The following is a 285,887-nucleotide window of genomic DNA, read 5'->3' on the forward strand; positions in this document are numbered from 1 at the left end:
TGGCCAAATGTTAAAAGACCAGAAATCATTCGGTAGCGTCTTAACACTATTTCCCTGCAGGTAAAAAGGATTTAAGAGCAAAGCATCTCTGCTTTTGTCAGTCAGCTGAGGTTTAAACTCAGGTTTTAGTCGTGTGATGTTTTGTCAAAATAAATCAGACGTTCAGATTAAGTGCAACACTGTTAGAAGATAGGCCTGCAGTAGTTTTCAGAGGCTTCAGTTGGTCAGTGATTTCTACCGGACAACAGTCACATGTTACACTTTAGGTTTCCCTGGACAGGAATAGATTTGTTTCCTGCAGCTTTCAATGTCAAACTTGATTTTCTGTAAATCAGAAATGATTCCTTTTTTTAAATGGACGTCATCAGGACGTTGCTCAGTAAGAATCGTTTTAATTTCCAGGTGATAAAACTGGTCTTAACTTCTGTTAAAAAGTTTTTCAGAGATCGTAGTTACATTTAACTGTTGTTTCAGCAGCATTTCAGTGTGAAGCAGGTCTACACTGCACCATCACATACAGTCATTCAAATGCTGTTGGAACAATGGATAAATGTAATCTAGACTTTTTAAAAAAGACCCAACACTTTACAATCAAAGTTCTGGAAATAACCTAAACAAGTCTTACTGGATGTGTTCTCAAGTTTAGCTGCCGCCCCGTCTGCAGTTTATCAAAATCTGTCATTTTGTGTTGAGAAAACATTTTATGGCAATCTTGAGATGAGTCGCGTATTAACAGTCTCAGCTACAGGGAGGAACGGTTCAGGTGGAGCCGGCTGAGCGATCGCACCAAAACAGGAAATACATCCACGAATCTTTTTGTCCAAGAAGGTGTGAAAATGTCCTCCATCCAAAAGAAAAAAAACATCAATAAATGTAACATTTTTAACTTCTACATGTTGGTACATTTTTATTTCATTTTGTAATTTCAAAAAACAAGTTTATCACCAGCGTCCATTGATAAAAGAAACACTTTAATGAAACACAGACTGCAGTTTGTATTTAAATGTTCAATGTGCTGCTGAGGACACGATGACCTCAGGTGACCTTAACACATCTGTCAGGTCTCTTAGTTGTTTGGAGGGAAAAAGTACCTCCACTTGTTGCCATGACAACCAACGACTGAACCTCCTTCCCGTCCAGTGAAACGCTCTGTAAAGGATTCGCCACAGCTTCATCATCAGGGCCCGACCTAATGGTGCATTCAGTTTTTAATTACTTTATTTTGACTTTTTATGTAAAATAATTGCATTTTTCTAGTCAGATTATTTAGTGGAGCATATCGTCATCATGGTCGACAGTCTCACATCAAACTTTCAGTAAACCAACAGCAGTGTTTCAAGCCTGCTTCTGTATATTTTAATCTTGGTGTTGCTCACTTAATGGTGGCCATTCTGATTGTGGGTCCTGCTAACGTTGTACTCTCCAACTCTGTGGTAGATGGTTCAGGAAACACGACTCCCAAGACAAGCGAGCCTCCCAACAAACTTAAATTTTACATGAATAATTTCAAGCGTTTGTCCTCGAGTCTGAAAGTAAGCAGACGTTAGCCCCCTGGATTAGCCACTGAAGCTAACTGCAAAGGGATCTACTTCCAGACTTTTCTGTCTCGAGTCTTGTTTCCCAAATCTCTTCAAGGAAGGTGGTTATTATTAAAACTGCAGCGATTTGAGAACTAATCTTTCAAATTGTGATTTTGATATAACAAATATTTATTGTTCAGCCCTGACTTTACTAAATGTGATGTTTTACTTTAGCACATTACAGACAGCTGGCAAACAGAAACATGGAAGTTATATGAATGTATTTACCTTTCAACCTTCTGTCATAACATGCGAGGTCACTGGAGGGCGGGGCTTCAGCAGGAAATACACTTTAAAAACATGCAGTTCATGTACAGGAGGGTTCAAGACGTGTGTTTGAAGCCAATAGAATACACTTATTCATCTAATATTCTAATAAATCTCTGAAGCAGCGTTCAAAGACACTAAAGACTGAAGTTCATTCAGATTTAGCAGCATTTAAACGTCAAGTACGAACCCTCCTGCTGTTAACCATGAGTTTGCAGCTGCACGTTCACATTCTGCCTGCAGTCACCGTAATGGCGCCACCTGCTGGACAACTGCAAGAACGACACTAATGTGCTATTAAAAAGAAAAAAATCCCCCTACAGATACTGTGTTTGAAGAGTCAACGATGTCCAGTGTCCAGCTACAGAGACGTTTAGATGGAAGTGTGAATTATTAATACTATGCAAACTTTGGCATGTGTGATTTTATTATTAATGTTTCTGCAAGTCCTGAAGAGTCTAATACGACTTAAATTTAAGGTCTTATAAGGTTTTCCTCTTGTGACAAACTTGGTTTTTTTTATACATTTGTACTTTTTATTTACATCCACTGATTTATGGCTTATAATTTATGCAGCATTGACTTCAATCATAGTTAACTGTGGAGCTGCATCCTACATGCCGGACTGAATGAATTAACATTAATTTATGTGGTATTCATGTGGGACCAGCGAGTCTTACTTTAATCTTAATTTAAGGTGTTTAAATCTACTTACTTTAAATAACCTACATTCTAAAGATAGTTCTTGTTAGTAAGATAAGTTTAATTAACAAGTTCAATTCAGGGGAGCTGATGATTAAAAAGAAAATTAAAAACAAAGGAAAGCCTTTCACTCCACCACGGAGATGGATCAGAAAACGGTTTCATGTTTACGGGGGATTTTTCCTTTAAATCAGCACAAATCCGTCAGACAAAACTGGAATACCAAACGTTTCCTATCAGTCAGTGGGCTGGTGATGTAGCAGCTTCCTGTTTAGTTATTATCACACAAAATGAATACAATCATCTACACATCTTTTTACAGCACCAAGGTGTTTGTCCAAACTCAGTGAAGCTCAAACTGACAGTCGCTGTGGTGTAGCAGACCGACACGAGTCAGCGTGAACAGTTGATGCAAGAAAACTTCGGCAATAACCTTTAAATGTTGTAAAAAGGAAACAAAAAGAACTTCACGTCATTTCTCAAAACATCTAAACCTGTAAAATGTTTTAAATTTGGCTGCAGAAGAGTTCTTCAGACTTTCCTCCTCGTTATCAGGAGGGCAGACATCAGTCGGGGAGCAGAACTCCCCTTTTATCAAATAAATAAAAAGAAAAATCAGTCACAGAGTGTAAATGTGCATCATCTACACTCAGTTCAGGAATATTAAAAACTGTCTGTTTTGCGTTGGTCTCCTGTTTAAGGCGATTTGGAGCATCTTCCTGTCGAACGGTGAAAAAACAAACTGATCGCAGCCTCACTGAAATAAAAGTAACTTAGGAGATCATACAGAGCCTGGTGGTTCTCAGGAGGAACATTTCTGACCAAACGTTCTCTCAAATTAGTAATTAATGAACTTAAAATACTTCTTTTGTGTTCCTAAACTAATTTAAGAGCAGGAGTTATTAATTAGTCCATTTAATTTTGTACTTCCATCTGAAAAAAGGTTTTAAAAACAGAACCTGAAATATATCCACGTCTCAAAATTAAAATTGAATCAACGTGTTGACGGGACAAAACGGATGAAACTGAGAACTTGCTGCTGGTAGTTTGTAATGGATTTAGTCATTTGAGTGTTTGAATTATTAACCTGAGGGAACCAAAGTAAATTGAGAACATGAATTACTAATTTGTAAAAGAAATCCCCTCCAGCAGCTCCCAGGCTCTGTAAAACTGAGTCAGCGGCGAGTTATTTTTTTTCCAGCTGGCACGTGAAGCATTTGTTTGTCTTATCTTGAGTTTTCCGGCTCTACATGGCCTGCTGTTTGTCCTGAGTCGGGCCCGTCTCCTCTGCCTCCCCTCCTCTCTCCTGGTTCCAGTCTCGGAGGCCCTCCGGCAGGCTCGTGTCCTCCTCAAAGCTCCCCGTCCCCTCCACGAACTCCTCGTACGTCGACTTCTCCTCGAACGGCCGCGGGCCCAGCAGCTCCACCATGTCCGCCTTGTCCAGGACCTCCTTCTCCAGGAGACGCTTCCCCACCTGAGGAAGAAAATCAGGGTTGAACACTGAGAACTGACTACTTAAACTACAATCATGTGTAGTGAATCTAACCGACAGTTACGTGAAGTGAACAATGCAGCAAAGAAGGTTCCTGCTGCAGCCTGAAAGTCTCATTAATCATCCTACTCCTTTTCTTCTTTCATTTCTTCGTGCTCTTCAGTCTGTTATTAAATGTTTGGAACAAGTTGGATAAAATACTATGATACATCTGGAAAGTGACTCCTGAAAGTTGGTCAAACGTTTTTGCCTTCATTGTTTCTCTTTCTGTCTTTTGTGCCCCTTGAATTTTGAAATAATTAAATGGCTCCAGGACCAGGAGACCTGACCCTCTAAACAGTGGACGGCACATGATGTATATCAGAGTCTCACCATCTCCACCATGTCTTTCTTGTCCTCAATGAGCTGCATCGTTCTCAGGTACGCTCGATCCACCAGCTCTCGGACCTCCTCGTCGATCAGCTCTGCCGTGGCCTCGCTGTACGGCTTCTCCATGACCATCTCACCCTGCCGGGGCAGGTCGAATGACACCTGCCCCACCTTGTCACTCATCCCAAACTGCACCACCTGGGGGGGGGGGGGGTCAGGGAGGAGAACCCAGCGTCACACAGGAAAAACACTTCTACTAAATGAAGAATCAAGCAGAACCGGCAGGTGTGTGTCGTGTACCTGAGCGTAGGCGGACTGTGTGACCTTCTTCAGGTCGTCCTGGGCTCCGGTGGTGATCCTGCCGAAGAAGACCTGCTCGGCCACGCGGCCTCCCAGCATCATGCACATCCTGTCGAACAGCTGCTCCCTGCTGTACAGGTACTGCTCTCTGGGCAGGTACTGAGCGTAACCCAGACCCTTCCCCCGCGGGATGATCGACACCTGGACACACACGAGACGTGTTTCAGGGACATTTGACACTCGGCTCTGGTCCCACGACATTATCTGTTCTAAAGGTTCTGCTCCAACTGGTAATGTGGCATCGATCAATATTAACAACAACTCTGCTGATAATTTTTACCTTTTTTTAAAAAACAAGATTTTTACACCTTTCCAGTTTCATTTTACTTCTGATTAAATTGCAAATTTTTTCAGAATTTATTTTAAAGTTTATGAAGTTATATAACCTGCATCTTTATCAGCGACTGACTTTCATTTTATGTTCCAACAAAAAACACACAAATATACGTTTTTTCCAATTTTGTCAATTATATTTTCATACTGAGCCACGCAAGTTTGAAGTAGTAGAAGTACTGAACAATGAGTACAGGAGTGTGTATTAGTAGTTAAAAAATATAAGAGGTACCTTCAGCAGCGGGTCGGCGTGCTGCAGGAACCAGCCCACGATGGCGTGACCGGCCTCGTGATACGCTACAGTCTTCTTCTCTGTGGGCTGCAGGACCTGAGTCTTCTTCTCCAGACCTGAAAACACACAGACAGACAGACAGACAGACAGACAGACAGACAGACAGGACTAAGACTCTGAGGAATATAAACTGGTATCTGATGGTATCAACTGTGGTTGTTGTCATTATTATTGTACATAAAAGGCTTTAAAATGGGGACGGTAATCGTGATGCAGAGTGAAAACCACAAACACAGGGAGACCTTTAACATAAATAAAACCGCTGACCTCCGATGACGCGGTCGATGGCGTGTTCGAAGTGTTTGGCGTTGACGGACGGGTTCAGGTGTCGGGCAGCGATCAGCGCGGCCTCGTTGCAGACGTTAGCGATGTCGGCTCCTGATTCGTTCACAGAGAAAAAATACATCCGTCAACAAACAGCTGAGAATTCTGACGCTAAACACATTAATTATACGTATATATAAAATCTGATTTCAGGTGCAGTATTTCTCGACGTATTACTGTAAAATGCTGATTTCGTCTTACAGTCATTAAACCAAATCAAAAGGTAGTTTTGAGCTACAAATACAACGTAAACTGTACAAAATTAAATTGTTTCTACTACTTTTCATGGAATTTCTTTTTAGTGAGGTTTGTACACTGAACTGACTACAGGGACGTATTTTACACTCCCCTACACGTCTCTGACTGTCTTCATGACAACATTGTGACAGTGGTGTAGCTGTAACATACCAGTGAATCCCGGTGTGGCGGCGGCCATCTTCCTGGCGAGAACGTCCTTGTCCATGTTGGGGTCCAGTTTGATTGGTCGCAGGTGGACTTTAAAGATGGACGCCCTGCCCTTGATGTCTGGAGGACCTGAGAGGAGACGAGGGACGTGAGGTTCACGAGAAAATACGTAGAGCTCAGTTACTTGACATGAAAGAAAGCAGGCTGACAAAAGAGATGTTTATTTGGGATAAATAAATGATTGGAACTTGGTTGAAAAGATGAACATTGTTCTGTTGTGCCAGCTAAAGAACAGTGGGCTCATGATATATGGATGAAACCAAACCTGCGTACATTCAGGATAATAGAAGATGAATATCTGATGAAAACTGAGCAATACTTTGTTTATTAAGATAAAAACAGAAATTGATTCTGTAAATATGGTTGAGACGTGACTCTCGGTTTCACCAGAGGCACGAATCGGCTCTCAGTGTTGAACTCTACCTATGTAGATCTGCCTGTCGAAGCGTCCCGGTCTCATCAGGGCAGGATCAAGGATGTCAGGTCTGTTGGTTCCGGCCAGGACCACCACGTTAGTCGCTGTGTTAAAACCTGCAAAACAAAAAACAGGCAGTTAAGACGTGAAACATCAAACCTCAGGAATCAAGAAGAATCAGACTTCAGATTACCGTCCATCTCCACCAGCAGCTGGTTCAGGGTGTTCTCCTGTTCACTCTGACCCCCAAAGTTCCCACCTCCCCTCTTCCTCCCCACAGCGTCGATCTCATCGATGAAGAGGATGCAGGGGGCGTTCTTCCTCGCCATGGAGAACATGTCCCTCACCTGTGGGGGAGGAAACTCCATCAACAATTTTGTTTTCACGCCAACATCTGGCTTTCAGACTGGAAAAACACGACATCTAAGCAGCTCCTCCACCTCCACCTGGTCCAGAGAGTTACTAGTGAGATTCAGGTCTCAGGAGGCCGTGAGAAGGTTCCCCGGAGCCCAGTGGTCAGAGAGATATCTGATCTGGTTTTCCTTGACTCACCCTGGCAGGGCCGACGCCCACAAACATCTCCAGGAACTCGGAGCCATTCACGGTGATAAAGGGGACGTTGGCCTCTCCGGCTGTGGCTTTAGCCAGCAGAGTCTTCCCCGTCCCTGGAGGTCCGGACAGCACAGCACCCTGAGACACCACATGACAAGACAGTCATTTAACTCATCTGCACAATAAACTGTACATTCACCCAAAAACAAAACTACTACAATCGTGTTGTTTAATGCTTGTTGGACTGTGATGAAGTTAGTCAATATTATCTCAACAGTTTGAAAAAGAAGACAAGTTAAACAATCTAATCAGATTTTTATGAATTTCGCTGTCGGCATGAAAGTCTAAAACCGGATTATCTAACATGTAAATTGGCATTGTCTATTTTTGGACTTTTGTCGTATTATATGAAAATGTGTTGTGCTGCATTCTGGATCTAGTTCATATTTATTTGTGGTGTCTTGTAAACCCACGTGGGCTCAACATAAAAACTGAGTTAGGATCCATATCACAGAATTAAAAGTGCAATAAAAACTGGCTACAGATTCTGTAGCTTACCTTCACCTTTATTATTTGTCAAACTATTATTTGGTAGTTTGAGCAGCGACATTTTAAAGTATGAGGATCCCAGCTGTGTTCCTCTGAGTCTCCTTGTGTGTTTTTACCTTGGGGATCTTGGCTCCGAGGTCCTGGTACTGTTGTGGGTTCTTCAGGAAGTTGACGAACTCCAGGATCTCCAGCTTGGCCTCCTCACAGCCGGCCACGTCCTTGAACTTCACTTCAATGTTGTCCTTCATCATCTTCGCCGTCGACTCGCTCATGCTGAAGGGCCCGCCCCTCCCACCACCAGGGCCTCCTCCCATTGGTCCTCGCCGCAGGGTGAAGAGCAGGAAGCCGATCAGCAGCAGGGTGGGGACCATGCTGATCAGAAAAGAGCTGGGACAACAGAGCAGGAGGGTTATCATCAGACGTATGTGTTCTTTGGCTGTCGTACATCAGATATTCGTCTTTACAAGTCTCCCAGGACAAATGGTTTACGTATACGTTGATGTGTTAAACCCACCCGTCGCTCTCGGTGCTGTAGACGACGGCGGGTCGGTGCGACGGCTCCAGACCGAGCTCCATGTGCGCCGCCTCCAGGTTCCTCTCAAACGTGTCGACGCTGCCGATGTTGAACCAAACGTAGCTCTGCAGGTCACATAAGATTTCAGGATGTTACTTTTTGACATCAAATAGAAAGTGAAGCGTCATCCCACACACACTCAGCACAACAACAACAACAACAACATCTTTATGCTATAATACATTGTTTTCTTTTGTTGGGAGCAATTTCCTTTTTATGTCAAACATGTTAAGTTAAGTCAAACACATGAAGAGTAAATAAAAGTATGGCAAGATGAGCATTTGTTGGCCTTATGGTATGAAAGATTTCATAATTTCATGTTCTGTTCTGTTTTCACAACGTTTGTTTGACAAAGATGCAGCAAACAAACACAAATATACTGACCACTTTTTAAATATTAGAAATATATGTGTCGTTAAGTCCAGTTTTGATTTTTTTTTTTAGAGACATTAGTTTCTGCTTCAGTGTCAGATCTCAGTTGTTTCGTCTCACCGCTTCAGTGTCGGCTCCCGGCACCAGGATGACTCTGACGTACTGTTTGTTGACGACCTCTAACCGATCCACCTGGACAGAAAAAAACACCCAATCTTTTAAAATACATTCTCTCTTTTTTTTTTTTACATAAAAACTATTTATTTGTTTCTGAAAAGTCTCCAGCTGAAGATTTCCAGTGAATTCAGGAGCAGCAGGTGTTCAAGTCTACAGGCTACAGTGGATGATACGTCTTTAAACTCCGCCATATTCATTTTACTTAGTTTCCATCTGGACTCATGTCAGGTTCCCAGTATAAATCTGAGCCAGTGTGCTCCTCACCATTCCTCTGCCCACGTAGCGGTGGACGAAGTCCTTCCAGCTGATCTCTTTGCCGTTGTCTCTGAAGTAGAAGTAGAGCAGAGCTGAACTGACTCCGGCCATGGCGACCGCCAAGTAACGGAAATCCTTCTCGTCCCAGGGAAAGTCACCCTGAGGAGCAGCAGAGACAGAGGTGTCAGTCAGTCAGGACATTTACTGGACCGAGACCTGCAAACAACTGGTACCAATGTGAGCGACTGGGAAATGGGTAACACTCTCTGACACATTAAAGATGCTGCTGCCATCAGTCGTCTTGGCTTCCTCTTAAATATTGAAAAGAAAAACCACTTCTAAATCAAATGAGACTTCATACTGTGCATTATGAGCTAATGTACAAGCAATAATAATAATATTCAGGGCTGCAACATTATCAATTAATCTGCCAATTATCAATCAATTGATCATTTGACTGTTTTACAGACCAAACCAAGTGACACCAACAAATGTCCCAAACCCAAAGATATTCACTTTAATGTAAGACACAGAAAAGCAGCCAATTCTCCCGTCTAAGAAGCTGGAACAGTCAATGTTTTTTACTAATTGATAACAATAGTCAATTGTCTAATCAATTAATTGACTAATCTTTGCAGCTCAAATAACATTTCTACTGGCATCTGGCTGCTAGCGAGCATTTTTGAAAGCCTATCCAGGGCTGATATGAAACAGTTTTTACTTTGCATGTTTCTCTTTTCTCCGATTGTTTTTCCTTGTTTCAAATTCAGCAACATTTTCTCCACAAGCTGCCAACAAGTTCACACCATACTGCGGATCATCAGTTTTATATCACAGCAGCTTTAAAAAAAGAAAAGTAGAGGAAGAGAAGTTTCTTGGAAGACTCAACATCAAACTACATACTGCATTTTTAATGAACCCGTCATGTCAACTCTGTAAAGTACCTTTAACTTGAAAGTCCACCTTTTGTTTTTCATTTTAGTTTGAACATCTTTTAAGAATTTATATGTTAAAATACGAGTGCATGCATCAGAATTCACACTGAAATTGTGAATTGCTGCCATTTTGATTTTGAGCCTGCACTTTACCTTTTGCATTCGGCTCCACCAGTCTTTTCCTCCTCCACCTCCTCCTCTCTTCCCTCCGCCTGATCTTCCTCCTCCTCCTGCTCCTCCTCCTCCTCCTTTTCCATCTGAAACTCACACATGATTGTTAGATCACACATCGGTCGGACAAACTAGCGTTTCCTCTGATTCTGTTGTTTCATCCTATTGACCGTGCTACACCGAGGCCTAAACCTGCAGCCAAAACATCAATGAAGAATCAACAGACACACAACAAAAGTAAACATCTGATATCTTTTTAGAAAAGTGCTCACACCTCTCCTACAACACCAGGTTAAATGTCACAGAAGTTTCTATGTTTATTATGCATCCAGTTGTTTCTGCTGCTGTCTGGAATTAAATGTGAGTTATTGAACTTGCTGACCTGACTAAAAAAAAGTGGAATTGTGTGTTAAATCACTGGGGTCATGTGACACTGCTGGTTGCAATGTCAGACACACAGCAGCTAAAATGTGTTAAAGCTATGTACAGTACTGTAGGTGGAGCTGTCATTTTTGCCCATATACTTGTAGGTCAACATGTCGCATCACGAAAAACTTTTGGGAGTTTGCTAATTCCAGTGTGCTGACAACAAAACTTTTCTTTGTTTTGCCGCTTTTTGTCCTGCGCCTGCACCCACCTGGGGCTGGATGTGAACAACATCTACCCATTTGTGCTTCAGACACACAGCGGCTCTCACCTTTGGGTTCAGTGGAGTAAAGTCGTCGCTGAGCTGACTGGAACCTGCGACAGGACAGGAAGTTAGCCGGAGTCCGACTGACGTTCTGGAAGAGACCACAGAACCAATGTTAGTACACTGAATACACCAACACCCTGAGAGGGTCTGCTGAAAAACAACTGGGGAGTCTGTTTTATGTGACTGGCTTTACGACCACAACCTCGAACAGGTAAACAAACACACACTAAAGGTCACTCTTATTTAAAACTCCTGACCAATTAATTTTTAATTGCATTAGACTCTGGGAGCAGTGGAATAATTCAATTTAACAATTATTTTTAAAGCATTTTTGAATATCTGAAATCCTATGCTGTGATAAATAATAATAATAATAATAATAATAATAATAACACAACACGTGTTACATGCCCGTATGTGCATTAAAAGACTGGACAATAATTTCACTGAGATTTAGAAACTGACACGTTTAAGTTACTTAACGCTGAGTACACAAAATATTTACTTAAACGAGCCTAGGTTTGCTTGCTGTGGTTAGCAAACTAAGCAGCAAGACGGTCGAGAGAGGAAATCTACTTTTGCAAGTACTTCTATTACTATAGTGGCATATTTTAAAAAGCACTGAATACACCTGGTTACAGGACATCATGTAATCAAAATCTTAAATATGACCTTTTGCCTGTAATTCCCCAAATCGGCTTGCCAACTGTAACAGTGGCGAGCAGTGTCTCCACACAAAACAAGTAAATATGATGTAATAGATGTAATCTGCGTGATCGGATTAATGCCGAATTAAAAAGTAGATTAGAATCAGGCGAACTGGGTCTTACATTGAGTTGTAAGGGGTACGCTATTTTCTTAATAAACAGGCTACCCTGAATTGAATGACTTTGCAATGGGGTTTAGCACATAGTCGGGCTAGCTAGATATCCGTTCCTCTCGCCAAACACATTTTCGTTTAAATTAAATTTCCTACCCACGTGGAGAGGCAATTTGTGTCATTAAGTTACTGACAGGCTGGTACGTTTCTTAGACGACAGTTACTCCAGAAAACCTCCATCTTCACTTACCAGGGCAGCAGAGCTTCGGTATCCGGCTGTGAAAAGCCGTCCTACCGTCACCGCGGAGAGCCGAGCTCGGGCTCCTGCAGCCCGGTAGAGAGGCAGGGCGGCCGCCGAGAGAAGCCTCAGTACCTGAGACATCCTCTCCGTGCCGCGTGTCCAGCCTTTCAGTCCAAAACACAACGCTTTTTGTTTAATTTCCTCCCCTGTACTTCATCCTGAAGATCCTACAAGTGTTATTGAATAAGAGCAACGGCGTGAAATGTCAACGGGAGGATGATGTAAAGACCCGAAAGACGTCTTCGCCGAATACCTGCCGGAAATTGCTGTAAGGAGAGAGACATTTATTAATTCTAAAAATGTCTTAGGTCTGAAAAGGACTCTTTATTACAGAACAAGATATGTTACTAATTTGATACACATAAACACTTGAATTCGTTTTAAGATGACTTTATTACATTCAGGCATTAGAAATGCTAACACTGGGTCCTCACAGTACACCTTCTCTCTGATTGGCTGAGACAGAAAGGCATTCTCTCCAATGCTTCTCTCAACCTCATGTAACTGTTACCAAAACATGGGATGACTGTGCGTTTTTTTTTGTAATATTACATGTGAAAATTACATAGTTTAAAGGTTGAACGAGATATTACAACATTGAAAACACATGTAACAATTCGTGAGAAGAAATAATAATTATAAGTAAATACAAGAGTAGTAAGAAGAAAAAAACAGAATAAAAGTAAAAACTTATAAGACAATCATATCACATTGAAATTATTTTTGCTTCAAAAGTGTGTTTTATTTAAATTTTCAGTGTAGCCTGATTATTTTTATTGTTGATTAATCTGACGATTATTTTATTGATTAATTGATCAATCATTTGGTCAATTAAACCTCAGAAAATAGTGAAAAACATCCGTCACAACTCCCAGAGGCCTTCAAATTGTCCATTTAGTCCGATACCCATACATTTTAAATGTACTATCGTAAAACCAGCAAATCCTTGCAGCGAAGAAGGTGAAACCAACAAATATTTCACATTTCTGCTTGGAAAATGTCTTTAAATTAAGAAAACATGAAATTGACCAATCATTCCAGCTGTGCTTTCAGTTTCAGTTCAGCAACTGGGCCAAATACAAAAAAACAAAAACAAACAGACTGGATAAGTCTAAGTCATAAAATCTGCTCCAAGACAATGGAAACTCATCTCTCTTCATCCCTGGTTAGTATGTTGAAGCTGCAGCTGGTCGTCCTCGGAGCTCTCAGCTTCCTCTGTAAGTGCTGTAGGAGAACCGACTCATCAGCAGAGGGAGGTGGAACCTCTGTTCAGGGTCACTGATGGTAAACACAACCTGGAAAGACACACACACACACACACACACACACACACATACACACACACACACACACACACACACACACACACACAAAGTCAGCAACACAAATATAAACTGATATCTAATAAATTATTGTGATTTTAGTTGATGTTTAAATGATTATTTGACTTCAGTTTTGGTTCTTAATGAAAATCTTACCATGGTGTCACAATTGCCTGGCAGTGATTGTGATAACACATTACTGTTGTCAAAACTGATGAAGGATATTTAATTTCCAACTAAAGCATGCTCAAGCAGTGACCCTGAGGATTTTGTGTTTTGTGTGATTTAGCGACATCTTGTGGTCACATTGAAAGTGTTTCATAAGCAGCTGTTGTGAGTCGGCAGGACACTTTAAAGGATACAGCTGCTGATGTTTGTTGAAAACTACAGTGCCCAAAACAAATAGTCTTTTCACAGGATTGGTTTACTTATAGCTATAAAATAACAATAACAATATACAAGAATAAAAATAATTTATACCTTAAGAACCTACTCTTCAATTAATTCCTAAAAAAAGGAAAATCCTGAACAAACCAGCCTGGTTAAACCAGGAATGAATCTGGTGTTTTATTCAGATGATAATCCATCAGTGATACACGTCCAAATACGATGAACAACGGTTTAATTATTTAAAACATATTGTGTATGTAAGTGATGATGAATACAGCGTTCTGAACACTGAAGCTCACCTCTACAAATGGATAAAAGGAGGTCTGCCCCAGGTTCTCCCAGTATGAACCCGTCTCAAAGCGCAGCTTGTACATGCCGGCAGTGAAAGCTTCTCGGCTGACGAGTCCTGGGCAGCGGCCATCTTCATTTGTTGTCCTACAAATCATTAAACTGCTGAGTTGCAACTTTTCATTAAAGCTCAGAAGGATTCTGACTGTTTTAAACTATTAACTTCAATCTCTATACTCTACTTTTCTCTCATCATCTCATCATTCTTGTTCTTCTCTGACAAAGAATACGTTGTCATGCAGGCTGATCACACATTTTTAATATCAAAAATCTGTATCTTCTTCTCAGGTTTTGTCACAATTGGGCCTGTGGTAATAAAAATATTTAATATGACTTAAAACCCGACACAATCATCCTCATCAGGCCACCCTGCGATACTTTATAAAGACAAACTTTGGTGTCAGAGTTATTCCCCTGACCAGGAAAGGTAACTCGATTTGTAGCAAGAATTGTGCAAATAAAAACCAACACGGTTGAATGTTGGTCCAGTTACTATAATGACTCAAAGAAAACTAAAACTGCATTGAAGTGAATGAGAAAACCCCCCAGACTTCTCTCTAGAAATACAAAGTCAATATATTTTAAGTTTTATGAATAGTTTTCAGAAAATATTTATAGTTAAGAAAAAAAATTCATATTATATAAAAACAAAGAAAAAGCTAATTTACAAAATCACAGATTCTGACTGTTTCCTTTGCTGAAGCTTCAGCAGTGCAATGCAGTATTTTGTCCGCAGGTTCGAACCCTACCCGACACTCAGCAGGTTCCAGATCATCATCTTGGTGTCGAGTCGGTGCAGGCTGACGGCCATCCTGGCTGCCGGGACGCCGTCTCCTGTGTTCAGCACGTGAGTGGTCAGAGGGCAGGAACCCGCTGCCATGATCTGCTGGACAGGTGTGGACAGGCCAACTTTACCTGTGGGACCTTCAGTTGCATTTACAGTCTCAATGGGCTTCATGATATGGAGCAATAAATGAAAACACTGATGAAGCCACATTTGGTAAGTGCCACCAGACAGGAGAGTGAGGCAACAGCTGCTCATGAAGAAGTTTCAGTTCAATTAACAACTTTGATTAAAGTATATTCACTTTTTTTTAAGTATAATTAAGTTGTCAATGACCCCTAAACTCCCTGAAAATGTGGCTTTAAATTTTAAGTATTTCTCTACAACATTAAAAATTCATGACTAAAAGGCAGTAATCATAATTTAAAAAACAAAACATCTGATACAAGTTTATCTGAGTTTAAAAGTCAAAAGCTCAGCTAACCTGCTTCTTCAGGATTCTATGGGTGTGGTCTGATAACATTTGAATGATAGTAAACAAAAAACCCACCAACTGTCACCACATTTTGAGTTAAAATTTGCTAAATCCTGACTGGTGCACGGAAGTAAGTGACACTTTCGCCAACTGAGTCCCGCCCTCCTCAAACCGGTGCTTGCTCGCTGAGCTGTCACCGGTCTCTGCGTCTAATGTTCGAACTGAATGAACATAGTGAACGTCCTGCAAATATCAAATTTATCAAATATCAGAAATATGTTTTTGGGTAAATCTGTGGCATGCAATGGGCCATGCTTCATTTTGAACCTGGATCATCTGGCTTACTGTAGACAGTCACATCATCAACATATATCTAAATGTATATCTAGCCATGATCAAGCAGTTCTCATAGGGCAAACTGAGCTCACAAATGTGGTCTGGCATAACTATTACAATTTTTAGATCATTACCCAGAATTCCAGTGAACATAGATGTGGCAAATATAGCAGGTAAGAGTACCTAGTTCAGTCCAGAGTAATGTGAAACACTGCATATAAAGAACCAGTAGCACAACCAGAATAATTGTCTTTCTTGTCAAAACCTGGCGCCTACATTACCCAAAATGCAACTCCACTGCAGACAGTTCGGTCAAAGATTGGGGTGTGTTATACTAGTAGCGGCTAATGTAGCCTGGAGCCTCCAGCCTGCAGCAGAGATGAGCAGCGGCTTGCAGAGGTCTGGTCAGCTCACTTCTTTCTAACTCCACGCCAACAGATTGTTTTCATTTTCAAACTTGTAGTCTTCAACCGACGCTGACTCAAGTGACATCACTTGAGGACATTTATCAGACTTCACACAGCGTCAGTGTGAAACCCAGAAACCTTGTGTCTTCAGTGTAGTAGTAGTTTCAGTGTAGTTTGTTGGAAGCCTTACCTCTGCGTGAATGCGCCTCTCTGCTGCAGCAAGTTCACTCAGTTCCCAAAACTCCTCCAACCAGTTGTACCATCACAAAACACGCCCACTGCTCAGAGCCACTTACCCAGCATGCACTGCAAACAGACCTGGTGTCAAAGGTTGTCCTGGCTCCAATGAATCATTAAAAGAGAGTGCAGCTTCCCTTCAGTCAACAATGTGATCCAGTGTTTGTTTGTGATTAAACTGTTCATACATGATAAGGTTCCACTGATTTAATTAAAACACTGACAATATAATGTTATATACAGCCTGAGTGGAAAGCTTTGCTTTAATTATAGTCCTCATCTGATTTAACTTTTTATTGTAGCATAATTGTTGCCGTTTCAATATTCATTTGTGTTTTGACTTTATGAAACTTCTGCGTATTATTTGCTTGTTTATCTTTATATTTTCTCATATATTTAAAACATATGTTGATCATGAGGCATTCTCTGTAGAGACTGTCTCAAAATGTGAATTTGTTCTTAAAGTGACAGACTTCTGACTGCCAGTATTAACTGTGGTGGACTATTCTTTTAGCTCAGTGAGGTTTTCAAGATCAACACAGTTAAGAGTCAAGTTTCATAACATTTCACAACAGTGAGCGGGAGGAAAATTGTGGATTTAAAAGGAATAGTTTGACATCATGAGAACCATTTTGAGAATATAACATCTTCGATAAGTTAGATGAGAAGGCCGATACCACACTCATGTTTGTCCAGTATATATAAGGGTGCAGCCAGCAGCACAAAAACTGGAAACAGGAGGGAAAAGGAATTAAAGACACTACTATCAAACCTGACCTTGACCTCTGGTCTCCCTGTGGAGGAGGAGAAGAGGAAGAACTGTTGGCGTCCATGGAGCAAAAAAACAGAATATTACTTTTAATACTGAATTAAACCATAATACTATAGTAATTTCAATTACTACACACACAAATAGAGAATCATATTATTATTACACACACAAAGCTCCAACCACACATCTATTTTATGAAAAATACCTTTACTACACTTACACTGAAATTGATCACATTTAGCACTAAGGACAAACACAAAAGCACCAACAGCAGAAACTACAGTGAAGCCAAATGAAATGATTGTGTCTGCAGTTACAGGATTTCTTATTAAAACATTTTTAGTATAATTTTTTAGAGAGTTTGAAATGATGTTCAAGTATAAAGTCACATAAATATTTTCAAGAGTCATTTTTAAACCGACAAATATTTTACATGAACGCTCGAAACGTATTTACAGTCAGTCACAGTTGTCCATGTTGTCCAGCAGGGTAAACATGCCAAAGGAAAAGGCAAATGTGTTTGACTTGACAACAGTTTGGTGGCTTTGCTCTCCGTTAAAACCAGTCAACCAAAATCTGGAGAAACATACTTTATGTCATAAGTTGCGAGTAAGTATGACGGAGGCAGCACGACTGAAAACAGGAAGTAGTGTAACCATTGTGGCTGAAAGACATGGCGTAAACACACAAATGAGGATGGGTGGCATCAACAACGTTCACATTCGTCCTCTGGGGAGCATGAATATTCATACCAAAGTTCATGGCAATCTGTCCAATAGTTTTCAAGATAACCCAGAATATTTTAGACGACGGTAGGGTGGATTGTTTCTACTTTTACATTTAAATCTGATGGCCTCAGTTCAGTCGTCAGCTGATAACAACTCTTCAACTCTGATCATTCTTCCGGGAGTAGAGTTCATTGATTGAACTGGGAATAAAACTTGAGCCTAGACTACAACCTAATGTTAGCCTGCATCCAGCTGTTTAGGCTGCTAGCCTGAACGGTTTGTTTTTACCTGCCAAAGTGATCTATAAGCTGTACTGACCCAAACAACTTTCTCTGTCAAACTGACCCATTAGCTAACCTGCGCCAACTGTTTCTGCAGTTAAACTGTTCCGTTAGCTTACAACAAAATGTTTTAGCTACTGAAGTGTTGGCTAACCTGAACAAAACTGTTATTTCTACTAAAGTAAATCATTAGGAAACCCTGTACCACGCTGTAAGCTAACTTTTACAAAACGGATTTAGCTGCTAAAGGAATCGCTTAGCTAAACTCCACAGCAAATTAGTGAGCTAACCTGAACCAAACAGTATAAAGCTAGCTAACTGCCAGCTATACTGTATACTTCATGCGACCAACGGGTGGAAATATCACATTCACTCATGTTGTACATATATATATATATATATAGAGAGAGAGAGAAATGTTGTATGTATATATAAGCGTTTCAAGGTGAAAAAATGTAATCTTCCCATTTATATTCCCTTAATGTAAATTGTATTCAGAGTTAATGCTCATTTCAGGAAATTTCCAGAGTCTATATATCACATTAACTGATTTCCTGAGTGAATTAAACTGTAATTCACCCAGAGAGTCATAAAACCGTGCTCACTGAGCCTTTAACACAGACCCATAATGTGGTCTTGTACACATCTGGTTACACATAATGACAACACATAAATGATTAAAATAAACTGTGTGATAAGGAGCTGCCAGCTGCTGCCACTGACTTTATTAACATTAATCAGAGTGGAGTCCAACATGGGAAGGTTAGGGAGATAAATGGGGCCAATATTACCTTTTTTAGTGAATAAAATATTTTTTTTTCAATCAGGATATAGAGTTATATATAATATAATATAATATAATATAATATAATATAAAAACTAAAAGAGCAGAGGAGAACAAAAAATATGCCACACATAGGTCCTTAATTATAAGCTTTTTTTGTTAGGTGCACTATTGATGTTATGATGTTGAATTATTCTTGATTGAGATCAAGAGAGACCAAAATATAATAAAATAATATAAAACTCTAAATAATATAGAGTTCTGAAAACACTGTAAATGAAATCAATGGCTGCCTGAAATGTAAGAAATGATCTAAAAACTATGCAAAACCGCCAGTTTGGTGCTTTATAAAAACACAGAAGTTTAGCTATATTGTCCAGATGTACCAGGAACACATTAGGGATTTGTGGACTGGAAATCAGAACTGGAGATGATGCAACAGAATAAAAACCAAGCTGACAGTAACGGACAGATTCAGGAGTGGGCGAGAGAGTCAGTCCAATGCAGTTCATGTTGCCAACACCTCCTTGAAGCATCTCTCATCCCAGCTGCTACCCATCCCAGCTTCTGTTTCTGGAAGGATCTGGAAAGAGAACAGGAGAGGAGTCTGAAACAAGTTGTTTGTGAATCTCCTGCACACAAAGACTAAGAAATATTAAAATTCATCAGGTAGGCAATCATGTCAGAGCCCTTACATCAGTACAAACTGACATTTTAACAACAGAATCTACCTGCGTTCGTTAAGCAAAGACCACCAGATATGCATTTCAAAAATCCTATCAGGGAGCATTTGGGTTTATGGCTAAAAATTTAATTATTTATCCCGTCAAGCAAGTGAGTTTAACCAAAAGGTTCTGATGTTTTCTTGTCTAAAGAGAAAGAGCTCAGTGGGAAAGATCTGGCTTCATTGCAGCATTGGATACTTAATGGACAAACGCCCACCTGATCTAATTAACTTCAAATTGTGTAAACAGTACTTTACATTAGTGCAGATTGTTTTCCAAAGCATACCATCAGCTTTTTACCTCCAAGCAGCTTTTGGATTTAGTCCATTTCACTAATCTATGAGGAGCAACTTGAAACATGCTGCAGATTGTTCATTCTTTACAGTAAACAGTTTGTCGTGTTTATTTTTGTTAAAATTATGTTATTGTCACATTGTAATACAGATTGTGAGCGAGGACTGTCTTGAAAGAGTGCTGTTGGGGCACTTTAGGACACTTCCACACCTGAAAGTCAGCTGCTGATCAGCAACCTTTTTAATGCTTGATACAAAAAAATAAATCTCATACTGTACGTCCAAACTAAACCGCCGCTGAAAATAGTCCCCAACAAATGCAGTATTTCCTACTGTTTGAGTACTGTTTGCTAAAAACCAGCTGTTTCAAGAATGATTTTTTACACATGACAGATGTAAAGTCTAACATCTGCTCTAGCAACTCTGTGATACTGTACTTGCACACAGAGGTGCTTTGAGCTAAATGCTAACATCACCATGCTAACATGCTCAAAATAAAAATGCTAACATGCTGATGTTTAGAAGGTAATGTTCACCATGTTCAAAATCTTAGCTTAGCATGTGTGCGTGATAACTGCTAATTAGCACTAAGCACAAAGTACAGCTGAGGCTGATGGGGGTTCGTTTTGCAGGTATTTGGTTTCACGACAATCCACCAAATAGTTGTTGAGATATTTCAGACTTAACCAGTCGTCCTCATGTTGGCACAAGAGGAAAGGTCAGGGGATCAACCAAAGGCTATTATTGTATGAGCATCATGAATGTTTGCTCAAAATGTTGTGTCCATTTAACAGTTGCCAAGATATTTCAGTCTGGACCAAAGTGGTGGACCGACCAACCAACCAACACTGTCATCCATAGCGCTGTGCCGCCAGTGTGGCGGTTGGGGGCATTGTGTGTGACCATGTGAAAAATATAAAATATAACACCTGCCTCATCCTTTAATGGGCTAAACCATCTAAAACCACCGGTCTGGTTCTTTAAAGAGTCTCAGTGTGAGAGTGCATCAGATGGATGCAGGCCCCCCACCACACTGTCTATAATAAACACACTTCTAGATCTTCAGAGTCTGGTATACTGAAGATTTATTGAAGAATAAAACAGAGTAGAATAAATGGAGCTGGTCCTGGGAGCCGCTGAACTTGCTCTGTGTGTGTGCGTCTTCGCTCTACCTGTTGTGGTCCTTAAAACAAGTGTCCACCTCTTGGTTACATTCTGTATTTTCTGACACCAATGTTTCTGTTATGTCCAGGGATTTTCCATCTAATATGCCCATTTCCCGAACATTCCCACTCATGCAGAGTTTTCTGCTCCAGCGCTTGCTGACACTCCCAGATTCAGACAGTATAATTTGTATCGCGTTTGATTCAGAATAAACAGCGGACTTACTGATACATCAGTGTCTTATCTAACATTCAAGGCCTTCATCGTATACACTGTGTACCCAACAACTCATTCACCGTTGTGTGTTCAGCTTATAACAAGAATCATTAAAAAAATGAAGGTTTAATCATTTCTAAAGATCATTTCACATCTTAGTGCATAGCAAACAAAATGTCCCAGACATACCTGAGCTGCAGCATCACAGATCATCCTCCAGGTCAGACTGATGCTGCTTTATCTGGAAAAACAGAGGACGTAGCTCTTAACGAGACAGTGAAAACACACTGCAGTTAGCCCTCATTAACACAGCCTTCCCCCTTCTCTTCCTTATCGCCACCATCATCATCACTGGGTGTAACACACACATTGCTGCACGTCTATACCCACAGTCCACAGAATATTTCGTGTTCTTAATAACACAATATGTTGCGCACACACACACACACACATACACACAAATGGTAATTACTAACACACTCTCTCTTATTCACACACACACACACACACACACACACACACACACACACACACACACTTCCTGTCAGAGGAACAATGCAGCAGATTAAGGGCCGGTCTGTTCCCTGCCTGCACTCAGATTAATGAGGCAGCTTCGCTCTGTCAGGCAGGTAGGAAGCCTGCAGGCTAATTCTATATCATTATGTTTCCCTGTAAAGAAACGGAAACACTGAAAGCTCCGTTCCTGCTTTAAACCAGTGAGGTGCTGAATAAAAAGACCTGCAAGGCGTCGGGAAACACGTCGTCCACCACAGATCACTCTGCACTCTGAGACAGAAGACAGGTGAAGGGATGGACTGAAGTAGGTAAATAGTTTATCCCATAATTTTAGTTTCACGTCATCTACAATTAGACTCACTCGTCCTTCCTCTTTTTTTTTTAAAAAAGCTGTTTCAGTCATTTGTAATTCTGAACTACACGAAGCCAGTCAGGTCTATGTCTTTTGTTGTTGTTCTGCCTGGAGCTGAAATATTTATCGATTTATTGATTAGTCAAGCTGCAGGGTTATTACTATTAATCAATCAATCATTTTTTCTAGAAAAAATTCACTGGTTCTAGATTTTAAATTCAGCTTCTGGCTGTTTTGTATCTAATATCTTAGTCTTTTGAACTGTTGGTCAGTCAAAACAAGTTATTTGAAGATGTCATCTTTTACCTCTTTGTTTTTGATAATATCTGATATTTTATACACCAACTAACAGACTCACTCAGTGCATCCTTCTGTTGAGTTTGGTGTTAATAATAGATTATCCACAAGATGGCAGTATTACATTATCTTCTACAGTGGAGCTCAACTGTACAGCTGTAAAAGGTTATGCATCCTGTGGGGTAGTTGTTGGTGAATTAAGGGTGTATATTTACCCTGTGGTCATAGCTGTGGAGTTACTGGGGGTATATTTTACCCCGTGGGGCTAGTAGTGGTATATATTTACCCTGTGGGGTAGCTGTGGGGGTAGTAGGGGTATATATTTACTCTGAGGCGATTGCTGTGGGGGTAGTAGGGGTGTATATTTACCCTGTGGGGGTAGCTGTGGGGGTAGTAGTGCTGGTAGTGCAGCGGCTCGTCCTCGCTGGCCTCTCCTGGTTCAGGACTTTCTCTCTCCAGACTGCTGACTGAACCTCGGTGAGGAGAGTCCAACACACTGGGCTCCCTGCTCTGAGGACACTCTGACACACACACACACACACACACACACACACACACACACACACACACACAGTATTACTATAGTTGTGAGTACCACCACTGACATCATGTATTCTTTGTAGTGGACTTTACTCTGCAGGTTTTGGACCAAATGTGACTGAAGGTTTTGTGTTTTGACCATGAAAGGTAGTTCAGAGGTGTCGACACTTCTCTGAATGCAGGACTCTCTCTGTGTTATTGCTCTCCTACTATGGCTCACCTAGAAATGTTGTTTTTAATGTTATCTTTATTAAGCCAGGAATGCAGAGCTCTGCATATTTTTATACCTTAACAATGAGCTTTTGGAGAACCGTGCTGGCCTGGGGGTTTCAGACACTGACCATATAATCGCAACGTCCCCTTTGTTGCATGTTATCCTCCTCCTCTCTCTCTCTCTCTCCCCTCGTTTCCTGTCAGCCTTTCATCGGCTCCCACCTGAAAGGCTTATTTCCATTGTGGACAAAAACATAAAACCATAACACCAGTGGAGACAAGACCTACAGTGGTGGAGTGGCTTCACGTTCCAAGCTCTCTTTAGTATATAAACCAGCCTGTTGGAGGCCACTTTGAAGACGGGATCAATTTTAGGCTTGAAGGAGGATTATTCCATTGTACAGCAGCAGAATAAAAAAATCAGTTCTCTAAAACAGCTGTGTGTGTCTTTATTTAGTGATTCCTTAAATACACAATACAGTTTTTTACTGATTTTATAAGTAAGAATCAATAAAGTTCAGTCTCTTTCTGAAATGGTCAGAAAGCTTGAAATGCTCAACATGTCCTGCATTAAAATACAGCAATAATGGCCGCATGTAAACTAGACTACATCTAAAAAACATTAACTTTTCAATCAAATTTTAGGTGACTTTTAAACCAGAAGTCTTTTGGTCTGTAAATCACCAAATCAATAACTTCTGGGTTTCAGATATGAAATCCGTGCTGTGTTAAAGTTATTAAAGTTTTCGGCTTTCACACCTTCATTATTCCACTAAGCCGTCGTGCTTCCTCATCATCGTCAGCAGGAAGGGAGAGAAGTTTTCTAATATTAGTGTCAGGAAGAAAATCATCCAACGAAGAGAAGGCTGTCAACATGTCACTTTGGATAATTTCCTCATCTTTTTTTTTTTATCCTCGCAAGGAAATTTTCTCCTTCGAAAGTAAAGAAATAAAACCAACACACACACACACACACACACACACACACACACACACACACACACACAGAGTTGGTCGACGACAAGATAACTCCTGAGCGCTGAAGGGGAGCTTATGAAAGGTTATGAGGCCGGTGTTTATCGCTGTTTACCTCACTGTCATAATCCACGCTCCGCTGGCGGCAGTTTTGTCATTGAACCATTACTCACAGATGCAGCACGATAGCGGATCACATCTGATAGTAAACAAACCGACTCTCTCTGCATCACCAGTCCCTCGCAGATCATTTGCAATAATAAACTTGGGTTCAGACTTGAGTGGTTCTCTGGGTGGACTGAAACCAGGATCAGACTGATGTATGAGGCTGATATTGTTCTTTTTTAATAAAACTGGGATCTGGACCAGCCGCTGTCTTCCACCTGTGATATGATTGATTCCCATTGACAGATTATTGATTAACACTGGTTGTCTATGGGAAGCCTCTGGTGTGACATCATATTTCAGATGAAAAAAGGGAACCCATCCTCTCGTCGTCTGTATTATAGACAGTGGTGGAATGTAATGTAAAGTACATTTACTCAAGTACTTCAGTACAAATTTGAGATACTTTGAGTCTTTTGTTGTCGTGCATACTTATATATATATATATATACAGCTTTAGTTACTTTACAGATAAAGTTTTTTGCACAAAACATACAAAGAGTTGATGAAATATGTTTTTTTATAGATTAAACTACCGTTACTACAGTTTATACAAGTACAGCTATAAAGATTAGTAAATTAAGTCAATTAGTCGATTGACAAAAAATATTTTTTTATAACCGTTTAAGTAATTTTTCTTGTAAAAACATTTAATGGTTCCAGCGTCTCAAATGTTGCTGCTTTTCCTTTGAATGATTGTAATAACTGTAATGTGTTGTTAATAATGTCGAGGTTTTGGACTGTTGGTTGGACAACACAAGCATTTTGAAGGTGTCACTTTGGGCTCTGGGACATTGTGACGGCATTTCTCATTATTTTTCGAATTTCTACAAACCAAACAATCGATCAATTAATGGAGAAAATAATCAGCAGAGGAATCCATAATAAAAATAATCATTCGTTGCAGTCTGATACAAAATAGTTCAAAATGAGCAAAGTCCTGCTTTTACATTAACGCATGAGTAATAATAATCTAATGATATGATATATAATAGTATAACAGTCACAGGGGACATTTTACTGCTTTTAATACTTTAAGGACATTTTCCTGATTATACTTCCTATAGTAAGTAATTGAAGTATTTTCTATAGTGTGGTATTAGTACATTTACTTAAGTAAAGGATCTGAATACAGCAATTATTTTGCTTATCTGGTTGTTTTCACACTTAATGTTTTCTTAATGCTGCACATGTGTTAGCTGGTGAAGATTTGGTTTTCTTAATTTGGAGTGTGTTGAGCTCTCGGGGCCACCGTACTTCTTTCTTGTACATAACCCTGTTCAAATGCACCAAAATGCATAATTTCCCCAAATTTGACATTTACATCAGTACAGTAAAACTAATGTAGGTAGCTACAAAGTGCCGCACATGACTTTCCTCCATAACTTTGGATACTTGAATTCAGGTTCATACTGACACCTGGAACAGACAGTGTGTCCTAATAACTGTGGGACAGTTCCTGGAAATGTATTTTCTTATTCATTTGTCCTCATAATATCTGATTAGTCAACTGTGTAAATTCACAGGTCTTTCTCATCCTGTGAGCTGGAGGTTTGTTTTCAGTGCAGGTGTAAAACATTTTATAAGAAAGCTGAACAGTAGCGAGGGACAGACAGGAAGCCATCCAACTGCTTGTTGTCTCTACCTGAGCTGTCCTTCCTCTGTCTGTCCATCTTGTCTACACAGTCCAACAGGCCGTCGATCTGAACCTTGATCACTGTCAGCTCCCTCTTGATAGCGAGTAGCTCCGCCATCTTCACTGCAGAGAGAGATAGAGGTGAAAGGTGAACACAGTATAAGCTGAGTGAGTCAAAAGTATGTGGACGTCCTTGTGCACGTACATCTGGTGGAAAGCGTTCCCTACAGAGACAAGATTTTCACGCATGAGAGTAATGTCCACATACGTTGTGAAGTGCTGATGTGTTTCAGGAGGATCTTCCCTTCACAAGTTGGCTAAAAACATACTTGAAAATCAGTTCGGACCAGAGTCTGGTTTTACAGCTCCATGCAGATGTCATCCAGTGACCCCTGCAGTCATCCAGCCTGTAGTCCTGCACCATCAATTACTCTGAGCGCTGCACTCCCACCTCCTTCCACTGCACGAGCCCTCGCCCTCGCTGTGCTCTGTAATGGACCGCCGGTGCCGCCAACAGCTCACCAAACGACCCTGAAAACTACTTCACTCCTGAAAGCTTTTCGACCTCGGAAGCTTGCAAAGGCAATCTAATTTTCTTGTGATGGGGCGAAGTAAAAACTATTAAGGCTTGTAATAAACTAGTATAAACAATTCTTATTTGCCATGCACTATTAACTCAGTCTAATTGCGAGTGCTGATAGGCTCTGCTGGGTTATAGCAGGAAGGAGAGCCCTGCGGTACAGAAGCTTTTAATGAAGAGACCATCTGGCTCCCCCCCACCCCCCTTCCACCCGCCTTCTCTCCAGCACCCTGGGGCCCTACCACCGAGACAAGCCATCACACAGGCGGGAGACAACATGAACAGGGTTTTCGAATCCTTTGAGTGCTCCAGGTTTCCACCGGAGCTCACGTCCGCTGCAGATTTACAGATAAAATATTACGGCCACAAGTGTGTACAAATGTGAACGCCCATGCCGAGGCTCTCGCTGTGAGTTTGAAATTTAAAAGCCTTTAATTGGAGAAGGTTGAGGCATTAAACACCCCTGCGTATCGACCTCTGCCCTCTCTGGTTAAAAGCGTTTTAACATCTGAACCCACACTGTCTGAACTGCTTCTGCCACACTCGCAGTCATAGTATTTCTTTTTGTCCTACACACTCCGCAGTGTTGCGGTCGTAACCCCAGTTATAATGAATTTATAATGTGGATCTCAGCAGATATCTAAAACCGCACATACTCATCCATACTTTTATTATCAATAACAAAAGCATAAGACAAAAATCAGAATCAGGACAGTCCTTGGACAGTTGGCTTTATGGAGATAAAATACATCCAACATCCAACACGTACTTTTGCATGCTAGAAGAGGTGATACTTACAATTAACATGCTAGTGCAAAAATATTATAATGGAAAGAAGAATCAACTTGATGCTTTTTAATAATCACTTGACAGGAAGCGGCTGGGAGCTTAGACTAATTCTGCCTTTCTGTAGTAAACTAAGTGTTACCTTTGAGAGGAGGATCATGAATGTCAAAGTCAAAAGTGTTCAAGAATAGTTTATTGTGGGTATGTGATTTCTGGTTTGTGCACAAAAACAGGTGCTTTTTTTTGTTTTGTTTTTTAATTTTTAGCTTATTTCCTGCATTTCCTCACTGTTTTCCATCACTACGGATGTTGATGCTTTAAGTACATCTTGCTGATTCAATACTTCTGTACTAGCAGTAACTTATAGAAGACAGTACTTTTCCTTGTGATGGAGTATTTTTACACTGTGGGACTGGTACTTTTACTTTAGTAAAGGATCTAAATATGTCTTCCACCACTGCTTTGAAAAAGTCAACCCCGCCCATCTTTAGCATCAGCGGTTTTGTTGTGTGCATTATGTGTGTCAACTCAATCACCTGAATCTAAGTCTAGCTCTGTTTCTGGCCTCCACCAACTCCTCAGAAGAATATTTGGCTTTTTAATTGCTAAATGTTTCACTTTTTCAGTATTTACCAAATGCCACAATCTCTAGTTCAGCCACGTTCTGTACAAACAGGCATCAAGTATGGAAGCCTATAGAGGAATATATTAAAATGATAATGTAATTCCAAAATAGCATTACACTTTTGACATTTGACATCTGTCAGGTCCTCAGGTTGAGTCTTTGAAAATTAAATATCAAATGCCGTTTTCATTTTCAAATTGTTGGACAATTGCATTTTAATTTTAATTGTGACTTAAATCTTGCTTGCATAAATGGAGGATCAGGTTACATTGTTTATATTGCATTTTCATTTTTTTCAAATTTGAATTAATATTTGAATATTGCTGAAAATTAAATGTAAAACATTTTTTCCATTTTAATTTTAATGAGTACGTGAAAATGAAAACATAAATTGGATTATTGCATCTCCATTTTCATTTTTACTCAGATAACACATACATATGTTGAAAAATATAATGCTATTGCGGAATTACATTTTCATTTTCAAGTTTACATTATCATTTTAATATAGTCCCCTATAGGCTTCCATAATGTTTCCAATAAAACGTATTTATTAATGCAAATACGTTGGTGGAAGGACAGACTGACTACTTGTGACAGAGTTTTATTCAAATCTCAGAGTGAGTCAGATGAAATGTGTCCTAATGAGAAATTAAGAGACACATTAGCTGTGTGTGTGTGTGAGAACAGCATCTCTTACATTTGTTGCTACTGCTGTTAGAAGAGGAGGTGTGTGTGTTGTTGTTCCTGCTGGAAGCTCTGCTGCTCTTCATCTTCAGAGCTGCTGTGGAGGAGGAAGTGGAGGAGGAGGAGGAGGATGAAGGGCGGGGCCGTTTGACGGGACTGGGATCCACTGGGACTGAGGAGGGGACACGCTGGTAGTCAAACACCCTGCAAAACACACACACACACACACACACACACACACACAAGCTTTAAACACACACACAGCGCAGACAGAGTCCCATGATGCACCGCTGCCCGAGGCTGTGGCGTGTTCATGCAGCAACATGCTGCTCGTTGACTGCGTCTTGACTGTTTTATTACTGTAATGAAGTGGAGGCTAATTTATGTCATGAACAGATTTAATCTTTATGTTGGTAACAAACTGAAGAGTCATTTATATGTACGGAAATAAAAGTTTACAAAGAAATACAGACAAAAAACTTTTGCTTCTTCTAAACTGATGTTTTCTTTCATTTTAAATGTGGAAGGCATAAAATGAATCCACTACAAGGCATGTTGATGCCTAAATGACTCATTTTTCCGCCACTCTTTTTTTTCCTTTAGGGATGGATGATCAATATTAAGTGTCAACACGACTGATGCTGATTTCTGGCAGAAGTCTGGTGTTATTCTATATTTCTTATTGTCAACAAATTCCATGAAAAGACCAAAACAACATGTTAGTCCGCCTTCCTGTCTGCAGCTCTCAGCCCATTGGGTCCTGCTGAAGACGTAAATCTTTAAAAACACCTCACAAATATATAGTTTCATTTTTAAAAAAGGTTCAGTAATTTCCTAAAACAGCTGCTCACTGTAATTTTTCATCAAACAAACAGGAGGAAATAGTGCATTTGTTGGGGACAATTTTCAGCAGCGGATGAATCCACATTTGCTGCTCTAGTGAGCATTTGAGGCAGCAGGACATGGACAATATTTGTTAGTAGATAAATTCATTGTTTGTTTGGTCCTTTCATGAGATTTGTTGACAAGAAGAAAAATGTAGTAAAATATAATAATAGACCTGATAGATTTGTCCTTAGACGGGAGACACGTCCCCATAATGTGAGTGTATGAACAGATTAATGTCCCCATAATGTGATGATTACGCAGACACACACACACACACCATCAGCAGGTATCAGGTGCATCAGAAGTGATGCCTGCTTGTAGGAAGATGAATGAGAGGAGCTGGAGGATGAATGATGACCTGTCTGTTCACACACGGAGAGACTCCGACTGTCCCGTCATCACTGCTCTTTCATATTCAGGCACCTGGGTCGGCTGTAATTGGATCGCATTCATGTTGCTGCTCTAAGAATCGTATATTTACATATTAAACTTCCTTCTCCATCGGTTTGATTTGCACGTTCAACCTTTAGCTGGAGGAAGGCTCCGCTCCACTCCTGGTTCTGCTCCTCTTACATTAGGTGAAGTGTTGTAATTTACTTTTTTTATCAAACCTTCTTTCCCTCTCTCCTTCTCTTTTTCAGTCAATGATTTCCTGCATTTCCCAGAATGCTTCATGACCTGCAGAGAAGAGACGTGGATGCATTTACTGTAACTAGCCAGATCTGGGATGATGGATATTAGGGCAGCTAATAACAGTTACTTTCTCAATTAATCAATTAATCATTTAGTGTATGAAATGTCCAAAAACTATTAAAAAATGCTCATCACAAGTTCCCAGAACCCGAGGTGAAATATATCAGACTAACAGTCCAAAGCACAAAGATATTCAGTTCACATTGATGCCACAGACAGGCCTCGTCTCTCAGTACAGCTCAGCTCTTTTTAATGGAATATAAATATAAATATAAATATAAATATGAGGAAGCGCCAGCCTCATCCTTTAAAGACATGTCAGCAGGGCGACAGAGGTGTTTAAACCCAGCTCCTTTGCCTGAAGGACGTTTTTTCTGCTTGTCCACTAACCTGCTAAACTAGAAAACTAGAACACCCCTTAATTCTTATAAAAGTGCTAAAATGATCTATTAGGAGATTAATTGAGAATGAAAGCTCTAACATTATGATGTAGCTGCAGTTGAAAGTCAACTGAAAGTGAATTTGGTCTTAAACCTGCAGCACAGCTGTTGCCTCCGCCGGGCTGCGCTACCTGCTCGAGGTGAGCTGAAACTTTATGAAGGACAGAGCAATTTATCTTATAAGAACGGATAACCGGCACTGATTTCATTTTCATCAAATAATCCCACATCCCCTCCTTTCAGCGCTTCCTGCTTTTCCTCGTCTTTTCTAACAGCCGTCGCCGCTCACTGACGCCGACGCCGTGTTTCCTCCCGCCGTTGTTGCGGCCTGATAGAGTGTGTTGTGCTGCGGCTGAGAGCTGACTGACAGCTCCAATTTGATGCAGAGAGCGATAGAGGAGGCGATGGGGAGGACGACGAGCAGCCTTTCCTCTTCCTGTCAACCTCTGCTGTCTATCACAGCAGCCATCTACAGCTGGAGGAGGATTGACTGCAGGGGAAACATGAATACACTTCATCTCTTTCACTGTCACACACAAACGTTCATGCAACACACACCTGCATGCACCCAGTCGGTTTATTTCAAAAGCTGCTTTAGCGGCACGGAAACACACATTTACACCTCAAAGGCCCGAGGAAAACGATATCATGTGTGCCACAAAAACCATGTAATGAAGCTCAGAGGATTTTCATGTTAGAGGCCGCTCTGTGGGCGGCAGCAATCCTCCATGTTCCTGGGTTTAAGTATTTTGACTTGCTTGATCAAATCTGGATTCAGCCGTAGTTCTCTGCCTAACAAAACTGGACCGCCAGTCAGAACACGTGGGCTGAACTGCAGTACAGTTCATTCTGATGAGGTCAATGTTGACGGACCAGCGTTGTGGGAAAGAAGAAGGTTTAAAAAGAAAGTTGTTCAAATTCAAGTTCAAGTTCAGTAAAAGGTTTTCATAAAAGAAAGGAGAAAACAGATTCTAGGTAAAAGAAAAGCTAAAAATACCGAAAACTCAGAAAGAACAGGAGGTTTGTCTCATTAGTGACAAACTTACAGCCTCCTGGTCCGATGGCGCCTGAGAGATCTGACTTTCCTCATAGAGTCTCTATGTTTATCTCCTTCTTATAAAGTTCAGTATTCTTATTTTTATGTTTTTCTGTGAAGCTCTGCTGTTCTGTAAGTGTCACACAAACAGTTTACTGCAGTGACAGAGAAATACAGCGGCCCAGCAGAGGATTAACATACGATCAGCAACTTTTTGATTTGTGAGGTGGTGTGATCGGCACACATACACACTCAGACCTTCTGCTGTGTTTGTCCCTGCAGTCTCAACACATCAGGATAACAGGCGAGTGTGTGAATAAGTGTGTGTTGGTCCGGGGGCGGGGGGGGGTGTTGGGGGTACTGTACCTCGCTAAGCTGATAATCCGCAGCCCAGCAGATAAACGGCTGTAAATATTTACAGGACGGCTGTGTTGACACGGCCAAGCTTTACATCCTTCCTGCAGAGCGAGGCGGCCCGGCTGTGCGGTTAACCTCACACACTGAAGCTGCGTAATTCTCCAGGAAAATATAAAATACTCCAGATCATTCCTGGGAAATGATCTCAGAGAAGTCAGTGTGCATGAAATATTGTCCTTCTGCTGGCTGGAGGGGTCAAATATTCTGTTACATGTGGACAAACAGGTGAGGTGCACAAAATATGTAAAAAAAGATGGCAGAGGTTCATTGTGTTTGACACCTGGTGACCGCAACCGTCTTCTGTCAACAAAGTGACAGAGACTGCCTTCACCTGTGCACTCGTGTCCTGGTTGTTACCGGGTTTTTGGAGCGTCCCGTTTCTGCAACAGAAACCTGGATACGTTAGCTGGACTACTCCGATATAAACCAGGATAGACATGTAAACATCTTATCCAGGCTCTTAACTCAAGTTACAGTCAGTAAAACCAAAATGTGACGATGGTAAAAGATGTAATGTTGAATATTTGTTATGTTTCATTGGCAATGGCATTCGAAAGTCACAGTTTGATTGATGATTGATTGATTAATTATTAAAGCACATCTCCATGGCAACTGAGAAAACTCCAGATGCTGATGAAGAAAGTGAGATGCATTTGAAAACTCTTATTCTTGTATACTAACTACCAAAACAGTATGACCATTAGTATATGTATGTATATATATATATATATATATATATATAGTATTTGTAGTATAGTAGTTTGTAGTATAGTAATTGTTATAACCATGAAGATGAAGGTCCCCTAACCTTTTTTTGTGTTGTGTTTGGGCCTAAACCCAAACAAACCTTAACCACAGTGTCATAAAACAGATTTATTTTTCAGACGAAGGGTGTCGTCCTTGTTTCATTTGGGGGACTTGTCGTATAACGCTGTTGTTAATGTTTGGTCAGATTTATGCACAAAAACAAGGTTAAGACTCATTAAAGTTAGGGGACATTTGCCGCAATGGTTATGATAATAACTACTTGGTTAAGGTTAGCGAGCGATCGTGGTCGGGGTTAAAAGAAACCAACGTTAACTGTTTTTAGGAAACTCCTGTGTTCAAGTCTCACACTACTTCCTCCTTTGCTCCCGACGGACAAGAGTCATAGTTTCTACGGCCGCTGGAGGGCTCTAACGTAAAGAAACGTCTTTCTTGGGCACTTGGGAGGACAGTCTCCTCATACATCTTGTGCACCTTTTCCACTTAAAGAGGACAGTCATTATTTACATGATCACATCTTCAAATGTCGGTAATTTAAGACGTTTGAACAAACGACAGAAGCTGCAGAGTCAGATTGTCCTGCAGTAACTGAAGTACAACCAGAGCTGCACTATACAAATGAATCATGTGGGCGTCTCTGTTGGGTGTGAAATGGGGGCATGTGTGAGGAAATAAGTGTTGAACAGACAAAAAGGATGATGCAGACGAGAGAACGGAGGAAGGGGAGCGTGGATGGAAACTGAGCGGAGCGTCTATCTGAGCGGCTGCCGGCTGCCAACACACTCGTTTTTCATGCTGTCAGCCTCTTTTTTCTCTCTCTACACTCGTCTGTTGTTCTCTCTGTCCTCTGCTCCTCTCCTTCATCGTCTGTCTCTTATTCTACAGCAAACATACAGTTATACTCCTCCTCCTCCTCCTCCTCCACCCGTCCTTGGCTGCCTGCAGAGATCTGTGTTTCCAGCCCGCGGTGGGGCGGTCAGGCGCTGTCAGTGCACTGCTGTTTCCAGTTTTTTGCATTTTAGTTAAGCATTTATGTTTTATTTAACCTTTATCTGGGGAAAGTCAAGTGAGTAAGCAAGGTTGCTGTTTTTCAGGATCACCTTGTTTCACATTCACAACAACCATATAAACACTTCTTCACTGCAGCCAGAGGGGACAGGGTTTGGAGCAGGTTCTCAAATGAAAACTTGCTGGGATAGAGAAAAGTAGTCTGTGACGTAATGTCTTCGTCAAATAAACCTTGTGTTGCTCCTGTGAGCAGCAAGGACATTCTTGAATGAAACGAGTATCAAAATAGTCTGATAGTTTATCCTTCCAGCTACTCCATCACTCAGTAACAGAAGTTGTTTTTGTTCCTATTGCATTTATTTACGAGTATGAACGATCTACGAGGCCTCGTCGGCCGGTGTAGTAGCTGGGGTGTAGTATTGAATCACCCTGCGTCTCAGTGTGTGTTCGGGTTTACCTGCAGCCTGCGAGCAGCTCAGGTGGGTTCAGAGCAGCTGATGGAGGACGAATTACAGGCTGAGAGAGAGAGGACATGATTTACAACCAACTCAACTCCTGCATTCACTGAATTGTCAACTCTTTCACACTAAATTGCCATAGTGGCACATTTCCCCCGACAAACACCGGCAGAGTGTTTTTTCTCTGTTGTCTTGAATTTGCTGAGTCCTCTTTGTGCACAAATAAGAGCCGTGTCACCTTCAGTGCTGTCAGGTAGTTTTACAGGCTGTGAATGAGCAGCAGAACTCCTATAAAAATGTGTTTAGAGCACAGATTATTTCCTCGCTCCGGTTTTGTAAGCAGAGCGTGCTGTTACTGAGAATAATACATTTATCTGGGACTAAAATTAAAACTAGCAAATGTAGTAATGAAAAAAAACATTTTGATAAACGGAAATAAACATCAAAAGTGAATCTTCTGCCTGCACTGGTGTATCTGCTCTCTGTTTCTACAGTCTGTACTGAACTCACCGTATGCAAACCACTTCTTTTGACTTGAATCTGATTGTATATGTATGTGTGAAAACCATAGTATAAAGCCTCTAGTTCCCTCACAAACAGAAAACAGTTAACATGAAAGGTGATGAAATCAAATCAAAAAACAATTCAGTCTCATTATCAGGCTGGAGACTCGCTGGCCTAACTGCAGTATAGCTACAAACGACCCATAATGCAACACTATTTCAAGGTTTAAACTCTCTCTACATTCACGGAGAACACCTGCTGTTGTGAATACATCAATGTCTGGTCCTCAATATATAAGATGAACCTCACCTTTTCCAAACAACAGTCCCAGAAAAGACCATCATCTTATATTCAGTCCAGTGTGATCCTGTAACTGAGCAGCTGACAGCAGGCAACACTGCAGTGCTTCTGCTACAGACAACACAAGGACATGCCAAGGTTCATGTAAAGCAGCACAGAGGAAAGATAACAATATACTGTCCCTGTGTCTTCATCACTCACACACACACACACACACACACACTGAAAGTTGTTTGTAAACTGTCCTCACGCTGCCGCTCTCTCCTTCACTGATCTGATTCTGATTCCTCAATGATTCTTCTACTGTTGCGTTTCCACTCACATGTTTCTATGCACATTTTCAATTTGTGCATAAAAACAGTTGGAAACGACAAAAGAAACAAAAGTATTGCGAATACGTTTGACGTACGACTGAAGCAGCAGCTCCACCGAGGAGGCTAAAAACAGTGGCAGACGAAAACATCCATTCTTAACTGAGGAGGAAAAGTTGGTGTCTGGATAAAAAGACAAAATGAAACAGACTTAATGAATAAAAGATGACGTACATGAAGCACGTGACGAGCTGAAAACATCAGGTCTGTGTGGAGCGATGAAGAGTATGTAACCTTCCTCACATTAATACATGAAACTAACAGAAATGTCATATTTCCATCCTGTTTTCTATCGTTTGAGCTTTGACTGGAGCTCTTTTAATGACGTCATCGGGTTGTGTCCTTTTCTTCTTCTGCGATGGTTTAGTGGCACCGCCTGGAGAATGAGCTCTAATATTCGTCTAGCGGTAGTGGATGGAAACGCGGATTCATTCGCATTTTCTTTTGCAGATTCTCAGTAAATTTCAGTAAATTTGGTTAAACTCTGCTCTACATTTGGATGGTTTATGGTTTCTCCTTTTGTTTCTCTCTCTTATCTATTATTAGTGTGTGGCATTGGTTTATGCTGAATACTTGTCCCTATACAAATAAACAGTAAATTACTTTCTCTCAGACTCTCACTTCTGTTTTTTATCTCATCTTTTTCTCAGACTCACTTCTCTCTTAAATCCCTCCATCACGGCAGCCAATCTGCTCTGTAATCTGAATGTCATATTAATACGAAGAAAAATGAGAAAATGAAGAAAGTTAAATTAAAAAACAAAACTAAAAGTAAATAAAACAAAGTAAACATTGATTAAAGCAGTTAACACACTGAGGACACACACTCTCACACACACACACTTCATTTTCTGCATCAGGGTTATTTTAATTGAATGTAATTTAGTTAATTTAGTTGTGTATTTATTTTCTGCATCAGAGCAAATTTAATTCAGTTTAAAGAGTTTAATTCTCAACAAATGTTGTTGTTATTTCCCTTCACATGCTGCTCTGCACTCATTTAAACTCTTGTGCTCTCCAGAACTTTAATTTTAAGTTTAACAGCAAATGTCTGAACTCTGAGTAACGTTCTCCAACACACATCAGCTGGGACACAAACCTGAATTTAAAAATCTTCACACGAACTGATTTAAAATTTCTGGACCAGAACAATAATATTTTGAGACGGCAGTTGTTTTAGTTCACTATTTCTGTTGGTCGCGTGACCTTTGTCCTGTAGGTCGTAGTGTTAACATGAGGGTTTCCCTTTAATAACGTCCTCTCAGATTTAATGTATGTAAACAAACATTTTTTTTCTTTTTGAAGTCACAACTGATGAGTTTCATGTTGTGATTCATTTTCAGCTCCATGGTGCACATTCACATTTTACAGCATTGTGTCACAATATATTATCCTGTTATGGGACTTTGGTACATTTTGACTTTTCCTCTGCTTATTTATCTGGTTACTTAATGACTATCCCTTCATATTTATTTTTTCTTTTTGTTCTCTTCATCTTCCACTTTTTCTTGACCATTATCCCTTCTTTCTGTATCATCATCATCTCCCAGCTCAACCTTATTTCAATCTGTATCGCACTCTTACTTTCTTCTGTTTCAATAAGTCCTGGTGATGTGATTTTAATCTCCCCACCTCAGGTCTGTCATCTTCTCTCTCCCTTCTCTGTATGACTGTGTTTTGTTACTGATGGTGTATCTTGTTCCTTCCGTCTTTTATCGCCTGCAGAATAATCTGAGCTGTGGATGGATGGAGGGCGGTGAGGCCAGCAGCTGCACTCATCCTCACAAAATGCCTCTTCAACTGGCTGAAAGCTGAACACAACAAGGTCAAACTGAGATCCACTCACAGTTTTCATCTGTTCCTGGAACTGCAAACAGCTCTCTGAGACAGGGGGATTGTCTCCTAACCTCAGAGTCGCTGCCATCAAACAGGAAACCTGCTTGCCACTGCGTGCCAGACACAAATGGAGAGTTTTGAGGCAGGTTCATGTTCTCAGAGAGGACGACCAATTTCCTCCTCTCAGCTGAAAATGTGCAGTCTGAGTCACTCAGAAAAATATGTTTAGAAGGTCGTCGAGAGCAGTTCAGTTTCCAGCAGCAGCTTTAATATGAATGTCTTTTCTGTCTTTTCCTGTTTGTCTAACGTGCATTCAGAGCACCATTTAAGTATTCAGCTCTGAGTGGACAGTTATTTTCTCCTGCTGCCACCGCAGACTACTGGTTCATGAAAAAGTACTTTGTTTCCAGAACCAGAATGTGTTTCCACATGTTTGGTATTCAAGTGCCGGTAGTTTGAAGTACTTACTTCATGATACTCTCTCAAACACTTTCTCTTTTAAAGTCCAGTTGAAATTAAATTGCATGTTTTTTTGTCTGCTACAGCAACAACTGCTCTATAAATCACTTGTACTGTGTTCTCCTTTGAGAATTTCCTTTTTTATATTTGATATCTTTATATTTGATATTTATTATTTTTGTTTCATGATGGCGCACCCTCTCTTTGGATTACTTCGTCTGAATACCGTTAGTTCTATCTATGTATGAGAATCAAATATTTGCATGAAGCAGTAATCACTGTTCTTTTATTGGCAGATAGCCGGACAGCAGCTTCACAACAACCCACATTAGCTTTCCTGCTAAAGTCTCCATCTTACTTACAAACTTACAAACAAGAACACGCACCTTGTCCTGCACCTTAACTTGTTGAATGAGCGACAAAACAAACATTCAGTGGGGAAAAGTGCACTATTAAAGTCAGTTAGCTCGCTAGAGCACTAATTAAACAGCATGTAAATGTACCTGCAAATGTCACTTTAGTCCGTTTAGATACTGATGTGGTTCTTACTACTATGTAGACTACAGCACAAGTTTGTTTATGTTATCTCTTGTTCCCCTGCCGGGGCTCAGCCTGCCAGCCAATGTCAAACTCAAACACAGAGATGAGAGTATTTAAATACCCTGAAATACCTTTTTTTGTTCCTTTTACTAGTAAAAAACTATTATACAATACATTTAAAAAACACATTATCTTTTACTGCAAAAGTGAATGACTAGATGTGATTTTAGTTGAACTTTAAAATGTTTCTGCTCTCTTGCTGCCAGCTAGTTTCCGCTCTCCTGAACATTCATAAAGAACTGTTAAATCTGCTGCCATGTATCCTCGCAGTGTTGTTGTTAACACATCTCAATATCACAACAACATATCAGGTAGAAGCTCTCGTAACCACGGTAACATCTCCTTCAGTATGAGCTGCTGGCTGGTTATCTAGCTAACAGACTGACTGCTGGCTTCCGTTCACACTAAATAGGCTTCACTAATACAAAACAACACCTGCATTTTAGCAAATATCTGACCTGTTTTATAATATAAGGACCAACAGAGCTGGAAGAAGACTAATTAGATCAGTTCTACTGCACAGCACAAGGATCAGTCATGTTACTGTAATAAGAGTCATGGTGACGGGTCACAATGTGTTTTATTATGTGTTTATAACAATATGATGTAACAGAAGTTCTGACTCTGGGCGTTGAAGACGCGTGTCAATACAATAGTTCTTCATCCAAGACACAAGAGTCACAATTAGTTACATGATTACACACAATCTAGTTTCCCATGACGATATTATTGATAACAAGCTAATTCTTCCAAATAAAATAATCAATAAAATATGTAAATATTGATATATATTATATTACATAGTTAGGTAAAAAGATGTGTTTTAATTCATGTTGATAAATCAGATTCAGGAGCAACAAAGTCAAGATAAAATGGTTTAGTGATTGTTTGTGATTGTATATTAATAACTTAATAATCTGCATCATCATACTGATATCCAAAGCATCAGAACTGTCACCATAGAAGCTGCAGCAACATAAAGTAAGCTAGTTATAAGCTAGTTAACGTATCTCTGCACCAAGGATCATCTTTTTAGTCTGATATCTGTGGTGTTGTCAGGTCACATGACCTCCTCGAACACTGCAATGGCTGTGTGAACCGCCCAGGACCTTTGACTTATGTTCACTATAGCAACCGGAAGCTAGGAGACAAGACAGGAAATGAAACAAACAATGAAGTTAATAGATGATCGGTACCTGTTATAGTGGTCATCTGGGTATCTGTCATACTCCATCTGATAGTCAGACCTGAGGAGAGAGCGAGAGAAATGAACGTTAGAAATAGAAACAGATGAGCAGCCACCTGTCGCTGGAAACCATTTAATGATTGTTGGTATACTGTCCATAAATGCTAAATAGAGGGACTTAAAGTAAGTGTTTCCAAAAACTGAAGGAAAATACAAAATAACACATTTAAATAGAATTAAACAGAATAGAGAAGAAAGAACAAGAAAGTAAAGGCTTATAAAATAACACAATAGAGTCGACTACAGTAGACACCACTGCAACAGTACAGGATAGACTGCAGTGGAATACAATAGATTATAATGCAAAAGTTTGTTTTTTCTGTTCAGTCAAATATTCTACCATAATAAACACAAATAAGTAGAATACAACTAGAATAGAACAGACAATGTTACACGACTATTTGAACAAATAATCATTATTATAATGAAACATTTAATCAAATTGAATTCTCTGTGTCACGCTGCAGCAGTCTGGTGGCTGTGGAGCAGCTCCACAGGCTGAAGCTGAACTGAGCAGATGGCATTCAGACCTACTTATCACTGTGCCAAGGAGCCTGTGGGCAAGGCAGCACACAGTGACAGCGTCTGCACTAAAACTGGAGACTCTGCTCACCCAGAAACAGTTTTATTGGGTCAATAAAACCACAGAGGGCTGGTACAAGTTCTCAATTCACACTTTCAGGCTAATGCTAGTTGGCTACCATCGGCTAATGCTGCGCCGTTACGCCGAAATATATGGAATAAATAACTATATTATTCATGTGCAAAGCCGGTTCCACAACAGTCCAGTGCAGCAGCAGAGCAACGGAAACTAAAGCAGCCTACAAGTCTCACATTTGACCTCTCAGACTCATGTTTTAGTCCCTTTACTGGCTTCTAACATGGTGATTATCTGTAATGTGATTTCTACACAGTCGAAGTGTTACGATCTCAAGTTGGTCCAGTAACATAAAACTAGTGTTGAATATGAGTTGTCAATTTGTTCAGTATGTCAATCTTTTATTTTTTAGATATAGAAGCTGGAATGTAACATCAAAGAGAAAGCCAAAATCACAAACCCACCAGCCCCGAGTAGAAATAAAATCACAACACTAAATGAACTACCCAAAAAGAAAAGTTACAATCCTAAACCTGAATCCCTATCAACACAAACAAAAACAGGAGAAAAGGGAACGTTACATTATATTTCCATTAAAGTTAGGTCAGAGTCAGGTAGAGACAATAGCAAAGACTTTGTAGCCTGGTGTTCTTTTGCTTTGTGTACAATGACACAGCAAAAGTCTGACACATGCTTCGACCGACAACCGGTGGTGGAAGAAGTACTCAGATCTTTTACTTAAAGGTCCCATATTCTAGAAAGTGAGATTTCCATGTCTTGTTTGATTATAAAGCAGCTCTAGGTGCTGTATAAATACTGTGAAAGTATCAAAACGCTCAGTTCACGGAGAAATGCACACAGCCTGTATTCAGACGTTGTGTCTTCAAACGAGGCGTTGGGACTTCCGTAAGGTTGTGATGTCACAACTATACAGTCACCGCTCTCAGCCACGCCCCCAGCAGGTCATCTGCTCCAATCACAGCACGACCACCAAGTACAGGGACGCTCATCCACCCGCTCAGTCTGTCTGAGTTATTCGACCTCTCTGCTCAGGACGACTCTTGAGGTTTTAGGAGGTTGTTCAGTTTGTCTAAAACGGCTCGTTTCAGACAGACGGTGAACTGAGGGGCCGCACGAAAGGCCAGTAGAAGATAAATAAGGACTTTTTTGAACTGTGAATCATGCAAAGCTACTCTAGTGGAATCCCAGAATAAAAATAAAGAGTTGAAATGAGCATAATATGGGGGCTTTAATGTTATATTAGTAATTCCACAGTGAAAAATACTCTGATACAAGTAAAAGCCCTGCATTCAAAACGTTACGCAAGTAAAAGTACAAAAGTATTAGCGTCAAAATGCACTTAAAGTACCAAAAGTACTTTATTATAGGATTATAAATACTGATATTTTATGTGCATCACTTTAATGATGCAGCTGGTAAAGATGGAGCTGATTTCAACCACTTTATATACTGATGGGTATCTTCCAGTAGTCTACATTAATACGTCATCATTTATCAGTTATATTTGGAGAGTCTTGTGTGTCAACAGAATAAGAGTAAGAAGCACAATCTTTCCCTCTGAAATATAGTGGAGTAGAAGTATAAAGTAGCAGAAAATGTAAATACTCCAGTAAAGTACAAGTACTTGAGTAAATGTACTTAGTTACATTCAACCACTCCTAACAACATAATGTTTGAACTGGTTGGTCCTCGGCTGATGCTTCAAATCAGCAACGTTTCAGGGGCGATAACGGCGATCGGTCATTTTAGGCATTTGAACAAACAACAAATGCTGTTTTTCCTGCGGAGGACAGTCTTCATATCTTAGCTCGATGTATCAGAGTCTCATGCTATGTAAATATACCTTTATGGATACAACTTCTAAAGACAGAAGAAGAAGAAACTGTCCTTTTCTCAGCTGGACTGATAATGAAAGAGAGATGGAGACTGAACTCCAAAGTGTGGCACTATTTATCCACTGAGGAGAAGGAATCAATAACCACCTAACACACACACACACACACACACACAGCGACTAGCCTCTTTAACTGAGGACTCAGACTAATAAAGAGAAGCCAGAAGGAGATAGAGGGATGGACAGATGAAGGTAGAGACAGAGAAAAAGGTAATGACTCTGACAGAGAAAGAGGTGATTCGGTGCCAAATTATCCTTCCACTGTTTTGTAAGCAGTCGTATCATCGCTCCTACTGCTGCCATCATTCATCTTCATCAGCTGTGATGGGTATTAATCAGCGTTTAACGACGGTATCGATCCGAGACCCACTCAGAGCTTCAGGCTCAGTCGTGCGTTTCCTATTGAGCTGTGTAGGAGCAAACCTTTAAACATGACTATTGATCCTCGGAGCCAGATCACACTAAATGACTCTTTTATGGCTCACACTGCTGGTTTATCTGTGTAATTAGGTCTGATATTACAGCAGCAGCACCACCTGAGAGGACCCTCCTCGCTGTGATTATAGGCACATAACAAGCGATACAAGCGGCTACTGAGGTCCTCATAAACCCAGTAAAAAATGTCCTTCAGGCTGTTTTGGATTTTATGTACAACAGTCTGGGCTCAGGTCCACTGTGGTACAGTTTAAAATTAACACACTCTCACTTTTACGTCCCTTTTCTTTCCTCCTCGTTGCTGCTGAGGGCTGCTGGAGCTTTTCTCCAAATCAATTGATTTGAATTCACCTGACTAATTACACAGCAGCTCCACCCGCATTGGAAAGGCCTCCTGTTGTACGAGTTCAATGAAGATGTCGTTTCACTTTGATCTTATTTGAGTGGGTACGTTTAAAGTTATTGCATTTTCAAAACCCATTTTCTCCAGACAGGCAGAGAGTAAAGCCTGATTCACATGGGGGTTCACAGATTTTTGGAGTGGTCAAAATGGGACCAGGATCAATCGATGCGTTACGTGTACAGTCACTTGCACAACCTAAAAAATGTATTTAGTGTTAGGTTACTCTGAACACAAAGGCTGATCCAACATACTGTCAAAGCTCTAAATGATACATTTCTCTGCAGCGTCCATAATAATTTACCAATAATGATAAGCGCATTTTATTTTATTGGCGAGCACTTTTCAAGCAAGGAGCATAAAGTCCTTTCATTGCAGGGAGACGGCATAAAAAGTCAAACACATATAAAAACTAACAGCATAAAAGACACTCATACATAAAACCGTCCACCCTGTCCCCTTTATATACTAGAGATGTATAACAATCCAAATAACGTTATTCGGGGGAAAGCACAAATAATGCGATGGAAACACATAAACCACGCCCATTTCCAGTCGTTTAACCGAATACAGAGACAGATCATTTTGTTGGTTGAACAGATACAGTCTCTGTAGAGCTCTATTACATACAACTAACTTGCAACCACAAATTTATTTTGAAGGAAACACAATGCCGGCTTGATTACCGGAAGTTGAACCAGGCTCAACTATTGCCGCACTGTCATCCAACAAGGTGCTGCATGGGCCACTCACATACATGCAAGCGCAAATTCCTGGTATTTCTACTGTTTATCTCGCAATTGTCGCGAGAAAAGATAAAATAGTTGCCGATCTGTTACTCAAACAGGACTCGTATTTCATTATCTGAGTCTAGAGCCACGTTAGCAGCTCAGTGAGGCTGTAGTAAAGCACAATGTTGCTTTAAGCTTTTGGACAGTAAGTAAGGAGATAAAAATAAAAACATACCAACAAGAAAACAAAAAAAATTATTCTGATTCAGACAGATGAATAAGATGGTCCTCATCAGACAGCCTGTGTTGGGTGAAATCATTTGTGATGGCCTGTTTGCTCTCCAGATTGTGACAAATTCACATGACCTCTGCGGTTACAGGAGGATCTGAGGTAATACCACATAAATAAATAGGGGTTTAATTCCATGAAAAACATCACAGCTGGACCTGCTCCTGATTCAATTATTAAAATCCATCCAATCAGTCTGCAGCATTAGAAACAGAAAGCCTCTATTCAGCGGGTTTACCTCTTTTTCCCTGGTTTTTGGAGTATTTTGGTCATTTCGGGGGACATTTCATCACCTCTGCGACAGATGTTAAGCTGCTGTCTGTCTGTCAGCAGGATTTCTCACAAACTTAACGACAGCTTTCCCTCAGATTTGGAGGACAGATCAGCCTCAGGCCACAAGGAGCTAATTCCAGGCCCAGGTCCAGATTTCAGTACTGCTCTTGAGGGCATGTTTGCAGGGTCAAAAGCAGAAATCAAATTACATTAAAGGTGACAGAAATTATGCATTTGGGAGCAGCAGTAAGGTTTGCACAGGTGCATCATAAAATTTGCATTTCTTGACAGATAAACACCTGATCTGAAAGAACTGGTTTATGTTAAACCATAATTTCATAAAAACATTAACAGACGCATCATCTACAGAGGGCACTGCAGTCAAATAAACACATGACACCTCCAACAACAAAAACACAGTAACAATCTAATTATCTGGAGTATTTTATCAGTGAACTATTAAAAGTATCTGTTATTAGCAGACCCTGATTTATCCCTGTGGATTATTATTTTACTTTACTTTTACTTCGTTAGTCTACCCTTTACACACAACATATATTTCCTGTCTGTCCGTCCTGGGAGAGGGTCTAAGGACAGAGGGTGTCATATATTATGAGGCAAAGTTGTGATATTGGACTATATGAATAAAATGTACTTGACTTGACTATTTTAGCCAGAAATAAAATGAAAGAAAAGATGGTTAATGAATTGCACTATGGGTATATAAAGGAAACTCTGGTTTCTTTTAGTTTCTTTTTTGTGGAGTAAAAAGTACAATAATTCCCTCTGAAGTAAAGTGGGGTAGAAGTTTAAAGTAACATATATGGAAAAACTCATGTAAAGTACAAGTACTTAATACTTTAGCTGTGAAGTTGCGTCAGTATTGCGTTCACAATCACAGTGAAGAAGTCCTTTCAGGTGTTAATAAGGCCTCTGCTCGGCGCTGTACTGCTGCAGACCCTAATGGTGTTCTTAGAGAACTCAGTGGCTGTTCTCTTGATGGGAATAATTACACGGCAGCAGAGAACGTCAATAAACACCGCGGACAAACACATTTAGAGAGAGCTTTAGTGGAGAGGGAGAAATCAATGATCTGTTCAAATATCCTTTCTTTATTGTGCAGCGAGCGATGTGAGAAGTCTGCCTTGTGTGTGTGTGTGTGTTTTTTTTTCTCTGTCTCTTCTCAGCAGCAGGAATCTGGCGGAGGAAGCAGCCTAACAAGGTGTCAGACAAAAAGTGGAGGTGAGCAGAGGGGAGAGCCGAGCGTTCACGAGGTGAGCGGAGGAGTAAACATGGCTGAGCTGAGCTGAAACGCAGCACAATGAGAGGAGACACGGCGAGGAAATGATGAGGAATTTGCATTTATATAGCTGCTACTTAACGCTCACCCCCTCCAACACTAATGATAGCATGCAGCCTCAGTACCTCAGTAAGTGTGTGTGTGTGTGTTCATACATATTCATATTCATGCCTTGCAGGGTGAGTGTCTGGCGGCAGGTGAGACCACGCCAAGCAGTTTGGTTTCGTCTTCCTCGCAGCAGTTGTGTTCCTCCTCCTCAGGCACACACACACACACACACACACACACCTTCCATCGCCATATCCATTTATTCTGATTTACCGCTCACCCTCACCAGCCTGCTGCAGTGTCATAAATCAGCGGCGGCGTACTGTAGCGTGCCGTGGTGAGACGGCGGTTAATGGGCCGTTCAGCCGTGTTCCTGCCACCTCAGCTCGGGTCAGGAGGTGACCGCAGGCTGCAGTCAGCTCTGAGGTCCACGGAGACTGTGGATATCTGGAGGTGAGAACTTAAGCCACATAATGTTACTGCAATTACCAGTTTCTGCCCTTTAAATACCGCTCATGTCAACATCTAAGTTGTAGTTACAACTCGGAACCTCTGATGTATTCGACCTCGTGCTTGATAATATGTAAAAGCATGTAAAAGCAAACAAACATGGACGCCTCACGTCAGCCAAAGTCTGTTGTTCGAGGCAATTAAACCCAAATTTGGGAGGAGCTATTTCGGGTGCACCTGGTTCCTGGTTTTCCCATAGACCATTTTTTACGTGACTCACAGCTCTTCTACTGCTTGGATGGACATGAAACTCTAAATCATCAACACAAACATGAACAACAAGATTTGGTTCTTTGATAAAAAGTCAACCTACAAGACTGTGGACATAAAAACTATAAGTTAACTACGACTCCCAAGGTGCATTTCAGCCAGAATCAGTGATTTTAAATTTCAGTTACATGCATTTAAAATCAATTCACTTTTAAATTTTGGGTCAATTTTAGATGAATTCAGTAACTGTGGTGTCGTGTTTTGTTCTTAACTGCAACGACGACGTAGTTTGAATTTGCTACAGCTCTGATTCGCGCCTCTGACTTGCTTCTTCTCCATAGCAACGGCAGCCGAGACTCATGGGTATTGTAGTATTGCATTATCCAAGAGAGTCCCGTGTTTCTATGTTCAGTAACATCGAGGAGAAAATGTAATGGGAAAACATTTCATAATCTTTTTGAGGCATTTTCCTGTTTAAATAAAAGCACTTTTAAGGCATCCAGACTGATCATAGCCTTAGTTCTAATTTTACTGTACTTGTACAATTATACATAAAGATTTATTATACTGAGTTCACCTTATTTGAGATCGGACAAATAGAGTTAAAACATATTTTATCTGTAAATAAACACAATGAAGAAACCGTACACATTCTACAAAACAGGACGACTCTGAGCTCCAAATAAGAGCAAAACAACAATAGTGCGGTGCATCTGCTGGAACAACCTTTATCTGCATTATTATCTTAATTATATTTAAATAGCATGTTTTGCAACTGCCGGTAAACACGTTCGGTCATTTCAGAGTTGATGAGGTGAAACAGGGAAAACAGCAGCCGCCATCACAGCTTCAAAGGCGACATTTACATTTAAACTAGGAGGCTGTTTGGTTTTCTCTCGGTTTACCTTCCCTCTGTGTGTGTGTGTGTGTGTGTGTGTGTGTGTGTGTGTGTGTGTGTGTATGTGAGTGTGTGGTGGGTTAAATGGTTTTTGTTTTCTTGTTTTTTTTGTGCGGCCTCTTTATCGAGCTGTTATTTTTCTCCTCAAAGGAAACGCTGATTCATCTCTTTCCACTAAACGCTCATCTCAGCAGGGCGATCGAGGGACAAGAAGACATAATTACAGTGTTCTGCACAGTGCTCTCTCTCTCTCTCTCTCTGTCCCATAAAAACCTTATCTCTCTCGATCTCTCCCTCGTCCTCTGTCTCTCCTTTGATTCCTCTGCCTCCTCACTCAGTGGATGTGAAGTTAATCACAAGGTGGTAAAAACACCGTTTATGCAGTCGGAGAGTCCAACTCTAACAAACCCACAGATCAATGTGAAACCTGTACAAACTGAAACCTGCTGGGAGTCGGTGAAGCTTCCCCATCAGTTAATTAAACGCTGATTCACACGGATTCAGTGGGAAGCAACCTGCGGGCGTCCCAGCATGCCGTGCGCGTCGGAGGCAGCTTTGGTGATGTTGCTCCTCTTCGACTTCAGCAACAGAAACAAGACACAAAAATAACATCCAATAATATAAGGCAAACAGCTGGTGGAGCTGTAGCTGTTGTGGTGGTTTTAGCAGTATTATATCTGTATTTACAGTACAACAAATCAGTCACAAAATCAACAGCATCCAAGCCTTTCTAATTTTAAGGTTTTAAAGTTTTCTTCCTGAACTCCCATGTATTTACTAAAAAATCTGAAGGTCTCATTTTCAAATGACCATCTCAGACGATGTGAGTCATTCATGACCTTCAACTCACTTGTATCCTCTACGTCATAAAACTAAAGGTCATGAAAGTTGCAGTAACGAGGGGCAGTACAATGTCTACTTCTCCCTGATGACACAAAGCAATAGTAGAAGTGGTGAAAGCCGGATCGGCTTCAGTGTTTTAAACGATGTAGTACATCTTCCCAAATATCAATATCAGGTAACGCACTTCGTTGCTAGTCCAGGTTAGACATCGATTCATCCTCTGGCTAGCTGCTAGCAGCTGCTGATGTTGCTCATCCCAGAATGCAAAGCGCACCTGGCTGCGGAAGCCATTTAGCTCAGACTCGTAGGAGGGTCGGAGGGAAGTTGGATCGTGTTCCCACTTATCTGTGAATTAATATGTGAACTCGGGAGTGAAGATCAAAACAACCACACGAGACCCTTTACAGGAAATGGTCTCGGTGCGGTTGTGGTAGTAGCAGAAGTATTATCATATATATATAGTAGTCTATTATACATATAAAATACATACAGTATATAATTACTACTGATGCTGATAGTACCTGTAGTAGCAGTAGTAGAACACTGTGGTTAAAGTTCACCCTGCTTATGTCTCTGAAGCTTTTTATTTGTCTTTTCAGACACCGTATTCATTCACTGCTGCAGCCAAACGGTGATGTAAAGGTCAAAGGTCACTCAGTGACATCGGGATGACTCCCTCTTGTTGTGTGTTTGGATGCTGAGCAGCCGACTGGACAGCAGCCGTCCTCAGATCCCCGGGGCTGATGAGAGACAAACCGCTCAGGCAGGACCAGACCGTCCAAACTGCATGTGTGTGTGTGTGTGTGTGTGGTCTGACACTTATATCATTATGAGGACCAATTTGAGTTTTACCCTGACACCCTGACAATGACGACATTTTTGGAAAGTAACAACATTTTGTCTGGTCTTGAAGTCTGTTTGAGGACTATGACTTGGTTTGAGGGTTTGGGGCAGGATTAGGTTCAGGTTCAGGTGTATTTTGTCACCAGAGTAACCAGGTTACTCAGAGAAACCAGGTTACGTGGATAATGGGGGACCGTGCTTACATGCACTGTAGTAACCTGATTACTGTAAATCTGTGTACACATGCAGCAGGCCAGGAATCAGATTTCTTCCAATGACCTTATTTTGGAAGCATGACTTTCTTATTTTAACTGTAGTAGTATTAGAAGACGCTGTGTCTGTCCTGAAGTCCTGATTTATGCATTTATTGTTTTGGTGTGTGTCTTGTTGGAGCTTAACAAATATTCAAATGTTTCTTTTGTATTAGTCTCAGTTTTAGTCAGACTTCAGATGGAATTAAATACGAAGAGGCATCATAACGTGAAATGATCTCTCTTGTCATTCATCAACAGCTGTTACTTTCCCTGTCCGCGTTCTCCAGGAGAAATCTACCTGGAGAAACCAGGTTTCTTGTTTACCTGACAAAGAAATTATCTTATCCTCTTGTTGCTTAAGCGCATGTAAACGCACTGAATGAGGGTCCTCACAAGTATAGACTTACAAGCGTGTTTGTGTGTCTGTATGCATACCAAACACAGTGAGGATGCAGCCATCGATCATACTGGAGTGATTTAGTGAAGCCCTGGAGAGGAGTTGCATAATTACACAACAATGCCTCTGTGTGTGTGTGTGTGTGTGTGTGTGTGTGTGTGTGTGTGTGTGTGTGTGTGTGTGTGTGTGTGTGTGTGTGTGTGCGCTCAGCAGGACCGCAGCTCTGACTGAAGACATCATGTCATGTTGAACTAACAGCTGCTGGACTCTGACACAGATCATCCAACATGATGACAAACACCTTCACTTCACACTGACTGCAACTAAACAAACACATGCAGAGAGAGACTGAAACACAACAGAGTCATTTGTTTTTAGTCTATTTCAGTTTGACTTTGGCTTATTGCATCTGCGTTAGTGAGACTGAGGTAGCTCCAGTTAAGTTTATATTTCTCCTCTGCTGTGGTCTTTTGCCACTTTCTTCATCATCAAAAAATGTGTCATTGTGTTTCCATTCACCTGTTTTTATGAGCATTTTCAACTTGAAAATGTGGAAACGCCCGGAAATGCAAAAATATAGCAAAAAAAGTTTTTACGCTTGGCTGAGGAGGAAAAGCATGTGACTTAAAGTGAAGAGCTGAAAACATCAGATCTGTGTGGAGCGTTTGAACTTTGACCGGAGCTCTCTTCTTCTTTAATGCTTTAATGGCACTCGACAAGAAAATTGTTTATATTGCTGCGCCCACCTCCTAATATTCACAGCATATTACTAACATGTGGATGGAAGGAGTGGAGAAGTGGATTAACACACATTTTCTTTTGATGACTTTCTGGAAATTCAGTTAAAATTTGTGCAACATTTGGATGGAAACGTGACTACTGGCAGGTAAAATAATCCAACAGCCGAGAGACGCGAGCATCGGGAATGTGATCAAGATCAATTATCAGCTCATTGTGACATTGAAGAAGACAATTAATGCAGCATTCGAGGCGCATCACGACACCCCGGCATGTAGACACAAACTTTATTTACTTGCTTCCTTTGTTCTCTAATGTGACATTTGTTCACTTCTTCCCAACACAAGTAACTCCTCCTGATTCCTCATCTTCCTCTAACACCACTATTGGTGTGTAGTGTGCCATGACACCTTCATCTCATCTGATTAACGACAATCTAATCAATTAACAAACTTCAAGCAGCCGGTGGAAGCTTTAAGCCAACACAGTGATTCCAGAGGGGAGACAGACTGGAGGGAATGATGTTTTTCTCAGAGCTGCTTAACACACACACCCACACAGCTCTGTTTCCTTCACCTCAGATCAGACCTCAGAGTTTCCCCGGAGTCTCTGTCTCTGAAGCTCAGAGTCAGTCAGAGCGATGCAGGCGCTGCTTTAAAAAACGTCTCTTTAAAAACTTAAAAGGACGTCTGCGAGGAGAGAAGTGATTTAAAATGCAGGACGGGGCGACCGACGGCTCTCTGAGGGCTACAGCCTGAGAGACGAAGCTGTGGAGGATCAGGGACGGAGCGGGGAATCGAAGGGTAAATCATGAGACGATACCATCCAGATATTTAACCTGCGGTAACGACAGCGTCATGGTACGGTGATTGCAGTGATTCTGCAATATAAATAACATTTTGTAAGAAAAGACAATACTTGAACACTCATATTTCTTGTTTTACAGACCTACATGCAGACAGTTTGAGCTTTTTTAAAAAACACTCACCGCGAACAAAAAAACTGTTATAATACTGAATCAATAAAGTATCAAATATGTCACATTATTGATATTTTGTCCCACCCTTAACCAGGAAGCATCCCAGTGCATCCAGTCTGACCATTAGCCTGCCTCCCACTAACAGTGTCCCTGCAGCACAGTCACAGGATATTTTCATCTTGATGATTTACAACGAAATGTTTCTACACAACATGCAAACATAATGAAGTGATATTGGCATGAACATTTGCTATCTTTACCACCTTCCACACACACACCTCTTCTCATCAGTCTGTGTGTGTGTGTGTGTGTGTGTGTGTGTGTGTGTGTGTGTGTGTGTGTGTGTGTGTGTGTGTTTTCTGCAGTATTTCCCCATTTGAACACACCAGGTTGTGTTCCAGATGGGTTCGGCCTCCTTCTCTGTCTCCTAATCAAAACTAACGACACTAAACCTGCTCTGAGCAGCAGAGAAGTCGCCTGAAGACATCCAGCATCTCAGTGAGGATCCAACATTTATCAATGACAAAAGTATTCACAAGTAACAAAGGGGGGGAAAATTACAAGTAACAAGAGGAAACTTATACATGTCGTCCCAAGTTTCATCAAAGTCAGATCAAGTTTCCTTGAAGGGAAAAGCTCATCTACTCGCCTTCAAACTTCACAACCAAAGACATTTAGGACCTGATAAGACTTCTACAGTCTCTTCAACACATTAAAGATTCACACGACTTCAATCTTTTAGTGTTGTTGGACTAGAATTGCCTGGAGACATGTGATGTAAGTATTTCTGTGTTTCACTTGGCACAATTGATCTAGTTATCTCTGGAAAAGGTAACACGTTAGCATCCCAAGCAAGTTTGTAATCAGCCTGTTGAAACAAAACAATCCTGATGGGACGTGTTCACACGTCATCCATCTGTTTCTCTTATCAGATTTGACTCTTCTGATGGATTTCAGCTCTCTCCTTCTCTGTACAATGAGTAGCTCGATGAGCCTCCCGAATTTGTGCCCATAATGCTCTGAGAAAAAAAAAAAATCCTCTGCAGTCTCAATATTTCTCAACACAGTGCAGGGAGGGAAAAAAATGTAACATCAAATTACTGAAATACCACGTGTACCACTTCATGTCGGTTTCTCACAATAATGGCAATAATGGCAAAGAATTGAAGCTTATTTCAGCCTGTTCCCTCACAGAGCCGCAGCGCTGGTCCATGCAGAGGGAACTGTTCCCACTGGTTCTCTCCAAGGACCCTCAACAGTCTCAGTGGGGCTGGCTGTGTGCTGCCTGGCCGTAAATCCCAGCTCTGGCCGGCGCAGAGTCGTGTTCGTCCCGGCTTTAATCCGTCCAGCGGCGGGCGACAGTGGGATTTGGAGGACAGTTTGGCTTTAGTTTCCATGTAAACAGAGAATGAGGTTAAAGCTGGGGACAGCTGGACCGTCACTCACTGTCAGCTTCACACAAGCACCAACAGCAGAACCTCAGACAAACAACCAGCACTGAAGAGTACTACTGTTCAAAGTGTGTGTTCAGTATTCTTATAAAACACTAAATGTTGGCAAAATATCTCTAAATATTAATAGAAATATAGCATCTTGAATTCAACAACTTTGCGCCATTTTTGAGTGCAGATGTGACGCATTCTGCCACAAACATATGTGGTATATTTCCATTTGCGTGTCATTAGTGTTTTACAGGTGAGTCTCTCTCACTGCATTTAAAATCATAATCCTTAAGATTTTCATGAAATAAAACCAAATTTTCAGCGGTGGAGATCAGACCCTTTACTTAAGTAAAAGTACTAATACCACACTGTAAAAATACTCCATTACTGCACTGACAATGTGTCTTGAGTAAATGTATGCAAGTATAATCAGGAAAATGTACTTAAGTATTAAAAGTAAAAGTAGTCGATGCAGAAAAATGTCCTCTGTGACTGTTATTATATATCGTTAGATTATTATTACTAATGCATTAATAATAAATATTTGGTGTGTATAATTCAGAAGAGTCCAAAGTGACACCTTCACATGCTTGTTTTGTCCAACCAACAGTTCAAACCTCAACATAATTAAAAATACATTAAAATTATGAGGAATGTATGAGGGAAAAGAATCCAATGCTACAATAATAATAATAACAACAATAATAATAATAATAATAGCTGGCCGAGACGGTGGAGACATGATACAATATAAATATGGGGACCACAGTCTCTCCTTTTTCACACAGAAAAGTGACAGGAAAAGTGTAAGAATAAAAAAAAGAGAGCTTGAGAGGGAAGTTCAAACCCAGCTTACTTCCTCACCTCCACACAGCTGACCAATCATAGCGTATCGTCAGTGTGAAAGATTGAGAAAAATTCCCGGACAGAGTTGGAAAGCTCTCCAAAGCTAGTCGACCATCTGACAAGCAGTTCTGAAGAACGATACAGGCAACTAAAGCTGCTGGACCTGCTGCTCCGTCCTGCCCTCCTCCACCGGCTCCACCACCTGAGCCATGGACATACAGTGCAGCGACGCGGACTCACCTGTCGGGGGCGCTGCTTCCTCTCTTGGCTGTCGTGGAGCGACCGGCTCTCAGCTCGCCGTTCATCCCGGTGTCTGAAAAACAAAAACAAACCGTCAGATCAGGTTAGACGCTGACTGACGCCGGGTGTCTCACCACCTGACTCGAGGGAGACGGCGATGAAGGTGGACAGGTAACACAGTCTGACCCTGCAGCAGGCACACACACACTACTGCACAGTAAACAAACAACTTCCATAAACCCTTGTGGCTTACACAACTCACAAAACTAAATGAATAGGGCAACAAACACACACACACAGACCCAGCGGGCTCAGCCGGCCACCTTAACGAGCGGCCTGAGAGTCTAATTGGCCTCCATCTGTCAGACTGGGATTCATTTCCTCTCACATTCATGATGCTTCCCTCCTTTAAACAACAAATATGTAGCTGTCCGTCAGCCTGAGAGTAGTCTCTCATAGCCAGACCTATCTCCACACAACCATTATCATTCTGAGATAGAGGGGGAAAAAACGCTCTGGCTTATTTCTTTAAACCAATCATAATCATCTTGGGCGGTGCTGAGCCCAGGACGCACGACGAGTGGAAGGGGAGGAGAATGCCGACTGAAATAGTCGGCCAATGGCAGACTTATCCCGACAGCCTACATCCGGTGAGTCAGACTACTTGAATGTAAACAAATGTCGTTTTAGGGTATTTTTTCATGGGAGGACCACATATTCATCGGTGGCGATACCTTCACTGACTCCTTCTGATCTCGAGCCTTGTTTGTGTTTCTTTCAACCAATCACAGCCCGGGATGCAGCGACGATGGCCTTGCAACACGCAGACTCAAACTCGCAAACTCAGATACAAACAAGGCATTTTGGAGTTAAGTACAAGATATACTTGTCGTTCAAAAGGTTTAAAGTTGCATCAATTACTTTTGACCACTAGGGGGCTGTATAACTCCAAAACAAGCTGACAGACTCACAGCCCTGACATATTATTGCCTTTTTGAGTTGTTCTGGCTAAGATGTTAGCAAACAGTTGCTTGTTTACACATCCAGCAGACGTTTACACATCTAGCAGACACACGTGTTTAGTCCAACATTCACTCTCCTTTTAGCTCTGGTTTGGTCTCCACCATCTAAACCAAAACCAGAAGCTAGACAGAGGCTAAAAAGCGCCGTAGTGCTGCAGAGATGGTGATCTATGTATGTTGTTTCTTGTACCTCACCATCACAGGGGAGGCTTTTTGCTCTGGTACTATTTATATATAGTGTCAGACAGTGTTATATCCGTACTCTGTATAAACTGAGGGGCTCATTGATCTGCAGCAGAGGCAAGTCGTATTGATCAGCAGAAGGTTGTGGGAAACATTCCTCTGATTAACTGATGGATCTGATACAAGCTCTATAAAAGCTCTCTCTCGCTCAAGTGAAGAATATATTCTTGCTGCTGCCATCATTTGTCCTGTTACACAAGATGAAAAACAGCTCACCTGCTACACACAGTTACACCATTCGTTACATTTCGACTGTAGTTTTCTTCGTGTTAGTTTGTAAAGTTCTGGAAACTACTGTCTACATCTTTCTTCTTCTCTTCTTATGAAACGTCATCAGTCACGACCCACGTCCTTTTCCAGTGCCAAGTCCACTTTTAAGTGCGGTTCAAATGCCTGGAAATATTGTTGCTCTGCCCATTTTATTGAGAATGATTTGGGAGCTGACCTATGTATGTAAACCTGGACTAGACAATTTAACATATGTTGTTGATTGTATCAAAATGATGTCTACTTGAAAATGTGACATTTTCGGAGATGCGAGGACCTCCTAGCTTGGTGATGCTGGCCAGTTAGCGTCCATGGTCGGAAAAAGCTAGTTAAGTGAAACTCTGAGTTGAGGTTATTTTGTTTCACCTGTTTTACAGGTGTTTTCATACACCTGAGCCCCGCTGGGCTGCTGATATCAGCAGCGTTAGGACAATAAAATAACAAGAGTCTACAGCCATGCTAAATTTGAGCTAAATGCTAATGTTAACGTGCCTACAATGAGAATGCTAACATGCTGATGTTTAGCAGGTATAATGTTTAACATGTTTACCATCTTAATTTATTGCGTTAGCATGACAAATTACAATGTTGACCCGATGGTGGCACTAGACGAAAAGTCAGAGGACCACCAAAGTTATTACAGTTCATCCTGAAGAGAACACGAAGGTCTGAACCAAATTTCATGGCAAAAACATTCAATAGTTGTTGAGACATTTCACTCAAAACCACAAATATCAACCTCACGGTGGTGCCAGTGGAAAAGTCAGGGGATCTACTAAATCTGTAGGATTCATCCTCTGGAGATCATGAACGTAAGTACAAAACTTCACCAATAGTTGTTGAGATATTTCAGTCTGGATCAAAGCTGCTAGCGTGATGAAAAATAAGGGTGCTCCTGTGATCGCACATTAATGATTTTGTGAGATTAAGACAACACACTCGACTTTGTTGAGATCATAAAGTGCCGTCCTTGTAGTCACAAAAAAACCACCCTCTCTGGCTTTCTGTTTGCCTCCATCTCTCCAGTCAGACTGCACCGTTCAGTCCCAATTTGGGTTTTGTAATTGAAAGCTGAGAGCAGTCTGTCTCTCCACGACCTCCATCAGAGCTCGGTGCGCGGCTCAGAGGACCCCCCACAAGCTGTGTTCAGTAAGGCAGCAGCTGGCCCTTCGCCTCCCATCATCCCCCCTCTCCCCACCCACAGCGCTGACAGTCGGCGGCAGGGTTGTTTATGGCTTCCACACAGGCTGCAGCTTGTAGGACATTAGTCTTTTAGTGCGAGGTTTATGAACGCCGTCACTCACCATCTGTTAAGTGCCGGGGCACCTTTAATCGTCCCCCCCTCCCCCCCACAGATCGATAAGGCTGCCATGTCGCCGGGACTCCCACCGCGTGCTGAGTGGGTGATTGTGCATCATTGACTGAGTGATTACAGCTATTTGCTTGCTTATTGCATCGCATTGTTTGGACGACACATCATCTTTAGAGAGAGGTGGGGAAAGATGGAGGGGGTTGGAGGAGAAAGAGAAGGGGAAAATGAGAGAGGAGGGAAGGAAGAGCGAGTGATGACAGGACAATTTCACACCCTCATGGTTATTGGTTTTCAGGGACAGGCCATTCAAAGTTAGGCTGGAAATCCAGAGCCGAGCAAAGGCTGGCTGCTTCCGTCCGTCCATTCATGTTTGTTTTTACCTGTTTGTCAGGTAAACTTTGTCATCATCTGGTCAGAAGCTAAAAGTTTGTTGTTTTGGTTGCTTGTGGCAGAACTCAATAATCCCCGTTACGTGTGGTTTGTGACCTGTTGTGAGACTTTTCTCACTTTTCTGTGCTTTTGTTTTTGAAGATTTATCCTCGATCGTAAGGGCGTAATCAATTGACTCATTGATGGACTGCGTTACAGATCAATGAGTGGCTGCGGCAGACTGTTAAATTGTTAAATTGACTGTTAAAACTAAAACTATCAGTGAAAATGTACTCTGTGCTATTAAAAACAGGTCCATGCTGAACACAACGTACGTATGACTTCATGTACCACTTTACCATTACAGTATTAATCCTAGTGCTGGGAAGTTTGAGTGTTATGTTGCCAGGTCCGGACCTATAAATATATTGAATTTTTGAGTTTTCGAGTATTTGGTGAAAGAGTGCAGGGCACACTAACAGGTTGTAGGTTCTAAAATATGAAGCTGAAGGCTACATAAACATAATAACATATGCTGCAAGCACTTTGGTTTGCATGTGGTTATTGTAAACTGTGTGTATCTCCATGTTAACTCACTCTCATTTTGGCCAGAGCTCCATTGTAAAACATGTGAGGTATCAAGAGACTTCCTGGTTAAGTCATGGATGCATAAAACAAATCCAGTAAAACTCACCGCACCTCCATTTTGTCTTTTTGTTTTGAACTCCACACCTTCACCAGGAACTACATCCAGGTGAGCTGTTGATGACCCAATCACGTGACTTCTTCCTGTCAGATGACCTTGACAAGGGTCTTTTTGTAAATCAAGTAACAGAAGTGCAGCTCAGGAGTGGAAAATATTTAAAATTACTGCCCACAATTAACTTTTTAAACACAGGAAACTACATATTGTTTTAAATACAGCTATGACAGTTAAACACACCGCCTAACACATCAGTCACCACCTGTCTGCTCCATTATAAAGGAAAAAATAAAATAGGAGCTAAAATAGGACCATCTGGATGATCAGGCTGGAAATAACAGATCCATTTACTTTCCTGTTGTAGAAGTCTTTTCATCTCCTCCACATCCTGGTTTCTTTTTTCATGTCTTTCTGTCTGTTCAGACAAATTACGTCTCAGAACAAACTTGTCTTTTTTTTTTTCATCCCGTTGAAATGTAAAACTCTGACACCACTGATCACGTTTCATGAAGCTGGAGGAAACGATGCGTCTAACAGTTCATTTCAGAGGATGGATGATGTGATTACTGCTGCCTGTCATCAATTAGTGCATTTCCAGCTAGTTTGTTTGTGTATTTTCAATTTGTGGAAGCATCAGGAAAAAAAAAGCCAAAATATCACAAAAGTTTTTTATTCTTCGCTGAGGAAAAGTTCAGAATGTGACTTAAAGTGAAGAGCTGATATCATCAGATCTGTGTGGAGCGATGAGGAGACTGTAATCAGCCTCACATTAATATAGGAAACTGAAATGTCACATTTCCATCATGTTCTCCACATGGTTTTCCATCGTTTGAGCTTCGAAACACACATTAATTAATTTTCTTTTGCAGATTTTCTGGAAATGTAGTCAAAAATTGTGCTTGCTGCTGTGATTTCTGCTGCATTTTGGGTTAAAATGATTACTTTGTTAAGGTTAGGGGAGCTTCGTCATCAAGGTTACAATAATAACCACTTGGTTAAGGTTATGGAACGATGGCGGACAGTGACTGAAGTGTGATCTTTTGACGATCCGTCCATCCACCAAGACCCCCTCCCTTTGCTCTATAATGACGTCACCTGACTTCCTCCTTTGATCCTGTCATAATTCCTACAGCCGCTAGAGGAATTTGTCACTTGAACGTTAGTCTTGCATAGCCAGACCCATCTCTACACTGCGGAGAAAGGTCTGGCTCAACCCATTATCATTCTGGGATAGTGGGGAAAAAAACGCTCTGGCTTATTTCTTTAAACCAATCATAATCATCTTGGGCGGCGCTGAGCCCAGGACGCACGACGAGTGGAAGGGGAGGAGAATGCCGACTGAAATAGTCGGCCAATGGCAGACTTATCCCGTCAGCCTACATCCGGTGAATCAGACTACTTGAATGTAAACAAATGTCGTTTTAGGGTATTTTTTCACGGGAGGACCACGTATTCATCGGTGGTGATACCTTCACTGACTCCTTCTGATCTCAGGCGTGCACGTTAGCAACACAGGAAAATGAACACAGACGACAGAATCAACAAAAGCCAGGTAAGACAAATGTTCAAACTCCAGCTCAGAAATGAGACAGTTATTTTGAGACTTTTTAACTGGGGTCTTAAACTTGTCTTGGACACCCCTGATCATGTCTCATGTCTCATTTCAGACCTGTCTACTGCTTCCTTTGTCTACTGCTTCGTTGATGCAAAGTGCTTGTTGCTCTGACTTCTGTTGCATTTTGGGATTGATTGAGTTTGTCAGTGAATCAGTCCTCAACCTCGACTCACCCTCCTCACTCAGTTAAATGAACGTAACATAATAAGCACAAAAACCAAAAGTCATTACATTCAGGCAAAAGAGTTCCTTGTCAGTTTTGCTTTCCAGTTCCACTCATTCTCACAGCAGTGAAATAACACATTAGAGTTTCGGGGTCATTTCTTCACACCCTGATGATCACAGCCTCTGCTGAAATGTTAGCAGCCACATTCAGACCACTTTTAGAAACTGTAACACTGCTGTTACTTCTCATCCGTGACCGCGGATGGTGGTGAGGATGTAAGCGCTGACATTTCCATGATTTTATGGATGAATAAACAGAACCTTGAACTTGACTCACAAGTAATGAGTGTGGAGGCTGAAGTGGATGCTGATCTTTATCGTGGTTAGCACCGTTTTCAACAAAGGAAAGACCTGAGAGTCATAAACCAGATCAATGCTTGAAGAGACACAATAAATCTCCATCAGACTAGAGAAAAACCCAAAACACCAAAACACTGCTATCATCACGGCAGCAATCATTTAATCTTTTATCACAACGATAGTGAGGTAAACGGTAGAGAATCGGTGTTCTCGTTACATAATAATGTACCAGAGGCGAACATCCATCACAGATTACAGACGACTTCCTGCTTCAACTTTGACCCTCCATACTTATTGTAGTTTGTTTTCTTGTGCAAAGGTTGGCTCTCTTTCAGTTGACCTCCAAATAAAATGTTTAAGATAATCTGTGTTTGTTTCCAACGTGTTCAATCGTCTGACTGCACAGCTTTCTTGACTTGCGTAAGTGCATCTCCATTACGCACAACATTTCCCAACCAGCCATCGTCAGCCCAACAACTGGCGATTGTCAATATATTCGTGCAGGTGTGTGTGTGTACACATATTATGTTCGAATAAATCTGTCTTCACCTTATCCTCTGACATCTGCGGTCTTTAATGTGAAAACCAAATTTTACTGAAACATTACAGCCTATAGGCTACTCTGCTTCAGTTACACTAAATAGATCACCTTGAGATCTTTGCTAATCAATAAGCTGGCTGAACAGCTGTCGACACTATTTGAATAAGAGTCTGAAGCGGTCAGATGAAGGACGCCTCCGCTTGCAGCCTCCAAATGAACAAACAGGTGGGGATAACATAGCTATGCCATTAAAGCTTTTGGTCTGGTTCTGCTTTTCAGCACCAATCGATCAGACAGCAACAGGTTAATTATTTACAGATTGAATTCTTGTTAATTAGCCCCCCCCCCCCCAAAAAAAAAAACACAACCAGCAATGGACTCAGCCAAACCAATATATTCATCCAGTTGCCAACACCTACTTTCCATCTACATTTTCAATTTGTGCATATAAAAAAAGTTGAAATATTGCAAAAGTGTTTTTATGCTATAAAAAACGAAAAAGTTGGTGTATTAATAAAAACAAATTGGTTAGTCAATAAATGATGACGTACACGAAGTACATGGGTTTCCATCGTTTGAGCTTTGACCGGAGCTCCTTTAATGACATCATCTCGTTGCGTCCTCTTCTTCTTCTTCTGCGATGGTTTATTGGCAGCGACTGGAGAATTAGCTCCACCAGCTGTTTATCTCAACGAACCAATTCCTAATATTCACAGAACAGCAGCGGATGGAAATGCACATTAATTAACATTTTTTATTTTCTGGACATTCGGTCAAAATAAATTGGGGTGGAAACTTGACTATTTTGTTCCCAAATCTCAGCTGCACACTTGGTGAATACGTTATAATTTAAAAACCTGCAATAAACTGGAATTATCCTTTCACCTAAGCCGATTCTTAAACATCAAACAGCCCTTTGAAGAATTGAGGACCAGGGAACTTCAACAACTCTCAAGGTGTATATGGACTGCATTTTATATATTGCTTTTATCCACAGTGCTTTGCAGTTTGCCTCTCATTCACTCACGCACACACGCTACAACATGTGGACAGGAGGAGCCGGGGATCGAACCACCAACCCTGAGATTAGAGGACGAACCGGCCAGGTTTAAAACTCAAACTGGTCCTCACAAAGACAGTACAAGAACATACAAACTCCTGCACACAACTGCCGTAACAGTTAACAGTGCAACATCCCCCCTCATGTTCTGTTAATGATGAGTCAAATATTGTACTGAGAACATCTTCCTCCTGTGAGCTGATCCTCTTTCTGCACAGTCCACATCTCACAGCTTAAAGGACGATTCTGTCAATCGTCAGCCCGGCTCTCATTTCACTTGTTTTTTCCTCACATGATCGCATAAACTATACGACGAAGAAGAAGACATCACTTTAGCGAAGTCAGAGCACCTTTTAATCTGCAACACACACACACACACACACAAAAAGGAAAACTCAAAACCACATGTGCATGCAACACACACACACACACCTGCATCTGCTTTATAGGATCTTAACACTCACACTGCAACATCACATGTGTCTTCAGTTGCAACATCTTCTCAAATACATTGATCTTACTGTGTCTGTGTGTGTGTGTGTGTGTGTGTGTGTGTGTGTGTGTGTGGGTGTGTGTGGTACTCACATCTGTCTCGGTGGCAGTCGCTCCTGAAATGGGTCATAACAAGAGAAGAAGAAGAGGAGAGAGATAAAAACCTGACGACTCAGGGAGTGTGAGTGTCTGACTGATGCTCCTCACTGAGAGAGAGGGAGGGAGTAAGGGGGGGGGGGTGGGGGGGGGGGGGGGGTGACCGCTGAGTATGGCAATGGGTTGTACCATCTAACACTCCACTGAGAGGGGTGGAGGAAGGGTGACCAGTTCATTTATCTGGTGAAAAGGGGGGAGGAAGGGTGTGTGAGAGGTAGAGAGAGATGTGAAGCAGGTGAAGTGGAATCAGTAGACTAAAATAGAAAACACTGAACCTCTGATGAGAAGTTTATGATGTTTCTCCATTTATCCTTTATCTTCAGGTCTAATAACAGTATAATAATCCTCAGGATTTATCCTATGGAGACGCCACGCCCCCTAGTGGATGAAAACATGGTTGTTAAAGTGTAACTGAAATTAAATAAAGTAAACTGAAAGTAAATATTGTAATACTTTTGTATTGTTGTGGTTGCTGTTGTGTGTTCTCTGTGGGCATTCCCGTTTTTCATTTCAATGCACATCCAACATGTGCATGTGGCAAATAAAGTTCTTGAATCTTGAATATATCTGCTATATTTATGTATTTTTTGGTTATATCATGATGGCACCCCCTAGATTTGCATGAATTCACCAGAATTTCTCAATCTACGTAGATGGAGAACTTGTTTCCATACAGCCAATCAAATGTTTGCATAAAGCAGCAACGTCACCTGTCAATCATATACGGTTACACTGACCAACAGCCAATCAGCAGCCTGCTACACAACACAGAACCCACATCAGCTTTCCTGTTAATGTCTCCTACATCTTGTCCTGCAGCTTAGCTTGTTGAACGAGCCACCAAACAAAAATCCACCGGGGTACAGTGCACCGCTAACATCGGTTTGCAGGCTATATAGCTAGTTAAGCTAGCTAGCTCGCTGCATCATATTAAGCAGAATAGAAACGAACCTGCAAACATCACTTCCGTCCATTTAACAACATGCTGTCTGCTCGTGGATTGTAAACTGCAGCTTAAGTTTGTTTACTTTTTCTCTTTTTTCTCCTGCCAGGGCTCAGCCTGCCAGCTGCTGTCAATCAAACACGGACACGCCCCTCCAGCTGCTGAGAGGAAAAGGAGCATTTCTGATGTTTCCGCAAAGACCGTTTTTCTGCCTTTTAATAATGAAAAACAATTCACAATACATTTTAAACAACACAGGCATTATTGACTGCAAAAAGGGTTGTGTAAATGTGATTTCAGTTGTGTAAATGTATTTATGAGTTAGTAAATTACATGGACAGTCCTTTTATTACAGTATCTATTGGTCCTGGTCCCATTTTATTGTGTTCATTGCAAGTTATTTTCCTATTTCTAGAGAAAATCCAATAGTTCTGTTCACTTCTATGGCGTACGCCGGGCGGCGTCAGTGTGTGTGTCAAGGTTTGAATGCGATATTTGAATTTGTGATGTGTTAAGTTTCTCCTTAAGAATGGGCGAACTCTAAAACCCAGTTGGCTTCATTTAAATTTGACACAAATTTGAATTTAAATTTGTTCTTATTTGCCATTCATCACCAAATTTGCAACATGCAGGCTGCAATTTAGGCATTTTACGATTTTCTGCCTCTGAGATGAAGTGGAGTAGAAGTATAAAGTAGCATAAAATGGAAATACTCAAGTAAAGTACAAGTACCTCGAATTTGTACCAATTTCTCCAGGTTTTGAGATATATGTCTCAAACTATTTATTATTTCGAGTCTCTCTTTTTTGTGTGTCACAATGAAAACAGAGGAAATTGTTTCTGACAAGACAAAAGTTTCTATTTATTTTTTAAACATGTTTCCTCCATGCTATGAGCAGCACAAAAGCAATTCTTTACATCTCCGTTGCATTGGGGTGGAGGCATAAATCTCAGAGATAAATATCTGAAAACCTGGACAAATAAAGTCAAAACTACCTATATGCACAGACACCACAAGAGGGTGATTGTAATTTGGCTGAAGTGACCCTTTAAGATAAACAATCTTTTAGTTTCAGATGTTTAAATACAAGCTCTAGTTGTAAAGTTATGATCCATCTCAGAACCAGTTCAGACTCTGAATATCAATATAAAATAAGATGTTTACCTCCAGAATTCAGGAAGCTTTGATTGGTTGATAAAAGCTTACGTTTAATCAGTGTTTATAAATTGACCTGGGTCATCTAACTCTGTTTTAATTACAAAATCCATTAAATGATTTCATTTTAATTAAAGCTGTCCTATCTAATTAAGATATGATGATGAGGAGAACTCAGCCTCTCCTGGGCTTTTTTATTTATCGTGGAGTTGACCTCCGTCAGCAGCCGGCTAACAGCCTCCCAGCATGCATTTCAATGAGGGTTTATCCATCAGACCACAGGGTCAGTGCAACACACACACACAGGTCTGAATACAGCTTTAAAACCCAGTTATTCACACATCTTCAAAGACCATGTCTTGCCTTAAACATAAATATATAAATATACAAATATTTGACATCTTTGACATATTAAAATGTTTTTTTTGTTCTGTAATTTGTATGATTTTGAAACAACCTCCTTCATACTCAGCTACTATTGATACGATATGTTTACAATATCTTACAGTATAATATATACCTAGTAAAGCATTTTGACAGGACGTGTACATGAAGTTAATACACTTTACTGTTTTGCATTAACAGGAAATGATACAAGATGTCAATCAAACTGCAGCTTCTGCTGACGATGTCATATTTGGGAAGTTAACGGAGAGGAAGCTAAATGTTTGTCCACAGATTTAACACTCAATTGTGTGTTTTGTGAGATGTGTGTCACCACAGCACACAGTGTTTCATCCAGCTGTGAGTCGCTCACCCATTTCCTATTTGCATTGTGTCCATCAACAGCACACACAACAATCAAGCTTTCAGTCTGCAGACTGACATCATGAACTTAAAGACACGTGAAATGAAAAGTACATCCATACTAATCCTGTTTTCCTGTGTGGTTTATTTATTTCTTATTATGCTAGACATAAATATGTTAAATGTGTCCAAAAAATCATCTTCAAATTGCTTGTTTTGTCCAACCAAATGTCACTTTTTGTACTATACTGTACACACATTAACATAGTGTTAATGCCGTTCTTATTTGACCAGAAAGTTTAATCCAGTCCAGTGTAATGATATCAGTATAGTGTTTGCATGGATGAATAAACTGTCGATGAAAAAATTAGTGAATAAATTGACCAACAGGACGATCTACCAGAAGCTCACTGTGTTCCAAGGAGTCGAACCATCTCATCTACACTGTTACCGTGGTAACCACCTGCAGTATGATGGAAGGTGTGTTCTGCTTTTCCACACAAAGCAGCTCCGTTTAATCCAACTGTCACTGTCCCAGCTGCTAATCCCTCTGCTCAGTGGAGGTTTATAGGGGTTTTCATTTACTCACACACACACACACACACACACACACAGAAAATATGCAGAGAAATCACACCTGTATAAAAGCACTCACACAAACACAAACAGGAGGGAGGCCTTTCATCGAAGATAAAGTGTCAAGTTTAGACGTATTCTGTTCTGTTGCAGCTACAACAGTAAATACTGCAGTAGTGGAAGAAGTATTCAGATCCCTTTAGTAAAAGTACCAATACAGCCAAATAAAATACTGTTACAAGTAAAAGTCCTGCATAAGAAATCGTACAGAAGTATTAGCAGCAAAATGTACTTAAAGTATTAAAGTAAAGGTAGCCTACTCGTTTTGAACCTGTGACTGATATCTGATTCTATCTGACATTATTTTTGTTAATATTATCAATGTTAGAGCAGCATTTTACTGTTGTAGCTGCTCAAGCTAGTTTGAACTATTTTATATACAGTTAGCTGGTTTGAACTGCTTTATATATAGTTAGCTAGTTTGAACTATATATAATTAGCTAGTTTGAACTATTTTATATACAGTTAGCTGGTTTGAACTGCTTTATATATAGTTAGCTAGTTTAAACTATATATAATTAGCTAGTTTGAACTGCTTTATACACAGTTAGCTGGTTTGAACTGCTTTATATATAGTTAGCTAGTTTGAACTACTTTATATACAGTTAGCTGGTTTGAACTGCTTTATATATAGTTAGCTAGTTTGAACTATATATAATTAGCTAGTTTGAACTATTTTATATACAGTTAGCTGGTTTGAACTGCTTTATATATAGTTAGCTAGTTTAAACTATATATAATTAGCTAGTTTGAACTGCTTTATACACAGTTAGCTGGTTTGAACTGCTTTATATATAGTTAGCTAGTTTGAACTACTTTATATACAGTTAGCTGGTTTGAACTGCTTTATATATAGTTAGCTGGTTTGAACTGCTTTATATATAGTTAGCTAGTTTGAACTACTTTATATACAGTTAGCTGGTTTGAACTGCTTTATATATAGTTAGCTAGTTTGAACTATATATAATTAGCTAGTTTGAACTGCTTTATACACAGTTAGCTGGTTTGAACTGCTTTATATATAGTTAGCTAGTTTGAACTACTTTATATACAGTTAGCTGGGTTGAACTGCTTTATGTACAGTTAGCTGGTTTGAACTACTTTATATACAGTTAGCTAGTTTGAACTGCTTTATATATAGTTAGCTAGTTTTAACTACTTTATATACAGTTAGCTGGTTTGAACTGCTTTATAGTTAGCTGGTTTGAACTGCTATAGATATATAGTTAGCTAGTTTGAACTACTTTATATACAGTTAGCTAATTTTAACTGCTTTTACAGTTAGCTGGTTTGAACTGCTATAGTTAGAGTTTGAACTATTTTATATATAATTAGCTAGTTTGAACTGCTTTATATACAGTTAGCTGGTTTGACCTGCTTTATATATAGTTAGCTAGTTTGAACTACTTTATGTACAGTTAGCTAGTTTTTCTTTATGTAAAATCTTAATATGAAAAGTAACTGTAGCTGTCAAATAAATGTAGTGGAATATTTCCCTCTGAGATGTAGTGGAGTACAAGTATAAAGTAGCAAATGGAAATACTCATACAAGTACCTCAAAATTGTACTTAAGTACAGTTCTTGAGTAAATATTTATTTTCCACCACTGGCTTACAGATTCATGCATCAGTAATAATATAATAGCATTACAGACATAGGTTCACTTGTAACAGAGTATTTTTACATTGTTGTACTTTTACTTAAGTAAAGGATCTAAATACTTCACTCCACCACTGCATTTATTAGAAGACTACGAGACAGTTTTAAAACAAGTTTTATATTTTTACAGAAGCAACCATAAAGCAACACAAACAAATTCAAACTACTGGAACAAAGAGAACCTGCAGTCAGTTTCTGTTTCTGTCTGAAAAGACAAACGTTTATAAATCAGCTTCGTTTCCTGAGCTCTCAGCCTTCATGTGGTTTTCCAGGGATCAAAGCTTCATATCTTAATTAGTGACTTCACCATCATAAATAATAATTTTCTAAAATGCAGCTCAGCCACATGTGAAGAAACGTCCGTGAAAGGACATTCTTTGGATTTCAGATTCAGACTCAAACTTCAGCTGCAGGTTAGGAAAATACCAAAACTTATTTTCTGCAACATGAAGGTTTAAATGAAAGACTGAAGCGCCACCTGGTGGACGTCAGGCACACTGCATCAACACAACACTCAATTCAGAAGCATCAAACTGAAGCCTTTTTAAACTTTTTGAGTGATATTCAACCATTATTTATTTTACTCCTGTAACTAAACTACTGTAAGGAAAATGTAACACAAGGACATATTCAGAATCTTTCAAAGACTTTTAAGGTCTAATGTCTCTGGTAAAATTCAGATTCTGAATCGTCAACATTTTGTACAAACAAAATTATGTTTTATTCCTGATCTGTCAAGAGGATGATACATTTTAAAGTTGAGCATTTCTTTAAGAAAAATACTTTATGGTCTTTTTTTAAATTAAAAATCCTCAAATGTCTTTCAAAGACTTTCAAAGCCAGTACAAACTTTGTATAAGGGCCTTATAACACTCCTATTGGGGCCTTGGGATTACTGTGTTTTCAGCTCTAGATAGTGACCTTAATCTAGTCCTTTATGGTATGTTTTTATCCAAGCTAGTGGCAAAGGCTCCAGTGATGGCAATGTTGGCCCACCACTTTGATCCAGACTGAAATATCTCAACAAATATGTGACTGATTGCCATGCCACTAATGTCATTCCCATCAGCCTCAGCTGGTCAGAATGCTAACATTAGCATTTAGCTCAAGGCACCGCTGTTCCTAAGTACAGCCTCACAGAGCTGCTAGCATGGCTGCAGTCTTGTTTCGATCTCATGGGGTATCTACACTCACTGCACATCAAATTCAAGGAGTCTTCAACGACATTCAAGGCCTTGTTCGGTAGAATGGTAGAAAGAGTCAAACTTCCTTTTCAGTACTTTCAAAACCACCACTTGAGTCTTTATATTTGCTTCTCTCAATTCACAGACTTCTAAAGATTTAGAAGACATTCCTATAGGAGATTATACGTTCACACTCTGCCATTATCATACTTTATATATTCATAGTTCATATGAGTGGAAGTTTGGACTTGTAGCAGCTGAAGGGTGCTTTCAGGGTCTTTGTAACATTTCCTCCAGGATCCCCGCAGCTCTTTTCTGGTGGGGGATAATCCAAGCGGGGCTATCAGCAGATATGGCTGCCCTGTCATTTAGGAGCCACATCACATCGTCCTGTAAGACAGCAGGTTTAGGGTTTCAAAAAACAGTGGGACTTTATAGTTGCTGTAATTGGAGCAGAAGTCACATTCCTGAGCCAGAGAGTGAATTTGAAATAGTCGCTGCTTTGTTCTGTGGATGATGATTAAAAGACACCACAGCCAGCAGACTTCTCTTATAATTTGGGAGTCTATTTCTGGGGATGCTGATGGATCAAAAAGTGAGAGTGTGTTCCAGATGTGGGAGCCTCCTCCTCCTCCTCCCTCTCCTCCCACCTCCAAAATATCTGACAGGGAGGAGGGTGGAGGGGAGGTTGTGAGTGAGTGGAGGAGAAATTTGGCAAGTGCCCATGAAAAGAAACAGAAGGAGAGGAGATGATTCAGTTTTCGAGAAGCTGCAGAGGAGCTGAGGAGAAACAAAGCTGATCTCCAGACTGCTGAGAGTTCACCAGGATCAGGTTTATCAGGATGAGAATGGAGGTTTTGTTCAGGATGAAGACCGTTGTGGTCTTTATGTTGGTGTTGTGTCTTCATCAGATGTCCTTTTCTTCTGCTCAGGTGAGTACAGGTGACAGTAGCAACAGTTTGGAGTCACGTTACTGTGGTTGGAGTCCACAGTGTTTCTCCTGAGCCAGGAAGTTTATTATCTTAGCATCCAAAAGTTTATCACAAACTTTTTCACTGAGTCCTAACAGCAGACGATAAAACAGTGATTAAAAGGATAGGAAAAATATTTTTCTTATCAAAATGACGTGTTACAGAAACATATTGATTTTATTATTTCTGACTTTTTTTGTGAACTGCTGGATACTTTCACCTCTTCAGGCCACTAAAATCCTTTAAATTAAACAATCTGAGAAGGAAAAACATCACATTTGGTTGAACTGCTCATAACTCATGTCCACAACCTGTGATGAGGGGGTCACACATAGACTTTGCTTCTTCTTTAAAGTTGTCAAAAGCCAAAATGGAGGGGAACTTCTGGTTAGCGTAAAGCCTGAGAAAAGACATAGTTGATCAAAATCATTTTTTCTTTTAAATGTGTAATTCATTTAATTTAATCTCCCAAAGTCAATTCGTATTTGCCATAATGGGCTGGGAGGGGTGTTATGTAATAATAATCAAATAATGATAAAGATCTTACTTGAAAAAGATATTTTTTTAGTTTTTCCCTGAGATAAAAATCTATTTTTTCAATAAAGTTATTACTTAATGCAGAACCAGGGCAGTTGAGATATTAAGGAAATATTATGACTTTGTTATCAGAGCAGCTGATGAACAGCATGTTAAGAGGATGGGATCACTGAAGGGACACAAAGCAAATGTTTTTCTGCTAATTTGCCTCATGATGATCACTGACAGGCAGTTTGTACGACATGCTCTGGAGTATTTGATTACTTTTAGTTTTCTCATGAGGTTTCTTTTTTTTCCCCGGTGTTACAAAACATTTTTGTAATCGCATGTTATTCAAAGTCCTGTAAGTGCGCTCCAACATGTTGAACTCAAGTTCACCCTCCTTTGTTTCCACCACTGAGTCACTGCCTGTAACAAACAGAGAAACGCCTCCAAACACCAAACACTCAAACCCAGAAACCCAGAGGTTCATTATGTGGCAGCAGCGCCGTGTTGCGTTGTTTTAGCCGTCAGTTGGAGGTCAGCAGGGATCAGGTCCAATTTGCACCCAGGTGTTACTGCAGCAGGCCGCCGTTCTGAAAACCTCACCTCTATGTATAGACCTCACACCTGAAACACACTGCAGACTGGAGACAGACTGCAGTTAGTCGTCTGCTGGAGCCTCTTCTTCTTCTTGGACAAATGTAGACAGCGAGGGAAATGATTTTCCTTTTCATTAAGAAGTTTCTTTATGGTATAACAAGGAAATTTGTAGTTTTTGTGGAAGCTATGAAGGAGATTATGGCAGTATGGAATTTTTGGTTCATTTTTCTTAGCACAAAGACTGGAAGCAGGGGGAAACTGCTAGCCTAGCTCCATCAAAAGAGAAAGATCTACGTCTTCCAACAACTCCAAAGCTGTTTAAATGTATCCCTTAAATATATCTATATATCTTAATATTCTCCATGAATTAGCATTGAAAACACTGTCAAAACTGTTAAGCTAAGCTATTTGGTCAGATGCAACCTGTCACTGTTGCTCTTTTGGACTATTGCATCAGAGTCTGTCCTCTAACCTCCTCTCCTCCCGTCCACAGGAGTGTCCATCCACTCACGACCTGCTGAACTCGCTGCGGCAGGTGGAGAAGATGTTGGCGGTCCACGAGGCGTCGTACCAGCAGGGCCTGCGCTCGCTCAGGAAGAAGATGAGCACTCTGCACAACAGCACCATGGCCATCTTTAAGGCCGGCGGTGAGAAATAAGACTTTGTCTTTGTTGCGGTTTATCCTGGTGTAACAGAAGAAGGTGGAGATATTATTACTCCAGCAAGTGTAGTAGAAGCATAGACTGTTGCAATATAGATGCTGGCCACCAGAGGCAGAGCTCAGCTATGTGCAGAATATTTTCTTGCAGGTTAAAAGCTGCAAAAGCCACAAAAATGTTAGAACTCTGATGAAATGAAATAATGCTTATATAGGCCTTAAGTGGTAACAGACTGAACTTATGTACTGCATACGTCACGTCTCGTTCACTTACTGATGTTCATACAGAAGTGCATTTGAAGGTGTTGCAAAGTGATTTGTAATTTCCCCTTCACAGAGTACAGTGAAGGGTTCTCACTATCGTGGTCCAAGTATTCACTGAACAAACAATAAGCCTAGCAAAGATCATGATTTATGTATTTCATGTTTAAAACAGAGGAAGGCACTGGCAGTTACAGACTCCTTTATCGAGTCTTCCTGCCAAGTTCATGGTATGATTTGTTGTACAGTCCTGGAAATGAGAATCAGCTTTTCATCCGTTACGGGTCATTTTCAGATTATACATCTGTCATCATGCTGGTTACACATTAGCCAGTTTTCCATCCAAATGTAGTGCAAATATTAACCAAATTGCTTAAAAATCTGCAAAAGAAAATGCAAATGAATGAACGTTTCCTTCCACGTGGTTCGTCGAGATAAACACCTGGTGGAGCTCAATCACCTTCCTGCGATATTCCGAATCTTTGACGTTTCCACTCAGGTTTGTGTTTCAGCGTGAAATGAAAATGCACATAGAAACAGATTGCGTTCCACGGTGTGAGCCTGGCCATTAAATCTGAAAGGTTGCATCTTGACATATTTCAAATTCCATAGATGCAGAAAATAGACCAGAATGCAACACAGCTACAAGACAGACTGGGGTTTCTAGATGGAATGAATCCCAGACTGATTCTAGATAAAAGTATTAGAGTAGTTAAGATAATCCTTTAAGTTCAGAAGGTAAATGAACATGTTTCTATCTGCTCCCAGCATCATGCCCCAAACCAGAGCCCCCCGCTCACGGCCGCAGACTGGGCAGGGTGTTTGGCGTCGGACACGAGGTCCACTTCCTGTGCAAGCCTGGCTACGAGCTGATTGGCCCACGGACCCGAGTGTGTCTGGACTCTCAGAAGTGGAGCGGCCAGCAGCCAATGTGCACGCGTAAGTACTGATACTGGACCATAAGTAGAGGATACTGGTAGATGAGAAGATACTTTCTTACTTGTCTTGTTTCGTGTTTTCTTTTCAGGCCTCAACAGCACTGGCAACTCCCTGGCCTCCTTCTCTCATGCTGCTCCTTCCTCTTCCTCTTCCTCTTCTTCCCTCCCTGTCTCTGCTACTCTGTCAGCATCCTCTTCAGCGTCTTCACCTTCTCCCGTCTCCTCTTCATCACCCACGTCTTCCTCTCCCTCCTCCTCCGTCCGTCCGTCTCACTGCACTCACTTCCTCGGCTCCACCCGTTGCACCTGCGACGTGGGTTTCACCATATCAGGCCGCGACAACAACATCTGCACAGGTAATAAATATTTCTTATCAATAACCTAATTTTGAATAACTTCTACTGACGATCCTGTCTGCGTTTCAGACATCGATGAGTGTCGTCTGTTTCCTCTCGGCCAGCCCGGCCGGCTCTGCGTCCATCAGTGTGTAAACACTCCCGGTAGCTTCCACTGCTTCTGTCCAGCCGGCTACGAACTTTCCAGAGACGGCCGCAGCTGCACAGGTCAGAGGTCAAAGGTCATCTTATTGATCAGGGGGAATGTTTAGAGACGTGTGGACTTCATAATTCTCACCACTGTCCTTCTGTGTTCAGACATCGACGAGTGTGAAAACCGGATGCACAACTGCACAGCAGACCAGGTGTGTGTGAACACCTACGGAGGCTTCCAGTGTGTGACGGTGGAGTGTCCTCGCGTGAAAAACGCCACGTACATCAAGACGTCACCAATGTAAGAATCACCTGAATCATATCAATCCTTCTGCTGATAGCTTTCCCCCGGAGCTGGCCATTTGTTCCTGATCTTTCTGCCACACAGGGACGTCAGAGGAGTTTGTTTTGCCATCGCAGTGGCTCATATCTCCACACCACCATCTGTAGGCCGTGACAAGTCAGAAAAACACTTAGCTATTAGCTATCACAGTCCTGGAACCCAGACATTTCAGTCACCACACATGGTAGGCAAGGTGAGCACACTGCTGCTGAGCTGCACCAAGCCACCAGGAATTGTTTGCCTTGTAGCAATAAAAAATGCCAAATACAGAAAACACACAAAATATATCAAACACAGAACACAAAATCTCCAACCATCCATGTGAAATGAAAGATTTAGCAAATTCAGAACGCTTTGCATTTATCCTCCATGTATACAAAGCTAAGCTAGTTAACGTCCAACTTTAACTACACAGAAACTGAATTTTAAGCTCTCTGATTGGATGGTTTTGTTTTGTCTTTGTTTTTCCTTGTTTTACCAACTTTAGACAGCGTGGCTCAACAGATGTGGATCCAAAACACAGAGTTTGAATTTGACAAGAGTTGCTCACTGAGCCTGAAGACCAGCTAGCAGCTAACAGGCTAACTGCCTTATAATAAAGAGTGAAATCACATCTCAAGAGCACAATGAAAGTGCAAACAAAGCAAGTAGAGAAGGAATGAAAAAGACAAAGACGACCATAAACCTTCTCACCTCAAGAGACAAAGACAAATAAAATGTAAATGATAGGGACGGCGAAGGAGAGAGATTTGAAAACAATACGTTTAACCTCCATGCCGCCCACATCCTTTCTCCACCCGACATTTAGCTTCCCTCCTCTAACAGTAGCTGGGCTGAGAGTCAGACTGAGGTTTCAGACGCCCTGCCGCGGCTCCAGTCAGCTGATCAGCCGATGGCGGTCAAGAGGTGTGGAACATGTTTATGGCAGCTGACAGGAACTAAACGTGTTTACCAAAGTGACTTAATCCTCCTGCTGAATCATAATTGTATGTTTTAGTAAAGCAGGGAGGACAGTGTTGTGGTGTACAGACTCTCCAGGGGGGGCATCTCTACCACATACAGGGTTAGCTTTAGGTTAAGGGTTATATGTGGTGTTTATTGTGCCAGAGAGGATCTTTGGCTGTGACTTAGGTCAAAAATAAAGCTTGGAAGAGTCTCGGTTAGGACAGTTAAAAGCTGCTTATTAAAGATAAAGAAAAACAAACGGCAATTTTGCATCTAGGACCAGAACAAATGGCCCTGAGGGATCATAGCACCCTCTTCCTTGGGTTCATTGGAAATGGGGTCTTTACTTGGAGTGCAGAGCAAATTTTACTTTCCACCTCTGCATAGCCTTAAAGCTCCTAGCTCACCTGCCCATATGCAAGGAGGCTGGGGTGCAGCTCAAAATACAGCCAACAAACATGTGAACGTGTTTGCCTACGCAGATACCCGGTAAACACCATCATATGCATGCCTGCTCTCAGTGTTCGTGCCCCTTTCGGAGAATAGCTGGCCCTTAAAACAGAATATGTAAGCAAGGTATCATTTAGAGAGACAGTGATTTGTTGAAAATCACTCAGGGATTTGGTTTGATTTGATCACTCCAAACTGGGCATGACTAAACAAGCATGGAGTCTCTGGAGAACTACGGCGATTCAGAGATGGCAATCAGCTCATAGAGGAGACAGGAGGAGGAGGAGGAGGAGGAGGAAGAACAGACGAATAAATTCCAGCCACTTAGACCACAACCACAAATCCTTTGTGTTTAAATAAAAGTAAAAGTTTTTCCTGACTGACCTCCAAGCTATGATATTGCTGGATAATACAACCCAGGAGCTAACAAGGGAGTTTTATATGATGCATTAGCAGGTTGCAGCAAACCACATTAAATTGGATAAATGCCTGTATGTGCTGCCATGTGCAGGATGACTCATCAAAATGATTAAAACCTTTTACAGAAGGCGAAGAAAGGACTTTAATGTATACATTTGAACAAATGCTTTTTTTGACATAAAGTACATTTATACATTTTGTATAACAAGAGACGACAGAGCAGTTAACACAAGAACCTGAAAAGGTTTTTTTTTTTATATCACTGTCTTCTAAAACAACAACTAAGGAGCCAGAAAGGCGTCATTGAAAAAAAATGTGCAAATGATTCAATAATTTGAGCCCTCAAATGAATAATTTGTGCTCTCGATTTTGCATAACTTGTCTCGTCTTGCGTGCATCCTTCACACTCTCACTGTGGAGTTTCAGTTTGATCTTCGATATGTGGACATATTTCATTTTTGGGTTTTGGTTGTTAAACACAACTTTGTGTTTTCTTTGAGATCCTTTAAACATATTTTACAGGACTGAGTCGCAGTAAAACCTTTGATACTGTGGACGTCGACCAGTTTATAAAAAAACTTCTAGGCTCTGGAACTTCATAATGTCTCCTTTGTCCTTCTTTAAACTTCCGGCAGAATGAATGTGCCACATCAAAGGTGGTAGGCTGGATGTAAAATATATAATATGATTTTACATGGAGAGCACTAGTTATTAATTCGAGAGCGTTGAGTTTGGCAACATCTGTAAGGGTACAACAACCTACGGAATATATTAATTTTGAGCACACTTATCCTACCGAAAGTCTTCTTTAATGCGCATTATGATTGGTTTAAGATGAAGTTTAACCAGTTTTTAAGAGAGGGACCAATTCTTATTCCAGGGTATGTTATCAGCTTTGGTGAACGATGAAAAGGAAAGCCACCAGGTGGAGCGGAGCCTGCTGTAGCACCAATGGGCAAGGCCTTTGAACTGAACTTTGTTAAAATCATGTACATGTTTATCTTAGGATGTGGATTGTATTGACCCCAGGAACATGTTCAGAGAGATCGATTAAAGAACCCTTCGAGGCGAGATTTCATTGAGATAGACAGGCTAGACAGGAAGTGACTGAGCCAACAATCAACTCCTATTTACGTTGTGTTTCTGCAGGCGCTGTGAGAGGAACCCGTGCATGCTGGGAGACAAGGGATGCATTCAGGCACCAAGCTCCATCTCCTTCCACTTCCTGTCTGTGGTATCTAACATGTCAGCCCCCCGCGTCCTCTTCCGGGTGTCGGCGGCTCGTGTGCTGGGCGACACGCTGCGTTTCGGCCTGGCGGGCGGCCGCGGGCGGGGACACTTCAGCGTGCAGCGGTCCGGCCGGCAAACCGGCACCCTCCTCCTGGTGACGCCCATCAAGGGTCCTGCCACTCTGGAGGCTGAGGTGGAGATGAGCGAGCTGGAGCGCAACTCCCTGCTGGGCCGCTACCTCACCAAGGTCACCCTGTTCGTTTCTCCGTACGAGTTTTAGGGGGAGATCTGGCTGGTGGGGGGGTTCAAGGTTCATCAGGGTTGGTGCCAATTTTTGAGTCAGTTATACAAAAAGAGCCTAACTAACTTTTACATTCCAACTGAAATCACAAACGTCCTTCATCCTTTTTAGAAGCCAAAGTGATTTTTTAAAAATTTATTGTTGACATTTTTTATTATTGAGGAAGAAAAGAAAAAAGGCCTTCGTAAATACAGTTTGTCCCAGTAACTGAGCAGGGCTGTCATACGTAGGAAATGATATTGAAGAAGGTCAAGTAATGAATGCGAGGACAGGAAGCAGAACCTCATTGAAAAAACTGACTGCTGAATCCCAGCAAGTGTTTCTGGGGTTAAAGAGGGGAGGGTGGGAGGGGTGTCGAACCACTGAGTGTTGTTTTGTAGCTGACTTACTGTTTCTGTCGAACTTCTTTTGTAAAACTATGAATTCTGTACATAATGTAGCCGTGTTCATGTAGATTATAGATATTAAGTGTTCGGGAGTTTATTTAAACCCAACAGAAGGTTTTCAGTGTCGCAGAGAAAAGAATAATGATAAAATGATCAAGTGTTTCTTCCATCGGTCAGGAGAGCTGGCGTCTGAAGTCTGCTGTTTTAGTTATAAAAGAGGTCACAGTGCGATTGACGTGACAACAAGACAATCGGTAAACGAGGTCAGACTCGCACCAGTCATTCTCTGTCATTCTCTTTAATTGAAGCCTGTGCGAACTACAACATCGTTTCCTTGTTAAATGCCAGATGTGACCGAATCATAATGAACAAACCAGGTTCCAGTGGAAAGTAACTACGTACATTTACTCAAGTACCTCATGTCTAACGGTCTTTGCTCTTTACTTGAGCATTTTCTGCTACTTTATACTGCCGTACGTCTACTCCACGACATTTCAGGGGTAGATATTGTTCCTCCACTACATTTATCTGACAGCTGCAGTTACTGGTTACTTTCCAGTTGAATATTTACACATAAAAAAACATTTGATTAGCTGATAAAATTCGGCAAATTGTTAAAGATTAAACCAGAGTTTCTCAACCTTTTCGGTTTCTGACCTCTTACAAAATAGTGTCTCGTTGAGTGAGTTGTTAGCAGCTCCACCAGAGAGACTTTTCCCTCTCAACCACACTAAACTTTCACTTTCGATAAACGATCTGAATACCTCTTCCAGCACTGCCAGGTTCTTAAGCCTAATAATTAGTGAACAGTTTTCCTGACCAATGGAAGCACAGCTCAAACAAACTAATGAGGACGATATGGTCATGTATGAGGACTGAGACAGAAGAAGACAGACAGTTGTAGATTAGTAGATAGATAGTTGTAGAACATACAGAGCATGTGGATGGACTGAGGAGTTCTTGTCGCTATTACAGAACAGTACAGAAGCGTGTTGCGTTCACCAGTCATTCACAAGACAAGAAAAACGACTGCGTTCGTTTCAGCAAATGCCCAAAATAACCCATTTGTTTAGTTTCATGGCCCCAAGGGGTGGACAACAAAACGAGGGACTTGGGAGACATTTACCATGTGATTATTATTGTAACCATGGCGACGAAGGTCCCCCTAACCTTAACAAAGTTGACATTTCAATAGAAACCACGATCCCTCTCTATACCTAAACAAACTTCAACCAAGGAAGTTCGTGAAGTCAGAAACAGAGATCTGTAACAGTTTTGGAAGGAAATCTGTCAGAAAACACTGACATGTTATTCTGTGGAAAAGCTATGTATTTAATAACTTGTTGACCATCTCATAATTACAATCTCATACTTATTTGATCTGTATCTCATCGTTATTAAATCAAGGTCTCATATTTATGACAATTTATGATTCATAACAGCTGACTACAACTAACAACTGACATGTGTGATACTCAAAAGGAGAACACCACCCACAGCGGATTTTCTATCATTATTTTATCATTCCTCTAATGTATTACCATGACAGTCGCTAAGCGTCGGTTTATCATCTTTTCAAAACGAGTCAGAGATCACTTTCAGCAGCCATCTTTGTTTGGAAACAGAGTCACAACATTTCTTTTTTATTCTGCAGCAGATTGAATATGTTTTAATCCAGATAGTCTAACAGTAAGCGTTGTTAACTTATCTTTCAGAAACGGATGCTTAGCTCTGTGAGTAATAATAATAATAATAATAATAATGCATGAGAGGAGCACAATGGGGCTGCAGTGCGTATGAGTCAGTCTTTTAGCTCTTTCTGTGTTGAAAATGTAAGATTTCTGTTGATGTTCTGTTTCTGTACTTTGTCTTTATTCTGATTATGTTGCTAAAGTGACTGAACACGTAATAAACATGTTTACCCCGACATTCTGTCATGTGCAGGTTTAATGTCTGTTCTGTTAGAGGAAGAATCATCCGGGAAGGTCCTTTTCTAAACTTGTAGTTTTGTTCTATGGAAGCTGCGAGGTCAACATGTTTTGGTCTGTCGGACTGAAGAATTTAACACAGATCTGTCAGACGGCCTGAAGCCTCCACAGACCAGACAGAACACACACATAAAACATACAGTTATATATGTTTGCACTGTATGTCTGCAGACACATTCTCACGCACAAGACAGAAAACACACAAAATGGATGCAAAGATGTAGACGTACAGACGTAGATTTATAGATAACCAGATAAATATTTATAGAAATGCTTGAAATAAATTCAAATAAAAAAACGTTAAGTTAATCATCAAATCCTGACAGTCACTTTGAGGTTAAAAACATGACTTCAGTCAAACACCAACCTGACCTGGAATATTTTTTACTGTAACACATCATTGATTTAGCATCATGAGTCCAATCTCTACAAATCAAGTATACAGTACTTTATATTACTGCTATGAGTTCCTAACTGTTACCAGGATTATGTAGTAAGTGGTTTAAAGCTCAGTTCATCCAAAGTAAAAGACCTAAAGTGGTCGACCGGCTGAATCATAAAGCACAAACTTTCTCATTTACCTCTGGTGGCATCTGTCCATGCAGATAGTTTTGGTTTTAAGCGTCCTGGTTTTGAGACAGTATCTGTTTCTCAGATTTCTGCTTCCACCTCAATACAGTGGAGGTGAATTGCATTTAGTTTGTGCTCACAGCACTGAAAAATCACATTTAAATAATTCAGCAGCTACGTCTCTTTGCAGGCACAGTGTCCCCTTTACTGTCACCTGTTTTTGTTGGGATGACTGTCTATCAGAGACTTTTTATTCTGTGCAAATAGATAATCCATCAGAGTGAAGTAGTGTCAAGGGAAGGGAGGGGAGGGAGGTAGGCATTCATTTTGATAATCAAATAGTTTAAGTCTAGCCTGGCACTAGTCAGGAACCTCTCAGCAAAATACCTCTGGACGCTACAACCAATCAGAGCAAGGAAACATGTGACTTAGCGGTAGGCTGCTAGGCTAGGTAGCTAGTTCCAGTGTCCAATTCATATGACTTCTTGTTCAACATAATACACAGACGTTAGGCATGACAAGATTTAGAAGCCAACACTCACCATTCGTTCGTAACGTGAACTACCGTCCAGTTCGTTTAATACTGAGGTGATTGCGGATTCAGAGCGTTCCCCATCTGCGGCAGCCATCTTGGTTGTTTACAAAAATGCCTCAGTGGCGCTTTAACCCGCCCCATATTAGATAAACAGTTGTGATTGGCCCGACCTGAATCAGGCCAGATGGAAATCTGTCTGAATGGGAGGGGGGGCAGACGTACCTGCCAGAGCAAAGAAAACATGAGCTGGCAGATTCGTCTGGTTCCCAGGCTAGTTTCAGTCTTCTATAATCCTAAACATTATCTGGTTGTAGTTTTATATTCTATATGATTGTAAATTGAATATCTTTGAGTTTTGAAGACGTCACTTTGAGCTCAGAAAACTTGTGATTTATTATCATTAATCAAAAAATTAATTACTGTGTCTGATGATGAAAATCATTTCCTGCCACCCAACAGCGAAGGCTTAAGTTGTGTTGTATATTTGCCATCATGTGATAATGTGGATAAAAGTACTGATTGCTTTCTGCCAATGTGGCGGTTTTCTATAAAATAAAATAAAAGCAGACGTGACATTGACCTCCGGGTCAAGTTTTAAATATCAGACGATCTTCATACCTAAATACAGTGAAACCACCGCCGGCAGGAATGAAGGAAGAACACATTTAAAAACAAACTAAAACAATGGTGGGCTGTAATATAAAGTGCATTTGTAGTTAACGGGCTCAGTTTCCAAAGTTAGACCTATTGGTAGACGAGGATGAACCCACAACAGTATCACTGTAATTATCTGCATGTTGTTTTACTGCCGCAAGTTTTCACTTCAGACAAAAACAAAGATGGATTCTAGTCGATAAATCAGACCCAATGCTATTTTGTTTGACGGTATTTGTCTTTCAGAAATACAGATTCTTAGCTAGCTTGAATCGCATTGAAGTAGTTCACCACAATTAGCTCCACTGATCCCAAAATCCCTTTTAAATAAGAGCTCTCTTTAATTAATGAAAAAACATTGTCATAAGTTGATGGACGGTTTCTTAGTTTTCTGTACAACATGGGTGTCATTTCTATTGTAGTTTTCTTTCCAATTAGTAACAATAACATTGTACTCAGCAAGTCAGTTGTTGAGGTCTGGGAACACGACAGAATCCTTAACTGATTCAAATCCAAAATAAGTTGTAATAAACCATAATGGTCTTTTCAGAAGATAAGATGGCGTTACTGTACATTTTTCTTATTTTCAACAAATCCTATGAAAAGTCCAAAACCAACAATGTGCTAGTTCGTCTCCCAATACTTTCTCACTTCCTGTCTGTGGCTCTGAGCTCCAAGCTCATTGGTTCCTATTGAAGATGTAAATCTTTAATAACACCACAAATATATTGTTTCATTTTAAGTAAAAGAAAAAAGGCTCAGAAATAAAAAAGCTGCTCACTGTAGTTTTTAATCGAACAAACAGGAAGACATAGTGCTTTTGTTGGGGACGCCACTTAGTCCCCAAGATGAATCCACATTTGATGCTCTAGTGAGTATTTGCGGCAGCAGGACAGTGTATGAGGGACTGAGTCTAAATAAACTACAGTGTGTGTGTTCATGGTAATGAAGGAACATGTCAGCCAGTGCAACAGTGTGGCTCACTGATGTGTTTTAAAAGTTTTTGAACAACAAAGGAGCTCTATGGCTCACTGTTGGTTTGAGTCTTTTCATGGGATTTGATGACAAGAAGAAATAAATAGAATATTATGAATCTTGTGCTTTTGTAATAAACAGACTGGACAAAAGAATAGAAACCTTGCAGACTTTATTATTATTAACAAACTGTCCAATTTTCATCTGTACAGAACAACAAAAAGAAACCAGAAAAGAAAAGAAAAGTGGACAGGGAAAAAAATAAATCAGATGATCAGGAGCTCCATGGATTCAGACATTAAACATCGTTTACAAAAAGATCTTTATCATCACAAACTTAAAATCAAAATGCTCTAGTCATCATCGCTCAGGAAAACGAGAACAGAGAGGAACCGACCGGAGATCGCACAGAATCCTGTGGGCAACACACACACACAAACGCAGAGACACATCATCCATCACGCACACAAACACACTCACATGCCCACATGCTCTTCTGCTGGGTGCTGCAGGGGGTTCTAGGAAGTTCTGTACAGCGGGAACCCTCGGTGGGACGGTGAGTAGGCACGCTCTGATAAAACCGATGTCAGATGGAAAAAAAAAAAAGTGAAGGCAGTTCAACGAATCAGCACGTCTCATTTACAAGCAGGGAGGACAGCGCTCACCACAGCAAGCTTCAACAATTAGAAAAAAAATAGAGAGTACAGGCTAACTGCACGGTACATAGTTTACAGTATGTCATCACTCAGTATAGTACACATGTACAGACGGCTCGAGCTGGGAGAGAGGAGAGATTCTCATTTAGTGTTTCTACGGACGCACCGAGTGGCATCAAGACCTTCTCAAACCGAGACCAAAAAGCTCGACAACACTGTGACTCTCAATCATACGTCAGATTGAATCAAAACCTCGAACGCCTTCTTCCTCCGGCATGAACCTGCAGGCTGAGCAGAGACACATCAGGCCAACCAGAAACAAACACAATTCTTCCTGAAGAAGACCGTGAGATGCAGTCCAATCGCCCAAAAAGCTAGTAAGTGGACCTTTAATTACTTTGTTACACAAATCCAAAAGGTTTTTTTTTTTATTTAATTTTGTCGTCTAGTTTGCATGTTTCTGGTTTATTTCTTTGTGCGCGTTTCTCTTTACTCTGCTCATATCAGCAGAGAGAAACTACAAATACTTGATATTGTGATATGAACATAAGACCATGCTGAATTTAAACTGACAGCTTTCACACCAGGCTAAACAAAAGTACACTTAATATCACGATAAAGTCTTCGAAGGCTGCGTTACACTTACATGAAACCGTCTCCTGAACTTGTCCAACAGTCGTAGCTACGTGAAATGAACCCTGAGTCCTCTTCCTGTTTGGTCTTCACATCTACATCACTAATCAGGTATGAAAGCTCCAGTGGTCACCTCCAAAGTATCATCACATTACACATATCGATGTACGGACTCATCACTATCACGTTTCGATCTGGTCTGGAACAGAGCATCATTAATAATTGGGGTCAATAAAGGATTCAGGACGTCATGTTTAACAGCCTCGAGTTCATCAAAGTCTCTGATGTGCTGCCGTCTTCAGCATCACTACAGCAGAAATCTGACTCACTCTGCCAAAAGTACAAGAGAGGCGTTCACTGCCGTATGTGAAAAATCAGCCACCTGCTGCAGCAGGTTGATGCCCGGAGGAGGCTACACCTTCACCGTCTGCATCCTCCCCCACATCCTCCCCTCTCCCCCCTGCAGGAAGGAGGGACGCTTGCTTGCTGGAGAAAAGGCAACCAGAGAACATTCAAATCATAGAATAAAAAAAAAAAGAAACTTTGACCATTAGTAAACAAATAAATAAGGCTATGACAAAACAATATATATATATTTATAGATATAAAAAAAAAAGCGAAAAATGTGCAGTGATTCCAGTATCATCTTTACACAAAAATGTTCACATCTCTATAATAATCTAGAATCTTTTCATTTCTTTATTCTGTTTTTTTTTTCCTGCATTGCTCTCAGCTTTTCCGTACCAACCAGCGTGATACCAACAGCCGCTCTGTGAGTTCATGACTGGAAAATAAAAAATAAAAAAAGAACAGCCAGTTCGCCCAGTCTGTCTGCTCCACCCAGTCCTGGATCAGACTGGGATCACTCTGTGTCCCGGCATGGTGGAAACCAGCCACAGTGTTTCCAGACGGCACACGTGATGCCAAACAAACGTCCCAACCAGCTGCTTGAACAGTGAAATCAGCTAAACTGGAAGCAGCAGGTGGACGTGGTGTGTTTATGGCACAGGTTGGGCTGGGAAAAAAAGGTAAACAATTAAAAAAAAAAAAAAAAGAAAAGAAAAACAATCAAACTGCATTAGAGGAGAGCTGATTATGCCAGGTCTGCCATTTCAAAAAATAAAGAATAAAAAACAAAAATAACCACAAATAATTCCTGTTGTAGGAAGAGCTTTGAGCGAGCCAGCTGGGAGTGTTTGTGATGCCCCCCTCTGCCTCCCTCTTTATCTCATCTGTGGCTCGGTGGAGGGCTGGCACCGCCCGCCTGGCAGTCCCCATGGCGATAAAATCTAACACACATCAGCAAAAAAAAAAGAAAAAAAAGAAGATATATCCAGAGCCAAACAACCCCCGAAAACCCTTTAGCAGGAGGACAAACTAGAACAATATGGTGGTAGAAAGACGATCACACACACACACATTCTCACACACACACACACACACACACATTCACACTCTCTCTCTCTCTCTCACACACACACACACACACACACACACACACACACACACACACACACACACACACACACACACACACTGTAGTCATTAAAATACTGGAGTCATTAAGCCGCTCTATACATGAGCATTTCCCATCCCACTTTCTACACATTTACATTTAATGTGATTTCATTCACCTCCCTTGCCCCCCTATCTTGACCTCTGACCCCATATCCTTACAATTCTCATGCCTCCCCCTCCCTCCCCTCACCCCCCCCCCCCCCCACCCACCCGCACAGCAAAGAGGGGTGGAGAACAAAAACTAAGTGAAAGGAGTAATACTGCATCTACATCAGGTGAGCGCAAGGTAAAACTGCAGGAGGACCCAGCGCTCTGTATAGAAGCTCAGGAAGAGAAGAAGAAAAATATGAAGAAGAAGAGGCGACTGTGGGCGTGGCCTCCTGAAGAGTGGGCGGGGCTCATGTAGCAGAAGAGCGGGTGAGTCACTGATCAAGCCCACTTTCACCTGCAAGATTGTGGGTAATGTCATTCCAGCGATGGAAGAGGAGGTATAAATAAGCCTGGAGGGTTTGTGAATGAAGTGGAGTGAGGAGAATTGAAGTGGCGAATCGGGGAAGGCAGGTGGAGTTTTGGTGGGTGTAAGGAGAAGGGCTAAATGAGGGGGGAGGTTATTTTCAGCGGTGGTTGTTTCTCCTGCGGATGTGTCCTGACCCCCGAGTGGGCGGGGTCTACCTGTCCTTCAGCTCCTGAGTGACACGTTTGGTGAATCTGCCACAGAGTAGCCCCATCAGGAAGAGCAGCGACACACCTGCACCAATCACAGTCAGGATATAGTTCTTGGATGGTGATGTCATCACCTGCATGGCCAGGTCTGAGAACCCCTCAGCAGGAGCCACCTGACAGAAAGTGAGGACAGGACAGTGTGAGTTTAGCTGTGTTCACTCCAAAATAAAAGCCCATTTAACTTGATTTTGAGTCGTTAACTCAATTTCAAATTAAAACATTCAGATCAGATTCAGTTTTACAGGTAATATGTAGGTGAACGCTCTGCAGTTAGAGCAATTGTCACAACAGCCCAAAACTGATTTTATGCAGCTCAATCAATCAATTTCATAATAAAGGACCCTTTAAACAGATGTTACGTACCTCCTTTAATCTGTTTCAAAATCTAGTTAAAAACAGATTCAATGCAGCTTGTTCACTCAAATTAAATGACAACTTAAAATTGATTTGATACAGCTCATCAATTTCAAAGTAAAACATTTTAAAATGAACTTCAGGCAGCTACACTACAGCTACATACACTGTTTAAAGTGAAGTGACGCTTTGTAAACAACCTCTCCTCAGCTGAAGGGTTACGTACAGGACTCCAACAAAGACAAAGAGTTCCTGTTTGTCTTGGTTCTGTGGTGTGAAGAGCTCAGTGTGTCTCCTGCTCTGTCACATCACCTCCAGCCGTGTTTTCACAGTGTTCAGAGGGTTTCACTGACAGGGTGAAGAAGTTGTGGTTCATGTACCTTGGCAGCGTAGCTCCACATTTCGATGCGATCCTGAAGTCTCTTCTTGCACTCTGGCTGCAGACGAACACGCTTGTCCTGCAGCGCCTCCATCAGGCACGACATCTCTGAGGAAACGACAGAACATAACACATAAACTTGAATCTTATGTTGACTTGCAGCTGCATTTTTTGAGGTCAGATGATTTATAGACGACAGTTGGAAGATATTTAGTCTTTTTTATATAGTCTAATATATCTTATATCTTTAATGCTGATGCGAAACTAACTAAGTATACACTTGACAAATAAACTGAAACTGCCACAACATTCAAATAATGTATACAGATTTGATGTTTGTTAATAAAAAGAAAAAAAGGTGGCTAAGAGCAAAATACATGTAAAAGAAAATAATGTATTTTACAGAATCACACTTTTTATTGCACTATTTCTCAGGAGTTTAAAAAGGTCTTAGGTCTTGTCTCTGTGGATTTATGACAATTCAAAAGAATGGAAATTGTACTTTGACGTCCAAATTACTGATCAGACTGTCAGACTTCCTGAGGTGTTTGTTTGTGGACTCACGTCGCCCCTTGCCAGGTGGGATGGCTGCACATTGGTGTTTGATGTCCAGAGCGCAGGCTGTGTGGAGGACGGGGTCGACAAAGATGTCCGCCTTACTCTCCTTCAGCATGTTCAACACCTCCTGCAGGAGGAGGAGGGGAAGAGATGGGGGAGAAAGGGGAGGTGGGGGAGGATGGAAAGACAATGAGGAGGAAATATTGAAAGCAGGTAAAATAAGAAGAGGAAAAGAAAACAAGGAGGATAAAGAAGGGGAGGAGGTGGAGGAAGACGAAGAATAAAAAGGAAGAGGACAAAAAAGAACAGAAAAAGAGGAAGGTTTCAAACATTTAAGTCTGACAAAATGTCTCATGATTGATGTTTTCTGTTCATGCCAGTGGAGGACACCGTTTTAAAATGAAAATAGGTTAGTGCCTGTATAGATTGCATAACATGATGATGCAATATACTTTCCCCTGAGTGGTCAGTGAAGGCAGCAGAGAGTTTGTTTACCTTCTTACATCCTTCCTGTTTGATCTTCAGCAGGTTGACCTTCAGACACTCCTCCACCTGCCCCGTCTGCTCCTGAGCTGCTGCTTCCTCCGGACACAGCCTGGAAATCTGAAAACACACACACACAGTCATTAACAGCTGTATGTGCTGAGTGCAAAGTGCCTCTCAGCAAGGCCCTGAGCTGCTACCTGCTCACTGTAAGCAGGGCTGAGTAGATCAGCGTGTGCCTCTGTTATTTTAATTTTCACACTGACAAATTGTCAAATACTGACTTCTCAGCAGTTATTCAGTGTTCCACTCAGCTTTGTTCCGAGAACCAGATGTCATCTTGTAATAATTTGCATATTAGTGGTATCATCTGTATGAATTTCCACTTGTCAAGTTCCATCAAGATCAGTCTGCACTAATTCAGCATCTTTTGATGTCTGACAGAATGAATTGTAGGACCAGCAGCACCACAGGGGATTAGTGTGCATGAAGGAGCTGAACTGACAGAGCTTGTATTTCTATATAATTTACATTTTTATATACCATATATATTTTGTATTGCTTTCAAGATTCTGTGATTTCTGCCGCTTTGATCTGTGGATTTAATGCTTTCAAGATGATTTCATTTCATGATTTCAAAACTATTTTCAGGAAGTATTTACAGGAATTGTGACGTCTTCTGACATAATAAAATTGAAGGCAAATTGAAATTTTAGCCAATCACACCAGCATATTTTAGCTAAACTACCAATGAAACTGTGCAGTAGTCTCTTCTCTCTCGCCAATTATGCAGTTATCATTACCCCCCCCCAGCTGGCCCGACAGCCACATTGCAACAAATGGCATACGTTTCCAGGTGAGTTCCATAATACAGTATAATTATAATATCAAGTGTCCAACATGAACGGATGTTGACGATGCAACATTTGGGCAGTTAGTAAATAAGAAATTGACCTAATTTTATGTTTGGTACTGACAGGAAATGAAGCTACACACCAGCTGATAGATGTCAATCAAACGACAACTTTTGAGCATTACCATCCTCAGTAATTTAAAAACGTAACAATATATTCAAAAATAAAAAAATATTCATTTCCAGATGCTCAAAACAGAGTATGAAACTGTGACAGGCAATTTTTCCTCTTTTACTGAAGGAAACATTTTGGCAGCTGCTGTGGCATAATCAACACATCGGAAGAACCGTCAATAAAGTAATTTTGCTCCTTAAATCACAGACTCTAATACTGAACACTGAGGCTTTCACAATGTGAGTGCGTTCATGAGGAAGCAGAAATGTGTGCACCTCCTGTGTGCAGTGGATCTGCAGCTGAGGGTCCAGCCTGTAGTCCAGCGCCGACTCCTGCAGGATGACCCGGATCTGATCCTCACAGTCTGTAGACAAACGCTGTCACAACACACACAAACGCACGCATTAATATTTCAATGGCCTGAATAATTACTTAAATTTCCAGACTCATGATTCTTATTTATGGCTTTAAGACTTAATAACACCACATATCTGATTTTTCTTCAAAAAGTCAAAGTGCCGCCCTCTCAAGCACCAGCTTTTAGTTCTCAATGTCTTTTTCATTATTTCATCTTTTTTTCCCCATCTTTCATCATTCACCCCAACAAGCTGTAGATGCGCCATCAACACCTCATGGAAGCAGTAGATAGTAAATGCAAACAAAATTATAGTTTTCTTTGTTAAAATACCAAGCTGTTCAAATGTTATAGTCCAGTGCAACAGTAGGTATTCATTTATCTTAGAATATGGACAGAAAACCTCAGTATCACTAAAGACTGGTGAAAGAAACCCTCTGTGGTAAAGTATATTATTATATATATAATATTATATATAAGAACAAGTGGAACAGGAACCAACTTGTTGGGAGGAACTCTCTGGACTAACATGGTGTCCTGGATGTGTTGTTTACAGTAAAGACAAGTGTGTCTGACCTGGTCGGCATATTTGAGTTTGAGGCAGGAGATGACCTGACCCTCCAGCTCGCTGTCGGCCGTCGCCTTGTTCAGGATGGGCTGACAGAACTTTGGGATGTCGGCTTTACAGGCCTTCCTCAGCACCGGGTTCAGCCTGTAGTCTGCGCACACACACACACACACAGTTTCAGCAGTTGTACTTCTCCAGCGCTGTAATGAGAAGTCTGATGTTTTAATTAAGATGAGTGGAGATGATCGATGTCAAGAGTCAGAAGAGACACTGGACCTGTGTGTGTGTGTGTGTGTGTGTGTGTGTGTGTGTGTGTGTGTGTGTGTGTGTGTGAGTGTGAGTGTGTACCTGTGTTCTGAGTGATCTGTCTCTTGGTGATCATCTGTTTGCATTTAGGATCCATCATCTCACTGTTCTTGTTCTGTTTCAGACACTGAAGAACATTCTTTCCCTCCGACTCTGTACAGAAGCGCTGAAACACACATTCACATAAAACTGGTTACAACCACAATATACTAAGGCTGCATTCAGACCAAATCCAGCGGTTGTGGCGATTAACGCAGGGTTGTGCAGCGGTGTGGGAGTGACACGACGCGGCCCATTTGTGTGTCGTCATGTGAACTTTAACGCCCATTCCAGAAGGTGGCAGTAATGCACTTAAAACAACAAAAGAAGAAGAACTTTAACCCCCTGACCCGGACTGCTAGTATGGCGGCTCGTGCGAGTGATCGTCTGTCCACATCATCAGATTAAAAGCTCACATTTATTTCTTCTTGTGGGCTCCTTCTGGTCTCATCGGTGGCCTACGTGATTGGCCTACATGATTGCGCAACGCTGGTTTTACTGGCCTACCCTTATCATGTTCTTGCAGACTCTCATCAGCTGGTAGTCCAGTTCAGGATCAACCATCTCCACCTCCTGCAGCTTGAAGATCCGCTGGTGGCAACGCTGAGTCAGCTGACCCTTGTTTTCCTTCAGACACTCGATAACCTACAGAGAGAGAGATACATGGATTTGATCGTGAGTGAGTCACTTGAAGTATATGATGGGGTTAGGGTTAGCCCCTTAACCCTAATTTTCCACCGTTTTTTCAGGTGAAATGACAAAAATGAAATGGGCCCTTTTATGAAGTAAACAAACAGAAGTGTGTGTTTCTGTGTGAAACTACTGACCTGTGCGTTGCCAAAGGCCACGTTCTGACACAGTCTGTTGATGTCCTGCTTACAGGAGTCGTACAGCTCCGGCTCCAGGCGGATGTCCTCTGACTGCAGAGATTCAGAGAGGATTTAGTGAATTTAGAGAAAACACAGACAAAGAAAACACAGAAACTTTTAATCTGTGCAAGCAAGAAAAAGAAACTCAGACCGGCTTAAGGAAACACCTCGAGAGAGATGAAAACATCAGAAGCTCAGAAGAGAGCAGAAGCTTTCAAAAATCTGTTTGCTGTTGGCCTGCTGAGGTTTAACAAATGTTTGAATGTTAAGTTAGTCAGTCTGCTGTACGAGAAGCCAGACATCAAATCCACTGAACGTCTGCTCTGATTACTGTTACTCTTGTTGTTCTTGTAAACGCAACTTACTCACACATCCTGTCTGATATAGAAATACACATGACTTGTCGGACTCGTTCTGTTTCATGAATGCAGAAGTGTTTGAATGATCTTGAATGACATTTTCTTTAAGAGCATTTGAACACCCTCGGGTTTATGAAAAGGAGAAACAGTCAAGTCTAGAGGTGTGCTTTGTCATCAGAGATGTTATTAAAGTGTTCTTGTATTTCTCGCTGCTTCACTTATTTTCTGTGATTACAGTTTTATATAATATAAACCCTTCTGTACAGTTGCAACTGGGAAAAATACGCATCTCCAAAATGTCAACTTTTCTTGAGATGAGATAAACATCCCTGTTTTCAGCTTCATGAAAATGCATTTTCAAGTAGTTTTTAAATGGTTTATGTAACATGAGTAGGAGAATTTTCTCAGTCCATTAAAGAAACATTTAATTTATCAGATTATCTACATTTAAAATCACCAAAATCTGGAAAGTCATGGTTTTCAATGGACATTGACAAGATGCTCTTGTGACTTGATGAACCCTGTGTCAGAGAACGTACCATCTCCACCTCCTCCACCCGCAGCTGTTTACGACATTTGACGGACACTCGCTGCTCCTTGGCATCCTGCAGGGTGTCGTTCCTCACCGTGGTGCTGAGGCAGATCACAACGTCCACCCTGAGCGACAGGAAGACAAGAGGTTACAAGAGGTCTGTTGATCAGTTGTGGATGAAACAGCATTAAAAATGTGTTTTTGCTTTATTGCCCTATAAAAACACACTTAAACTCACATAAAAACCAGTATTCAAATCATGGCATAGTCTGTTGGAGTGGAGTGTCTGTTTTAACAGAATTACTGTTTTCATACTCTTATTATAAGTTTGTTACCATACTCCTGATCGATGTTAAGCTACCATCAACAAAACTCAACACTTCCTGATGTTTATTCACATTAAAAACCTAAAAAAGGAAGGCTGCAAGACTTCTACTCTGGACATTTTGGAGCAAGTGTTTTATTAAAGGTTTAACATCGTGCGGAGGGGGAAGGCAGAGTGGAACACTTGACATGACTGTTGTTCAACTTCAAAGACAACAGGTAAACATGGAGCAAGTGTTGAGTTTGCATGGACTGGAGAACAGAGTAAATAAAAAAATAAATGCTCTGTCTCCATTATAAGAAATAACAAATAAAGGCCTGGTTCTCTCTGCCACTGAAGTAAATACTATTTGAATTTACATTATGTCAATTTGCAACCCCTTGTCACAGGTTGTACACAACTATGTCCACAGTGATTGTTTCATTTGAATAATGTCTGGAGAGGTAAAACTATTCAGTATTACAGGGGGAAAAAAGCAGAGGTCAGAGACATAAATCTGAAAAATGCGTTTCAACCTTAAACACAGCCTCTATCACACAATATATTTATTCAGTATTTGCTGGACTGCTGGATGGAAACAAGTCTGTTGGCAGCGAACATCATAATTCAGTCACCAGTTTTCCTCTGAAACACAGAGCTGAAAACCTCAGGAGGAGTTTTAGGAAAATGAAGTGACGAGCCATTATTTACAAAAACTAGGCCTACAAAGGTCAAAGATCCACTTATTAGCGTTAAGAATCAAGACTGTGAGATGAAGCTGAAAACTCCTGAAGCTAGTTAGTGGACCTTTTTTAGCTTGGATTGTTTTGTTACATATCTGATAAAATGGTAGAATTTGTGTTTTCTGCTGCAGATTGTTGTATCGTTTGTTTTTGTGTTGATGTGTCTTACTTCTTCTTGATATTGGGACACAGTTTGAGGACGTCCTCTTTGCAGGCCGTCTTGAACTTGTAGGAGAAACGGAAATCTTTGATCTGAATCTGTAGACAGACAAAGAAGTTTGTTTGTGATGAATTCAGCAGATAATATGGCTGCAGACTCATTACAACAAGCTGAAATTGTGATGCTAACACATAAATAACCAATAACCCAATAAGCTCAAATATGAAGAGAATTAACAAATGTATTATGTATATTTTCAATATTTCAATATTGGTAAGAAGAAATGCATAATTAAGTATTGAATTTCCATCTGCTCACCAGCTGGAAGTGTGTCACTCCCACCGCACACTTCTCATTCATCTCCTTCTGGTGTTTGTTCTGAACCAAACACTCCATCAGGTCACCAGTTTCGATCTGATTATCAGCTACCTCCTAACAGACAGACGGGGGAGGGGGTTCTTTTAACACAAGTTATTCAGACCAAATAATTCAATTTTAGTACACAACGATGTGGATAAACTCCCTAAACCATGATATGTAATTGAATTTTGCAATATGGCACATTTTCTGGAATATCAATTGAGAAACTGTTTATGGATAAATTAGCCAGACATTAATATCTGTATCTTGGTTAATCCAGTTAATTAGATACCATATTGCTTATCATCTCACTTTATGTATGGTCATATCAGCAAACACTATTCAACATGTATGTTAATGTACAATGTGTGTGCTGCTTTATGAAGGTTTACATTTTGTACACTGCAAAACAGAAAATGTTTGAGCAAAAAAGATCCAATAAATACAGAGGAGTCCTTTAAAACGATGAGTGTCCAAAATGTTCAGGTGAAACAAGACAGAGAAAAATTATTAAAGTTTAGATATTACAGGAAGAAGAGAGGCAGCGGTTCAAAACACAAACTTCCTGTTTGCATGGTCCTTACAGTCTTAATTTTGTACATGGTGTATTAACAGTTCATCCATGTGATACCCTCCCTGCCTTCTTCTTTTCCTGAAATATTTTTGCTTTGGAAGCCAGTTTTTACTCTTGGCCTTCTTAAATCAGAAAAACAGATCTCTTCTTTTGACGCAGTTGAGCCAAAAAATCAGAAAATTCTTCCACTAACTTTTAAACCGGATTTAAAAGTGAAGATAGGGTAAGACAGGGAATTTCTCACTGCAGACTTACATGGCAGTGAGCCTGGATGACGGGTTCACAGGCTCGCATCAGCAGCGCCTCGATCTGAATATCCTGAGGACAAAACAAACAGACGCTGTTAACAAAAATCAATCAGTAAGATCAGATCAGTCAGTTCAGCTTTAATTTTTATTCCACCAGGACGGCTCATAGTGGCACAGACGTTAGATTCAGTGAGAGCAGTGGTTCCCAGCCAGGGGGTCAGCACAACCAAGTGGTCCCAAGATAAATTTAAGAGCAGAAAACTGTAAAATGCTGATCCGAATTGATGGCAAAAATGAACAAAAGATGAATTATCCATAGACAGCAGCAGCAGGTGTGGTGGTTACCTCTGACTCCAGCTCCGTCAGATTTCCCACCACATCTCTGCAGTCAGACACCAGATCCTCCAGGTGATCCTGCAGACACTCCAGCTCCTGTCCGGCTTCCGTCTTCTCGCTGCACCACTTCCCCAGGTCGGTCATACATCGTCTCTGGAGCTCAGGGTCCAGCTTCACATCCTGCGCCCTCTGGTGGAGAATCCTCTGCACCTCCACCTTACAGTCTCTGGAGAGCTGCAGGAGGACGACCACATCGGTTAGAGGAGACAAGAGAAGCCCCTCACTTTAATTTTTCAAAGAGGTCTTAAACTGATCCTCCACTCTACAGTTTTACGATTTTTGGCTTCAGAGCCCCGGAGAAAGCAACAGTATAAACGCCCGGTCACACCAGAAACTTTGACACGTCTTTGCTAAATATGTTGTTCTAGAAACCTGGTGATGTAGTGACTACTTGCAGGGATAGTTGTTGTACCACTGTTGGCACTGACATCGGTTGGTCAACAGCACAAATTCACTTGTCAGAGTTCACCGAAGTCAATGCTAAGCATTTGCATGGATTCATTTTGCCACCGCCAGCGAATCCACTGATCGCAGTGCTTTAGAATAAATTGGTTTCACTGTTTTAAATACTGGTGTGACCACCATTTAACTATATTTTAGAGAGGATGCGTGTTTGGAAGATAATGAGAAAAAAAGAGAAAGATTATACAGCAGCAGAGGTTTGAGGAGTTTCTACAGTGGTTTTGATATTTTTCCTTTAATGAAAAGTAGAATTTATTTCAACCGACATCAAATCAAGCTGAACACTGCCGTATTTTATTTTATATTTTATTTTACAGATTTTCAAGCGTTCAGCAGGGAGTGTTTGATACTGAAACAATATATTAGGGTGGAGTATCACTTTAAGGACAGCTAACACATGTAACACTTCTGATTGTATCAATAACTTAATTTGCTCCAGTTGATTAATCAGCACAACCGTGTTTTCCATAATTGCATCGATTCTTTACATCACAGATCAGAAGCTCAATTACTCTTAAAAATCAGACATGCACTTACATAAGAATTACACAAAACAATCACTTCCCCTGTAAACCACCAGTCACCGTGACAGGATGTCCCGTTTCCTGTGATTATCATTATCAGCATCAGTTCAGCAGCAGGACATACTCACAATCAAACCGTGGTTTTCTGCTTCAGACGCTCTACCAGGGAGCTACGACAATATTCTCTGGTCAGTGAGAAAGTTCACAGACTTCCTGACAAACTCACATTGACCCCCGCCCCCCGACCTCCCAGAACACAAACACAAGTTATACGTTATATTACTGTACATCACCCCTGTCCCCCCTGCGTTACATTAACTCACCCACCCCCTACTGGACACTTTATCTGGATACTTTACTTTATTCTGGTCACTGCACTTTGTTATTTATCTTATTTTTATTCTTATTCTTATTTTACCTTTTATATTCTACTTATTTGTTATCGAAACAATAGCACCTTCAGACCTCGGCAAATTCCTTGTAATGTATGTTACTTGGCAATAAACAGTTTCTGATTCTGATTCTGATTTTGATATTTACTACAGCTTTTATTTTCTTCTACATCCTGGCAATCTACTGAAATACATTTGTATTTGTATCGTCAGTTTGGGCGTTTAGCTGATGCTCCAAAGTGACTTCCAGCAAGTGCAAAAGCATGAAAAGCCTTTAAGCAAGGAGGTTTTTAGGGTCAGTACACCCAAAAGGTGTCCTGGGGAGAAAAGGTACAGAGACTCACCCTCCGCCCCTGCTCCACAGAGCGGTAGGCGTGGCGGTACAGGCAGGAGAAAATGGCACCAGGCGGCATCATTTCGCTGGTCTCGTTCCAGCCGTGAGTGTGGCAGAGCCGGGCAGCATCGCCCTGACATTTCTTATACAAGATGGGATCCAACCTGGGCAACAACACAGGGAGGAACGCACTGGTTACCAACTGAACTTAATTTCTTAAATGAAATAGAGGTACATCACTTCACATTAATATTGTACCACCGAGTTTCTAATCTTTGCTTTGTAAGTCCTGATTGTAGAGCAGTTTATAAACTTGGTTGTTAGCAAAGGTCAGTGTTAATAAAGCCACAGGTTTTTTAGCTTGTGAAAAAGGAGCATTAGCAGCACTTACTTCCAGTCTCTAGCGATAAAATACTGCAGCTCCAGCAGTCTGTGTTCACAGTCCTCCACCATCTTCTCAGTGTACAGATGCTCCATCAGACAGGACAGGATCCTGCAGGATCAGCAACACAAATATAGGTATCAAATATTTAAAGTCCAATCTTTAGACTATCACAGACATACAGAACACAGTATAACTTTTCCTCACATACTCTGAGGAACTGAAATGAAATATCCCAGAAACCCGAGATAAACCAGGACTAAAATAAACAGAAAGACAGTAGGTGTAATACACGGTTACTGAGGAGAGATAAGACCATCTTGTAATGCACTGTTTGAGTGTCAGAGACAGGTGAGAGCATCAAGACGACTCACATGGGGTCTCCGTTGCGGATGTGTTTGCAGGCAGTCTGGATGACGGACTCACAGGCCTCGTTGAGCGCTCGGTCGATGCGGTAGTCGGCTCCGGGGTCAGCTTCCTGGATCAGAGTCTGGAGCTGAGAGTGGAAAACACAACATCAACAAAAGAAAGCCAACACAAACAGGCCACACAAGCTGGAAGCTCCACTCTGAGGGTACTGGTACACAGACGAGGTCTTTATGCTCCAGAATAAACAATATCAACAAGTGAAAAACATTCAACTTTTTCATGGTAAGGTAGAAAATATTTACTCTCTAAAAGTGCCTCGTCACTGATAACAAAAGAACATTTATGGCTGCTGAAAGCTTGTTTTGGGTTCATCTTCATATAGTTCATATTAAAGCCGACTTACCGCCCTCTGACAGTTGGGGTCGATGGCTCCCATGTCTCCTCGGCCGACCCTCATCAAGCAGTGCAGCGTTCGTCCTTTGCGGTGCAGACCGGAGCAGTGACCCTCGATCTCGCTCCGACAGTGCAGCACGATCTCCGGACTCAGGGAGAAATCCTCCATCAGCATTCGCCTGTAGTCCATCATCTCACCCTGACACTCACCACTGACCACACGACCTGAAACACACACACACACACAGGCTTGTTTGAGTATGAAACACTCAACACACCCAATGTTTTATAGAATATAACTTCTAGATATAGATGGAGTTAACAATGATTTTTAGATAAATCAATGTTTTTTATTATGTAATTTAAAAAAATGTTTTTCAAAATGATGCAGACTGAATTGTGGGCACAATTACGGCTTTACAGCAACAACCTGAATTTAAAAACTATTTTGAATCTTTTTAAAAAATCCTTGAAGATAAATTATTTCCGATTGTTTTAAATAATTAATTCAGAATGTTTTTTTTTAGTTTTTTTTTTAAAGTTCTCTTTTATGAGTAAATCATGACACAGGAACCTGGTTGCCTTATTGCTGAATTAGGCTGCTGCAAGAAGCAATAACGCATCCTCACTGCTGCGACCCTCTTGCTTCTTTTTCTCTATTTTCCTCAGTCGGAGCAGTCGTCCCCTTTCGCTTCTGCTCTTAGAGGAGGCTGAATGTTTTACTCTAGACGGGAGTAAAGCCAGACTGACAGACAGGCCGGAGGTCCATTGTGCAGTTGAGACATCAATAAATTACTAGCGGGAATACACCAGTCACTGACAGATAATTCGGCTAATAGTGGCCTCTGACTGTCAGTTGAGGACTGAGAGTGATTGACAGGCAGCAGGTTCCCTCTGAGGCGGAGCTGCTTACCTCTATGTACGGCAGACTCCAGACAGAGCAGCAGGTAGGACAGGCGAGCTTCTCGGGCTCGGGGCATGTTGGAGTCAGCGCTGCAGCGGTACTTCCTCAGGTCTGACTTGCAGGCTTTGGCCAGTGAGTAGCTCACCTTGTAGTCCTGAGCGATCAACTTCTGCCTGGTGGTCAACGCCTCGCGGCACTGAGGAGGCAAAGCCACCGTCAGCATCACAACAGAGGTTCAAAGTATGCCGTAGTACATTTTTAGCCTGGTTCCAACTCCAAAGTGGCAGAACACCAGATAATGTGGGTGACAAGACCTTATTTCCTCACAGGATTTGATGTTTGTGTTTTTCTCAATAATTTATAATAATAATATAATAATAATTTCTCAAAATTCTCAATGTGACAACCAATATACAACCTTCAGCTTACATCAGTCACTCTTTGAACTTTTTTCTACATGTCAACTAACATAAGAATATAAAATGAGCAAGGTTACAGTTTGTTAAAAAACTAAAATAAATCTCCAGACCCACTTAGTAAAAATGCAAACCTATTTCTCTTGAAGAACAAGGCGAAGTGAACAGCACTCACCCTCTCAGACATCGCCTCCTCAAACTTGTGATTGAAGAGACATTTGTAAACTCGTCCCTCCCCGGCCAGTGTCTGGAAAAATCAAAACAGTCCATCAATGATGTACTCTCCTTTGAACTCAGTGGACGAATTCTTGTTTAGGAATGAAAATCTTCAACTGCCTGAATATGAAGCTGCAACTGACTGCTCAAACATCACCTGCAGAACTCACACAGTGATTGTTGCTTTCAATGCTGTTGGCACTGATTTTCTCATTTACAAAATCACCTGATTATCTAAAACAAAAAGGTAAAACTTGGTAACTTTGAAAGGCAGTGAATGCATCTCGTCACCAACCAGCTTAAGGCATGCCTGTATCATTAATGTGAGATGTTAATAATTAGGAGAGACTCCTCTTTTGCTACTCTATGTTAATGTGATGGTACCACATTTTTACAGGTTTGTCAAAGGCAGAAAAAGAATAAGCACAACAGGTTCGTGTTAAAGATAAAGTAAGTGTTAAAAGGATATGAAATACATTAATGTTAATCAGAATAGAACGGATGTAGAAAGCACTTTCATTGACTTAAGAAACTCCGCTTCTCAAATCCGTAACTCCAGATCACTTAATATAAGCCTTTTCATGGCCCTGCGGATGTGTGCAAAAAACTAAATCCTCACGTTTTCACAGAAGCGTTCTCGGTCCTCGCGGCAGGAGAAGTAGAGGTAGCGGTCCAGGTGGAAGTCGTCCGAGGAGAGCTCGGCGACTCTCATGATGGACTTTTTACAGTCGTCCTTGATGTGGTGTGCCCCTGGCTGCTCCTCGGCCTCCCGCACCAAACCTTTCTCCAGACAGGCGATCACCTCGCCCTGAGAGTGGATGTCCTGCACAGACAGCAAAGGTCAGTTACAGCGGGTAAAATCAGGTATCAGAGTCGGTGTCATTCTGCTCTGGTTCGATATGGATTCCTTTTCGGACACAATATGAAGAAAAGCAGAATTCAGTAATAATATTGCGTTTAAATTTTTGTTTCATTCATTCAGATCAATTAGTTCTCGCCCATTTATTTCAGATTCAAAAGTACACCACAGATTTAGTATTAAACATAGTCAGACTCACTATGGACAGTTTAGAAAAATCGATGCAGCAGAACCGACAGATTGAAAAATAAAGCATCTTTTAATTCCTTAATGCAGCCATTTTGATTTAAACTGTAGCGTGACACTCAGTTAATGTATCAACATGTTATGGCATCTTGTTGGGTAGAATTTTACAATCTGTCCTGGTACAATAGAAACTATTAGCCTGATACTACTGACAAATACACACCTTGCAAATGTGTCTCTTAAATGCAAAGATTAAGTTGTCATGAAGAGTGTTCCCTTGTTTCCATTGAGAACAAACACTTAAAAAATGTGTCATCTTTTTTTTATCCAAGTAGAACTGAAGGCTTTTGATGTGAATATATATAAAACACACTCCCATGACTTGACTTTGTAGATTACAGCATCACGAATCCCACGTAGAGTGAGGTTTCCTTTCACTCCATAAATCATTTTAGTGTGGTAAGAGACGAGCTCTGTCTCATGTACGCATGGTCAGTCTAATCTCAACTCCGAGCAGCTCCGGCACACAAAAATTAGCCACCATGACACACTCCTGATAATGAAACCGCCTCGGCTCCCGCTGACAAATAAATAATTTGCTCCGAGTTCTAATTGTGCTGTCGTGATATCCCATAATAACTGCGTGTCTAACAGGCTTATGAGGTTTAGCTTGGCTCAGCAGCAGGAAAACACGTTCAGAGGGGATCAATTCGTTTTGCTCGCTGACAAACGGCTGTCAAACTCAAACTCTTTTCTCATTCCAGCTGAGTCACACTTTTTCAGACTGAGTGGAAGCAGTGATGAAGGCTTATGAGACCCACCAAGAAATCTGGGTAACTTCAGCTGTAACATTGACAGGTACTGTTGTTGAGACTTTACCTGCAGACAACCAACATGGTCCACCAGCCCCTTAGCCTCGTCAGACACCCACAAATGCTGAATAGGACAGTCCTTCATAGCCACCCACCCATTAATAATCAATCACTGGCTACGTTCTACGTTCTTTAAAGGTAACCAACTCATATTTGTTTGACAGATACAGACAAATAGCCTATAACTGTTTTTTGATTTTCTTATCAAAACTCAGAAACAGGATTCAATACGAACTTAAATCAATTCACAGAATCGAGTCAAGCCTGAACAGCACCTAACTCTAATTAGTGTGGAAGTAAACGCAGTAACCAGCCCGAGTTTTATCTTTAACGTCAGACTTTTAGTTTTTGTGCCTCACCTTCTCTCCGGTGCTGATGCTGCCGCAGCGCAGAGCGTTGATGTCGTCACGACACTTGTCCATGAAGCCGCAGATCAGCCGGTAGTCGCTGAAGATGATGGTGGTCATCTTGGTAATGTACTGGTTGCACTGGTAGTCGCTGATGTTGCCACGGTGATCCACCAGGCAGGACACCAGGTAGCCCTTGCCCAGCTCCTCCGATGCACATTCTTTGATCTGATCAAAGAGCACAGACAGATTCATGACTGAGAACTGAAAAATATCTGCAGATGCATCAGGACAAAACCAAGATGCTTATCACACACTTTCATTTAAAGCTGCATTAATTCATTACTTGACCACTTGGGGGCAGTGGAACAAACTGTAAACAGATAACAGACAGACAGATTATCACCTTATAAAGTTGTTACGATGAATGTGTTAGCAAACAGTTGTCTTTTTACACATCTAACAGACACAGAGCAGCATTATTATCCCATTGGAGTTGTGTTTGTGTCCACCTGATGAATTTAAGTCCAATATTCACTCTCCTTTTAGCTCTGGTTAGATCACTGAGACTGAACCTAACAGTAAATGTGTAAAACCACAAAAAAGAGCTGAAAGATACTAAAACACTCTAATTCTCTGTGGCTTCATCACAACGAGCGACCATTTTCACACTTACACCGCCTTTATATTTGCCTGTGTTTTCTGTTTCTTTATGCTGTGTATGTGTTATCAAGTGCAAGATCTCTCAGCCACTGCACAAAGCACTTCACTCATACTTTTAAAACAAGCAGGCTGAGCTGCTATCATGCAATCTATGGAGTAAGTGAAGTAATCAGCAACACCTGCTTTAAAATTGAGCTGCTAAGACTGCTCATCAAGACGGGGTGAACACAGATAACATCAGTTCTAAGTACTTTATCATTTTATGTTTTTAATGCTTGATTACTATTATAGAGCAGTTTAAGACAATCATATATGAGACCTGCCAGCGATCAAACGAAGGACTGATAAAGTGAGATTAATAAAACGTGGTGGGCTGAAGTTGTTTTTGAGCCGAAAGCAGCTCCAGGAAGTTTCATGGCTTTTGAGGCTTTTTATAAGCTACAGCTCTATAGCTGATGCAGACACTTAAAACAGATCCTAAAGATTATGTCTTCCTGTATATTAGAATCTGGTGTGTGTTGGAAATATATCTTTTCATTTCCGACAGATGCGACATGTCTGTTGATTGCCCCAAACACTTTAAGTCGACTGAATTGACCAAAATGAGCCGCTAACAAGTGAATTCAGGTCAGTAAAGCAGGCAGAAATGATCAGACTATGGATTCTAAATGGATAGACGTTTTATTCAAGACTTGTGCGGTTTTATGTTTTTCAGTTTCTCGTAAGATTTAATTTCTTCAAAATCTTGTTTTGTACTGAGAGGAATCCAAATATGTGAGCGGCAGTGAAGAGGGGCAGGATTGTTCTCGTCAGGCCACTACAGTAGCTGTGTGTACTGACAAACAAAGACTCTGGTAATAGAAGGAGGTGAAAAAATAAGGACAGCATGGACGAGATTGGGGATGATTCTTTTACATTCAAGAACAAGCACTATCCTCAAAAAACGTATCAGTCTGAAAACCACTACATTTGTCAACTAGCTTAATGTTTCTTTATAATTTTCTGGAGGCTGAAATAAAAATCCTGTCGTTAAGCAGTAGAGGTTTGGTTTTAGAGACTTACATCTGAGATGGTGGTCTTGCAGACCTCCACAGCTACAGACTCAAACTTTGGGTCGGTGGTCAGGTTCAGCTTGTAGTTCCACAGCAGCTGGAGGAGAGAAGATACATAAAACATCTGGATTACACAGATTTACTCAAAATATCCAGATAACATTGAAATGCAGTCATTTAAATGCCGTTGGAACAACAAATTTAGTATGTAATGTCACAACATCTTAAGCACTCTTTTCAACCTAATTTCAACTTGTGATACATTTGACAGCTCAGGAAAAAGCTAGTCAGTGGACCTTGAATTGGGATTTGATGTCTAGACATCTACTGACGTGCAATTCACTAAATGAATGTTTAAGGAGGTACCAAACTCATGCATATATCCGTGAAAAATCAATGTCGCTGATGCTCTATGTTTAACATACACTACATGAAATTATAGGATACCATGGTGCGTGCTGGGAAGTGGTGTTTTAGGAAGTGACACTTACATGGTTGCATTCAGCGGCAATCTCAGTTTCCTGAAAGAGGAGGAGAGAAAGGAGAGGTTAAATTAAAGATAACTTTAGGTTTCAGATCATTTCTCCAGAGATTTGTGTCTCTATGAGGTCTATTAAGCGGTATAGCTTTGTGAGATTCAAGACTTTATACGTCACAGTGAGTCGACCACACTGTGCCATTTCTCAAGGCTTTAAGAAATCTGGCCTTTGCTTGCCTAAAGCTGGAGGACAACCAGTGTATCCTTTGCAACCCATGACATCCCACAATCCATTGCAAGCTCGTCTATAGTGTAACGGTGCGTTCAGGCCGTTATTGTTGAGCCTCGGAGTGCTACCAGGTGCAGACATTAAGGGTAAACCTCTGTAGACCGTCTCATTTAAGGAAGAGGTGCAGTCCAGCCTCCTACCAATGAGGCGGCCCCTGATTCAGGACAGCTACTGTTATTTTCCTGCTGTGCTGCATTGACCTGCGGTGACCCGTCTTACTTCCTGTACCTCAACTAGCAGCCAAACGCCTGCAGACCAACAGCCGGCCCTCCCCTTTAACCAGAGAAAAGTCCAAATCATTGCTGTATTCCCAATGGAAGACTGAATGTGTGTCTCTTTGAAATCACAGCTCTGCAGATGGCCGAAGAGTTTCTGACTGTTAACCACATGGCAGCCGCACAACGAGCCAGGAATAGGCTGTCTGTGTATATTCATGTGGTGTGCGTGTTGTTCTATTTACAGTGTACCTTACACACAAGTGTTGCAATGCTCTTTACACAGGCAGTGAATGCAGTGTGATGGGGGGCTCCTCCTCTTCAGCCAGGTTGTACTGAAGAGGAGGAGGGTACGGTGGGTAGAGGACTGACAGATGCTATAAACAGCACAGAGCTGACTCAGTGGTCAACTGGGGAGAAAAAAGTAAATAAATGGTCCTGGAAATGTGACCTAGACTGACCCATCACCACGAACACACCCACCACCAGAACAGCAAAGCAGTACTAGTTCAGATAGGGCCCCTCATTGCTGTATTTTTAATTTAGGTAAGTATTGGTACTTATTTGAATATTTCAGGAGGGGTCTCTTGACATGAAACTGCTTCTTTATTTAATTTAATTGGGTGGTTTCTGCTTTTTGTTACTTATATAAACATGGTTTTTGTTTTAGAAATACTCCACTTTATTACTGATGGATTTTCATCAATACACCTTATTCTATTTTGGATTATGTGTTAAAAAAAAGAAAAAAAAAAGATATTTATGGCCTCAAGCCAAATTACACTACAGTAGGTTTGCAGTTAGGTCATTTTGAGACAAGACTACGTTTGCAAAACTTTGTAAACACTATACACTCACCTATCCTTAAAAATATAATCTCTGATGGCAATTCAGAGTGGATGACATGGATAAAATCTTCTATCACAGTATATCTAATTTTATAATCTATACAGATACACATTCCCTGGAAATTCAATTGAGAAACAAATAGCTGTTTTTGGCTAATGTAGTGACTTAAATACCTAACAAATTAAGGTACTTTTAGGTCCCTATAAATCCAATATTGCCATAAGGAATTCCGACTCAGAATCAGAATCCGAAATACTTTATTGATCCCCGGGGGGAAATTGTACAGTACTGGTGCTCCCATTCAAGAGTAGAAAGTAGCAAAATTTTGAACTAAAAGTTAAAAAAAATATATATATATATATATTGCACATTACTGATTTAAAAAAAACTTGCAATGGTCTCACACAAGCAGAGATACACTAAAGGGTTAGATAGCTAGTCTCTAAATCCAAATCATCTCACAGTATTTATTGTCACATAACAAGACTCTAAAGGCAACCATTAAAATACAAAAACGATACTTGCTTTCTAAAATAAAACAAAACTGATTTTGTATTAAGTTACGAGACTCATCTTGCCAAACTTGAAATCATGACTTATTGCCTTGATGTTTTTGTTTATGGAGGCTCAACCTGTAATTCTGGTGCTTCTGACTCACACCTGGAAGCATGTTTGTTCATAAAGTCAACACTGTCTGTCAGTGTCAGCACAGTTATGTGACTCATCTTGCCAAACTTGAAGTCATAGAAAATATAGTTTGTCCCCTGACTTATTGCCTTGATGTTTTTGTTTATGGAGGCTCAACCTGTAATTCTGGTGCTTCTGACTCACACCTGGAAGCATGTTTGTTCATAAAGTCAGGCATCATTTTCACTATTCACATATGCAACTACATTCAGGAACATTTCCATCTTGCGTTTTTTCACACATGCCATGGCAATGCCGGAATAGATGGGGCAAGGGACAGTCCAGCAGATGAATTAATGCAACACTTATGGATGCCATCCGCCATAAAACTCAACCAAAGAACAAGAAGCTGTAGCAAGGCCAGAAGTACTGTACGTGTACGCGGTGGAAGATGTCTCTTATTATTGTCAAGAACATGGCAGGCGGGGAGCCGTTTTTGTCTGGCACCAATGTTCTTGTAATGTATTAATATTCAACAAATCACCCACAAAAGCATTGGCAAGGCAACCGTAAACGTCCTCAGGGGAGTCTTGTGATTGGTTTTCCTGCTCCACGTGAAAGTGTCTTTCGTCAGACAGACGTAACCCTTTACGTGCTTGTCCCTGCAATGTTACTGCTTTCATTCACAACACAGCCGTACCGGCACTTTCCCTGAAATGTTACTAGGTCTTGAGGTGGGAAATTGGCTGTACAGATTTCCCTGAATATCAATCCCTGCTCCCATTTACACATGACCCCATTCAGTAAATGTTCCTGAACATTTCAGGGATAGGCTGCATGTGTGAAAGATAAACGCAGAATGTACCAAAGTAAAGCCAGTCTGATGCTGGATCAAACAGCACTGGACATTTGTTTTATTTTCTGGATCGGCCACCGGCCCACAGGGGAAAACCCCACCTCTTCACATGCTCAGTCCACCACCTCTGGACTGAACAGCCAAACATCACATCACACTACTGCAGAGCACAATGTGACTCATGTGGGCGTCTATCCAGCTCTGTCAGGGGATCTGCATGCTCAGAAAGCCAAAACTTCTCATCTACTCAATCCTACGTTGATTTAAAAGCCAACATAAACTAACAGTGATGAAACCAGCCCATTTCTCACCATACAGAGCTTATAAAAGCTTACACAGCAACAGGATATTAACTGTTCAGGTAAATCGCGTCCCAACTGTTGTATTAATCTTACCCCGAGTTTGCATGCGTGTCAAACTCACTGTGACCAGCTGTTAGAGCAGAAATCTAACACAACAGGAGGGAATAAAACCAACACAGCTGACACACCCATTCACATACTGGTCAGACTGAAACATTCAGGCTCTTTGTTTACCGACGTTCCTGCTCCACTAATGAAAGTGAAAACTGTGAAAACCTCCATCTCATTAATAGCTGCAGCTAAATTAAACTTAATCAGCTCTCCTCATTTTGTCTTGGGAAAACCGGCATGAGGTTGAGCTATAATTGGAAGCGGGTGAGAGGAAGAGATGGAGAGAGAAAATGACACATGAAGTGATAGAAAGAGGAGAGAATCCAGAGGGAAGTCAGCCATTTCCAACACCTTCTGAGTCATGAAGCACAGAGCACAGCAGCTGGGTGTTTGGGTTCATCCAGCCTTCATCTTCATCAACGCTTTCTGAGCCCTGCTTCCTAAAGCTGACAGCAATAATTAATTAGCTGAATCCAAATCCATTGAAAACCTTCAAAATGAAATATTGTTTGACGTAGAATCATTTGGACCACCTTCCATCAACTTCTGACCTGAAGGCTTCGAGCTGACTCACCCTACGTAAACCAGAGGACACAGCATGCAGTCTTATGTTTATTTTGTTCTAATATCACCTGAATTAAATATACATCTGCCGATTATCTTATTGACTAATCGATATTAGTTTGGTCTATAAAATGTCAGCAGAACTAATTTATTATTATTCATTTAATATTATATAAAGACAAAGAAAAGCAGCAAATCTCCACATTTGAGATGCTGTATGTCAGAAAAAAGTGAAAACTCCTCAATATAATTTTCCAGGACACAAGTACTTTTTTCCCCCCTTACCAAACAGCTGGGTAGGCCAGTATTGAGGTCAGGTGTGTGACAGATGTGCCTTTTCACCACCACTGACAACATACAGTAAAGACAACTGGAAACAACTTGTGATGTTGACATTTCATCAAATTGTTAAACCCAGCAAAAGGAGCAGTAGAGATCTTCAGATCTTTGGTGTAATGTGTTTTCTCTAACGTGTTAACAACATTCACCTGTCAGTGATAAGGCTACATGGCTACAAGGGTGTGTTGTATTTCAGGTTCATGTTTGCTCTGCAAGAGGTTTGTTATCCTTCAATCAAATGTACCTTTGTTAGGCTTCAACCTGACTGTTCAAGTCAAACCAAAACAATATAAGATCATGTTAAAGACAATTTACAACTGAAGAGATTCTGTTTAGTTGGAGGTGGTGTCCATGTGGGTAGGTAGCTTTGTACCTGAAAACAAGTTTGAATAGTTTAAAGTCCTTGACGAACCAAAGACAGACTAAATGCATTAATATATTACTGTACAAAACTGGAAGAAAAGGTGTCCTTAAACGTTTAATTAAAGCAGCTCTGACAATCAGCTTAAAATTATGTTATCTGGTGCAGATTTAAAAAGCAACCAATGCATGGCTGTGGAGATAATGGGGGTGGGGCTGCTCACACAGAAATGACAGATTGACAATCAGTTTCAGGCCACTTTCACTTTAGAAACAAACAAATAATAAAAACATAAATACAAGAAATGATCTTTGGGGAGGGCTGCCTTTAAGAACATTCACGTACATTTTAGCAAACTATATCTATAATAATCAAACCAACAACCAAACTAATCAGAGCTTAGTAGATGGTATTGAGAATGGCTAGCTAGCTACCTGGCTACATCCATGAAAATGGCATGCAGCTGGGCAAGAAGCTGGATGAGATTGAAGCAGCTGTACAGGTTTTTGTAAAATAACTCTTTAAATATCATGTTTCTTAGACTGTTGTGAAAAACATTAAAGTGAAAAGACTAAGTAGCTGAACCCTTATGAAGATGGTAAATGCTAAAAACGACATGTAACAGTGGTAAAGGTAGAAAAAGGGTCGAGGTTAGCAAACTGACTCAGTAATTGCACAGCAATGTCTATCTAAAGTTTGCTAACATTAGCCACTATTATCTACTGGTCATACCAGACCCAAAGAATGCTGTAGATACCAATGTATTTAAATGAGTAAATGTGCTTTTTAGTGCTTGTGAATTTATATGTTCATCTTTAAAAAGAAAGATTGTCTTATTTCTGCTTTCACACAGTCTCACCTTAAGTTAACTGCTACTAGCAACCACTGCTGCAACACAATGTCAGACTGAAAATATTAAGCAACGCAGGATGGCATTTCAGTCTGACTATCAGGCTACATGCTACATCATTGAATGTAAGAGTAGAGGATAAGCCACAGGCACTGAGGCATCTATTACTACACACACAACAGCAGCAGAGCTGCAGTTGGATGAACACATGAACACTTTCTGATGAATGTCAACAATAAGCCTGAATGGACCGTCAGACAAACACTGGATGCTGGAAGGACACAAAAGGATGTTGCTTAGCAACCAGGAACATTTTTTTCTTCTTTTTTTGGCACAGTACCTAAATAAATTCATCAAAACAACTAAAAGCTGTTTGTATAGGATAATGCAAGATATGACTTTACAAGCAGCAGTATACTTGTGGGGATTCAGTAGTCAGAGAGGCTGAAATGTTTCTATTATTGCTTTTTCATCAGGACACAGTGGTCCTGAGACTGTTTTTTCACTGCAGCTGTTCAGACAGCAGTGATGGAGCAAGCCATCCTGTACTTCAGTAAAAGTAGCAGTACAACAACGGGAAAATACTTCATAAAGTACATACATTTATAATCTTTTTTAAGTAAAAGATAAAAAAAGAAACAGGAGTAAAATGTACTTGGTCGGAGTGTTTATTATGAATGAAAATGGGTAACACAAAGCATGGGTAACACAAAGCAGTTATTAATGTTGTATGTAGTTTAGGTGGTGCTTCGCTAAACTGACAAAAGTATGTGGACACCCCTGACTATGTTAGTTTGTGTACTTTTGGTCTGCAGCTTTTTTTTTTTCCTGATTCAGGCTCCTTAGTTCCAGTGAAGGCAAATCTTGATAGTGATAGCAGTGATATTTTAGACGATAGTGTTCTTCCAACTTTGAGTCATCAGTTGTGTCAGTGTTTGTTCCTTTCCTGTTTCAACATGATAATGCCTCCGCCAGCCCCATAAATAACTGGTTTTCACAGTTTGGTGTGGAAGAACTTGACGGTTCTGCACAGAGCTCTGACCTCAACCCCATCCAGAGCCAGACCATATCACCCAACATCGGTGAGTAAAAATTACAATCATTTACCTTTGATGTGTAGTCAAACAAAAGCTGAAAGTCTCCCAAAATGGAGAAAAGCAATAATCAACTATTGTATTCAAGTCCATTAGTTTAGTAAATGTGTTTTTTGATTTGCATCTGTCAGTCAAATATCAGAGGTAAAAACACTACTAGGTAACACTACTCCTGGGTATCAGACAAACAATGAAGATCACAGCTTCAACAAAGACTGTGGCCAAGGCACTGACACAGCCTGGGTTGGGGGTTCCATCCCTAGTATTGCTCAATAGGTACAGCAAAGCAGCTGAATATACACCAACAAGTATGTTTTTGAAAGAGAATGTCCTGCAGCCTCAATGTGCTAATTGGCAATTATCAAAGTGGGTACAAAGTGGGTACAACTGGGAGGCTGAGACAGAAACGGACACATGAAGGCTTCACGCAGCCGACAGGCCAGAGCGAAACCTTCAATCTCCAGAGCCAACTCCCTCTGGACTCTGAGGCACCACGTACACAAAACCACAGCCACCAGCAGGACTGACAGCGGGCAGGCCAGAGACACAAAAATGCTACAAGTCTAAAAGCAGCTCTTAATTTCACCCTCGAACCAGAGAACAGCAGCAGCAGCAGAGTGCCAGCTGGGCAGCTCGGGGCCTTCACACGGAAGGTGGACGAACTCCACTGTAGCTGCTCGGTGAGAGCGTCAGTGGTGGGCATAGAGGCGAGACGTCACACCCAAAATCCAGGTTTCACTGGGCTGTAAGATGCATTCATGTCATTCCATACAAACAACGAAGGTATGGCTGGACAACCTATTACTGTAATTGACATATACGGTTTTACAATAGAGAAATAGAAGTTGTAATGGAGTGGATGTTAAACTGATGGACTAAATGATTACATGGATGATCCGTCATCTCACTGGTCGTATTTACTTTAATACAGCTTAATTACTCTTTTCCTTTGTTTCAGTCAAAGCAAAAATATATATCAATCTTTTAAGCATGCAGAAATTATGCAATAGAAGCAATCTGATATTTTGTGCTAAAATGCACTTGACAACACACAGACAAATGTCATTTTCAGTTTTCAACCAATATTTCAAAATTAATTTTTGGCAAAATATGACTCAGTAATTCCGGTGTACTTATAAGAAAAGTATGTTACAAACTGAATCAAGTCGAGTTCCCTTTACAGGAAGTGGGAGAAGTGGTAAATATCTTGAATGCCAAAGAATTCTGCAGGAAAATTCAGGTTGGTTACAGTCTTGACAAAATTTAAGTTTTAGAATCACATTTTCCAAGTAAAATAAAAGTATTGTAATAATACAGTATCCTTGTTGCACTGTGCAGTGAGAGCTCAGTAAAGTTTAGGTCTACATAACTGGGCTATGTCATAAAAACAAGAATGAAAAAGTTGTGATGAGCAAGTAAATTATTTCAACATAAGACGGGACAAGAATCCACAGGAAGTCAAAGCACACTGCTTTGTTGTGGCAGAAAAGGACAAAGCACCTCAAATTGACATCACTGTCATCATCAAAAAAAACGTATATATGATATGAAAGTGATAAGTGATACGAAAGCGTTTTCATCTTCAGTTCATATCAGTAGTGAACATGACCTTAAACTTCCTTCACAGAGGCATGAAAAAGCCACCAACCTGAAACCGGTATAGATGCCACTGAGATGACATAATATAACCTCCATGTGAGAAGAATGAGGAAACTTCAAACACGGAACAATCATGCATTAACTTATAGGGAGGGGCATCGAGGACCGGTTCCAAATTGACTGAGCCAAGTGTATGGAATGTGGAAAAAAAGCTGATCAGGAGTGACCACAAGACGATAGAAAACTACGATCAGGGTGCCAGTCTGAATACTTGAAATCTTCAGTAATTATCGAGGTCGAGGACACTCACACCTCGTCAATGTTTCTTTCTTTAAAATCTGTCTTTTAGCCTTTCTCCAGCAGCTACTGTTCTGGCTCTGTAATGAGTAGCCTATGTCATGAAGACATTTACCACCAGAGGAGACACTGTCTTGTGATTTTGAGTAAGCAGATAATGGGCACAAACCAAGGCTTGTCTTGGCTGCTGTAAGCTCCTGTTGTAGCGTATATAGAGGTCCCTCAGTCTGCTGTAGCTCTGCTATCGACAAGCAGCTAATAAGCTTAAAGAAGTGAGTGAACTGTCGGACGCCACCCAGCCAACAGCCACAGTCCAGGGCTGATCACTCACTTGAATGGGCCTAAAGGTCACAAAAGCAACCTAGTGACCAGAAAATCACAAGTTCAAGACAAGCCTGGGAAAGATTTCTCACTGCGAGTCAGAATGTGTATGTGTGTGTGTGTGTGTGTGTGTGTGTGTGTGTGTGTAAGTAATGAATAATCCTCCACCTTTCTTAAACAACTACCTGTAGGCTTAGTTGGAACAAGACAAACAAATCCATTAGCTACTGGGAAACTACTCATCGTCTTTCTTTCAACAATGTCTCTCTGGATAAATAAAGTTCTATCTCATCTTAACAGTTATCTCTTTACTCAGTGTGTGAACTTGTGTGTAAGTGTATGTGTGAACAACCCCTCCTCCAGCCGCCAAACTGCCACTGTCAACTTCAACCTGGTTAAATTGTTTATAAATGGTTTATAAATCAACTGACATCAACTGAGTTGTTACATCTTTTTGGTCATTTATCAAACAAAAGAGAACTTTGCTGGTTCCAGCATCTAAAATGTGAGGATTTGCTGCTTTTCTCTGTTTTATATTATTGTAATTCGAAGATCTTAAGGTTTTGGCCTTTTGGACGAAAAAACAAGACATTTGAAGACATCACTGGGTGCCTGTGATGGACATTTCTCACATTAATTGATTAGTTGCACTGAATGTTTGGTGAGATTTCTGTTTGTTCTGCAACAAAATAACACCTGACTTGATCATATTTTTTTTACTTTAAACTGTATTTTCCACAGGCAACTTTATTTCAAAATGAAAAACATTCAACCCTTTGCAAACATGTTCTTATTCTGAATATAGTCAGCATATTAAGGTACAATATGCATTTTATTGGCACTGATGCTGAAAGGGAAAGAAGAGTTTTATCTTTCTTATAATTTTCTGGTAATGTGTTGCCTAAACATGTCAGGGCAACATTCACTACCGCAAAACCACAGTGACTACTAATCCTGGTGCTGCCCCAGGCTGAAGTGGGAGGCCACTGACAACCTTTCCCAGGGGGAAAAGAGGAGAGTCTCTGCAGACAAAATGGATATATACTGTTCAGTCTGCCTCACATTAACGTTGGCTACTGAACAAATCAAAGACCAGGTTCAAGTCACACAGTCAATAAACACTTCAGTTAGTTGTCAGAGACAACTCATTAGAGCTTATTGCCGTGTAACGTGACGGTCTAAAATTAAATGAAACGTTGTAATTACCGGTAACAATACGAAACCAAAAATCAACCAGTGAAAGGCTTGGTAACGGTTATCTGGGCTAACATCTCGCTGAGGCTACAATTGCTAACTGAGTAACGACAGCGGTTAGCTGCCTTAATTTTAACAAACCTGGTTTAAAAAGTTACCAGGTTGCTGAATTGTCCAAAACACCTTACGGCGAATTGTGGCTCTGGACTATTAACGCCTGCAGGTTGACAAATTTTATGGCCAATTTTACATTTAGCCGCTAACCAGTCCAGATGCACTTCTTGTAAAATTACATCTTGTAACTCTGAACTGCGCTAATAATCTTCCAGTTTAGTATGTTATAACACACCGTTTAATCACTGACAACAAGCTGAGCAAAACGTATAGTTAACCTGTAACAACTATATCTTCTGATAAATTCGGCTCACAAATGTTCCACAAAACAACGTTTATTTCAGTGTTATCCAATTGTTTTTCCGTTAATCAACGTTACGCTGCTCCAATGTGATGTATTAAGGAGAGATATTAAAGACAAGAAATATGAGGCGACACGATTCATAAACTTGCAAGCCGTAAAGAGGGTAAGCGCCATTCGTGGCATTGCATCATGCCGAGCTAAAGATTGGATCATGACGAGCCTGAATATATGTTTAATTTTGTTCTACAGTGCGTGTCATATTGAAGAGGATATCATAGGTAATAAACTGCGGATTTTTAGACCAGCATTTAGCGTGACGTTCTCTCAATACAAGGGCTAACGGCTGGCTAACTGTGGCAGCTAACGTTAGCTGGTTCGTTCAGCAGGCACACCCTGCTTATTTCCTTACCACCACAAGACCCTATCCCGCTAATTTACCTCTTTCTTGTCCTGGAGACACTCCAGCACCGCCAGGTTGTTGTTCCAGGAATGTTTGGGGCAAAGCCGGGTCAGGTCCTCCCTGCACACCGCCTCCTCAGCCAACTTCCAGCCGGCAGAGCGCCGCCGAGGCAGCGAGGCCCCAGCGCCCAGGTTCCTCTCAGCGGCTCCCGGGTTCGCCGCAGCCGGCCCCGGACCTCCGGCTGGATTCTGTGCGTTATCAGCTTTAGCAGCAAGTTTGGCGACAATGCTGTTTTCTTCTCGAATTGGATGCACAGACGACAAGATGCACATCAAAAGCAGGAGCAGAGGAACACGTATACAGTCCGCCATCTTCACAGAGCCAGTCAGCCTGCTGCTGCATTCAGGAACTGTCGTAAATATGGGGACTTGGAGTAAAGTTGCAGACGTTTTTTTTCTTCTTTCTCGGATGGCACTGGCTCATGAATAATTAATGAGGGCATGTGGGTTCATGCTCTGAGTCATCCAATCACAGAACCACCATGGAAACATTTTCTTCCGGCATTCCTTATTATTTTAACTGCAGATGAATATTTTTTTTTTTTTTTAAAGTAGCATAGAAACTATACAAATGTTGACACTGCACTACTTTGACAGTTGGTGCCCAAGAAACCAAAGTTACATGTACAAAAATGAGAATGATGCAAAGTTTGCACTTACTGACACCAATCAAGCTGTGACTTAAATTGCTACAACCAGTTTTCATTAATTAAAACAATAACATTTTATGAATAATGCAAAGAAAAGCAGGAGTAGAGTTTGGTATCATTTGAACATTTGCCATAGTACTATTAATTCAACAGCATGTGTTTTGGTACAGATACCAACATTATACATTTTCTGATACCCCTTTATTTTTCTTATTGTCCCATAAAAAGACAAAAACTAAAAATGTGTTAGTCTGTCTCTCAATACTTTCTGACTTCCTGTCTGTGGCTCTCAGCTCCAAGCCCAATGGAGATGAAGATGAAAATCTTTAAAAGCATCTCATAAATATATAGTTTCATTTTTTAAAAAGGCTCAGTCATTTCCTAAAACAGCTGGTCCCTGTAGTTTTTAGCAAATATTACTCAAACAGGAGGAAATAGTGCATTTGTTGTGGACTATTTTCAGTGGCGGATTAATCCACATTTGGTTCTCTAGTGAGTATTTGAACAAATTTTAAACAAAAATTAAAACAAAAAGTCAATTTCATTTATGTATTTCCAACCAAAAGCCCCTAAGAGCAGTACATGTCGTATACTGTGTTTGCCACTTCTGGAATTTGGAGTAGGAATTTACGAGCCTGCCCTGAAAGCAGCAAATGTGTTTCTAGATTGAACCATCCCATAATGACTGATCTGGACTCAGAGTAATAAAATAATAAAGATTAATCTGCAGATGATTCTTCCTCTTTGAAGTTCTGTTAGTTGTTTCATGCTGCTTGTAAAATCACATAAGTGCAGATTGACAAACCTGTTTTTAGTTGACAGTTGCTGCGATTTGGTGGAGAGTACATTTACTTGAATACAGCATTCAACTACACAACGTGTCAGTTTGTCAAATCGTATGCATATCCAGGACATATCAGAGGGAAATATTGCACTTTTAACTTATTAAGGTCAGAAAATATGATTTTTACAAAAGTCAACAGTATCAACAGTGTGTAAGATGTTGTAGCACCACTGAGATCACCATTAGAATATTATGTACACATAAACACATCAGAAATCTAAAACTCAATTTATTTGTTTCCCACTTTAACATTTACAAATTATTTAATGACTGTGTTTATTTAAAAACAGCACTCTTTAAAGATGTGAAAGCAGTGTGAAGAGTGTGTTCACATACGCATTAGTATCCTATTTTTGATCTTATTCAGATCTTATTCAGATCTTATTCTTATTCAGTGTTTACATGGAACATGAGAAACCTGGTTACTCATCTCCCTGTATACACGATACTAACCAGGATCCAGGTTTCTGACTGTGTGCAGCTGTGTCTTCATTTCTCACCATCTCAGCCACTACGTTCTGTAGCAGCGAAGAATGTTCAGAAAGTAGGATCAGGGGTTTACATGGTTCAGTATCCTGGTTTCTATCTAAGAACTCAAGGTAGCAAAACCAGGATATGGTCTTATGCAGATTTCTGAAAGCAGGATATGATGTATACATGTACAACACATGATTTCATACCTTTCAGACCGCCATTGACTTCAGTTCATTTAAGTGAGTGAAACTTGCTGACAGTGAACATGTAGTCATCTTTATCTCTTTGTCAAAGTAACGTAATGTTCGTGTGTTGATGTTGATACAATGATGTCGATCAGTTTCTAATCTGTTGTTTATGGTGGATTCAAGGATCCTCAGACATCCTAAACTTTATTTAAGTAGCTGCAGAAAGGCAGTGACCAGCTAATTCTGTCATTAAATCAAATTAGAAAATAGACTATGGGCAACCATTGAACATTGTTCAAAGAATTTGAATGTTTTTGTTGTCTTTGAATTAAAAACTAGTCTCTGTTCAGCACCCTTGTCTCTAATCTCAAAGCATCTTTGAATGTTTCAACTTCCTGCTCACAACAAATGCTAACCCTCACCAAAAATAAAGAAGTCTATAATTATCTATCACAGTCGTTCAGGTCTGTCCAGGTTTATTTTTCATACAAATTAACTTTGACCAACTGCTGCCTAGAAGGAGGGAAATCAATCTAAAAAGTGATTATATGATCAGTAGTGATGTACAACATACGCTAGCTGTAGTTAAATCAGTGGTAATGGCAGCAGAAGTCAGAAATCCACAACATGAACATGAAGGGATGATAAACGGACCTGACTTCAATAACTTAACAAACCGTGGCAACAACAAGCGTGTCCAAGCCGTGTTCAGCACTTTTTAGTGTCCTCTGGAAACATTTCTGTTGTCGTTTTCTGTATTTGCTGTGAGTTTTCTAAACGCTGCGCATGTGTTGTAAAATTGATGAAGATGGTTTCTTTTAATTTTGTTGTCTATTTGCATGTGTTCTCTTAAGTTTCTGTGCGTTGAGCTCTCAAGGCCACAACAAGTCTCTCCTTTGCTTTAACATGTGTGTTTGCGGCTGTAGCTGCCGAGGAGGTTTTACTTGATACAGCTCCATTTTATTCTGCTGTTGATTCTGCAAGATGTGTCAGGATATTTAATGTATGTTGATTAATATTGCTTCGTCTACTTGTCAGGTTAGTTCTAGGGAGGCTACACTGAGGCAGGCGGTTGTATGTTCATAATTAATGATCAGTTGTATTCACAAGCTGCAAAGTGGCGTCTACAGAAAAGGATTTTTTTGTTGATTTGGACATCAGGGCTCATGTTGCTAATGTTGTTAATTTGTAGCTTAAGCATGTTCTTTAATTTAACCGTAATACCACATATCACAAGCATTTTTTACACACCCTCTCTTTCCCCTTTAACAATATAACGCAGAGTATATTTTGGCTGACCTACTTTTCACTTTTATCCAAGTACATTTTACACAAGTAATTTTACTACAATATTCTAGTACTCTTTTCATCCCTGCACATTTGAAGCATAGCATATGGATATTTTGTATAGCAAGAGGGCAAATAAGGAAATACCTTCTTGATAAGATCTGGATTTTGTGCGCCCCGTATGCATCATTAATGTCCTTTGCCAGTCACATGCCTGTTTAAGCGATGAACTGCACTACCTGTGGTTGTCTTTAGAGATGGTGACAGATGTTCTACACTCACGCTCAAGTTTTGTGACTTGTGCTTCAAAACCGTCAACCTCTGTAGCACCAGTGCTATGTGCGTGCAGCAGTACAGTAACATACAGCCCTGAATAGTAGTCGAGAATTAAATCAACTTTATTGAGATGGGTAATCCATCACTACGTATTTAGGCTTCATTTTTGTGGCAGTTCAATTATTGTTCCCTGGAGATTCAGTCTTGACCAAGAACTATTTTGTAACGTTCAAAGATACTCTGCTACTTACAGTTTTGACCCAACTGTCAGTTCTTGGTGGTCAGACTTTAATGTCAGCACTTGAAAACACATGAACTTTTATATCCACTATACCTGAGGTTTCTCTAACTAACAGCAACTAATTCAATTCAGTTCAATAAACTTTATTTGTCACATGCAATCACACAAGGTACAATCATAGCGAAATGCAATCCCACTAGTTCCTTCAATTTGTGTAAAAAAGACAAAATAATAATAATAATAATAATAATGTATGTGTATGACGGCTTGGTGTATCCAGTACCTTCTTCCAGACCGCAACAGGGAGAAAAGGCTGTTGTCCGGGTGGTTGGGATCCTTAATGATTCTCGCAGCCTTATTCTTGCAGCGCCTGGTGCAAATATCCTTTAGGCAGGGTAGAGCACCGTCTATTGTATGTTCAGCTGAACGAACCACTCCTTGCAGGGCCTTGGGGTCCTGTTCGGTGCTGTTTCCGTAACAGCCAGTGATGTTCACAGTCAGGATGCTCTCAATGGTGCAGGAGTAGAAATTCCTCAGGATTTGAGGGGATACTCAGAATTTCGTCAAGCGTTTGAGATGAAACAGTCTAGTGCCTCTTGCTTTTCTCACCACTAAGTCCAACGTTTGTCTGTTACTGTTGTGGATCAGAGCTGAGGAACAAGCCTGGTAAAGAGGGTTTCACAGAGGAAGAAAAGAGGAAAACAGGAGGTGGTGGTGAAAGAAACAGGTAAGTTCTTTAAAATTGGGGGGAAAAAAAAACATTCTTTAAACCTACCAGTTGATGCTTTCTGAAATTGTGTGCCTGCTGAGCTGAGTCGAGAAATCTAAATTGTGCTCTATGTATTGAATGTTACAGAATCTACAGTCTTCTTTGTCATTTGTAGAGCCACCCAAGGTAAAGGTGAGGAGATCGTGGAGTGAAGCAAAGAGGAGGGCAGTACACAAACACCTGGGAGCACCAAGTTCGCAGAAAAGAGGACTGTATCAGATGCATAACTGAAGAGAAAGCCTTGGGTCAAAGGTCCTGGAGGCAGGTGAAGAGCTTGGTGTACAACACAACTGAGTATGGCAGTGGGTCATACCATCAAACACTCGTTTGAGAGGGGTGGTGGAGGGCTGACCGTTCATTTATCAGACAAGGGAGGGGGAGATGCGACTGTTAGGTAGTGTAAAGCAGATGAAGAGGAATCAATGGAATAAAATAATACAACACTGAACTTTTAATGAGAAGTTTATGATGTTTCTCATTAATCCATTATACATTCAGGTCAAGTAAGACAATTCTCAGGATTTATACTGTGGAGATGCCACACCCCCTAGTGGATGAAAACATGGTTGTTAAAGTGTAACTGAAATTAAATTGAATATTTTTTTCCCTACAGCATACTACTCTGTAAATCACGTCCTGTGTTCTCATTCACTGTTAAAAATAAGAAATAAATAGAATATTATCAATCTTGTGCTTTTGTAATAAACATACTGGACAACAGAATAGAAATCTTGCAGACTTTATTATTAACAAATGGTCCCCCCTATCTCATCTGTGGCTCGGTGGAGGCCTGGGTGGTTGGCACCGCCGGCCTGGCAGTCCCCATGGCGATAAAATCTAACACACGTGTATATAATAAAATACAATATATCCAGAGCCAAACAACCCCCGAAAACCCTAGACAAACTAGAACAATATGTTGGTAGAAAGACTATCACACACACACACATATATATATATATATATATATATATATATATATACACATAGGGCATGGCCTCCTGAAGAGTGGGCGGGGTTCATGTAGCAGAAGAGACAGTGAGTCAAGCCCACTTTCACCTGCAAGATTGTGGGTCATTCCAGCGATGGAAGAAGAGGTATAAATAAGCCTGGAGGGTTTGTAAATGAAGTGGAGTGAGGAGAATTGAAGTGGCGAATCGGGGGAGGCAGGTGGAGTTTTAGTGGGCGTAAGGAGAAGGGCTAAATGAGGGGGGAGATTATTTTCAGCGGTGGTCGTTTCTCCTGTGGGTGTGTCCTGACCCCGGAGAGGGTGGGGTCTACCTGTCCTTCGGGTCTTGAGTGACGCTTTCGGCAGAGCAGCCCCATCAGGAAGAAAAGCGACACACTTACACCAATCACGTTCAGGATAAAGATCGTGGATGGTGATGTCATGACTGGCATGGGCAGGTCTCCCGCAGCAGGAGCCACCTGACAGGAAGTGAGGACAGGACAGTGTGAGTTCAGCTGTGTTCACTTTATACAGCTCATTTCACCTGCTTCAAAACAAAAAAACAGACTTTATACAGCTTGTTAACTCAATTTCAAATTAAAAGCCAATTCAAAACAGATTTTATGCAGCTCAAATCAATTTCAAAATAAAGGACCCTTTAAACTCATTCAATTAAAAAAAAAGAAGCCTCTTAGACAGATGTTTTGTTGCTCATTCCATCAATTTCAAATTAAAACCAACTTTTACACCAGATTGTATGCATCTTATTCAATCTATTTCAAACTAAAGGGCCCTTTTAAGCTGGTTTGATACAGCTCATTACATCCATGTCAAAGTAAAACATATTTTAGGAAATGGGGGAGAGAGAGGGGTATGACATGCAACAAACGTTGCCACCATGTGACATGAGCTGTAACCATTCGCCTACGGAGGCGCTCCATGTATTCTAGAAAATGTCACAACTTCAGAAAATTTATTTATAATTTGTTGTTTTTTTATTTAATTATATCTTTCTAATTTTAGATTTACAGACCCCAAATAAATCAGACAAGTAGGAGCTGCAGCACCTAGTCCGGAACAGGGAAACTGGGGCACCCCCCCTCGAGCCTCTCTCACCGTTCTGGCGGGAAAGGAACCAGAGCCGGTACGGGAGATGGGGCGGCACCAGCTAGATATAGTTGGGCTCACATTTACGCACAGCACTGGGTTGGGAACCAAACTCCTGGAGAGTGGCAGGACTCTCTCCTTTTCCAGAGTGTCCCAGGGTGAGAGGCGCCGGGTGGGTGTGGGGATACTCACGAGCCACTGGCTGAGTGCTGCTGTGTTGGAGTTCTCCTCAAGGAATGAGAGGGTTGCCTCTATGCACCTGCAAGTTGCAGGGAGGAAGTCTCTGACAGTTGTTTGTACCCGGCCTTCTTGGAGTCTCTGGGTGGCATTCTGGAAAAGGTGCCACCTAGGGACTAGGAATAGTTCTGCTGGGGGACTTCAACACTCTCGTAGGCAACAATGGATCAATTTACTATTCGATCTACGTTCCAACCCTCACCTGTGGTCACTAAAGAATGAGACTGTGGATACGAGCGGCTGAAATGAGTTTCCTCCGCAGGTTGGCTGGGTTCAGCCTCAGAGATAGGGTGAGAAGCTCAGACATCCGGAGGGAACTCAGAGTAGAGACGCTGCTCCTTTGAGTCGAAAGGTGACAGTTGAGATGGTTCGGGCACCTGATGAGGATCCTTCTAGATGCCTTCCTTTAGAGGTTTTCCGGGCACATGCCCTGGGGTAGACCCAGAACACACCGGAGGGATTACATATCTCATCTGGCTTGGAAACGCCTTGGGATCCACCAGGGGGAGCTGGAAAACATTGCTGGGGAGGGGAACGTCTGGACTACCTTGCCTAGCCTGCTGCCACCGCGACCCTGCCCGGATAAGCGGAAGAAAATGGATGGATGGATGTATAGATGGATTTTTAGAAAACATTTGCAGGCCAGGAAAACAACCTCTCCTCAGCTGAAGGGTTACGTACAGGACTCCAAAAAAGACTGGAGGAAACTAAACTGCAGAGTGCCTGTTTGTGGTGGTTCTGTGGTGTGAAATGTTCAGCATGTCTCCATCAACCCAGGATATCTTTTTGTTATCTAGCTTCACTAAGCCTAACCCCAATCACACGACGCTGGTTATCCACTCGGTAAGTCAAGGGCGGTGTTTGCAGCATCTGACCAATCGCAAACATGGACACGTCTACTGGCAGCAGGGCAGTATATTTTACAAACAAAGAGCAAAGTATAATATTCAAATATGAAGAAGTCAAACACAGCATCCAGGCTAAATGCAGGAAGGACAGCTGGAATGCATGCATAAGTGCTGATAATATCACTGCCCCGTCATTAGGGCACGAGTAGATCTGACTATAATTACGTTTGTGTATTCTATTAAATTAATGCGGTGCTTAGATGTATTCTTGTAGCATGTTTGACAATTTTACCCCTGTTCTACCTGCTGCAACCCCGGTGTTTCAAACAGACTTGGGAGCAAAGAAAATAAATAATAATTCAGAATGGTTTAGTTTCTTATCTTCTACGTACAACAAGTACAAGGCTTTAGTGCTTCAATCAGACTTTGTTGTAGGACGATATTGGTATACAGAAGCACAATGAAATGGCTTTTCACAGTGTTCAGAGGGTTTCACTGACAGGGTGAACAAGTTATGGTACCTTGGCTGCGTAGCTCCACATGTCGATGCGATCCTGAAGTCTCTTCTTGCACTCTGGCTGCAGACGAACCCGTTTGTCCTGCAGCGCCTCCATCAGGCACGACATCTCTGAGGAAATGACAGAACATAACACATAAACTTGAATATTATGTTGACTTGCAGCTGCATTTTTTGAGGTCAGATGATTTATAGATGACGGTTAGCTCAAAAGAAGCTATTTAGTCCTCAGTCTTTGTTTGTGGACTCACGTCGCCCCCTGCCAGGTGGGATGGCTGCACATTGGTGTTTGATGTCCAGAGCGCAGGCTGTGTGGAGGACGGGGTCGACAAAGATGTCCGCCTTACTCACTTTCAGCATGTTCAACACCTCCTGCAGGAGGAGGAGGGGAAGAGATGGGGGAGAAAGGGGAGGTGGGGGAGGATGGAAAGACAACGAGGAGGAAATATTGAAAGCAGGTAAATAAGAAGAGGACAAGAAAACAAGGAGGATAAAGAAGGGGAGGAGGTGGAGGAAGACGAAGAATAAAAAGGAAGAGGACAAAAAAGAACAGAAAAAGAGGAAGGTTTCAAACATTTAAGTCTGACAAAATGTCTCATGATTGATGTTTTCTGTTCATGCCAGTGGAGGACACCGTTTTAAAATGAAAATAGGTTAGTGCCTGTATAGATTGCATAACATGATGATGCAATATACTTTCCCCTGAGTGGTCAGTGAAGGCAGCAGAGAGTTTGTTTACCTTCTTACATCCTTCCTGTTTGATCTTCAGCAGGTTGACCTTCAGACACTCTGCCACCTGCCCCGTCTGCTCCTGAACTGCTGCTTCCTCCGGACACAGCCTGGAAATCTGAAAACACACACACACACACACACACACACACACACACACACACACACACACACACACACACACACACACACATTATATTAGTGGCATCATCTGTATGAATTTCCACTTGTCAAGTTCCATCAAGATCAGTCTGCACTAATTCAGCATCTTTTGATGTCTGACAGAATGGATTGTAGGACCAGCAGCACCACAGGGGATTAGTGTGCATGAAGGAGCTGAACTGACAGAGCTTGTGTTTCTATATAATTTACATTTTTTATATACCATATATATTTTGTATTGCTTTCAAGATTCTGTGATTTATACTGCTTTGATCTGTGGATTTACTGCTTGTCTGAAGATTTCAAGACTATTTTCAGGAAGTATTTACAGGAATTTTGAGGTCTTCTGACATTATTATTATTATTTTAACTAAACTACCGATGAAACTGTGCAGTGGTCTCTTCTCCTCAGCCAATTAACCAGTTATTATCATCCCCTGCTGGCCCGACAGCCACATTGCAACGATTGGCATATGATTACAGGTGAGTCCAGTTTCTCACACTGTGGGCCTTTCTCAAACCAGACCCTTCCCACTCCCACTCTGTCATGGAGTGAACTCTGTTTGAAGTCACACTCGCAGCTGAATGAAGCACCCTTCATGGAGGTATAGGGTATAAATACAGCGGCAAGCTTCAGGACAAACTTCCCTAACCATGGTTCTTTCTTGTATTCTTTATTGTAATTTGACTGTAATGTGATAAAAGCTTAGATTAATGTAAAGACAAGGATAATATTGAAGAATGTCAGAGCATAAACGTGATTTCTAGGCACCTAAGTCCAAAAGGACAATGCGTGTCTTTAAGGTATTAAAATAATATTGTGTCTGTTATTCTTTTTTCCCTGGAGGGCAGAGGGCTGTACATGAAGTTACAATATCAAATGTCTATTTTAGTTTGAGCAGTTTACGCTGCACGGAACTCATATTTATATGCGTCTTTCATGATGAACACAACACCGCGCTGCACATGATCAGTAAGTCAGCAACTTCCACTCCCCAGTAGCTGGTTTGGGATGGCACTTAATGTGGTGGACCCGCGACGTGAACGCGCAAACAGAGTGGAAGTGGGTACGGAGGGGGAAGTTTGAGAAAGGCCCTGTGTTACCATTCCATAATACAGGATATACAGTATACTTATAATATCAAGTGTCCACCATGATTGGATGTTGACAGTGCAACATTTGGGCAGTTAGTAAATAAGGAATTTATCGAATTTAATGTTTTGTACTAACGGGAAATGATGCTACACACAAGCTGATAGTAATGCTCAAAAGTGGTCGTTTGACATCAATCCTCAGTAATTTAAAAACGTATGAATATAAAAAAAAAAAATTTCTAGATGCTCAAAACACTCAATTTTTCCTCTTTCACTGAAGGAAACATTTTGGCAGCTGCTGTGGAATAATCGATAAAGAAACGGCAATAAGGTAATTTTGCTCCTTAAATCACAGACCAATACTGAACACTGAGGCTTTCAGAATGTGTGTGAGTTAATGAGAAAGCAGAAATGTGTGCACCTCCTGTGTGCAGTGGATCTGCAGCTGAGGGTCCAGCCTGTAGTCCAGCGCCGACTCCTGCAGAATGACCCGGATCTGATCCTCACAGTCTACAGACAAACGCTGTCACAACACACACAAACATGAATATTTTAATAGCTAATTATTTTACACTACTACAAATATCTGATGATTCTTCACAAAGTTACAGTGACGTCTTTTTCATCATTTCATCTTTTTTTTCCCCCCATCTTCATCATTCACCCTAACAAGCTGAAACATGATACTGTGGTTTTCTGTCCAAGATAAATTGATATCTACTACTGTAATTAACAGTAACATATACACTTATTTTAAGAAAGATACCAAGTATTTGGTTAGCATTAAATAACTACAACTCCTATGAGTCCTTTTAAAATGATTATTTTGTTGGTTTTCAGTAGAATGGTAGACTGAAACATGGCGAGAGAGTTTGACATGTAGGGACATTGTAGTTTATGGTATACTTCTTAACCACAAGACCAACAGGATGCCATCCAACTCCCATGAGTCTTAGCTGTAGATGTGCCATCAACACCTCATGGAAGCAGTAGATAGTAAATGCAAACAAAATTATAGTTTTCTTTGTTAAAATACCAAGCTGTTCAAATGTTATAGTCCAGTGCAACAGTTGGTATTCATTTATCTTAGAATATGGACAGAAAACCTCAGTATCACGGAAGACTGATGAAAGAAACCCTCTGTGGTAAAGTATATTAAGAACAAGTGGAACAGGAACCAACTTGTTGGGAGGAACTCTCTGGACTAACATGGTGTCCTGGATGTGTTGTTTACAGTGAAGACAAGTGTGTCTGACCTGGTCGGCATATTTGAGTTTGAGGCAGGAGATGACCTGACCCTCCAGCTCGCTGTCGGCCGTCGCCTTGTTCAGGATGGGCTGACAAAACTTTGGGATGTCGGCTTTACAGGCCTTCCTCAGCACCGGGTTCAGTCTGTAGTCTGCACACACACACACACACACACACACACACACAGTTTCAGCAGTTGTACTTCTCCAGCGCTGTAATGAGAAGTCTGATGTTTTAATTAAGATGAGTGGAGATGAACGATGTCAAGAGTCAGAAGAGACACTGGACCTATGTGTGTGTGTGTGTGTGTGTGTGTGTGTGTGTGTGTGAGAGTGTGTGTGTGTGTGTGTGTGTGTGTGTGAGTGTGTACCTGTGTTCTGAGTGATCTGTCTCTTGGTGATCATCTGTTTGCATTTAGGATCCATCATCTCACTGTTCTTGTTCTGTTTCAGACACTGAAGAACATTCTTTCCCTCCGACTCTGTACAGAAGCGCTGAAACACACATTCACATAACACTGGTTACAACCACAATATACTAAGGTTGCATTCAGACCAAATCCAGCGGTTGTGCCGATTAACACAGGGTTGTGCAGCGGTGTGGGAGTGACACGACGCGGCCCATTTGTGTGTCGTCATGTGAACTTTAACGCCCATTCCAGAAGGTGGCAGTAATGCACTCAAAACAACAAAAGAAGAAGAAGAACTTTAACCCCCTGACCCGGACTGCTAGTATGCCGGGTCGTGCGAGTGATCATCTGTCCACATCATCAGATTAAAAGCTCACATTTATTTCTTCTCGTGGGCTTCTTCTGGTCTCATCGGCGGCCTACATGATTGGCCTACATGATTGCGCAACGTTGGTTTTACTGGCCTACCCTTATCATGTTCTTGCAGACTCTCATCAGCTGGTAGTCCAGTTCAGGATCAAACATCTCCACCTCCTGCAGCTTGAAGATCCGCTGGTGGCAACGCTGAGTCAGCTGACCCTTGTTTTCCTTCAGACACTCGATAACCTACAGAGAGAGAGATACATGGATTTGATCGTGAGTGAGTCACTTGAAGTATATGATGGGGTTAGGGTTAGCCCCTTAACCCTAATTTTCCACCGTTTTTTCAGGTGAAATGCCAAAAATGAAATGGGCCCTTTTATGAAGTAAACAAACAGAAGTGTGTGTTTCTGTGTGAAACTGCTGACCTGTGCGTTGCCAAAGGCCACGTTCTGACACAGTCTGTTGATGTCCTGCTTACAGGAGTCGTACAGCTCCGGCTCCAGGCGGATGTCCTCTGACTGCAGAGATTCAGGGAGGATTTAGTTTCTGTGTTTTCTTTGTCTGTGTTTTCTGTAAATCCACTATTAATCTGTGCAAGCAGGAAAAAGAAACTCAGACCGGCTTAAGGAAACACCTCGAGAGAGATGAAAACATCAGAAGCTCAGAAGAGAGCAGAAGCTTTCCACAATCTGTTTGCTGTTGGCCTGCTGAGGTTTAACAAATGTTTGAATGTTAAGTTAGTCAGTCTGCTGTACAAGAAGCCAGACATCAAATCCACTGAACGTCTGCTCTGATTACTGTTACTCTTGTTGTTCTTGTAAACTCAACTTACTCACACATCCTGATATAGAAATACACACGACTTGTCGGACTCGTTCTGTTTCATGAATGCAGAAGTGTTCGAATGATCTTGAATGACATTTTCTTTAAGAGCATTTGAACACCCTCGGGTTTATGAAAAGGAGAAACAGTCAAGTCTAGAGGTGTGCTTTGTCATCAGAGATGTTATTAAAGTGCTCTTGTATTTCTCGCTGCTTCACTTATTTTCTGTGTTGATTAAACTAACCAGACATTACACTGGACCGCCGACTGACTGTGACTTGGTGAACATTGTGTCAGGGAACGTACCATCTCCACCTCCTCCACCCGCAGCTGTTTACGACATTTGACGGACACTTGCTGCTTGGCATCCTGCAGGGTGTCGTTCCTCACCGTGGTGCTGAGGCAGATCACAACGTCCACCCTGAGCGACAGGAAGACAAGAGGAAATCACATCTATGAGCAGTTCAACCACAGTGATTGTTTCATTTTAATAACTTTAGATGCCTGGAGAGGTAAAACTATTCAGTATTACAGGGGGAAAAAAAGCAGAGGTCAGAGACATTAATCTGAAATATGTATCAGAACTCTGTGTTTTTTGTTCTTTGTTGTCTTGTTAATCACTGTGCGACCCCACAGGTTGGGAACCACTGGAGTAAATCATGCAGTACTTATGATGTCAGTCTAATCTAAAAGTAATTTTAAATATTTATTCAAGATTTACTGTAAAATACAAATAAATAACTCCAAAAAAAATATGACACCAAAAGCAACAACTTGCACAAAACTGATCAGAGATTGCTGTTGGATGTGTTTTTAACATTACCACAACACCCCCTCAAGTCATTGGAGACGCTGTTGGTTAATGTAAGTAGCTATCTAGCGAGTTTAATAAACTTTCTTTCTCACCGTCAGAGTTTCTGAATTAGATTGTGTCAAGTATCTTTGGATGAACGCTGGCAGTTTTTCTGTAGAATACTTTGTTGGTGACCCCTGACTACAAAAGTTGTTATATGAACTGGGGTAATGGTAATAGCTCCACTTACTAGTTTTCAGAATAAAGACTGAGATGAAGCTGAAAACTCCTGAAGCTAGTTAGTGGACCTTTTTAGCTTGGATTGTTTTGTTACATATCTGATAAAATGGTAGAATTTGTGTTTTCTGCTGCAGATTGTTGTATCGTTTGTTTTTGTGTTGATGTGTCTTACTTCTTCTTGATATTGGGACACAGTTTGAGGACGTCCTCTTTGCAGGCCGTCTTGAACTTGTAGGAGAAACGGAAATCTTTGATTTGAATCTGTAGACAGACAGACAAAGAAGTTTGTTTGTGATGAATTCAGCAGATAATTTGGCTGCAGACTCATTACAACAAGCTGAAATTGTGATGCTAACACATAAATAACCAATAACCCAATAAACTCAAATATGAAGAGAATTAACAAATGTATTATGTATATTTTCAATATTTCAATATTGGTAAGAAGAAATGCATAATTAAGTATTGAATTTCCATCTGCTCACCAGCTGGAAGTGTGTCACTCCCACCGCACACTTCTCATTCATCTCCTTCTGGTGTTTGTTCTGAACCAAACACTCCATCAGATCACCAGTTTCAATCTGATTATCAGCTACCTCCTAACAGACAGACGGGGGAGGGGGTTCTTTTAACACAAGTTATTCAGACCAAATAATTCAATTTTAGTACACAACGATGTGGATAAACTCCCTAAACCATGATATGTAATTTCCTTTTGCAATATGGCACATTTTCTGGGATATCAATTGAGAAACTGTTTATGGATAAATTAGCCAGACATTAATATCTGTATTTGGTTAATCCAGTTAATTAGATACCATATTGTTTATCATCTCACTTTATGTATGGTCATATCAGCAAACACTATTCAACATGTATGTTAATGTACAATGTGTGTGCTGTTTTACCAAGGTTTACATTTTGTACACTGCAAAACAGAAAATGTTAGAGTTTATACTCTTGGCCTTCTTAAATCAGAAAAACAGATCTCTTCTTTCATTTCAATCTAAAAATTCTTCCACTAACTTTTAAACCGGATTTAAAAGTGAAGATAAGGTAAGACAGGGAATTTCTCACTGCAGACTTACATGGCAGTGAGCCTGGATGACGGGTTCACAGGCTCGCATCAGCAGCGCCTCGATCTGAATATCCTGAGGACAAAACAAACAGACGCTGTTAACAAAAATCAATCAGTAAGATCAGATCAGTCAGTTCAGCTTTAATTTTTATTCCACCAGGACGGCTCATAGTGTCACAGACGTTAGATTCAGTGAGAGCAGCGGTTCCCAGTCAGGGGGTCAGCACAACCAAGTGGTCCCAAGATAAATTTAAGAGCAGAAAACTGTAAAATGCTGATCCGAATTGATGGCAAAAATGAACAAGATGAATTATCCATGGATTTTTAAAATAATTTCCTGGGACAGTCTAAAGGCAGTCACTGGCTGTCTCTACCTGTTCAGTGCATCAGTGAACTAAAACAAAGGGTAGAGCAGGAACACCAGAAGTCTCTTCTTCACGTGTCCTTGGCTGCTGAACCATTTAGAGTGTTGCATTATGGGTAGCAGCAGCAGCAGCAGCAGCAGCAGGTGTGGTGGTTACCTCTGACTCCAGCTCCGTCAGGTTTTCCACCACATCTCTGCAGTCAGACACCAGATCCTCCAGGTGATCCTGCAGACACTCCAGCTCCTGTCCGGCCTCCGTCTTCTCGCTGCACCACTTCCCCAGGTCGGTCATACATCGTCTCTGGAGCTCAGGGTCCAGCTTCACATCCTGCGCCCTCTGGTGGAGAATCCTCTGCACCTCCACCTTACAGTCTCTGGAGAGCTGCAGGAGGACGACCACATCGATTAGAGAAGCACCTCACTTTAATTTTTCAAAGAGGCCTTAAACTGATCCTCCACTCTACAGTTTTACTATTTTTGGCCTTCACAAACAACTACGAATATTCTCTGGTCAGTGAGAAAGTTCACAGACTTCCTGTTTATTTACTACAGCTTTTATTTTCTTCTACATCCTGGCAATCTACTGAAATACATTTGTATTTGTATCGTCAGTTTGGGCGTTTAGCTGATGCTCCAAAGTGACTTCCAGCAAGTGCAAAAGCATGAAAAGCCTTTAAGCAAGGAGGTTTTTAGGGTCAGTACACCCAAAAGGTGTCCTGGGGAGAAAAGGTACATAGACTCACCCTCCGCCCCTGCTCCACAGAGCGGTAGGCGTGGCGGTACAGGCAGGAGAAAATGGCACCAGGCGGCATCATTTCGCTGGTCTCGTTCCAGCCGTGAGTGTGGCAGAGCCGAGCAGCATCGCCCTGACATTTCTTATACAAGATGGGATCCAACCTGGGCAACAACACAGGGAGGAACGCACTGGTTACCAACTGAACTCAATTTCTTAAATGAAATAGAGGTACATCACTTCACATTAATATTGTACCACCGAGTTTCTAATCTCACATTTATCGGTGTTTCACAGGAGTTCTCTTTTATGTTTTGCTTTGTAAGTCCTGATTGTAAAGCAGTTTATAAACTTGGTTGTTAGCAAAGGTCAGTGTTAATAAAGCCACAGGTTTTTTAGCTTGTGAAAAAGGAGCATTAGCAGCACTTACTTCCAGTCTCTAGCGATAAAATACTGCAGCTCCAGCAGTCTGTGTTCACAGTCCTCCACCATCTTCTCAGTGTACAGATGCTCCATCAGACAGGACAGGATCCTGCAGGATCAGCAACACAAATATAGGTATCAAATATATAAAGTCCAATCTTTAGACTATCACAGACATACAGAACACAGTATAACTTTTCCTCACATACTCTGAGGAACTGAAATGAAATATCCCAGAAACCTGAGATAAACCAGGACTAAAATAAACAGAAAGACAGTAGGTGTAATACACGGTTACTGAGGAGAGATAAGACCATCTTGTAATGCACTGTTTGAGTGTCAGAGACAGGTGAGAGCATCAAGACGACTCACATGGGGTCTCCGTTGCGGATGTGTTTGCAGGCAGTCTGGATGACGGACTCACAGGCCTCGTTGAGCGCTCGGTCGATGCGGTAGTCGGCTCCGGGGTCAGCTTCCTGGATCAGAGTCTGGAGCTGAGAGTGGAAAACACAACATCAACAAAAGAAAGCCAACACAAACAGGCCACACAAGCTGGAAGCTCCACTCTGAGGGTACTGGTACACAGACGAGGTCTTTATGCTCCAGAATAAACAATATCAACAAGTGAAAAACATTCAACTTTTTCATGGTAAGGTAGAAAATATTTACTCTCTAAAAGTGCCTCGTCACTGATAACAAAAGAACATTTATGGCTGCTGAAAGCTTGTTTTGGGTTCATTTTCATATAGTTCATATTAAAGCCGACTTACCGCCCTCTGACAGTTGGGGTCGATGGCTCCCATGTCTCCTCGGCCGACCCTCATCAAGCAGTGCAGCGTTCGTCCTTTGCGGTGCAGACCGGAGCAGTGACCCTCGATCTCGCTTCGACAGTGCAGCACGATCTCCGGACTCAGGGAGAAATCCTCCATCAGCATTCGCCTGTAGTCCATCATCTCACCCTGACACTCACCACTGACCACACGACCTGAAACACACACACACACACACACAGGCTTGTTTGAGTATGAAACACTCAACACACCCAATGTTTTATAGAATATAACCTCTAGATATAGATGGAGTTAACAATGATTTTTAGATAAATCAATGTTTTTTATTATGTAATTTAAAAAAATGTTTTTCAAAATGATGCAGACTGAATAGTGGGCACAATTACGGCTTTACAGCAACAACCTGAATTTAAAAACTATTTTGAATCTTTTTTAAAAATCCTTGAAGATAAATTATTTCAGATTTTTTTAAATAATTAATTCAGAATGTTTTTTTTTGTTGTTTTTTTTAAAGTTCTCTGTTATGAGTAAATCATGACACAGGAACCTGGTTGCCTTATTGCTGAATTAGGCTGCTGCAAGAAGCAATAACGCATCCTCACTGCTGCGACCCTCTTGCTTCTTTTTCTCTATTTTCCTCAGTCGGAGCAGTCGTCCCCTTTTGCTTCTGCTCTTAGAGGAGGCTGAATGTTTTCCTCTAGACGGGAGTAAAGCCAGACTGACAGACAGGCCGGAGGTCCATTGTGCAGTTGAGATGTCAATAAATTACAAGTGGGAAGACACCAGTCACTGACAGATAATTCGGCTAATAGTGGCCTCTGACTGTCAGTTGAGGACTGAGAGTGATTGACAGGCAGCAGGTTCCCTCTGAGGCGGAGCTGCTTACCTCTATGTACGGCAGACTCCAGACAGAGCAGCAGGTAGGACAGGCGAGCTTCTCGGGCTCGGGGCATGTTGGAGTCAGCGCTGCAGCGGTACTTCCTCAGGTCTGACTTGCAGGCTTTGGCCAGTGAGTAGCTCACCTTGTAGTCCTGAGCGATCAACTTCTGCCTGGTGGTCAACGCCTCGCGGCACTGAGGAGGCAAAGCCACCGTCAGCATCACAACAGAGGTTCAAAGTATGCCGTAGTACATTTTTAGCCTGGTTCCAACTCCAAAGTGGCAGAACACCAGATAATGTGGGTGACAAGACCTTATTTCCTCACAGGATTTGATGTTTGTGTTCAATTCTCAATGTGACAACCAATATACAACCTTCAGCTTACATCAGTCACTCTTTGAACTTTTTTCTACATGTCAACTAACATAATATAACATGAGGGTAGGGCTACAGCTAGTTAAGAAAACAAAAGTAAATTTTCCAGAATCTCCAGACCCACTTAGTAAAAACGCAAACCTATTTCTCTTGAAGAACAAGGTGAAGTGAACAGCACTCACCCTCTCAGACATCGCCTCCTCAAACTTGTGATTGAAGAGACATTTGTAAACTCGTCCCTCCCCGGCCAGTGTCTGGAAAAATCAAAACAGTCCATCAACAGCAGAAATATTCACTATAACTGTAAATGTCTGGAAAACATTTTCTCTTTCCATTATTCCATCAGCCAAAAAATTCTCTATCCTTTATCTCAGACATTATTTTATTAGGTAGAGTGGACAAATTCTTGTTTATGAATGAAAATATTCAACTGCCTCAATATGAAGCTGCAACCGACTACTCAACATCACAACATGATGTGTGCAAAAAACTCCTCACGTTTTCACAGAAGCGTTCTCGGTCCTCGCGGCAGGAGAAGTAGAGGTAGCGGTCCAGGTGGAAGTCGTCCGAGGAGAGCTCGGCGACTCTCATGATGGACTTTTTACAGTCATCCTTGATGTGGTGTGCCCCTGGCTGCTCCTCGGCCTCCCGCACCAAACCTTTCTCCAGACAGGCGATCACCTCGCCCTGAGAGTGGATGTCCTGCACAGACAGCAAAGGTCAGTTACAGCAGGTAAAATCTGCTAAAACGTTTTTAGAACATGTTAATATTAAGTGGTACCATAGGGCTGCACTTATTTTCCCTATGACAGATAAACGTTTTTGATAGCCTAAATCTGTTGAATATAAAACAGTTTCATGATTTTCTTATTAAAATAATACGACAGGAGTCAGAAACAGGATTCAATACGAACTTAAATCAATTCACAGAATCGAGTCAAGCCTGAACAGCACCTAACTCTAATTAGTTTGGAAGTAAACGCAGTAACCAGCCCGAGTTTTATCTTTAACGACAGACTTTTAGTTTTTGCGCCTCACCTTCTCTCCGGTGCTGATGCTGCCGCAGCGCAGAGCGTTGATGTCGTCACGACACTTGTCCATGAAGCCGCAGATCAGCCGGTAGTCGCTGAAGATGATGGTGGTCATCTTGGTGATGTACTGGTTGCACTGGTAGTCGCTGATGTTGCCGCGGTGATCCACCAGGCAGGACACCAGGTAGCCCTTGCCCAGCTCCTCCGACGCACATTCTTTGATCTGATCAAAGAGCACAGACAGATTCATTACTACAAAAACTGAAAGATATCTGCAGATGCATCAGGACAAAACCAAGATGCTTATCGGCCATCTGAAAGTCTAAACTGATACTGCTGAGACGGGGTCACTGACAACAAATGTTAGTTAGTGAACTAAGATTTTAGATTTAAACTTAACTTTATCTGCAACATTTAACCAATTCAGTTATTTTACTTACTTTTACTATGAGGTCAAAATATCTTCTTTTTTATGATCAGGTAATGTGGAAATTCTAAGTAAGGATCAGTTGTTCTTCATATTTATTCCTATTTCATTGTTTTTATATCCAAACTCTTCCCGTTTACTGTGATTCACTGTAAAAAGAGTGTTGCATAAGAAGATTTTAATAACCCTTTGTCTTCTCACTTCTACTGCACGTTTCTTCTTACCAACATGTTCTGCAATCCCAAGTTTTTTTTATCAGAATCAGAATCAGAAATACTTTATTGATCCCCGGGGGGAAATTGTACAAATTATGCACAAATACATACACAAATGCACAAACAAACCTTCTCTCATCTTAATTATTTCGGTAAAATAATGCTGCCTTCTTTTTCCAATACAAAGCTTTGCTTTGCAGAGGGAGCTCAACACACTTTCATTTAAAGCTGCATTAATTCATTATTTGACCACTTGGGGGCAGTGGAACAAACTGTAAACAGATAACAGACAGACAGATTATCACCTTATAAAGTTGTTACGATGAATGTGTTAGCAAACAGTTGTCTTTTTACACATCTAACAGACACAGAGCAGCATTATTATCCCATTGGAGTTGTGTTTGTGTCCGCCTGATGAATTTAAGTCCAATATTCACTCTCCTTTTAGCTCTGGTTAGATCACTGAGACTGAACCAAACAGTAAATTAAAGCTTGCTTCATTTGTGTTTTGTCTATCTGTTTGTGTTTTTGTTGAAGTGCATTAAGATCTCTCAGCCACTGCACAAAGCACTTCACTAATACTTTTAAAACAAGCAGGCTGAGCAACCATCATGAAATGGAGGAGCCTGGTAATAGAAGGTGGTGAAAAAACATGGACAGCATGTCTCGTCCATTATGGGGGCTAATTATTTTACATTCAAATACATGCACTATCCTCAAAAACATATCTGTCTGAAAACCACTACATTTATCAGCTAGCTCGATGTTTCTTTATAATTTTCTGGAGGCTGTGCAGTAGAAGTCTGGTTTTAGAGACTTACATCAGAGATGGTGGTCTTGCAGACCTCCACAGCTACAGACTCAAACTCTGAGTCGGTGGTCAGGTTCAGCTTGTAGTTCCACAACAGCTGGAGGAGAGAGGATACATAAAACATCTGGATTATACAGATTTACTCACACTATGCAGGTATTGGCAGAATGCTTAATTTAGACAGTTTACCTGCTGGTCAAAGACACAAATAAACAGACAAAAATCCCAAACATGACTTTTGAAATGCCTTTAAACAATCAATTACTTAATTGTTCATTTATTTTCACTTTAAATGCAACTTTTCCTTTTCTGTTGATTAGTTTCAACCCCTCATTACATCTTCTGCCATTCAATGTGGTAAAAGAAACAAAAAAATGACAAAGTCCTGACTGAATATACAGTGCAGAACATTCTCATTTTGTCCCCTCTCTATTGTGTGTTCCTGCTAAGCCACAGCATACAGGAGCATGAACAGTCTGTCAACAGAATAGTCTAAGATCCAAAAAAAATGGTCAAAAAATGTGCATACATGCTCAGCAAGTTAATGGAAGATCATCCAATTGGTCAGTTCAGTTCTCAACAAACATTGATCTGATTGCCAAAAGAAGTCTGGACATCTCTCTTAAAACTGGGCTAAATTTGGTCTAGGTTAAATATAACCATTATTTCAACATTAACATTGAAATGCAGTTATTTAAATGCTGTTGAAATAACAGATTTAGCATGTAATGTCAAATCTAAAACATTTTCACTTTTCAACCTAATTTAACCAGCCACAGTTGAGAGATCAGGAAAAAGCTAGTAGGTGGATCTTGAATTGGGATTTGATGTCTAGACATATACTGACCTGCAATTCACCAAATGAATGCTTATTTTGGTTGTTTAGTGAATGTAGGTATCAAATTCATGCATACATCTGTGGAAAATCACTGTTTTGCTAGTGCTCTATATTAAACATACACTACATGTAATTATAGGGAAGTGGTGTTTTAGGAAGTGACACCAAGAGTGAGGACACTTACATGGTTGCATTCAGCAGCAATCTCAGCTTCCTGAAAGAGAAGGAGAGGTTAAATTGGAGATAACTTTTGGTTTCAGATCATTTCTCCATCTCCCTCTTTCTCTATTAAGCGATTACAGCCAATAAACCGCTAGCTGCACGACTAACTGAGCTAATTGGCTAACGGCAGCTACAGTTAGCGGTTACCTTAGCAACAAGTAACGTTATCTGTCCATCGGTAAACTCCGTAAATCACCGAGAGTTGAGGCATCAGAGGGAAAACCAGAAAATATTTTCTCCATAAACACGTTTCAAAACAAGTTTCACCAGAATCAGTGAATAAAGTTATAAAGTTGTGTTGTTTTTTTACAGTAATCAGTGAGACTCGGCCATTGAGAAACACTCAAAAAATAAAAGAATTAGTATACGCCCCCGAGTCCCGAGTGCAGGATGGGTCATCAGTATTTTTAACGTTTCCAGGAAATGACAAACTCACTAAAATACATTAAAGAATACGTACAAAATGACTTTTTTGTTGAGCCAGATACTGGCATATAGGTGACATAAACACTTAAACATCGATTTTGACTTCATGAAACGTAATTACCGGTAACAATACAAAGCTTGGTAACGGTTATCTGGACTAACATCTCGTTGAGGCTTCAATTGCTAACAGAGTAACGACAGCCGTTAGCAAATAGTTAGCTACCTTGATGTTAGCTAACCTGGTTTAAAAAGTTACCAGGTTGCTGAATTGTCCAAAACACCTAACTGCGAATTGTGGCTCTGGACTGTTGACGCCTGCAGGTTGACACCTTGTATTCTGAACTGCGCTAATAATCTTCCAGTTTAGTATGTTATAACACACCGTTTAATCACTGACAACAAGCTGAGCAAAACGTATAGTTAATCTGTAACAACTATATATTCTGATAAATTCGGCTCACAAATGTTCCACAAAACAACGTTTATTTCAGTGTTATCCAATTGTTTTTCCGTTAATCAACGTTACGCTGCTCCAATGTGACGTATTAAGGAGAGATATTAAAGACAAGAAATATGAGGCAACATGATTCATAAACTTGCTAGCCGTAAAGAAGGTAAGCGCCATTCGTGGCTTTGGTTCGTTCAACAGGCATACCCTGCTTCTTTTCCTGCAACCACAAGACCCTGTCCCGCTAATTCACCTCTTTCTTGTCCTGGAGACACTCCAGCAGCGCCAGGTTGTTGTTCCAGGAATGTTTGGGGCAACGCCGGGTCAGGTCCTCCCTGCACACCGCCTCCTCAGACAAATTCCAGCCGGGCAGCGAGGCCCCAGCGCCCAGGTTCCTCTCAGCGGCTGGATTCTGTGAGTTATCAGCTTTTGCAGCAAGTTTAGCGACAGTGCTGTTTTCTTCTCGAATTGAATGCACAGACGACAAGATGCACATCAAAAGCAGAAGCAGAAGCACGTGTATACAGTCTGCCATCTTCACAAAGCCAGTCAACCTACTGCTGCATTCAGAAGCTGTCGTAAATATGAGGACTTGAACTAAAGTTGCAGACGGATTTTCTTTTTCTTCTTTCGAGGATGGCACTGGACAGTTTATGAATAATTAATGAGCGCATGTGAGTCATCCAATCATACAACCACCATGGAAACATTTTCTCCTGGCATTATTATTTTAACTGCAGATGAATACATAAAACAAATTACATGTAAACTATACAAATGTTGATGCTGCACTACTTTGACAGTTAATGTCCAAGAAACCAAAGTTTCGTTTGTACAAAAATGAGAATGATGCAAAGTTTGCACCAACTGACATCAATCAAGCTGTGACTACAAATTGCTACAAGCAGTTTTTATTTGTTAAAACATTAACATTTTATGAATAATGTAAAGAATATCAGGGGCAGAGCTTGGTATCATTTGAACATTTACCTTAGTATTTATACGACAGCTTGGGTTTTGGTACAGATACCAACATTAGTTGGTTTGAGAAATATAAATATGCTTTTTACTCCTTTATCATTTAACAAAAGAAACCAGAATTCTGAAACCTTAAACATTGTCTGAATGACGTAAAACCCACCAAGATAATAAGCGAATAGTGAACATGTTTAAAGCACAAGCCTAGTGTTATTCTATATTTTTCTTATTGTCAACAAATGCTGTTTGTACAAAATTAATTATATTGATGGAAAGATCTATATCAAAGTATTTGTTTATGTAATTTTAAAAATATGTCAGCTGATATATCGTGATCACATTTTTAAACTTTGAAATGATTGACATCAGTATCAGCAATTCATTTCTGGATTATGTTTTGATTAATCAAATCACTGTTTAGTCTATAAAATGTTTAAAGAAAAAGGTGCCCAATTCCCCAGAGCCCTAGATGATGTCTTCAAATGTCTTCTTTTGTAAAAAATCTAAAGATATTCATTTTATAATGATGTGAAAGTGGGAAACTTATTGTGATGGAATACCTTAATGCTAATATGTGACTGAGTGATGAGATTTATTGTTAGACCAGTGAATGAAACAGCTACAACATAATATGCAAAGTGAAGAAGAATGTAAGTATTAAATACACATGAATAGCAGAGAGCATTAAAAGACCTTTCACCATTTTGCAGTAAATAAATAATACATATTATTTTACTATATTTATGCATTTTTGAAATGTTTCCCTCGATTAATTCAAACAAAAAGTAAATTATATGGACGTATTTCCAACCAAAAGCCCCCAAGAGCAGTACATGTAGGAATTTACGAGCCTGCCCTGAAAGCAGCAAATGTGTTTCTAGATTGAACCATCCCATAATGGCTGATCTGGACTCAGTGTAATAAAGTAATAAAGATTAATCTGCAGATGATTCTTCCTCTTTGAAGTTCTGTTAGTTGTTTCATGCTGCTTTTAAAATCACATAAGTGCAGATTGACAAACCTGTTTTTAGTTGACAGTTGCTGCTATTTGGTGGAGAGTACATTTACTTGAATCCAGCATTCAACTACACGTGTCAGTTTGTGGAATCGTATGCATATCCAGGACATATCAGAGGGAAATGTTGCACTTTTAACTTATTAAAGGTCAGAAAATGATTTTTATCTTAAGTATCTCACACATTAAAATGTTGACCTAATGATGGCGCGAGATGAAAATTCAGAGGATCGTCAAAGTTATTACAGTTCATCCAGAGGGGAACATGAATGTCTGAACCATAATTTATTCATCCAATAGTTGTTGAGACATTTCAGTCTGGACGAAAGTGTGAGAGCCTGCCGCTAGTTACAACATCAAACAGTCCACTCTGATAACTTTAATTAAAAATAACTCAGAATTTTTATTAACTTTGAAGTCGTACACAAACAGTTGGTAGCAAATATACATATATACAACTTCCTTTAGAAAGAAAACAAGGAAAGTAAAATTTACAACAACAACAGAGTGTTTTGGCACTTAATGTTCGGGCTCAGAGGGGAAGTAGAGTTAAAAAGAATCAGACAGAAGATGATATAAATAATCTGTGGTGATGGACTGTGAGAGAGGTGACCATTAAAATTAAAACAAAATCCAACTTGTTCAAAATGAGAAGTGAGGCAAAAAAAACTTGGAAAAAATTTGGGGTACCGGTTTTCTTGTTTTTTTACGGGGAAAGACTGAAAATTTGTGGTCACAGAGACCATTCTGAGTCTGAGGTTTCAGTCAGGTTTAAATCGAAGTGTAGAAAATAGTTTGAACTGATTCTGTGAACCAGTTCTTGAGGATCTGGAGAGCAGGCATCGTAAGTTTTTGTCTATCGGCTAAAAATTCACAGGTCACTTTTACATGGCACAGTATCCTGGTTTCTATCAGAGAACTCAATGAAGCAAAAGTAGGTTTTGCAAAACCAAGGCGAGGTCTTATCCAGATCTCTGAAAGCAGGATATGATGTATACATGTGCAACATAACCGGGATACTCAAAAAACATGTAAACAATCTCAGTGTTTTAGGTCACAGCTGAAAAACCATGTGACTGTTGGCGATTTCTGACATGGACTTCTTTCCCAGCATCTTCCCTGAATTTGAAGAAAAGTCTGGTATCTTTGACTGGCCTGGACACAATTCTTTCAAAAGGAATCTAGCAGTGGATTTTCAACATTGTTCAAAGATTTTGAATGTTTTTGTTGTCTTTGAATTAAAAACTAGTCTCTGTTCAGCACCCTTGTCTCTAATCTCAAAACATCTTTGAATGTTTCAACTTCCTGCTCACAACAAATGCTAACCCTCACCAAAAATAAAGAAGTCAATAATTATCTATCACAGTCGTTCAGGTCTGTCCAGGTACATACAAATTAACTTTGACCAACTGCTGCCTAGAAGGAGGGAAATCAATCTAAAAAGTGATGACACGATTTGGAAAATGATCAGTAGTGATGTACAAGATAGGCTAGCTGTAGTTAAATCAGTGGTAATGGTCCTTTAACCTGTTAAAAGCTGTTCCTTCAGGAGGACCATGCCTGTGGTTTTGCATGATTTAGCCTTTTTACTACAGATCCATCATCCTTCACATCACAGATAACCATCCTGCAAATCATGCTGCTGCGCTTTAGACATTTTGATGCACTCTTCCATTAGTTTCTATTCATTTCTGGATGATGTGAAAAATCTATTAGCAGATTCTTGCTTGAGTTGTTTTATCCATCACAGTGAACATCACGTTTGAACTCATCTTTGTTACACTGCTATTTTCAGTAGAGCCCCACCAATAACATATTTTTCATAAACATTTTTGATAAGGACCCCTTTAAGATTACTAAAGAATTGTACTGAAGATATGAAGTGAGAAGGACATTTTACAGTGTGAAAATAAACTCTGGAAGACAAACTATTTAATGCAGCCACTGTTTCTAAATGACCTCAAACACATCTTTGTCATTTCTTAAAACCGATAGATCAATGTATCTGTGATAAGACAGAAAACATCGGCTGATATCAATACTGCCAATATATTATTCAGGCTCTAGTTGTGATGTAATGCAGTGCAGATTTTTCTAATTAATCTGTGCTTGCTGCATTACCATGGAACAATAATGTAGCAATTACAAAAATGAATGCTCACTTGATTACAGATTAAATAACTATTTTGATAATTGATTAATCATTCAAGTCATTTTTTAACCAAAAATATCAAATATGTCCTGATTCCAGCTCCTCAAATGTGACAACTTTTCACGTTTCTTGGTCTTTTGTGATCACAAACTTAATATCGTTTATATTGATGGTCATACTAGCAAGAAATCTGAAGACATTCAGAATTTGCAATGGGCATTTTTCACCCACCATATTCTCACATTATATAGACCAAACAATTCAGCGATTAATCAAGTCAGTGATCAGCTGATTAATTGATAATGAAAATAGTTAGTTGCAGCCCTAAACTCAACTTGTGATGCATTAGACAACTAAAACTCTGCTAATTGATTTTCATACTATACAGAAGTGAACGGGGACCAATGGCTACATCAAAAACCTAAAAAATGTGCAGCCTGAATATGGTGATAAAAGAGGTCAAGTATGCATTGTAGTTATTTGTAGTTGAAGAGCTACAGCTGGTACACACACTGGTATGTCTGTCATTGAACTGCAGGACTGACCCCATTTACCTCCAAAGTATCACTTCCATCAGACTAAAAACACCATCTCACTCCGATAACCACCAACAGGTCGAGCCTTCAACCACTTCAACAAGCGTGTTGACGTTGACATTAACGATTTGGTCTTTGACTCATGTAAACACAATCTTGTTACTGGGAGCATGGTGCAGCAGAACCTCTCTCAATCTGGCCAATTGTCACACACCTGACTGAGGCGTCAGTTGGCTCTCTGTGCAGGTCAAAGGTCACCAGACGCAGTGACGTGGATGTTTGGTTTAAAAAAGAAAAAACTAAAAATGATAACGGTGAATTTGAAATGTTTCCTCAGATCGATCACTCCCTGTAAACGTCTAAACGCACAGATAAAAGTTCAGCAGCATTTGAGGACAAGTAAAGCAGTTCCACACAGACCGCATCCTGTCCTTGTGCTCTGGGACTGTGTGTGGTTTCTTGTAGTCTGGTTTCTGGATGAGACCAGCAGCACACACACACACACACACAGAGAAAGTCCTTCTTGTTCACTCCCACCTGTAGAGCTTCAGCATCTTCTCGGTGAGCGAGGCCAGGAAGTGCTCGCTGTTCACCGTGAACGGCGTGATGTCCAACACCGGGAGGTCGGCCGGAAGCTTCTGGAGCAGAGAGCCACTGCCTGCATCCCACACCTGACGAGGAGGAGGAGGAGGAAGAGGAGGAGGAGACAGATAAAGTAGGAGGAGGGAGACAAAAAAGTTCAAAAGAAGATGAGAAAGAATGTTATCAGGCAACTTTTGTCTCGCAAGAGAAACCATAAAAAACCTGAATAAAATACATTTAAAATGTACTGAGGCAGATTTGGAGTCTATATACATATATAAATGAATAAATAAATAATTTATTTTATATTAAAGAACGTCTTTGGGCATCTTTATGATTTTTAAAATGACAACAAACAGTAAAAAAATACAAAGAATAAACTAAACAAAATAAAGCAAAACAAGCTCTTTTAAGTAACCCCCACAAAAAATGTAATACGCTAATTTAAGGAAAGTAATTAGGCAACTTTGGTCTCTTTAAAATGACTAAGGAAGTATGCGACCATTTTTGTTTTTCATCAGGAATGAGGTTTAGTGGAAGTCCACAGACTACTACTGACTAAACTATCCTGGCACACACACACAAACAGGACTGACCATGGTTGAGTTGGAGGCCTCGTCCCCGGCACAAACCAGCATCCCGCCTCCATCTGGACTCTTGAAAACGGCATTCTTGGTGAGCAGCTTGCAGGACGAGCCGGCGCTGAACGTCTGCACCGGAGAGCAGGAGCAGCTGGGCAGCTGACTCAAGTCCTGCTGAGGCGTCCTGTTCAGAGCCATCAGGACGCAGCGCAGAGACGGGTTGGAGCGTCCTGCAGGAGAGACGGGACACTTCATACATTACACAAAAATCATCAGTATGGGGATTTTAAGAGCCTTTTTTATAACCTTACTGTATTTGGACTAATATGTCTGCATGTATGTATTTACGTGTGTATGCAAGTTGGCTTATGTTAAGTATTAATGTAACATGTAAGTTTTACGTTTGTCTTTTTTCCTTGTACAGCAGTGTGTAATTTCTGGTTTTGAGAAGTGCTATATGTCATAAACTTCATTCTTATTCTTATTCTTCTGGTGAATCATCACGTGTTCTGTTCAGGCAGGTGTGGGGTCAACATCACTGTTTAGCTACATTAGCCTGGTATTCTTTGAGGTGTCACCTGGCCTGTAGGTGACCAGACAGTGACGGCTCTCCGTCTCCACTTGGATGTCAGTGCAGCCGGCGGTCTCCAGCGGCAGGACATGCGGCCTGTATGTGGTCTCGTTGACCTGCTCCCAGAAACACCCGCCCTCCAGAGAGCCGGCGATCAGCCCGCCGCAGGGAAACAAGCTGGACGCCGCCCGCGGGACATAGCACAGAGACGCCACTGGACACCTGGAAACATCAAGACTACTATTAACTACTATTGTCCTAGTGGACCAGTGGTCGACCCTCTTAGACCACATACACACTAAGACAGCTAAAACTAAAAACATATCTTTTTTGACCTTCCATCCTCACCACGCCAGCATTTCACACTAAAAACTGACCTTTTCCAAAACTCTCTTCAAAGAAAATAAGTCTGAAAACACCTAAAAAGTGTGTGTGTGTGTGTGTGTGTGTGTGTGTGTGTGTGTGTGTGTGTGTGTGTGTGTGTACCTGGAGCGTAGCGGCTGCAGCTCCTGAACGTGTGTGCTGGTGTCTCTGGTGTCGTAGACGAGCACAGAGCCGTTGCTCAGACCTGCGTAGACGTAGTTACTGTTGTCCAAACACCAGCAGCAGCTCCATACAGGTTTACCTGCGTTATAGGTCTGAACCACCGTGTTGGTGAGCAGACTGCAGCACACACACGCACACGCATACACACGCACACACACACACACAGTCAGTCCACTTATCACATGATAACATCTTTCATTCCCATCACCTCTGAAATGAAATCCAATAATATATAAACTCATATTATTATTAAAAACACACAAGAAAAAACACAGTAAGGTTAGATGTCTCCCTGTGTGTGTGTGTGTGTGTGTGTGTGTTTGTGTGTAAGTGTGTGTACCTGGTCAGTTTGATGGTGTTGTCCAAAGCAGCAGAGAGCAGCAGACTGTCATTCTGTCTGTTGAAGGACAGACCTCGGATCTGTTTACTGTGGATGGGAACGTACTGACTCGCCTTCATGTTGACAACACTCACCTTCTTCACCCCACAACCTGAAGGAGGAGACAGAACCAGTGAGAGGGTGAGTCAAATAAGTGGAGGAAAGGCTCATATCATTGTGATGTCTGCACAAATCAGACACCATCATCTGGGTTTTTCCTGCTAGATCAAGTGTTTTAGTGTGTTTAAAGTGTGTCCTTAGGAGGGCGCTACAGCAAAGGCCGCGGGATCATTCAATTCTAGGGTTCACTCTCTGAGGAGCCAGAATATGCTCCATAAATGTAATGCCTATCTGTCGCACCGAAACAGGATGTGAATGCTTAAATCTGTCCGTCGTATGGTCTTAAATGGAAGAAAATGGAAACGGAGCGAATATTTGTAGGACAGAAGTGTAATGTGACCAAGTTTCATAGCAGTCTGTCTAGATACGTTGCTCTGGACCAAAGTGCTGCACTGAAAGGTGGATTAAACGATACTGCCGTCGTTAGGGCTGCTAATGTGCTGCTAATGTGCTGCTAATGACGGGCGTCTCACCAGGCACCAGTGTGGCGTGAGGGGACGGCTGCGAGGCCAGCAGGCAGCTCAGAGGTTCACAGTAGGATAAAACCCTGGAGCCTCCGGTCTGAGACACCAACACCGCCTTGGAGAAACTGTACTGGGCCGTCCTGGACTGAGACAGACCGAGGAGGAGTGAGGTTGACGCCGAGGAGGACGAGGATGAAGAGGAGGGAACTGAGCTTCTACCAGCCTGGGCCATCAGAGTCCTCAGCTCCTACACAGACAGGGAGAGAGAGGAGGGAAGGTTTTAACCAGAAGACATCAAGAGGAAGGACAGACATGTGAATGACAACAAGTTCACTGGATGTCTGTGCCAGTTTTTCAGTGATTCATTTTATCGGTTGATTAATTATCTATAGTTTATCTTTTTTTTTTTTTACCAATTGTTTAGTAAATACTGTCATGTATACATCAATCATGACACAAATAATGATAATAATATGTAAAAACCTACTTACTGTCATTACCCATCACATAATTTATTGTATTTTAAATGTATAAGATAATATACTGATTAGACTCAAACCCTGAAAAAGAAATTATTAATTAATTATTCCAGTGGCACCCTCCATAAAAATCCTTTTAGGATCCAGACTAAAGTGTACCGAAGGGACCTTTTGTCAGTCAGATTCACTTTAATCAGAACTATGAACAGAAAATAATAAAGTTTCAGGAAATTAGAAAAGGAACAGTTGTCGCCGATACCTGAAGCTCTTGTTGTGCTTGTCCATATTTGTTGGTGACAACCTGCAGTTTCAGTTTGTACTGAGCTGATTCCAGTTCAGCCTTTCTCCTCAGAGACTGCTCCTGCTCCAGAGACCTATATATATATACACACACACACACACACACACACACATGAAATGTTATATATGAATCAACCAATTACATTACTAACACTTTACTTACATAGTAACAAAGGTCAGGTTGTGTTGGTATTGCAGAAGAAATAAGACAGATGCATCAATGGTCGTTAGGACAACTTTCAATAAAATATTGCTAATAAATACACATATAATTCACATTTACTGCACTGCAAGATGGTTACAGCCAAAATTTTGCCAACCCCCTTTCAACCCTACAGGGGACGGGTGTTTGGCGCTAAAAGGGTCAACTTTGGGTGGAATATACTTAATAGTATAAAAGTATAGACTAACTCTTTCACTGAAGTTTCATCCAGCTGAAATGAAACTACCACATCTCATTAGCTTATCAGTGAAACAGAGAAAATATCACTCACTTCTTTAAGCTCTCTTGCTCGGAGTTGTCGAGCGCTCTCAGCTTTGGAGCGTACAGCAGAACGATGTCTGAGCGCTTTGCTTTCTTGTTGCACTGAAGAGAAACAACAGAAACACATCACACAAGTCCAGGTGTGACACACATGCTATGACACCAGAGGGGGAACTTTCTAACTTCCTGTTATTACAGTAACCTCACTGACCTGTGGACATTTAGCGGCCGGGCCCTGAGCTTTCAACCAGCGCTGGATGCAGGTGAAGCCGAAGAGATGTCCGCAGCGCAGAGCAGACAGTCTGTGTTCGCCCGCTGTTGTCCATGCTTCAAAGCAGATAGTGCAGTTGTCGCCTTCGCCCTCTTCGCCGTGCGACGACTGGACAGAAGCCGAGGCCACATGGACCGGCTACAGGTGGACATGATAAGAGTGTCAAGCTACATGGACACTAAAACATCATAAACTGTGTCATAAAATGTGATCAAATGTGACAATGGAAAACAAGCTAACCGACGAGTTAACTTCAGATACTAGTATTCGGTAAAATGTACTAATTAGCTGACCGTTAACTCCTTATTAGCATTATTACAGTGACTATTCATAATTTAAAAATAGCTCTAGCAAAATCTGTTCTCTGCAAGAAAATACAGAAAACTAGTACTAGAAAGAAGAGAGATGAAAAAGGTCTAAACATTACCTGGACATCCTGATTTTGAGCTTCTGTCCTCTCACCGTCTGCAACTGAACTGGAGTCTGAACACAGATGAAAAAAAGAAATCACACTTGACTCTCAGAACACAACACAGACTCTGTACTGGTCTGTGAAAACCAGTTAACAGCAAAGTAAATACAGGTTATACTCACTGGTTGGAACGGCTTCCTGTGGTTGTGCGTGTTGGGTGGAGACGTTGAGACGAGGACTAGCAGGCGGCACGGGGGGGTCAACAGGCTGCACAGCAGCAGGTGTGCCCTCTTCATCCCCCACCTCCTCCTCTTCCTCCTCCTCGTCAGACTCGCTGACCTCTGTGGTGCTCCCGGACTCGGGTTCAGCCACGCTGGCAGCCGGCGCTCGGAGAAGGAAGTCTGGAAAGCCTCTGGAGGGTGCTGCAGTCTGGCTGGGGTAGTGCACTCTGAGGCCCTGCCTGGAGCAGCACACACACACACACACACACACACACACACACACACACACACACACACACAAACACAAACACACACACACACACACAAAGGTTTAACATCAGGAAGACTCTGAAGTTTCTGACAAAATACAGCTGCTGAGGTGAGACTCGAGGGTCTGACACTGTGTAGAAAGCTTACAGCTGAACGGAGCTAAATGTACAGGGGATTAGATTAGATACAGCTATTTAAAAAATGGTATTATACTTTTCTCAAGAGTATGCAAGAGAAATATCAAAGTCACGAGGCATAAACCAAGCCTTTGTGCCTTAGCTGTGGGTACCTGAGTCTCCTCCGTATGGGTGCCCCCTGAGCTGCTGAAGGTGTGGATGCAGCGCTGCCCACCGCTCTCTGACTGAAAGCCCAGGTGGCAGGAAGCCTGGGCGGTGCACGAGATGCTGTCTGTCCTCCTTCATTGTCATCATCGTCATCCTCGTCCACTTCGGTGCTGCTGCCAGAGTCTGAGATTATGTGTGGTGCGTTGGCGTCCTCAGCTGCAGCAGCAACTGGCTGTCTGCTGCCTCTTCCCTGCATCTCCACAGGGGAGTCTACCTCCATGGCCTCCATCTGCACAGCAGCACAGTGGGAAAGAATACAGGTTAGACGGTTTAATCTTAGAGTTGATCTGCCAGCACATCGAGTCAGCAACCAGACAGAAGCCCAAGGCTTTGAGGAGTCACAGGTTAGCTAGTTCTGTCACAGTGTTCCTTCTTTAATTAAAAAACCCTTTTAGGTCTTAAGTTTAGATTTTATTCTGTAATGTGTTTAGATGTATTTCTTTAATTGTAATTAATGTCTTTAACAGTGTGTTTTTTTGTGGTGTTTGAATGACCTGATGTTTGACTAATACATTTTACAAATGTTTGTTTGCACTTTATGAAGCACCTTGAAACCTTGTTAAGAAAAGTGGTACAAAAAAAGATTATATTATATTATTGTTGTTATTATTATTATTATTATTATTATTATAGTCTTAGTACATTTAACTGTTACTCCTGCTGCTATTTAACACACCCTCTTAAAGCTGTAGTCCTGATTTTCATGTTGACATGATATTGCCACACTTGTTGATCCTGCTCCACAACCAGGAGGACAGGGAAAGTCTGCTTTTGGGATTGATGAAGTGTAACACACTATAATTTAAGGTCACTCTGCATTATCATCTTGGAGACAAACATTTCTTCCTCCGTCTTTGAAAGTGGAAGTAAAAAGTTATTTTCAGTATAACAAGAAGCTGCAGGAGCCTCACTGCAATGGAGAACTGGGGACAAATCTACCCTGGTTCATTTCTGCACACTGGACGGTAAGGATGCAATTACACGTATACAGATAATTAACAAGTCTTTAGCAGACAACCAACCAGCTGTTCTTCACAACGCTTCTGAATACCTCAACAGGTGCTCTCACAGTGGAGCCAAATCCAAATTACAATCCAACTAGCTGCAGAAAGTCAAAAGTTACACAACCTGCATGTTGTGCTAACTAGCTAGCTAGTGTTGCTTGGCACAGTATACAGTTTTAGAGGAGACAACCCGCCCCGCTGAGTATGGCTGTGTCGGACTGTCAACCGACAAACAAATTTCGTTTATAATGTATTAATCTATCTGTTATCTGTGGTGTCAAATACCTCCCGCTGCTCTCCTCAGGACCAGGTGTTGCGTTCTTCGGCTAAGCACTGAACTAGAGACCGAGGTGGCCGAGGCCTCCAAATAAAAACAGAGCTAACAGCAGCTCCTTGATTCAGTACAAACGTTAGTAAACATGATTTTTAATGTGGCTTCTTAGTATATAAGCAACGTTATAGAATAACATAGAATAACAAAAAATCGATTCTGTTCTGATCCCCAGGTAACCACGGACGCTTGAGATAAAATTAGCTAGAACTGGTGAGGCTGTAAGGCTGTCAACATGCGTTTAATACCTTCAATCGCCCTTCTATTAAAGTCAATTAGCGAATCAAAGTCAATTTATATTAACAATAGTGTTGTTGCTGCAAAAACACGCAGGACATTAGTTAGCTTGCTTGGCTCGTTAGCGCGGCTAGCTTGTTAGGTAACCGACTTGGCTCTGCTCGGGATGTAGCAGCAGCGCGGTGCGAAGCGGACACCTACATGTGTGGAAGTGAAGATTTAACAGCTGCCGATCCCGCTCTGGAAGATCACACAAGGTAACAACATGGCTCCGAAGAAACAAATCAAACGGCTTGTGGTGGGTTTGTGGGCTACTTCCAGTTCACACAAGAGTGTCAACGCAGTCGGGTCCCGCGGTCAGGGATCGAATCTCCCGGCGCCAGTTCACTCTGCCCGCCCCATCCTGCCGCAACGTCACCGCCGAAGATCGTATGTTGGAAAGATGAATCATACGAGAGGCTACTGGAAGTCACAGGTGGAAGAATTAATTTGGAGAAGATCCTGGTTTTTGTATTATAAATCATAATCAACTTTATTGGCCAATTATGTGTACATGCACATAAAAGGCATTTGAATCTGTTTTTTTTCCCCATTGCTCTTAATGTACTTACACAGGAATACATAACAGCTAAGAACAAGAACAACAAAGCTGGACAAATAAAGTAAAATAATAGTAATTTTTAGTAATCTTTGTAATTCAAATCTATCCAGTGAATTATTTCATCTCAATGTGGATGAAGATATCTGTGTCTGTCTTTGTGGACTTTTATTTTGTTGTGTGTGAAATAACAATTACATTTTGGTCTGATTCAAATTCTCATGTTTTCAGTGCCACTTATGTTAAACACAACTTTAGCCTTTAAAATGTCAACATGACCAGTGGTGGAAGCATTTGAAATGTTACTTGAGTAAAAGCACAAAAGTACCAGCATAAAAATATACTTAAAGTACCAAAAGTAAAAATACTAATTATGCCGAATGTTTTTAAATTATTGATGCAGTCGTGTCTACATCTCTTTAATGTTGCAGCTGGTAAAATTGGACTTAATATACTGCCCAGCAGCTTATGAATTTCCACTATGGGATCAATAAAGTCTTATCTAAACCTGTAATAATACATCATCATAATTTACAAGGTATTTTTATTGTAGCTGGCGATTTTAACCAAACAAACCTCAGAACCGTCTTACCTAAATTCCACCGGCATGTCCTCACCCCCAGCAGGGGAAGCAACGCCCTGGACCAAGACTAAGAGTGGTGATGCTGTCACTAAACATTTTGCTGATATCTTAAGTGAGGTACGTGTGCCTAAAATCACACTGATGCTGGAAAGGAATGTTCTGGTAAACAGTTTCAATCTGTAGCTGTTATTCTTCCCCACTAAAGGGTGTTCATTGCACTTTAACACAAATTATGCCTGAAATCAAGCAGTGACTTTTTGGACAGATATTGGAAGCAAAAATCCTTGATTTCAAGGGTGCATTGAAAGGAGTAAGAGAAGGACAAGTCAAGGAGGTTTTGTTGGTTTGTTTATTGTTTTTATTTGGCAGATTTTAACATGTAAACCTCACTCCTCATGTTGCATCACACAACTTTTATTCGCAGAGAGAATTTGTGGTGAACATGAAGGCTAAAATATAGAATTAAACTTGAACAAAAAAGAACTACATGAAACATGTAATTGGTATTTTCTAAGAGTTTGAAAATGTGATTGAGTTGGTGGAGGTGGAGGCCTTTTCAGTTTGATGAGATGGAGTTACAAGAACTAGTGTTAGTGACAAGTCTGTACCTGTATTGTCATCTGTGGGCTCTCCACGTTACCCTGAAATTACCTCCTCAGCAGGTGCTTGAGCTCCTTAACATATAATCATTAAAAAAACATTTCAAGTTACCATGCTGTTAGAACAACACACAAAAATTGTAAGAAGATGCATAAGAAGTTTGATTTTTGCAAACAAATCCCTGGTTTGAACAATATAAGATGCTTATCCAACTGAAATGCAAACGTATGGCTTCTAGTGCCTTGTAAACCTTTTGTGTGGATTATATAGACGTTTTCAGCACGTTACAGGCCAGTTTTATGGCTTTAATTGTATTTCCTCTCCTCCTTCTCCTCTAACTGCGCCACCACGCTGCGCAGTTTATCCACCAGCACTGTAGAAGAGAAAGATAGTCACGGTATCAGTAGTATTGTTATTGTTAGAGACATTTTTTGTGAGTATATTTTTCACAATTACTGAAAAAATATTTTTTTTTCTTTTGATTTATGAATGAACAACAATTTGTGTGATTTTTATTTGTATCTATTACGCTTAATTATAAGATATTGATCACCAGTGATCGAAGGAAGGAGTGGAACAGAGTTTACGTGAGCAAACATGTCGGAGATGTGTTTGACTTCACATTAGAGTCAGCTGTTAGGGGTTAGATACCTTTTACAGTGTAAACAGTCAAAACAACAACTGTCTCCATAAAGACTTTAAAATTCTACACTGAAACCTGTTCAGACTCATTTGTAAGTCAGCGTCCGTAAGATACATTCTCTAAATGTACCTTAAAGTTAACACATGGTGATGTCAGTGATTGTGAGTTACCTCCCGCTGATGGTCTCTGGAAGCTATCATGGGCTCGACAGGCGTTGATCAGATGTCCCAGTGGTTCAGGACAGTCGTCAGGGAGTGGCTCCTGAAATTTCTCTTCACACACTTTCTTATAGATTTCATGATCTGGCAAACCTGGAAGAAAAGTTTAGTTTAGTCGTATTTTTAGCCATGCTAGTGGCGTGGCTCTCGGGATGTCGGTCTGACGGTCAGTCCACCGCTTTGGTTCAGACTGAAATGTCTCAGTTGGTAAGTATCGGATGGATTGCCATTTTGTACAGACATTCATGGTCACCAGAAGATGAATGCCAGGGTGACCACCTGACTTTTCATATAGCGCCATCATCAGGTCAATATTTCAATGTGTCTAACACTTTGGTTTATGACCAAACGCCTGCAAAACTAATGACTTTCCCATCAGCCTCAGCTGTACTCTGTGTTTAGTGCTAATTAGCAAATGTTAGCATGCTAACAAGCCAAACTAAGATGGTGATCATGATAAATATTACATCAGCATGTTAGCATGCTGGTTTATTTAACAGTCACCATTTACAATTAAAAACAATTAAATCAGACATAACTTTCAGCTAATCTGTATCTGCTGTGTGGGATGCAAAACCAATGCAGTGAAGCCAAACAATACAGTACAGTCCAATGTAATAAATAGCAACTTATTGAGGAGCTGTACATTTAAAATGATGAGAAATATTTGAAATTAAACTTCAGCTTCAGCAGCATTTATCGTTGGATCACCTGATTTCTTGGACAGACTTTAAATCTGACTATTGACTATTCCTGTACCTGCAGTGGTAAGATTTAAGTGAATTGTGGATCCTTAAGCTTAACTTTGCTTTTATGCCATATTGTTATGTAAGATTATATCTAATACTCTAATGCTGGTTTAATTCCCTTTTTTTAACCTTTCATAATTTCATCCATATCCTTTATTTGCAGTGTTATAAGTTTTGATGTTTGTTTAAATGTTGGATTTTTGCCTTCTATATTGATGATTATAAATTACTGTTTCTAACAGGCAACTTCAAGATGGCAAATTATGTCCCTTTGAACCCATTTTAAGCAACATGACTTCATGCTGACTACAGCCGCTGTTCTCTGTGAAAACTTCCAACTTTTAACAGCTGCCCCTCAAGTTTAAAGGAGGCGAGTATTTGATGCTAAAACCAGTAAGTTTAGGGTTGGATGCTGATTTCTGTGTTCTGCAGATACGCACCTTCAAAAGGTCTCCTACGGGTCGTAACCTCCCACAGGACGATTCCAAAGCTGAAACACAACATTTACAAGTTAATGAGGATCATTTTTTTATTCATCTCCACTGAAAAATGTGTTTTACTTCTTGCTGCTTCACTGTGCAGAGTTTTCACATTCATCTGCTGAAGGAGGAAAGTTTCTCTGTTTTCCTTAAATCTCAGTTGTTGTTTTTTTGACATCACAAGTTTGGAGCTAATCAAGGGTCCAGTATGAAACTTAAACAGTGTGATGTGGAAACTTGAAGCCTCCAGCGCACAAACACTGAGAATGGACTTTTCAGTGAAGTAGGAGACATTTTGCGTCCAGCAGTTAAACTTTTGTAATGAACAACAACAATAATGACAAATTTGATTTTAAGTGCCTTTCATGTAACACAAAGACACTTAACATACAGAAATCAAGCAAAAAAACTATATAAACCAGGTTGCCAGGTTTGTGTTTATCCCCTCCAGCAGGACACTTATTTTGTCTTTTTACCTCTTTTATTCATCATGAAGAGCCCATCATGAAGAAACACCTACCTTTTAGAAAACAGCTACAGTGCATCTGGACCAAAATTATATTTATTAGCAACTAAACAGAATTTATAACTGCAGACCTGATGGCTTATTCGAAAGCAAAAAAGCAATGAGCATTTACTAATGAATCACCAACACTGACAACTTTCTTATTACCAAATAGAAATGATAAATACCAGTCAAAATGATTTTTCACAACATGCCAAACCAAAACATGTACTTATTAAGGGCTTATAACTGATCTATACAGCATTAGTAAATGATTTATAAACCCTTAATAAATGGTGACTCATTAGAAAGCGGCCCCACATAATTGAACAAAAACAAACATGCATTGTAGGTGTTGAGCAGCTGAGCAGAGTGACTCCTGGCTGGTTTCTGACCTGTACATCTCACACTTTTTGCTGTAAACGTGGTTGATGTTGTTGAGCGTCTGCGGAGAGGAGTAGCACAGGGACCGGATCTCTTTGTCCCGTGTTGACTTTTTCAGCGACGTCTCGGTCTTTGCCAGTTCAAACCCTCCCAGCTGAAAACAACACCACCAACAAGAAATTAATTTTCACCAACCCCTTAAATCCAACTTTTAATGGGCCCTCAGCAATCCCAGCATGCATTGCGCTCAGTACCTTCACTCTGTAGCCTTCAGCCACCAGGAACTTGCTGCTGTTGATGCATCCATGGACCTTGGATTTTTCTTCTGTCTGGTGCAGTCTGAGAGACAACAGTGATAATCATCATGATGGTACCTTAAATAATAAATCAAACAGATAGAATTTTATTTAAAGCTGCACCAGTCAATCTTTTTTATATTGTCATTTAATCAAATGAGTGAGAAGGGGTTGCCTGTAGTTCTGAACTCAGAGCCTCTTTAGTTCCTTGTGTTGGGTTTTGAGCAGGTTTTGCGTTCAGTCTCAGTGTTTCCAGCAGCAGCAGGAAGCAGTTTTCAAGCTGTGATAAAGCCACTGTACACTACCTGCCCAGCACCACACAGCAGGCAGACACAGTTAGAGACTAGCTGGTGAAGAAAGGGGAGCATTTGAATTTGTCAATGAACCAGACATATAACTAAACACTGTAGGCTGACCGGTAGAGTCCTTGTGCTGCGTCCAGACACATACGAGCTTTCCTGGTCCAGGACAGTCTGCAATCGGAGTCCAGAACCTGACGGAGACTTCCCTTCTCACAGTACTCCATGATGATGAGGAACTGAGGGTCTGGTCCTACAGGCAGCCACAAGGATACATCACATGACTATAAATTTAAAGCTGCTCTGCGCCTGATATTTACAAGCTGCAGATCACTCACCTTCCTCATCCTGGACGCAGATTCCAAACATTCGCAGGATGTTGGGCGACTCAAATCGCTTCATGGTTTCAACTTCCTTATTGAAAACAGACCGCACCTCCCTACATATGGAGAAAATGTTTATGTTGACAACCAATATGGGACAGCTACGGTATGTCACATACTTATACATACTAATACACAGCTCAAATATAATTCAGCAGTCACTGATGGTGTTGGAAGAAGAGCTTTTACTGCAGCTGCTCTTCACCCTTTAAACATCCACCATCACTTTTAGCTCGTGGTCACAACAGGAAGTGGAGGAGGGAAGTTTCTTGTAGAGTTGACACAGTTTTTGTGGCCACAGTCCTATCAGCTCTCAGCAGCGGTAAGTATTTAGATCTTTTACTTAAGTAAAAGTAGCACCGCAGTGTAGAAAGTCCTACATTCAAAATTTTGACTTTCTACACTGTGTGGTGACTTGCAGGATGAAGTAAGAGTACCAAAATTAAAGTGCTCACCATGCAGAATGGTCCATTTCTGAATAGTGTATATCACATTATGATTATAATGACTGATGCATTAATACGCTCATCACTTTAATGTTGCAGCTGGTAAAGCTGGAGCTCATTTTAATGACTTTACTCTGCTCACTTTCTCGCCTCTGCACAGCTGACCAATCACTGCGTGAAGTGGGCGTGAATGTTGGATTGTCGGTTCTGGAAAGTTACAGACATTGATGGACACAAGCTGCTAGTATAGTCAGTCAGAACGGCTTCGCGGATGGTTGAAGAAGCTCAGAAACCCCCTCCCTCCACACCTTTCCAACGTCTGATACACAGCTTTTCACTTTTCATGTGAACAACCAAGTTCCACACTATGAATGTCTTCCAGGAGGGACTGTCTGAAAATGTGTCATATTTAAACAAGTTAGCTTTTTACCTAGCCTTCCAATGTGGTCTTTTGGATCAGTAATAGACACTTTTGCCTTCCGACATGGTCGGAGAACAAATTATATGAAGCATAACCCCGCCCACAGGTGTGGTGGGAGGAGGTTTCCGAAGGTATTCTGCCGTCCGACAAGCAGTTCTGAGGAAGCAAACAAGCGCAAGTATGAACGGGGCAAGAAGCGCATGGTTGACAATAACATTTCAGTTTTAATGCTGAATTGCGTTGCAGCAGGGCTTTGCAATCTGTACAGCATGCAACACCAACACCAACCCAAAAAAAACCTTTAGCCTCAGGAAGAGAAAGGATCCCTCCACCAGTTTGTCTTTTAATGGATGCTTGAAAACATTGAGTCTACACGTGAATTCAAGCCTCTGGGATGGCAGATAATGGTTGACTCTGATTGACTTTATGCAGGCAGAAATGATGATGGTAAGAAAAAAGTATTGAAATGTGGCACAGACCTTGGGCTAGTGTTCACAGGGTCAATGTATCTCTTGATGGCCACCATGAACCCGTGGTACTCTCCTCTGTAGACCTCTGAGGTTGATGTTATCATGAAGGGCTCTTTGGGATATTCGTACTTCACCTCGTCAGGTTTGATCACCCGGATGACCTCATCAGTGACGCTGGGCTTATTCACTGTAAAAACACACGGTCACAAGATATTTTTTTAGTTTAGCTCAGTAGAAAAGGTCAGACTCATTTGCATAGGGTCTCACGCCCCCATTACACCACCTCATTTGCATATGAACTGGATGAAATCACAATTACGTGATTATGTGAGAAACACATACCGTCAGAGTTATACCGGTCAAAAAGCACCAAAAACCGCACATACTTTAAATTTGTTAGAGGGTGATAATTTTAACATCTAGTCAATTGTGTCTAAATCGTATAAAAAAATATTTTTGGTCTTTGCTGCCAACATTTTACATTTTTGTTTTACATTTATTTTCATAATATTAGTACATATTAGACATTGTCATATGTGGAAGTGTCTTCAAGTCTCTGTGTTTGTATTGGTTCACATAACGAAGAAATGTCGCCACACAAAAGGAAAATAAACTGCGTCCGTTGTCAGTGGAATAACCTGTGATCAACTCTGTGATGAGCAAAAGGTCAAAACAAAAACAATATGTATGTATTGCTCTGTGGCGTATGTATTAAATATGTATTGCACTCGTGACATTTAAGGAATAAATAATGAGGTAGTAGTTGCTGGCTGTGTAGTGAACCAACACACACACACATGGAACAGCTTTGATTCAAGTAAACGTGCTCAGAAAGAAAAACTATTTTACAGGTTATAACATGTTTGAACTGGTTTTGCTCAAGGTGTTGTATTGTGATTGTGCTGAGACACTATGTGCATTACGTAGGCTACACTCACTGTCAGTCTCAGCCACTCTTGTAATGAAGAACTGCATTAAGAATCCGATGCACTCAGGATAAATGAGAGGAATACACTGTTGGAGTTACAGGAAGTTGTGAGTGTTTTTAGACATGGAAAAAATCAAATCCACTACATTAAAGTTTCATCTTATCTCATTATCTTATTCTATTCCAGACAACGTGAGCTGAGGAAACTGTTGGATGAAACAGGAAAAGAAGCAACACATCTACATCAGTATGACAGCTACTTCTACTGCAACAGCTTCTACTTGCTGCAATAACAATAGTAATGCAGTAGCTTGTGTATTTGTAGATTTGTAGTAGATTTCGTAACAAATGTCCAACAAAATCTTGCTGCCTTATATTAAAGTGTTTTGGTGTACTCACAGAGCTCCACAACCTTTATCACGTTGATTTTAACAAGTTCGAATTCTTTCAGCATGGCCTCTGTTTTCTCCTTCTGGACCCTCATGTAGTCCAGGAGCACTGAGGAACAAACAAACACTGATGAAGGAAAGTCAGTCAGACACTGAATCCTGTCCAGCCTCTCTGCTCTCACACAGGGACGTCAGCTTATTGAGCTCTGACTGAATCTCACATCTTACATCAGATCTGGTCACAGTGAGAAACAGATTCAAATTTGGTTAAATGCATTTTGTCTCGTGTCGGTGAGGAGCAAGCGGGACGACAAGGTTCAGGAACTGCAGAAGTTTCCTGTGTTTTCTTTCCCACCACACTTCAAGGGTGAAGTAGGAGGAAGTTGATGATATTCAGAAATGGTGTTTGTGTAACATTCTTGCATTTGAACAATTCTTCTGTTACTTCCGTTAGTTTGACCAAATGAGGAGTGTTGTGAAGCTTTTGGTTGACCTATTAAAGATTCTCAACACATCTTACTTCTATCAAACAAAATGTGTTGCAGTGCTTCTGTTTGACCAATCTAACAATATACGATAGCTTACATTTGCCCAGTAAAGGCACAATTCTTTTTAAATCTTGCTTTTAACCATTCAGCAAAGTTCTGTGCCGCAAACTCCACCTCAGTAGTCTGCAGCCTAGTTAAAAGTACAACTTCAGTTGTGTGTTATTTGTTTTCTGAGAATAGAGCTACTGTAATGCCGCATTCATGTCACATTGAAACTCTTGTAATTACCAGTTTTTGACTGTCAACATCCAAGTTGTAATGTGACCAGGAAACTCAGATTTTTCTAAAACTTTCAGTATATCTGAGCTGGCAGCAAACAAACATGGACTCATGTCTGCCAAAGTCCATCTTTAAGGTACTTAAAACCCACATTTAATGGACAAAGTGCTACATTATCAATGCACAGTATTATGAACTTAAGCTTTTGCATTTTTAACCATCTGAAAACAATGTGCATATAATTTATTCTAATGCACCTGATTAATATTCCTCTAAGCATTCAAGTTTTAAACATTCAAACTACAAGAACAAAGTTAAGGTCATGAAGACCTGGTTCCTGTTGTCTTTACAAAGGCAACATCAGTTTGCCTCACATGTCTTCAGCTCTGCGTCGTCCTCCCTCCCGTCCACCTCGTCTTCTTTCTCTCTGGAGGCCAGTTCAAACACCTGGTACAGCATGTTCCCCTGCTCCACCTGCAGAGCTCCAGACAGGACCTGGAAGGCATCATTGAGACGTTCGTTTACACTGTCGAACTCGTCTCCGTGGCTGCTGGATTTCAGGATGCGCTCCACCCATTTGGCCGCAGTGTATTTCTTGATGAGCTCCTGCGCTGATCTCAGAGTGATGCAGAGTTCCTGGAGAGCTTTTTCTACGTTGGCAGAGGTTTGTTCCAGCTCCCTCTGTTTGATGGACCTCACCAGCTCCTCCAGGGCTTTGACTCGGTGACCAACACGACGGCAGCGCTTCTTGTTGGCCTTCACATTCTCAACCAGGGTGTAGATCTGAGAGGCGATGGACAGGATGGGATCTACGAGGTCCATGACCAGCTGGAGAGACAGAGAGGAAGTTGGCTTATATGAGAATGAAATGGTATAAATCAGAGCCAATTAATTCAAATTTAAAGGTATGATATGTAACTTTTCCGCATTAAAATGTCTAAAAAACAACGGGACCTATGTTATATATTTTGTTGAGTTGTGTACTTTCCTCATCCCAAATGTTTCCAAAAACAAAACAAAATCCGTAATTTGAATCAAGGTAACGGTGCGTTACATTTGGTCGACTGTCAATGCCGTAATATCCCATTTGCGCATGCTCAGCGTTATAAATTTACTTTTTATCCAGTTTTAAGCCACATTTTTACAATACACTTTTTAGATCTTGGACGTTTATAACTATATATTTTAACCAGATGAAAGATTTTAATCATCATATGTCTGGATCTTTAATTATCAGAGAAACAAGCTGCGCAAACGTCAGTGGCAGCTCGGCTCGCAGCCCCTCCTGTGTCTGTCGAACAGCATCGGAGAAACACTGATCTTTAACATGAAACTGCTTTATTCTGTGTTTTTTACCGGTTTTAATCACCTGGTCTATTTGTTTCGAAGAGGAGGAGAAGTCTGCAGATGATTCGGTTCCCAGTAAAAACCTCCTGAACAGTAATCACTGAAGGAGAAGCTGACTGAGGATTCATTTTGGGGTGCATCACAGACAATATGGTGCCTCTAGTAAAAAAAAAGACCCCGCGACTCTGGAATATCTGCAGACATCACTGTGAGCAGTTTTCACGACAGAACAGGTCTGTAATTATCAGCAACTGGCTCTGTATTGAACTGGGCTGACATGAATTTAATTAAAGGGACGTTATCGGCACTCAGGTGAACTGAGCTGATGTTATGTGAAGTTATGTGCAGAGAAGATTTCCCACGGGAACGTCTCTCTCCAAATCCAATCAGGGAGGCCTGTAATGCTGAGCTGTCCTTTCAGGTGAGCGAGGAGACAGTCCATCAATAATTCATGCTGTCACTGTAAAATATCGCTGAGTCACTCTTGATATGTGGCTTTGAAAAATTGAACAGTTTGCAAATTTGTGTCACATTTTACTACCAAAAACAAAACCAAAGTTGATGTTGGAATAAAAATGTAATATTACACTGGAGATGATTGTCTTAAAACAAAATGTCCACTCTGCATGTTTGCTACCAGTAGATTCTCCTTTTTCAGATAGCTTTAGACTGAAATGGGAAGAAGGAATTGGAAGGACTATTTCTCATGATATTTGGGAGAAAGGGCGTCAACATATACATATACACAATACTCCAATCAATCAATAAATAAAACTACTCAAAATGTACCCATGTTTTATTCTACAACTACAAGAGTCTGAGGCTGTACTACGGCACAATGATGATGCTAACACGCTGGTGCTTAGCATGCGTAATGTTTACCATGTTCACCTTTTAGCATGTGAGCATGTTAACATTTGCTAATTAGCAGTAAATAACACAACACAACAAAGCAAGCTGCTCAATAAAAATAAAATGTAGTACTCAGTAAAACCCTACTGTGTAGTAACTGTAGTTAAAGCCACTGTATGTGAGTATGTATTGATATCTTGTTTGTCTGATTTGTTCTTTATTTGTTTGGTAGGTAAATACTTGTTTTTGTTTAATCTGGACAGTTTTTTCTTTCTTCTCTCCCTCTGTCCATTCATTCAAATGAGCAGGTAAACTCCACCTTAAACCCAAACCAGGAGCCTCTCCTCAAACATTCATGTTGGAAGGTGAACGCAAGAGAGGTAATTATCGCTCTCTGACACCCTGGAGGGAATAACATGCCTTTGTGTTTGTGTCAGTTCTCACCAGGTTCACCCAGTGGCAGATCAAATCTCAGGGTGGGTCCCTGTGTGAAATGTTTGTCTTCAGCAAAACTGCAAACCAGCGTTACAATAAAGCTTGTTGTAAAGAACTACTGTAGAGAAATGACTAATTTTACTCCTGATGTATACAATCTGAATCTGCAGCTGACTAACCTGCTCACAGAGTCGACAACAACAGGACACACAAAGAGCTGTCAGCAGAGGAGATTACTGTAGAGACGATCAAAAACACAAAGATTATTTACCTGTAGGTGGATCTCAATGACAGCTTCCCGTGTCAACCCAGGTATACGTTGCGTGAGTTTGCTGGCAGAAAATGAAACTGCCTCTGTAGCCTTTAGGTCCTCCCTCTGCTCCTCACTACTTCCTGTTCCTCTCTGACAGTTACAGTCCTTCCCCCCACTGAGTGTTTTTCATGCTCCTCTGCTATGACGTCCAGGGTTTATTTATCTTGTCCTTAAAGCAGAAGCATAACTCACTGCAGGGGGGCGGAGGTGCAGAGCACAAGAGGTCTGAAGGGTTCATGACTATCTGTTATATTGATTATCTGTCAGGCTGGCTGGCAGTGCGGTGTGGTGGAGGAAGTATTCAGGTTTTTACTTAAGTAAAAGTACTAATACCACATTAAAAAATGCTCTGTTACAAGTAAATGTCCTGCATTGAAAATGTTACTTAAGTAAAAGTATGTATATACTTAAAGTGTTAAAAGTAAAAGTAGGAAAATGCCCTCTGTGACTGTTATACTCTTATACAGTATATCATCGGATTATTATTACTCATGCATTAATGTAAAAGCAAACTGACTGTTTGATTTGTAAATATTTTGAAAATAGTGAGAAGTGAGCCCACAGAGCCCAAAGTGACACAGTCCAAACCTCAATATAATTAACAATACATTACAATTATTACAATAAATAAAAGGAAAAGCACAAAAAACAACACAGACTATCTCTATCTACTTGTTTAGCACATATCATACACAGAGACATACGCATTTTTCATATAAAACATGACAAACCTGCTAACGGGTCTTTAACATGCGCTTGATGGCTACATGTTATATGATGCTAAAGCCTGAGGCTAAAGCTAAAGTCAGCTTTGTCACCTGTTGATGATCCGTGTAGAGGGCATAGAAATAAAGGAGCAGCATTGAACTTATAGATATACATAATAAGTTACTTGCACAAAGAACACAAAGTTTACATTTGCGCTTTATTATTTTCATTCACAATTGATGATTGAATGTTGATACCACACAGGCCAAATGTATTAGTTTACCTTCAACTTAACTGAAACATCCAATTTCTTTTTGACAGCAGGGCAACGAGACGGTAAAAGTCTGTTTTATCTGGGCCGGTGAATGCACTCTAGACCTCATAGAATTATATAGTTTAATGAATGCTGCCAATAAAACAATAAACCTTCAAGCTTCAAGCCTTCAACCTGCAGAGACCAACCTGTGCAGGACAAAGACCCTGTTTGTGTCCAGTGGGATGTGAACTGAAGGAGTTTAATATCTTTGGTCTAAATCTGTGATGTGTCTGACTATAAATGACGCCTAGAGGAGAGACAGATGATAACTTATCAGCCAGATAAAACGTCTTTTCTTTGACTTTCTTTCATGCACACACATACCTGCATTAAGACAGGCAGTTTGCATCGGCATCCACTTTACAGTAAGTAATCATTTCCTCTCGATATATGAATTAACTTAAGCTCCTGTTAGAACCTGTTAGTTAGTAGGAGCCTCAATGTGACCACTGATAGTTCTACATGTAGTATTTGTGTAATTTGAACTGCAGCAACCACCTGTGGTTGACGGGGAGGTCTGCAACATTAGCTGAACTCAGTTGATGGACTTTCCATCCAGTTCCAGTTCTAGTTTTTTCCCCATCAGTATCAACAAGGACATCTGAGCACTGTTTATATTTCAGTTTGGTTAAGTTTTAGTGATTTTTTTAGTCAGGTAGCGATGCACAATAAAAAGTACAGGCACAGTACTCATGTGGGCAAAAATCAGGAGCCAAATACTCCTTCCCAGTGAGTACCAGCCCATTCAAGCTCTGGGGAAACTGTGGATACCCCCAAAGATTGCTGCTGGCAGTGGGACTGTTTGTACTGAAAAGAAACATACCATCAATTCAGCACACAAGGCAGTTCAGTTAGATGCATTTTGATGTTGAAAATGAAAAAAAAAAAAATGTTCAATGGATGGAAACTGAGGTTTTCCTTTTTTTTTTGATTTTTCTCACTAGTAGGGATAAAAGCTAAGTTTGTTCTGAGGGTGGCATCTGAGAAAAGGCCACATAGCTTCTAAATTAAAAGGGCTAATTCTCCATATGGTGGCCATTTTAGGACATTTCATGTCCTAACATCTAGCAGTTGCTGTTTTATGTTATTCAGGTGTAATATTTGTACTTTTGTTACTGTTAAATTAGTTTTTTTCTCTTTTCCTTTTGTTGCTGTTCTTAACTCTTCCCCTGAAAGGCACTTCACATTTATCACTTGAAAACTAATCAAACAAAGAAGAAAGAAGCAGAATATTAGGTGTTTATGTATATGTATGTGTTTATGTAATATTAGGTATATTATGGTGCACTTTTGAAGCTCAGTTCAGAAGTTAATTTCATCTCAGTTCCATCTTCAGTTCAGGTTATCTTGTCTTTGATTATATTCAGCAAGTCATGTCAATTTTATTTATACAGCCTAATATCACAAATTTTCCTCAAAGGGTTTTACAATCTGTACAGCAGATTAATGTCCATTTGGTTCCGCGCTAACTGCCTCCCTGTCTCTCCAGCTGATCATGGAGGTCATTAAACCTTTCTGGAACATCTACAACATGTATGACAGGATGAAGACCAATAATGAGCAGTGCTTTAAATTCTTCCTGAGACTACAAGCCCTGGAGAAACTGGTGTTTTCCCACAAACTGAAGGAGCCAGACCAACTCTCTGATGATGTGAACGAAGCTTTGGAGAAACTCAACATGGTTCTGTCATCAGCTGGTGAGCTGTTGGGGAAACTGAACAAGACACACATGTTGACTCAGATGGTCAAATCCAGCGACTACAAATTGGAGTTCGACAAACTGAACACAAGTCTCAGCGACGCCTGCGTGACTCTGTTTGGGGCTCTGCATGTCTATCAGGGGGACAAGCTGGATGAGCAGGAGATGAGGCTTGATGAGCAGGAGAATAAACTGCATGAGCAGGAGAACATGCTAGCTGAACAGGAGAATAAGTTGCATGTGCAGGAGAGGAAGCTGGCTGAGCAGGAGAACAAGCTAGCACAGCAGGAGGACCTACTGCAAAGAGTGAAATCAAAGCTAGATAATGAAAGTAAAGGGTACTATTGTATTCTGCAATAAAGAAGAGCAGAGTCATAGCCTTTGTCATGTTATTGAGTGCTAACAAAATTTTGAAAATTGTAATAACAAGATTCTTTAATTTTACCCATCAAGTTCAGTAGTAGACACTCATCAAGCTGAGATAAGACAGAACCCTCCATGTCAGACTTTAATGATCAACATTTAAACTATTAAAATGCAGTTTTCGTGCAAAGTAAATGTGTACCAGAATCATAGAAATGCTTCAATCAATCACAGAGATGCCTCATAGTTTGCATATGATTTGTACCTTTAAAACCTAAGGAATATTAATGTAAATGGTTTTATCCACGCAATAGATTAAGATCCTAAAATGATCCAGCTCTGTATCAGGCTCATTTTATGTTCCATGTGTAGGCCTCCATGTATTTTTCTTTGATAATTTTATGGGTCTTAATTGCCAGGTATGGTTTCTTTATGAATGCTATAATATAATGTACTATTCATAACCAATAAAACCAGTTATTGGATTTTGCATTTACATCAAAATTTTCTTAAAATAAATAAATAAATAAATAGCATGTGCAGCTAGTGGTGGAGTCCAAATACAACAAGACTACGAGTCTACAGCAATGCTAGCGGCTCTGTCAGGCTGTGCTTAGCTAGAGGGGTGCTTTGAGCTAAATGCTAGAGTCAGCATGCTAATATGCTCAAAAGGACAAAGCTAACATTTGCTAACTCATCCTCTGGGAAGCATGAATGTCTGTAATAAAGTCTGTGCCAATCCAACAAGTAGATGAGGTATTACACTAGATAAGTGAAAACTTTGACCAGCTGGTGGCTCCAGAGGAAAACTCAAATCACCAAAGTCAGTAATATTCGTCCTCTGGACATCATGAATGTTTGTACATTGATGATGATTTTCACGGCAATCCATCCAATAGTCGTTGAGCTACTAGTTGTTTTGTGGCACCAAATAATATAAAAAAAAATAGCTGTAACAGTAACTCACTAGCAAAGAGACTGGTCTTGTGTAATGCAGAGTATAATTGATGTCCATAATCAATAATAACAGCTGTGTTGTTCAGCTCAAAGTCCACAAGATGGTGCTGCGAGTCATTTCTGATCAGTGCCCTGGCTGACTTGTCAAAAATACACATTTCCTGCAGGAGGAGACCATGTAAATGATAATGTGACCATAATTTGCTGTTACAGCTCAATAAAAATTGGGGAAAAAAATAATCATACATTAAAGACAGCTCATGTATGTTACCGGCAAACTTTAGAAAACAGAGGAACTGTTTTGTCAGTTAAGGAGAGATAAATCTGAAGTCCTGTAGGTTGCTTGCGGACAACCGATCAAGTGCCATTTGCTGAAGAAGTCTGTGGGATACAGTTGAAAGCTACAGGAATATCTTGGGAAGTGAACCTTGTGTTTGGAATATTTCATCAGAGGTATATTTTTCCCGAGGTCAAAAATGAATCTCCACGCAAGTATTGGGGTTACTGGTTGCTCCTGTAATAAAGAACAACTTCTCTGTAACATGTTTTAACAACAAGTCATTGTTCTCTATACATACAGTCTGAGTCATTACCTATCAGTCTTCTTTAAATGACAATATTAATTTGCATTTCGTATACACATGATACATAGAAATGGTCAGTAATATTTCATTTGTATAGCACAAAAACGTAATAAAGTGCTTAACATTTTCAATCACTTTTTACATTGTGTTTCCCTTGTTTTAAGGAAAATACGAGTTGTTGACCACATAATTTCTTACAACAGATGTATTTTGTCTCGAGAAAGTCATTGGGGCAAAAGGTGCTCCCACCGTGGCAATGATTCTGTGGACAGGCCTGTGGGCTATGGTGGAAGAGATAACACTGGGGGACCCTGAAGCAAGGACAGTCCTGGAGGTAATGATGGTGGAAAACCGGATAGGAGCCATGGTTCCATGTAGAGGCATGACGGTTGTAGGGCTGGACATTTGTATGGGGGGCATAATGCGGAGGGGAGGCATGGGAGCTGTGGGGCTGGACATTTGCATGGGGGGCATGATGCCGGGGGCAAGCATAGGAGTTGTGGGGCTAGACATTTGCAATGGGGGCATGATGCCGACGAGAGGCATGGGAGTTATGGGGCTAGACACTGGCATGGTGACGGGAGGAGGCATGGGAGCTGTGGGGCTAGACACTGGCATGGTTCCGGGGAGAGGCATGGGAGCTGTGGGGTTAAACACTGGCATGGTTCTGGGGAGAGGCATGGGAGCTGTGGGGCTAGTAGGAGGCTGTCCAATGCAATACTCTTCATCCTGTCTCTTTCCTGCAACAGTTTCAAACACTTTGGACAGCATGTTCCCCTGCTCAATCTGTAGAGCCCCAGACAGGACCTGGAAGTTATCAGTGAGTCTTTCGTTCACCTTGCAGAACTTTTCTTCATGTCTGCTGGACTTCAGGAAGTTCATAACAGGTTTAGTTCTGGAGTATTTCACCATCATCTCCTTGGCCGCATCCAGAGTCTTGCTGAGTTCCTTCAGAGCATTCTCCACAGTGGCAGAGATTTGGCCCGGCCCTCGTTGTTTAATGGTAAGAACCAGTTCTTGCAGGGCTTGGACTCTCTGGGTGACTCGTTGGCAGCGCTCCTTGTTGGCCTTTACATTCTCAGCCATCTTGTAAATGGTTGAGCATATGGACAAGATCTGATCTACGTAATCCATGATTAGCTGTAGCGACAGAGAGGCAGTTAGCTTGAAATGAAACTGAATGGTGCCAAAGTGAAGTGAAGTTAACCAGATGGAGCTGAACTCAATGAACTAAATCTGGTCAACTGAAACAAAAATTTGTGCTGATCCCAAAGCTGTTTGACTCTACTTCATGAATGTGGATATAAGCAGAAAACAAGACAAAACAAGAGGAAAATAATAGATTAGCTAGGCTAGCTAATTCTGGTGTGTGTGGATAGTTAGCCTTGTCAGCAGATAGAATTGCTATTTTGTTTTACTTAATTTTTCGGCCTAACGTTTATAGTCTATCTGGAAGCTGTGGTAGTGTTGCTCAGAGCAGTTAACTTAAACCTGCATTAACCTTTTGGCCACTTGGGCACCTGACTACTGACATATAATTTATTTGGAGTCATGTTTGTGTCACCTGATGAATGTAAGTCCAATATTCACTCTCTTTTAGCTGTAATTTGGTCTCTACAAACTCCTGAGGGAAATATTTTAGCTGCTCTTTAGCTGCTAAATGTTCCACCAAATGTTCACCAACTGGTCTCTAACTGTGTCCGTCTGCTGTTTGCTGCCGAGCAGAATGGTCACCTGTCCATTATGTGCATGTTGGCACAATAACTTCTAATCTGCTGTAACACCTGTCTGAAACTGTTTTGAACACATTTCCTGTATATATCAGTCTGCCTGTATATAATATGTGCATAGGTTTCTCTCAAAACAGTCCATTACATGTATCATAGCTATGCAGCGAAAACCACACGTTCACATTTTTTCAAGTCCATCTTAATGATGATGAACATCTAAACAGGTTTTTCCTGCTGTAATCATTACTCCTGTTCATACTGGCCATTAAAAGAGCAATTAAAGATCTCCATAAAATAAGTTAATGAGGCTTCGGCAGTCTGAGTTAGACAAATCAAGTGGAAAACTTCCAAAGTTACATTTTTTTTGTATCAGATTCACTCTTCATGTTTCTGTCACTCCACCGCAGCTCAACAAGGAAACGATGTCTGTGGAGTGGATTTGGTACTATAAAGATTAACTTCATATAGAGTTCGGAGCGTATTTTTACATAGACTGAGAACTGTGGATTTTGTCCCCCATCACATGATTTACATTGCATTAGCAAGGGATCTTTTAATGGTGAAAGGAGGAATTATTACAGCAAGCAAAATCAGTTTCCTGTCCTAAAACCTGTCCTTTAAATGTCCCTTTATGGTTTGAGAAAATTCCTCAGCTCCTTAAGCAAAATAAACCATTTAAAAACTAACTGCGTTGTCTGAAAAATGTATCAATTGTCACAAAAACAGGACATTTTGGAGATTTTCACTGGACAGCATTGTTAATGTAAGATTTCACAGAAGAGCAAGGTTTTAAAAGGAGTTCAGCTGGAAAAACCTTCAAAATACTTACCTGTTGACAAGCAGCCTGTCTGAATCCAAGTGTGCCAGTGAGAGAAAATGAAAGTAATTTTACACCAACAAACTCTTCTTCTCAGGTATTTTATCTGAAACACCTGTGGCATCTATGAGGCTGGGCCAACCACTGTCCATCCTTTGGTTAAACCTGCTTATCCTGTTCAAGTGCCGTAAGAGCCTCAGCCCATAGGCGCCAGTTTCGTGGGTGCTCGGGAGCTCAGGCATCCACGGGCGAGGTGTTGATATCAGGAGAAACACAACGTCATCCATGAAGATAAACACAGAAACGGACACAGAGTCAAAGCAGTTCGTTTCAACAGTTCAAATGCATTCATATATTTAACTCTCCTGATGTTATTCGACACCTGTAGGTCACTCAGTGGTTCATACTGCGTAAAGCGTGTCATTTTTGCATCCCCTTGTAAACCGGCTATCTGACTTAAAAGGCTCTATAGGAACATGTTTTTGTTGTTGTTACTGTTGTTTTTAAATGGCCGCGATAAACGGCAGTTTGATCAAATGAGCTTTATGGTGAATTGCATTACTTTGTCATCACAAGAAAAAAACGAAAGCATCTTTTCAGCAAACCTGAGAAAAGAATCATACATCAAACTAATACTTTAACCCCAGCACCCTGTAGCATGCAGTATTTGAAATGTGTTCTTAACAGCGCGTTGTATTACGTGGTGGTTATTTCCTTTAATTTCACATGTATACTTGTATCAGCGACTCAGGGTGTGACATGCTCACATTGTCTAGAAGAGATTTGTTTTGGGTATCAAATCTCGCAGCTCTCATTCCTTTGCTGAGTGTTTGACGGTCAGACGTTAGCTGCTGCCAGAGAGAGTATGTCTCTAAGCCTCCTCAGCTTTCTTTCCTTATGCTGTAAAATCTCAGAATCACTTTCATTAAATCAATTTATCTTTAATCATTAAATCCATGTAATCTACTTTATGTTTCTACTCCACTACATTTCAGACGGAAATATTGTACCTTTCACTACACTGCAAGATTAACTATACATGTAGTGTAGTGTACATATAGTAGTGAAAACTGTGTACTTTCACTTAAGTAGGGTTTAAAATTCAGAGACTTTTACTTGTAATGGAGTATATTTACATTGTGGTACTGTTACTTTACCCTAAGTAAAGGATCTGAGTACTTCTTCCACCACTGCGGTTATGATAGCATCAAAGTAACTGCTGAGATCTGAGAATATGGTCACATAGTTACAACAAAATCCCAGTGTGTGTATTGACATTTTAATTACTGCAATTTTGTGTTGATGTTTTAGTTTATTATTGACTATACAAAAGCCAGTGAGAATTTTGGCTCAGCCCTCTGCAGCTGTTAGCTTTTGGTTTTATTGTTCAACTAGGAATATTAAAAGATATCACGAAATGTGGAGTAGATGAGTTTATTTTACGAGTAGCATCAAGACATTATTTAATCAGCTTTGACATATCTGACAGATAACTGAACTGGACACCATAACTTTAATGCACAGACCTATTTAAAGAACACCCAGCTCAACCAGCTGGGTTGGATATTTTTTTGAAGACACTGATTTCTTATTCATGTTTCTAAACACCAACACACAGATTATTAAGGAGAAGATTACCTGTTGGTTTGTGGACAGAAGAAAGAATGTTTATTGGCCAAATGTCTATCAATGAAGAGTTTCAGTTGCTAGCTTCAGATAAAGTGCAGGATCTCTATCTATTCCAAAAATGTATCAATAAAAATGTGATATTTGAAGGTAGAACCAAACTCAAAGCAGCGATCTAGCTGTGTTCTGCTATATGTTCTGCTCTCAGCATCGTGGCCTGCTGGAGTCTGTGTGGAAGAGTCTTTTCAGGACAAGGAGCTGCAGGTATCCAGACAGGATGATGACGAAGCTTTGGGTCGCCGACCACCAGGTGACGTAGCTGAGGTTGGACAGGAGGAGGTAGTGATCCTTTCCCTTTGTCATGCGGGCGAAGTTGTAATGACGCCACGTGTGGAAGATCCGATTCTGGAGCTTTTGCACACTCTCCTAAACCAGACACGGTACATTATATAGTTTCATGAGATTTAACTGTATGTCAAAGTATGCAGAAGGCTATAGAAGATAAGTGTAATGAACTTAGAAAGTCATGAAGTACCTGTAGATAGTCTAACTTTTATAAATGGAGTAGTTTATTAGTGTATTTTTATTATGGATTTTTTTAAAGACTAAATTTAGTACTTCAGATTTTCTACTCACAAACTGATTTACGTTAATTTGCAAATCTGTGCAAAGTTCAAGGTTTCTCAACATAGAAACAGAGAAGTCTCTTGGATATCTCAACCATCCTACAGGATTATAAATATCTATAATATCTCCAAAGTTTACCTTATCTCGTTCCTGTCGTCAGGGTTGTCCGTTAAGCCCTTTCTTGTTTATTTTATCATTGCAACCTCTTGCACAAGCAATTTGCCAACACTAGTCTATCACCCCATCATATTCACTAACACAACTTTCCATATCTCTCTATGCAGACGACATTATGCTGTTTTCTGATGAGGCAACTTCTCTTTTACAATACATCACACTTTTACATTGCATTTTATGCAGAATCCAGTCCAAAATCCCAAAGACAAATACCTCAATGCCAGCCAAAGTGCTGTTGAGGACTTTCTCTCCTTCCTCCATCTCTCTCTTTGACTCCTCAAAGCCCTCGTAGATGACACCAAAGTTCAGAAAGACCCTGATGCCTCCGAACTGGTTGTTGCGGTTCCCAAGACACAGCCGGTAAAAACCTGTTGGTAGGAAACTGCAGTTAAGTGATGTATAATTCTTGGATATGTCATGGACGAAGACTTAAGTGTTTCTGAAGATCCTACCTGTCACCTCAGTCTGGAAGTTCATTTGACCGACAGCTTCGTTCTTCGAAGCCATGAGAACGCCCTGTGGAGAGTTGACCGTCACAAACATCCGATGATCATTGGCCATCCCTGTTACCCACTGTACCTGTGGTCACACACGCACATTAAATACTTCAAACTGCTGTTACAAACTCAAATGTTTGGCACTGATGGTAAGTCTGGGGATATTCTGTTTTTTCCTTGTTGTCCAATCCAATGAAAAGACCAAAACCAACAATGGATGTATCTACTAACAAGTATTGTGTGTGTATCAAAGCCTGATATGTCTCCTTCCTCTGAACCATAGAGCTCCATTGTTGTTTAAAAACTATGAAAAACTATGAGCCACACTGTTGCACTGGGTGACATGTCACACACACTGTAGTTTATTTTCAGTCCCACATACACATCCAGCTTTCCAAAATACTCACTCGAGCACCAAATGTTGATTGTTGTTGTTTTTTTAAATGAAACTATATATTTGTGAGGTGTTTTTAAATCTTAAAGGGGAACCTTATAGCAGTCAGAATTTAATATATATAATAATATAACACCACCCATATCCTTTAAAAGTACAAACAGCAGCATCAAATGTGTCAACTATCAAAAACTGCAAATACAAAGCAGTACTTAAGACAATTTGTCCAGTTCTTGCTATAAAGTGCCTTATGAGCATAGATGTTGTACAGTCTGTATGGCTAAATGAACCCGTGTGATTTTAATGATTTTCCTTCCAGCACCACCCTCGGGACATTCTTTACAGTCTTAACTCCAACACTTGGCTGCTAGCAGGCCTTCAGACTCTTAGTTTCACTACATATTGTTTCTAATAGTCCCATTCTTCAAATGTAGCTCAAATGACTCTATGGAAATGGTGACCAAAAGTCTAAAAGTTCAACTTGAAAACTCTAGGTCATGAAGCTGCAGGTGTGTGCTTACGGACGGATAACAGCTTCAGGCAACTGAAAAATCCGGGCTTTTGTAAAATTATCTACATTAACTCAGTTATCCACGTACAGAGAAGAAGGCCCAGATCTCTACGTATATACTGTAAACGCATATCTGTATTTATGCAAGGTATGGGAAAGCTGTTGCACACAGTAATGCTCTGATCCCATGTTTAAAGGTCAAACTGGATCACCTTGAAAGTCAGTGTGATAAGCCGGAACAAATGACGAACGGCCAAAAGGCACAGAAACATACCCGACAGTGCATTCATGTCATGACAGCATATTAAATTTCAGACATATTTCCAGACGAGACGAAATCCAATCCTGCAGGTTTACAGAAAATTCTCACCATGTACGTCAGGTAGAAGCTTCCACTCTGGTGGGCAAAGTGCCAGAAACACTCCATCCCTGCAGCAGGAACCTCGATGGCAAAGTCATATCTGTCTGATCCCCTGAACAAACCTGCGTCCGCCTCACCGAGGGAAGGTTCAGACTTTCTGGCCCAGACACACTGAGAGCTCAACACTATGAGCAAAGTGTTCAACAGCATGACTGCAGTTTGAGTTCACTGTGGACGAGGACATGAAGGGGTCTGCTGCTTTCTTCTGTTGATTCTTAGATATCAACTGGAAAATAATTATTAACCACATCTACAAACTCTCAGTCACAGCGCCGAACGCTTGATAACGTATCAACGCAACTCAACTTAAATCATGCAAGGAAGTCTCACTCAGTGCTTATTTAACCTCCTAAGACCCAAGCTCTATCTTAATTTCTCTTTGCTATTTGGGCTTATTGGGACCTGATAAGTATAAAAACTAAGCATCATCTGTTGACATGATGTGGTTCCGCATACGGGGACAATTTTGAATTTCCATATAAGCAGAATTAAGTATTATGGTATAACCCAAAATGTGATGTCCACGCATGTGGATGCCAGGTCTTAGGAGGTTAAGTTTCAGGAGCTCAGAAATGCATTCATTCTGTTTTTCTTTACCTGCGTTTACTTTTAAAGGAATAGTTTTGACATTTTATAGGGGAATAGGCTTATTAGCTTTCTATTGGAGAATCTTAGCTGAGAAGATCAAACTCCTCTTATATTTGAATGGTAAATGGACATTTTTATAGCGCTTTTTCTACCTTAATGGACAAAACGCTTTACAATGTTGCCTCTCATTCACCCATTCAAACACACTCACACAGACCGGAAACAGAGGGAAACCAGTGGTGGAGAAGTATTCAGAGCCTTTACTTCCGTAAAAGTACCAATACAACAATGTAAAAATACTTTATTACAAATAAAAGTCTTGCGTTTAAAATCCCACTTAAGCAAAACCAAAATTAAATGTACTGCCTCAGCAGAAAAGTCCTTGATTGGTATATTATCATATATTACATAATAGATTGTTAATACTGATGCACATATGTGTAACATCAGACAGTTAGCTAGTTTAGTCCAGTGGTTCCCAACCCATGGGCCAGGCCCCTCCAAAGGGTCATCAGATAAATCTGTGGGGTCGTGACATGATTAATGGGAGAGGAAAGAAGAAAACAAAACTGTGCAATGTTTGGGATATTTTCTATAGTTTTTGCTGTTTTATGAAATATTTGATCATTTCAGTTATATAAATGAAACATGTGAGAGCTACCAACTCATACGCATCTATGTCAAAACATGACAAGGGCCCCCGACCAGACACATCTTTTTTGTAGTGGTTCAAAAGCCAGAAGTGTTGGGGACCATCTTTAACAATGTGTTATATTTTACAAGCTTATTGTATGTGTTTTATGTACAATCTGAAAAGTAACGTCTAACCATAGCTGTAAAATAAATGTAGAGCAGTACGCTTCATCTGAACTGCTTCTCGGATGCCCCACCCCCACCCCCCCCTTCTCCTTTTCCACTCTTTACGCAACTACTTGTGTCTCTTTTTGTGCGTAAAACGGAGAGCAACAAAATGAAAGAAAGACTGTCCAAGAATGTGTGCCATGTTCCCCATTTTTACAATTCACTGCATCGTGCCCCTCTCTATGACAGCTTTTTGCCCTGACTTTGAGTCATTCAGAACATGTATACACACTTGGATTTGGACCTTTGTCACATGTCATCACCCTCTCTCTCCTTCTGTTTCTTGTCTCTTTATAATAAAAATACTCTTAAAAGAAAAACACTAAAGGGTTGAATATGTGACCAAATGACTACTTGCTGTAGGGTGAGTGTATTTTGCTGGGGGGGCCTTGTCTCCAGAGAAACAAATGGGGGCTAGAGGCAGGCATGATGAGTTGTGGGCACTGCAGCTATGCTCATCCCTCATTGTCCTCACACACCACAGAAATATTTTCACTTTTTACAGCCTAAGACAAAAGAGCTGTTGATCACATAACTTCTTGGAAAAGATGTATTTTGTGTTGAAAAAGTCATTGGGGCAGTGATGCTAATGACAGGCTTGGGGGCAATGGTGGAGGAGATAGCACCGGGGGTCCCTATAGCAAGGACGGTCCTGGAGACAATGGTGGTGGAGAAACCGATGGGAGCCATGGTTCTAGGTAGAGGCATGGGGGTCATGATGCAGCTGACAGGCATGGGAGCTGTGGGGTTAGACATTTGCATGGAGGGCATGATGCTGGGGCCTCTCCCCAGCATCATGCAGGTTGCGCGTCCAGGAGGCTGTCTCCTTCCTGAAAGAGTCTCATACACTTTGTGCAGCATGTTCCCCTGCTCGATCTGTAGAGCCCCAGACAGGACCTGGAAGTTATCCGTGAGTCTTTTGTCCACTTTGCAGAACTTGTCTTTATGGCTGCTGGACTTCAGGAAGCTCATAATAGGTTTAGTTTGGGAGAATTTCATCATGAGCGTCTTGGCAGAGCCCAGAGCGTTGCAGAGTTCCTTCAGAGCGTTGTACGCAGCGGCAGAGATTTGGCCCGGCCCTCTTTGTTTGATAGCGAGAACCAGTTCCTCCAGGGCTTGGACTCTCTGGGCGACTTGTTGGCAGCGCTCCTTGTTGGCCTTCGCATTCTCAGCCATCTTGTAAATGGTCAAGCATATGGACAAGATCTTATCTACGTAATCCATGATTAGCTGTAGAGACAGAGAGGCAGTTAGCTTGGAATGAAACTAAATGGTGTCACAGTGAAGTGAACTTAGGCTGCATTCACCTGAGCCGGCTGGGATATTTAGACTGACTCCTCATTCTGTCTCTCTCACCATCATCATCTACCTTCTTCCTTTTTGCTTTGCCTTCACAACGCCACATATACATTCAACATTTGTACCCACCGCTGACTTAAAGACAACAGATTCATTTATTACATTGCTTTTGTTTTGATTGTTTAAATTGCTTTGAATCCTGTGTGTTCTCCCTCTTTCTCGAGCTCATTGGACTATGACAAGTGACACATTTCATCTGTGGAGAAAACACAGGCAGTCTGAACTGACGTGTAATTTCCCAGAATGGTGACATGCGTCATGAATACTTTCGGCATGCTTGTCTTTTATGAGAAAGCGGGTGGAGTTTCAAGTGTGCAAAGGCAAATTTTCATTACTTCCACTGCCATTTTGTTCACTGCTTACAAACTGTCCATGAAGAGCTTAAAGAAAAACACAGTTTTCACTTTGAGCCACCATCACCTTTTTCGCACCACTGTGTCTTATCCTACATACTTTTGTACTTATGGGAGCCAACTTGTGTTGACACATAAAAATGGTCATCTGTCATCATGTGTGTGTTGGCACAACAACCTCTAACATCTGCCTGTAACACCTGTCTAAAACAGTTTCAACACTGATTTCTAAACATGTTTTAAACACTTTGACATTACAATAGAAATTAATCATTTAATGGCGAAGGGAGGACTGATTATAACAAGCTAGACCAGTTTCAATGTTCATATCACCACCTGACTGTTGTTTTAAAACAGACTTGAAAAACTGTAAACATATCCTTTAAATGTTCCTTTTTGGTTTGAGAAAATTCTTCTACTTCTTAAGCAAAATGCAGTTTTCTTAGCCCATGAAAAATTTACATTTTGGACATTTTGATTTGACAGCAGCAATGATGTGGAGCAGAGTTTAAAAAGGAGTTCAGTTAGAAATGATCAAAAACCTTAAAATGATTTACCTGTTGACAAGCGGCCTGTCTGAATCCAAGTGTGGCAGTCAGGGAAACTAAAAAGTGATTTTGTTTTGGTACCATTTTAATTGCCCTATTTATCTCAGGTGATTTACCGGAAACATTCCTTCCTGGTACCTATGATGCTGTTGCGGTGCAGGCAATAAATAAATATTGATCAGAGCGATCTAAACTAAACTAAAACAACTTAACTGAAACAAAAAAATTGGCAATGTTTCCAAAAATGCCGAATATGTAAGGCTGAATAATCCATATTAAACATACAGTATATATTCAGTGTAGAGCTGGAACAACATGATACAGAATATACCTTTCCAGTCTATCTTGTCCGTCTAGTCTTTAAACTGACAGTATGATCTGATGCTAATTGATCAGGAAGTCATGTAGCATCAAAAGCACTTTCAGGAGGGGCGGAGTTTCCTCAAAATCTTCCTAACTTCCCAAAAGTGACTGTCCACATTCCACAGAGACCAAGTGAGGTGTGGATCCACAAGCTCAAGGCTCATTGTCTGTATTCGCATTACCGTAGACGCTATACCAAAATGAAAGAAAAAGAAGTTGTCTACACACTGAAACTCAAATTCTGCTGCAATGCAATCATCTTGACCAAAGATAAAATAATTGCTGCCGTAAAAACCTTTTGCGCAGTGTTTTGGCGTCTGATAAGCCGTTAATCTGTAATATGAAATAGTTTGGTTTTATTCTGTCATAAAACAACATATACGTAAACCCACTTTTTCACATATTTGTCAAGAAATCACATACGAAAGCACACAGATTCAAACCAACGTGGAAACACGAAACAAACTATGACATTTAAAATGGAAAAGCATGTATAAAACTGAAGCATAGCAAGATAAAAAAAAAAAACCTATAGAGGTTAGAATAGTTTTTGATTTTTACTCCTGAGCTACATATAGTGGCCTTATAAACTGCATAATAATGCACTTTAGATAGACATGGTATGTGTTTTAGGTCAAAGGTCACAGATTATCTTGGAACACCTTAGCATTTATGAGCAGTATATGAACAATTCATAAATGATTGATAACATGCTATAATGTAGTTGTAAGCAGTCCTAACTAATGGCTTTCTTGATAGATCAGTTATAAGCAATTAATAAGCACTTTGGCTGGTGTTTATCCTCTTGGTAATGATTCAGTTATAAACGTTGGTAATGGAGTTGTAACGATTACTCGATTAATTGATTATTTGATTGATAGAAAATCAGTTGCCAACTATTTTGATAAGTGATAAATCGTTTTTTTAAGCAAAAATGTAAAAGGTTTGCTGGTTCTTTGGGTTTTGGACTGTTTTGCAATTTGAACGCGTCACTTTGGTTTCTGGGAAATTGTGACCGAAAGATTCAACGATTAATTGTGACAATAATCAGCAGATGAATTGATAATGAAAATAATTGTTAGTTGCAGCCCTAGTTGGAAATCCATTTATAAATGCTTATTAAGTTGTTAATAAATGGGTTTTGGTCATGATCCTCTGCGTTAGACAACTTATAATGTGTGTATTATTTTTGTAAGTGAGTCTCCAAGTGTACATGCCAGCTACTAGTCTGGGCAACATTTACATACATCATTCAGATTTGCAATAAAACACCATTTGTTAAATTCAAAACTTGGAGCGACACAAAAACAGCAACCGTTGGCTGCTGAGAACATTTTTCTTTCCACTAAAGACAACAAATAGATTTCTTCAGTGTCGGCTGAACTGGACATGGCAGCATTTAAACCTGACTACACCTGCTGGCTGTTTTACTGGAAAACAACACAAAATGTTCACATGATCATCTAACAGTAAAGTTTATTTATACTGTATAAACAAGTACAAGTACACAAATACAACACCAGAAAGAAAGATGGTATCATCTGTGGCTCCACTTCCCTCGTACATGCAGACATTTTACAGTAAACGGAGTCTGTCAGCAGCGGGGCTTCTCGTCCTCGGTGGAGGTTTTGGTGATGAAGAGTCTTTTGAGGAAGAGGAGCTGCAGGTACCCGGAGGTGACGATGAGGAGGCTTAGGGCCGTCGACCACCAGGTGATGTACTGTGAGTTGGACAGCAGCAGGAAGTAGTCGGCACTCTTCCTCATGCGGCCGAAGCTGTAGTAGCGGAACATGTGGAAGACGAAGTTCTCCACTCTGTGACTCGCATCCTGCAACAGCAGAACAGAAGTACAAATACTACAAACTTTACTGCTACTGTCATTATCATTACAAATACCACTGTCACTACTGCCATTACTACTGTACTACCAGTATATACACTACTGTTACTACTACACTCTCTACTACTACTATTAGCCTATTACTTTGTGCGCTACGTTTGCCATAACTGTTACCACGGTTACTGCTACTATTAAATATAATTGCACAATTACAGCTAATCAATAAATATTACAAGAATTACAACTACAAATACTCACCACTACTGTAGTACTACAACTACTACCACTAGCAAATTATTAATGAAACTGCAATTACTTTACGACTTTTACTACTACTTCTAAATGTGTGCTACTTACTTTACAATTACAGTTAATACTAATCTTTGTGCATTCAAATTGCGCTATAAAGAAACTCTACTACTACTACTACAACTACTGCTAAACTATTACATCATCATCATCAATAATATGAACTACCACAACTACTACAACCATTAAAATATTTACTGATACTATTACTATCACAGCTATTACTATTGGTTACTACCAGTACTATTGTGACAACTACCAATACTGCAAATTACTGTTACAACCACCACTACTGGTACTATTACAGTTGCTACTACTACTACTACTCAGTGTGTGTGTGTGTGTGTGTGTGTGTGTGTGTGTGTGTGTGTGTGTGTGTACCTCTATGACGGTCAGTGTGTTGTTCAGGTCTTTGCTGACTTCCTCTTTCTTCTTCTTCTCTTCCTCCTTGCGCTTGGCGGGGTCTTGGAAGCCGTCGTAGTAAACGCCGAAGCTGAGGAAGACCTGCATGGTGCCGAAGCGGTTGTGGAAGTTGCTGAAACACATCTGATAGAAACCTGGACAGACACACAACAAATGAGAACGACGAAACACACAGAATATAATAATATCATAGAGACGACACTGAATAATCCGTGTGGATGCATCACTTCCTTCATAAAGGTCAAACTGGAGAGCTGAAGGTTATTAAGATCCTTTTTCTTTTTTTATGCATAATAAAAGGAGCAGCGGTGGAAGAAGTACTCAGATCCTTTACTTACATATAAGTAGTAATACCACAGTGTAGAAATACTCTGTTACAAGTAAATGTGTTAGCATCAAAATATACTTAAAGTACAAAAAGTAAAAGTGCTCATTATGCAGAATGCTCATTTCAGAATAACATATATTATATTATTAGATTATAATTATGTGTTCATCACTTGGAGAGCGGATTTTAATTACTTTATATACTGCTGGAGTAAAAAGTACAATATTTCCCTCTGAAATATAGTGGAGTAGAAGTATAAAGTAGCAGAAAAAGGAAATACGCAAAAATTCACGAGGTGAAAACATAAAACCAGAGTAGTTTGACAGACAGACAGACAGACAGACAAACAGACAGACAGCTACCTGTCTCCTCTGCCTCAAAGTTGATCTGACCCTTTGCATCATCAACAGTCGACACTATCAGTCCGCTGGGAGCGTTGACGTTGACAGACAGGTGTCTGTCATGGCCGACTCCCGTCACCCACTGGACCTACAGACACACAGACAGACAGGCAGGAAATCAGACAGACAGCAAGAGCAGAGGGAGAGTTAAACACAAAACAACACAGAGTTACATACGTTTGGATATCGTGGGAGTCGTGTGTAGATTTTGTTTGTCCAGAGGGAATGAAGATACATTATCTCCACAACTGCTGATCAGATCGACTGTATATATTCATGGTACCCAGAGGATGAATCCCAGCGAGTGAAATTTCAAAATCTCATCAATTTTCTTTTTCTGAGGTGGAAAAGTTGGTGTATCAATAAAAAGCAATTCGAAAGACTGTGAATAAATGATAACATACATGAAGCATGTGACTTAAACGTGTCAGTGAAGAACTGAAAACACATCGAGCACCAAAGCTGAGGAACCATTAGGTTTTTAATGATAGTAATAGATAATATATATAGAAATACTACTGTATACTATATAATGACTTACTATGTGTATACATATCAAATACTACATATGAAAATACTACTGTATACTATATAATGACTTACTATGTGTATACATATCAAATACTACCTATAAAAATACTACTGTATACTATCTATGACTTCCTATATATGTGAATATATATCAAGTACTACATATAAAATTATACTTCACTACATATAAAAATAAGGTTGTATATATGAATATATATGAAATACTACACAAAATATCACTATACTATACTATAAAAACAACTTTCTGTGTGTGAATATAGTATATGAAATACAAAATATAAAAATGCTACTTCTGTTATATATAAAAGTATGAATATATGAACATACAGTATTATATACAGTATACAATCATATTATATATGAAAATAAATGACTATATGTGAACTTAAAGGGCCTAAAAAAAGTTTCTTATTTTGCGTATTTGAGTTCGAACAGTTTTGGTTATTTTTTATCATTATTAAGGTTACTTACTCATTGACTTAAAGTGGGAAAACATTTTATAATGTATATTTAATGTTATAAAGAAATACTTTAAACCACATTTTCAGGGGCTTTAAAAATAAAAGATAACGTTATAAATCTGCTCACGTTGAGGGAAACGTGTTGAGGCCTCAGCGCTGATTCTTACCATGAAGCTCAGGTAGAATCTCTCTCCACGGTGAGCAAAGTGCCAGAAGCACTCCAACCCTGCAGCAGGAACCACCACAGAGAAGTCGTACTGGTCGGTGCCCCAGAACAGCTCCTGGTCCGTCATGGTGGGGTGGGGGTTTGTCTGGGGCCCGCCGCGAACCGGACCCCAACACACCAGGACAAGAAACAAGCAGGGAATCCTAAACAGCATGTCTGAACAAACGGAGGCCTCTTCTCTGAATGAAAGGTGTAAGCCGAGCCTGTGTGGCAGCCTGGAGAGATCAGAAATCATTAACTGGCACCAAAATGTTGCCTGAGTCAGTGGGAAAGCTGGGCCGCCTTCACAGATGGAGTCACTGTGATACAGAGAAATAACTGTTGACGGACTGAAACAAAGGGAAGTCTGACCACAAAGCGCCAAATTATTTCACAGAAAATAAGAGTTCCCACGTACCTTAACTGCACAATTCTGATCTACCTTGACCAAAATGTAATATATCTGGACAACTCACAAGAGATTCAGGCAGTCACAATTAGGATTTAGAAATGTATTCCCACCTGAAATCTCTTGGTCTTAGTCTTGTTGAGACATTTCAGTCTGGACTGACATCCCTGGTGCTACTCTGCTAGCATGGCTGTTAGAAGTGTTGGACAGGACCTCAACATACTGATTATATAGTGATTCTCAGTGCAGCTAGAAGTGTAAAGATTGTCCTGAGGGTGGCGCTAGAGGAAAGGTCACGGGGACACCGAAATCCAAAGAGCTCATCCTCTGGGGAGCAGGAACATACAAAATAAATGTTACTACAATCAGGCCGGTAGTTGTCAAGAAGTCTTGGTCTGGGGACCGTCAGATCGATCGACTAGGAAAAGAAAGAATTTAGACGAAATAAAAACCAGTTAGAAGCTGTGATGCTTTAAAGAGGTAGAGAGGAACTCGGTTTATTCTAAGCGTCTGAAAAAATGGAAACAGGTCAACATGTAAAAGGCTCTGAAATCTCAGAAAACTAATGTACAATAACTCAGATACATTCTTTGAAAAGTCAGATTCTCTCATTTTTCTTTTCAAAACTGGTTTCCAGGTTGTCTCATCAGAATCCAATATTAGACAAATCCTGGAAATAACTACCAGAAACAAATGTCTGCACGGCGGCACTGATTATCATTCATTTTATTAAAAGGCCATTTTAAGGTTAAATTGGAGAGGTAAAAGAGTTTGTGGAGGATAATTTAGTGAATAATCAGTAAAGAAAACTCCCCTGAGCAGCAGGAGGAAGCAGCATGAAATGGCCAGAGAAACATTTGGTGTTTTGTCCTGATGGTTTGAAACTGATAGTACTGGGCTAAACAAAACACATACATCACAAAGCATTTCCTGTTCTCCAGAAACGTCAAACAAGAGCTTATTGAGGCTTGATACACAATACATAGGTTCAATCTCACTGCACACACTAAACAGGGAAGTTCACATTTTCCAAACTGTAAAAGTCACAAAGGAATGGCACTTTGAGGGCATCAGGCCTCAGGAAAGAACCACTCACATGAGCACATTTGTTCCAAAGTGGCACGTACAAGTGATTTAAGAGAAATTGTCTAAATTCACGAGTGGTCCAGATGTTGCCACGCGGGGTAAAACACTTGTGTGAAAACTTACAAAGCCTTTATGTAAATGATCTGGAGTTTAAATGTGTTTCCAAAATCAACTCAAATTAAAACAAAACAATAAAACAAGACTAGGCTGGCAGCTCTGTGGGGCTGTACGTGGGCACAGTGGTGATTTGAGCTGAATGCTAACATGCTGATGTTTAGCAGGTATAATGTTTACCATGATCACATGGTCACATAACACATATTACAATTCATCCTGAGGGGAACATGAGTGTCTGAACCAAAAGACAAAACTTCCAACAGTTGTTGAGAAATTTCAGTCAGCAGAATTCATCCTCTGGGGAACATGAATGTCTGTACAACAATTAATGGCAATCCATCCAATCGTTGTGCGTGTGGACTGACCGATAGACCAACATGTGATGCACATGGGGTGTGCATCATGGCTGTCAATTAACATTTATGGAATTTATAATACTGATGACAACTTTTACAATCCTTGTCAGCTAATGTCTGACGGCAAATTCTTTTTACTCGTATGTGACATTTTAGTCAATGAAACTTGCAGGTTCAGGTTGAACCAAGAAATGAACGATATGTTTGTGCAGTTAAGGTTTGGTGAATCCAACTAAGAACACGAACAAAGAACACAAACAAACTAAAAAGGTACGAGGTTTAGGATGAGAATACAAAAAGGTTCTTCCACAAGTGCCCAATGTGTTGTGTATCCTGTGAAACACACACGTGACTGTTTTTAAAGGGAAGAAAAAACATTTGATTCAAATGGAAATTTGAGCATGAAAACATCTGAGTGTTCAATTTATTGATGAGGGCTTTGAAGCAACCATTAAAAACTGTTTTGATATGATTTTTTAAAGCATGCTTTTAATTTTATAATATGATTTCCCTGTGGAGTTTTTGACCTCGAGTAGCGCTATAAAAAGGTGCTATATTTTCATGGAGTAGTTTTTCTAATGACGCATATGCACGAGGGCGACGCAATCCACTTTCCTCTCTCTGGTGTTACAGTATTCCACTGATCTGCAAGTGGTTGTAATGCGTCAAGAAACACAGCAACGCACCAACAAACGCAGAGAAGAAGAAGACTGCGAGCTAGTCAACATGGATGCAAGTAATACAGGATTTAAAATACTTCAATAATTGGCAAATGTTTTATGAGGAAGTAAATGCATTTAACACTTTTGTTGGACCTCAAGAATACGATGTGTTTTGGTGAGTAACACTGAAAAGAAAGAAAACTCTACATGGCACCTTTAAATAGATGATGTCATTTAAAATCAACAGAAAGGAAGAATCTTTATAATAATTGTATAATTTTACAGCTTTATGTTGATGCACACAGTGCAGATCAACTTCTACATACACAGAATTGTTACAGTAGTGGTTCCCAAAAAATCTGAGATCCTGTGATTATTGGTGAAATAATAATTTCTGTAGTCAGTAGCAGCTCTAAGAAGATCCAGCAACTTAATGAGCACATTTTAAAAACATTCAGAGTCTGAGTCTGAATCTGTTGAATCTGATTAAAGTGGAAGAAACTCTTCTCAAGACTCTCCACCCATCCAGCAGCATCATCCTGACCGCGGGGACGGTGCTCCCCCACCTCACAGGAAGGCAAGAGGTCAAGCGTTAGAGATGGAGACCAGACATCTTGCTTCGGGGGTACTGCAGCTGAGTCTGAACCTGGTTTCTCCGGCTCCAGCTGGACTCTGTGCAGAAACACCACCGCTGTTTTGATTGCTGCTTTGTTTTGATTCACTCCGCTGTGCAGTGTTTGAATGTCAGCTGATCAGACAGAGAACTCTGCCCCGCCCTTCCAGGTGCGCCTGGGGAGAAGGGTTGGTAGTTTGAGTCCAGCGAAGGGGCTGATCCACAGCAGTGACGGCTGACCTCCAAACACCGACCTCAGGCCCGCCCAGCGAGTCTGACGCTCCCACGTCGGCTTCTCGTTCTTTAGACGCTCGATCTCCTGACACACAGAGATACACAACCTCGTTACACACAGACCATAGACTGAATAAAAGAAGTGGACGTAGCCAACGTGACGTCAACCATTGGTTTGTGGACTACCGTTTTTAAGCCTTGAGTTTGGTGTTTTGGCCGTTGCCATCTTGGTTTTTTGGAACCAGAAGTGACCATATTTGGACGAGAGGGTGGAGCTGGGGATCTGAAAACCTGAAGACCATATGCACGCCTACCTATACCGGCAACCTGACTGCAGCTAGCTACGCCGTGTGAAGTAGCTGCTAACAAAGCTTGTAAACGTACTTACCGCTACCAGGTGACCTGTCAATCACAAAGTAGCTCCGCCCTAAAGCATACCCTGCTTTATCGTCTGTTTCTAAATGGGACCATAATTTACATCATGCTGTATTGAAGAAGACTTGAAACTAGCGATCGCGACCATAAACTCATTTGGAAAATGTTTACTGAGGTCATAAATCTAGTGAGAATTAGGGACATTTTCTCATAGACTTCTATACAATCTGACTTCTTTTTGCAACCAGTGGAGTCGCCCCCTGCTGGTCCTTAGAGAGAATGCAGGTTTAAGGCACGCAACACATTGGCTCACACAACAGACACACACAAACAAACAGTCGAATATATACAGTAGAATATACAGAACATGTGTTTATGTCCTCACCGTCTCGTCGTTGCAGATGGAGTGGAGCTGAGTGCTGAACATAACAGCTGTGAAGGTGAGGAAGAGGAGGGCCTCCATGCAGAGGAAGATCATTAACATCATTGTCACCGGAGGAGAGAAATCACTGCACTCTGGACACAGAAAAACAGCACAGAAACATTGTCAACGACAGCGAGATTCAATCACACAAGAGATGCTGGACATGGTGAAACAGTAGTGAGGTTTGGAGCCCTACGTAAGATAAAGATAACTGAGGATAAAATAAAATATAAAATTTAAATCAGCAGGGTAGCAGTTTTCAGGACTCACCTCTCCACTGGACTCTGATGCAGGTGATGAACTGGTATCCACAGAGAGCCAGAGCATGACTGGAGATCATAGCGATGTACATCTGTGGACAGAAGAAAATGTACCAGACCTCTCAGAGTCTAAAGGGTCTAACAGGTTAGTGGAAATACACAGTTTTCATCAGTTTCAGCCTGGTTTGGTGCCAAATGGGTAACATTTACTGAGATGAGTGACAGAAAGTTTAGTTGACGTTGAATGCAGAGAAGTGATAAATCTTTTTATGCAAAATGTGCACTGTGTACTTGTACTTGGATTGGCAGCTACTCTGGAATGCAACCTTTCTGTATTCGACGGCTCCCCTCCCTTTTTCTTTGCATTTCTATTTTATCCTTTTGGGAGGCCTTGTCCTCTGTTTTTCGTGGATTCCCAGAGAAAGTTCTGTCTGTCACAAACAAATGCCCTTATGTGATGCTGTTGTGTGGCCATGTCAACTGAAGAGAATGAAGGTCTGGAGAAACTAAAAAGCAACACTACGAGCACTCTGGTGGGTGTGATATACACACAACACTTGTTGTTGGATTCACTGTCATTATTGATTCATATATGAATTTTGGGTGATTTCATATATTAAAATGTTTGACTCTTTGAGAAAAAAAAAAGAAGCTAAAATTGTCAATCAGCAAAAGTAGCTTGTGGTGCGTCTGAGCTCTAAACAGCTCTAACTATTAGTAAAACCGCTACAACAGCACTGAACACAGTCTACTCTATTCACACACAGATTTGTCACCGTTGTTGCTTCCTCAATAAGCAGACGAAGGCTGACTGGTTTCCAAAAGAAAAATATGGGAGTCATTAAACGATGCAATAACCCAACAAACCCTCCCGTCTCTCAAATCTACATTCTCTACAAATTCTCTTCCTTTCTCTTCACTTGTCAACAAAACAAACAAATAAAATCATCTCTAGTTTTCCAAAATATATGGCATTTCTCTGGTTGACCTGTGTGGAAGTCACTCTGAATAAGAAAATCAGAGAAGCGGACACGACAGTAAATTAACTTACGGTGAAGAGGACGAAGAAGCGCTGGTTTTTCTCCCCGACACAGTTGTTGACCCAGGGACAGTGATGGTCCATCTTGCGGATGCAGCGTTTACAGATACTGTAGAAGAAGAAGAGGAGAACATAGCAGTATTACTTCCTGACTGGACTTACTTATTATCTCTTAACACTTTCAAAACAATCATCTCAGCTGCCTTAAAAAAAACATGTTGGCACCTTCCTCTTTGCTTCATACTGTAGCACAGAATATTTTAAGTGGCACAACACAACATTGGGATTGTTTTCAGTCAGTCAGTGCTGAGCCCACAGAGAATCAACACCATCTCTCCTAGTTTTTGTTTTTACGGCAAATGTACTGTCTGGTTCAGTCTTAGTGTTTCCAGCAGCAGCAGGCAGTTGTTTTCATCAAACAAGCTCTGATAAACCCACAAACAGCTGACAGACACAGTTAGAAGCTAGCTGGTGAGTTTGTGAAAACCAAGTCAAAACACGACTCCAATGGGATGATAATGATGTTCTGACGCTGTTGGATGTCTAAATAGGCAATTGTTTGCTTAAACATTCACACAACTTTATAAGGTGATAGAATGTAAGAAGTTGTGGTTTCAGTGGTTCTGCTGCAGGTAAGTGGCCAAAAATCCATCAATGCAGCTTTAAGAACAGCGGAGTTAGTGTTGAGACTCCCTCCAGGTAGTATGAACCCGTCTGACCTGCAGTGATGAGCCCTCTCGGGTTTGATGCTGCAGCATTTTGGACATTTGTAGATGACCTCCCCCGGCTTCAGCTGCAGACTCTCCATGTACTTTTTAGTGGCGTTTCCTTTAGGAACGGCTCCCTGAGGAGAGGAGGGAAGAAACATGGGTGATCAAAAGAGAGAATGGGAAAAATCTTCTGGCTTAGTTGCAACTTCCAGCTTCTATTTTCCCGATTAAACCAAAATCAGCCGGTCTCGCCCCAAAACCCTCAGCTTCCTCACCGGGTCGGTCAGCATGGTGCGGAGGTGGGAGGCCAGCGCCAGCAGAGCTAGGCTGTTGAAGACCACCCCGTTGACCACGGCGTACCAGAAGCTCCTGGAGGGCAGCAGCATGACGAAGGTGACCACAAAGTCAGCATAGAAGACCAGGGACCAGGTGATGAAGGCACACACCATGCCGCAGCAGTCCTGGATGAACCAGAGTTGCTTAGCCTCGCTGCGGGAACTCCTCTCCACCCCCTCCTCCTCCTCCCCGTCCAGCAGGGGGCGCTGCTGCTCCACGTCTCTCAGCCTGTGGCCTGAGGACATCCTGCCCTGATGAAGGGAACTGAGGAGCAGAGGCAGGTTAAAGTGAGTTTCTACTGATAGAAGTTTTCAAGGATCAAAGATATTTATAACTCTGGATTTCAGCGGCCAATAAGTAATATTTTATGCTAACGTTAGCAACTGCAGTTCAACTGGCACTGATGTTTTTTTGCGTGAAGCTCAACATAAATAATATGCAATACATAAAACTTTTATTTAAATGATTCAGTTCATTTCAAAATGTTATTCTTGTCATGATGGGAAACAGCAACACGAGACACAAATGCTCTGCAGACACCATCACTGGCATAGATGTGTGTTTGTTGTAGTGTATTCTGATTCTCTGTACAGTTTAGTTGTGATGTGTGCTTCCAAGAAAATGGCCAGCTTGTCCATCGACAAAGATTTATTACACAGTTCAATACAGCTAACCCAAAAATGAGCACAGAAATACTTCATATATTGTATATATATATATATATATATATATATATAGGCATATAGACAAGTATCAGAAGAAAATTAAGCATTGTATCATGACAGAGAGAGAAGTACAGCTTGACTCGTGAAATGAAGATGAAGTCAGAGTCAGGACGATAAATACTTACTTGAAAGTGTCTCCACTTTATAGCATTATCTCCTCCAGCTGCTCCATGAAGTCACAGGCTGTTTTGGCTCTGGGTCACATCGCTGTAGACAGCAGAGATATCAGTTCAAGTAACGTTAGTCAAACCCCGATCAGTGCCTGATGACAGCTATAGATAAGCTATCTCTCTCTTTTACTGTTGTTAAAGTTTATTTACTTACAAACTGGGAGGGTGCACATGGTGAAGCTAGCGACTGGCTAAAGACGCTAAAAAGCTAGCACTATACACCTGCTGTTACACAGCTAGCTATAGCTTTCATTGTGGTGTTGTGTGAAAAATACATCATAACGCAACAATATTTAACCTACTGTTAGCGTAAAACGTTGGCATAACAAACCTAGCAGCCACCTAACCAACTTCTAGCTTTTTATTAGCCACATTCAGCTATCAATAAATGGTCTGTCTTCAATAAAGTAAGCATGATTACAAACGAGGACGTTATAACACCAAAAGTACAGTAGCATGACTGTGTATAGTAGCTAGCTACATAACAGTTATGCTACATTAGCTAACAGCTAGCTTATCTAGCTGTCATATCTTTAGCTACGAGCACCTGGCAGGTGAACCGACGCAAGACCCGTAATTAACGCTACGAGATGATTAATTTTGTGAATGATTAGTCCCACCGCAAAGACATTAGACGTAATTTAACAGCAACATCCTCATCAGACTGAACTGGGCTTTAGCATTTCCTTACGCCAAAACATTGATATTCAGCTCTGGGAGTTGTGTTGTTGTACCATGTTTGTATTATTCAAACATGCATGACTCACCTTTTGAAAACAAACCACAAGTTTCTGGTCCGATGTTTTATCATATAAATTAATCTGATATATTGTCCCCGGTCCGGATTGTCTCATCCGTCTCATTCACTGCGTGGGAGACAATCCCGGAAACTCCCATAGAAAAGCTCATGGAAGTAGCTGTGCGCGGCTCTTTAACGGAGGTGGGACTTACATTAGTCAAATCAACCAGCTAGTCTTCCTAGTCATCCTTGAAGTCTTTTGTCTTGTAAAACGGATTTCTTTTTAAAACACTTAAAATAAAGCATAAATCTCACCTTTGTGTCGCTTGTCCTCGTTGTTTTCGAATCATTGTTGCCCCTTGTGGCCGTCGTAGGGAAGAACACCCACCACTACTGCAGCTCAGGTACCGGTGGGTGTTCTCTGCACTGCGGCCTCAGGGGGCAGTAATGAGCTCAGTACAATTTGGCCCAACGGAATGAGGCGAAGAAGACGCCGCACAAAACATTCTTGGACAAGCGACACAAAATTGAGATATATGCTTAATCAGAAGTGTCCTCTAGTAGTATTTCTCAGTTCTACAAGAGAAAAGACTTCAAGGATGAAGATAAAACGTTTGGTTTTACAAATGTAAGTCTGATTAAGCGCCACACCTCCGTCAAATAGCGGCGCACGGCCCTTTTTAATGAGAGCACCCGGGACTGTCCCAAACAATTAATTAATTAATTTAATTAATTTAATCTTTACAAAAGTACATATATGTAAGAAATACTGATACATGTGATCTCTAGGGCTGATAATGTACTTTCAATAACCTGTAGTATCCATTTCGATAACATGATGGTGGAGTTTGATTGGTTACTTGTCTTTGTATTGGATCAGTTACCTGTAGAAATACTACCAGATTCCACATAAATTGATTTTAGTATGCCGACCTATTGTAATAAGGCAAATATTAGCCCAATAAATCACTTACTGGCATATTTAATCAGAAAATTATTACTGGTGGCCTTCAATACTGATAGTTTCACTGAATTAAATACTAATTCTTATAATAATAATAATAATAATCTGTTTATAACTTAATCGGTGTGATGCTTTACTTAACCTTAAGATTTGTCTTTTCTACAGTTCAGATGCTGCATGAAAAACTGAAAACTTGCTGAATGAGATTGTTGTTCCAACTTCTGTCGCCAAAGTCAAGAATAAACTTTGAACCTCGGATTTTAAACCTGTATGAACAAGAAGTCTTTGAAGTTTTCAGAAAAACTGGGATATTATTGCAACTTAACAACAGGGGATATTCTGCTGAGGAAGATGTGATATGATCAAAATAGACATTGTGGTGAGATTTTGTTCTCAACTGAAAAATAAAGATCAGAGATGAGATCTGAAATGTGGTCTGAGTACACAAACACTGCTCATCTATTTATGCTATTTAAACTTCTTCAGTGAAAAAACACACCTGATGAAATTCTAAATAGTCTCAATGATTTATGGTTTATTATTGGTTATTTGGGTGTGAATTAAATAAGGCACATCCACATCATCTTTAAACATCCAAATCTGAAAATAAAAACAGTGGTACAAAAATAATTAAGACTTGACATCCGATTGGGTTTGACATCCTTTCACCTTAAATTAGACACTGAAACACAAAGATGCTGCTTTGCTGAAGATTCAGTCAATGGTTCTGTGTTAGACACATCGAAGGAGAGTGGAAACAAACAGCCCGTTAACAGCGAAAAAACTGACGAAACACACGCAGGTATGAAGCTCAGTTTAAACCGAAGAAGGAGCTTCATCCTCAAACTGTCTACAATCAAACATATACAGTAGGTGAACAATGTGAAGTGGACATGTGACATTAGTGTGAACAGTAACACTGATGGAGACAGTCATACAGTACTGCAGCCGTTTCATTATGTTGCAATGTATCTGTATTAAATAAGACTACATAGCTTCTACTGTTAAAGGACCAAACTGCTGGTTTTTCATGTTTTATTTTGCTCATAAACTCCTGTATGTTTTACATCACGGCTGACCAATTTCCAAATCTGGTTTTAGAGTCTTATATGCCAATATAAAGCGATATTCTATCATTAAATGGAAAATCCAAAAAGGTTTTAATTAGAGCTGTAACTAAAACTTATTATTGCAACTTCTTTTCATTATCAATCAATCTGCCAATTACTTTCTCTTTTCTCTTAAATTCAATTAATCGTTTGTTTATAACATTTAGAAAATGTAAAACCATGATTTCCCACAGCCCAATGTGACATCTTTTTTTATGACCAACAGTCTGAATTGAAACCTGCAAATTTTCTAATCTTTCTAATAGTTTTAGCTCTATTTATTCCAATTAGCTTGGAATCTTTTATTTGGACAACATCATTTTGTAAACAGTGACAGCAGGCTGCAGAAAAGTAACAAATTTGAAATGCAAAAAACAACCACATTCATGTTCGTGTATATGTACCATGTACATTTTACATATTGTTTGGCAGTCAATTGTTATTTTTTGTTGGCAGAGTGTTCTTGAATGCAGCATAAAGGACAGATTTGAGGACAGTATGCCTGTAATGGTGTAGTGTTTGCTGTTATTTTATCAGTTCTTTATTAAGTTGACCCTTGAGTATCCTTTAATATTTCATAATAAGTCAGTTGGGCTAAAAACATTTAAAACCAGCTGTGTGATCCTTTAACCTGCTCTATGTCTGTGGAGAAAACACATTCTAACATTCAGGAGAAGCTGATCCTCTCTGAACACACAACCATCAACAAGGGTCATAAATAAAATAAAATGATCCTAATAAAAATATAAGTGAAGTAATATGATGTTAAACGGGAAGAAAGAGCAAACCAACCAAACTGTAAAACTGACAACAGGCTAACGTCTAGTATTCAAGTAAAACAAAAAAAACGTCTGGTGCTAAGGTCAGAGCTACAGTCTAGTGGCTTAAAACAATACTAAAGCTACAACATTCATACAGTATGAAACTAAAATAACGTCCGTTTGCATCCCTTTTTCTTTGTGTGAAGGCTAGAAGAAGAAAGTGCTTCAAACTCAGGTGAGAGGAGGAGGAGGAGGAGATACAGGAGCCGCTGAGGCCGAAGACCTCTTCAGACATGAGGAATTTAACTGGGAGAAAGTCTGTTCATATTAACAACATCTGATCTGTTAAAGTCACAATGAAATTATATTTTAGTGGATCTTACAATGAAACAGGATGCTGAGATGAGACAAAGTAAATGAACATTCAACCAAAATGTTCACCCTAATATCTACTCTCTTATGTATAAAGTTCTTTAATCAGTTTATATTTTTTTAGGGAGTTTTGGGTGCAATTCAGCGTTTTCCAAAAGGGTTATGTTTTTGTTTTAATCAACGCTGTTTTCCCTTTAAATGAACGAACGAAAGTGTTAATCAAGACAACGTCCGTTAGGAAAGGAAAGGCAGTTTGACTTGATGCGAGATCCACAGTTAATTTAACGACTGAAGTTATGTCCTTTCACAGGAAGTTACAGTGATGGGATTCCAAAATAAAACAATTCCACTTACTGATAAAGACATGAGGTGCTGTTGTAAAACTACATTTTAACATTTCATTGTGACTTTAAATGGCCAGTACACCCAAATTACAAACACATGTTCTCACTTTCCTGCTGAAACAGCAGTGTTGGTTTGATGTTAGCTTAAGTTTATCTGTCTGTGGGATTTCTGCCTGAACCCCTGCCTGACGACAGCTTAGATAATACATTCGGTGTTTGAAATAAGATATAAAGTTGTTTTGATTTTTCTTTTACATTTGCCTTCACACTGATAACAGCAACGTCCAACTACTTTGGATAATTCACAGATGTCAAAGTCGACAGTTTTCACTTGAACTGCTTTCTACCAAAGAAACAGTCTGTGTGAAAATGGCTGACAGTGTGTTCTGTGGATTATCCAGAGTAACGGGGACACTGTTTCTAGAAAGAGATGTTGTTGTTGACATGTAATTTTTCTTCCATTCATGTCCATTGTAATAGGGTGGCGAGCAGGTGTGTATATGACACAGGTATACTCATGTTTGACCCGTGTTGGATTAATTCACGAGACAGCCGTCACTCTGGTTGTTGCTGTTTCAGTAGCAGAGACTCCAGCACACTTCCTTAAGCTCTCTCACTCACCAATATGTGCACATTTTTGTTTTTGTTTGTCTATCTCTCTTTCAATTCATTTCCACCCCTGATAGAAACATCAGTGTACCTAAGCTTGGCAGCGTTATCTGCATGGTTAGATACCACCAGGGAAAAGTGAGAAAATATAATGTTTTGTAAGTTGGGTGAACCGACACGGTAACCGCTTACTATTTTCCATGCCTTCTGTTGACAGAACTTCGACAAGCAGCTGGTAGACTGTCAGCCCCAGAGATGTGACTTTACTGTGTATTTTCTACAGCTACAGTGTGAGTCAGCTCAGTAGGTGCAGCTGGTTCGCTTCATCAGAGAGTCAGTGTTACATCTGATCTCAAGTTGTGTGCTTTTGGCAAACATTTAGTTTTTGGTGTTTGTGTGATGTCTTACATTGAGGGCAACCAAACGTCTGTCTGAACCAGTTCAGAAATCTCATGACTCCTCAACGTCTCCATTTCATTTTCCTCCATGATTCGACTCTGCACTCGTCTCAGGCGTTTGCTCGGCGTCTCTCTGATCGCCTCCGTCAGTCTGGACTGGGGAGTGGAGGTCAGCGGGGCAGGTGGGACTGGAGTCTCCGTCCTTGCTTTCTGACTGCAAAGCCTGGTTTTCGGTATTCAGCTGGCTGTCAGATGACTCGAACTCTCCATTCAGAGGGCGGAGACTCTGGCTGTTGGAGTCAGACGGCTCGGTGGGGTCAGGTGGAGCAGAGTTATTGGTTGAGGTGTGTGTAGGTGGGGGTTCAGACGGATTATCAGCATGTGACGGTGCGTTAGAGGGCGAGGGTGGTGAGGTCTCGCTGACGGTGCTGCAGTTAGACTGTGTTTCACTGGTGTCAAGCTGTGTATCGTCTCTGGACGTCTGAACTGCTGACAGAGTGCTGGCAGTTGTTTTGGGAGTGTGTGTGTCATCTGTCTGAAGACTCTCTGGAGTGTATTCAGTCGTGTTTGGAGTGTGTGTGGGCTCAGGCCGCTCCGGTGTTTGCTCTCCTGAGTCCAGGGTGTGACAGCGACCCAGGGGCCGCTCTCTCAGCCGGGGACCGGCGTCGTGGCTTGCTGAGGGGCTGCTGACCTCCACCGTCTCCCCTCGCCTCAACCTCCTCTTGTCTGGATTCACCTGGGAAGACAAATCAGAACATAAGACTGGGATGGAGATGTAAGATAAAAGGAAAACAACAGGGTTTCTAGAACCCTAAATATTTTAAAAGAAGACAACAAGTCTAAAGTAAGTTTGTCCTGGGGGTGGCGCCAGAGGACAGGCCATATTTTTACAACTTTATTGAAATAAGCAGAACAGGAAAGCTCATGTTCCTTCAGGGTTTATCCTTGGTATGGTGGCTATCTCCGCTTGTCGGGTTGAGCTCTACAGTTTCAAAGTTTCATCAGTCCAAGCTGGACTTTGTCAGTCTCAGCTGTGCTCTGAGTTTAAACCCGTTAAGATAGCAACATGTTAGCATGCCCTGTGAGCATATTGAAATAAAATATACATTTCCAAGTTCAGTTATCTATTGCTTTCTGTCAAATATGTCACAAAAAATATATTGTTATATCAAAATCCCTCTCAAGACAGTGAGAATGTGCACAATGTACCTGGTTCAGGGTTGTTGGACACCTGTGGGGAGGAACAGAAGAACCTTTCTTCATGTGCTGAATCCTGAATCAAAGCACATCAAAACACAGTTAATACAATTACTTATTTTGGTTTTAGTTATTTGAGAGCTGGAGTTGGTGAGAGGCCACCTGCTGATGGACGGGGCCACCTTCTGTCTCCTGCCGTTGGCGTGATCCTGCAGCCTCAGACGCTGGACGAACGAATGAGCTGCAGCAACAAGGGAAATAAAATCCTAAATAATCCTGAACCAGAATTTCACTGACTTTCTGACATGATCTGAATTTGATTACAAAAGAGTGACGCCTGAAGTACTTTAACAAAACATCTGATAATAATGTATGAAATGATTGAAATGAGGCTTGAAAGGCTGAGTGAACAACATTAATGAACTCATGCTAATATTCGTTACCCAGAGCTCCTTTGGGCACAGAGAGGAGTTTGATTGGTTCAGCATCGGGAGAAAGTCCAGACGCTTTCTGCAAAGCTCTCAGGATCTCAGTGTTCTGCAAAAGAAAATGGTAAAACGTTACCATGACACAATATACGGTATGGAGAGTCAGTGGATTTCATGGGATAAAGATTCCAGGCTCAACTCAAACCTAAAACAGTAGGCGTCATGCCAGAACACATTTTCGTATTCTCTAAATCTCTCTTACAAGTGTTCAAAGTCGGATTCACCAAACTCTCTTAACTGGACAAACTTTCAGCCTTTTGTTTCAGCCTGAGCCACCTTACAGCTGCCATGTTCGGCTGACTGTTCATTCACAAAGATGTTACCAAATGACACGTCATCAGAGCAGCGATGCACTGGGACGAAGTTAGATGCTGTAAAAAAAAAAAAGACCAAAACGGTCCATGACTAATATGAGAGGCGATCATGTGACAGTCACAGAGACATTACATGAGAGCGTAACAGCACCTAGTGCAGGCAGTAATATTCTGTCGTGTGTTATAACAGAGGATGATGCTGCAGACCTTCAGAGAGACACTGAGGAAGCTGTGTGAGACAATTTTCCAACAACTACTGACATGAAGAAGTTTCTGGGGTGAAACATGCTAATAAAAACTTTCAGTAAATTGGCAGCCATCATGATGATGATCTGGTGAACAGAATATTAAGTTTTTCATAGTTATATATTTTATTTTAGGTGATTTTGGCATCATATTCAAACTCTAAATGAATTCAGATCAAGGCAGTATGATTCAGATGAGATGAGGCAGACTCGTGAATTTAGTTTGTTCCAAAGTAATAATAATGACAAGTAAATCGGTGGATGCCACAATATCTCTTAAATCTCTCGTACATGTCACTTAAGAACAAATCTGTTTGTGGTTCTTGCATGAGGCCCAGTATGTCTCGTATGTCTTTTAGCCTTTTAAATGGCACCAACCCTTCAAAAAGCCATTTAGATGATCAGATTATACAAATTAGGCATTACACACATTATAGGTATTGACAAGTTTAGTAACATGGGCTTCAGTGTCGCTGTAGTGTGCGTATTGCACCACCTTGCCGCCCAGTTCATAGGCGCAGTCCAGCGGCGTCCTCTGCCTCTTGTTCCTGAGGCCGGGCGAGGCTCCGCCCCTCAGCAGCAGCTCCACCAGCGCCTGGTGTCCGCCTCGCACCGCCTCATGGAGGGCCGTGTTCCCCTGAAGGTTCACCACGTTCACCAGCGCGTTACTCTGCACAGACAGACATCATCTTTTATTAGATGTACTTGTGAGAAAACTACATCTTCTGTGTGTGTGTATACTTTTACTTTGTGAACATTTTGCTGTTAATACTTGCATACTTTTACATTAGTAAGGTAGTAATGCAGGACATTTACTTGTAGTGGAGTATTTTCACAGAGTGGTAATAGTACTTTTACTGTAGTAAAGGAAGTTAATACTTCTTCATTCACTGGTTGGATTGGATGAAAATTGAAAACATAAAAAGATACTGTTGGTATCTCTGTCACACTGTGCGGGGAAAATCGTTTTTATTGACTGATCTGATAAGTACAGGAGCTGTTATCTCGAGATCACAAGATAAACAACCCGTTATCCCAAGAAAACAAAAGGTTGTTTCTTCTTATTAGTCAACTTATAATGTTTATGTCAGCATGCATAGCGCTCCTGGCGCCTTGACAACTGTAGCAACTGATTTAAGCTGAACATGTCAAATCGTCAATGATTTTATCAGCGGAACAAGACATCTCGCTCTCTGCATGTGTTACCATGTGCTGTTATGGTCTTTCATCTGACAGCATTAAATTCAGACTTTACGTAAAAGGGATTCAGACGTGAGACCGACATGTTAAATGTCCATCAGATTAACGTACAGAGATGCATGTCTGAAAGTGTTTACCTGTAACAGGGTGGTGGCTGTCTCCAGGTTTCCACAGAGACAGGCTTGTATTAGAGGTGTGTTACCATAGTGATCCTTCTTGTTCAGTTTGGCGTTGCACTCGAGCAGGAACCTCACCACCTACACACACACACACACACACACACACACACACACACACACACACACACACACACACACACACACACACACACACACACACACACACACACACACACACACACACACATAATCACTTTATCATGTAAACGGTGATGAACACAAAATCATTTACAGCAGAGAAACAGAGACCTGATGCACACCAAAGACTCATTTCTTTACTTCACATATGGACTTTAAGCTGAGGTCATTTTTTAAAGGTTCCATCAATAACGGTTCAGATTGTTGTTCTTCTAATAACCTTGAAGTTTCATTTATCAGAGTAGATTCAAAATAACATACAGTAAAACACTAACTGGCGTTATTCATAATGTTTCTTATTGTCAACGAATCCCATGAAAAGACTCAATTTGGCTCTCAGCTCGAAGCACATTGGTTCTTACTGAAGACGTACATCTATAAAAATGCTGATATATATAGTTTCATTTCTAAAAAAAGGTTCAGTATTTTCCTAAAACAGCTGCTCACTGTAGTTTTGTGCATTTGTTGGGGAATATTTTCCACATTTGGAGCTCTAGTGATTATTTGGGGCAGCAGGACGATGTATGTGAGTCTAAATAAACTGTGTGTGTGTGTGTGTTCATGGTGATGAAGGAACATGTCACCCAGTGAAACAGTGAAACAGTGTGGCTCACTGAAGTGTTTTGAATAGTTTGTGAACAACAACGGAGCTCTATGGCTCAGAGGAAGAAGATATGTCCGGCTGTGATACACACACAATACTTGTTAGTAGATACATTCACTGTTGGTTTTTATTGGAGTTGCTAACAAGAAGAAAAATATAGAATACCACCATATTTTTCCTTTAAATCTTTTTTTCTGCACTGCTGTCTTTTTGCCACAAGGTGGTGCCCGTGAACCGGACAAAACCATAACTTCCTTACAGAGATATCAGTGTTGTGGTTGACCCACTGCTACATGACTGTAAATATTTTATCTTTATCACTAACGTGACACAATAGTGTCACAGCACTGTGTCATTACACCACTGTCACCTTAAAGCACTGAGGCTGATTCTGCATCTCCTACAACAGCCTATCAATCAACCTCTGAATAACTTCACTTGTCAATCAGAACAAATATGTACTATTATGTTTATTTTATTCAATTTTAATAATAAAGTGCCTTCAAACTGCCACAAATCGAATGTTTCAACTTTACGAGAGTATAAATTAAAGTTATGTCACACTGCACCTGTCATGAAATCTCTATGTTCTGCTCACTATAGAGTAAACAGCTGTTTGTTTATTGTTGACAAATTAAATGTATTTTGTTAATACCAAAAACACATTTAAACTGTTAACAACTGGACCTATATTATAAAATATTATTGCTCTGTATGATTGTGACATGAAACCAGTCTCTCTCTCATGAACTGTATTATTATTATTATTATTATTATTATTATTATTATTACAACGATGTTGGCTGCTTCCTTCCTGATTTGTACCACTGTCCTCCTACCTGAACGTGGCTGTTCTGGCTGGCCAGGTGAAGCGGTGTGGCGCTCTGGTTGGTGCGGGCGTTGACGTTGGCTCCGTGGCGGATCAGCAGGGCGGCCAGCGCAGAGTGGCCGTGCAGGGCGGTGACATGGAGCGGCGTGAAACCCTCAACGTTACAGCTGTTAACGCCGAGCGCTCCGGCCTGCAGGACAGACAGCTGCGAGACACGCAGAGGACACAGGATAGGATTAATAAACTGTCTCAGATTAATAAACGGATCCAGATCAGAGGTATGAACTGTCTCCCGTCTGTTGTTTAACTGTCAACGCGTCAATTCAGATTTTGTTTCCGTTGCGTGAGCAGCTGTCAGACCTTCTGAGTGGGAGCGCAGTTCGGACACTGACACAGCGGGTGGCACAGCAGAGCCTCGGACCGAAGCTCTCCTTCATCCTCCTCTTCCTCATCCATCCACTCCAACAGGTAACGCACCTGAACACACACACACACACACACACACACACACACACACACACACACACACACACACACACACACACACACACACACACACACACACACACACACACACACACACACACACACACACACACACACACACAGAGAGGAAAACAGCACTGATTAATGAGTCTTCTTCTACAGAACAGGATGTTCAGATGGAGACTGCTTCTGTTGTAACTGTTCTCACCATCTCCACATCACCGTCTGCCACGGCACGCAGCAGCTTCTCCACCTGTCAATCACACACACACAAACACAGCATCTGTCACCATGGGAACAGCAGCAGGTGACTGCCTCTATTGCTTCTTCTGCTTTAGTATCAAATCTACAGAAAAAACATGGAAGGGGCCTCTCATGGAGGTCAGTTCAACTGTTTATATTCCAGCTGCTGCTATAGTAAATCGTACTTCCATTGCTGCTGCTGATATTATTACTGTTATAAATATTACTAGACTTATCGATTGTTGATCTACTAGTTTCTGAGTTGTATTTCATATCAGTTTCGATCTTTAATTGATTTTGAGGCGAGAGGGTCTCTAGAGGTCATTTAGAAGTCTCAGGTTGTTCTTTTCTCTGTGTTTTGCAGTCCGTTACCTCTCTGTGTCGGACCCGTTCTCCTTCTGGTTTGGCCTCGGAGTTCAGAGAGGAGGTGCTGGAGACGGAGGAGCGACGGCTGCTGCAGTCTGAGGCCTGAGGGGAGCGACTGGGAGACTGAGGGGAGGAGGAGAGGAGACAGAATCAGTGTATCAATACAGGGTTTTTTTCTCTGAGGCTCTCAACTCAAAACCAACTACAGGTGCAAAAATGTTCAAGTGTGAGGAACAGAGACCTGAATTAATCTGAAGTCAGTTTTTAAGATAAAATAAGATAATCCTTTATTAATCCCTCAACTGGGAAATTTGCATTGTTCCAGCAGCATACAGGATAGTGCAATAGAGACATAAGTAGAAAATCAAGATATAATAAATAAAAACAATAAAGACGGTTGTAAAAAAGCTACTAGAACAAAAAAAAAAACCCTGTAATTTACAAATTCACAAGTTCACAGAAGAAAGAAATAAAGGTAAAGGGATTATACTGGATTGCACATAGAGGTGTGGGTATTGCACCATTGTTACATTCAGAAATATGTGGATTGTCCATTCTGGTGTGTGTGTGGTCTACTGGGAGCAGGTCTGATTGTAAAGCCTGACAGCAGCCGGGAGGAAAGAACTGCTGTACCCCTCCTTCACACACCGCGGGTGAAGCAGCCTGTCACTGAAGGAGCTGCCAGTGCTGCCAGAGTGTCCTGCATGGGGCATCCCAGAACAGAGCTGGCCTTCTTAATCAGTCAGTCCAGTTTCTTCCTGTCAGCAGCTGAGATGCTGCTGCCCCAGCAGACCACTCCATAAAAGATGGCTGATGCCACCACCGAGCACTGAGTGCCCCCTGCACTCCAAAAGACCTGAGTCTGCTCTGGCCCTTCTTGTACAGTGCAGTTTATGGGAAGCAATGCTGCAAAACAAAAAAACATGCTGCACTGCTGTATCTGATCCTGCCACTCCACTGTCTACTTGATCGTTCAACAATAGTCACTGTTTACAACCAGTGATGAAGTATTCACATCCTTCACTTAAATAAAAGAAAAACCTTTTGGACTTTAATGAACGTCATAGAAGTAGAAAACCCTGTTCTATTTTCAACTGAGAATTAACTCTCTTTCTACGAAGCACCTGTTGATCATTTTACGGTCACATGAATATGTGTTGTTTATCAGCTCTGGACGCTGTGACCTCTGACCCTTCAGGTTTACCGGGTGCTTGACAGAGAGACGAGAGGACATCAGACTCACATCGACTCCGCTGCGCTGACGGCCGTTCTGAGTCGACTGCAGCAACACGAGGATCTACAAGAAGATAAAACACACACATGTATCAGGAACATAATATTTTCAGGCAGGCGGTGGCTGAAGGAAGATGTTTCAGCATCTATTTTGATTATTTCAGCTGATCTGAGGTCAGGTTCTCTGCAGCATGAATCCTGCATAAGAGGACCAGTCAGCTCTGTTCCCACGACTCGGCCGCTCAAACACTCTCAGTTTATGGAAACAGCAGCTGATCAGATTAGTTAACTGCAGATTAGTCAATTACAGAGCTCTGAAATATGAAAACAATGTCAGTTTCAATGAAGTGGACATCGCTTTTATTTTTCCCTTTAATGATCTCTGACCGGCAGCTTGTATTAAGTCTCTGTGTCGGTCAGTATTTCTCTGATGATTCTTGATTATACCACGGCCTTAATGAAAACGTGTCTGTAAATGGCCAGAAGTAGTTCAGCTCAAGATTCATCGTTGCTCCAAAATCATAAACCAGAAAAAGAAATTCTCACCTACGTAAGTACAGCAACATGCTGACACGGCAGCAAGCTCAATACATATACAGATTTAGGAACAGCAAATGTTGGCTTCACACCTTTAACTCTACAACATTCACCAAAATAAGCAACAGCAGAGGCAACTGCTTAACTTCAAATTATGCTTCGCTGTTGCCAAGTTTGACCAAATCTGCTAATGGACAATTAGTCAAGAATTAAGACTTACTTATTCCATTTCATGAAAGGTATTTTGGGAAATTTTGACAACAAATAAAGCAGAAGAAAGAAGGGAATACTACGGATCAGAGCAAGGAGGAAGATGTGACAACAGTCAGAAACACCTGAGCTGATTCAACCACCACAGAATTATACATTTTCTCACTGGTCTGTTCTGTGTTAACGAGGTAATAAATGTTTTTATCAGCTGTTCACAGAGTCGCATTTTGGGTATTCAACCTGCAAAACCTGTCCCGTTGCAGGTCCAAACAAAAACAGGAAAGAAATCCAAGTAGAGGAGTATGAAAATGGATCTGACGCCTAAAATGTTGACGAACCAGAGCCAGACTCAGCACGGAGAACCAGAATTGTTGAAATGATCTGTTATGCTGACATTTAAGACGTGCTTGCTGTTTCAATGAGACAACATCCTGCAAAGTGAAATCCTGCATCTGGCCTCCTTTTGTGGCTCAACACTGAACAGTTTGAATATATTCATTGAGACCTACAGAACACTTTGGTTCAGTTGCAGTCTCTTTGCGTTCCCTGTGTGTTGCTGACCTTGGAGTTGAGCGCACACTGCAGCGGTGAGTCTTTGCTCTTGTTGAGGATGTCGGTGTTCGCTCCGTTCTCCAGCAGCACCTGGATGATTCCTTCGTAGCCCCAGCGGGCCGCCATGTGCAGCGCCGTGTCGCCTTTATCGTTCTGCAGGTCCAGACGGCACGTTTGGACGTCGTAGTACACCAGCGCCTTCACACACTGACACACAACACATACCAACACAGAGGCCAAAAACAATAAAGACTGGGAACCACTGGACTGCACTGGTCAGGATCTGGGATGGAAAGTGGTCACAATAAAGACACAGTGAGTGTTTGACTTACGTCCTCGTGTCCATACATGCAGGCGAGGTGCAGCGGTGTGTTTCCATTGTTGTCCTGAGCGTCCGTGTTGGCCTTGTAGTGCAGCAGCAGCAGCTGGAGGACAGACGGTCCATTATTGATTAAACTGAATATATGATATAAGTAATATATAGTTGTATTGCCTTTGTTTTCTATTGTTGTAATCTTAATTCACCTGTAAATCTCTTGATTCATCTTTCTGCTTTGTTTTGTGACACAACACTGACATAGTGCATCACCACCTTTTAAGATGATGTGTTGAACTTGTTAGCAGTTGCTTATTTCCACATCCAGCAGTTACAGAGCAACATGATCATTAATCTGGAGTTGTGTTTGTGTCACCTGATGAATGTAAGTCCAATATTCACTCCCTTTTAGCTGTTTTTGGTCTCTACCAACTCCTGAGGGAAACATCTGGCTCTTTAGCTGCTAAATGCTCCACTTTGTTCACCAGCTGGTCTCTAACTGTGTCACAGGTAGTGTACAGCGGCTTTTTACAGCTTTTTCTCTGAAGACGAGGCTATGAGAGACTGTGACAGCGAATCAAAACAGTAAAGTTGCAGCTGGACAGATAAACAATGAGCTGAAACTCACTGTAAAGCTCTGTAAAGCCGAGAGGAGCTGCAGATTCAGCTGATTATTCTCTGTTGGTTCATCACTACCAGAGACACCAAATCATCCCATTGTTTTCACATTGTCATTTGATTCCTTTTTATTATAAAAATATCAATTATGCCAGCTTTAAGTAGTTTTTCTGTAAATGGAGGGTATCTCCATGATTCTTGTGTATGATGTAAACACACACACACACAGACAGATGCTACGTGTAGGAGTGTGTGTTTTCACCGTTACTCCCTGGTATCCCCGCTGGCAGGCCAGGTGCAGCGGTGTGAGGGCGTGGTAATCTGTGGCGTTGACTGGCGCATCTTTACACACCAGCAGGTCAATCAGCTGGGACTGACCTGCCACACACACACACACACACACACACACACACACACACACACACACACACACACATACACACATACACACATACACACATACACACATACACACACACACACACACACATATTTTTAACATGTAAATTAGAGAATCTTTAAAGGATCTCATGTGTTATCCCTCTGTGTGTTAACAGCTGCTCACCACAGATCGAAGCGACGTGCAGCGGAGTGTAACCTCGGTCATCTCTGGAGAACGGTGTGACGATGGACGGGTCGTTCAAACGCCTGCAACAGGAAGCCACCAACCAGTTATTTCACAGTTGTAGTTAATGGCTGAACAGGTTGTTTAGAGAGCAGAACAAGTGACATGTGACCTCAGTTACAGTAATGAGTGCTTAGGGGAATAAAGAAAGAAAAGATTCTATATGGTCTTTAAAGACTAATCCGTCTTTGTGAAACTTCTGTGAACAGCATCAGAGAGTAACGGAGCTGTGCGTCTAATGTTCAACTTCATAAAATGCTGTAAAATCACACCCTGCTCACAGCTTTCTCAGGGTGATGTCAACTATCTACATGCAAATTTGACTCATGTCCCCGGTTGACTGACCACCGCAGATGATGATAAGAACAGTTTACAGCCACGAAAAGTGAGCAGAAACTGGTTAAACGTTAATGTGTGCGTGTTCGAGTGGGAAGTGAAAGAGCAGACAGCTTTTGGTTCCTGCTTCACAGCTGTGATGCAACAAAAACATTGAGAAAAGGGGGAAATGAGCTTGAGAAGAAACAAAAATACTTCCTGTAAAAACATAGCAGCATTGTCTCATCCCCAGTAAAACACTTGAACATGATAAAGAGTCTTAAAGCAGTATCATTAATATGTAATAATACATTTTATTTCCTGTGTGTGTGTGTGTGTGTGTGTGTGTGTGTGTGTGGATGCTGACCCTGACAGCTGGAGGTCACAGTGATCACAGGAGCAGAGGGGATGACACATCCTGACGTCCTCAGTGGTCTCTCCTTCACTTAGCAGACGTTCTACCTCCACTTCGTTTCCATTCGCTATGTGCTACAACACACACACACACACACACACACACACACCACACACACACACACACACACACACACACACACACACACACACACACACACACACACACACACACACACCATGAGAGAAATCAAAACAATATTCATTCTAATTTATTGCTAATTGAGACCCTTATAATGACCGTTCACTTGTAAGGCCACAGAATACGATCTGGAACACACCAGGAAACATCAACGCTCCGCAAAACACCAAGTGACTCCATTCATTTCCATGAGACCGGTGCGTTTGCAAAAAGTGCATCCTGAACGAACGCTCGGGCCAAAAATAATAAGTCCAGCTTAACATTTGCCAGAACACATTGCAACTACAGCTGCAGCGATTAAAGAAAATGAATTGGCAGCTATTTTGATAATCGGTTAATCATCAAGCTCAAATGTGAGAATTTGCTTCCTTTCTTTGTCTTAAATTAGAGTAAAATGAATATCTTTAGGTTTTGGACTGTTGGTCAGACTAAACATACTATTTGATGACATCACCTTGGGCTCCAGGAAATTGTGATGGGCATTTTCACTGTTTTCTCATGTTTTATAGACCAAATGTAAGAATAATCGGCAGATTCATCGATAATGAAAATAACGTCATCCAACAAATATGCCAATGATACCCATTTCCCCATTCACTTCAATACAATCTGACTTTACGAGCCAACATCTGGGGGCCATTAGAGGAACATCAAACTCAACATTCAGCCCTGAAGATCCCTGCTTGGCATCTGGACTTCTGCTTTATATGTCTGAACATTTGATTGTTTGGTGAACTGGTGGAAGTGGCTGATGGATTGTGGGACGTCTGCAGAGCGGTGGTTCAGTTTCCTGAGCTCACCTCAAACAGACAGTGGATGGGCGTGGCAGCGCTCTGAGACAGCAGACTCATCCTCTCTTTGAACAACGCCTTGTCATTCAGCTCACCTGAGCCCTGAGGGGACAGAAAGAAAACCCCACACCATTAAATGCTGCTGAGAAACAACACTGGTAATAAAATGTCCACTCCTGAGTGAATGTGTGAGACTCACACGGTGTGTGTCCTGCAGCTTCCCCAGGTTGATGAACTCCACTGCCGCCTCGAAGGTGCTCAGACAGTAGCTGAGTTCATCTTTACTGGAGTGGCTGAAGCAGAAGTTCCTGATGTAGCTCAGGTTGGCCATCCTGAGGACAAACAACAAAATGGCTCAATGATTAACGACCTACACATCGAGAAAACATTTCCTCCAGACATTTTCAGATGTAAATGTCAAAGGACCGCAGTAGGTTTAGCTCCCTGACAGATATTGACCAACAGATGGTTAAATAGTAACCTTCAATGAGGGACCCTTGGGACCAAAAACCATGAGACTTGGCTGAGCTATATTATGTTTTACCCTGTCCAGTATCCCCAGCGTGGAGCATGGTAATCCATCCAACTGTTGTCGAGACATTTCAATGTGAACTTGCTCGCAGCGCTACATAAAAAGTCAGGGAATCAGTTTGAACCAAAGAGATGAATCGACTAGAGCACGCATAGATAACTACAGCTGTTTAAGAGTGTAAACCCTCCTGTCCACCCTTTTTTGTATTGTTCCTCTGGATTCAGCTTGTATGTGAGTATCTTATGTGATTTGGACGACCCATAATTCCCTGCTATCAATGATTAAAAAATGGCCTATGCTGTCATTGTCTTGGCTGGCGGTGAATACGGATGCAACATTAACAACACAAACTCCCCGACAGTTGATGAGACGACAGTGAGAGTCTCGTTTTCATGCTAGCAGCATGACTCTATGGATGGCCATGTCGCCTGTCAGTCGGTCCACTACTTTAGTCCAGACTGAAATATCTTAACAACTATTTGATCAAGATGAAATTTAATGTCATGTCGTCTTGTGTTAGCATTTAGCTCGAAGCACCGCTTTCCTTAAGTACAGCCTCACAGAGCTCCTAGCATGGCTGTAGACTCTTAGTTTTGTTAAACGGTGTCCACTTTCAGTTTCACCCTCTTTCAGTTTCCCTACACACGACTGATGACAGGGTGGAGTGACACTGCTGGACGTTTACACAGTCCAGAAATGACAGATCGGCTTCTTTGTTTCCTCCACACAAACCACAAAGTCAAAAGGTCACAGCGAATCCCCTTCCCTGCTCACCAGTTGGGAATTTCCGTCTTCACCAGCAGATAGAGGACGACAGACAGCAGGTCGTCCGCACACACAGCCTCTATACTGACTGCAGAGACAGACACACACTCAGTTAGCAACACTGAAAACACAAGAAACAAAAATAACACCGTGTCGTCCTGACGCTGCCGGACACTCTCCCTCTGTCCAAACCAAATGACTAAATTGGCCGCTTGACAAACATTAATTAGGGGCGGATCGTACCACTCAGCAGACTGACAGCGGGGCTGTTGTGGGCCAACAGGATTTCCAAAGCAAACTGGACAAACACATTAGAGGCTGACAGAGAAGGTATTGTCCTGTGTGCTGATCTGATTACAGACAGTGAGAGATCAGTGAGAGATCACGGACAGTTCAGTCTGCTTGTCCAGAGAAGCAACAACATTTTAGTCACACTTCCTCTCTGATGAGGTGAATCCAAGGAAAGGCCATTAATCACCATAAATAAATTTACCAATAAGAGAAGATAAAATGGAGTCTCAGGCCTTTTTTAGCAAATGTATGTGCAGTACCCTCTGACTGATAAGAGGTTGTGCTTGCTTGAGGGTTATTAATGTGATCCTGAAGAACTGGAGATTTAGAGACAGAGATATTCAGTGCATACCGGTGCGTCTGGGGGTCTGGGTGGCGGTCAGGGCGACTCTGCGCAGGCAGAGCAGTTTGAGGAGGGGGGAGGTGTGCTGGTTGAGCTGACTCAGCTCTCTCTTGGCCCGAGACAAGTTTATACTGCAGAAACACGACAGAAGCAGCAGCAGCACAGGTTACAGGTCAAAAATATAAAACAGGTCTTAAATCAACAAATCACTGAGATTTTAACAGAATGATTATGTGTGTACAGAGTTTGACAAAAACATCTTATCACAACCACCAATTCCAAACTCATGTGATAACAACTAAACCATCTCCATGACAGCAACACTAACTCCAGCCCTGGTGAAGGCCAGGAGATGTGGCTGAAAAACCTCGTAAGTTAACCTTGTGATAAGATTGGTCCAACTGCTATTTCCAAGGTCAAGATATTTAAGCTAAACTATGTAGTGTCTGTTTGTCAATATGATAAAATAATGTTATTTGTAACTGACATTTTAATACTTTTTAAGACGTATCTGTTGTTTATGAATATTTTAGATGATTAAACTACAAATCACTTGTACTTTACATTACAGCTGACCATTTTCCAAATAATTCAACAGTTTTAAGATTTCCTTCCTTCCAGGCAGCCGGTGCTTCACTTCATTTCGAGGTAAAAACGACTTGCAGAGACTTGACTTTGAGAGTTGTGTTCATCTGTTTTTCAGTGTCACATTGTCACACGGTAATTCAGCTGCAAGACGGGACTGCTTTGAAATCTTTCTCTGGTGGTGTGTTTACAGCTACTCTGAAATCTGAGATTTAAAAGACAGCTGCTGACAGCAAACCAAACTCAGATCAGTTTAAAAGAAAAAGTTGTTTGTCTTCTGAATTAGATTTTTGTCTCATCAGATGCATAGTGGCAAGATCTCGGACGTCTGAGTATTCTTGAATGCACCAGCACAGTACCACACAACCTAACATGAACAAAAACATGAAGGCAGCTACATGTTATCTATCTATTATCTAACTTGGATCTTTTGACCTTTGTAAACAGCCACAGTAGTCCAGTAAGTGGAACATAAACAGACGACGCATCAAGTTTGTTCCAGACAAAGTTTTTTAGACGACCAGATGTTGAACTGACCTGAACTCAGGTTTGACTCCCAGGTCTTTCTGCTGCAGCTCCTGCAGACTCCTGCTAGTTTTGTTGAAGGCAGCATCCTGTTGACGAGCAGCAGAACAGACATGAGAGCAGCTCTGAGAAGTCTGAACACATTACTGACATTACATCAACATGAAAACACACAAAGCTTTGATGTGCTGTACTATGATTTCAGAATCAGCATTTAACTTGCTGCCGTCAGATGTGAGGTATAAGTCGCTAGAGAGCAACAGTCCCCCACTTAAACCCAAACTGTCTTGTAGCTGCATTGCATTCTGGTCTACAGTGTTAGCTGCTCCTGTTTGGAGTACAAATGTGTCTCAATGTTTCTTCTTCTCTGATGGATCACAAACCCTCACTGGTATCTAGCTTTACAGACAGGTACGAAATATGTCAGTGAGAACTGCAGAGTATTAAAAAATTAAAGTTGCTTTTTAAGTTTTTAAAAAGTAAAATGTAATCAAAACTATAAGAACCACAAATAAACCTCCATTCACTTCCATTGTATTGGTGTGGAGACAGAAATCTCAAAGCCTGGACGAATAAAACCAAAACTATCTTCAAAGACGGACACAAGAGCTAAGAAAATAAATATGATAGAGCAGTAAGAATTCAAACCTACCTGGCTGGCTTCAAGCGTTCCCACGAAGTTAAAAATTAAATCATGGATACCATGATGAACATACATCTGAGATAAGAAGAAAAAACACACACAGAACAGTTTAGTTTACACAACAGCTGTGAGAAAGAAAGTCACAATCCAAAAGCAGCATTAGTTTTATTAGCAAAGTAAGTTGGGACAAAGAATTTAATTTGGTTACATAGGAGGTCAGTTTGACTACAAGTGAATTATTCTTTTGAAGTATTGAAGGACATTTTAAAAGGAAGAAACATTTTAGCATATAAGACTGACGATGAAGAAAGAGGCAGGACGTAAAACTGCAACAGGTTTGTCTGTTTTGGACTTTATATAAGAAAGGATCCAAAAGCTTATACCAAGTTATACCTATCAAAACTATGAGCACATCTCTGCAGTCTCCATCAGCTGCTTGTGAGCGTCAGGGTTTCAAAGATTCTTTCATGTTTTAAAACCTCTAAAGGGTAGAATAAAAGTTATTTTGCGTAAAGGTCTGTTGTTGACCTAAATACATTTTCTCTTGTGTTATTTATTGGTTGTGATGCAGCTGGAAGCCGTTAGTTTCTGTCAGTCACAGACTTCACTGAACGGTTGAATTATTGTTCGCTCATAAATGCATTTTGTAACTGGATTTTTGTAGACAAACCTACATTCTATATTTATTCAATCCATCCAAATTCTTGAATGCACTCCTGATGTTCAAAATGTGGAGATTTTCTTTTAGTCTTTACACTCCAAAGATTCTCTTACATTATACTAATTTTATGTTATCAATTTAAGAAATATGTATGTGGTATCTGTCTGTTACTGAGCTCTGTTATTCGTGTTACAGTATGTGCTTGCGAGAGTGAAGTTGACATGTAAAAACAGTGAGTGAGGTTACCTCTACCGCCTGTTTGAGAAGAGTCATCTGAAGCTCCTGCTTCGCCAGAAGTTTCTGTAGAAAAAACCTCACATCCATCAGACAAGGAAATGCAGAGAATGCATTTGTCACTGCACAGGTGATGCAACTCGTCTTGTGCACTGAGATAAGGGTGGGGGGGCGTGAAATCAGTTATGACATAGATTATCTTATTAGATTCCAGACGGCCTAACGAGACATTCGCATGTCCGGTCTCATCGCAGATCTACATGCTGTTTGTGTTTTAGTTCAGGGACACGGCACACAGCAGACTGAAACTGCCCCTCCTCCTACAACCCGACCAGACTCGAGACTCACAGAGACACACTCCAAGTTGACATAGAGCACAGATCATTTCTAGGTTCATCACCAACAAGTTGTCCTCAAATGGTCAACAAAGTCTAAACATCAGTGTTTCATAATAACCCAAGCTGACAGAACGAGTTGTGATGTTAAACTGCAGCACATGATGGACAACTGGCCCACTGTGTTAATGGTAAAAACAAAAACAAAAAAATATCACTTCTATTTATTTGTCACGTCCTGTGATGGAGAACTTGTTCAGGCCGCAAACAAGAACAAACAGTGGAGTTAAAGGAGAGTTTTTAGTTTGTTTTAAAACAACAGCCCGTCTGAACATTGAATGGGAGAAATATTACAGCAAGCAAAACTTCTTTCAGATTGGCCGTGAGGAGAAATCGTCTTAATGCGCTTTCAATGGAAGTGATGGGGGACAAAATCTACAATCCTTGTTTTGTGCAAAAATGGTTAAAAGAAAAATAGTTCTGAAGTTAATATGAGGCTGGGTTACACGAACCAATTGGATATCTCCCAAAGTGAAAGTCTTTTTAGTATAAAATCCCCTTATTGTGTTTCCCTGTCAAGTTGCAGTGGAAGGATACAAGATACAACGAGAGGATTTTGTACTAAAAAGGCTGTAACTTTGGAAGATATCCACTAGATTTGATTGTGGATGACTAAGGAGGACTGTGGATTTTGTCCCCCATCAATTACTTTGAAAGTCCATTAGGAAGGGATCTATTAATGCACAGCAGTGCTTCTCTCCTGGGTGCCAGCTGGTGCAGGGCAAACCACAATAAAATATGTACAAAAAGTCCTTAAAGGGAATGTCAATGTCCTCCAGAAGGGAAGCTGCATTTCTCAGAGCTTTTAAAAGAGGGACATGCCTCGTCGACACAACCCCAACACCTTCCATTATCTCCATCAGTCTCCACTGTATCGGATCGACAGCTTCTACTTACCAAGCGAGAGTCTCTCAGAAGACACTGAAGACATTTAGTGTAAAGACCGTTCACCGAGTCCTGAGTGGAGGGAGGACAGGACGGCTGTCAGTACTGCAGGGAAGCTCTCTGCTGACTAAAAGTCAACTTGAATTATTGTTCAGGTTATAATTACTATTAAAAGGAAAAATACACCCTGACAAATTAAAGATTTTTCAGGGTGTATTTTTCGTCTGTGTGTATTTAGGTCAATAGAAACAAATACTTTAAGTCACACTGAAGTCATTTTAAAATTGAAACTCTTAGCCACAAAAGCTGTATTTGAATTATTCAATAAAATGATTTGCTTATGCTTTTTCTCAAGCACCTCAGACAAATACACATTTCTACATCTGTGAAGTTTATTGTTAAAATAAAATAAAGAAACAAAGAAGAACACAAAGAAAAGCACGAGGAAGAAGATGAAGAGGTGAGGGAAAGGAAGGAAGGAAGACAAATAAGAGGATGATGGAGGACGAATGAAGACAACAGAAAAAGGAAAGTAAAGAAGAGGAAGGAAGAAAACAATGGCAGGAGGAAGGAAGACGACACAGGAAAATGACAGAAAAAGGAAAAGTGAAGAGGACAGAGAAGAGAATTTGTCCTACTATGTGGTGTCGGAGTCCCTTCCTCTCCTGCTCTTTGAAGGCCTGACAGAAGGTGTGGATGAATTTGTCCAACTTCTGGCCGTGGCGGCCCAAGAACTCCCTGACGTCCTCCAGGCTCTTCAGGCAGTAGGGGGGAGGTGGGCCGAGCTCGTCCGTGCTCGGGTCCACCTCGACGGGCCTGGAGATGCACAGGATGCTGTAGCTCTGCTCCTGGTCGTTGTAGAAGGTTTCCTCAAACAGGATGGGGACTGACGCCGGAGCCGGGAAGCCGGATCCCAGCAGGACCTGCCTCTCCTGGATCCTGACCTCCTGCAACAGACAACAAGACCAACACAGCTGGCTGGTAAACAAGTACACAGTATTTATTCTGTCAAATTAACAGCAAAATAAAGGTTAGGTACCCAAAGTTCCCAAATCAGGATTACCGTCATATAAAATCAAGTATTTCAGTGTTTAATGGAGGAACATCCAGGGCAACAGTGTGGCTCATTCATGCGTTTGATGCTTTGATAACACACACAACACTGGGATGTCATGGGATTCGAATATTGAATATTGCCAGCCTTAGCCTTAATAATGCAACTCTGAAGATGATACAGATTGAACAGTCTGGGCTCTTACTGTAGGTCAGAGGTTAGCCAGTAAGCTTTAGTTTATGAAAAGCTTTGGAACAGCCAATAGAAGCCTCTCGTTTTAGTTTCAGTTTTAGAAAAGCCACTTGATTTTAAAGCAGCCAACAAGAGCATCATGACTTTCAGACTCTGAAACTAGCTATTGGAGCATCTTATTTTTAACCGAGAACAACCTGGATGTTTGAACAGACAATACGACCCTCTTGTTTTAATTCTAGACTTGGGGAAAGCCAATAGGATGTAGAAACCCCTTGTTTACAAGATAGACTCTGGAACAGCAAAAACAGGTCTCAACAGTTTTTTTTGTCCTGTGTTATGTAAGAAGACCAATTTGTGGATATTTCTTACAGTCAGAGATTTGGGTGCCTCTGATAGAGCTGTTTATGAAGTTATGAAGTACCTTTCCATCCACAGTCTGGTATCCGTCATCCACAGGCTGCAGGACATAGCTGTCGAACTGAGAGTCTGAGTAGCTGCTGACGGTCAAACTTCCACAACAAGGCACCAGGACCTGGGGGGGGGGGGGGGTCACAACAACGTCAACAACATGAGAAAAAAAAAGTTCCATTCCATTCAATTTATCAACCACTCAACAAGATTTAGAAAAGGTGCTTTTTTATCTTATCTTTTATGTTATTGTTTTTTAATCTTATCTTTTTTTGTAGCAAAGCTACTGTGTAAGCTTAAATGACTACACAGTATAATATGCTGTTACTATAGTGAAGTCCATTACATATATGTTCCATACAGTACATATAAAAGTGTAGGCTCGTGTAGTAAAGTATGGATTGTATAGCCAAGGATTCATGACAAATTGACAACATTTTAATTTGGAGGGGTCATGAGGATTTACAGTTAGGCCAGAAAAGGATGTGAAACCAGGATTTATTGTACAATGTGTAGTGCGTGTATACTGTCTTGTATGTTGTGTCTTGTAAAACTGATTTTCCAGGTCAGTAGTCTGCTGTGAAATGCATATCAGACGCTGTAATCCAGTTAGATGTATTTTTCTGTGTTCTGCTGATGTTATGACAGCGTTCAGATCATCTGAGTTTCCAGAGGAGTCCTAATGAGTCAGAGCTGCTGCTGACCTGCATTCAATCATCTGATCCGTATCTGCTGAGGTTTCAGGCGTCTTGACAAGCTGAAACTTGTTTAAGAGAGAAACTGTGCAGTCGTTTAGGTCATTTGATATTTATCGATTTTCACACTCTCTCCCGTGGCTTTTAAAGTTTCATCTGACTGAGCTGAAGTAATTTATCACTCACGCTATGAACCCCTGAGCTAAAGAAATGTTAATCTAATTCTGATGCCTTAAATATGAATTTGGAAATGCTTTGAGAGGAAAGTGTGGGCTGAGAGAGGAGGAAGCAGCTGAGAGAGTGCACAAAAAACAACCTCACTGAAGGAACAGTTCGACCTGCTCTCAAGACAGGAAGTGGTCAGACAGCTAAACATGTAGCTTTATTTTGAAAATGAGTCAGAGCTAGTTGCCTCTGTCTCCTGATCTGACACTTTTTAACACTGGTCTGATGCAGGCTGGAGGACTGAAAACAGGCTGTGGGAGTTTCATTTCTGTTAAAGAAACTGTTTGTCTCTGCAATTAATTTAACTACTTTAACTGAGAAAGACAGGTAGAGAATCCACCAAGGTCCATGGAAGTCCAGGACCCTACAGTTTTTCAGTTCTAAGCAATATATACAACAGATTTAGTGATCAAAACGCCTTCAACCAGAGAGTAATGGGTGAAATCAGCTGCTGTAGAGGTTTCCTGGAGGGGAAACTGGCAGATATTTGTGGTCTGTTCACACCTGCAATGTTCCAGGTTCTATTGTACTCAGGCCTGGGCGATAAAACGATAGCGATATGTACCAGAGATAGACACGTCATCAATAGCAAGAAAACTGTTCGATAGAATGTTTGATAGTTTCACTTAAATGCAAACCGCCATGAAGGCACATAGCGAACACGAATAAAGTGGCTAAATTCAACCTTTTTTCTGGAAAGAAACTGAGGAAAAATGCTAAATTTGGATGCAATGGTGGATGAAGAGATGAGAGTAACATGGACTATAAACTATTCATCAAACACCAGAGAGAGCTGGTGGAGAGACGTCAGGTGAACTGTACACTAAAACCTGATGAAGTGGATTATAAAATAACAGCTTCTCTCTCTTTACTGGACTATGACAGTGTTGGGCGAAGGGCAAAAGACAAACATAATCTTCCAACATCACACACTGTATGATTTTATCTCCAGACAGTCAACACAGACTGAACAAGACTCACAATCAGTGTACCACCATTAGCAATGTGATGTTGTTTACAAGCCCTGGCTTGCTTAGATTTAAACTTTTATTTACACAGTGTGGGTTCACTGAGCACAAATCTCTTTTCCTGATACACCCAGCTTTGTGCAAACACAGTTACAGGCCTGGAAGCTGCTGCTGAGCAACCAGGGATTGCCTTGCTCAAGAGCACAGCAGCGGTGGTCTTTCTGTCGCATGTTAACCTAAATTTGATTTCCTTCCTTGCAGGCAACCGTTTTTCTCAGTTAATTTCTGTAAAAGCAGATACATAATCTACAACAATCATTTAGACACATTCATGTTTTTTCTTGTTAAAGCTAGGTAACAACGTGTAAGAAGAGACCCTTTTGAAGATTCTCCTTGAGGATGCAAAATTCTTCTGTAGTTCATGAACGGCATGTCGTGGTTGTCAGTTTTGTCATCCATGTTCCTTTGTTGTCCTTTATCCTCCTGACAAACACACAGCCCGGTTTTAACAACTACAAAGGAGACTCACAATGCCGTGGAGCTCTGCCACTCGGCTGCAGAGGTCTGGTCTCTGCTTCTCCAACGCCAAGTAGAAAGGATTCTTCAGGATGTTCTCATCATATACAGCCATAAGGAGCTGGAAGTCTGGATCCTGGAGAGGATAATGGAGGGAACTGATTAGCATGATTAAACAAAGCTTCAGAAGGTGATGATTGCAACTGTGATGGGAACAAGAGGTTTGCTGGGTGAGCTGTAGAAAGGAGTTTGATCAGTGACAACTGTGTCTGAACTACATCAGATTAGAGTTTGAATGTAATGAAATTTGGGACCCGAACTGACTGCTGTTTTAAGCGTAAAGATTTTTCAAAAGGAAGAAAATGAAACAAGACTAAGAGTCTTCAGCCAGACTTTGCGAGGCTGTACTTTTGACCTGATGATGGCAATGGATGAAAAGTTAAGGGATCCCCAAAGTTCTTAAAAGTCATCCAGAGGGGACCATGAATGTCTGTCCCAAATGTCAAGGCATTCCATTCAATAGTTGTCCAGACATTTCACTCAAAACGACTAATATCAGCCTCAAGGTGGTGCGGTAGAAATATCAAAGCATCGACAAAGTCAGAGGAATTCATCCTCTGGGAACCAAGAACTTCAAATTTCATGGTAATCCATCAAACAGTTGTTGAAATATTTCTGTCTGGACCAAAGCAGTGGACCGACTGACCGGCATGGCTAAAAATGCAGAACCACCAACATCATGTACCCTAACAATAAATGCATAGTAATAGATCAAGTATGACAGAGTCTGCTGAGTTTCCAAACAACATTTGTCAAGAATGAAGTTACAGCTGATTATTGAGGGAAGAAAACAAAGCTCCACAACAGATCTTATGATTCCTTCATGTCTCCAAAGCCCAAATAGATGTGGAATAATATTTTATATAATAATATTAACCACTTTGTTCGAATCAGCTGATCATGAGGCTACCAGACAAAAACTCCCTTTCAGACTGTTTTCCAGATTTGTTATTTTTCCACCGTTTTCTGCCAATGAGTCCAAGTCTTTGAGAGCTGCAGTCTCTCCTGCACACAGATGACAGGTCTTCTTTAATGTGTAGAGGGTCCCACTATCCCCTCCTCCATGCAGATGCCTCCACCAACCAGTAGGTGTCACTAGTGCAGCAACAACGACATGATCCCTCACTGGCTTCCCACCAACACTGACAGTTGTGTTTGGAACAACCAAGATCTCTTCTCTGCCAGATTTTGTAAGTTAAATAGACTTTTTTCTATCTCCCAGCTCCTTCTTTAGGAGTGACTTTAAGAGGAGATTAGATGAAAATGACCACAGCATGTAAACTATAGTGCAGTATCTCTCCTTGAGACAGGAAATGTGTGATCTGTCAGCTGTCACTGGCTTCAGGCTGAGCTGCAAAACCTCACAGAGAGCTCAACTGATCTGTAGTAAAAAGAAAAATAGACACAAAATAGAGACACAAGACGCTGAACTGTATTTCATTATATGGTTCAATGTTGTATGCTTTGTTTTTATGTTTTACTAGTGTATTGGTTATATGCACTGATGGTAGTGTGTTTCCAAATTATTCTATGTGTTCTTGTGATACTTTTTGTTGTAGTGAACTAAAGACAATACATTTTCCACACTGGTAGACAATACAGTTGTATTCTATTCTCTTTTACTGTATTCTAAAGCGGCGTCAGAGGGAAGGTCATGTTAAATTAAAAGGGTTTATCTGTGTACGGTGGCCATATTCGGACATCTCAGATGCAGCTTGTCAGCTCCACACTGTCAGATTGGCAAACTTTCCTCAGTGCAAGCTGGAATCAGGATCAGCTACACTTTGAGCATTATAATTCGATAACACTCAGCCATCACACTGGATGACTTTGATGAAATTCAACTTATCATTCCTTTTATATTAACCGTGAAATCTACTCTTGTACGGACAGACGATAACATCACTCAGCCCCAGTTACAATCACAGACAACATCATGCAGTGTCCAATTTACAACATTTATCATCATTTAACAGTGTAAATTTGAAAATGAAATATCAGTTAAAGGAAAAAAAAGAATGAGATTTGACAGGAGGGGCAGGGCATTGGGGTTTCTTAAAAGTGTGTGATGAGACATGCAGTCTAAAAACATATGACCACACAAGTCATTAGGATTTATTCTCTGGGGAACATGAATGTTTGTATAAAATGTCATGGCAAGGTGTTGAGATTCAGTCTGAACCAACGTGGTGGACCGACCTACATTTCCATCCCGGCGAAAAAAAATTGACAACACATTATCCAATTACCTGTGTGAACCATCAAGCAACACAACTCATGCTAGATGCACCAAATTCAATAAAAGAAACACTTAATTCATCCATCAAGGAGCAAAAACTATACATCCAACACAAAGAAACAGTGACTACAAACATGACCATAATAAAGAGCAGGTCTGTCCATAAAACGGGTGGAAGTGTTAAATAACTGACTGATAAATGTTTCTTCCATCGTGAGCTTGTGAAGTATAAAAGATATAAAAGATCTGATCTCTGACCTGTCTTTATGCTCTAGCAGCGTAAACAGTCACACAACTTTCTTCCAAATTGATCTCTTCCAGTTGTCTGTTCCTCTGTCCTCTGTCAGGAGAAATCCTAAACCAAGATGACCATCCATGACCATCCACGGGTTTAAAACTCTTCATCTGACAGCTGATCCACTCACCTCATCAGTCTGCTTCACGGTCAGCTTCATCCTCCCTCAGCTCCAGTGCAGGCAAACTGGGAACCAGTTCAACAGAGCACAGACAGACTCCTCGCCCGAGCGGCCTCATGTCAGGCTGCTCAGCGGGGATGAAACTGAGGAAGCAGTCACGTGACCCTCCTGGTCCTCGTGACCTTACAAGCTTGAAGCTAACAGCGTATTCAGTGGTGCAGAGGAATGTCCGTCCCCTCTGGCCCAACACGCCGTTACTTTACACACTTAGATTACAGTCACTCAGCTGACGTCTTAGCCTGAGGCTTACAGAGTGTGTGAACAGCAGAACAAATAACCAACAGAAAGGAGATTAAAGGTCAAACATCCACATAAGTTGCCTGATCACAGCAGGGCAGAGATCATCAATAGTTCAATTGATTTTTGAATAATCAAAACATACAAATCAAGACTACACTTCCAGGGCGTCCTGGTGACCTGTAGGTTTAAGATGCTGACCATGTGATTGCAATGTTCCTAGTTCAAATCCAGGTTGTGACCTTTGTTGCATGAATGATGGGTCCCCAAACAGGTCAGTAATAACCCGAAGAAGAAAGGCGGGGAGCCGCTGAACGCTCCATATGTGCACAAATATGGAAACTTGTTGGCATGAAGAACACAAAAAGGGCTGGTCAAGAGGTCCAAAACACAAAGACATTCAGTTTACAATCATAGACGACAAAGAAAAGCAACTAATTCTCACTTCTGGAAAGCTGGAGCCAACAAATGTCTGGCTTGAAAAATCACTTAAACGATTAACAGTCAATCAATATAGTTGACAATTCATTTTCTGCTGTTGCAGCTCTAGTGAGGAGTATTAAACACACATGATCCTGTTACATTATTACATATTAAACAGATACATTGAAAACATGATTATCTGGATGTAGCCTACTAATTAATCCCAGTGGTGGAATGTAACTAAGTACATTTACTTAAATACTGTAGTTAAGTTTGAGGTACTTGTACTTCACTTTGAGTATTTTTTTTACATTTTATGCTACTTTCTACCTCTTCTCCTCTACATCTCAGAGGGAAATATTGTACTTTTTACTCCACTACATTTATCTAAAAGCATTAGTTAGTGTGTAGATTCAGATTATTAATACAAAATATCAACTAATAAATTAAAATATATTATTATAGGTTAAGCTACCCTGCAGCCTATAAAGTAATTAAATGAGCTCCACCTTTACCAGTTGCAACATTAAAGTGATGAACACATGAATGCATCCAGTAATATGATATATACAGTATAATTCTGACACTGACCATTCTGAATAATGAGTACTTTTACTTTTGAAAATACACATTACACAGAAGTAAAGACAAATACATTACATGTAGGTCATATACTGTATTTATGTGGTTTTTAGATGCAACTGTACAGATCAGACTCCTCATTCAGCCCATGAGGGGACATTGTGATCAGGATTAATCACACCACCTTGTTGCTTACTTTATTAAACAGGTTCTCTCTTTCACGGACTTTAAATTCAGTGCATTTGAACTCACCACGCCCTTTTAAAGAGGTGGTTGTCATTATTGTCGTTATTACATAATGGAGGCCACATGGACTAATGTGTTTTGGACTATTAATCAGACGAAACAAGTGATTTAAAAGACATCAAACTGAACCCTGAGAATTTGAAATGTTTCACCTTTTTCTCACATTTTATAGACTAAACAATTAAATGACCAATTTAACTAACAATTATTTATGTCACATATCAATTAATCTGCTTTCTTGATTATTTGATTGACAGTTTGGTCTATAAAATATCAGAAAACCGTCATGAAATATCTTGTTTATTGCGACCATCAGTCCAGTTTAAGACCAAGAAAATCAGCAAATAGATTTATATTTGAGAAGCTGGAACCAGTGAATTCTTGGCATTTTTGCTTCAAAACTAACTTAAACAATTAATTGAGAATCAAAATTGATTAAATGTTTCAGCTGTAAAAGTGAGCCTTCCCAGTACAGGACACAAGGTCAATTAGGTCATTATATATATTTAAAAAATCAGATTCATAATTTAGTAATTTTTAAAATATTTCTTCCGTCTTTTTTGTTCTCACGTTTGAGAAGCTGGGACCAACAAATGTTTGGCATTTCTGCTCGAAAAATGATTAAAAAAATGAATCAACTTACACATTGTTGCCAATTCATTTATTTTCAATCAACTAATTGACTAATCGTTGCAGCTTTAGAGTCACTGAAAAACAAATTAATCAATAATAACAATAAACGTAATCTGCAGAGTCTTAGTTGAATAAAGTGTGCAGGTTAAAATAAACGGAAAAGTCAGATGTGGTTATTTCTTATCTTGTAACGCTACTTTCACTCCAATGTTAATTCTGTAATTAACTTATTACAGAAACAATTACACATAAACACATCAAAGCAAAGCAGTGTCCAATTAAGACTGAAAACACAGGTTCATGCCAGGTCACTGTATCTATCTGAAAAAACCTGTGGAGGACATGAGTGGAGAGTCATGATACTGAGATTAAAGTGATTTTTTAAATGTGTTTCAGTATGTTGAGTACTACTATAGCTACAGACCACAGAGCAATCAGGTAAGAAAGGCATAGTAGAAAGTAACCAGGGTGGTGAATAAAGACAATAATAATTAATAATACAATGACGAGATGGCTGGGTGAAATGAAAGAAGACACCACTCCTGCCTTCTGGTTTCTCTGGATCAATACAATTCTTTCAGGAGCTGAATGCTCCTGAACCACTGCAAAGAGGTTTCATCACCTCACATCCTCCTCCTCGGGGCTGCACACATGATGCAGCCTGAACATACAAACCATAACTCTCCAGACCTCTTCTGAGTAAGACTGAATACAGACAGAAAACAAGAAGCAAAGCTAACCACCCACCTCTGACCTATAAATAACTTCACCTTGTCAGGCTCTGATCGCTGAATCACACAGCCAGGTGTGAAGGCATTTAAACAAACAGTGCAGGACTTCAATCAGAAAACCCAAGTCAACTGACCTTTAAAGACAAAACAAGGATGTGTCAAGCTAACCAGAGATAATGATGGCATTTCCGTGTGCATTTTCAAAATAAAATCAATATTGACAAACAATGTTCTAATGCTATAACGTGCAACAAAATGAATGTACACAGAGCATCCAAAGTGCTTGATATAAATGACACTGTGATATTAAGATTTCAGGTCGAATCTTCTGCTCTATTTCAGATGTGTGCAGGTTGGTAGCCTGCAGCTTCAAGGCAGCAGTTCTTTTGTTCGTAGAAGAGTAGAACCAAACTCCATTTAAAAATCTGGCACTTCAATGTTTCTTTGCATATTGACACAAGTACAAGGCAAAAAGAATATAAATCCGATACGTTTAGGGAATCTTTGGGGTATTTGGATACATTCGACAAATGTATTATCTTTCTAACTGAACTCTGATTTAATAACATCTCTATTGATTTTAATTTTATACACTGCCCGATCCCTCCATGCAGTATGTGATAAAATATAACTGGAGGCAAACTCTGTTATTTGTTTGTTTTTATCGAAATGCCCCTTAGATTAACGATTTGAAACGACGTATAATAAAGCCTTAAATCGTGTACTTCAAGTACACAACTTTGCGAAGCAACGTTAAATTTCACACTTTTTGAATGGAGATTGGCTCGATGGGATAATTCAGGGCTTGGTTTTGGGATTAGCTATATTGTTAATGGCATAGCTATAGCTTTTACATCACAGGTGGCAGGAAAGATATTGGGCTATTTGGCTCAATTACCTGCTAACCAGCCTTCGCCGTTTGGTCACATTTGTGAATTCTAACGTGACTCAGCCGATCAGAGCTAGGGACCGGAAGTTTGGGAATTACCCTGCTAGCTAGTAACAACAACATTGTTTTAACAGCCAAGAATACAGACCGTAGCATAAAAGCTAGCATTAGCTCTGCTGGGTACAGCGGTTGGCTTTAGGATATTTAAACATTAGCGTTAGCTTATTAACGTGTTAGCATGGCCAACTAGTTATCCGAGCATGAAAATCATCCAACATAAGCGATGATTATTAAAACGACTGTTTTACCTTTTACCAGTGAGTCCCTCTGGTCATCCAGGCTTGGGCATGGCAGTGACAACACATCTACAGTAGCCTGTCAGAGGCTGTTTGCTGCGATCAGCTGGCTAGGCAGCTGCAGCACCTTAGCCTTTGATCCGGGTTGCCAGACAGCAGAGAGGAAACGCGTAAAATAAGCTGTCAAAAGAGCCGCTTTTCAGTGGAGCGTGTGTTATAACAAATTCTATACATTTGCAAGTCTTATTAAACAAAGGTAGTCGCCACACGTAGCAAACGCTACATGTGTTTGATTCTTAAAACTCTAGTTACCGGTGTTATCTGTGTCAACTGACACAGAGATGCTTCCAAACGGGTTCACACTGCCCCCTACCGCACAGCACGCTGTACTTCATTAGAGGGAGACTGATCTATTCTGCACATCTATTTATTAAATACTAAAGGGGAACTCCACCAGTATTACACATTAGGTCAATTTACTTGTCATTAGGCGTATAACTAAACCTGTGAAGATAATTGTATAATGTCCTCTGTGGCTGTGGAGGAGCTTTGTCAAGGCTGAGAAAAAAACCCTGAAGATGTCATAATGTCATTTTAAGCTTGGAGACAAATCCTCGACAGGAAAAGCCTGTGTTACAAACTGGGGGCACAAAGTTAAAAGTTAGTTAAATACCACAGTGTAGAAATACTCTGTTACAAGTCTTGCATTAAAATGTGACTTAAGTAAAAGTATTTAAGTATTACTTGAACAGAAGTATTTTTACACTCTTGTATTTTTGCTTTTACTTTAGTAAAGTAAGACAACACTTTCTGCAGTAACACCCGACTCATTTGGTTTAACTGAACAAACAACTTCCTTGTTTTATTGGATTTACAAAGTAACATTAAGTACTAAATGATTACAGTGAGTAAAGCAAAGCGGATTCAGTCAACTGTGTTAAAACTGGTCAAATTAATGGCCAATGCTTTATGGATCACTTATACCTTTGGGTTGCTTGTTTGTTCCCCTTTGACTGCTTGGGCCTTACTTAACTTCTGGAAAGGAGCTGTAGAGGATCTGGATCCATTTATTAACAACATATTAAGCATTAATCAATGGATTACTAACATTTATGACAGTATCATTGCCAAATAGACAGAATAAACACCAGCCAATTGGTTTTATTACAACCTGGCAACCCAAAAGTTGTTCTTATTGATTTTGAAGCATTAGTACATGATTTATTAATCATTAATAAAGCCATTAGTTACAACTTATAACCCCTTTATTAACCCCAAAAGTTTGTAAATGTGTTTGTATGAAACATTAAAGCTGTACGGGACTTTTATATATAAATGAACGTCCATTACATTCAAGCCGTTGCCAAACAACTTCACACAACGCTCATTAACCCTATCACCGGTACATCTCTCTGTATTTCTCAGTGTACAGAGTTTTTAAATCTGGTGTCTGTGGCAACTTTCCTGCACTGGTGCACCAGTAGTGATGCGTCAGCTAGCAATGATTGGTTTCCCAGAGCCGAATGGCAACAGCAGAGCCATGTAGTTCAAGAAAGTTCTTGGCCGGCAAAGGATCTCTACATGGCTCTGGGCTACGGAAAAGCCTGTAGGTATACGCCAGAAGGGGGCGAGAAAATTTCTACACTCCAGCGCTAATCCATGTAATTTCCTTAGCATTTCTAGAACAATATGACAAAGAAAAAACAGCCACTGAATTCACACAATTTAAACAAAAACATGTTTTGCACTGCGGATTTCTCCAAAGATATTTTAACTCTGACAGGTCAGTGTGTATTTCTACTCTCTTGTAGCTGCTTAGTTTGTGAATTCAGTAACTATTATGGTAATGTTAGTTTCAAAATGTAAAACGAGGTTTGTGACATATGAGATGATTTAACAAAGTTCTATAAATTTGACTATATTATTTAATGTTTCTGCCTTTATTGATAGATTAATATAGATCTTAGTGTGGTTAAATCATGCAATCATGAGCTTGGGTCCCTACAATACACGGAATTTAAATTTACAACATTTTAAGAACTCCTATAATACTGCACTGTTTGTATTTGCATTTTGTAAATTATGTAATTTTCATAAGATTTCGTCGTACAAGAAGTAATTTCAAAAGTCTCGAGGTTGAATACTTTTGCAGCCGACTGTACTACGGCTGAAAATACAAAATGAACAAATACCTTTGAGTCCCCAATGACAAACACAAGAATATTCTCAAACTTCTCACAAAACAAAGTGCTGTGAAAGTAAAGAACAAGCAACACATAGTATAGATTCTTTAACAGAAAACAGACCATTTTACTGTGAAAATAAGGACCTGAAACTTCACAGATCAGGTTTTATCATCAATTTAAACTCTTCTGAACACTTATTTCATTTAAGTGTAAGAGCAAACAATCAGATATGGGTCCATCAAAACCGCTTCAGCTAAAGACAAACAGTCTTTGGATTTATACTAAACAGAAATACTGTCGTAACAATACACGTACACAAAACTGTAGGCTTGAAAGTACAACATCAGAGTAACAACTTCAAACAAATGGGACGGTCAGCTGTTGCCTTGCTTCATTAACTTTACTACACTTTCCAAAAACAATAACTATTAACAAAACATTAATCAAAGCTCAAGCATTTAATGTTTAAAAGGAAAGTTTTCAGCTGCATCTTAAAATAAGTGACTTATTAAAACTAAAAACTTGCAGTTCTGCATTAATGTGTCACTTTGTATTGTACTAATCATTTTTGCTTTCTCAAAGTTTTTTCTTTTTTGTTTGTTTTTTGAGAAGCACTTTATAACATTGTTTTAAAAAGTGCTATGAAAATAAAAATGTATTATTATTATTACTTTGTATTTCCTCAAAATATTGTTTTTCAACAGGGGGCGCTATAATCATTACAAATTAGATATTTTGAAAATAAAGAGTGGACAGTAGTTAACGGGCGAGGGTCACATAACGGATGTAGATTATTTTTTAATTTTACTCTTTACTCTTACTCTAACAGTCTTTTATGGATCAGACTTCAGTTGGGGCAGAGACTCTGAAATCAAACAATTCAGAACCAAAATAAAGACCTTTTCTGAATATCTTTCTACACCTGAACTGATCTCAGTTTATCTCAACGTTAATATTGGTTAAAGCTTATCCCAACAGCCTACATCCTGTCGGCCATTGGCCGACTATTTCAGTCGGCATTCGCTTTGCAAGGGCACCGTCGCTGCGTCATGGACTTAGCACCACCCAAGACGATTGTGATTGGTTTAAAGAAATACAAACAAGGTAGAGCGTTTTTCCCCCCTATCCCAGAATGATTATGGGTTGAGCCAGACCTTTCTCCGAAGTGTGGAGATTATTCTGGCTATGAGAGACTAGTTAAAGCTCGACAAAGCCACAGAGCACTGACTGAATGAGTTACACCAGGATGGATGTTACACCGGTGAGCATTTGGTGTCTTGAAGCACTTGAACTGTTTATTTCTGTCCAATCTTAAAAGGACCATTGCAGTATTGATTTATTAATCTTCTGTTTTTGCATCAGTTTTAGCTGCCAAAACCTCTTGTCAAGTGAAAGAGTTAATAAAAAAACTGTCATCAGTCTCACCATCATGCGAGTCGATGGCACATCGATAACCCTTGTAAGTCTGTAGGCTCAGCTGTCCGTGCTGAGTGTTGTGGTAAAGTGGCTTGTTTTCTTGCCTTAGATGAGAAGATCAATACCATTTTCATGTCTGTACAACAAATATGAACCTGGCTAGCCTAGCTTAGCATAAAGATTGAAAACAGGGGGACACACCTAGCCTGTGTGTGTTCTGTCCAACACGAAATCCACCTACCAGCTCCTTTAAAACTCCCTATTATCACTTGTGTGTTAGTGTGTGTGTGTGTGTCAGTTCTAAAGGTGCTGGTAGGTGAATAGGCGCAAATCCCAAAATGTTGAAAAAAGTTCACCTATATTCTCTGGGCCGTAAAGTCTAAGAAAAATGAGAAAAACTGTAAATTTTCTACATAAAAAAAGACAATTTAAAATGAACTGTTTCTCATGAGTTTTTCCTTATCCAAAAACAGAGGGTGTGGTATGTTTTTTTGATGATTTTAAAATCCTTTGAGACAAATTTGATTTTGGGTGATATAAATTAAATGTACTAGAACTGAAAATTGACAGGCGATACTGATGTGAAAAAATAAATGTAATATTTCCATACATTACTGCACACGCTATGTTTCAGTGTCTTTCGGTCAAATTGACAAACAGGTGCAAGTCAGCAACAGACCCACAGTCTGATATAGGAAACAAAGATACCCAGAAGCAGCACAGCAGAGCTTCTTGCTAGGCTTCCTAAAGTGACAGAAAAGATGCCCCTATGGTAGAGAAAACGTGATGCAGTTCACTAATGGGTGCCCTTACAATGGAGAAAACGTGATGTTTCACCATATATGCATCATGGCCCTCTGCACGCTGGTGAAATTCACTGAAGATTCACTGAAAATGACCCTGACTTATGGATATTATTCTCTTTTCACGGACATGAAGGTGAGCAGATGCTGACAAGTTTTGGCTGAACTCTTCTATAACGTCAAACTGTGATGGTAACATTGCATCATGCTTGAGGAAAAAAAAAAGCACATGTGAATCAAACTTGTTGGAGTCAGACAATTTCTACGTAAAAGTTTAAATCTCAAACTCCTGAAAAGTTCCCTAAATCCACTGGAGAAGTTTCTATTCCCAGATCCTAACAGATAAACATTCCCAGATTCCTACTAGTACGAGCTTTAATATTAAGGAGGTTAAAGTCACAGCACCAATACAACAGATGATAGCATTCTTGTGATCTTAAGATAATAATAGATGACAGGAGTGTCAGAGAAAGACGAGATGAGGTGTTTTTCGTTTCTTGGCGTTTGTCCTTAATCTTCAGTCACTCTCGCTGCCGCTCTCTGAGTTCACATACCAGTTATCCTCTCCTGTGTCCTCCACAAACCACAGACCTGAAGACCAAACCACCAAAAGTACAGACATCAGTTCAATAACAGCCAGTATCAAAGATTATACCTCACATTATTTTCCAGTATCACAAGTTACAGTCAAATGTAGGCTTTCTCATGTGTTTATGTGACAGAGGTTCTTACCATTTGGGGTTCTGTCTTCCTCTTCTTCAATCTGCTCCATGTCATAACTCACAAAAATATTCTGTGAAAAGAAATAATCTTGTTGAATTCATCGTGGCATTTTTGTTTGTTTCTGGTGCAGCTCAAAATCAAATCTGTTAATTCTGAAAAGCATCTAAAATACACCACAACGAAAATGGTCAAAAATGTATTTATTCAATAACCTTCTCATTATTTACTAGCTAAGAAATAGATTATTTTCCTACAGTTGACTTGAGGATTCAAGTTAATTCCTGCTGTGAACTCCAGTACCTTGCTCCTGAGGAGTCTTTCCCAGCATCCCTGCTGCTGTTTGACCAGTTTGAGGACTGGCTCATTGGACTTCATTTCCCAGCAGCAGCGGTCAGCAGCGATGTTGGCGTGAAGCTCCAGGTCGGCTCTGTAGGTCCGACCGTTCACTCTGCCACTGAACACAACCAACAGAAAGAGAGCGTCAACCTGATCACATACTGAGGAAACATCAGTAAGTACAACACTACCGTTCCCTCAGGCACACCTCAGTCTGTCATCTCTCCTCCCTGATCAGTGCTTCCCAGGGCCCGAGGTGATGTCGTCAAACATCTTGTTTTGTCCCACCAACAGTCCAAAATCCAATCCAAAGACAGTCAATTTTCTCACATTGAGAAGTTGGAGCCAGTAAAGGTTTGGTATTTATGCATCATAAATAATTAGTTTTGAAATTTGTTTTACACCAATCGACAAATGACTTCATCAACCAGACTTTTCAGCACATATGCCTGACAGTATTCTTAAGATGTTATTTTTATGGACTTGGTAGCTTTTAAAAGTCTAATTCAACAGAGCTTCATTTCAGGTCTGACTTTCTCTGAATTTTAATTTGTTGGTGCCTCTGATTTGTTTGAAGCAGTTTACATATTTCATTTTAAATTTACAAACATGCACACTGACAGGTAACAGTTATTGTTCTTATATTTTCATGATGATAGAGAACTGGACATTACAGATTAAGTTCCTCATGTCCTAATTATATCTCTAACTCCCCTATCTCCCCCCAGATCCCACCTCCCTTCCTGCAGCCACTGCAACAGCAGCAGCAATAAGGATGTGATCCCTCACTGGCTTCCCACATGCCAACAGGCCTCTTGGTTGGATTGGTCAACTGAGCCACTACCAGGGAACCTGGGGTTTGTTAACAGGCAAAAATATACTAAAAGACATTTAACATTTGTTTGTGGTTAAGATAAATCGCTCAATTGAGACAAAACGACATGATGCACCAATGTGTCAGCTGGTAGTCTTAGTTTGCAGACAGACGGTGTTGACTATGGAGTCAAGACTTTAATGGCACCAATCTGTCACAAATAAGCCTCTAAACAAAGCAGGTAAGGTGTTGAGGTCTCTTGACCAAGATGGCATGATGACAACCAACTGTTTTATAATAATCATGTGACACTAAATATTGATTTTAAAAACATTTTATTATAGGCTTAAGTAATTGAAAAGCTTATGCCAACAAACTGTTCAAAACTGTAATCACAGAAAACTGTCGATACTGTAATCTGTGGTGTCACTGCAGCAGAACAACAGCAGGAAGTGAAAACCGTTTTTCTGAATGAACTCAAAGTAATCTAAGTAAATTAATTCTGTCTGTGCTAACATTTTGTGCCATGATGTCACAGATGCATTGATCAAATCTTTAGCTGTGAAACAGCTCTATTATTCAGAAACAACAGATTACAGAATAACTTTAGTGTCCCAACAGAGAAGAGTAATGGACTTTGGGCTTCATTTATATCATTACATACATTTATATCTAATTATTAAACTTGAAAACTTGTAAACCTGAACTATGTTTGATTTGTTACTTTGATAGGACACCTGCCAATTTTCATTGGCCATGGAGTAAACTCATGTTTGTGTGTGATGAATTCACACAAAGGCTGGTCATGCTAAACATGTACCCACTCCCACCTGTGTAAAGTGCTCTGGATAAAAAGCTCCACTGAATGTTGGATGTGATGTGAAGTAAGTGAGCGATCATTGGTGGTCTGCTCCCGACAGACCTGTAAACGACTCTGTCAGAGTAGAAATGACAGCGCTGACTCTCCGGGTTCGTCAGCTTCACAGTTACAATCACAGAGTCGGATCTCTGGTACCAGCAGACCCGAGGGTGGAAACTGAAAAACAACCAGAGGGGAAACAAATACACTTACAGTTTAGTTTTAAAATGAATCTCCACTTCAAATTAAAATGTTGGTTTAAATTTAACTTCACAATGTATAAACAGTATACTTTAAAGAATGAACTTTTTAAGTGTGAAGTTGTAGTAGGAGTTTTCTCCTTTCATAAGCCATCTTGTACCTTTTTGCGGAGTCATCGCAGTCAGTCTCATTGGTGCTGATAACCTGCTGGCTGTTGCTTTGAGTGTCACCTGCAGGCACACCTGAACACACACACAGAGTATATCCACTTTTTTATTACATGATTTACTGTGTTGGCAGCGGAGAGAGATCACAATTATTAGCCACAATGTTTGTTTCAGATTCAGGAAACAAAATTCTGTTTTTGCAAGTAATTTTCTTAAATGTGAAAGCAGCTACAAAGTCTTGTTTTCACTCTGACTTACTCTTACAATGGCTGTTATTTACTAAATTTAATAATAAATACTATTTTATCAGCATCTGGAGATTGATCCAGTTTTAGCAACAAATATCAAAATCCCAAATTTAATCTACAGCTTAAAGTTCCCTGACAGTGTCACAATAATTTAAAAAGTGTGACGTATGAGTAATTATGCAGGTCCTCATATTTAATAATAGACATGATCAGCATGATGCTTCTCGATGTCTATCTACAAATCTTACTGAAGTTTGACTCTATTAGGGTATGATTATATTTTATTTTTACCATTTTCACAGGGGTTGAGACAAGCAGTCTGGCTGGTCGTGTGAAGTTCTCCTCCATCTCTGTTCCTGTGGATCAAAATCATAAAGCTTCTGTTCAGTTCCCCATTTAGAAAAAAAACTGAGACGTTCTTTTTCTGTTGTGACTGTTTAAATTTGTGTGAGTGTGTTTCTGTGACTGAACTCTCTTGTGTTGTTTAAGTATAAATTGTTCTCAGGTCTAAATGAGACTTTCTGAATAAATAAAGCTGCTGGATCCTAATTTTTTTTTTTTTTACATATGTATGGATAAACATTTCTGACTACATTGAAAACACACAACTACTTTGTAACAATGGCACTGAAAACAGAAGATGGCTCAATTTCGTACTGTTATCTTAAAACATATATATATGAAATGAAGACAGATGCAGGTTACATGTTTGATGGAATATGTTTGTGATGTAATTCTCTTTTCCATGACGTATGTTCTAATGTCCTAAATCTTTGAAGCCTGATTAAAGTAATATTTGGAGTATGAGGGTAATCTATCCGAGCACCAACCTCATCATCTGCTCAGCTGACTTCAGATCAGCAGTGTGGGTGTTTCTTTGTCCAATAGCTGCCTGGCTAGCCAACAGGGATTTCTGATCACACACTGGAACCAGGTGGGGTTCAGCTGCTGGTGGTGCTTGTGGTACTGGTGGTGCTGGTATCAGGGACTGTATCATTGAAGATACTGGACTAAGTGGCTCACATGGTTCGAGGTGAGGAGGGTGAGCGAGCCTGCCGGCCTTGGCTGCTCTGAAGACTTCAGCCAGAACTTCCTCCTCAGCTTTGATCCTGACCTCCAGAGGTGCTGGCCCATCCCCCGACCTACAAACAAAGTGCTGCTTGATTCATCATATTGAAGGTGGCTGTTATATTCCGGATACTTCGGGACAGTTGAGTGTTTTTCTTACCTAGAAATGTGACTCGCCTCCTTGCCGCTGCTGGTCTCCTGGCAGAGCGCCCTCAGCAAGTCCAGATGCTCCAGGTTGTGGACTCCCATCCCAGTGTTCAGGATCTCTGACTGTACGTTGTATTCATTGATCACAGTTTTCATACCAGGCACCTGGGTCACACGGACCTCGAAAAACAAAACAGGAACAAGTTCACTGGTGCCAACTGCACCCAAAAACAGTCCAGAGTTCACATTAGACTTCTTTACAGACTGACATTTTCTGACAAAATCATTTGATCTACTTTGGACTTTTGGAGAAATCTTACACTGTAAAAAGTAGACAGTCTACAGTACATAAACCTTGTGATTAATTCAGATACTTCAGATACTTTATTTGTCCGTCAGTAACCCACTGACTAAACAAGGAGATGATTGACAGGTAAAAACCTACCATGGGATCCACAAAAACTGTGTTTCCCAGGCTGAAAACTGCTCTGGCTCGGTGCTGCAGACCTCGGATCTTCTGGCTGATCGCTCTGGTGACCTGAGAGCCAAAAAAATGTTCAATCACATGACAACCACACGACTGCTTGTTTAACACCGGACTGATCTCTCTGCTCAAGTGCATAAAGTCTGATAAAAAAATTATTTGAGAGCAAAGTGAGGAGGTGAGCAGGAAACCTTGGGGTGCCAGTCGGTCTCTGCGTCGACTGGTTTGACCCGGCAGACAATGATCTCCACGGCCTGGCCGGGCAGAGAGTGAAACTGCTCCGGGAGCTGGAGGATCTGATGGGATTTGACCTCCACCTCCTTTCCCACATCAATAAACCGAACAAAGACGCTGAAAAACAGCCGGTCACCTCTTTCTGGGACAGACAGGATCTTCACCCTGCCGCAAGGAGCACACAGTCACATCACATACATTTATCTGTGGTGCTCTAATCCAGGCAGGTTTGTACTGAGCTTCAGTTTATAAACCAGTAAAAAATGTTCAGACTGCTCAGTAGTCATGGGTCGGGCCACACCTACATACTAACAAACTGGGATACAGTGATTCGTGTCTGAAGATGTTGGCCAGGGGCATAAAGTTGTGGGGCCAATGACCCCTTCCCTACTTCCTATCTCCCTACTTCCAGCACCTTTGCTCGGACCACACCCATCTTCGTAAAATTTCATGACTGCATCTTGCACGGATGTGACGCAATCACGTTGACAAAATCTGTCCAAAGACAGACATACAAACACACACAAGGTGAAAACAATACCATGTGCTGTCCCGGCTGGTAATAAAATTATAGAAACCGACCTGAATCAACTGGCAGGCTGCTAACTAACCAGCAGCCCCATTTAGCAAAGACACTAACTAACTAAGACTCTGGTTACTTGCCTGCTCTGCTTCACCAACAGAGAATATCATGATAAAATCAAACAGCATTTGGGCTTCAAGTGTTGTGACCGAAGTGGGTGTTTCAAGCCTGAACATCTCCTCCAGTGTGATCACCCCCAAAGTATGTATTTAGATTTCAGGTCAGACCTGTGGAAGACCTCGTCCTCCTGCACGGCGTATAAACCTCCCTCTTGCACCTCCTTGGCTCCAGGTTTCTTGTCAGCAAAGTAAGAAGTCATCTCAGACGCCATGCTCATGAAACCTCCGTCTTCCTTTCTGACAATACGACCGTAGAACACTGATGCAGTCTTAATGTAGAGAGGCACAACCTGGGAGCATCGGACACAACACAGGTCCAAATTTACAGCATTGTATTCATGGATTTTGGTGTAGCAACAGACGATACTATGGTTGCTTAATTAAATATTTTGTAGGAAAAAAAAAGAAGTTATGTGATTAATTAATAAAGATGAAGGCCAGGGACTGTGTAAGGCGAGTAATATACAGTGATATTTGAAATCTAATCTAATCTAATTATTACTAAGAATTTGATTTAAACTTGTGTAACATGCGTAATCACTAATTCATTCTTGTGTCCTTGATTTGTTTGACGATGTCGATGTTAATTAAGTTGTTCTGTAAAGCAGTGTTCTCTGGGCAGAAGTGCCTGATGGACAAAAGTAGAGACAAAGATATGACTAGGCCCTCACTTCTATGACTCCAGAGGCAGGAAGAACAGACTGGTCGAGGTGGGAAATTAGTCTGTGACGGTCGGGACACACACTGCTGTTTCTGCAAATGAAAACACACAGAATCACATTATGTGGCTTATTTTCTCGTTTAAAAACTTTTTAAAATCTGTAATGAACCAGAGGGTTTTTTCCCTTAACTGATTCACACCTGGCCCAGTGAAAAAAAAAGCACGTTTTTATTCCAAAGGTCTAAAGCAACTTGTGACACTGAAAAGCTAAGGTAAGGGAGTGTTAACAGATATAAAGTTTGTTTAGGGTCAAAACCTGAAAACTGTGTAGTGTCCAAGGTGTATATATATTACATTCTCTCTTTTTTTTTCAATTAATTAATTAATTGTTTAGCCTCTAACTGTCAGAAAATAATAAAAAATGCCTATGTCAGATTTATCAAAACCCAAAATGTCCTTAATATGATGTCTCTTCCTGACATTTGAAAAGCTGCAAACAGTTGGCATCTCTAACTAAAGACTGGATTAATTCATAGTTTTTGTCAATTAATCGATTAACTGACTGATTGTTGTCCGTGTGTTGATAATACTGAGAAGCCCATACAGCTAAATAAGGGTCAACAGAAATATTAGACCTGCAAACTCCAAGGCTCTTCAGGTAGCTGCAGAGAGGTCTGTTGGTCTTCTGGTCCTTCCGGGCCACATGGACACCGTGGGCAAAGGACAGCAGCTCAGGGGGCAGTGGGGCGTTGGTTCGCACCAGGTAATGCAGAATCCCAACTACATGACAGGCGTTCCTCTCAGAGAACAGCAGCACCGACCTGGTGAGATGAGGGCAGCTCCCCGTTTGATCCTTGGAGGAACTCTTGGAAAAGAAATCAGAGAAATTTCATCCCAGGCACCTCTTAGCTGCAAACGTGGATGTGTAATGCACTGATGATTTATACAGTTTGTTCTTACTCGTTCAGAAAGGTTTCTGAAGTTCTCAGCCATGCAGAAGAGTCGGCTGCCGAATACTTTGGGAGAAGTGGGGAAGCCATAGTGGACGACACAAGTTGCATCTCTGATTCCCAGACACTTCAAACACTCGTTGGTGGTCACTACAGGTCAAAGGTCAAACACAACAAAAATGAAAATGTCAGCAGCACTATTAATGTTCAGGAAGGAAATTCAGTGAATTGCTAAATGTATTTACTGTTGATAATGTTCTCCATGTTAGCAGTTTCCAGAAATATATTCAGCTTACCCAGAATAACATGAGTGCCAGGGCCGATGTCTTTCCTCCACTGCTGGATGACGAAGTCAAACTGGTGTGTTAACCCCTCGTGGGTCTTAAGGCAGAATACTGATTTGTTGCTCACAGCCTAAAGATAAATAAAAGACACTGGTAAACTTTAAGGACAACTCCCCTTTGGTTTCTCTTTCCACTGTCAGATGTCATCAGTGCACCCTATCTGTAGATTATGTATGTGGATGGAGCGTGGTAATGATTTTTAAGAGTTTTCCCACTCGCTAATAAGGGACTATCATTGAAAACAAAACGTATCCTCTCTTGTTGCTGCATTAAACTCTGTTACACTATTGGTATTCTTAAGTATACCAATTTGCAGAAAAGACCAACTCACACAACTTTTAGGTTTACTAATCTGTTTGGCTGATATTGGTCCTAAATGAAAGATTCAAAGCACTGGAATGTACAGTATAACTGGTGCCGTTGTTCACCTTGAACACATCTTCAACCTCCTGAGCAGAATTGGCTACGATCAGAGTCTTTTGGCCAACAACGGGGTTGAAATCCAACGCACCCAACAGTACTGAGATCTTACTGCTCTCTAGAGTCATGAGGATGATCTGTAGGAAGACAAACATTTCTATAAACTCAAAATCTCATCAGAACATAGAGCTGATCATTAGTCTATACTACAACTTATGATAGCGGCTTCATTGCATATTTTATATGTACGTAGTTCTACATCGGTGTAGACCATGTAGACATAAAAAAATCTGCAGTTATCTAGACATTTTGGTTTAGGCTTGGATCAAAATGCTAATCTTGATTATTTTATCATATTATATGATCAAAATTAGACAGTTTTATCAGTATTAATAATCAAAGGGACAAAGTTATTCAATTGCACTTTTTGTATCATGTACACATCTTAAATGTTGTTGACTACAACAGATATTTCAGCATATTTCAGCAAAGTGTACCATGGCCACAACATAAAGTTGAAATTATCGATGATTCATTGAGACTGACCTGCTGAACGTTACCATAGAGAGCAGCTTCTTCAGGGACAGTCATGACAATACAGGGGTATGGCATGTGATTGGCTAACAAACCCTCCATGTGACTAGTCCATCTTTTTGCCACAGCAACGAGCTGATGAGGACAGGAAGCCATCTCCTCGCTGGAGGTCACCTTGTGGAAATGCTGTAAGATGGTCACCATCTAACGGAAGAACATTCATATTTATTTACATTCATCATCATCAAGCAGGCTTTGTATTTTTCTGAAATGACAACTGTCACCTGTGGATATTGTCAGTTGTAGAGAATAAACATTAATTTCAAATCAGAGAGCGGGCCAAACTAGAAAATAAAACTTTTGTCTGTTGAAACCCCTCTGTAGACTGATGTGTGTATTATTTAGGCTTGTCCAAAGACTGAGCAGACAGTTTCCATTTGCTGCTCAGAACTTCCAACAGAGACTCAGAGAGTCTTCTCAATGGAAAGTATCTTGCTGACAACATCACATTAGTTCCAGACGGCCTGTTAGCAGCTACTGTAGCTCTGAAGCTGTTGAGTGAGAAGGAGGAGCAGACCTGGTCTGGAGCAAGAGAAAAGAGCTGGTCGGCCTCGTCCAGCACAAGGTGGTACAGACGCAGGAACAGGAAGCAGTGGCAGGACAGCAGACGGACCAAACTATAAGGAGTGGTCACTAACAGCAGGCCTGGTAAAAATTTAAAAAGAATATTTAGGAAATTATATGACAACCTTGGTTGGGACAATCCCATTCATACACAAATAAATGCATTTGGAGATTTTTTTATAATAACCTCACAAATGTGGAGTCATTAGCTGACCACTAGCAGACTGAGATGACTGAAATGATGCTTTACTTACAGTTTTTGGGGATCCTAACAGCCTTGGCCTCGTCTTTGCCGACACCCAGCAGCACGATGACAGGGTGGAGGGTTGGGCCGACCTTGAGCTCCTCCAGCTGGTCATACACCGCCTGGACCTTCTCCCAGCCTGGACACAGCAGCACCGCTATGGGCTGGACACACAGAAAGTACACATCCAAACATTCCTCTAAAAACAAGCCTTACAATAACTAAATGACTGACAGTACAGTCTATCAAATGATTTTGCTGTATAAAGAAATGTGTGGTTCTGTTTTCACAAAATGTAAATAGAGTATTTCAGAATTTTAATGTAATGATGTTTAATATAAGATAAGGTTAAGCATAAGGTAGCCTTGGAATTAAATAAGCCACTTTCATCCGATATAATAAATAGCCTCCTGCTTGGTGTTGATGTACTCACCCCTGCGCTGGAGGTGAGGGTGGAGAAGATGGAGTTGAGCAGGATGTGAGTGAGGAGCGGGGCAAGGTAGCTGAGTGGCTGGTCAGCGTTGTGGGAGACAATGACAGTGCTGCATCCTCGAGCCACAGCTGGCCAGCTGTAACGGTCAGCTGGAGACAGAGTGCTGTACTGCTTTCTCCGCAACATCTGGAAACAGACCGGTCGCCTTGTGAAACTCAGGTGAAGTTTAAGCATGTAGCTTGGTTTATGTACTTTTTGGAGAAAGCAGAGGAAAACGTTACCATAGCTGTCTGTCACTCTGGGTGAGTATTTGGTTGATTATCTTGCTTAAGCTAACGTTAGCCAATAACGCTACTATGTTATCTAGCTATCTAGCTTCGTTTTGGCTTTTTCCAGACAGCAGGTCACACCACATGCAGACTGATGCACATCCAAACGTGCATCCACAGCATCTCCATTGTACTCCATTGTCTTTATGAAAGTCACTTTGAGTAGGAATGCTCTCGAGTAGTAGTTTGAAACTAGCTTATAGTTTCTTCTCCCTCTAAAGCACTTTGTAACTTCGATTTTGAAATGTGCTATAAAACTAAAGTTTTCTTTCTAGCTAGTTACAAAGATCTTAGTCAGTTAGGACTTTACACATTAACTTAGTAATGGATTTACAAATAAGTAGCGCAACCCAATCCAGATGTAAAAGAATAATCACTATAGTAACAACAACAAACTTTATTTGCACAGTCTTTTTCAGAACAAAGTAACATTAAGTTTTTCATCTTTTGTATTTCTTCATAATTTTCCAGACATAGGAAAAACATTTTTAAATTGAAACTGGAGCCCTTCTATTAACAGTAAAACTACATAAATATAAAATAAAAGTAATTTCCAATTAAACCTGTAAGTGAAGGTCACTAAGTGAATTTAATGTGACACCTTGTTTCATGTTTTACTTTAGATTTTTCTCATTTTCAAGTCTAAATAACCTCAAACAAAACTCAGAGCACTTTCTTGTTTACCCAGCGGAGAACATCAGTGATTGGGGCATCATCCAGGCTGGTGCAGGAATCCACTGGGAAGGCAGAGTGCAGCAGAATCCCACTCCTCCTGGGATCGCTGGGAACAACCTGAGAGCAGTGAGGAGGCATGAGAAACAAAGACAAATGAAACAGTAATTATGGTATTAGTATCATAAAGACCAATGTACACCTGCTGCGCAGCATCCTGGCATCACAGGATACTGGGGTTGCTGATGTTACATCAGCAGCAGATTTTGCAGCACCGGTGAAGCAAAGCAACTGCCGCACTTGAATCAAAGGTGTCTTTTTTCTTTAATTTTGCCTTACATTACCAATATATCAACTAGGGTTTAGGTCAATGTTTTGAGTTTCCAACAGTGTTTTATAGTGGAGGTGGGTCACCTCAGCTGAAGTAAACATCACCTCCACAAACATTGATGCACCTTTAAGGAAAAAGACATGAACCTTCAGGGAAAAAAGCAGACGTGGTATTTTGCAGAGCAAATGCACCCAATGAATGCTTTCTACAGGCAGCCAGCATGACAGATAAAAAACGGTCTCCTTCTTCAGCTTGATAGATTCAGTCAAGCTGTTTTGGGGTTCTTGGGTTGCCACCACAACAGCCACCAACAACCTGCAGACCACAAGTCTGAGCAGCAGCTTCTGCAATACAAAACATTGATTGTAAAGTTTAGAGTGAACTGAGAAAACCTACCGTGTCGTCTGCAGCGTCTGGATTGGGGTTGAGAGGCTCCGGGTTCAACCACTCCAAAAGGCTGCATTAGACACAACAGTCAGAATTCAAAAACCTTGGATATCATCATTTAAATACCATCCTGAGATACTACTATTTTGCAAGCAAATTTGCTACTATTACTATTCAACCATTTTTCTTTACTTACATGTAATCATACTAATTTTTCAATTACGACTATCAACTTTCAGGCTAAGATTTGCAGTAATTTAACAAGCCACCAGATGCTCATTGCCATTATCAGTTAGTGCACTCTACAGGAAACCAACACCAACTGTCCTGTTTTGTCTTTGTTGATGCAACATTGACTCATCACTCAACATATTTGTTTCTATGTGAATCTTTTTCTCTGAGCTGCAGCTCACCGTGAACAGGCCCAGTCCTCTTTACTCCTCCACGTCTTCTCTGCTGGTCCTGACTCTACTGATCTCTTCCACCTGCTGAAAAATAAAGAGTAGAGACGATCAGCTGAGATACACAAAATGAACTTTCCACCTGGTATCTTAATGTGTCTGGTATGCAGACAGTAGGAACTTTTTCATAGTTCTGTTGGTGGACCTCTCCCGATTTTGTTGTGTTTGTAATGCAAGAACTGGGAACGACTCTTAGAACGTGTTTTGAGGGACCTTTTTAGCTCCTACTTCAGAGTAGGTATTCTTCCAGCACAAGAGGAACCTTGAGTGGCATTGATTATATATACCAACTGCCGGTCGGTTTCCGTCACTTCAGTGTTCCTATTGGCAGTGCAAATGCAAACAGAAAAAAAAGCTCTTGAAGGTATGTAGTTCTCAGGGGAGCTCCCCAGTGGGCAGTTCCTCTCAGGTCTCTCAGGAGTCCCCAGAATAGTTTACACCTGATATTCACACTGTAGCGTAGTCATGCTGACAAATGTTGGGAAAGGCTTCAACACTACAAGTGCAGAACATTTTACTGTACCTTGTTTCTTCATCTGCCAGATATTCAACCTGACTGCTCTCAGGAAGACCTTCAGCTCCACTTTTTCCACTAATAAAATACAAAACAAGCCAAATCGGCTCAATTAACTAATATTGACATTTTAAGCAAGAGAGCATCAACCAGTCGCTTTCCACCTCCCACCTCCCCCTATAATTCTACTCCCATCCTAATGGGGCTTTAGTCAATTAACTGAATTGCTGAAGGTGTGCTGGCAGCGTACACTTCCTGTCCTTCGCAGCTGCTGAAGGCTGGAGTCGTTTCTTTGGGTTGACAGTCTTTTAGCTCTTCATGCTGACTGACCTGGAAAAAAAAAAACAAAAAACAAAGCTTTTGGTTCTAGACTCATTGTTCAGGAATTAGTGACCGATTTGTACAGGTGAGATACAGTATGAAACCCCACTACCGCGCTTGTATGCAATCCACTACAGTGGGCAGAAAAAGAGGAAGAAACACAACAGGCCTCCAGGAGTTTAGACTCCTGTGGATATGACCTATAGCCTTGTGAGTATGTCCACAAATGGTGTTAAAAGATGTGCTGAAAACTGTACCAGAGCTTCAATTCTTAAAAGCTCTGCCGTTTTTCTTGAGAAACACTCATGTGTTGTATATGTACTCACACTGGGAGGCGCCTGCTGGTAGCTGCTGCCAGGATTCATAAACTTCAGGAACCTGTGGGGTACAGGAAGTGTTTGGTAAGTATCAACCGGTCATGAACGTGACACGAAACGTGCTGTTGGTTACAGCCAATCACAGTGAGGTAAACTCTCACCTGAACAGACTGAGGTTTTTGGTCAGAGCTGCAGCCAGAGACGAGTCTGTGTCCTCTAATGAGTCACTGAACATGAGCGAAGGTCAGTTAACTTAGATTAACGTTAATTAACTACATATACTACGACATAACTCATCTTACTTGTACTGAACCAAATGTGCGCTCACCTTTCTGCAGCAGCAGTGTCTGAACCATTCTTTGATTGGCAGCTAGGAGACAGTTGTGCTCCTGTGACCTTTGACCAGCTGCCTTCCTCAGAGGTCTTCAGCTCATGTTGTTGGCCCTAGAGCAGCAGAGAGGTCAGAGGTGAGGATGTGTAGATATTTACTGCAGAGCTGACAGTAACACAGTGAGCACAGCTGCTTACCTGAGGTGTACAGGAAGCCATCACCCAATCACCTGCTCCGGCTGCAGCCAGAGTTTGTGACATCACTGAGGTTTAAATCAGTTTAGAGTCAGTGTGAATGCTGATGTAAAGCATAGCCAAATGAAGAAATAGCTGAAATCAAGCATCAGTTGAGACTCCATTAAATATAACTGACAGATAAGTGACATGAATCCAAGTGGACCACATCTGCTGTGTGGAGGAAGTCCAAAAGACCAAAATCCAAGATTTTAACAGCAATATTTCAAATTGATATATTCAGATAGGAAAAGAGTCACTTTGACACTTAAAACAGGAAAATATATCAGCTCCAATCTGTGACAAAATGAGACAGCTGACACTCCAAAGTGGTTGTAGAGGATTCACACACATAACACAAGTTAAATATTTAGTACACAATGAGCAAAACTAAAAACACAATTATGAGAATAGGTCTGCGTGTAGCCCAAAATGTATGACCGCAATTCATGACCTGACTGCACATGTGGATGTGTCATATGCAGACACGCAGTGTAATGTGAACTACCGCTGTCTGCCACGCTGTCCATGTACGTCTTGAAATATGTAGTCTTGCATAACCCATAGTCATTCTGGGATAGGGGAGAAAACACTCTAGCTTGTTTGTATTTATGAAATAGTCGCCAGCCTTATCCCAGCAGCCTACATCCGGTGAGACAGACTGTGAAATAAGTGACTACCCTGAACATGAAGTCACATCTGTGTGTTTACCAGGAGGTGGTTGGGTTTGTGTCAGCTTGTTTGAGACAGTCTGGTGAAAGATGCTGGAGGACAACATGATCGGAAATTGGTCCACCTCGTCCAGCCCACTGCCATCAGCTGACTCTCTGATGTAATACGCAAACTTCTTGGCCACCAGATCGTCATTCACACAGATCTGAAAAATCATCAAAATCTTGGTGATTCGTTTGTCTATGTGTAAAAAATAAAAAGTTCTGATAACAAATTGCACAAGGAAATGTAAGTGAAAACAGTCAATACAACATACAACAACTGTCAAACAAACACAAAAAACAGGTAGATGAAAACTGGATGTTGTCAACAATGTTACATTATAAAAATGCTCATTTATAGCATCATTTACTATGTATGAATTAATGGAAAGGAGTCAAACTTCACCTTGATGTTCCCTACAGTCAGGTAAAGCTCAACAGAGGTGGAGGCTGACTCGGATTCAAGCAACACGGACTCTGTCCGGGTCGACGCTGGCGGAAGGAAGCAAACTTTCAAAGTTACTCCTCAAGATTGCAAATAGGTTTTAACATAATCTCACCACACAACAGTTTAGGGCACATCAAATGTTGCTTCTAAGATGTAAAATCTACAGGAAAAAAACACCACAGTTGTTGTTCATCTTTCTGTCATGTCGGTCACCTTGCAGCAGGTTATGCAGGTAGAGTGTAGCAGAGCTGTCCCACTGAGTGAACGGACTGCAGAGGAAAAGAATAAAACATCAAGATGAAAGTGAATTTCATTTCACAATACAAATATCTGTAAACTTCACAACACAGAGATTAAGTGGGTTAAGGAGAAAAAGATCTGAAAAGCAGTCAAGTGTGCGTGCTTCAGAGCTTCTAAACTACTTAAGATTTTACATTTCTAAAAGACTGTATAGCCGTGGCCAAAAGTTTTGAGAATTACACAAATATTAATTTTCACAAAGTCTGCTGCCTCAGTTTTTATGATGGCAATTTGCATATACTCCAGAATGTTATGAAGAGTGATCAGATGAATAGCAATTAATTGAAAAGTCCCTCTTTGCCATGAAAATGAACTTAATCCCACAAAAAACATTTCCACTGCATTTCAGCCCTGCCACAATAGGATCAGCTGAGAGTGTTGACGAGGACGAGGCTGGAGATCACTCTGTCATGCTGATTGACTTAGAATAACAGACTGGAAGCTTTAAAAGGAGGGTGATGCTTGAAATCATTGTTCTTCCTCTGTTAACCATGGTTACCTGCAAGGAAACACGTGCAGTCATCATTGCTTTGCACAAAAAGGGCTTCACAGGCAAGGATATTGCTGCTAGTAAGATTGCACCTAAATCAACCATTTATCGGATCATCAAGAACTTCAAGGAGAGAGGTTCAATTGTTGTGAAGAAGGCTTCAGGGCGCCCAAGAAAGTCCAGCAAGCGCCAGGACCGTCTCCTAAAGTTGATTCAGCTGCAGGATCGGGGCACCACCAGTGCAGAGCTTGCACAGGAATGGCACAGTGAGGCAAAGACTTTTGGAGGATGGCCTGGTGTCAAGAAGGGCAGCAAAGAAGCCACTTCTCTCCAGGAAAAACATCAGGGACAGACTGATATTCTGCAAAAGGTACAGGGATTGGACTGCTGAGGACTGGGGTAAAGTCATTTTCTCTGATGAATCCCCTTTCCGATTGTTTGGGGCATCCGGAAAAAAGCTTGTCCAGAGAAGAAAAGGTGAGCGCTACCATCAGTCCTGTGTCATGCCAACAGTAAAGCATCCTGAGACCATTCATGTGTGGGGTTGCTTCTCAGCCAAGGGAGTGGGCTCACTCACAATGCCTAAGAACACCGCCATGAATAAAGACTGGTACCAAAACATCCTCCGAGAGCAACTTCTCCCAACCATCCAAGAACAGTTTGACGATCAATGCCTTTTCCAGCATGATGGAGCACCTTGCCATAAGGCAAAAGTGATAACTAAGTGGCTCGGGGAACAAAACATCGAAATTTTGGGTCCATGGCCAGGAAACTCCCCAGACCTTAATCCCATTGAGAACTTGTGGTCAATCCTCAAGAGGCGGGTGGACAAACAAAAACCCACAAATTCTGACAAACTCCAAGCATTGATTATGCAAGAATGGGCTGCCATCAGTCAGGATGTGGCCCAGAAGTTGATTGACAGCATGCCAAGGCGAATTGCAGAGGTCTTGAAAAAGAAGGGTGAACACTGCAAATATTGACTCTTTACATAAACTCAATGTAATTGTCAATAAAAGCCTTTGACACTTGGGTTGAAATGCTTGTAATTATACTTCAGTATACCATAGTAACACCTGACAAAAATATCTAAAAAAACTGAAGCAGCAAACTTTGTGAAAACCAATACTTGTGTCATTCTCAAAACTTTTGGCCACAGCTGTAGGTACCCTAAATAGTGTGTATTGCACTTCACAGATCCATCAACAGTTCAGTGGTAAGCAGTGCGCTTGTCTTACATGAGCTCTGCCTTCTCCTCATGGACAGAGACATGCAGGGTTGTTGGTTTGATTCCTGCCAGGTGGAACCTCCTCACCCAGAAAGGCAGCTGGAGGAAGTTCTGCACAGCGACTCGGATCCTTGTCACACCAAGACAAGAGCAGCACAGATGCACAATCACAGACACACACACACAGACATATCTCTCAGGTCTACAAACTCTTTGACATGATCTTGGTTTTATTGCCTCCTAAAATGACAGTGTCTTAACTTCATGCCCCAACAAAAATGTACTTTTTTTGATAAATACTGCTCGAGACCAATAAGTTATCAAAATATTTGCTCAAATGCCTTCTAACCAAACTAGTCTTGTATTTGGACTAATTTAGTAAAATGGCAGTGGTCCAGTGATGAAGAGGACTGGTACTGTTCTGGTCTTACTGGTCTGAGGGGACAATGAGTCGTTCTCCATGGTCAACCAGGAGGCATCGAGCCTGACAGGACACTGAGTCCATAATGATAGACTCCACCACAGCCCGACACCACGACTTCATCACTGACCAGTACACCACACACACCTGAGAGGAAATACAGTAACACACACATCCAATCCACCTCCAGTACAATTAAGGTGTCACAACAAGGCCTCCCCTACCTGGATCAGGTGTGTAAAAATATGGGTGAAGATAGACTTGCAGGTGTTGCATTACCTGTCCCTCCTCTAACAATGTGGGCTTCAGCTTGCGCAGGTCCTGAGTGACGTCATGGTAGAAAAGGTTCATCTGAGCCAGCAGATTGTCATACTGTTCTGTGGTCTCTGTGTCTCCACCAGGACCCCGAACAACCCGACCCCAGAGGCAGGATGGGTTCTCAACCTGCAAATGCCAGAAGAAATATTTCAAAGAGGCACCAGAACTTGGTACAATTTTACAGATATTCACTCCCTGCTCACATGATTCCCAGCCCTATGGTCCTAGTTTTGTTCATTCGAAACACTGACACTAGATTAAAGGAGGTTTTGCTCTTAATAAGAACAGCGAAGCTTGGTTTATTCATGTAAAGAAAAAAAAACACAACAGTCAGTGGTTGAGAGTAATTAAGCACATTTACTCAAGCACCGTACTTAGGAACAATTTTGAGGTACTTGTACTTTGAGTATTTCTGTTTTCTACTTATCTATACTTCCACTCCACTACAATTCAGAGGCAATTATTATCCTTTTACATTTATTTGATAACTTAAGTTACTAATTACTTTCAAGATTCAGATTAACAATACAAAATGTAATCAACAAATAAATTATGATATTATTATATCCCTAAGATTTTATTGATCCCCAGGGTAACAAAAGTATATAGAATATATATTAACAAATTAAACTTGCCCCACATTTACTAGCTGCAATATAATATGGATTCTTCTAAAATGGGCTATTCTGTTAAATGAGTACTTTTGGTATATTTTGATGCTAATACTTTCTTTATTTTATTTTTTTTTTCTTCCACCACAGACTACAGTCACATTAAAAGTCACAGCTGCCTAATCCAGACACCTGATTGGTTTGATAGGGTTTACAGGACATATTTAATGGGGATTTTTCAGGTAACTTCATGACTTGTTAATTCTCATTTTCATTGTTTGTTTTTGCTTTATCTCTATGTAAGGCAGCAATTTTTTGAAACATGTTTTTAAGGAAATTACACAACCAAAATTGCAACTTCATAATAAAGTTTTTATAGTGTAACAGTTTTAAAATCAACAACATAACAGCAAACACATGAACCCTTCTAACGTTTTTCTTAACTGCATCACTCCGCTGACTGGCAGCATTCACATAAATGTCGCGTTAATTAACGGATCAACCGTTAATGTGATATGTGGCTGTGATTAGTTACTGAAAAGCTCACTTACCTTCAAAATAGATATTTTCAGCATTGTGCAAGAGTTTGTCAATCCACACCAAAGTCTTAAAAATAACACACACTGCAAGAAAACACAACAAGTTAACTGATTTTGCTGAAATTCGTGAAAAATACCGATTTAAAGTTAGCTAAAGTTAGTTCGCAATCGTTGTTTAGAACCGAAACGGCGCCTGTCAGCTAACGCTAGCTAACATTAGCTTTAGCTCACCGGTGTTACACTAGTTCACAGAAAACTGAAACTTTAAGTGTGCCTACATGAAGCGGTATTTGACAGGTGTACAGTTATGCACTGTTTTGTATTTCTTCCGTATGCTTTCCATCAAATTTAACCTGTTGAACGTACCTGTTTCCGAGCTCCTGAACGGGAACGGTCGGTGAATCGGCGTAAGAGACAAAAAGGGCGGAGTAGTTCACTCTGACTGTACCGTTAGAGGTCACTATGGTTACACCAGTTACCTCCGAGGTGAGAGGGCGGTTCTGTTACTCTTTTGTCCCTTAAAAGTTTGTTTTTTTTAATCTGTTGCTCTTTACTTTACTTTAAAGAAATTTCACTCACACAAAAGTTAAATCCCTTGTGTAATCATGTACTCAGACAAAAGTAAAAGAAATACTTTCACAATAAATGCCAATGAATTTTCTGTCAATCAACTAATTATTTCAGCTCTACTTGTCCACACTTTTGGGTCGTTTAATTCTTAACTAAACGTCATATTTTATAAGATATTCATATGTTTTGTGTGCAAAAATCAGATTCGTAAAGTAGGCTAACTAAACTAAGCTAAAGTTATGTAGTTGAATAAAAAATACAATACCTCCCTCTGAATTGCAGTGAAGTAGAAGTATAAATAGCATGAACTGCAAATAGTCAAGCAAAGTACAAGTACCTCAATTTTGTACTTAAGTACAGTAATCGAGTAAATCTTAGTTACATTCCACAAGTATTTACTTGTAAAATGCATTCAGATGATTTAATGCTATATTTTTAGCCACTGCGGTACAGTAGATGGCGGTATGCAACTTTTATGATGGTAAGAAGAAGAAGAAGAAGAAGAAGAAGAAGAAGAAGAAGAAGAAGTAGAAGTAGTGAAGAAGAAGAAGAAGTAGAAGTAGAAGTAGAAGTAGTAGTAGTAGTTCGGACTAGCAGCATCAGGTCTGTTTCTGTTACATGGCATACTGTTGTGTACCAGGCTGTGAATCTTGTCAGAGGAGGGAAAGCGATCGAGATTTATCTTTCCATCGTTTCCCGAGTGATCCACTCACCCGCCAGGCATGGACCGACACAATACAGATGTTGGAGGAGTATGTCGACCCTTATTTTCAGGTAATCACGTTAGCAGAACAGCTAGCCAACATAACTTACTCTTCATCTCCATCTTCACTGTAAAGTAAACTAGACCAGGCTGTTCAGAAGTGACAAGACCCCGTCTCTCAACAGATCAACGAAAGTACAAAAGTGTGCGGCAGACATTTTACGGAGGATTGTAAAGTCACATCTGTGAAGGGTCTTAAGAAACTGAAGAAGGGCAGCGTGCCGACTGTGTTTACAGGCTGCCGACCGGTGACCAGGAGGACAATTCACATCATCCAGAGGTAAGTTACCCACATCTGAGAGCTAAATGTCCTGCATGTTGACACAAAACACACTAGAGTTAATCTTTAGTGTCATTTCTCTTCAGGGATCCTCAGAGTGTTCAGGAAATGAAGGCAACAACAGAGTTAGAAAAGAAAACACAGTAAGTATCTGTATCTGTTTATACTTCAGTTATACAGCTGGGAGCTGCTGTTACTTAAAACTATATTGATATCTAAGTACATTTTTTAATGTACTGTACTTAAGTACAATTTTGAGGTACTTGTATTTTCCTTGAGTATTTCAATTTTATGTTGTATGTCCACTACCTCTGAGGGAAATATTGTACTTTTTACTTCACTACTTTCGTCAGACAGCGTTAAGTACTTTGCAGATGCAGATTCTGTGTTTTCTATCTCACACACAGTGCGTACGAGGCTTCAGAGGTGCTTCGTGATCATGACTATTCAAAGAAGCCCCTCACTGCGAAAGAGCAACTGCAGGCCGCACAGATGGAGCTCGACCGTCTGGAAGAAAAAAGCAGAGAACTGAAAAGTGAGCAGTTCTTTCTCCAGCGCCTCCAGTATGAGCCGGAGGTGATCACGTTTTACACTGGATTTAAAGACTACAACACACTCAAAGCGTTCTACTTAGCTCTGCAGCCTACACCAGAGACTATATGGAAATGGAGTCACGCACTAAAGCTGAATAATACTGGAGAAAACACTGTGGACACTGGCTTCCATGCACAACACTTGTGTCTGTTTGATCAGCTGTTCCTGTTCCTTTGCTTTGTGAGGCGGGGGTTTCTTCCTGTTGACATGTCTAAGCGGTTCCTCGTGTCAGAGGCCACAGTCCGGTCGACCTGTATAACATGGTGCCACTACTTGTTCTTCATGCTGGGAACACTACCAATATGGCCGAGTAGGGAGGCTGTAGATGAGCTAATGCCGCCATTCTTCAGAACAACCTTCCCCAAAACACGGGTGGTGCTGGACTTGACTGAGATCAACATCCAGATGGCAACATGCACAGAGAACTCTTCCCATCATAAAGGTGCCACAACACTGAAGTCTCTGGTTGGTATCAGTCCTTGCGGCTCAGTCAGCCTCGTCAGCAGGGTCTACACAGCCTCCATGTCAGATAAGGACATCATCAGGGAGTCGGGGGTTTTAAACCTCCTGGAGCCAGGTGACGAAGTGATGGCAGACATGAGCTTAGAGATCAAACACCTCCTCGATGTGATCGGTGTAAACCTCGTTATCCCGACGTTCTTGGGGCCAAACGGACAGTTAAATCAAGACAATATGACACACACACAGCACGTTGGCTACTTGAAAATCCACATAGAAAGAGCGATCAGTCGCATCAAAGAGTACCATATATTTGATGATGTTGTTCCCTCTGCACTTTGTGGTTCAGTCAACCAGCTGTGGACGGTCTGTGCTCTTCTGACAAACTTTCAAGGACCTCTGCTTTAATGCTGTGGTCAATATGAGACAATTATGGATATATCTATTATGGTATATCCAGTAATGCTGTTATCAGATTTTTTTTAAACGTTCAAATATCGAACGGGAATCTGTCTGTTGGTCGGCTCTAATGCTGTGGTAACATGCAGTACAGAAATATTAACCTCTTCCATCCTGCCAAAGCAAACAGTGAGTCCACCATTACAAATGCACCTACGGCTGCAACTAACTATTATTTTCATTATCAATTAATCTTAAACAATTATTTTCTTGATTACTCATTTTGTTAAAATGTCACAAAATATTGAAAAATGCCCGTAATAACTTCCCAGAGCCCAAAATGCTGTCTTGTTCTGACCAACAGTCCCAAACCCAAAGACTTACAATGATATAAAGCAGCAATAAGCAGCATAACCTCATATTCGTGAAGCTGGAGCCAGAGAAAGTCCGGCAAATCAATTATCAAAATAGTTAACGGTTAATTTTCGGACAAATGACCAATTGATTGATCAACAATTCATTGCACCTCTAAATGCATTTTTTGTGGCCAAGCATAGTTAAAAACCACTGAGCTTTTAATTTACGTTCTAGTATCGATCCCAACATTTGCAAAGAGAACAAACACATCAGGCTGAAGTTTTGGGAAATGCACAAGAAATCAAGAATATTTCCATTTGATGGGATGTTGCAGCCATAAAAAAAGTCTTGGGTTTGAATATTTCTCTCTGTGTAAATATTATGTAGCTTCAATGAAGTGTGAAAAAAAAAACAGAATATATAGTGTATATATGATACTGTCATACAGTGTGGACATAAGTTGTGGACATATTTTTAACTTTGGAGTAGCATAGTGGCATTTAAAGGATAAGGCTGGTGTTTTTTTGATAATTTTCTTATTGTCACCAGAAGAATAACATGTATCAGGCTTTGGACACACACGCAATACTGTTAGTAGGATCAATTAATTGTTGGTTTGGTTCTTTTCATGGGATTTGTTGACAATACTAATAAAAAGAAGAAAATAAAGAATGTCACCAGGGCTATTCATTAGAGGGAAATCAGGTTGTCATGTAAAGTCATATAATAGAAGTTCAGGTTTTACATTCTTGTGTAGATGTGATGTCAAATTTAAACAGCACATTATTTATTGATTACATGACTCAATGTTTCCTAAATAAACAGTGTATACACATTGTATTAATGCTTACTTTTTGATATAAAAACACTTATTATTAAAACTATGCACATGTTTTAAGTAAATACAAGTATGGTAAAGCAGTATATAACTAAAGTAGTATAATAAAGTATTCTGAGTTTGGTTGCGTGATAAAGTTGCTAAGACAGTGTGTGGAGGATGTGTGTTCCCTCTTATCGTACAGGGGGCGACAAAGAGGCTTCTGCTCCTCACCTTCACCAACTTTACTGACGACGAAGAAGAGTTTTGGACGTTTTGGAGGCAATATAGCCGAACACTAGTCAGCTGACGTTAATGTTTTGAACTCGGCTGCATGGATACCGTCATCTTTCTATATTCACTATCCCGAGAGAGAGACACGTTTGTCTATGACCATATTAAGACGGTGAGACAGTCCTGTGTTTGACTACATGGAGACCAAAGCGGCTGTTCTGCTGAATGCGGTTCCTCCTTACGGACATGTTATTGCCAACGAGAAGTGGAGAAACTCGTCCCTCATTCAAAGCTTAAAGGGTAATGAAATGTTTTATTAAAACAGCCCACTGTCAGCCTTTCAGCATGTAACGCTGGCTAACGTTATTTTTTGCGGAGACAACAAACTTGTGCAAACGCCATTAAAAAATATCGATGTGTAAGTTTGTTTCGCTTAAATGCAGACAAACTCGCCTCATATAATATGACTGTACACATTGTCTATTTTAAACACTTTCACTCTTCTATTCGGCTCACGTGTCATCAATTTAAAATGGTTTAATAATGAGAACCACAACTTCTCTAATCCCTTCACTCCAGCCGCTGTCAGCAGGGCAGCCTGGTTAATGACAGTTTACAGCGTTGCTAAAGGTGATGGCATCAATGCCGATATGAATGCATGTAATACGTTTCTGAGTGGAGCTCTGTGTGAAAGGAAAACGCCACTAAAACCTGCATTCACGTTTATTGCATATTGTGAAATGTATGGCCTCATTGAACAGTTTGATAATAATGTTGGAGTAATGTCCTCTTTTCAACACTCCCTAAAATGTTATTAAATGTCTCCAGTGCAAAAAAACACATGTAGACTTAAAAGATCAGCAGATTAATTAATTAGTTGGTTTACAGAAAATTGTTCCACAACTATTTTTATAATCCACTAAATCATTATTTTAGCAAAAATGCCTTAAATTCACTGCTTCTCAAATCTGAATATTTACAGGTTTGGGCTTTGGAAAATTGTGCATTTTTTACTACTACTTCTGACATTTTATGGACCAAAGTATTAATCAAGAATATAATTGTTAGATTAGTCGAAAATAATAAATACCTTGTCACAGCAGATCGAAGGACAGCATGTTCTCGTCTGCATCTAAAGATGAGGAATTTTACAGTCTCAATATAAAGAAAATGCACTTATGAGCAAGCTCTACTTCTGCTGTAGGTGGAGGTGTGAAAATCCTCTTTGAGAACGAGCTCGGTGTGGCAGATTTCCACCTGCCCAACAAAAGCAGCATCCTCTACGTGTCTGAGTGCGACGTCATAGCAGGAAACGGCTACAAGAGGAAACTGGTTCGCTACAGGAATGTGAGTTTAATGAACGAGACGACTGACAAAAACAGTTTTGCTAAAAGCTTATCTGTGCTGTTGTGCTTGATATGAACTTTGTTTCATCCTGTTTTAAAGACCAGCAGTAGTTTCCAGGAGCTGGTTCTGGTGGAGAGCACCAGACTCAGTGAGCAGTACTTCTCTGCTGTGCAGAAGTTTGTGGTGTTTGACCTCGGCCTGACTCTACTGCCGGTCAGCGGGCAGACTGAGGCCTCACAGCTCATCACTCAGATTGTAAGTCCTGAAGACAAAACAATAAATACCAATTTGATTTGTTAATACTGTCAAATGTGTTGATTCAACTCATTTTTCGGCTGTCTGTTAAGAAAACATCCTGTTATCTGTGTTTCAGTCAGTGCTCCCTGTTCCTCTTTGCTATTGTAGGTTTTTGTGTTTGACATTTATTCTCACTATTTTTGAATGTTTCCTTCTTTCCACTTAATATAAATGTCCAGTATTAATGATTAAGGCTTTGGTCAGACTGATATTAGGACTGCATGTGATGCAGCCCGCTCATTCATTTCCTGGTATATTACTTTGAACTGTGAATTTCTATTGTTTACTTGGCCATTGTAGAGACAAGATAAAATGAATCATGATAACTTTCCAGAGTGTGAAATCCTGTCTTATAGTATTATAAACTGCTGTTCAGAGTCTGATAAGCCTTCAAACTCACGGATATATCGCTCAAACTGCAAATTCATCTTCTTATCTTTACCTGTAGCAACACAGCCTGTTTGTTTAACACAGTGCTTCTTTTAGTCTGAACTAAATCTGCGGTCATCTGCAGCAACCTGTACACTATTAACTTTTCGCCAAACTCTCAACCTATCAGATACAGGTCCAGCGTCAGTGTAAAATTCAGGTTGCTCTGCTCAGTAAATCTACTGGCACGTATCAGAAGACGTGTGCCTGCCAGACTGGGTGTTAGCGCTGAGCTAATAGCAGTAATCCACTGCCAGAGTGCAGAGTTCAGTCACCAGGCATCGCATCAGAACAGGTATTGACGGTATTGGCCAGTGGGAAGCCACTGAGAGTTCACATCCTTGTTCCTTCTGCTGAGAGGGAAATAAAGAGCACAGGTGTCACAGCCTGCAGGTGTTGATAACCCAGCCATGTGACAAACCTGTTTGTTTTAGTATAAGAGAGCCAAACACAGATCTTTGGGGTAAAAGGGGTAAAACTAACTAAATCTTGCCCAAACCTCTCGTAGCAGTAGACATTGTTGTCTGATACTGATTTTCCAGCGTGCTTTGATCCTCTCCAGGTTCAGGGGGAAGGCAGAGAGAACCCCTTCAGGAGGAGGAGTTCGTCCCGGCTGTTGGACCCGCTGGTCCTGGCTCTGGTCCAGCAGATCCCTGGGGTCGGCAGGGTCAAAGCTCTGGCCCTGCTGCAGCACTTCTCCAGCATCCAGCAGCTCTGCAACGCCGTCCCCGCCGAGCTGGAGCCCATCGTGGGTCAGGCTGCAGCTCAGCAAATCCACAGCTTCTTCCACAAACCCACTGTTGCTGGAAACTGAAAGCTCGACTCTGGGTCTTTATCTAATCAGGAAGGTTTGGATTTAATGGTAATGCAGATACTGTTTAGCTCACATGGACACCAACTCTTTATTTGAAAGATTGTAATGCTATAAAATCAAACTTTGTTGTGTTTCTACAAGTGTACAAACTTTAAGAAAGAAGATTTGTTTACTGTTGGCTGTGGGCCGCCATGTTATCTTGAAGTGATGAAATTTGGAAAATATGACCGGCTTCTAGACTAGAAATGGGATGTGCGTGTATGAAAGACTATGTTACAAAGTTAGCAGGTATTTCAAAAGTTATGTGAATAAAAACAAGAATACATTAGCATCTTTATTTGGGGATGATATCCATATATGTGATTGAACAGAAAGTGAAGTCAGTGGTTTTTCTATTTGTAGACCGAAACGTGTGGCCAGACAATTTTAATGCGCTTTGTTTTTAAAGGGGGGGCTTCAGAAGGCAACAGTGAAATTAAGGATTGAGAACAAATAGTACAGTTTGCTAAGGGAATGTCATTAGTTGTACATAAACCAAAGTATTGGACACATTAAAATGTTGACCTGATGATGGCGCTAGATGAAAATGATGTCAGAGGATCACCATCAAGTTATTACAATTCATCATGAGGGGAACATGAATGTCTGAACCACATTTAATGACAATCCTTCAACCTACTACAAAATGACAGAAAAACAGTTGAGTGGTGGATCTGCAGAAACATACTGTATATAATTATTATATTAAAACATTCCTTTTACAGACCCCACAACAATCCCACCATCAGTCTAAAGTTGAGCTCAGTCTTTGATCTTTAACCTTTTAACACATCAGAAACCTGTATTTCTTTCTCACTCCCTTGAGTCAAGATAAACCCAACAAATATATTCTGTGTATCCCTTTCACAGTGGAAAATGACTGTAATGTTGAAGCTGTTTCAGGTGGCCTTAGATCTGAGTAGTTTTTTATACTACTGACAAAGTTAAATGCATCATATTGTCACTGTCGATTGGAAAGTTTGTATCTTCATGTCATCAGATGAGATGATGGATTACATGAAGTCCCTCTACAGGTTTCGAGTTTATTTCAGATTATGTAAAAACAATTATCTAAAACAAAGTTGTTGTTTCACATCACAAGATTGTATAACAACAGTGATATGAGTTTATTTCCTGTTGTATATAAAATGTGAATCTGCAAAATAACCAGCAAATCCAGCTGTTAGGCAGATGTAGTGGAGTAAAAAGAGTAAACAATGTTTCCCTCTTAGATGTAGTGGTGGAAAAGTAAAAAGCCTCCAAAAACAGAAAGTCAAGTAAAGTATGGCAACCTGATTTTCGTACTTTTGTACAGTAAATGTGCTATGCTACTTCCTCTCTCTGCCAATGTGTCATCATGTCTGTAACCATGTCAGTGTGTATCTGATCAATACACGATAGGCGATGATCCATCATAGCAGCTCATCCCTCTGCACTTCACTGCTGTTCTCCAAAGTGTTGAAGATCTTTTCTCTATTTTTTAAACTGAGATGGAGAATCCTTCTGACTGGGCTATAGCAGCAGATTAGTGGGGTTCTCTGTGATTCTCCCTTTTTAAAAGTAGTAGAAGCACAATACTTTGTAATTAAGTCTTTTGAAGTGAAAGTAAAGTTTTAGCTGATTTTAGAATGAGCTCAATAAACTAAAAGCTCCTCAGTGACATTAGACAGAACACTTGTACCAATTAGACTTAGATTTCACTGTGCTCCTGCATTCATGTAATCTGCTTCAGCATCAGACTGTTGTTATTTATTAAGAGCACGTCCTCATATGGCCACAGGCTGCAGTTTGTTATGAACTCCACTAGAGGGCGTCCTCGGGTGTCGCTTGTTCTCTACAAACCAGTAACACTGGTTTAGAGTTCATATCAGCTCTTCAGAAGTTTGTGTCAGGATGCAACACTTCTTATATAAACAATGATCAGACAATATAAAGTTCTGAATTTGACATCCAGACATTTAAGGAACATGCAAATGCTTCTTATTCCTGAGTACATTGTTTTTGATGATTTACCAAGGCAGGTAATGCAGTTATTAGAATCAATTAGACCACATTAGATAATATCAATCAGTGTAGTAAAACTGGTGTGTTGTAGTTGTAAGTAGCAATGTGACACATCAAAGAAAAACGGGGAATAAAAACGTATTTATTAAGATATGAAAAAACAACAATGTATACACCGTAAATCACCAATGAATATACATTTATGACATCAATGTTAGTGAATCTTTCTGTAGAAAATAAAATGGTTCTACTCAGTGTGATTGACAGGAGAGATGATCAGAGGGGCAGAGTTTTTACCACCATGATTAAGACCAGGACTGAAGTAAGCGTAGAGTTTCTCAGTGAAGGAGCAGCCAGTAAAGGAGTAGATAAGAGCTGCAGCATCAACGTCATAAAAGGAGACCAGACCCTCCTCATAATCCACAAACACCCCGACCTTCTGAGGCTGCGACTTCAGAGAGAGACGGACTGCAGGGTAAGTACAAGCATTATACTCATTGTCATTCCTCAAACATATCGTCCAGTGACCATTCTGAGGAGTCAGTGTGATTTGTCCCTTCCTGTTGATGGACTCTCTGACCACTCCTAAATACCAGTCAGTCTTCTCTTCAACCTGAACCTCGTAATAAAATCTTCCTGAAGAGAAACTCTGCTTTGCTAAGACATTAACACAAGTATCAAATCTCTCTGGATTGTCTGGGAGATTCTTCTTTACATCACCATGTTTAACTTGTTTTCCATCATCAGACAGGATGAGTTCAGGATGTCCTGTATCAGGATCAAGTGTCACATCCACTTCATACTGCTGGACCCTCTTCAGCTCGACCTCAAACAGGTTTGTTATCTCATCATTGAGCGTCTCCTCCAGCTGAGCCACAGCTCTCACCACAGTCCCCTCATATGAAGGTGGACGGATGCTGACGTCTGTCCTGTTCTTGGTGGGTGGACCAGCGTTCAGGGACAGGAAGCTTTGAAGGAGGTGGAGGTGGTCTTCAGACTGTGAGAGCTGCTCCACCTCGGCGCTTCTCTTCTTCAGCTCAGAGATTTCCTGTTCCAGCTCTTTGATGAAGCCTTCAGCCTGTTTCTCTGTCTTTCTCTGCTTCTCTTTGATGGTGTCGATGAGTTCAGCCTGGCTTCTCTCAACAGACTCCTTCAGAGCGGTGAAGACCTGAATACCATCTGCTATCTCTCTGTCTGCACCTTCCTTACTGAGCTCCACTGAGCTTTTGATCTCCTGAATCTTCAGTCGTCTCTTCTGGATCATCTGCTGAATTTCAGCCTCCGTCTTCTCCAGCTCGGCCTTCTTTACCTCATATTCTTCTTTCAGAGGAACAACATCATGTGTCTTATGGTCTGAATAAGTACAGAACATGCAGACACACATCTGGTCGGTCTTACAGAACAGCTCCAGCAGTTTATCGTGCTTTGTACAGATCCATCCTTCCAGGTTCTCCACAGGGTCGATCAGCTGATGTCTTTTCAGGCCTGACATTGTCAGATGAGGCTCCAGGTGAGTCTCACAGTAGGAGGCCAGACACACCAGGCAGGACTTCAGGGCCTTCAGTTTGGTTCCAGTGCAGACCTCACAGGGAACTTCTCCTGGTTTGGACACTTGTTGCTCTGAGCTGCTGCTGCTGGCTTTCTGTTGAGCTGACTGTCTGAACTGAGCAGCCATCTCAGAGATGAAAGTATTGACCCGCAGCTCAGGTCTTGTGTTGAAAACCTCTTTACAGTAGGGACACTGACACTGAACATTAATATTCCAGTGTTCAGTAATGCAGGTTTTACAGAAGTTGTGTCCACATGGTGTGCTGACTGGATCAGTGAACACATCCAGACAGATGGAGCACAGAAACTGATCTTCAGTCAGCAGACAGCTGGCAGCAGACATGTTTACACTCTGAGGACAAAAGTGTGAAAAAACAAAACTGTTACATACCTTTTGATTATTTGTTTAATAAAAGAAAACTATAATTAGTAGAATATAAGGAGAGTCATCCTGAATTCTGTTATTATATTTGACCCAACTGAGGGACAAATTTATGGCACAACACAAATATGAGCAGGTTGTCAATGAATTAGCGGCCACAGTCTGGATGTGTTCAGCTTCTGATTTCTCACTTTCTCATTTATTAAATCTCACTGTGATATATTTAGCTAGTATTTGTCTTTATTATTCGTTTTATCAAAGTGTCTGGGGAAGTAGAGTGAAAGAAAAATCACCTTCTCTGTCCAAAGACCTTTAGTGTCAGAGAGTCAGCTTAGACAAAGAGGAGGAAGAGGAGGTGCAGAGAGAGAGGATGATGATGCAGAGAGCAGAGAATACAACAATAAATGTGCAAAAGAAAAGATGGAAGGTGCTCTGGACTACAGGAGAGTATAACTATTTCTCTCCACAACCCCCACGGCCACCGATGGACCTCAGTTAAAAATGGCTATGGCATTACACACAAAATTAGATCATGGCAGCCATTTTACAAAGCAGTAAGAAAAAATAACTAATTACATTGGGTATGTCCATCTTAAAAAAAAAAAAATTATAGTAATATTGCTGTTACTATCTAGAATTTGTAACAAACTAAACAGCTTGAAAATCGGTGGAAAATTGTGCGAGTTATTATAGTAATATTGCTGTTACCATCTACATTAGATAAAGTAATTTGGTATGAAAACACGCGTTTTTAATTTAACAAAGTATCCTGTATCATAAATACATGTCTGGCATTTGTAACAAACTAAACAGCTTGAAATCGGTTGAAAATTGTGCGAGTTATTATGATTTAAACTGTGGACAGACCTCCTGTCTTGACAGGAGGCCCAAACAAATATGGCGGCGTTGACGCAACAGCAGCGACCAATGCGGCATCAAACGTAAATATGAGCGAGCTGAGGTTTGAGGAGAAGGAACAGGAGGGAAGAAGTCTGAAAACTAGCTTAAGCTAATGCTAGCTGTGATGGCATTTTGTTTAACCTTAACTAGTCACGACTGCAGTCACTGTGGTTTGGTTTTTACCTGTTTTGTAGTTTACATGCAGTTTTTATCGTAAATGACACATTTGTTGGGCACAATATTTATATATTATATATTTATTTATATGTGAAACAGATGTTAAAAAGTCAGATTCTGCTTCTAACTAAACTTTGACCAAATGTTTCGTTGGTGCATTCAGTCTTTGTAGGGCAGTGTACTCACCAGTGTTTGACAGAGATTCTGCTGTTTTGCTGAGAAAAACCTGATGGATTCAGTTGAATGTTTCTTCAGAGAGAAACAGACAGACTCGTCTCGACTGCAGCTCTGCTGTCGCTCAGACAAACTTTCACTTTCATTGAGGAAATGTGACGTTGCAGCTCTCCTCTTTCAGTGTTGCTCCTCTCAATTACAAATAGACAACATAACAAAAGAGGTCAGTGCAAGATATTGAAGAACATACTGTATCTTTTGATCAACAGGCTACAACCCTTTACAGTCCCTCTACAATCCCACAAACACTCCAATGTTCAGCTCACTGTTTAGCCTGTAATTTCACTTTTCCGCTGCTGTTCAAAGTGTTTACTATCTTTTCTTCATGTGACAGATTTCTTACTGAACACATTACAAGTGAAAAAAGTAAAGAAAAACTGAGATGGGAAACCTTTGTCACTGGGCCACAAGTAGGTTTCTCCGTTATTTAGAGGTTTCAGAGGTAGAAAAGTAAAATACTTCTTTCAAAGAACTTTTAAGTTTAATTAAAATTGTGTATTTTAGTAAAAGCTCCTCAATCAGAGAGTAGTAGGCCTTAATTACTTTCCACCACTGGAAAATCCATGAAGTGTAAAGTGCAAAGCATGTGGCGTACCCCTCTGTGTCTTTGTGGATCGTAACTGTTTTGACGTGCGGCATCAGGAGGGACATTAATGACTAAATGTCAAGGTGCTAACCCTTGAAAGATTGGTGACATGGTTTGACTTGAAGAAAAGCTGTATCATAGGTTTATTGTTGATTGTTTTTCACTTTGCCTGCCATTTATTAGCCTGGCATCACCAGATCAATTTACAAATGCAAAGTAGTCTTGAACCTTTCTGTTCATCGTGATTTCCAAAGGACGCAGACCAAAATGCCTCTGGACGCTACAACCAATCAGAGCAACGAAACATGTGACACAGCAGTAGGCTGCAAGGCTAAGTAGCTAGTTCCAACGTACAATAATATGGCTTCTAGTTCAACATAATACACAGACGTTTGGCATGACATGATATTAACTAATTAATTAATTATTTTTTTAATAACAGCTTGGTGAACATACAGAACATCCATAAACCGATAACACCAGGGGATCAGAAACAGACAGAAATCACACATCAACTCATACAGAAATGTTACACAGGGTCCCTAGATTCAAGGTTTTAATAGTTTTCCTATTTGTACGTAACGTGAACTACTATCCAGCTTGTTTAATACTGACGCGATAGTGAAATTCAGAATGTTCCACATCAGCGGCAGCCATCTTGGTTGGTTACGAAAATGCCTCAACGAGCCCCATATTAGAGAAACGATTGTGATTGGCCCGACCTGAATCAGGCCGGATGGAAATCTGTCTGAACGGGAGGGGGGCCAGACTCATCTGCCAGAGCAAATAAAACATGAGCTTGCAGATTTGTCTGGTTGCCTGGGTTGTTTATAATGCTGTTGTGAGCCCATATTTACTGTCAGTTCTTCCAGAAACCTCACAAATGTCGGGTTAAAAGTTGTATTACTCTTTTTTTTTAGGAGGCTATCATATTTCACATGTCCTGAATTCTAATAAATGCATGTTGTACCTGCATTTTTTTCAAGCGACTCTTAATTCTACATGTATATAATTAATCATAAATTTTCAATGGAATTATTTACATCAAACGAAATAGCGCTGGTAATCCTGAAAAAGAAGAGGTGCAAAACATCCATACTTGAAGCTAATTAGAGGGTTTAGGGGGCAGATAAATGGAAACCTTCATTTCTGCATTGCTTTACAATAATTGAGCCATCGTTAATGTTATTAGTTCCATTTGGGCTTTTTCTGCTATGACAAGTGGAAATGTCTGCAGCGAAAAGGCCTATAATTCTGATTAATGTAGGAATGATAAAGAAACAAGAGTGATATGATGCTATTAGGCTGCCGAGATTCAGGTTAGCAAGACGTGGGCAGATTTTTGACAGGAAAGAAACTGGAATCTTAAGATGCCCAATAGACAATGTGACATTTTTCAGACAGAGGAAGTTCAACATGACGAGTGACACCTAAGGATAAGGTTGATTTCTGAGGCTTTTGTGAAGATATACAGTATTTAACTGTTGTTTCAAATGTTGGCCGCATCATGGCGATTATTGGAGATCAGACTCTATGTTCCCTTTCATTCATGACTTAGTTATTAGGATTAAAACAACAAGAAAAAAGCAGGTTAATCATGTTCCATGATATGTTCTGATTAATTCCATAATCCATGCCAACTCCAATCATTTGTCATGTTCATAGACAACAGGCAAGATTCCTCTCAGAAAGACCTGTGGTGGTCAGACTGAACTCTGGTGTTGATTATCAGTGGTAGAAGAAGTACTCAGATCGTTTGCTTAAGTATAAGTAGAAATACCACAGTGTAGACATACTCTGATACAGGTAGAAGTCCTGCACTAAAATTTTTACTTAAGTAAAAGTATTTGCTTCAAAATATACTTCAAGTACAAAAAGTAAATCTGAAGAAGTGTGTTTTCTCTGACGTAAAAGAAAATCCAATCATCTAAAGGACACACTGAAGTGTAAACACGCGACCTGAAGAGGGGAAGAGGAGCATCCCGGTTCCTCCCGGTGTCCATGAACGCATCATGGTGAGCCCTGGGTATTTAACATTCTACCCTGGACAGCGGCAGGTTGTTGCGCAAGCGCAGCCCATTCAGTCTGCATGAATACGGAGTGAGGAGAGGACAGGAGCACTGGGAGTACTGGGACTGGGAGGACACAGTGGACTGGATGGACCGGACCGGACCCGGGCAGGCGGACATGGATGGACAGAACGGCAGCAGCAGCATCTGCTCCCGGCCGCAAGGCACCGTGACGGACGGCAAGAAGAAGAAGAAAATCCCCGACAGAGTGACTCTGAAGAAGGAGATCGGGCTGCTGAGCGCCTGCACCATCATCATAGGTGAGGCAGGAAAACGAGAGCGCTGGGATCAGTTCTGCCTTTTACTTTGTTACTGCACAACTTTTAAAAGTTAGTGTCGTTTGACTTTCTAAAAGACTGCTGCAGGACTGATGCATCACAAACAAGTGTTAAAATAAAGCTTAAACTCCCTGTGGAGCACTAATAACTTGACTGTTTAGGAAAATCTTAGTTTTGTGGCATTGGTCATAAGAAAGTGAGGGACTCCATGTTTGTTTGCATGTGGGTTCAGATCAAACTGAGTTGTAGTGCTTACGTGGCTAAAATATATGAAGTCCAGAAGCAGGCTGGTGGTCAAGCAGAAGAACATTGTCTGCTGGAGCAGAATGAACAGCAGGGACCTTTAAACACACCTAAGCACAGTAAATATGAGCATCATCCAGGCTGGATGGAGGGGAGGGAAGGGAAGGGGGGTTGGGGGGGCTGCAGGGAGTCAGGCTGCATGCAGAGGGCCGACTGCACCACTGCATCAGAAATCACTGGTAGTATTAATATTAACGGTTTGCTGTGCAGGGTGCTGTGAGGGTGATGGGGGAAATGTCAGGATGAATGTATCAGCTGTCTGGTTTCCCCAGACTTCAGCCCAAAAACTCACTCTTTTCCACCGTACTCCGTACGTAATACAACACCGTAATAAATAGTACAGAAAACAGGACTGTCATTTATTAAAGATGTAATGAAGTGATGGGCATTTTATTAAGAACATTGTCTGAACAAGTATGATTTCTGAAATTCTGTTGTGAGGTTCCTGGTCCCTATTGATAATCCCACAACCAAGTTTTCACCTAGTTGACCCAAAACTGGACTACCAACCTTGAGCCAGAGCTTCAGGTGACCCAAAGGCACCAGGTTCACCGTGTGGCGATTAGCTTGTGGTAATTGAATTACCTGCTAATGTGTTTGTATCTGTTTGACCACTGAAGAACTCATCACTTAAAGCAACACCTGCTAATCTTGAGGCCGTTTAAAATTTCATATTTTACTAAAGCCCCAAAGCTCCAGATTGACTGTGTGTCAGTTAATGAATTCAATTAATTAATTAATCCTAAATTATCCACCTGATCCTGTGGCCCTGTCTTGTAGGTCAAGTCTAGTTTTAAGACTGTTTAAGTTAATTCTTGACCTTGGAAACAGTCGTTGACAAAACAGTCTCATCACAAGGTCCATTAAGTAGCTGGAGCTTTTTTATCATGTCACATGAACTTCATGTTCCGTCTTTGAGCTTATTTTGTCAGCTGCTGTTCCTAAGATCACAAATGAACTTTTAAGCTCAACTTTTCACTCGAGAAGTCCTTACTGTGCTAAGAAAAAAACATGATCAAAAGCTCCAGAACAGCTACTAAATGGACCTTGTGCTGTGAGTATTTTGGTTTATATTGTGCATACATGGTCGACATTCCTAAATAAAGTTGTGTTTAATCAGTGAAATGACCACAGACTGACGCGCACATTATTCCATGTTATTCCAGCATGAGACGACTGGTCTGCGGGGATGTAATGAAGCTGTCATGTGTGGTCTGCTGTGTTGTCTTACTCTGTACGTGATGGGAACTTGGAGGCGACCAGGTGTAATTGATGTGCAGAGGGCTGGAGTTGGGTGGACAGGGGGTCAGTAACAGGGGGCCCCTGAGCAGGTCAATCTGTTCTATGTTGACCCCCAGCTTTGAAAAGGGAGCTTTAAATATTGTTTTTGTGTGTTTTGTTTTTTTGACATAATATTATTTATTGTACGGAAATAGATCAATGCAGCTTTTTAGATTTTTTCTAATGGAAGTGGTTCCAGACGTATGATTGAACCTTAGAGTCCCAGTGTAACTCCGTTGATTTCATTATAGGATAGCCAAAGAACGCTGCTGCATCTTTGACTGATAACAAACCACTGAATTTAGCACATAAAGTCCCTCAATTTCTAAAAACGTCATAATAACCAAACAATTCTGGTTTTGTTCCAACTGGAAAATATTCACCTCAATACCTCTTCTGGTTTCTTCACTGGTTCCAATTATTTTCATGCCAATGGTTTCACAGTGTCTTTACCAGAAAGCTGCTGGACTATCAGAGCTTCATCACACTGGATAAAGGCTGGATGTTGGACTGTCAGTGCAGTAATTTGGTTATGAAATAATTGGATTTGCAGCACTAGCAGTTTTGGTTTGGGGGTATTTTTGGGGAAGGCTGAGATGGAGCTACTGTGAAGAATAGATTGTGGAAAACCATTGTTGAAGTAGCAGAACTTTGAATTTACTCTTTAACACCATCTTTTCAGTCGTTTGTACGGAAACAGCAACCACAACTTTTAAGTTGTCGGATTGACGTATTTACCAGCAGGAAAAAAATGTACGTAAATGTCCAACACTTCAATTCTTAAGTAGAAAACTAATGAGTATCTGTCAGTCTCAGCCGTGCATGGAGCTTAAAGGCTGGTGTAATTCTATATTTTTGTCACTTCTATCTAATCTAACACCTCACAATATATAGTTTAATTTAAACTAATTAAATAAATAAAAAGGCTCAGTAATTTTGCTGCTTGCTGTAGTTTTTATCAAACAAACAAGAGAAAACAGTGCATTTGTTGGGGACTATTTTCAGCAGCGGATTAATTAGTATTTGGGGCAGCACGACAGTGTATGTGGGATTGAGTCAAAATAAATTACAGTGTGTGTGTTTATGGTCTGATGAAAGCTGATCCAAGACTGAGAGTTTAGAGCTGAACCTGATGGCGCCCCAATCATTCCTATGAAAGTTGCTCACTGGGTGTATACGCTGAAAAAGTCTCTGCGGGTTTCTGTGTTTCTGGGCCAATTGAGCGTGACGGGGGTCCTCCTCTGGCCGAGCCAGCTGACTTCCTGTTGGCTCCCCGCACACATGAATTACATGAAATAATTTAATAATATTAATAATACAGCTCCTCTCATTGTTCCAAATTATATTGGACTGAATTAATCAAATTCTGTTTATGCAGTCTTTCAGTGTTTGTGCCACTCACTTACAGCCGTTCCTTTTGTTACGACCAATAAGACCTTTTGGGTCACTTAATACTGCAGTACTGTGTGTAGCCACTACGCCGGGATGACCCCTTTTGATTTAAATAACCACTTGGTCTTTACTCTGGCGCCACCCTCAAGACAAAGCTTAAATTGTGTCCCCCCCCTCTAGTGGTAAAGATGTAGGGATTGAAAGTTGTCTCTCCATTTTTCATCCATCTGAAAATTTTGTTTTCTGGTGTGTGTGATGAGCATTACAGCCAGAAAGAGACGCTAGCGTGACTCAGGAGGTAGAGCACGTGATTTACTAAACGCAGGGTTGGCTGATTGATCCCCGGCTCCTCCTGTCCACATGTCGAAGTGTCCTTGGGTAAGACGCTGAACCCATGGTCCCATGGAAGTTGGTCAGACCAGCACCTTGCATGATAGTTTGCTGCCATCGGTGTGAGAGTGTGCGAATGAGAGGCAAAATGTGAAGCGCTTCATATAAAAGCTCTTTATAAATGCAGTCCATTTACTATTTGCAGACTTTTAGTTTTGTTAGACATTTATCTTCAAGAACTAAATGAGCAGAGGGCTTCTGGGTGTCTTTACAGTGGCCCTCATGAGGTCTGACCTGTGACCTCCTTGGTTTTTGCTGCAGCTTTTGGCTAACTGGGCCACCTCTCCCCGTCAGCTGAGCTGTTGTTGCTTGCTCAAGGCGGACATTTTTGTAAAAATCCTTCTCCAGAACAAGAGAAAGGTCCTGTGTGCAGAATGCTGAAGCACCTTTCCATTCAGAGAGAGAACTGAGTGAACAAGCTGGCTGCTCCACACACTGGACCAGGCTCAGCATCAAGAGTCATGTGCCACTAGATTATATCGAACTGAGCTTTTTTGTTACCTTCATCTCCACAACAGCAATCTGTTTTTTCCCCGCGTGTCACTTTTAGGAAGCTGCAGGAATGAATGGATGCAGAAGGTGAGTCGGTCACTTCCCACCTCTGCAGCCCAGAGTATATAATTTATCTCTGGTTATGTAACGGCTGTCTGTGCCACTTGGCTGCCTTCTGCCGTGCTACTGGTAGCGCTGTAGTCTGAATGTGTCGGATCTGCTGGTACTCTACACTGCATACTGAGGCTCTGGGCAGGAGGGATTGTCCCGGCCTGAGTGATGGCCTTTACCTCCTTCTCTAACTCACTCTGTTATAGAGCTCTTTGTGTTTTAATGCCCTCTGTATAAACTCAGGGGGGAACAGTTTGGATTGTGTGACTGGGGTTGCTCAAGAGTCTCAACGGGTCACTGGTGTTTTTAAGGTGCAGCAGCAGAAATGTTGGAGATGTTCTGGGTGATGTGCACCATGTGAAAACCCCTCCAAACAAGTCACATGTGAAAGGCACGTGTGCTGCGTGGAAATGTGAAAATTTAACATTTTCATTTCCACCTGCTGTTACGTTTGATATTCATTTCAGAAATTACACTTTTTATTACATGCACCCTTCACCAAATTTAATATTTAAAAGAAGGAACCGTTAATAAATGAATGGAAATAATGAATGCATTTTGAAAATTGTATTTACTAGTTTTAAAAAACTATAACATTTCAAAGCAAAATGATCAGGTGCGCCTAGGTATATTTTGACACCATTGTAGAAATAATAATAATAATAATAATATATACGTTTCTGTTGTCTGTCTGCTCATCTGTAATCACAAAACAACTTTTGTTTCATCTTGTACAACGTGATCGGCTGCTGTTCAATTGACTCAGTGTATCTCCTGTCAGGAAAGAAGATTTTTTATTACATATTTTTTAATTAACAAAACAATCTCACCTCAAGGTCCATTTAGTAGCTGTTAGGAGCTTTAGATCATAGCACATCATTTTCATCAGCACGTTTCACTTTTTTACTGAGCACTTTAAGGACTTCTTAAATTAACTTCGGGGAGGACATCAAGTTGTCAAGGCTCCGAGTTAAGTCATGTAAGTCACTGGTGTCTTTTTTGATTTTCTCAAATCTAAAGTCATCAGATTTGTGACTTGAGTCTGGCCTGAATCCAAGTTATGTGACCTGAGTACGAGACATTTTCACACAGGAAGAAAGAAGTATATTAAGTGTAGTTCAACAACTCCTTTTTTCTGTGGATACGAAGACCCCATTTCCCCCAGGTATTAACATGTTATCTGTATCTCAATATTTTATCTGGACAAGGGAAAACAAAAAGATGCAGGTGTAAATGCACGCAGAACACATAGCAACCAGAATGCTACCAGATCGGCCAGACCACATCTGGTGTTTGTAGATTTTCTTTTATTAATTACTAAATTATTAATTTAATTAATTAAATATACACCTGTCAGTATCTTATACCTTCTTCCTCCTCTCCCCTCCTCAGGGAACATCATCGGCTCTGGGATCTTCATCTCTCCAAAGGGGGTCCTGGAGCACTCAGGCTCAGTGGGTTTGGCATTGGTGGTGTGGTTACTGGGAGGCTGCATCGCTGCCTTGGGCTCTCTCTGCTATGCTGAACTGGGTGTCACCATCCCCAAATCTGGAGGAGACTACTCCTATGTCACAGAGATATTCGGTGGTCTGATGGGGTGAGTAAATGTTTTACTTTTTAAACTTTTTCACTGTACGGGGGCCTCTATGTAGAGGACGACATAGTGGGTCAGATGGCAAAATCAAAAAGCAAGTTTGGACATTTCTTTTCATCCTGCAGTTGTTTAAATTGACCCCTTTTTTCGTCTGCTCAATACATGATGGTAGTTAGCTCTTGGTTAGTGACCATGCATTGTGGCTATATAGTGGACTATATAGTGAATAGTGAACAATTTCGAACACAGCTCATGTGAACGACCCACTGAAGTAGTTTTTATGACTGCAAGTGTACAGGTTTGCGAGCTGCGACATACACTGATGTTTTTAAAATGTCAAAATCCAGGGAAATTACCTTTAGAATGACACCCTTTTTCATTTGAATTTTTTTGTATTTTATTGTCCAGCTTTTTTTTGTTTTGTTCCAAGCACAACATTGAAAACAGAAAACTGAATATCATTCACTATCTTCGAAAAGTAGACATCCATCGTTATTTTCAGTCACCTAGCAGTTTTGTCACAACTTAAAGCAGTTATAATAGATATAATCTATTGAATGACAATGTGAAAACAATGTGAAAGACTGATGAACTTACAGAGAATTATCAGCTGCAGCTCCTCTGGGCTTTACAAAGCTTTAGTGAGTTGCAGCTCATTGTTTGTCTGTTGGCCCACAACATTACTGTTTTGGATCACCCTCAGCGCTCTCATAGTGTCGCTTTCAGAGAAAAAGCTGTACACGACCCGCTCAGCACCAAACAGCAGACAGACACAGTTAGAAACTAGCTGGTGAACATAGTGGAGCATTTTGCAGAGCCAGATATTTCCCTCAGGAGTTGGTAGACACCAAAAACAGAGCTAAAAACAATGAACAACTGTCTGCTAACAAGTTCAACAAAACATGCTAATATTAGCATTTCAATATGTGTGCAGTTAGCATGCTAACATTCGAATGTTAGCATGCTAATATAATACTCTGATGTTACAAACATATAAATGTATATATGTTAAACATTAGCATAATAACATTGCAACTTATTAACTTATTATTAACTTATACTTTTTATTCAGGTTTCTCCTGTTGTGGAGCGCCGTCCTCATCATGTACCCGACCACGCTGGCTGTCATCGCCCTCACTTTCTCCAGCTACGTCCTACAGCCCGTCTTCCCAAACTGTGTTCCTCCATACATGGCGACACGCATGCTGTCCGCCACCTGTCTCCGTAAGTGGCTTCACCATCTTTGGTTGACTTTAAACTTTTATTCCTCGGCGGGGCTAGATTTGCCGCACACGGAGGGTGTGATGAAGGCCTCTGTGTTAAAAAACGTTTGATTAGCATCGTGTGGTGAAACACGGGTTAATGAGGAGCTATGCCCATTCAGAGGGAGGCTAATGAAAGTAAAAAACCTCAGCTGTTGAAAGGACATAGCAGCTTCACTACTACTCTACTACTAATTTTGATTCAGCTTGGAGGGATGGTGTATCTTGCTGCTGACCGGCCCACAGTACGCTTGCATCATTCATGAAGATGACATGTGGTCTTTGTGGTGTTGCTGCTGGTGGATCCTGATCTTTCCTCTGTGCTACATCAAATTCTGAAACAAGGAATTTCTCCTCTAATGCTGATGATAATCCAGCTCATCAATAAACTACAGGTCCATTTGTTTGGCACGTGTGTCAGAGGGGAAGTGGTCACATGTAAAATCTGTCTTATGTAACTTCTGGCTGAAGGCTTTTTAAAACCTTTTTATGGCTGTAGTAAATAATGCACAGCATCCCTTTATGAGGGAGGAGAGCAGGACTGGAAGATGGGATGAGGAAGAATGTTTGGTTTCTGTATATTGGAAAATACTGCACATGAACACTTAAGCTATAATCACCAGAAAATAATATTATTAAAAAGATATTTATTATGAAATTGACTTATACTGACAGTAGATCAGAAAGACAACTTTAAAGAGCACCTATTATGCTTCCCCTTATATCATATATATATAATGTTACAATGTTGGATGTTCATATTAAATGTGGCCAAAGTTTCAAATAATGAGGTAAAAGTAATCACAGTGAGCAAAAAGCTCAGGCTGCAGACTGCTCTGGATACTAACACGCCAGTTATGCTCAAGCGAAGAGTTTATTCAAAGCCAAGTCTGTCAAACTACGGTCTTCTTGGTAAATGTACACGTTCTCGCAAAACAGTCTGCTTGAGTAGTATTACAGGCATTTAATGTACTCCAGCATACAAATAACCAACTGTGCAGGGAGATGCTATGCAGTCGTTTGGCAACAGCAGAATAACATTTTACTAGCTATGTTACGGCTTGTTTCAGACAGAGGGTGAACTGAGGGGCTGCATAAAGGGCCAGTATAAGATGAATAAGGACTTTCTTGATGTGTGAATCAGAGCTGGAGTAATAGGTCCCCTTTAATCATTTAACAAAAATAATCAAGAAATCAAATTTATTTATGCTATTTTAAATGTAACTAGACACATTTGAGGTGTTGACTGTAGTATGAATGCCATTTAATGATAAGATACTGGTGATACTGGTGGGAATGAACATACTGACCTACAGTGTAAGTCGGCAGACGAAAACATCAGATCTGTGTGGCGTCATGAGGACACTGTAACCTTCCTTAAATTAATACATGAAACATTGTTTTTCCCTGTTTGAGGTTTGACTAGTTCTCATTTAATTATGTAATTTTGTTGCGCCCTCTGCAATTGCACCTGACTTGAAAATTAGCGCCACCAGCTGTTTATCTTGACTAACCAACTCCTAATATTCGCATAACGGTGATGGATTTCCTTTTGCAGATTTTCTCAAAATTCATTTAGAATTCATGCTACATTTGGTTGGAAACGCAAAGCGGAAAAACTAAAGAATAGAAGAAGGAAAAACTAGACGGTGGCATTAAGCTCGTCAAAACCATCTGCTGATATTATGAAGCATCCTGCTGGATTTTGGGCATGTAAAAGCACCAGAGAGATTCTTCACTCCTCAAAAATTTAAATGTTCCCATCAAAAATTGATTGTATAAGAAAGGAAATGCTGCATGAGGATTGTCAGTACTTGAAATGACAGTGACAGGACAGGCCAGGCGGACTTCACAGAGGATGTCAGTGTTGTACCGGCCTGAGCTGACATTACATTAGTCAGTGTAGACCTGTCAGGTTTCCTAATTGCTTGGTGTGTTGCCTGTGAGTACCTGCACTGAACGCCATTAATCCACACAGCCTCTTTGTCTTATCAATGAGTAAACAACGTCTGGCCTGAAATCCCATTGGCGAGGTGAAACAGCGGGACTTCAGCGTGTCATTCCTCACCTCTGACGCCATCATTCACACTTGTTTTTGGAGCTGGATGCTAAAACGTGAGCTCTGCCCAGCCTCCTCTGGGAGGGGGGTGGCGGGCCCGCCACGTTTTGTTTGCTCTTCGCAACGGAAGTGGTTTGTTTTGTGGTGCTGACAGCTCGTCTTTGTGTTGGAGAGCGAGGCCACCATGAGAGAGAGCGGGGCAAAGCCGGTGACAATGATGGACGAGGTGAAACAATCATGCCCTCCCTCACTCGCCCGTTTCCCACATTCCTGCCTCCCATGGCAACTGGCTGCTGCCGCCCACCGCCAGCAAGAACACAGCACCGGTTCCCCAATGTAGGGATGGGACTATACTGATACTGATATATATTTAAAGGAGCACTCCTCCAATTGTACAAAGTCAGTATATTTGTCATGGCTGAAAGACTAGGCCTGTGAAAACAGTTGTATCAAGTCTTCTGTGGCTCGGCAGAAACAAGTCTGACAAAATAACCTTGATGATGTCATACTGTAGTGATGTCAGGGTCATCTCAGCTTGGGCTTGGAGACTACAAATTTCTACTAGAAAGTCTACGTTACAAACTGGAGGCGAGGGATTTGGAAGATATTGGCGTTTACCAGGCAGGGAGGGTCTAATGAAAAGATGGTACTGTGTTGCATTATGGGAAATGTAGGAGGCTGTGTTGTTTGGATCTTGACCCATATTAGGGATTATAAGTGCCGGGTTATGCTTCAAAAAAAGTAGTTCGTATGACGTGTTGTCTGACCACAGAAGTAGATGTGTAAGCTTGAGACCTTCAAACAGTGGACAACAGTCAGTTTCAGAAACTGATGTACAGTACACAAAACCCCTAATTGTGACGCCAGAAAGGTGTGTGGGGGAAGGGTGTTTCCAAAGCTATTTGACCATCCGACAAGCAGTTCTGATGGAGTATTTAGTCAGTATGTCAACCTCTGCTGCTTTTGACGGTTCTTTTTTTTTTAAATCTGTCTCTCAAAAGTTCCCCAACTTTATGGAAATGTAACACTAAACCACTTGAGTACATTAAATGAAAGCTGCTAATTAATGCCAACGTTCAAGATCATTTAAAGTAAACTTATAATGCCAAAAAACAACCAACTGAAACATTTAGAACATGATGGGATAATAAAACTCTCACTGAAACCTCTGAAATCAGTTTTTGGCTCCTTGTTGTGTTTTCTGCTCTTTTATAAACAACCAAGTGAATGAAATAAGTAATGAAAGTTTGTTTTCTAGTCCTGACTGAAGTATTGTTGACACTCACTAGCTTTTTCCTAAACTTTGAGCTGTCTCACCACCTTCTTCGGTGAATAGAACTTAGAGCTCACGTGTTTAGTATTATTTATGCCAATGTTGGTGGAGTGAGAGTCGAGCATTGACTTCACTAACATGGTGGGCAGCTGAACTCTGCAGGGCTGGGACAATAAACAATTATGAAATTGATCATCAGGTAAAGAAATTGTCAACATTAATAGATTAGTCTACATCGGTCTGCTGGTGCATCTGTTAGTCATATTGTTGAGAAATCTGTCTCAACAACTATTGGATGGATTGTGATGAACTTTGGTAAAGACGTTCATGTTCCCCTCAGGATGAACTGTAATAACTTTGGTGATCCTTTAACTTATCATGTAGTGCCACCATCTAATCCAAATGTGTCAGCCTCACAGAGCTGTTAACATGGCTGTAGACTCTTAGTCTTGTGAAAAATGAAATATTGATAAGCAATTAGAATTGGGTGTGTTTCAATACATTATCCATAACTACTGATTAATTGGTTAGTATTCCCACAATCTTGTCGGTACCCCTCCTGGTGTGACTGTGATCCTGACAGTGTGTTTTCTGCTCAGTGCTGCTGACCTGGGTGAACTGCTCCAGCGTTCGCATGGCCACCAGGATCCAGGACGTTTTCACGGTGGGGAAGCTGATGGCTCTGGGCCTCATCATTGTGGTCGGCCTGGTCCAGATCTGTAATGGTAACATCCTCAATCTGTTGCCTAAAGCTTTTCTGCTCCCTGAAGTAAAAAACAAACAAACTCAAATGTCTGATTTATCTTCCAGGGAACTACGAGGCTCTGACTCCTCAGGTGGCCTTTTCCCTGGACAGGACGCCGTCGGTCGGGCAGATCGCTCTGGCCTTCTTGCAGGCCTCCTTCGCCTTCAGCGGCTGGAACTTCCTCAACTACGTCACGGAGGAAGTGGTTGAACCCAGACGGTGAATATTTATGCTTCTCATCACCTTCTCAACATCTTCCAGCGCTGCAACATTGCAAATGTTCAGCTTTCATCTCAGCTTGTTTCTTTGCTACGGTTGTCCAGATTGTTTACAGTCCTCGTTTTAATCAAATCTTAAAGGAATAATTTGACATTGTGAAAAATGAGTTTATTCACCTTCTGGCATAGAGTTAGATGATAAATTGATTCCACTCTCGTATCTGTTTGTTAAATAAGGAACTAGTGCCAGCAGCCGGTTAGCTTAGCAGCTAGCCTGGCTCTGACCAATGGTAAAAAAAATCCACCTACCAGGACCTCTAAAGCTCACTGATTAACAGGTCATAGTTTGTTTGTTTAGTTTGTACATAAACTGGAGTATAGAATGACAATTTATTGCATTACAATTTATTACATTACGTTTTTTTGTGTAGATTAAACAAATGAGATAATGTCGAACTGTTCCTTTAACCTGTACATGTACACTTTTCTGTTGAGTGATGTTCCATGTTGTTAGGGCTCATGATTTTCATTTATCATTATAAATCAGACCCTAAAAATACCATTTACAACACAAACAACCAGTTTAACCATTTCTTGTTTTTTTTTTTTTTTACTTTAGTAGAGGGAGTCTGGTGTATAGTCAGCTGGTTATTTGCATTTTCTCCCTAGTTTACGCTTCACTTTTTATAACCATTATATATAACATTTTCTGAACTGTATTTGTGAGAAGAGAACCGTATTTACTGTAAAACATGTTGTTCAGGTCTTCTTGGATCAGGAAACACAACACACTTTGGGTGCGAGTGGACACAATCTATTTAAAAAGAGATCGTCCTTTTAAAAAGTCAATTTTTGGAGGGGTCAAATTTAGTTTAAGTTGACAACAAAGAGCCCTACATTTTAGTTATTGGAGAGATTTTTGTTGGTTGGTATTTTCTACCCACACTAGCTGTGTGTTGCCAACAGTTACAGCTACTTTTTATGATTCTGAACCCATTTTTCGATCAGAAACAGCTCGACGTGAATATTTGATGTTTGAAGTAAAAAACCCTCTTTTTCAACTTTAATGCATGTTTAATTGCTTTTTGGTTTTGACTGTATCGTCTGTGCATGGTGTATGGCCTCGGTCAGGAATCTACCTCGTGCCATCTACATCTCCATCCCATTGGTGACCTTTGTGTACACGCTCACCAACATCGCCTACTTCTCCTCCATGTCGCCCGAGGAGCTGCTGTCCTCCAATGCCGTGGCTGTAGTGAGTAACGTGGCTACTTGATGATCAGTCACAATTATACTTTTATCTATTGGGCATTTAGGTCAGTGATGGATAAGAATCAGTTTCTAGATCACTATCATTACAAGCAACCATTAGGTCAAAGGTCAGATAGTGATAACAGACTTATTCAATACACTCCATTCAGTTCAACATTACCTCGCTGTCTTTCCTTCAACGAGCCCCCTAGTTATATACAACTGAGCTCATCTGGTCACTACAAGAACCAGAGACCAGTACACTTATTTAAAAAATATAAAGATTATAAATATTTATAAAGTCTTATAAAGTTACCAATGGCAGCAAGCTAACTACTGTACTGGACAAACCATTGGGGGGAAAATGGGGTTCAAGGACACTTTGACATCTGGGAATGTAACTACATTTACTAAGTACATTTAAGTACTGTGCTTAAGTACAATTTGAGGTACTTTTATTTTACTTGAGTATTTCCATTTTATGCTACTTTATACTTCTACTGCACTACAGAGGGAAATATTGAACTTTTTACTTAATTACATTTATCTGACAGCTTTAGTTACTTTTCAGATTTTACATACACAACATATGATGAACTTATAAAACGTGATGACAATGCATCATTTTTCATAACTTGCTTACAGTTATCATGTTAACATGCTCACCGTTAGCAGAGCATGCTGATGGTGATGTTAGCGTGTGTGCAGTTAGTATGTTAACATGTTGTCAACCATAGCCTGAGTAAAAGAAGTAGACGTAGCCACCGTGATGTCATCCATTGGTTTGTGGACTACCGTTTTGAGGCCTCGAATTAGTTTTTTTGGAACCAGAAGTGACCATATTTGGCTGAGAGGGTGGAGCTGGGTATCTGAGAACCTGAAGACAATATGCACGCCTACCTATACCGGCAACCTGACCGCACCTGGACGAAGTTAGCTTGTAAATGTACTTAAAAGCATGCAGCTTTAAGTTTCAAACGGACTGTAGATACTCTTGTTTCTGATGTGGAATGATTCGTCAGGCAGAAACATTTTCAGATGAAACAGTATAGAGAAAATACGTATACCACCCGTTAAAGCCCACATGGGCCACCTGGAGTTCATGTTGTAGTGTTCAGGTCTGTACACATCAGTGATTCTGTCTGTCGTTCCGCTGCTCAGACATTTGGAGAGAAGTTGCTGGGAATGTTCTCCGTCATCATGCCGATCTCTGTGGCTCTCTCCACCTTCGGAGGAATCAATGGCTACCTGTTCACCTCCTCCAGGTGAGATCTACTGCTCTGCCTGCTCCGTCACACTCCAACACTGCTTTAGTACGGCTGCTGACGGGCTTGTCTGGTGTTTCTGCCTGCAGGTTGTGTTTCTCTGGAGCCAGAGAGGGTCACCTGCCCAGCCTGTTGGCCATGATCCATTATAAGAACTGCACACCCATCCCTGCCCTGCTGGTCTGCGTACGTACAAACCTCACATTGATATTACACTGAACTCAATTACTGCTTCTGTTAGTTCATGCATCTGTCTATATACTGTATTTTTCAAATTTGTTTTCATACTGTAGATTTTTCCTTTTGGTCTCTCTTGTTAGTGTATGTTAGAGTTTATTCAGCAGAATATTTCAAAAAACTTACAGATTTGCTGTTAAGGGAAAAGAAAAAGTTGATTTGATATGGATGGAGTTGGAAACCCGGTCTTGCTTTAGTGCTTTAATTTTGACTGTGAAACTAACAAAGACACTTCTACGTCTAAATTTGAAAGTGATGTTTGCATGATCTTAAAATCAGTTTGAATTGAAATGTTATATATGTTGCTATTTAAGAAAAAAAATTAACCTACGCTTTAGTGTTCAACCTGTCACGTTCATATTTCCATGCCAGTTTTTTGTGTGTATCCTGTGGCTATCTGAAGCTGTAATGACATGATTTCCCCCACAGGGGTCCCTAAAGGTTCTTCTTATCGTTCCAAAACCACACTTTTATTGTCGATGATGCATGAAATCTTATATTTCAAAGCTAATTTTAATTGTTGGGGATCTCTCAAGATACAGATCTTGAAAAATGGTAAGCAGAGGTAGAGATAGATATCCTGACTTTTAGTCCTTACTATGGGTCAAGCTCCAACAAACACTGGATTCTGCATTTCCCATAATGCAACTCAGTAGTTGTCCCCCCCTGCCTGGTAAACACCCACCTCTTTCAGACTCCGTGCCTCTAGTTTAAGCAGAGGCTTTTAGAAAAAGAAAAAATGGCCTCAAGCCCAATCCAAGATAACCTAGGTGACATCATTATGACATCATGAGGGTTATTTTTTCAGACTTGACAAAACTCCTCCAGAGATACAGAAGGCATTATACAACTGTTTTCACAGGCTGAGTAGTAAATTGACTCCGTGCCTCGCTGTGTGTTTTTTGCAGTGCGCTGCCACCATTGTTATCCTCTGCATTGGAGAGACTCACAATCTGATCAACTACGTTTCCTTCATCAACTATCTGTCGTACGGCGTCACCATCGCAGGCCTGCTGTACTACCGCTGGAAGAAACCCAACCTGTACCGACCCATCAAGGTAGCAACACTTCTTTTTACTGGTGGTGGGGTGTAACTAGGTATATTTACTCAAATACTCTACTTAAGTACAAATTTGAGGTGCTTTTCATTTAAATATTTTAATTTATTTTTAATCATTTCTAATTCTGGACTATTGATTGGACAAAACAAGCATTGTGAATGTGTCACTGGGTAAAAGTGACTGCATTTTTATTATCATTTCAGAATAATTTTTACAAAACAATCGATTAATGGAGAAAATAATCAGCAGATTAATCCATAATGAAATTATTAATTAGTTGCAGTCTGATACAATATAGTTAAACATTTTCAATGCAGGATTTGTATTTGTAACAGAGTATTTTTACAGGTATTGGTACTTTTACTTAAATAAAGGATCTGAATACTTCCTCCACCACTGCTTTTTACCTCACCAGCAAATTGTCACCACATGCATCTCATTGCCAATACATTCATGTATCCATAAACCAGGAAACCTTTAACCACATGTTTTCTTCAGGTGAACCTGTTGGTTCCTGTGTGCTACCTGATGTTCTGGGCGCTGCTGCTGGGTTTCAGTCTTTACTCAGAACCGGTGGTTTGTGGCGTTGGTTTAGTCATCATGCTCACCGGCGTACCCGTCTACTTCCTGGGCGTCCATTGGAAAGAAAAACCAAAGTGTATCTACAACTTCATTGGTGAGTTCCCAAAAGGAGGTCAAATTAAAGGTGTGGACTCTGTCTGTTATAGTTAATATATAACTCTTATGTTTCCCTGCAGAGAGGGCGACGTACGTAGGCCAGAGGCTGTGTTTCGTGGTCTTTCCTCAGTTTGACCCCATCGAGATCGCCAATCCTTCGGAATGGACTGACCGGTCATCAGGCCGGAGCAGTTTGTCTGCCAATTCTTAAAACTTTTTTTTCTGAATATATGAATATCTTTGTTTTTGCCTCTCGTTTTTATTCCGTCACTGTGTAAGTCCAGGCACTTCCTCCTGGTACGGGAGCTTCCTGTCTGACCTTTGACCCTCCAAGACTCTGGTTTCTCTACAGTCGAGTGGAAACGCCTGTTCTTCTGCGCAGGCTGCTTGCACTTTTTATTTTCTTCTCTTTTCTACTAAGTCGTCAAGTACAACAACCTAATGCCAACAGTGTCACACTGTGAAAAGGACTTTTATTCCCATTTTGGACCCATTTGTTTCTGTTTCTGTAACATGACAGAACTCTGACAGTGCGCGGTTCTTTTGTCTGAATGTTGCTGGTGTTTTATTCTGCCTTAAGGTCTTTTCACACCAAGTCCCAAACAAACCTATAGTCAGCATTGTGAAAACAGAAAGAAAACTGGTGCAAATTATTTCAGAAAAGATCTGCAGTTGAGTGAACGCTAATCTTGCATCTTGCTCTACTGGAACAAGGGGCTGAGTCAGCATTACAGACATGTATGTATCAGTAGAGATCGATAATGTGCATCAACCATCCTGACAGAGAGCCGAGGTGAAAGCAGAACTTTGAACTTTGGTTGTAACACAAATTACAAAAAATCTAGCCTTGAACAAAAACTCACTCAGCAGCATGGTGTGTGGTTCACTGCATGTTTAGATAAGGATGGTCATTTTTACACTGAAATATCCAGATTGAAATATCTCAAAAACTATTAGATGGATTTGGTTGATTTTGGTGATTTGGTTCAGACATTCATGTTCCCCTCAGGATGAATTGTAATAACTTTTGATCTAGCGCCATCATCAGGTCAAAATTAGGATTTGTCTCAGGTTTATGACCAAACCTGCAAAACTAATGACTTTCCCATCAGCCTCAGCTATACTTAGCATTTAGAGCTAAGCAGCAAATGTCAGCATGCTAACATGCTAAAACAAGGATGGTGAACATGGTAAACAATATACCTCCTAAACATCAGCATAATTGCCATCACTGTCAGCGTGAGCAGGTTAGCATGCCGATGTCAGCATTTAGCTCAAAGCACCACTGTGCCTAAGTACAGCCTCACATAGCCGCTAGCATGTCTGTAGACTCTTAGTCTGGTTTAAAGATCTAATGGTTATTTCATGTTTGTGTTTTAGCAGCCTTTAACGAACACCATTTCCAGCCTATCAGAGTCCAGATATGGCTGTGGCAAAATTAGGGCAGGATGGGCCAAATGGTACAGACATTTTTAGATTACAGCTAAAAACTTGGAAAGATAAAGACAGCGTGAGTGGATATCGTGGATAAGGGGGAAACCAGTTGTTATTATGGTACATTTTTATGGGAGCTGTATTTTTTTCTTTGCAGCTAACAAATGAACTGTTGCTAACTTTGGGTTTGAATTCCAATATCAACTGCTGTAGTAGATACTGATTTATCTTAGAATATGGACAGTAAACAGAACACGTTTCACTTTTTCAGAAACACCAATAAAAGTTACTCTCAATGAGAGATTGCATTGAGTTGAGTTGAGTCAGAAGCAACTGGAGCAGCATCTAGCTCTCTATTCTCCTTGTTGTTGGTAATTTACCACATGTTTTCTTTCAGTTTCAGCTTCAGTGTTTTTTCTAACGTCTCCAAAAAGCAGGTTTACTGAGTTATCCGGATAACCTGGAGGCCCCCACAAATCTACAACATGGGTTGATGCAGAAACAAAGAATATAGATTTTTCTTATTACCCAGATTTAAAACACACATGAACAACATAGAAATCGATATGGCGCTGAATATAAGTGCACCATCACATCATAGATATAAATGTGTTCGTTTTTTGAGGTATTTTCGTGGACATTTCGGACTTGGTGTGAAAAGGCCTTTACTGGGGAAACTGTATATTCAAGTGTTGTTTATTAACTGACTCACTATATTAGATTTTAATATATTTTGCGAGTGCCTTTCGCTTTGTGTATTACATTCGATTATTTGAGAAGCACTGTGGTCTTCCATCGTCTGTCTCCATGCCGTTCAGTATGAACTCTTTTCCTCTCATTTGCAAAGCCAGATGGCGTCATATCCCTGAGACCGAGGGCAAGCTCAAATGTATTAATCTAGTGTTAAGAAAGTAGTTGTGTTCACTTTACCTGCTGCTGCTCTCATATCAATCCACATCAATTTGGTTTGTTGAACTGATTTACTGACTGTTATCAGATGTAGAAAAACTTACAAATCCTTGCAGCCAAGTAAGATTTTAAAATGCTGCTGTGGCAGCTTTTATTATATATATATATATATATATATATATATATATATATATATTAAGCCATGCTAATGCAGTGTGTGACTGACAGAATTGATTACAAATATTGTCTGTGTAGTTCCACTGCATAAGTGGTCACTTATTTTATGATTTAATATGGCACATAATACTCTGCAGGTGTTACCACTGACATATCTTTCTGTTTTTGTTGTCAGACAACTGTGCTGCTATAAAACAGTGATTTAATTGAGCGTTAAACAAGAATTACAGCTATTGTTAAGGTTAGCCAGTTAGCAATTTTAGACTCTTGATCAAATCATTATTTAATACCTGTGCAGTTGTTTGACACATACAAACAGAAAGATGTGTCAATGACAGAGTGCCTGTATAATAATCAATAGCAGAGTTTATGTTTGTACAAAAACAAGCCTTCAGTTTGCACAGTCACATGAACGTCTCTGAGCAACACCTCCGCATGTTAGCTTAAGACGAAGCAGAAGTATGTTGGTGATATTTGCTAATCCTACTGTTAGCCAGTTAATATGAATAATATATTTACAATAAATCTGTATCTCTGTTTCAATAGTCTCTGTTTCAAAACTTCAGTAGTAGACTTCAGCATTTGTTACTACTGGTTTTGAATGCTAGCAGGCTAACTGCGTAGCCTCGAGCTGTGTCCCAATTCTTTACAACATACTAACTGTAATGTTTATTGTATACTGTTACAGTTAGTATACAAGAAATCAACACACCGTTTATACTAACAGGAAAATATACAATATGTGCGTCATCAGACGTTCTTCAGACTGTTTCTGAAATGCAAATTTCAAACTTCACAGAGAGAAAGAAAATATCTTTTTAAAGATTTACACTTGTTTGTTTCCTGGAGCTTTTACAACACACGATATATGTGATTTTTGTTTTGCAGCTGTGAGTAGTGCCTCCATTTCCTTTGTGCATTGTAGGTCAGTAGTGTATATGAACATGATGCATTCTGACTTTTCCAGTAAAAACACACTACATTTTCAGGATGTGCTTTGAATCAGTATGTAGTATGGAATTGGGACACTGCTTAATTTATTCATGCCCAAGTTACTGTTACTGTTATAACTGTTTATGCATTACCCTCTTCTTCCTCTTTGTTTTGCCTGCTTCTGCTTGAATGTAGAGACCAGCTGACTCTGAAAATATTTCTGTATTTTAATATTTTGTTTCAGTATTCAAGTTACGTCCAACAGCTGCCACATATATACATGGCATTTTTAAAACCCTGGGTTTTAACAAAGCCAGAGAATGGACAAATGCGTTTCAGCTCAAATGTTTGTGATCACTTGGGTTTGATTTTAAGACTAAACAGAACATGAATACAACTGTATTTTGTCTCAGAATTAGAAGTCTCAGATGTCGGACATTCCCAGCCGCTTAACCCCAAATAAATCATCATGATTTAATTTAGCCTCTCATCGAGAAGCAAAATGTCTCAAAAAATCTACAGCAAATCCACTCGCCTTTGACTGTTATTATTATTATTATTATTATTATGTAACAGAAGTCTTTAATGGCCTCATGTAGACACATCAGTATTGCCATCTTCATAGACTAGAGGGTGAGTCATTCTGTTGGTAATTAACATGTAAAAAGCTGAAATCCAGGAGATCAGGAAAACCACAGCAGCTGGTGTCTTCACCTGTCTCGTGTTGTCTTGACATGCAGACACTTTTACACTGTAAATTATTTGTAAAGCATCCAGTGTTTACAATGGGATCATTACATGGACTGTTAACTTGGATGTATTTTAGAGCACTTTTTGTAAAAATGAGTAAATAACTCTAGTAGCACAATAAATCGAGAAAGAATTGGAAGTTGTGTTTCTGTTCTATGTAACCGTGGTTCTATGTAGTGCGGGTCTACATAGAAGTGATCTATAATGGAATGATGACGTAGAAGCCCAAACAGGAAGTTTAAAGAGCACGCTTCATACTTTCGCCACACGACCACACGTCCCAGCTGCTGTCATCAATATTAGACAACATAAATGCCGGTGAGTTTATTAAATTCAAACTTATACAGTATATAGATACACATTTATATAAGCAGAAGCGTCGCTACCATATTAATGTCTATTTTCGATAACGTAATGTTGAAACGCAGCGTTTGATAGAGCAGCGAGAATGTTAGCATAGCATAGCCCTGATCGATCCGTTCCGCCAAATTGCATTCAGAAAGGTCGCAGTTTAAACGTTGTTTGCTTATCGGTTAGTGGACAGACCTTCTAGAGCATAAGTGTATGTTTTACAAATTGTTATCGCTCTCTAGTTATTTCGGCACACGTTTAATTCGCTAATTGTAATTGAATATCAATAAAATCTTACTTTTATTTTTGGCTCTGACGGCTGGAGAAGCCAGATGGACTTGTCGACCTGTAGGATAAGCTAGATATGGAAGCAGTACTAAAAGTTTGTATTATTTGTTATATGTGTGACATGGTGTGCCTATTGTTGGGCCGGGCCGAAGATTATATCATACAAATTCAGGTTTTAAGATTAAGGTCTTCACCTGTCTGTTAAGAGTGCACAGAAGCGACTCCGCATCAAAACAACTGATTTTTGACCGGAGTTTCGCGTGAGGGTTTTGTGTAAGAGATTGAGCCTTATCGCGGCTAAGCGAACCAAGAACAGTTGATAATGTATAACCCAGTGCTTATAGATGAGTGTCTGAATGAGTGTTGTCTCCTCTGTGTTGTTAACAGGACGACTGAGGCGCCATGATGGCAGCAGGCAGGCTGAGTTTCAGTAACATCACCGCCCTGGCCCCGATGGTCCGGGTGGGGACTTTGCCCATGAGGCTGCTGGCCCTGGACTACGGAGCTGATGTGGTTTACTGTGAGGTGAGGCTGGAGGCTTTGACAGGAAAATACATGAGAAATCAGTGTTAAAGTATTTTTAACTGTATGCTGTCTGTTTCAGGAGTTGATCGACATCAAAATGGCCCAGTGTCAGAGGGTGGTGAACGGTAAGAGTCTGTTCCTTCACAATCTCCTTCACAGCACAGCATCCAGACTGACTGACACAAGACAAACATAACAACACACTTTAACTATAAGTTATGTTTTTTTTTTTGTGTGTTTATCAGAGGTGCTGGAGACGGTGGATTTTGTCGCTCCAGATGATCGAGTGATGTTCAGGACCTGTGAGAGGGAGAAGGACAGAGTCGTCTTCCAGATGGTGAGACGGGAACCGTTTGGACCAGACAACATGAATGTTTTCTGCTCTCTTCACAGTCTGAGTTGAGAGTTTTCTCTCCTTTTTTTTTTTTTTTTTAGGGAACTGCTGACCCAGACAGAGCGCTGATCGTGGCCCGGCTTGTGTGAGTCCACAGCTCCATCTCTGACCCCTAACTCACCCCTCAAAACACAACTTGAACATATTGTCAGTGTGAACACACTACGCACAGTATTCACAACCTGCTAAGTATCTAGTATGACACTGAGACACAGCTTGTTTCATTTTCTGGGTGAACTTGTGGTTGTGTTAACATTTAAATTAGATAATGTTTAAAATGCTCAAAGTACTAACTCGTTTGTAAAATCAAATACAATGGAACTCTAAAAATACACATTTAAATAGAGAGGGAAATGGAAATATGATTAAAATACACTTTTAAAAAAAAAATGCTGAATAATCCGAAGTAGTCAACGGGCCATTTTGTATCCCACGATGCATTGCTGAGCCTGGCTGGTTAAAGACTAGTTAATCTGCTTGTCGTATAGGGAGAAGGATGTGGCTGCTATCGATGTGAATATGGGCTGTCCAAAAGAATACTCCACCAAGGTGAGTTTCCTTTCTGTAACCAACCTACTGCTCTGACCTTTGACCTCTCGCTGACCTCTGACCTCTTGCAGGGTGGGATGGGAGCTGCTCTTCTGTCAGACCCTGACAAGATTGAGGCGGTGAGTACCGAGTGGAAGCTTGCCTTGCTGTCCTTGAACCTGTGTGAGGAAAAGGGCGGTGTGTTAAAACACAGTAACCTGAAAATCAACCACCAGCACTCTGTTTGTATTTCAAATACCATACATTACATGTGGACAAAAAGACAGCAGATTAACTGTAAAAATAACTTTTATCTGTAGATCCTCAAGAAGCTGGTCACGGGAGTTTCCATACCAGTCACGTGTAAAATCCGAATCCTGCCTTCGGTAAGTTGTGAAAAATTCATCATTATTAGTTAATGTTTGTTTTCTATTTCCATTCTTGCTTATGGTTACATTTATCTGATTCTAATATCTAATTCTATAATTTGATTCAGAGTTCATTTCATTTCTTTTATCAGACAATATTTTTATTTACTGTATTTTCCAAATGTTTGTAATCATGTCATATCAGCTGTTTAAACTGTGTTACTGTTCCCAGTAACATCTGCTGTAATTGGTTTCATGTTCTTCACTGGTTTCAGTTGGAGGAGACGGTCAGTCTGGTTCAGAGGATTGAGAAGACCGGTGTCGCTGCTGTGGCCGTTCACGGCAGGTAAACAGTTTACACCTCACATCATTTAACAGGACCACAGACACACCAGCACTGTGGAGACAATGTGAAATATTATTTTTACTTAGATATCTTACATGTTGTCAATATTTTTTAATATCAGTTTCATATCTTTGTACGACTTTTGGAATAAATGCTGCTTTTTGTACAAATGGCAGCTACATCTTGTTTCTGATTGGCCTGAGGGCTGCCTGCTTCATTCATATGGTATGATGTGTTTATTTGCAACATTTCCATGTTTCTCTGCTGATTGATGTGTTGTTCAGGTTGAAGGAGGAGCGTCCCAGACACCCCGTCCACTGTGATTACATTCAGGCCATCGCTCAGGCTGTTTCCATCCCTGTCATCGCCAAGTAAGCGTCAACGCCTCCTGATCTTTTTGTTTTAACAGAAGAAAAATGCTTTAACATGGTTTCAGTTCATTAAAAAGAGCAAAGAAATCAACTTGCAGAGACTTAATTCTCAAAGTTATCTTACCTTCATCTGGTTTCAATATTCAGCAGAGAACTCACGGCTGTCTGCAACAAAGCAGCACACTGAGGAGCCATGTTCCTATAAAATTAAACCTAACAGACGTGTCTATCCGCCCTGGAAGAGGGATCCCTCCTGTGTTCTTGCAGAGGGTTTTCCCTTTTTTTTTTTTTCCCCTGAAGTTTTCTGTGGCACTTCCTCATCAAAGAATAGAGGGCGTCGTTTTTTGTACAGGTTGTTAAGCCCTCTGAGCCAAAATAGTGATTTTGTGTCACATAATTAAATTTGACTTGACAAGGCAGTTTGATAAAATAAACTGCTGCTCGCAACTGCTTAAACGTATATCAGCAACAAAGCTTTTATTTGAGATTACTAGATATGCTAGATTACTTAATGCAAGCTGGTTTCAGGTCAGCAAGTTGATTTTCATAGCACACTGAAATAAACAGAAACCAAAGTCTACCAGCAGGACAGAAAATCAGTCTAATAACAATTAGTCATTAAACCCGTCTCTCCTGCAGTGGAGGTTCTCTGGATCTGGTGAAGACAAATGCCGACATCGAGGAGTTCAGGAAGGCGACGGGTGCCTCGTCGGTCATGTTGGCCCGTGCTGCCATGTGGAACGCTTCAGTGTTCAGCAACCAGGGACCGCTTCCTTTGGAGAAGGTCATGGAGGAATACCTCAAATATGTGAGTGTCTGTATGATCACAGACCCATGGTTTTAATGTGCATTGAAAGTGTAGCAACGTCTTCAGTTAATTTATTAGAGGTTTTTTTTGTCATCATGCAGTGACAGATTCTTTTGCTGAAGTGTGTGGACCTTTGTTTTACATCTTCCACTCCTCTGAAAAACCAGTGGAGAAAGTTGTATGCAGGCTGACTCTGTTATTGGTTGTCTTGTGTT

General features: G+C 40.7%; 18 protein-coding genes across 24 annotated transcripts in view; 4 read left to right on the forward strand and 14 right to left on the reverse strand.

The window, feature by feature from the left end:
• Positions 1 to 900: 900 nt before the first annotated feature.
• afg3l1 (AFG3-like AAA ATPase 1) lies at positions 901 to 12,080 on the reverse strand. The gene is made up of 16 exons (XM_070906778.1): positions 11,949 to 12,080; positions 10,882 to 10,966; positions 10,167 to 10,270; positions 9,088 to 9,237; positions 8,767 to 8,838; positions 8,215 to 8,339; positions 7,817 to 8,087; positions 7,152 to 7,289; positions 6,793 to 6,946; positions 6,608 to 6,715; positions 6,128 to 6,253; positions 5,663 to 5,773; positions 5,336 to 5,451; positions 4,711 to 4,911; positions 4,414 to 4,608; positions 901 to 4,023 (listed from the first exon to the last, which is right to left on the reverse strand). Exons 1-16 carry the CDS (start codon positions 12,078 to 12,080, stop codon positions 3,796 to 3,798), a joined length of 2,316 nt encoding a protein of 771 aa, XP_070762879.1. The 3' UTR covers positions 901 to 3,795.
• A 1,060-nt stretch (positions 12,081 to 13,140) lies between these two features.
• Positions 13,141 to 14,939, reverse strand: LOC139286988 (5-hydroxyisourate hydrolase-like). The gene is made up of 3 exons (XM_070907942.1): positions 14,809 to 14,939; positions 14,011 to 14,146; positions 13,141 to 13,294 (listed from the first exon to the last, which is right to left on the reverse strand). The coding sequence occupies exons 1-3, from the start codon at positions 14,937 to 14,939 to the stop codon at positions 13,205 to 13,207; spliced, it is 357 nt and encodes a 118-aa protein (XP_070764043.1). The 3' UTR covers positions 13,141 to 13,204.
• A 6,524-nt stretch (positions 14,940 to 21,463) lies between these two features.
• On the reverse strand, positions 21,464 to 56,747 carry LOC139286229 (RNA-binding Raly-like protein). The gene is made up of 8 exons (XM_070906967.1): positions 56,680 to 56,747; positions 53,978 to 54,030; positions 53,844 to 53,916; positions 39,605 to 39,655; positions 28,647 to 28,837; positions 25,965 to 26,078; positions 22,796 to 22,947; positions 21,464 to 21,502 (listed from the first exon to the last, which is right to left on the reverse strand). The coding sequence occupies exons 1-8, from the start codon at positions 56,745 to 56,747 to the stop codon at positions 21,464 to 21,466; spliced, it is 741 nt and encodes a 246-aa protein (XP_070763068.1).
• A 12,568-nt stretch (positions 56,748 to 69,315) lies between these two features.
• Positions 69,316 to 76,576, forward strand: LOC139287000 (fibulin-7). The gene is made up of 7 exons (XM_070907955.1): positions 69,316 to 69,405; positions 71,057 to 71,210; positions 72,251 to 72,421; positions 72,510 to 72,776; positions 72,846 to 72,983; positions 73,074 to 73,209; positions 76,216 to 76,576. The coding sequence occupies exons 1-7, from the start codon at positions 69,316 to 69,318 to the stop codon at positions 76,574 to 76,576; spliced, it is 1,317 nt and encodes a 438-aa protein (XP_070764056.1).
• An 8,464-nt stretch (positions 76,577 to 85,040) lies between these two features.
• LOC139286394 (Golgi apparatus protein 1-like) lies at positions 85,041 to 113,756 on the reverse strand. Its single transcript, XM_070907156.1, has 25 exons — positions 113,424 to 113,756; positions 102,713 to 102,742; positions 102,232 to 102,318; positions 100,519 to 100,734; positions 98,862 to 99,065; positions 98,202 to 98,273; positions 97,620 to 97,806; positions 96,717 to 96,931; positions 96,319 to 96,440; positions 95,954 to 96,055; positions 95,573 to 95,726; positions 93,800 to 94,024; positions 93,462 to 93,524; positions 92,591 to 92,704; positions 92,282 to 92,370; positions 91,073 to 91,190; positions 90,133 to 90,225; positions 89,813 to 89,950; positions 89,309 to 89,432; positions 88,969 to 89,111; positions 88,313 to 88,414; positions 87,022 to 87,129; positions 86,533 to 86,653; positions 85,970 to 86,076; positions 85,041 to 85,348 (listed from the first exon to the last, which is right to left on the reverse strand). Exons 1-25 carry the CDS (start codon positions 113,754 to 113,756, stop codon positions 85,181 to 85,183), a joined length of 3,435 nt encoding a protein of 1,144 aa, XP_070763257.1. The 3' UTR covers positions 85,041 to 85,180.
• Positions 113,757 to 118,896: 5,140 nt separating this feature from the next.
• On the reverse strand, positions 118,897 to 137,288 carry LOC139286134 (Golgi apparatus protein 1-like). Its single transcript, XM_070906834.1, has 25 exons — positions 137,007 to 137,288; positions 135,842 to 135,871; positions 134,830 to 134,916; positions 133,374 to 133,589; positions 132,834 to 133,037; positions 132,518 to 132,589; positions 131,968 to 132,154; positions 131,061 to 131,275; positions 130,663 to 130,784; positions 130,298 to 130,399; positions 129,878 to 130,031; positions 129,292 to 129,516; positions 128,781 to 128,843; positions 128,178 to 128,291; positions 127,865 to 127,953; positions 126,966 to 127,080; positions 126,263 to 126,355; positions 125,943 to 126,080; positions 125,436 to 125,559; positions 125,074 to 125,216; positions 124,239 to 124,340; positions 122,571 to 122,678; positions 122,083 to 122,203; positions 121,836 to 121,942; positions 118,897 to 119,601 (listed from the first exon to the last, which is right to left on the reverse strand). Exons 1-25 carry the CDS (start codon positions 137,286 to 137,288, stop codon positions 119,374 to 119,376), a joined length of 3,441 nt encoding a protein of 1,146 aa, XP_070762935.1. The 3' UTR covers positions 118,897 to 119,373.
• Positions 137,289 to 141,961: 4,673 nt separating this feature from the next.
• Positions 141,962 to 147,687, reverse strand: rfwd3 (ring finger and WD repeat domain 3). 2 transcript variants are annotated; one of them, XM_070907937.1, is made up of 12 exons: positions 147,404 to 147,687; positions 146,806 to 147,083; positions 146,639 to 146,682; positions 146,152 to 146,349; positions 145,951 to 146,042; positions 145,416 to 145,530; positions 144,687 to 144,924; positions 144,055 to 144,205; positions 143,655 to 143,831; positions 143,176 to 143,390; positions 142,613 to 142,827; positions 141,962 to 142,105 (listed from the first exon to the last, which is right to left on the reverse strand). In XM_070907937.1, the coding sequence occupies exons 1-12, from the start codon at positions 147,685 to 147,687 to the stop codon at positions 141,962 to 141,964; spliced, it is 2,151 nt and encodes a 716-aa protein (XP_070764038.1). The 2 variants fall into 2 exon arrangements, with proteins under 2 accessions (XP_070764038.1, XP_070764037.1); XM_070907936.1 differs by having other exon boundaries at positions 146,639 to 146,694.
• Positions 147,688 to 150,542: 2,855 nt separating this feature from the next.
• On the reverse strand, positions 150,543 to 161,158 carry LOC139286698 (mixed lineage kinase domain-like protein). 2 transcript variants are annotated; one of them, XM_070907589.1, is made up of 11 exons: positions 161,094 to 161,158; positions 158,563 to 159,016; positions 157,432 to 157,530; positions 156,114 to 156,291; positions 154,723 to 154,823; positions 154,502 to 154,637; positions 154,044 to 154,128; positions 153,801 to 153,943; positions 152,862 to 152,911; positions 151,625 to 151,765; positions 150,543 to 151,184 (listed from the first exon to the last, which is right to left on the reverse strand). In XM_070907589.1, the coding sequence occupies exons 2-11, from the start codon at positions 159,008 to 159,010 to the stop codon at positions 151,117 to 151,119; spliced, it is 1,449 nt and encodes a 482-aa protein (XP_070763690.1). In that variant the 5' UTR covers positions 159,011 to 159,016; positions 161,094 to 161,158; the 3' UTR covers positions 150,543 to 151,116. The 2 variants fall into 2 exon arrangements, with proteins under 2 accessions (XP_070763690.1, XP_070763691.1); XM_070907590.1 differs by lacking the exon at positions 161,094 to 161,158 and adding an exon at positions 161,002 to 161,034.
• A 4,515-nt stretch (positions 161,159 to 165,673) lies between these two features.
• On the reverse strand, positions 165,674 to 168,350 carry LOC139287003 (YLP motif-containing protein 1-like). The gene is made up of 2 exons (XM_070907958.1): positions 168,322 to 168,350; positions 165,674 to 166,902 (listed from the first exon to the last, which is right to left on the reverse strand). Exon 2 carries the CDS (start codon positions 166,894 to 166,896, stop codon positions 165,922 to 165,924), a length of 975 nt encoding a protein of 324 aa, XP_070764059.1. The 5' UTR covers positions 166,897 to 166,902; positions 168,322 to 168,350; the 3' UTR covers positions 165,674 to 165,921.
• Positions 168,351 to 170,139: 1,789 nt separating this feature from the next.
• On the reverse strand, positions 170,140 to 172,712 carry LOC139287054 (transmembrane emp24 domain-containing protein 6-like). Its single transcript, XM_070908026.1, has 4 exons — positions 172,512 to 172,712; positions 171,192 to 171,318; positions 170,953 to 171,107; positions 170,140 to 170,361 (listed from the first exon to the last, which is right to left on the reverse strand). Exons 1-4 carry the CDS (start codon positions 172,710 to 172,712, stop codon positions 170,140 to 170,142), a joined length of 705 nt encoding a protein of 234 aa, XP_070764127.1.
• Positions 172,713 to 178,228: 5,516 nt separating this feature from the next.
• LOC139286198 (transmembrane emp24 domain-containing protein 6-like) lies at positions 178,229 to 181,241 on the reverse strand. The gene is made up of 4 exons (XM_070906931.1): positions 181,116 to 181,241; positions 179,897 to 180,023; positions 179,165 to 179,340; positions 178,229 to 178,462 (listed from the first exon to the last, which is right to left on the reverse strand). Exons 1-4 carry the CDS (start codon positions 181,239 to 181,241, stop codon positions 178,229 to 178,231), a joined length of 663 nt encoding a protein of 220 aa, XP_070763032.1.
• Positions 181,242 to 182,030: 789 nt separating this feature from the next.
• On the reverse strand, positions 182,031 to 189,746 carry LOC139286196 (palmitoyltransferase ZDHHC7-like). Its single transcript, XM_070906930.1, has 9 exons — positions 189,724 to 189,746; positions 188,625 to 188,706; positions 187,714 to 188,038; positions 187,448 to 187,572; positions 186,741 to 186,837; positions 185,700 to 185,781; positions 185,391 to 185,521; positions 184,603 to 184,715; positions 182,031 to 183,750 (listed from the first exon to the last, which is right to left on the reverse strand). Exons 3-9 carry the CDS (start codon positions 188,017 to 188,019, stop codon positions 183,681 to 183,683), a joined length of 924 nt encoding a protein of 307 aa, XP_070763031.1. The 5' UTR covers positions 188,020 to 188,038; positions 188,625 to 188,706; positions 189,724 to 189,746; the 3' UTR covers positions 182,031 to 183,680.
• Positions 189,747 to 194,041: 4,295 nt separating this feature from the next.
• On the reverse strand, positions 194,042 to 216,057 carry ankrd27 (ankyrin repeat domain 27 (VPS9 domain)). The gene is made up of 27 exons (XM_070906971.1): positions 215,941 to 216,057; positions 213,537 to 213,647; positions 212,505 to 212,813; positions 211,879 to 211,938; positions 210,599 to 210,652; positions 209,701 to 209,766; positions 209,061 to 209,137; positions 207,948 to 208,069; positions 207,314 to 207,392; positions 206,207 to 206,339; positions 206,017 to 206,109; positions 205,028 to 205,149; positions 204,286 to 204,368; positions 203,983 to 204,098; positions 203,119 to 203,211; positions 202,796 to 202,993; positions 201,498 to 201,551; positions 200,261 to 200,377; positions 199,854 to 199,898; positions 199,520 to 199,636; positions 199,170 to 199,364; positions 197,547 to 197,666; positions 196,706 to 196,879; positions 195,606 to 195,699; positions 195,325 to 195,403; positions 195,175 to 195,238; positions 194,042 to 194,701 (listed from the first exon to the last, which is right to left on the reverse strand). Exons 1-27 carry the CDS (start codon positions 216,040 to 216,042, stop codon positions 194,042 to 194,044), a joined length of 3,537 nt encoding a protein of 1,178 aa, XP_070763072.1. The 5' UTR covers positions 216,043 to 216,057.
• An 11,478-nt stretch (positions 216,058 to 227,535) lies between these two features.
• Positions 227,536 to 246,337, reverse strand: tdrd12 (tudor domain containing 12). Its single transcript, XM_070907908.1, has 36 exons — positions 246,314 to 246,337; positions 245,113 to 245,277; positions 244,844 to 244,980; positions 244,423 to 244,542; positions 242,608 to 242,663; positions 242,353 to 242,438; positions 241,945 to 242,110; positions 241,198 to 241,262; positions 240,998 to 241,113; positions 240,831 to 240,896; positions 240,679 to 240,730; positions 240,252 to 240,361; positions 240,041 to 240,109; positions 239,470 to 239,544; positions 239,066 to 239,126; positions 238,351 to 238,458; positions 237,338 to 237,523; positions 236,915 to 237,068; positions 236,614 to 236,741; positions 236,049 to 236,240; positions 235,511 to 235,639; positions 235,035 to 235,152; positions 234,749 to 234,888; positions 234,424 to 234,653; positions 233,799 to 233,880; positions 233,236 to 233,417; positions 232,383 to 232,590; positions 232,153 to 232,245; positions 231,721 to 231,887; positions 231,323 to 231,634; positions 230,784 to 230,848; positions 230,238 to 230,319; positions 229,940 to 230,053; positions 228,168 to 228,321; positions 227,877 to 227,937; positions 227,536 to 227,735 (listed from the first exon to the last, which is right to left on the reverse strand). The coding sequence occupies exons 1-36, from the start codon at positions 246,335 to 246,337 to the stop codon at positions 227,662 to 227,664; spliced, it is 4,347 nt and encodes a 1,448-aa protein (XP_070764009.1). The 3' UTR covers positions 227,536 to 227,661.
• A 4,634-nt stretch (positions 246,338 to 250,971) lies between these two features.
• On the forward strand, positions 250,972 to 253,993 carry faap24 (FA core complex associated protein 24). The gene is made up of 4 exons (XM_070908039.1): positions 250,972 to 251,074; positions 251,979 to 252,121; positions 252,221 to 252,376; positions 253,410 to 253,993. Exons 1-4 carry the CDS (start codon positions 250,972 to 250,974, stop codon positions 253,659 to 253,661), a joined length of 654 nt encoding a protein of 217 aa, XP_070764140.1. The 3' UTR covers positions 253,662 to 253,993.
• A 1,893-nt stretch (positions 253,994 to 255,886) lies between these two features.
• LOC139286919 (E3 ubiquitin-protein ligase TRIM21-like) lies at positions 255,887 to 257,598 on the reverse strand. Of its 5 annotated transcripts, XM_070907858.1 has the most exons (3): positions 257,369 to 257,595; positions 257,038 to 257,332; positions 255,887 to 257,004 (listed from the first exon to the last, which is right to left on the reverse strand). In XM_070907858.1, the coding sequence occupies exons 1-3, from the start codon at positions 257,593 to 257,595 to the stop codon at positions 255,952 to 255,954; spliced, it is 1,575 nt and encodes a 524-aa protein (XP_070763959.1). In that variant the 3' UTR covers positions 255,887 to 255,951. The 5 variants fall into 5 exon arrangements, with proteins under 5 accessions (XP_070763959.1, XP_070763961.1, XP_070763958.1 ...); XM_070907860.1 differs by having other exon boundaries at positions 255,887 to 256,790; positions 256,905 to 257,598; XM_070907857.1 differs by having other exon boundaries at positions 255,887 to 257,332.
• Positions 257,599 to 261,718: 4,120 nt separating this feature from the next.
• On the forward strand, positions 261,719 to 277,701 carry slc7a10b (solute carrier family 7 member 10b). The gene is made up of 11 exons (XM_070907861.1): positions 261,719 to 261,860; positions 267,240 to 267,444; positions 268,514 to 268,665; positions 272,635 to 272,760; positions 272,846 to 272,999; positions 274,130 to 274,253; positions 275,411 to 275,514; positions 275,604 to 275,700; positions 276,660 to 276,809; positions 277,311 to 277,488; positions 277,571 to 277,701. Exons 1-11 carry the CDS (start codon positions 261,719 to 261,721, stop codon positions 277,699 to 277,701), a joined length of 1,563 nt encoding a protein of 520 aa, XP_070763962.1.
• A 4,250-nt stretch (positions 277,702 to 281,951) lies between these two features.
• Positions 281,952 to 285,887, forward strand: part of dus2 (dihydrouridine synthase 2) — a 6,248-nt gene continuing 2,312 nt past the window's right edge. Inside the window, exons 1-11 of the mRNA XM_070907696.1 lie at positions 281,952 to 282,011; positions 282,720 to 282,857; positions 282,937 to 282,982; positions 283,103 to 283,194; positions 283,293 to 283,336; positions 283,740 to 283,800; positions 283,872 to 283,919; positions 284,100 to 284,165; positions 284,423 to 284,493; positions 284,778 to 284,864; positions 285,504 to 285,672. Coding sequence (XP_070763797.1) covers positions 282,735 to 282,857; positions 282,937 to 282,982; positions 283,103 to 283,194; positions 283,293 to 283,336; positions 283,740 to 283,800; positions 283,872 to 283,919; positions 284,100 to 284,165; positions 284,423 to 284,493; positions 284,778 to 284,864; positions 285,504 to 285,672 — 807 coding nt within the window. The 5' untranslated portion in view covers positions 281,952 to 282,011; positions 282,720 to 282,734. The remainder of the gene's footprint in view (positions 282,012 to 282,719; positions 282,858 to 282,936; positions 282,983 to 283,102; positions 283,195 to 283,292; positions 283,337 to 283,739; positions 283,801 to 283,871; positions 283,920 to 284,099; positions 284,166 to 284,422; positions 284,494 to 284,777; positions 284,865 to 285,503; positions 285,673 to 285,887) is intronic.

Source organism: Enoplosus armatus, chromosome 6 (assembly GCF_043641665.1).
Source record: "Enoplosus armatus isolate fEnoArm2 chromosome 6, fEnoArm2.hap1, whole genome shotgun sequence".
NCBI lineage: Eukaryota > Metazoa > Chordata > Actinopteri > Centrarchiformes > Enoplosidae > Enoplosus > Enoplosus armatus.

What these genes read in the sequence shown, in the direction of transcription:
- LOC139286229 (XM_070906967.1), bottom strand. Translation starts at nt 56,747, where the DNA reads ATGGCAGCCTTATCGATCTGTGGGGGGGAGGGGGGGACGATTAAAGGT. An exon ending in TAACAGCAGTAGCAACAAAT is followed by an intron (nt 26,079 to 28,646) that starts GTAAGAGATGCT and finishes CTCTCTCTGCAG; the next exon opens with TGAAGATGGCGGAGCTACTC. An exon ending in ACAGAGGAAGGACAGCTCAG is followed by an intron (nt 22,948 to 25,964) that starts GTAGAGACAACA and finishes TGTGTGTGTCAG; the next exon opens with AGTGTCCTCAGAGCAGGGAG.
- LOC139286919 (XM_070907856.1), bottom strand. Translation starts at nt 257,595, where the DNA reads ATGTCTGCTGCCAGCTGTCTGCTGACTGAAGATCAGTTTCTGTGCTCC.
- LOC139286394 (XM_070907156.1), bottom strand. Translation starts at nt 113,756, where the DNA reads ATGGCGGACTGTATACGTGTTCCTCTGCTCCTGCTTTTGATGTGCATC. An exon ending in AGGAGGCGATGTCTGAGAGG is followed by an intron (nt 97,807 to 98,201) that starts GTGAGTGCTGTT and finishes TTGCCTCCTCAG; the next exon opens with TGCCGCGAGGCGTTGACCAC. An exon ending in GGGTGGAGGAGGTGGAGATG is followed by an intron (nt 90,226 to 91,072) that starts GTACGTTCTCTG and finishes GAATCTCTGCAG; the next exon opens with TCAGAGGACATCCGCCTGGA.
- afg3l1 (XM_070906778.1), bottom strand. Translation starts at nt 12,080, where the DNA reads ATGTCTCAGGTACTGAGGCTTCTCTCGGCGGCCGCCCTGCCTCTCTAC. An exon ending in CGGGAGCCGACACTGAAGCG is followed by an intron (nt 8,340 to 8,766) that starts GTGAGACGAAAC and finishes TGTGACCTGCAG; the next exon opens with AGCTACGTTTGGTTCAACAT. An exon ending in GCTGCTGGTGGAGATGGACG is followed by an intron (nt 6,716 to 6,792) that starts GTAATCTGAAGT and finishes TTTGTTTTGCAG; the next exon opens with GTTTTAACACAGCGACTAAC.
- LOC139286198 (XM_070906931.1), bottom strand. Translation starts at nt 181,241, where the DNA reads ATGACGGACCAGGAGCTGTTCTGGGGCACCGACCAGTACGACTTCTCT. An exon ending in GATTCTACCTGAGCTTCATG is followed by an intron (nt 180,024 to 181,115) that starts GTAAGAATCAGC and finishes GTGTGTCTGTAG; the next exon opens with GTCCAGTGGGTGACGGGAGT. An exon ending in ACACACTGACCGTCATAGAG is followed by an intron (nt 178,463 to 179,164) that starts GTACACACACAC and finishes CTGCTGTTGCAG; the next exon opens with GATGCGAGTCACAGAGTGGA.
- LOC139287054 (XM_070908026.1), bottom strand. Translation starts at nt 172,712, where the DNA reads ATGCTGTTGAACACTTTGCTCATAGTGTTGAGCTCTCAGTGTGTCTGG. An exon ending in GCTTCTACCTGACGTACATG is followed by an intron (nt 171,319 to 172,511) that starts GTGAGAATTTTC and finishes GTGTGACCACAG; the next exon opens with GTACAGTGGGTAACAGGGAT. An exon ending in CTTCCAGACTGAGGTGACAG is followed by an intron (nt 171,108 to 171,191) that starts GTAGGATCTTCA and finishes TCCTACCAACAG; the next exon opens with GTTTTTACCGGCTGTGTCTT.
- tdrd12 (XM_070907908.1), bottom strand. Translation starts at nt 246,337, where the DNA reads ATGCTGAAAATATCTATTTTGAAG. An exon ending in CTGGCAGATGAAGAAACAAG is followed by an intron (nt 239,545 to 240,040) that starts GTACAGTAAAAT and finishes TTTATTTTTCAG; the next exon opens with CAGGTGGAAGAGATCAGTAG. An exon ending in GAGGACGAGGTCTTCCACAG is followed by an intron (nt 232,591 to 233,235) that starts GTCTGACCTGAA and finishes TCCTTGCGGCAG; the next exon opens with GGTGAAGATCCTGTCTGTCC.
- ankrd27 (XM_070906971.1), bottom strand. Translation starts at nt 216,042, where the DNA reads ATGGCTGTATATGATGAGAACATCCTGAAGAATCCTTTCTACTTGGCG. An exon ending in CAGACGGTGATGTGGAGATG is followed by an intron (nt 199,637 to 199,853) that starts GTGAGAACAGTT and finishes GTGTGTGTTCAG; the next exon opens with GTGCGTTACCTGTTGGAGTG. An exon ending in ACTGCGCTCCCACTCAGAAG is followed by an intron (nt 199,365 to 199,519) that starts GTCTGACAGCTG and finishes CGTGTCTCGCAG; the next exon opens with CTGTCTGTCCTGCAGGCCGG.
- slc7a10b (XM_070907861.1), top strand. Translation starts at nt 261,719, where the DNA reads ATGGATGGACAGAACGGCAGCAGCAGCATCTGCTCCCGGCCGCAAGGC. An exon ending in ATATTCGGTGGTCTGATGGG is followed by an intron (nt 267,445 to 268,513) that starts GTGAGTAAATGT and finishes CTTTTTATTCAG; the next exon opens with GTTTCTCCTGTTGTGGAGCG. An exon ending in GAAGTGGTTGAACCCAGACG is followed by an intron (nt 273,000 to 274,129) that starts GTGAATATTTAT and finishes GGCCTCGGTCAG; the next exon opens with GAATCTACCTCGTGCCATCT.
- LOC139286988 (XM_070907942.1), bottom strand. Translation starts at nt 14,939, where the DNA reads ATGGCAGCGGGTTCCTGCCCTCTGACCACTCACGTGCTGAACACAGGA. An exon ending in TGGAACCTGCTGAGTGTCGG is followed by an intron (nt 14,147 to 14,808) that starts GTAGGGTTCGAA and finishes AATGATTTGTAG; the next exon opens with GACAACAAATGAAGATGGCC. An exon ending in CCTTTTATCCATTTGTAGAG is followed by an intron (nt 13,295 to 14,010) that starts GTGAGCTTCAGT and finishes GTGTCTTTCCAG; the next exon opens with GTTGTGTTTACCATCAGTGA.
- LOC139287003 (XM_070907958.1), bottom strand. Translation starts at nt 166,896, where the DNA reads ATGGATTACGTAGATCAGATCTTGTCCATATGCTCAACCATTTACAAG.
- faap24 (XM_070908039.1), top strand. Translation starts at nt 250,972, where the DNA reads ATGGAGACCAAAGCGGCTGTTCTGCTGAATGCGGTTCCTCCTTACGGA. An exon ending in AACTGGTTCGCTACAGGAAT is followed by an intron (nt 252,122 to 252,220) that starts GTGAGTTTAATG and finishes CCTGTTTTAAAG; the next exon opens with ACCAGCAGTAGTTTCCAGGA. An exon ending in CACAGCTCATCACTCAGATT is followed by an intron (nt 252,377 to 253,409) that starts GTAAGTCCTGAA and finishes GATCCTCTCCAG; the next exon opens with GTTCAGGGGGAAGGCAGAGA.
- LOC139286134 (XM_070906834.1), bottom strand. Translation starts at nt 137,288, where the DNA reads ATGGCAGACTGTATACACGTGCTTCTGCTTCTGCTTTTGATGTGCATC. An exon ending in ACCCCAACTGTCAGAGGGCG is followed by an intron (nt 130,785 to 131,060) that starts GTAAGTCGGCTT and finishes TTCCACTCTCAG; the next exon opens with CTCCAGACTCTGATCCAGGA. An exon ending in TCATCCAGGCTCACTGCCAT is followed by an intron (nt 128,292 to 128,780) that starts GTAAGTCTGCAG and finishes TCTGTCTGTTAG; the next exon opens with GAGGTAGCTGATAATCAGAT.
- rfwd3 (XM_070907936.1), bottom strand. Translation starts at nt 147,687, where the DNA reads ATGGAGGCCATGGAGGTAGACTCCCCTGTGGAGATGCAGGGAAGAGGC. An exon ending in AAGCACAACAAGAGCTTCAG is followed by an intron (nt 144,925 to 145,415) that starts GTATCGGCGACA and finishes CTGTCTGTGTAG; the next exon opens with GAGCTGAGGACTCTGATGGC. An exon ending in CTGCAGCCGCTACGCTCCAG is followed by an intron (nt 143,391 to 143,654) that starts GTACACACACAC and finishes TGATGTTTCCAG; the next exon opens with GTGTCCAGTGGCGTCTCTGT.
- LOC139286698 (XM_070907589.1), bottom strand. Translation starts at nt 159,010, where the DNA reads ATGGACCTCGTAGATCCCATCCTGTCCATCGCCTCTCAGATCTACACC. An exon ending in CTGAAGGCTACAGAGTGAAG is followed by an intron (nt 153,944 to 154,043) that starts GTACTGAGCGCA and finishes TGTTGTTTTCAG; the next exon opens with CTGGGAGGGTTTGAACTGGC. An exon ending in CCAGAGACCATCAGCGGGAG is followed by an intron (nt 151,185 to 151,624) that starts GTAACTCACAAT and finishes TCTCTTCTACAG; the next exon opens with TGCTGGTGGATAAACTGCGC.
- LOC139287000 (XM_070907955.1), top strand. Translation starts at nt 69,316, where the DNA reads ATGAGAATGGAGGTTTTGTTCAGGATGAAGACCGTTGTGGTCTTTATG. An exon ending in GGCCATCTTTAAGGCCGGCG is followed by an intron (nt 71,211 to 72,250) that starts GTGAGAAATAAG and finishes ATCTGCTCCCAG; the next exon opens with CATCATGCCCCAAACCAGAG. An exon ending in AGACGGCCGCAGCTGCACAG is followed by an intron (nt 72,984 to 73,073) that starts GTCAGAGGTCAA and finishes TTCTGTGTTCAG; the next exon opens with ACATCGACGAGTGTGAAAAC.
- LOC139286196 (XM_070906930.1), bottom strand. Translation starts at nt 188,019, where the DNA reads ATGTCCTCAGGCCACAGGCTGAGAGACGTGGAGCAGCAGCGCCCCCTG. An exon ending in CATCAGAGTCCAGTGGAGAG is followed by an intron (nt 185,522 to 185,699) that starts GTGAGTCCTGAA and finishes TTCTGTGTCCAG; the next exon opens with AGTGCAGTGATTTCTCTCCT. An exon ending in CTGTGGATCAGCCCCTTCGC is followed by an intron (nt 183,751 to 184,602) that starts TGGACTCAAACT and finishes GTGGAATACTGT; the next exon opens with AACACCAGAGAGAGGAAAGT.